The sequence below is a fragment of the Phaenicophaeus curvirostris genome, chromosome 1 (assembly GCF_032191515.1).
Source record: "Phaenicophaeus curvirostris isolate KB17595 chromosome 1, BPBGC_Pcur_1.0, whole genome shotgun sequence".
NCBI lineage: Eukaryota > Metazoa > Chordata > Aves > Cuculiformes > Cuculidae > Phaenicophaeus > Phaenicophaeus curvirostris.
Genome location: NC_091392.1, coordinates 111,112,688 through 111,384,273, shown reverse-complemented (window position 1 = coordinate 111,384,273; position 271,586 = coordinate 111,112,688). Strand labels below are relative to the sequence as shown.

General features: G+C 40.0%; 1 protein-coding gene across 2 annotated transcripts; it reads left to right on the top strand.

Moving 5' to 3' along the window:
• Nucleotides 1-58,382: 58,382 nt before the first annotated feature.
• On the top strand, nt 58,383-226,501 carry GRIK1 (glutamate ionotropic receptor kainate type subunit 1). 2 transcript variants are annotated; one of them, XM_069870945.1, is made up of 18 exons: nt 58,383-58,530; nt 147,530-147,697; nt 150,087-150,344; nt 159,881-160,062; nt 169,783-169,836; nt 171,518-171,691; nt 175,195-175,338; nt 190,132-190,239; nt 192,051-192,095; nt 195,076-195,189; nt 196,383-196,586; nt 197,205-197,428; nt 202,363-202,481; nt 206,587-206,804; nt 211,131-211,356; nt 215,738-215,988; nt 218,394-218,559; nt 226,304-226,441. In XM_069870945.1, the coding sequence occupies exons 1-17, from the start codon at nt 58,437-58,439 to the stop codon at nt 218,541-218,543; spliced, it is 2,733 nt and encodes a 910-aa protein (XP_069727046.1). In that variant the 5' UTR covers nt 58,383-58,436; the 3' UTR covers nt 218,544-218,559; nt 226,304-226,441. The 2 variants fall into 2 exon arrangements, with proteins under 2 accessions (XP_069727046.1, XP_069727037.1); XM_069870936.1 differs by lacking the exon at nt 218,394-218,559 and having other exon boundaries at nt 226,304-226,501.
• Nucleotides 226,502-271,586: the final 45,085 nt, after the last annotated feature.

The following is a 271,586-nucleotide window of genomic DNA, read 5'->3' as shown; positions in this document are numbered from 1 at the left end:
TCCCAGAAAGCTTCATGATTTCCAAAAGGAGGTAGTTGATTGCTGTGCGGATGTTCAAAAATCTGTGTGACTGTGGCACACTATCTTCTCTACCAGCACATTATGAAATGTTGAAAAGTTATGTTTCTACCTGAATACACTTTGTGAGGTGTCTTTTCTGGTAAGATTTCTACAGCCCTGTAAATCCCACAGTAATGAATGATGGTTTGCACTGGTGCCACTTCTTCCATTTATGAACGGGGAACACACAAGGAAACAACTGGCCTGCAAGCAGCAACATTAAATAGGTGCAAGACTGCATGTGGCACACCTCCATGCCTCAGCAAAGGACCATGGCTGACAGTGGGAGCTGAAAGGCGACTCGCACCAGCAGCAGAAATCAGAGGGGCTGTCTGTGGGACAAACTGCTAACTAGGTCTGTTGTCATCTCCTGGTGGGGAGGCACAAAGACTGAGAGAAATTTCTGTGAAGACAAAATCAGCAAATGTGATTATAATTAGACCAGACACGATTTTTTTTTACCTTAATTTGACACATGTCTGTTTAGGTAACCTTGCTACTTTTCTTCTGCGAAATTCAAAAGGTAGAATCTTTTGCACGTACCACAGTTCTCAAAATAATTTTCCTGTGTTTTAAAATCTAGCCAAACTCATCCTCGCGACTTCAGCATCTTGTCAAGACAGAAGAATTTGGCCCACTAGGAAAGTTACAATGTAGTGAGGTTAACCTAGGCCACAGACATGTCCAGCTTTGCTGCCTCCACCATTTACCTTGGAAGGTGGTTGGAGTAGGACAATATAAATACTGCTGTTATTAAAAACAATGTCAAGTGAAGACACAGATTTCAGTCATGGATTAATAAACAATTTTTCCTTAGGCTATTTTTTTCCTCAAGATATGTTTTTCTAATCTTCAACAAATACTTTGCTCTCCTGTACTAGAAGCTCCACTGACGTGGTTGAGATTTGACTATTTTTCCGAGTCTTCTCTGCCTGTGTGTGTTGAAGCCGTGGTACTGGGTGAAATAAAACTGTACACCACAATTCACAGTTTTCTTATACATAGAATAGGAGATTATGCTGTGGTATCTGATCTGGCAATAAGGCTTGTACTCAGCAGGTCCTGTTATTAATTTTCTTTAGTTTGAGAGCTCTGACTAGCAGCGCATGTTGTGACCCAAGACAGCCCCACTAAGATACTGACTAACCTTGGTGGCAGGAATGCATGCTACTATGATGAAGGAATTTTTAGATTGAAGTTTATGCCCTATGCCTCTACACAAAATAGGTGTAGATAGCACAAGCCTTGTGCTAGATAGCTCTTATCTAAATATTCAGAAAACCTGGGGTATTCTGTACATTTTCACTTCTGGATTCTTGCTGCCGGCATTTTCCCTGTCTTCCCCTTTATTTTCCTGTCACTGTCTGATTTCCCTTCCAGAATGTCTCTGCCTTTCAGCCCTTCCTCAAATTTTGCTTTCCCATGACCAGGGATGGTGTGTTTCACTACACACCTCTATTCTTCTCTCCCACCCTCCCCCGTCCTCACAAAGTACACTTACTTTTTGTGATATGAGAATCCTAAAATATAGCACATAGTCGTTAGAGTCCCATCATTTAAGCACCCACTTTATGTTTGTGTTGCCTGCTGGGCAGTTGCCACTGGCTACTGAAAGATGATTCTGATTTTCCTGGTCCCTGTGATATCAACTTACCATTTGACCTCTGTTGCTACAATAGAATGCAGGCTGCTACACTTTGGATGCTCTCGAGTATAGGATAGGAAGATATAAAAATTCATAAAATGACCCTTTGCCCTTTGTTTTTTTTTTACCCATTTGCCTTAAAAATAATCATAACTCAAGTAGGGCAGGTGAATGCAAACAAGTGCATTTGCTTATGACATACAGTAGGCAACAGTTTCAAGTACTTATAAAGACCGAAAAGAGAAAATAACCTGCTTGAGGTGTGTTGTGATAATACTGATAAATCAGTCACATGGCAAGGTGCTGTCAAAAGCTATTGTGTGGGCCCTGGTGAGCCTGTTCAGGAAGGTCATTGAGATGAAAGCTAATGCTGAAGTTAATCCAGCAGAAAAAAAGAAGTATCATTTTTCAGTCAGATCAGCTATCTGAATTGGCTCACCCTGTGGTTAAATTTCCGTGAATGCTAGCATAAGAGAAGGGTGGAGAGTTGGGAAAGACTGAACAGCCCAGATTTCTTCATCCTAAGCTGCTCAGAACTGCACCTGCACGTGCCCACGTCACTGCAAAACACCTCTGCCATTTGTACAAGTTTGTACAAGTAATGGGGTTAAATAAACATCAACATAGAGTGAAAATATGTAGTTGATCACTAGCTTTTCACTGGGAGAGTGTACAGAAGTTGTCTACTCTGGGTGACTCTAGGTGACTGAACCTCAAATTTTTTCTTTTGGACATTCAATACTGCAGAGATGGAAAGCAGTGTGTCAACTGAGTGCCTCACTTTGAAAGTTATGACATTAAATTAATAAAATTAAATTAAAGAAACAGAAATTTTGGTATAATTAAATATAGTAGTTTCTGAAGTCTGTAGATCAGAGCCTGGGACCCGATACCAACTTGTCAACATCAAAATGTGTACAATTATTTGCTACTGCCTTGAAATCATTCAAATCAGCTTAAAATCATATTTTAAATGCAAATGTTTGACTTAAGTGTTCTGTATGTCTTCTGGATCTCAAAGTCCCTTGGTTCTTCTGCATGAAGTCTCCATTGAAATTACAAAAGCTGGAACTGTGTTTTAAGTTAGGAAGAACTTCAAAAGTTGGGATTTTTCCATAATCCATTGACTCAAGGGAATTTAAGAACTTCAAACAAACCTAGACTTCCGACTAAATCCAAATAGCTGGCATACGAAATTCATATATACATATATATGCATATGTATTTGCATTTAGGCATATAACTCTAATAAAAAGACTTATTCCCTTCCTTAAAGGAATTTATACTTCTTAGGAGTTTTATTTCCTGTAGGCCATATATGTAATCTCTGGCATAAACAGTCCATGAATATTTGAAACAAGTTCCTTTGATAAGTTCTTGATCTTTTTGCTTCTTTTCCTCAGGGTTCATTTGGTTTTTGTTGTTTTGTCTGACATTACTCCTGTCTAACCAATAAAACAGGAGCTTTAATATTAGTTAGTTCTGAAGTGGCTCTGATGTTGAACAAGTCTTCAAGGAAGAGTAGGTCTACAGCTGCACTGGTGCCCGAAGAGAGAAAGATAGGAAAAGTTATTTCCCTTGTGGTTACTTCTTGGACCTGCTAGGGCCTGTCAGGAAAATTTTTCTTAGTTGTTAATTCAGATGAAATGCTATATCATTAGTGTTAAGCCACCAAAAGAAAGCAGGCAAGAAACAGCTCTCTGTTGCCTGTGCAATGCACAGCCATCTCAGTCCTTGCTGAGTTTTGGGAATGAAAATTCTTAGTCAAAGGCCTATTTAAAACTGTTTTCTACTGGGAACTCAGAGCTTTCAAGTTCTGATCAAGTTTCAAAAGGTGAAAAAATTGGAAAGTGCTAAGAAAGTAGAAGGGTACGTGCTACCTTCAGGAGAACCTCAGGAGAAATGATAGCTGCACTTGATGCTTTTTCATGTTATAGTGCTTGTTAATAACAGTACTTTTACAGCTGAGAAGACATCCCTATCCTAAAGTTCTCACATTTTCCCAGCTTACAAATATTTTCCTGTATTCTGGATGTATGCAACAGAATAGTCAGTTACCAGTTTCTAGCAGGGTTTAATTCTCCGTGAAACTGTTGGCTAAAACTTGTGGCTAGGGACGTGTTAACAACTTAATGGAAATAAAAAACAGTTTTGCCTTCCTTAGATGACCTCCACACCCCATTCTGTTCCTGCAAAATAGAAGACTGTTTTCTTTGAGAGGTCTTTTTTAATGCACAAAGAACGTGAATGTTGGCATGAAATAAACACATCTTCAGCCAAATCAGATTACTTAAGATTATTTAGAATGTTATCTACAGTTTTGCACCAATGTGACAGTATTAAAAACTAGTTTTCCTTTTCAGTGTGCTGACACAAAAATGCATTATATTTGTGAAACAGTAATTTTTCAATATAAGATCTTAAGTCAAGTTTTCAGTCATACCAAAGCAATGTGGAGAGCTGAACTCATTAACAGAAGTGATTTTGGAAAGATTTGCAAAGGTACAAATAACACTCTGGAGCTAGGTCTGAGACAGAAGAGACCTAGGTCTGCCCAGGTCCTCTGCCACAACTTGGTGCTTTTGGGGCCAAGTATGCACATGGGAATACGCGTGCCTGTCTGGGCTACCTTAACTAATTTGGCATTTTTGCTGAAACTAGCAGAGCTGGATTAACTGAGGCACTGGGGATCTGTTGTGCTATGGAGCAGTAATCTGCAAGAGAGAAGTGGCAGCAATCAGGTGTGAGGAGACAGCATTGCAAAGTGCCCTGGAGCCTGCTGAGGCAGTAATAGGGTCAGAGCCAGCCTCTCTCTGAAAGTCAATGGATGGGAACTTCTCTCCTAAGTGAGAATCTAAGTTTGAACCATCTCTGACCCCTTGTTTCTCTTAGGTCAATGGTGACATCAGACTGAGCTAAGTAACACATGAAGAAGTGGTTGTTTATAGCAGTGATGTTAAGCCACAACTAAAATGGATTTCTAGACCTGGATCATGGCACTGTGGGCCTCAATAAGCATTTGCTTAAGTAGAGATTAACTGATTTGTTGCTTTGGTGCACCTGCTTGGATGAGTTTGGCTACCACTCTGCCCTGGCACCTAAACATTTCAGTGTTGATACGATTAAATAAGAATAGGGTATCATCAACTTAGTAATTGGTTCCCCTTGCTTTTAATAATTCCTGTAGTTAAATATAAAGGCTGACTCTAGCTAGAATGATGAAGCTGTATGGAATAAAATAAAGGAAATTCGTTGTTCTAATTAGCAGTTCTGCAGCCAAATATGGCTCCGGGAATGAACAGAGAAAAGGACTGCTTAGCTAGAGTTTCATTTTAAAACTGGATATCAAGAGAGAGTAATTTGATACATTCTGCCAATCTGACAGTAATTTGTCAGACATGTTACAGACCTGTACTCCTGTCTTTGTTTAAGATGAGATGTCCTACTTTCCTGATTAAAACAAACTCCCGATTTGCAATTCTGAACTAAGATAATTGCTTCAGCAACATTTCAAACTGGGCTACAGTTATGAAGTGGGCATGCGTTACCAGTGGTAATTTAATTTGTGTGTCCATTTGTAACACAAGTAAAGAGTCTTTCAGGCATTACTTTTAGTAATATTTTGCCGCCAATACGTATTGGAGGCCACATTCACAAGATATACCTTCATGAATAATACATGAGAGTAACAATTCCTCTGTCTACTGAAACAAAGAAAACAAGCATTGCCTTTGGGACACTGTTTACAAACAGAGATATATTCAGGCTTGCACAGAACTGGCTTACCTAAGAAGGGGAGCAGAGCTGCCTGAGAAAAGTATTTCATTTGGCTAAAACTGCCAGAATTCTGGTGGAAAGTGGTCTTGATCACCAGCTAATCGAAATAAGTGCTAACCAGCTCTGAAGAGGAGTTTATAATTAGCATCATAATGAGACTTGCACATGAGCCTTCCACTTCCTCTTTCCCTTGGCTTCTTGTGCTCAAAGGAAGAAATGCCTCCAGTGGTCAATGACATCTATTTTTTTAAACAGATGGGGACTTTCACAAGTGCTGAAGGGGATTTCTTGTTCACTTCTACAGAGAACTGCGGTGATGGATGGGAATCTGTCTCCCAGAAACAAATGTAATGCCTGCAAAACTCTTGTTTGATTTCTTCTGAGTATTCTGGTTCAAGTTGAATGGTGTTTTTATTGCTCCTGAGTTATTTGTTTTTTTCACCCCCAAATGTATTCTGACATAGCTGTATGTGAATTGTTCCACAGAGATTTTATAATTGCTTGTTTCAGTGGTCTCATTTCTGGCTCCCCAGACAGCAGATGCCATCCCAAAAAAGCTGTAGAGTCAGCCCTCTGTCACATTGATATCTGACAGAATTCCCTTGACTCTAAGCTATCTAGTTTGCTAAGCACCTAAACCAGTAACTTCAAAATTCAGTGGCAGTTTTGCATTAGAAAAGGTGTTTGACTGGATACTCTATGTTCACCTGATTCTGATGAAGGTAACCACTTTGGAGTTTAGCTTTTGGATGGAAACTTGAGCTTAGAGGCAATAAAATAGCCAATGCATTAATGACTGGCTAAGTTCCTCACTCAAGTGCCTGAAGCAATGAGTCATTAACCCAACCATGTAATTAACTTGGACAGGGGACACACTGCATTTAAACTGATTATGAAAAAAAAACCCTAACTAACATATGCCAAGTAATAAAAACTTTCAAGGATCTAGGCAAGGACACAATATAAAATAAAGTGGAATGCAGTACATTTTACCCTGAAGGATACCTAAGTGCTTTGCAAGTGATATACAGGCAGTACTGATGAAATAAATCCACTTTGAGGTGAGATGCAATATTCACCTAGCAAAGAGCACATTGCTCTACAATATAAGGAAAAGACAGAAATCATTATTTTAACTGTAGGATGCATGGAAAAATCTACATTCTAAAAAGGACCCTTGGATCGTAGATAGGATGTCTGATTTTGTGCGTCTTTCAGAGCACCCCAATTAGAGTAAAGTATAGACTGCTCCATAGTGAGGAATAGTAGTGTTATTGCAGGCAATAGGGTCATCGAAGGTGCCCATGCAGCAATACCAGAGAGGAAATCAGTTGCTGCTGACAGGACAAACACCAGCTGCCCTGCTTTGCTTCTTGTCTTTTTTTTCCAGCTCAAAGGACAGTACAGAAAGATAATATCTTCCTTCAGATTGGAAGCTTAGTTATCCATTTGCAATAGGAATGATACATCATGTCAGCATTTCATTACAAGTCTGTCATAAAGAAACTGCCTTTCTTATTCTAATTGGCTTTTGTGGGTATGTGTGTGGACCTGAATTGATAATTTCCTACTTTCTTGTCATTTTTTACTGCAAATCTCATATTGTAGAACAGCATGATCTTCAGAGGACCATTCTGCTGGGAAGACTCTCTTTTCCTCCTTGCTAGAGTCTTCTGTGGATGAGAGCGAGCTTGAACCCTTGTAGGATGTCTGAGTCCAGCCTCTTTGAAGCAGTAGGCTGGTTTAACTAAGCTGGGCACATACCACCCACCAGGCACAACAATGCCTTTCTTCATGTCATAGGCTGAGCCGGTGGTCGCCTCTGATAGCTTCTGGAGTTCTATGGTCCAAGCGTGCTACACGTGTCTGGTGGCAGCTCACCCTCTCATTCTCCTCAGCTGCGTACCAGACAGCAGCTTCTTCCCTGTCTCCTCTGAGCACTCAGGAAAGGGAGGCCCCTTCCCACATAGGAATTATGGAAGTCTTTGGGTAAACTATGGAAGTCTTTGGGTAAGCTGTGGAAGGCAGTGAACATCACTGTGCTGATCATCTCCTGAACTGAAGGATGTGAACAACTTGGTGAAGGTCCCACAGCACTGAGCTTCCAGGCAAGAAGGGGCTGCAGCCACCATCTTATTTCCCATTGCTATGACTATAGTGTGGGGTTTTTCTCAGAGCACCAGGAAGATAAAATATCCTAATGAAGTGTTGTTCTCTATTTCTGTTGCTAGACTGCACTGCATTACAAATTTTCCCAGTTGTAGCATAACTGGCTCAACTTCCCTTGTAGGGATATGTTATAAGACTTTGGCTTCACAGAATAGCCGCTTTGAAACTGAATTACTGTCTGATTAAAATCTAAGTATTAGCACTTAAGAGAAGTAAAAAAAAAAAAAAAAAAGTGGCCTTTATCAAAATGATCCTGTTGGATAATTGTAACATTTTTCTAAAACTTTTTAAATTAACCAGAAAAAAAACAAGCTCGGAGGGATTCTGAGTCTTCAAGAGCAAATTCACCATTACCTTAGTGAGTATATAAAGCAGATTTCAGAAAACTTGGCAAAAGGATCTTTTTGGTAACTAAGAAAACATGAAGCAAAGTAAGAATGGGATTCATGGACAAGACTGTGTCTGCGTGTGTGTGTATATATATATCTACATAAAGTGTCTATGTTTATAGGTATATGTGTTGCATTCAAGGGGAACTGGACATGACAGCTATGGAAGAAAAAAGTATGTGTGCTTGGAAATGCAATCTGCTTTACAAAGGAAGCCAGAATATTTTCTGTGCACTTGTGCTGGATGGCCATCTGAAAACGCACCTTAAGCACAGCACTCTCAAGTTGATGGCTGAGGTTTACCAGTGTATCCTAGCATCTGTGTTTTGAAAAAGTTTGGATGAGGGGGAGGGGAGATGGGCCAAAGCTTCCACAAAAAGCAAGTTTCTGCCGCAGGAATGACTTTCATTTGCATCATATTCATTTAAACCTGGTCACATTCTGATCAACAACAAGACGCACTCATTTCTACATTTCTCCTTGGGATTAAGTGGGGAGATGAGGTGGTGTCTTTTAGAAGTCCTGCCTCCAAATCCTAACCCACATACCACTCACCTTTCTCTGCTGATGCGTAACTGCTGGCACTTACCTTTTTGATCAAGGTCGGAATAAACCCCCCTGTAATCTCTCTGTCAACATCCAAGGCTTTAAGCTAAGTACACACAGTTAAAATTGAATCACGCAAAGGGTGCCAATAATTTCTGGTTGGAGCTATGGAGTAGGGGTGGGGTAAAGAGGTAAAGTAGAAGTTGTTGAATGTTGTTTTGGCACTATCTATATAATTATTGTAAACCAGATTATTTTATAGTCACAGTATGAAAAAACTGAGAGAGAAGATAAAAAATAAATTTGGAAGTCATCTCTGTTAAAATCACAGTCTGATTCTCAGAAAATTCCTCGAAAGCATGTATAATTGCATTAGCTGAAATAACAGACCTCTGCCAAAGAGCAAAGATATTTTATATGCAATAGATAGGTAATGGTAATTCTTACTGGATTGTACTCTATGACCCTGCACTGTTCCTGGCTCATTAAAGCAACAATTAAAGGTACCCTGGACTCTAAATCCCCAAAATTAACAATTCTTGCAGACAATACCTAATGATATCTTTACAGTGGATGACCACAGCAATCCTGCTTTTTCTCAGGTATGTCTTCACCTGAGGCAGGACTAACCCAGGCTGTTTCCCTTAACACATTTTTCATGTACACTACAAGCACTTTATCCCCTTCTACAGTACACGGAAGTTTTATCTGGGCACGGGATGTTTGATTGGTAGATCCCCTAGTGTTTACTAACCAGATGGCATTTGCTAAATTTGTATCCCAATATTTGAAGGTCCTGTCACCCACTGCTCTCATTGTAGTTTTTAGTAGTCCATTGTGTTCATTTTTTTCCAGAGAATGGTGCATGATAGGGGATGTGATATACCCACTCAATACTGCGCTCTTTGGCAAATGTTTCTGTAAGGTTGTTTTGGAAATAAGTCCCATTGTCTGACTTAGTTCTTTCTGGGGTGCCACATTGCCACATGACTTGCTTTTCAAGGCCCAGGATGATGTTCCAGACAGTGGCATGGGGCACAGGATATGTTTCCAGCCATCCAGTGGCTGCTTCCACCATTGTAAGCACACGACACTTGCCTTAGCAGCTTTGTGGGAGTGTGATATAATTGATCTGACAAGCTTTCCTGTATTTGTATTTCAGCCACCAGCCTCCATACCACAGAGGTCTTACCTGCTTGGTCTATTTGATTGCAGATTGTGTTTCACATTCACGGATAACCTGTGTGATAGTGTCCATGGTCAAGTCCACCCCTTGATCACAAGCCCATCTATATGTTGCATCTCTTCCTTGATGGCCTGAGGTGTCATGGGCCTACTGAGCTATTAATTCACTCCTTTATTGCTGGTCCAAGTCTACCTGAACCACTTCAGACTTAGCGGCTTGATCTATCTGCTGGTTGTTTTGATATTCTTTAGTGGCTTGACTCTTGGATGTGTGGGCATCAATGTGATGTACTTTTGCAACCAGATTCTCTAGCTGGGCAGCAATATCTTGCTACAATGGCATAGCCCAGATGGATTTACCTCTGCTCTGACAGTTGCTTTGCTTCCGTTGGTGTACTCACCCCCGCAGGACAGTTGCCAGCATCCATGAGTCATTATAGAGATGAAGTTTAACACAGAAACTCAAAAAAAATACTTTTTCCACTTCTGAGTTGAAAGAAAAATTGTGTTGCCTCTGCCAGGGTAAGAACCTCTTAATAATCCTCCAATTTGTCCCCTCTGGAAGAGATTACTATATTTCAGTAATTCACTACATTTCAAAGCTGAATGAGAATACAATGCACATGGTTTAGTTTGATCCAGAGGGCACCTCTTTCCTTCCTCCATAGTCTGGGCTGCTGAAGACACGTTAAGCCACAGTTGTGCCCCTTGTTTGGCTTTTCATTGGACTGTGATGCAAGTTTGCATTCTTAATATCCTAGTGTGGCTGGCATACATGTGCCAGGAGTTGAAATTCAATGTACAGGGTTAGGGATTAGCAGTGGTATGTGCCTCTGGAGCACTGCCCCATGTACCTCATATCAAGGCATAAGCTTACTTCTATGAGAATGGGCTTGCCCTGGGACTTGGTCAGAGCCAGAGCTGAGAGGCAGTATCCTCTTGCTTCTCCCAGCTGGAAGACATTACCTGTGGTTGGTTTCTCAACTCTGTAAGAACATGCATACCTCAATGCAGGATTAATAGAAGTGGTAATTACATTTTAAAAAGTGGTCTGGCAGAGGTTATGTCTTAAAAAGATGACGCTGAATTTACTCCCTACAAATGTGGAATTCCTACAAGATACAGGTCATGAGATCCACTCAAAATGCAGAATTTTGATACAGCAGTCATCAAATCATCTGCAGATACCTGGGAAAATACAGGTCATGAAGACCAGGAGAAGAATTATGCTGGATCAGATGAAATATTCTCACTCCACCTGAAGGAAGTTCCCAAGGAAGAGAGGTTGACTATCTTTGAGCAATACTACATACTTCTCATTTCCCTAAATCTTTTCATTTTCTGCTGTAGATATAAGAAATCAAGTATTGGTGCTCCTCTATTCCACCAGGAAAACTATCACCAAACTGAATCTAACACTCAGAAACAAAGCACATAAATCAACTATTTGCCTATATGAGAACTAAAATAAGAAAAATTAACTGCCTCAATTTAGCCCAAACTGGGCCTTTATCCAGCAGGTGAGAAGAGTTAGGTACTCAGGCTCATAAATTTATGAATTATTTCATTACCATTGTTGATTTGACATAGAAGGTGCCGGAATACAACAGTATTGCATGGCAAAGTGAGACAAATGATGAAGGAAATGCGGTTGTTCCAGATGTAGAAATTGACAGTAGCAAATTACTGGTTATATTCAATTTACACAAGGTACATTTGATAAAAATTTTCCCCAAACTACAGGCATCTCAAATAAAATCAAAAAGAAAGCAGGACTTTGAAAATGATAAACCAGTTATCACATTGATGGATTCGCATTCCAGAATGAGTTTGACTTATTGCCATATCCTAATCAGAAGAAACATTCAAATTACTATTCCAAAAACACATATGGTTATTGAGACCTTAACAAAAAGTCAGTCTTGCAAGCAATAACAGACATACTAAAGGTACTCTAAGAAGTGCAACATTATTGAAAGGTTTGGATAGCAAGCAATTACTGACTTCATCAAGAGTGCAATAACCAGAATACATTAGCAGTGAAAACTGGATGAATATATGCTAAGGTAAACACTATAACTTCTACAAACAAAAGTTTGATACTAATTTTCAAAAGGTCATATCAATCTGCAGTGCAGAGACATATTACACTAGAGTTGAGGCAAACAGTTCTAACAGTTACCAAAATCAATATATATTCACTGATCCCTGTAAGAGCTGCAGTTCAGAGGCTGGTGAAAGATGTGGGATTCCGTGCTGAGTGAAATGGTAACCTGTGCTATGTGAATTAACTGCTAAGCTGTTAATTCCAGACAAGTGGTGGTGGCTGGCGCTTGTGTGCTGATCTGGTGAAACACGGCAACAGATCCTGTCCTATCATAGGTGGCCTTCAAGTATAAATGTTTAACTGTTTGATTCTCCTAGATTGCACTCCTATGGCTTTCCAGATGCACATGACAAGACAAAAATAAATGAAACGCTCCTGTTGCCTTTTTCTAAAAAGAAAATCTTCTCTTGCTTTTTGTTGAAAAAAAAAAGCACTCATTTATTTGAAATATCTGTCATCTCCACTGTTACTAGGAGAATAGAGGTATGAAAGAAGAGAAGGAACCAGCTGACTGGTTCATTAGAAGATGCTGTGAGCTGCATTAAAAAGAATAAGTTAAGGGCCATGTTGTCTGCGTGGAGAGGCAGATGAGGTTTAGGCTGGCATAGAGGGAGACATCAGCTGTTGTTAATGGTGCTGGGGCCAGCTTACATGTTGTTGTATTACTATATTACTAGTATATTATGATTTCTTAGTTGGAATGCTAAAAATGTGCTTTGTCTTTTATGGAACAATGAACGGATAATTAGGGAAACCAGAAATTAGAAAGGCTTGTTTTAAAAAGAGCTCAGCAGCACTTCTGTCAACCAGCTGGCAACCTCTGGAAATTACTGAATGATGTTTCTTTAATGCTGCTCTCTAAAATCGTACTTTGTTTCTTTCAGGCCTTTGCCTGACTGACAGTGCAAACTCAATTAAGCCTTGATTAGAACAAAGGATGCTACTGTTTTTATCTTGGAAATCAGTGCCTTGTTAGTAGATACAAAAAACGCAACCCACCTTGGTTGTGGGTTTTCTATTTTGTAAACGTTCTAGTTTGGCTTAAAGCAGTATTAATTTTCTAACTTTTCAGCTAAGCCTTGTCAAAGTCACTTCATTTTCTGAAAGATAACTACATGTTTTTTGTCAATGTCTGTCTTCAGAAGTGATAACTTCAGAATCATAAAATTTATGATTATCACCAAAGTAACAGGGCATTGGCATGAAGAAAGGCTATTGCTTATACTTTTTCCTAGAGAAGCCAAGGCCATTCTCAAGCTGGTAGAGTGTCATAAGTCAAAGGGGTGAAAAAGAGTTGCATCTGCAGGGAGGTGCAGACAGGACAGGGGACCCCAAACTCTCCAACAGAGTATTCCATTCCATATAGGTCATACTCACTATAAAACTGAGGGATTACGAGTGTCAAGCCCTCTTCTTCAATGGACCTTATCTGCCCTTTTGCCCTTGATCCCAATCCATGCATTCCTGAATCCAGTTCCTGAGTCCAGCTCCCATCTGCTGCTGAGTCCAGCTTGGGACCTTTCACTGTGTCTGTTCTGCAGAGTCGGTGGTAACATATAGTCATTGATGGGTTCCATTTCATATATTTGTATATTTTTCTTATTAATATTATTTTCCTTTTTTTTTAATCATTGTTTCATTAAAGCTGTTTTATTTTTAGGGTCCAACCTACAAGTCTGTCTCTCATTTCCCTTTCCCCTTTTCTTGTATGCAGGGTACTGAGACAACAACTGCCTGCATTTAGCTGCTGACCAAGCTGGGTGGGGTTGGAACCGTGACACTAAACTATTTAATGAAATAACAATATTTTTTCCAAGTACATTATATATACTTGTTTCAAAGGCCACGTAAACAACTGAAAAGGTTGCAGTAGAAAGCAGTCAGAATCATGCTGCAAAGCAAAGAGAGGACCACTTGGAACGCGCATTCCTTCTTTCCTGTGAGCCCGCACACAACCTGCATTTTTGTAGGCATACTCTCTTTTTTACAAGAGACAAAGGGGAAAATTTTAGCAAGTATGTTTGCATGTGCTGTGTGTTTTAATGAACTTTTAAAAAGCAGAGAATATTAAATCTGGGAAAAAAATTCATTGAACTGAACAGAAACATGTTCTGAAATCTCTTTTGGCTCTTTCTGACTGCTATTTCACAACCAAATGCTGTAATAATATTTTCTTTTATAACCCTCACCCCACTCCAAAAATCCCTTCTCAGCTTTATTTGTAGGGACATGAAAAGCAGCATAGGTTTCTCTCTTCGGCATTTACTGTCTTTGTTGCTCCATTTAACTTTCTAAAGCAGCTACATAGAGATTATCAGATTTATAATTCCATCTAGGAATGGTTGGACTCGATGATCCGGTGGGTCTCTTCCAACCTGGTTATTCTATGATTCTATGATTCTATGATTCTATGATCTATTTTATCTGTTTGTTTACTATATAGTTGTCTTCAGCACAGACATAATAAATTTGATGTAAAATCAACCTCTGTAAGACCAGCTACACCATAGGAAGAATCAGTGTGTTGCTATTAAGTACTTCAGGGGATATCTTTTGCATACATAGTTAGAAAAAATAAGTCCCAGCAAGAAGAAGTTGTTGAAATGACACACAGTTGTAACTGTCTCATGAATGATTTATGTTCCCGTTTTGCCACAGATTTTATTTTTACTTACACAGAATTTATTGAATGTGATGTACAAAACCAACATTAAATGGAATGAGTCACAGAGCATTCAGGGAGGAACTTTCCCAGAGAACTGATTAGCCTTTGGGTTTATTTTTTTGTTTGTTTTATGAAAGTCTAGATGCCACTGTCCATTTTCCTGCACACACTGAAAGTGTAAGTGAGAGGCACTTTTAGTTCAAAATATTTACAGTCAGAGGGATACTGAATACAACAGAAAGGGAGCACATGAGGTAGCAGGGAGGGAGCACAGGAGGTAACAGAGACACTTGTGTAGAGCAGCAAAGTTAAAGCTGTTGTGGTTTAAAGACACGACAGATGCCTAATCGTTGTCTATACACTATGACCTGAAGGAGAGGTTAAAGGATGGTGAATGAGGGAAGAAACGCTATTGAGATGCAATTATCTTTATACTAGTGTTAATTTGCACAATTTAATCTGCACAGGCTTTCTATCTAAGTAATTCTCCATTACCACTTTGCAAGGTACAGTGGCTGCAGGCATGCTCAGACTTACTGGTTGGGTAACTTAACCAAAGTAGAGAAAAGGGACAGAGAGGTTGTGCAGAAGCAAAGGCAGCATCTTACCTCCACTAACTGGTATGAGTTTTTGTTTACCCTCTGCTCCTGAGGATCCTGTTCCATGAAAAGGAATCTTCGGAATCCATGGACAGGCATAATACACACTCGTCTGCAAGGGCAGAGGAATAGCAAGGGAGGTAAAACACCAATGAGTACTAGCCTGGGTGGTCAGTGATCAGGTTGAAACCATATCAGGCAGGTCAGGAGGCACGGACAAAGAACACTACCAGGCACAGCTTTGCAGCAAACTGTAGGTGAGCTCGGTCCTGCGTGTGAGCTTATCCCTTAGACCAAGATAATTTGTCTGGGCTTACTGCATACACAGCAGAAACAGGACATGGGAAAACATTACTACCTGGTGAGAATTGGTGTGGGGATACAGTTACCAGCTGCCGTAGTTGCCATGGGACTCATCACTTATTCTACGCTCCCTCTTTGAAAGATTTTGTGCCTCCATTCTTAAAGAAATTAGGACTATGTAGTTCTATCCATGTAAATGTATCTGTTAGTGTCCCCTAGAAAGAGTGCAAAAGGTGGGAAAGAGGACATAAGGACATGGCAAACATCAGTAATGCTAGTAGCTAGCTTTATACTAACAATGCAAATATTCTGCACCTCCTAGGAATCCACTATGCCATATTCTTCCATAATTGTTAAGTTATGCTAGATATCCTTAAGTGTCTCGAGAAACAGAAGCCAAAACAAAGGCCCTTGAGGTACGGTATTTTCTCCTTTCTCCATGGCATAGCATAGTCTCATTCAAAGAAGGATTATACAGCAGTAGCTATAGAAGCATAATAAATAGAGATCTAATTCTCCAGGGTCTAGAGAAGAAGAAATACTGATTTTTAGTATGTGAGAATCCTCAAGGTTAAAACATATTGTGGAGATGACTCCCAAATCATAGAATTTTAGGAATCATATGCTGGAAGAGACCTCCAGAGGCTATCTAATCCGGCTTCTTTCTCAATACTAGATCAGATCAGGTGGTTTCCTCTAACTGTGTCTTAAAAGATGGATGTTTTACAGATTCTCTGTTTCAGTGCTACGCCACTTCTACTTGGGGGGGTGGGTGGGTAAAAAATAAAGGAAAGATGCCTATATCAAGTTATTTCTACTCACATTTTTAATTCTGATCCTTGAAGATCTCATATTAAAGCATTTATTCACAATGTTGAACACTAAAACCAGAATTCTTCTTCACAAAAAACCTTCATCTTTTCCTGCAGAGAAGTCATTTCAAAAGATGAGCCTCTGAGAAGCACACTTACGACCACAAGACTCATGAAAATTTGCAAGACTCTGCAAAGCTACTTTTATCAAACTTTATTTTCATTCTTACTTAACAGAAGCTATACAGGCCTGGCAGAAAACTGTTCTGAAACAGTCTGAGCTAGAATTTCACCTCTGCAGCCTCGCCAATCAGACAGATAATGAATGACTGACAGATATCTCATGTCACGAGTAACACCGTGTGAGCATTATACTATAATAGTCTCATGAATTTTAAAGGGACTTTTCCAAGCATCAAGACAGTGGTTTATAGCTAAAAATATATGAACACAAATTAAATATTTGCATGACAAGGGTGACTTTAATTAAAAAAACCTTTGTTATAATTTAAATCACATCCATGAAAATAGTCATTGAAGAAAGAAACGTCTCATGGCAATTGACTCTTACAGTTCGACATAATTGGAAGGGAATGTCTGGGGCATCACTCACTGCAGTGATTTTATACTGCTGTAGAAAAGTTGATTGTAAGATTCTTTTAAGAAGCAGAAAGTAGCTGAGCCAAAACAGATATTTAATTCTGAAAAATAATACATTTATATTTGCTTAAAATGAAAAAGATTTTGCTATGGTACAGATGGATTTTTTGCACCTCATATCAAAAGCCCTCAAGTGCAATGGAAGTTGCCATGTTCCCATGAGGTTTCCGGGATGTTCAGGAACTCAGCTGGATGAAACTCGTGAATATGCACAAGTTGCTTTCTCTTCAGTCATACACCCCAAGGTAAAAGAATTTAAACAACCTGTAGTTGCTGACTGTCTCTTCATTGTTGCATTTATAGGTGATATGGTAATGCCTTGGTACATGCACACCACATTTGCTTCCTAGAACTACTCAAGATCTATCAGAGCTATTCAAGAATGTGGGCAGGGGCAATGATCCTAGAACACATTCAGGGGCTGACCTACACTTGTTTGCTACAATTTTTTTTGTAGCTAGCAAACCTCTTCTTGAGAGATAATATATATTCTCCTTTAAATTCGAGGCCAAAGGCCTGCATTTTTAAAGCTGGCTTTCTTCAGTATAATCCTCCACTGCTATCCGCAAAACATCTGCAGTGAATGTGCGTGGAATTGAGTAACAGTCATGGAGCTGATGTTGTTAAAATCACTGTACTCACAATTGTAGAATGCGTTGCAGATCAAAAAAGGCCCTGTTCAAGCTCGGTGTGTCTTGAGAATAAATTTGATGGTTAAATATTCCTCACCCAGTCATGAGGAGAATGTTATTCACTGTTTCCTCCTATCTGACAAGCTACTTGAATACTCAGGCAGAAGGCGGCTGTGGGAACCAGGACCATGTACTGTCACTACAAAGTGGTGGTCTCTTCAAATCTTCCTTCCTCCCTTGTGACCACAGGATTATCTCTGAATCTCAAGCCTCTTATAATTTGATAAGCTTTAATACTTGAGCTGTGCATAATAGCTCAGAAGAACATGCAGCCTATCATTGGTGATGACAGTGTAGGAAGTGCTGCAATACATGGAGGTAAAAAACAAAGCAAAGCACGTTGCTGTATCCCAGGGAATTATCCAGACTCTTCAGACTGAAAATCAGGAAAGAAAAGGACGATATGTTACTGTCAGAAATCCTTCTGCGGAATGCATCACTGCAGGTGATTATAATTCTTTAACATTTTGATTTCGACTTTCCTCAACTGCTAAGTCCTTACTGCCTAACCAGCTGCCACAGCTGTACAGCAGAAGCACTACAGCAAATCTGAACACAGCAAAAGCTGAGAAGTCACATGGTTATCATAAATTTTATTAACCTGTTTGCAAGTCTCTACATGCGCTTGAAAACACTAGCATATGGCTTGCGTGCATACCTTTGACATACAAGCACATGGATATCCCCATTTTCCAGTACAGGCAGAGCACAAAAATCTACATATGTGATTTTCAAAGGTGAGGAGCAGTCCTGAATTCTGCTGAAGATGATGGAAACCACAGTTATTCAAGCCCTGGAACAGAGATCTGTCCTGCACAGGGGACAGCAGGCACTCTTTAGGACCACTGTTTGGGGGGGGATAGATTCAAAGCCTCTGTTCTGCTGCGGAACTCCTAGGTGATGTTTTGCACATTGTTAATTTCTGCACGCACAAAAGTTTGCCCTAACTTCAAGGGCAAGAGGAGGGGCTTGGTTTTGGTTTTAGAAGTGAGATGTTAGTCCTATGAGGGTAAAGACACTGAAGAATATGAGGTGCTCAAGTTCTCGTGTAACAAGGTTAGGATAAATATTTGAAACAGCCAATGTGCTGCTATCTAAAATGGGTATTGAGTTATTAAACTCTAGTCTGCAAGCCTCCATGGACAGCTGAAGGAAACAGTGTCTGATATTACATACAAATGAACACAAGTACTCTTTACATTTAAACAGCATCAGCTACCTGTAGCAATGAAGCAAGCAGAGCAGCTTAGAATCTATGGTCTCTGCCCATTTTAAGAATCAAAGTGCCAGTCCTGTGAGAACAAGTCACAGCTAGACAATACAAATTAGCCAGTCATTTAGGTTATAGTCCTGGAAAGCCTTACAGCGAAAGCTGGTTCTTGCAACCTGTAATCTCTGCATTGGTTTGCAGTGCAATCCCTGGCTTTCACTGAGCTCTGTTCAGATGCAGTAGCTTATGGGGGACACACATAGGATCACTAAAATCCTATTTTCCAGAGCTACAGGTCAAATAGCCTGTCTTCCCCTTTTTGAAAGGGAAAAGTTGGTTTCCCATTTCTAGGAGACATCTTATCACTCAGCTGGGACAATCCTGGAGTAGATCTCAGTCTTTCTTGGCTTCCTTTTTCTGTTTTTTTGATAAATAACTGCAATTTTAATTAGGTCAGGAAGAGGGTCTTAGGTCTTCTTCCAGAACCCTTGTTGCCTTTTGGAGAGTTGTCTATCTGCCAAGTGGTAAAGACATTACAGTTTTGCAAGACAGTGCTGCTCAGTTGTTTTAGCAGACAAAATCACATCAATATCTCTCTTGCCAGTGGTACCATAACAGTTCCCAGCAGCTGAGGAGGGCTCTGGCTGAACTGCATGTGTTCTTACAGCTAAGCCCCTTAGACAATGCAGTGTCCCTCACTGCACTGGAAAGGAAGTTCTTTCTTCTGTTGCACCAGCCACTGTATTTAATGCTTTGTAGCTGAGCCCTAAAAGAGAACGCTGAAATCTTACAGGAGGTGCCCCTAACCCTTAGACAGTCCAATGCCAACCCACACGCTGTCATTCTCATTGACTCCTTTGTTAATGACATTGCAGCTTCCACATAATCCAAGGAAAAGGGGGAAAAAAACAATACCCAAAACCTGGCAGCAAATCTTCTTCCTAACCTGAACTCTTTTCTTCCTTATTTTTTTACCTGTCCACCCTTACTATTTTTTCTTCTCTACAATTTAACTAGTTAGGCTAGAAACACAGTTTAAAAGCAGAAAAATAATTGTACCTACTGCACCTGCAGTTACTAGCAGTATTAAGATGCCTTTTGGACCACTGTCCCTTCATCCAGCTAATCACCTGTCTGGCTACATGCATTTCTGCTGAGTTACGAGTACAGGCTACTTCCCAACAGCATTCCCAGTTAGTCAAACTGCTACAGCTGCAGCACAGTCCAGTCACAGAGCTGGCACAAATTACAAGGTGAACAGCATTAGGCTGCGGTTGCATGCAACAGGTTCAAGTCAACATTTTTTTTTTTTTTTAACTCCAAGTAGGATGAGCTAAGGCCATGAACACAGACAGCTGCTGCTTATTGTCCAATGCCTAGCAAGCATGTAAGCATCATAACACCCATGGGAGGTATTGCTATACCCTTGCAAGACACAATGGATTTGGAACTGAAACCTTCTTCATAACACAGTAGTGCAGAGACAGGATTCATGCTGCTGCTTCAGCTCAGTTCACTAACTTGTGGGCTACCAGTAGTCCCTCTCAGTGGTACTTACGGAAAGCAAGTAATGTGAATTGTATGATAACTGCAATTGTATAGCCATAGAAGAATTTACTTAGTTGCTGCTGCACTTGTGGCCAACGTTTCCTCTTACTAGAGTGATGTGCTTTTCAGCTGAGTTGGTAGGGAAGGATGAGCAGCGATGCTGCATGGTATAGTTACCCCAACACAGGAAGGCAGAAGGTTTTGTTTTTCCTTCAAGGACTCCATGTAGTTTTCCTGATGGGTAAACGGCATGATTGTATTTATTTAATTAAATTTATATGAGCATCTTGTATTTATTTTTAATAAAAAGAAAGTAAAAGCTAAAAAGAAACATCTTCACTTCTGCATAGCTGTTAGCTCCCCTTCACAGTTGCCAGTTGTCCACCAACCTTCCCTCCCTGCTCCCTTGAATCTTTGGGCTGCCTTGATTCCTTCCGAGGAGGAGTGGGTCAAAGCCACCACTCTTAACTTTCCAGCGTGGAAAGGAGAGATAAAATGTGCACATACTAAAAGTAGTGCCTGTGAAGAAGCTAGGAAAACAAATGCTGCCAAATTTTCTTAGAAGTGAACACATTTTTCAGTGAGCAATACATAATCCCTTTCATCAAAAGAATTTTCCTGTAATTGAAAACAAAACTTTATGGAATTATTTTATGGTTTTGTACCTTTACAGCCCCCAGCAGATGGGCAACCTAAACACCATCTGGGGGCGTGGGGTGCTATTGTAACACAGTTAGTAGTATCATGACTAAAGTTTCTGTTGCTGTGTGTAGTAAAACACAACCAGTTGAATGGTTCAGGCCACAAAAGAAAATCTACAGGCTTTGAACAGGACAAAAAGTTTAAAATGTGACTATTACCACTTTATCATTTATTCCTCTAAAATGGGTAGTTTATAAATTTGTAAGTTTATCCCTTCATTTCCCCCAAGGGTCCTTCTGCATCTAAATCAACATCTTATGCACATATTGCCCTGTCTGCCCTTGTTAGCCAGTGGGAAACTTCAGATATGGCCGCCTTCCAAAATTTGTTGATTTATAATATATGTATCCCAATACAAACCTCACAGGCTTGCTGAAAACCTGACATTTCCAGAAGAATGACAGCATATTTTTAATAAATGTTGAGCATCAGATTTGATAAATACATCTTTTCTGAGGGAGTGGCTAGCCATCATGAAAAATCACATTCATTCTCAGTGACAACCCATTACTTAAAGAAAGACTGAAATAAATCCATGTGTTGATTATCCAGCAATTCTGGTCCGTGTTAGCTTCTGGATTTGCTTAACATGTTGCCTGTTTATTTTAAGTAATAATTTTGCAAATTTTCCCACTTTTTTGTTACCTATTTAAGTTTTTTTTGTGTTAGATATGCCTTTGAAAGAAAGAAAAAATGCAATGTAAGAAACAAAAATGTTTCTGTTCCTTGGTTAATTCAATTTTCTTCTTGTATATGCATAGCTGTGCTGCAGTTCTGCAAACTTGTTTATATGGAAAAGTTATTAATGGAAAAATGTTGCTAATTTTTAATTTTTTCTTTCTTCTTAGAAAGAAGACATGGATATTGCCATGAACCGGATGCAGTCTTGATGTAAAGGCACAACACGTGATGGGTTAGTGGAGCTGACGTTCCCTACATCTTCGAAATCCAAGCAAATAAACACCTATGTGCATGTGCACATGAAAACAAATTGCTTTGCCTCCCAGGCTAAGTTTATTAACAAACTACCTGAAAGTAATAAACCAACAGAGCTTTAAGATGCAAACGTTTCTCTGCCTGTTGGTGAGTTCGCTATTTCACGGGATTCGTGCAGCTCGACACTGACATCCCATGGCTGGTCCTAATAACCCCGACTGTTCCTACTCCCCAGAGAGACAGTGACCCACAGCTCCAAAATTACTGAATAGCACGCAGACAACAAACATAAGCACAGGTGACATTTTTTTCTGTATGGATTACTACGGGGTAACTTTTCTATTCTGGCTGCTATTTGAACAGGACAGACTTGTGGCTGGGTCTGTAATTCCCCTAGGATCTATATTTGTGACAACAGAACCTTCAGTACCATTTCAACAAGTAAGACTTTTGCCATTGAAGGACTGAAACCAAAAGCACATCCTCCTTTCCACGTTTCCAGCAAAAGTCAGATGAGCTTGTAGCCGTGCAGGAATATGATAGCCAGCTCCTACTAAGTGTGGCCCGGGTGTCTTGGATGAGAGACCTTAACCAAAGGCTCAGAGATACAAGGCTTGCAGAGTGGATAATTTTGTGTATATTTTGACAGTCGTGCATATTGTTCATGAAGGTATTTGTTTTAAATGCCACCCGTAGGAATTTATACAATAGATACACGATCCTAAAGATCAAGGTAGGGTGACCAAAGGGATCAGCCCAAAGCAACTTTGAGAAACAGTAACAGCTTATCATGTTTTTCACCTCTGATTATAATATATCAGAAGGCTGAAGTTGCTTGAAATTGAGTGCAGCACTGTCCATCTATTTTGCTTCTTTTTATGCTATCAATTGTTGTTTTGTTTGGCTAAGGAATACTGTATAGATACATAAGAGTAAAATGAAAATGAGGGGATGTTAAGAAGAACAGAGATGCAGCTATAAAAAAAAACGCAGGCTGATTCAGAGTTTTGAAAAAAAAAGGCTGCATTATTTGTATGTCACATTTGCAAAATAATTAGGAAAGCAAAAGGATCTGACAATAGAATGGAGATCCTTATCAGCTATTAATCAAGATTAACTTTGTTTTTTCAGTTAATTAAAATTCATGTGCTAGAACAAAACTCTGACCCAAGAAATATAGATGCAGTCTAAACCAGACTCAATAAAATGGAGAAACATGCTGAAAAGAATCAATATACATCCTAAAGAAGTTAGGAGACATTCAGAAGTGGTATCTTGGGCTGATTTCAGGATTCAGATTTACAACATTTAACCTAATTTACTAAGGTCATATTTTAAATAGACTTATACCAGAAGTTAGAAGACATTCAGAAGTGGTATCTTGGGCTGATTTCAGAATTCAAATTTACAACATTTAACCTAATTTACTAAGGTAATATTTTAAATACACTTACACAAGAAGTATTTGCTGGGCATTGAAGTGCCTGGATCTTCAGTTTAGATGCATGTTCATAACATGTTAAGGAGATTGTAGAGATTCAAGCAACAAGGCAGCACACACATTTTGGGAATTCTGGTGAGATGTGATGTATATTACTTGATACTCACTGAGGGAATAAAACCAGTAGACCTAGACCTCTCAAAGACTTGTACTCTGGTAATTTTCTTATCCAAGCCAGACCATAGCTGGCATTTTCTGTTTCAAAGTCTGAGATGCAGTTACAAAAATAATGTCTGACAAACCAGCGCTTATCTGTTATTTTAGAAAAGAAGACATATGATTATGAGTGAGCAAGCAGCCCTTTTCACTGTAATGGAGATTACTTTACTTATACATCATATCTTCTAAGCAAAAAGTGCAGCTGGTCCCACCACTGACAATCTTAGTAAGGAGATATTACACCTAGTGGAATAAACACAGAAATGTTTAATTTCCCTCTTTTCTACATCTTTTCAGATATGAAAAGCCAGATATTCTGGGATATAGAGCTCTTAAAACTCCAGTTAATTCTGTGGATTTTTTTAAATCTCTTAAAGTCATCTACTGTCAAGAGACTGGCAACTCAAAACTGAGGTACCCTGTTTAAAGGCCACGTTAGATGGCATTGGTCCTAATAGGCAAAAGATTTTGATTACAGATCTTCTATATCAGATCTCACTTGTGGATTAATGGAAGACTTTTTCTTCAGGAACTTCTAGTTGACTAGAATTAACAGGATATGGGTGCCAAATTCTCTCTTCCTTCATGAACTTGCACATTTGTTTTTTATATACCTAATAATATCTATTATGTATCCATTATGGCAGAAATGATCAGGGGAATATAAAACATGCATCATCCAAAACATAGCCACAGAACTCCAATATTTGCTCTGGTAACAGCTGAAATAAAGAAAGGCTCTAAAACCAACTATAAAAACCAGGAGGCAGGGATTTTTCCAGTTAACTCATGAAAAAATGATGGAAAAATCTAGAGCAGTTTGGCTATGCTCAGGGTAAGCAATACTTGAAAAGTAATTCTGATTTGCCTAAATGACATTCAGAGCTGCCAAAAAGGAATCGATTGTGTTAACTGCTTTGAACAAGTCAGTTGATTCCTTTGTGGCTTCACCTTGGGCTGGTCAGGAGTATGTAATGTTGCCACCTGCGGCAACCTCTTCCCATGGGCAGTATTTGTGTACAGGGAATAATATCCAAATTACTGACCTGAAGCTGCCTCACATCTCTTTCCAGTCCTCAGCCCTGGCTAACCTTGGCATTTGGTCAGAGCCCCTCTGTCTACCACACATCTCTGAGTCATGAACATGGGAAACAGCAATGGCTCCTTTCTGAGACGCTTGGGACTTTTTGGTATCAGGCTGCTCTTGCCCTTGATGCACTGATAGTTTGCATTAGACCCTCAAATCTTATTACTGGATACTAGACCAGTGAAATGAATCTTCTAGAGTTCTCTCTGGTTTTTGGTTTTTTTTTTTTAAGGTCATATCATTTTTTTAGATCTGTTCAGCACCACATGCTTCATGCCAGAAAGGATTATCTATTCTGCCTGAGTATAAAGGAATTGAGATTGTTTAAAAAACAACTTTAAATAAAAATAAACATCCAGCCATTAAAATGTTATGATGAATTAAGAAATTGTTTGCTTAAATGTATTGAATTTTGTTGTTTACTGTGATCAAGAGTCTCCATGGAAAAGCAAACTCCATTTGTTGACCTTTATATTTATGTGCAAAATCTTGGAAAAAGACCAAAATACTTTCTGCCTGTAATTCAGATTTTTCTCATTTTAACCTTTTATAAACAAAATACATTATTTTGACACCTTTTGTATTTATTGTGGTAATGAGTCCTGCAAATTCCTTGTGCAGTTATAACTTGAATTTACAACAGCTAGAGGCAAATACATTTCAGACAATTAGTGTTAAGGATCCTCAGACCTGAGACCAGCAAATACCTGTTCAGAAGAGACTGTGGGTATGCTGCAGTCAAAGATATTGGCACTGTCACCCTGCTTTGGGAACTTCTGTTGAAGGAAGCCACTTTTTATTTCTGGTGGATCTTCTTAACAGACCTACTTGATTCAAGAGGTGGCATCTCCGAAGAACTGTAAAGCACACCTTCCTCAGGAACATGAGAGGTTCGGCAAGCTGCTCATGCATATGTGGAGGAGCAATCCTGATTTGCAGTGTATAATCTCTTCACCAGTGCAACTCACTCTGCAAAAGAATTTGAGCTGACGTATCCTTCTAAATCATTCCACCATCTTGAACACTGATTAGGGCTTTTTTTATCTCTTCTCCCTCTTTTTATTTTCTGTCTCAGTACATGTATGACTACATTTGTCATACCAAAGCTACTACAGAGGGAGGGCCTGAGGCTATTACTTAAAGTTTGAGGTTGTGATCTGAAATAATGTTGCCTGCATGTACATATCAGCCTGCTCTCAGGCATAGACTTCGTATTTCATAGCTTTATTCATCGTAGCTGTAAAATAAGTGGACAGCCTTCTAGGGAAACAGAGAGGTACTTAGTACTGCTTTTCTGGTAATGTACTACGCAGGGAAATATTCTTTACACACGAAGTATAAATGTGACTCATGTTATTTCTATTGCAAGGTTGAAATGTTCCTTTTTTCCTACACAGACCTGGTCTCTGATGGCTGATTTTTTTATTTCTTCTGTTTGCTATGGAGGCATATTACCTTCAACAGCAAGCATCGATGGAAGCGTAACTTCAATCCGCCTAATATACTTGCTGAGAAACTGAACGGTTTCAAAGCCAGTCTATTCCTTCAATTGCCATAGCACATTTTCTTCTTACTGCTTTGCCTACAGAGGAATTTTTCTTCCTTGAAGGGGGAGATTTCTCTAATCAGCATCAGTAATTTGTTCTATTGTAGGCTTAGTAGTCAAAACAGACTTAGAAATAAAAGTGGGAAAGAACAGGTGCCCGTTTCCTGCTTTTAAAAGTATTTGAAAATTTTCTGCACAGCTGGTGATGGCAATGTGATGTGGAGTAAGTGCAGATATTGCTAGCCACAGGTCAGTGGTGAAAATAAAGATCTGGGAATGATTACAATGATATCTTCTTTAGAACAAGGCCTGTCTTTGCCTGCACATAGATATTTGGCAACTAGCACAGAAGATCTCTCTTTTTACAAATAATACTGTATAGCATTGTATTTCCTAAATAATATGAGATAGAAGAAAGAAAACACTGAGTCTGAGGTACATTACTTTAGCTACATCTGCCCACAACTATTATGAAAATTACTAAAACCCATCATTAGGTTGTTTATGTTGAGACTAAAAAAGCACATAGCTGTACTTGATGCAAGTTGCAGGATGGCACTCTGGGGAAAACTTGTTGTTCAGCACTCTGTGATAAAAGCATTTGTATTGCTTTTAGCACTAACTGCAAAGAAAGGGTTGTACCTGGTAGAAATAGTCAGGTCATTAATAAGAAAATTGAAATCTGTTTCAGAGCACAGGCTTTGCTACCTGCTAGCCTTAAGGAATTTGAACATTGTGGATAAGAATACCTGAGTCAATGCATATTTATTAATTGGAGCTTTTATATGAGCACTTAGACAATGCATTAAAATAATTACTTTCAGTGAAGCAGCATTAAACGTACTTTTCACTTTTGATTTTTTGCTAGAAAAATTCCTGCAGCTCACTGATGGCTGGTAATCAGAGTTTTTCATAGCATCATTTCCCTAAAAGCATGCAAAATAGTAGATGAAATTATTTTTAAAAGCGTAGTTAGAGGAAGAAAGTATACTCATCTTTTGTGTTCTGAGGCCCACTTCAGCAAACATTTAACCACATGCTTAACTTTAAGTACATGCTTGCATGCATTACTGAGCAGGCACAGATTGCTTTTTGAGCATGAAATGGAGCAGCTGGGCTCTCAGCTGGTGTAAATCAGTGTATCGCCACTGTTTGCAGTCAAGCTGAGAGCCCACCACAAGGTATCTCACAGTGCAAAACTCCACCAGCAAAATTCTGCCCACAGCTATTCAATAATATAATTCTCACTGACTTCAACAGACGAGAGTTTTGTCTATTGGGTCTAACTCCTGGAAAAGCCTTTCAATTTCGGGGAGACCTCTTACTCAAAAGAATATTTTTGTCTGAGTCAAGACTAATGGAAGTGAGATTTCCATGCTGAAAAATGTATCATTAAACCATCAACATGAACTAGCTGCACGCATGTGAAAGGAATAATTACATTTGTCATGTGGCATTCAACCAAGCCAAGGAAGGTACCACCAAATGCCATCTGAATTGAAAAAGCACAAAATGCATGCTTGCACAAAGCTGCCAAGAAAGTTGTCTGCTGCCCCATCAACTGGGAATTTAAAATCTTGATTTAAAACTCTAGACTATGGAAAAACAAGCTTTAGGGGCTTATAGTTAATTAAACCCCAAATAGAAGGTAATTTAGTTCATAAAAAAGTCAGCTCGAACAAAGCTCTGCCTTTTACCATCTGAGATCTCAAACACTGCTTTTTCTTCTCAGGGTTATTGGTTTTGAGTGGTTTTTTTTTCTTTGTTCAACTAGGAACTAATATTGGAGTTAATTTGAGCTTCATTACTAGTGAGCGATGCAGAGCCCTAGTGGCTCTGCTGCTTTATTGACAAGAAAAAAACGGTGCTGGTAGCTGCAGTGCAGAGATTGATTTGCAAGTGGACATCAGAGACCACTATTCAGACAGGTGGGAGAGAGCTAACACACAGGGCTCCTCCACACTTCCTCACTGCTTCCCAAACACAGTCACGCATGCAGTCCTTCCCTGCTTGTACTCTGATGTATTTATTGACTAACACGCTTTCCAATGACAACTAATTGGGATCAATGGGTTCCCCTTAGGCAAAGTTAACCCTAAGGGTGTGCTCGGAGATGCAACTGCCTACTGGAGATGGGGCATGAAGAATCTAGGTGTAGCAGTGCAGTACTTCTGAGGTTTCTCTGAAGTATGTTTGTGACCAGGCCTATTTAACAGCAGGTAGATTCCAAACGGCATTATTACTCTAGCCTTTTAGTACTGTTTTAACAGGTTTTTCTAGCCTCATTCTGCTGATTCCCAACATCCCAAGTGAGGTTTTTGCCTCCTCAGCTGTGCAGAGGCATTGTCTCCTCTGCTTGTGTTGCTCCTTCATTTTTAACTGTTACTCATTTTGTTTCCCAGTTTAACTTCAGTAGTACCTTCCCTAGTAAAATTAACAGCTTCCAGTTGGGACCTAATATAGTGTAAAAGCAGTTCAATGGATCTTTTACAGCCAAATTTTCTCATTTTCATACTGTGTAACAGGTAACAGCTGAAAAAAATAAAACTGGATATATTTTTTAAATACCATGTAAGATGAAAGCTCCTTTTCTTTCCTTTTCCATGTACAAAATGTTCAAATGGAATATTTTATAAACTACAAAAGACATCGCAGGGGAGATGAATGACAACCAGAACAGAAGCATTACTGCCAGCAAACTTACTGTAGCTGTGAATCTAAACAACTTGTAAACCCTTCTCAACTCACAGGTGGCTAAAAATCAGATTTACTAGAAGAACCAAGGAGAGTACAAGCTTGTTTAACACTTCGGTGTCTTGCAACAGGGAAGTGGTTTGATAAAATCTCCTAAGTGGGTTAGTGAGGTAGTTTTGAGTATCCATAGAAATTAATATCTGAAACATGGCTAAAGTCCCAGTTGTGTTGAATTCAAAGGAACACAAGTCACTCTTCAATCTTATTTTACTTCAGCTTTGAAGAAGCCATGAATCACAGACCTGCAGAGTGCTTGAGGTTGGAAGGGATCTCTGGAGGTCACCTTGTTCGAACATCCTGCTGAAGCAGTGTCACCTGAAGTCACCTGTTCCCCAGGAACATGTCCAGATAAGTATCTCAATACCTCCCTTCAAGTATTTATACACATGACAAGATTTCCCTCTCCAGTCTTCTCTTCTCCAGGATACAAGTCATAGAATCATAGAATCACAGAACCACCAGGTTGGAAGAGACCCACCGGATCATCGAGTCCAACCATTCCTATCAAACACTAAACCATGCCCCTTAGCACCTTGTCCACCCGTGCCTTAAACACCTCCAGGGAAGGTGAATCAACCACCTCCCTGGGCAGCCTCTGCCAGTGCCCAATGACCCTCTGTGAAAAATTTTTTCCTAATGTCCAGCCTAAACCTCCCCTGGCGGAGCTTGAGGCCATTCCCCCTTGTCCTGTCCCCTGTCACTTGGGAGAAGAGGCCAGCACCCTCCTCTCTACAACCTCCTTTCAGGTAGTTGTAGAGAGCAATGAGGTCTCCTCTCAGCCTCCTCTTCTCCAGGCTAAACAACCCCAGCTCTCTCAGCCGCTCCTCATAAGGCTTGTTCTCCAGCCCCCTCACCAGCTTTGTTGCTCTTCTCTGGACTCGTTCCAGAGCCTCAACATCCTTCTTGTGGTGAGGGGCCCAGAACTGAACACAGGATTCGAGGAGCGGTCTCACCAGTGCCAAGTACAGAGGGAGAATAACCTCCCTAGACCTGCTGGTCACACCATATCTAATACAAGCCAAGATGCCATTGGCCTTCTTGGCCACCTGGGCACACTGCTGGCTCATGTTCAGTCGGCTGTCAACCAACACACCCAGGTCCCTCTCCTCCTAGTGGCTGTTTGTTGGACTCTCCCCACTGTCATTGAAACAGAGAATCATAGAACTTTTTGAGTTGGAAGGGACCTTAAAGATCATCTAATTCCAACCCCTCCGTCACAGGCAGAGACACCTCCCACCAGCCCAGGCTGCCCAAGGCCCCATCCAACCTGGCCTTGAACACTCCCAGGGATGGGGCAGCCACAGCTTCCCCGGGCAACCTGTGCCAGTGCCCCACTGCCCTCATGGTGAAGAAATTCTTCCTTATGCCTTGTCTAAATCTTCCCCTCTCCAATTTATAACCATTCCCCCTAGTCCTATCACTACAAGCCTTTGTGAACAATCACTACCCAGCCTTCTTGCAGCCCCTTCAGGTACTAGAAGGTCACTATAAGGTCTCCCAAGAGCCTTCTCTTCTCCTGGCTGAACAAGCCCAATTCTTTCAGCCTGTTCTCATATGGAAGGTGCTCCAGCCCTCGGATCATCTTTGTAGCCCTCCTCTGGACTCATTCCAACAGCTCCATATCCTTCTTACACTGAGGATTGCAGAACTGGACACAATACTCCAGGTGGTGTCTCGCAAGAGCAGAATAGAGGGGCAGAATCACCTCCCTCTCCCTGCTGGCCACACTTCTTCTGATGCAGCCCAGGATACAGCTGGCTTTCTGTGCTGCAAGCGCACATTTCCAGCTTGTTGTCTCTCTTGTACTGGAAAGCCAAGTACTGAACATAGAACTTCAGGTGAAGCTTCACCAGTGCTGAGCAGAGGGGAAGGATCCCCTCCCTTGGTCTACTGGCAACGCTTTATCTAGTGCAGCCCAGGATAGCATCAGACCTCTTTGCCACAAGAGCACATCATTGGCTCACGTTCAGCCAGGATTCACAGGTCCTTTTCTACAAAGCTTAAATTCTCCTGAACTGTTGAACTTCAATATTTCCTTCCTGATGTCAAACTGCAATGCATCATAATTCTTCCCTGTTATATCTAAGAATCCATTCTCGCACTACTCCTGAGATGTGTAGTATTCTGTAAGATAAACTCAATGCGCAGGATAACTAGTGCTTAGCGTGTGGTTTTTCAGAATTCCCTCCACATTTACCTGTACAATAAAAATATATCTATTGTTTGTGTGACTGCAAAAAGAAATTAATCACAAGTATAAAAACCTCAGTTTCAGGTCAATGCTAAGCCATTCCAGGAACACATTTTCCTTTAGTTATTGCAAACAAGCCCATGAAATATTGTACAGTCTTTCATATCTCATATTATGACTTTTTTGTTATTTATGGTTAGTGGTGGATAGAAAACATCATATTCCTCTTTGTCTCAACTGCATGCCTCACAAATACATTTGGTGGTTGATCACAAGTATGATATAATCTTAAATCAGTTGGTTCAATCATAAAAAACTATTTTTATAGCAGTGGCATCTACAAAGGAAAGATTTACATACAAGATATTTCTTCTATCTAGAATATTAAAACTAATTTTAAGATGGAAAATAATTTTGTCATAAAGACTATAATCCACATAACCAGTTAGAAACTTGTTTACTACTTGTGTTTTCATAGAATAATGCTGTAGTGTATAGAAAGCACTAAAAGGAAAACAATAAAACCCTAGTAAGTAAATTTGGCCAGCAGCATAACAATAGGTGCCAAGAGCTGAATCCTCATTTTCAAAATTCATTACTCTGAACAGCTATAGTTTTAAAGGACTTCATAAGACCAACTCTGTTGCACCGCACCAAAAACCCTCCTATCCCTACTTCAGTTTCTAATGCAACCAGAAGTTCATGCTTATAGAGAGAATATCATAGCAAATGTAGAGTAATATATCCTGTAGTTTGCTGTCTCCATTTTCAGCAGTCTTCATTTTAGGAATTTCTTTAGCCAAAGGTCGTAACCAGAGCCTCATGTTTAACATTGCTGCTGCTTCTCTGAATTTGCCTAGTCACAACTTGAGTTTCACGGTTCATGTGTATCATAAAAAATTGCTTCTTTTTGCTTGTCTTAACATTCCACGTGATGTTTTGCTTTAGTGAGTGCTAGTTTTATGTTTACAGAAGTAAGGAATAATTATCTCCTATTTACCTTTTCCCTGCTGCTCATGATTTCCAATCCCTTTGCTATTGCCTGTTTTCCAAACTAAAGCATCCTTCTCAATTCAGTCTCTCCTTCTTCAGAAGTCCTTCCAGGATTCACCTCATTTCCCATCATCTGAACTTGTTACATGCTCCTGAGCTGATAGGGTTGACAAGATTGGCACGCGATATTCAAGACGGGTGAACTGCTTATTTTTGCAGTGACACAATGATATTGCCTATTTTCTTCTCTCTGCCTTTTAAAAGAGTTCCTAAAGATCACAGCTGAGCAGTAAATTGACTTTTTTCAGTGCATTTAGTCTGGTAATTCCAATATGATTTCCTGGTACATTCAGAACTGATAACTCTCTGTACTTGTGTACTTCCGTAGAAAACACATGGAAAGAGAAAGTATGTCTGTTAAAGCTGCTTTAATTTTTTTTTCCCCTTTTTGTTGCTGTCATATACCTTTTCAGCATTTGGTCAATACCATGAAAGGTTGCAATTATCTGACATATAAATATCTAGTCTTGTAATAAGTATAATGGCGCTTAGATGAAGAGAAGTCCCGCTCTGGCCTGTCGAGTGTAAAAGTGGCAGACCTCATGAAGCATGTAAATTATCTTCTTGAAAACAATAGGGGGAAATGTCTACACTGTTGTGATGTATGTTGTGGAGATGAGATCTAAGCGTAGGCAGGGACAGACACTCAGGCTTACTAGACCTACACATGGCAGCAGACGGTGGGGCAGCGCTCCACTGAAAATGCAGCGCAGGGAAGGGCAGTTGAGATTTATTGCTATAGGGGAAGGACAGAGCCTGGACAATACAAAATTGAACTTGGTAACTGAGAATTAAAATTAAAAAAATAAGGGAGGTTTTTAAAGCTAAGACTGGGAGAAAGAGCACATACTTCAGGATAGTGGGTTTCACAGGAATAAAGTACAAACCCATCATATCATCAAATAAAGGGCAAGGTGGAAACATAACGCAGCAAGGCAACATAACATAATGCAGAAAAGCACAGCATAACAAGTAACTCCCCATTTCAGCACAAACATAAAAATTGGCAAGCAGATTAAGACTGAATATATGTGCCTGTTTGTACTACTGCTAGAGCTCTGAATCACACTAAGGAGAGAGAAACCCAAATGTCTGGTTTAAATTGACATAATGAATAAATAAATATCTCAGAAACTGGTAGAAGGAACATAATCAGAACAGTTTTGTTTTTCAGGGAGTAAAATAACACTTTAAGGAGTGGCTGGAAGGTAAATATTCTAACTGTGGATACTGGTCTTGGCTGGGACGGACTTAATTTTCCTCACTGCAGCTAGTATGGGACTATTTTTTGATTTGTGCTGGAAACAGTGTTGATCATTCAGGGATGTTTTCATTATTGCTAAGCAGTGTTTATCCAGAGTCAAGGCCTTTTCTGTTCCTCACATTACCCCACCAGCGAGCAGGCAGAGGATGCACAAGAAATTGGGAGGAGACACAGCTGGGACAGCTGACCCCAACTGACAAAAAAGATATTCCACACCATAAGGTGTCATGCTTAGCTATAAAACCCGTGGGGGGAGGAGAAAAGAAGGACATTTGGAGTGATGGTGTTATTGTCTTCCCAAGTAACTGTTACTCATAATTGAGCTCTGAGTTCCTGGAGATGGCTGAACACCTGCCTGCCAGAGGTAACACAGATAATCACTGTTGTAATAGGGGACTTAATATTTTCCAGATAGACTCCAGATCTATTATGACAAAGGATGTTGTAGACAATATTATTTTAAACAATATAAAGGATTGTTTTTTTCAATTGGTCAGAAAATCCAGAAAGAAAAACCCATTTTTTATTTAATTTCAAGCAAAGCCTGTGACCTGTTTCAAGATGCAGCCACTTAAGTTCTTCTCAGTAAAGAGACTGTAAAATTTTTAAATTTGTCCTTCTTGCAGGCTGAAAAGTCAAAACAAATCCACAGCAATAACATTCACCTTAAGAGGTTTACAATCAAGTAAAGAAATTAATTGAGGGGACAATGAAAGAAACCACTAGAAAGGCAAAATATTTGCAGGTAACCTGAAGATCACTTCAGGACATCATCATATTCCACACTGAGAATAAAACCTTAAAATAGATTTCAGAGGGAAAGAAAACCACCCAAGCCCAAAACATTTCAATCAAGAATGACTGATGGTTCAGTGAAAGAGTAAAAAAAAAAAAAAAAAGTTACATCAGTATTTTGGGAAGGTGACCAATTAATTCTTATCATTCAGAATTACGTACTCTAAAGGAGCTCTCAGGGTTTTGCAGTCTTCCTGTGAGGTCCACAGTGTGAGCTGTCTGAGGCACTAAAGGGCGTCAGCTACTGGAAAAAGATGTTAAGGGGATTCAGATATTCAGCTGTGGCTGGTAACTTGTTCTCTAAACCAGCCTTGAAGCCAGTGGAAGAGACAATGATACATGGAAAGACAATTGTTTGGAAAACAAATCCTGGACAGGAGAAATTCAGGAATTGCAAAAAACCCTTTCCAATTTGTGCATTGGTAAATTAGTCAGAACAACAATGAAACCCAAGTTAGTACAGGTAATGTAAATAGGTAATGTCCATGTATCCATATGACTTTTGTGGAGGGAAGAGATTCCTTATGAATCTGTTAGATTCTTTTCAAATTAGCAATGAGACTAATACCCATCAATGAAAGACACATGACTATTTGTCTTTTTTTTTTTAATTGCCTTACAGAGAAGCCGAAGGTATGTATAGCTCTGATTTAATTTGGAACTGTTTCTAAAACAGCTCAGCATTTTAGAACTGCCCCAGAGTACATCAAATTGGCAACAAAAATCTGACACATCACAAGTGAACATATGTCTTCTCTGAAAATCTGTGTTTGAGTGTCTACATACAGCCTACGTCTTCTAAAATGCAGCACTGAAGTGATGTTACTGCCTATTGGGAAACACAAAGAATAAAAAATGCATGTCAGTAATTTCAATTTTTGAAAATATTTTAGTGATAAACTTAGAACTCATCACTAATTTCAACCTCTCTCCTTTCTTTTTTTTTACTAGCTACACTATATAGTTGTTCACTTTTACTATTTTATACTGTAGACTTCGTTTTTATTTTATTTGTATCTTCTGAACTTTCGTTAGACGTGGACTCTGAAAAATTTCCTTCATTGTTGAACATTCCTGAAGTTTTTTTCTCATTTTCTCAAGAAAACTACAGACTGTTACTCATTGGTTTAATTTGCAGTTTCTGTAATTCCAAATAAAACCTAACTAGACTATTTAATCAAGAGAAAACAAGAACATTACTCAAAAAATGGAACAAATAATGGCAAAAGCAACAAATTGTTTCGTAAGGGGCTTTAAATGTTTATTCGAATGTATGCTGATTGTGTCTCAGAGAAGCAAAATGTAAATTAAATTAGTACTCAAGCTTATCATTAGGAAACAAGCCCTTTTTTAAAAAAAGGAGAAAACCCCCTAAATTAAGATCAATGTGGGTTAGGCCCACCTGTTACATAAGACACTAATCCACACCAAAACCCTTTTAGTAACATATGGGCTGTAATAATTTCCTGTGCTCTTTATATCTTAAGCATAACAAGCTGTTAACTGAGAGGGACTTATATTTGCGTTTGTAGTTACTAAAGAGATCAAAACTTGAATTTTCCCATAAGGATCATTAAAGCCCATTAAAAAGCTAGAGATTAATGGATAATGATATTAGTTAGCAAAGAGTAGTGGTAAGGCATGAGGAATAAGCATTCCAAATCACAGTCCCTGATGGCAGAGGTAGAGTCTGTGCACAGAATGTTTTGGGGGCCCTTGAAAAATACACGCAGGCTGTCTATGTTAACATCTGCCTAAGAGCTGCAGTGGTGTATTTTCTTCTTCTTGTTTTTAACATGAGAACAAATTACACAGTAGTTTTTTTGTAGCATCCAATAACAAGTTTTGATTTATTTTCTTTAGAATACAACCTTTGTATTACAAACAATACTTGATGATAGAGTATCTAGTTCATTGCTAGGTTTATATGCATAAAGCACGTAATGAATTTACATGAGTGTAGAAAAACAAAGCAATATTCATCCTTAATGTAATCCCCCTAATTATGGGTTTATGTTTCAGTTTCATCTGTTCCATTATTCAGAACACTCATTCCCCTTCCTTTCATTCTTTTGCATCTCTCAAGCCTTCCTCTGTGGCCATGCTCCCCCTTAAAAATAACCTCTCATTAAGACATAACTGATACCGTAGGCCAGATGAATGAAGTCACCAATATTCCTCATGAATGCCTAGGATTTACTTTAAACTGTGAGTGAGATATTTGCAAGTACAGTTTGAACAAGTCATTTTTCTCTCAAGCTGTTCAGGGAAATATAGGGATCTCACAGAAAGATATAATATATCTCTGCAGGAAAGAGAGTCCATGGCTGCCTCTTTGCTCTGCATGGTATAATACTGGTCTGGAAATACAGGATTTGAGCTTTTAGCTTAAATGTTAAGCTCTGCAGAGAAGGAGATGGTCTTTTTATTCCCCACAAAGGGCCACGCTTGCCTATAGGGCTGCAGGAACCAGAATAATAGTCATGCTTTAAAAAACAAAAACTAACATTAACGAAATTCTAATAGCTACTGCATTGACAGCAATCCAGACAACAAAGATAAAAACTAGTCAGCCTAGTGAAGAGGGGGAGAGGAACTCCAAGTACAAAGCTGTTTTTTGCCTTCTATTGGTATTTAGCTTTTTTTTTTTTAAAGGCAAGATGAAATTTTAAAAGCCATTTTTTAAAATTGAAAATTATTCCTTTTTTTCCTCACAATATGTTCTGATTGTGTTCACTTTACTTCAGAACATGGTGAAAAATCGGGAATAACTGTGTGGCAGTAACTTTCCTCATAGAAAGGAAACGTCAAACAAAATAGATCTTCATGCCAAAGAGAGGTGGTGAATCAGGCTCTCTGTCTTGGTACAGCAGAAGGAGCAAGAAATTTCCAGGCAGCAGCCTTGGTTACATCCTCCCAGGACCTGCTGGGGTCCTCTAGCATCACCTTGAGCAGGGAGCTTCTCTCCCTTCCTTCCAAAGTAGAAACAAACTCCAGCCCCATCTGATTTATAATTCTGGCTAAAGGGTCTTCTTTATTTATCAGATAGGAGTTACATACACAGAAAAGATTCTTTTTTTTTTTTGCTTAGATTTCATCTCTAATTTGGAGTAGCCAGTATCCTCTTTACCTTCCTTTGTCACCTTAGAACTCCCCTATGGGAACCAGGGCACTGTCTAAATAAATATCAGCACAGCACGGTATGGAAATTCAGAAAGGAAAAAAAGGTTACATGCAGTCAGAAGCACACCTACTTTAAAACTCCACTAAGCTCAGCCAGGTGTTGTCAGTAACATTTATTTCCTATGAATTCCCCCACGGTTCCTGTACTCTCTTCCAAGGCAGCACTTGTTCTTGGGGAAAACGAATCAAACATTAAAGACTTTTCTTGGAGTCATTTCTCAGAGCAGGCAATATCCTTCTCCAGTCAGAAAGTGCGAAGATTGATGCCTTAACCAAACTAGTTCCTGCAGAGTTGATGAATACGATCTCCACTGTTCTTTCACTGATTTTGTCATTGGCATAAGCCAATGCATATTTTATGCAAAAGATGAGGAGTTTGAGGGAGAGAGAAAAAACTGCTTGGCCTGCAGAAACTAAAATCAATAATGGTAAAACTCACTGTTTTAACGTACAGGACTTGTAGTCCGGTAATTAAACTTTGCAGTTTCACAGATGAGTTCTATCTACTAAGAGCATGAGCTTCCTTCCTGGGGGTAAGATTACTTAAACACAACAAACCACTGAAATATCAAGCCAAATGAACACTTTGCTGACAGAAGACGAGCCAGTGTCTGCTTACAAAAGGCCAGGTAATTGGTGTGAGATTACTGAAGCTGTTATTTGGAAATTTAGGAAGGATATTTTCTTTCCAGATTTCACAGAAATTGAGAAAAGTTTGTCTTACAGAGAAAGATCTAACAGAAGTTCTTACAGCCTTATTGTGAATTTCTAGGTCACAGGTGCCACTGAGCAGTTGTATGCTCTGTAAAAAACCTATTCTTCTTTTTCTTCCACCTATGTCTGTGTGTGAGAGAAACTCTGAGAGAACTAAACAGAAGGGAGCAAAGTTTTGCCACTACTTGGCCAAGTGATGAGCAGATGCTATAGAAAAAGGACAGCTGAATACAAGTAGGATAAATAACCATATACAATCTTAAGCACAAAAATTATTTTAGGGGGATAAAAGAAGCTTTATGTTTGCCCTGAAGTGGTTTATGAGAGCAGCCCTGAGACTTGTAAACTACAAAACAGATAAACTATCTTGGAAATAATTCTGAAGAGAACAAATCAAAACCAAGCTCTCCAACAAACTTCTCCCAGCAGAAGGTGAACCCAAACAGACTGTCACTTTTGATTTTGGAAGATCCTTAACTGAGCACATGTATGCTCCTTCAGTACATGAAGAAGCAAGATACAGTAAATCAAATATCAACTGTTCCTTGAATACACACAGCCAGGGAAGTAAGACTCCTAGACAGCTCTGCGAGCAGGGCAGGGTCCGAAGAGGAAGAGAGCTTGTACCTGGAAAATCTCCCAATTTTTATTTAGCCAGATGTCTATGGTATGGAATACCATAGACCTGTTGACCTGTGTGAGTCACCTGTCCTAGATCCTCTCCACTAAGATTTATACACCTGCTCACATGTGGAGCTTGGAAATGGAGAAAAGACCTTGGTTTATCCAGAAACATCATACCACTCATACTGGACCTAGACATTGCCTGACCACAAACTAAAACCGTTATGTGTTATCAACTTTGTTCTCTCAGAATCCAAACCACTGCAACTACATAGAAGAAAACTGATTCTATCCCACCTGAAATCAGACACTCTTATAGCTTACTCTCCAGCTCAGGATCATAGTCATGTATAAGACTTTTGAGCCTGGAAGATTCACAGGAAGATAAGAACAGGTCAAGAAACATATTCTAAACTCAGTTATACAATCATTTGCAATCAGGACTTTGTTCAAGCAGATGCATTATCACTAACTGGGGAATACTGCTGCTCTCTGCAGTATGTCTTAACAAATTAACACTTGCCAAGTACTTTGAAGAGAGCTCTCCCATGAGAATTGCCTTACTATTTCTTGCTGCTGATAGGTGCCTTTTGTCCAGTCTCTGGAAAAAATGGGGAGAAGCACTGTCAGTATCTGTCGTGCCTCCCTCATGACTTTCGTCCTCAGAGCCATGGTCCTGTTTTTGCCATCCAGGAGTGCTGCAGGACAGAGGGTTGAGTGGCACATGCCCATCTTGCGCAGGAGCTCTCTTCCGATGGCGATATTAATGTGTTGGCCGTCTCTCTCTACAACGCATGCTTCCAAACCTCCTGCCTGCAGCTAGTGAACATATTATCTTGAGCTATATACCCTCTTAAATTGCTTTGGAGTGAATGAGCAAAAGAGCAGGCTGCGAGTGCCCACAGCAGCCACACACAGATCTGGGCTTTTTCTCTCCTACTTGCTCAAGCCACTGCGTACATTGGCTTGTGATCCTGCCCTGAAAAATAGATATCTATTAAACCAAACTGACTTCATTCACTACAGATTCTAGCATAACTCAAAGCCTGACTAGCCTATGAAGCAGAAGGTTTAAATTTCTTCCCACTAGCTATTTAAAGATTATATGTTGATACTATCCAGGTATATTGATGATATCTTCTTTTGGAAGAGTGACTACATCAGCAAACAGCTAACACAACTTAATTATACATCCCAAAATTATTCAGTTAGATGGTACACAGTCATGTAACCCAGCAGATGCTATCTAGCTGAGCTATCTAACTATATATAACTGAGTTATCTAACTATAGACCTACAAGAAGTCGACAAAACCAGCTTCATTACAAGCTTGTTTGAATTTCAAAGTCACAAACCTAACACTGCACAGGGCACAACTGCCATTTTAATACATCAAAAGGACATAATTGAAATGAAAGCAAGTAATTATGACAGAGAGATTAAATGTATTTTAATGCATGCAAATCTACTGAAGTTCAGTTTTAATGCATGTCATTGACTGAAACAAATTCTGGTAATATCTGTCTGTAACACTATTCCCTTCAGCCCTTTCCTCCTGCCTACTACTCTTCTCTCTTCTTACACAATTCAAATTGAGATAACTATAATGAGTAAAATACACCAAATAGTTTTGACAACAGGGTTCGGCAGGAACAGGTTTTTTCATTGATTTTTGTGTTTGCACTGTAAGAACCACTGTGTTCAAGAATTCAAGGAGCAGAAAACTGAAGGACTTATAATGAGAATTTTGTATACTTCAGTCACTTACTGCATTTGTATCCTCATAATATAATTAAATGATCGCTCTTACTCTGGTTTTACTTCACAGCACAACATTTAACCTTTTTTTCAGTCATTATAAAAGTGCATGGTTTCTTCCTTAACAAAAAAGATGTTGAAGTCATAACAGCAATGCTACTAACAATTCACACTTTTTTTCCGGAGAAATGCTGTTCATCATGTTATGCCTGAAAAACATTAATTGTTTTTAAAATTTAAGTATGGACTTTGAAAAGGCAATTGCTGTAAATCATTTGAGAATAGAGACATAGGATAGGGCAATGAAAAGTGGCTTCCCAAATTAAAAAAGACTATGCAGTATTTAAGAAGTGTTGTTGACGTGATGAAGAAGTGTGATTGACACGATACCAGCTAGTCAAACACAAGAGAAAGAGTTAAATCCTAAAATACCAATACTTTCTACCATGATGTGTATTTCTTGTCCTGCTCTGTAAGCTCTTTTGGATGGATACTGTCTTTTACTGTATATCTGCGTGGTGTCTAAACATGGGGCTTTGATTGTGACTGATGCATCCTAGTAATACTAAAATAAAGCTTCTCTATAGAGGCTGCTCCTGGCAATAAGATGAGGACTTTTAGCCAATTCATCCTAATTTACGTCATTCTCTCAGGTATTAGCTTAACAGCTTGCAGTGGATGACTAAATAAACACATTCAGAAGTATTACAATGCATGTATATAATCACAAACACTGACTACCACAGGAAAGATGAACATCATGTATACATGCTGAAGAGGGATATGTAAGTTTAATTTGCAACTCTGCCCCTTTTGTGTAAAGCAGGCTGATGAAGATCCACTGGCCCAAGAGTGCATGGCTCTGCTTTGGTGCAGCTGTTTTCTCTTCTGAATGTCATTTTGATGATGGGCTGAAGTAAAATTAATGGTTTAACTTATATCAGTGGGCATGCTTTGTGTGCGCTTGTTAACTAATTTTAGCCAACTAATTACTTAGCTCATCTCCTGGTCTCCTTCTGTGATGAGAAATAGGCATCTCAAAGCACCTGAAACAGACTCCTGCTTTGAAGTGCCCCCTGGAAGAGCATGTTTCTGTTGACTAACTACAGAGGAAACCTGCTTCCTAGTTTAGACATTTTAAGGTCAATGCTGCAAGTTATTCAGTGTGAAAGCCATAAACCTGCCTCAACTCCATGGCTGTGTTTTTTATTTTGTTCTCTATCAGTCCAAAGATTCATTCTCAGCCAAAAATCTTCACAATGGTAAATTAAATTCTCATCAGTCTGAGTATGAGATGCAGCAATATTTAATAAAAGACTCAGATACCAATAGGCTTAATTAGGATGTCTTTTCTTTTTGCAGCTAAAGTGTGGCACCAACCTTTCTGGTGTGCTACAGCCATTTTTTTGCCAAACGCATGACGTTAAATGGCAGATGTTCCCTTCACAGACAGCTGGTGGTGGCAGGAAAGTGGTAGAGCACATCTTGAGAAGCTGGTTGGTGACCTGAAGCCATTCCTGTCCGTTCTTCTGCCATGGCTTCTTAAGCCAAAATCAAGGTTGACAGGTACCATTTATGAGACTTGAGTTCTTAAGTTATTGTAAATATGTAGCTGCTATTGTGACGTCTGCTGCTCTCTCACTACTCTTCCTTTTTTCAATGAGACCACCCTGATACTGTTCATCCTGCAGAGTATTTCTTCAGCCAGGGTGGTTATCTGGCTTTCAGCAAGGCTGTTTCTGTCAGCAGCATGCTCTGGGGCACAGGCATGACCCTTGACATCTGACCCTCTCCATCCAATAGTTTTCCTGTATTCTAAATTTTTTGAGATTATTACTAATTGCACTAAATGTCCATATAGATTTTTGGAAGCATTGTTAGAAGGGCCTGATGTTATTTGAACATAATTGATTCATTTAAATGACCACACCATAAATGGCCATGGTCGTCCAATAACAAAAGTGCAGAATAAATTGCAGAATACAATATTTTACTGAGGTTATATGGTAAATAGCAAGGTTTCTTCACTGTCTTCATTTCTTGCAATGCCAGCTGCCACTGACATTTAAGGACTCTAAAATAAATACTCTAACATAATATTTTGAACCTTTTCCCCCTGCAATGGGAATTTCACTTGTCTGACAAAACATGAATTAAGTCTTATCTCTAATACTTCTATGGCATATTGCTAGTGACCACTTTTGAGAAATAAAATATTTCGTTTGACATTTTAGATGAAAGTAATGCATTCTGTTTTGTTCTACAGGTATTTTGTGTAAGGGCAAAGTCCTGTTATATTCACAAAGACAGAGTTCAGTGGTGGTTTACAAGTACCTTTTGTATCTGTGAAGACAACTACTCTATATCAATAGCATCCAAATTCAAAGAGTCTTTCTGCCTTAAGCAAGACTTATTTTATTTTTGTGGCAGCAGAAAGCTTTGCTTTCTTTCATAGCTTGGAATTGAAATAGGCTTATTTTTTTAAAAAGTTACAAGCTTTTTTTTCTTGGCATGTTATTCAGATAAAACCACTAAGCATCCTGTAGTGTTTTCACTGGAAAAGGGAAAAGACAAGGTTTTGAGACAAGATAATGGATTTACCACACTAAACTTCTTTTAAGATGAAACAAGAGAGTAAAGAATGGGGTTTACAAATGAATCAAAAGAGTAGGTTCTAACTCTGGTGTCAATAGAAGTAGCTCTTAAGATGCTATGTGTGAATATAATGGGCTTGACATGAATTAAACTGAAACTCTGGGCATGCTTAGCTTACTTGCATTAAAAAGTCATGCAGCAAATAATGTTTGACTAGTCATAAGGCCACATCAGAAACAGTATCTGCCTTGGGGGCAAACATGAAAATGTTGCGTGGATGATGCTTCAAAAAACTGATAGGGAAAAACATGAATTCTGGACACACATTCCACTGCTCAGCTCTACAAAATTATCATCCAACTGTAAGGCTGGTGGTAGGTTAGGATATCAAAACAGTCAGAATTTAAGAAAGGAGATAAAATGTAATATTTTCTGTTAAGAAAATGGCACATCCTTAGTAGCCAGATGTAAATACTATCAATCAGCTCTAGAAATGTCAGGATAATTATATATACTACAACCGCACAGGTAAGAATAGGAATTATGGTGGTCCCACAACATGATGGATAGAGAATGACACCAGCTATTGATACGTCTACTTGAACTTTACATTCAGCCAGGCTGCCATGTAACTTCACAACAGTAAATGCTTAACAGAGTGATATTAAATGCCTATCGTCTGTGGGCAATGAATGGTAGAACTGGGGAAACTATTAAACTCAGAAGGGTGGTTTGTTAGTTAAGCAAACAGCCGATACCTAATGCACTGGGTTCCCACATACTTCTGTGTCAAACCCCATGTGCAGAGTAAGTGAAGGAGACAAAGAGAGAACTTCATGCTTTCTCAGGGGCTGGAGTTGTACAAGACTGACAGACTTGGAGAAGTGAGAAAGGATTTAGAATGGAGCAACAGCAAATTAATTCAACTTTTGGATGCAGTGTGCTTTGTCCTATATACGTTATAGAAAAGATCTTCCTGAACAGCCCTGACAAGAGCCCCGATCCTTAGACAGCTACAAGAGTCAGAGAAACCTGTCACCTTCAGCCACTGGAGGGACATCTGATATCTGACAACAAAAATATACCAGACTACAGCAATGATATTTAGTTTAAAATTTTGTGTTTCTTACTATCAGAGAGGAAAATGCACACGCATGTAGATCAGTGACCCATATGTCTACCCAAACAGCACTTTTTCATATGAAAGAGATTCCACGTTCCCAGACATTTTGGAGGTCCATTTCTCTTCTGCTGCTGCTGACCTTAGAGTGGCCCAATATTTTACTTTGAAGTTCAACATTCAAATACTTTGTTTTTTTTTTTACCTAACTTATGTTATTCTTCCAGTTATCTGCAGTGTTTGGTGAAACAGTGACTATTCATATACTTAAGGTCTGGCCACACGTATTTCATTGTGAGGTCATGGACATTACAGGTCTGCATGTAGAATTAGTGCCCCCCCTCTCTTTGTCCAGAAAGGTAGCGTATGAGACTAACGTTTATTCTCAGCACTGCAAAATTTCTGCTCTGAAATGTGAATGAGCTCTTCACAGAAATATTTGTGAGGTTTGTTTGTTGTTGTATAGCCTTTGGAACATAGATACTTCTTTTCTCCTGGAAATGGCCAGACTGCTTCTTGCTAACTTTTCAAGACAAGGCATGACATTTTATGAAATTTAGTCAAGTCCTAAATAATTACATGTAAAGTTTTGTCAGTATCACTATTAGACCATCAGTAGCGACAAAACAAATCTTCAGTGTTTGCTGGGTTCCTATTAGGTTTATAGAAATCTGTATGAAAAATAAAGGCGAAAACATGCATAAGTGCTATATAGAATCATAGACTAATTTGTGCTGGAAAGAACCTTAAAGCCCATCCCGTTCCAAACCTCCCACTAGACCAGGCTGCCGAAAGCCCCATCCAACCTGGCTTTGAACAACTCCAGGGATGGGGCAGCCACAGCTTCCCTGGGCAACCTGTGCCAGTGCCTCACCACCTTCCTCGTGAAGAATTTCTTCCTAATATTTAACTTAATTACATATTTGAAAAGGGATACGCAAAGACAGAGATCTAAGGGATAATTTTTGTCTTTGCCTGAATTTAAAACAAAGAATCTCTACACTACAACAAGTTTTACATATCACACCTCTGCATGGAAAAAATTTAACTATAATTATATAATTAGAGAAGTTTAAAGTATGCAAATGTTTTTCACATACTTTGTGCATCCTGCACTATTGCATACAGTGAATTGCTTTGTTATGAGTGCTAACTGATTGTGGGGGTTTTTCTGATTCCTCGTCAACCAGTCTGGTTTTTCTTTTCATGTGTTTGTAAGGGAGGAAGGCAAGCCTTATGTACTATCTCTCAAATTGTTCCATTGGCATCAAGTGTCTCCACCATCTACGAGAAATGAAGAGATTCTGAGATTTGCTGTAGGTACACTGCATTTATTTGGTGTAAAAAAAAGGCAAGACACTGGTGGTGCTTGGACCATAAATCTTCTTCTTTGTCACAGGCTTACTGAAGTGAAAGCTTGTTAATTTAGGTGGACCTTTGATATAGTGGAGCCACGAGTGAAATTAAAGATATACCAACAATTTTTTTCTGAAATGAGAGTATTAAAATTATGTTTTAAAGCTGTGTACAACATTCTGACAGTCTGCTCCCCCAAGGCAGAAAGAAGTTTCTCACATCCAGATTTTTTTCTAGAAAATGTTAGAGCCCTTCAAACCCTCCCTAACCTGTTTCTGTAGCTGCACTGTGTAATGTGTAACAGCTCTATGTGTAGCATACCATGTATATTTATACATATATATATGGACTATGTCAGAGAGTGGGCTTCACATGGGATTATATTATTCCAAATCCACTGAACTCGACACTGCTGCACTGACAAGTCCCTGTGCCACAGATGGGAAGAGCTGGGATGGGGAGTAGGGGAAGTACTGGCCAACACCTTCCTTTCTTATGACTGTTCTTACACTCTTCCTCTGTGGACCTGCTGCTAGTTTTGCTAGTCCAATGCCTGGAAGCGGTTCCCATAATTGTTTCCTTAGTGTGTCTTCAAAAGCACAACAAACAGAGACATTCAAAGTCTCTGAATTTGTCTCAGAATATATTCAGGGCAGGGAATTACATTTCGTTGTATTTCTCTGTAGTCAACAGCTAGAAGAACAGAGATTCCTAGAAACCAAATTCTATACAGGACACATCTGCTATAAAGATGGAAGTAGCCATCATTCCAACTTTGGTCTTTAATAGAAATGTTTTCCACAATGCTGTGGTTTTTTTCTGCTGTCAAACCAAGAGCAATAACCATCCAATATAAACTAATATTAATAACTAAGAAAAACATAGAAAATGAACCATTTATGAGATGAAAGCAAAGGTTTTGAACTTAACAAACAAGCGAGGGTGTTTGTAGGTCAATTATTTCCTGACTCACACTTTTCCTGCTATATAAAGTAAGAAACTGAATTTTAAAAAAAATTATTTTGCTGTTACATAGAGAAAATGTTAACAATAGAAGATTTTCTAGCACAAAGCCTTTGCCCCATTATTCATCTGGCTTAAGATGTCTTCTCACTTGGGATCTGATTTCTGAACATAAGAAAAGACTTAGAGTAAAAGTAAGAGTCATCAAATAATGGCACAGATGCCCAAAATCAGATTGAGCATGACCCTAAGCAACCTAGTTTGTGTGGCTGTACTTGAGCATGGGTGTTGTGCTAGATGATTTCAAGAGGTACTTTCCAGCCTCAGCCATTCTGTGATTCAAACAGAGATGCTGCTCAGTTTTGAATGTGGAACTTATGTCCTAGAATTTATTTCAAACACTTAAATGTTTTGAAAGTCAGACAGAAACACAAACATAGAAACATTGAAATAAGATGATATGATTCTTTAAGTATTTTATTTTCAATTGATTATTCTCACTACCGTTTCTCTGAAGGATTTTTTTTTTCAATTAAAACATCTGAAAAATCTGTATTTGGAAAAGAAAGCACTGTTCTGATTTTATAGGATAAAAGGGTACCTAGGAGACAAGCAGTCTTAATAACAAAGATCTGACATCTTTACAGATTTTCTTATGTACTAGAAACACTGAAGAACTTGGAAGTATTTTATTGGAGAAGGAATGCCTAAGGGAATGAAGAGTCTCCAAAAATTTCCGGAACCAAGCATGTACTGTACTTTGGTTCTTAGGATGACCACAGACTGAGAGGTTAGCCTCGATCTATCGGCCCAACCTAGCCTTCCCAAAACAGCTTCCTCTCCTCCAAGAAATTCCAGGTGATCTAGCTGAAGATGTCCCTGCTCACTGCCTGGGGACTGGACTAGAGGAACCTAAATGACCCTACCAACCTAAACCATTCAATGATTCTACACACAGTTATGGGCAGAGAATAATTAAGCTTTCTCTGGTGTTTTTTTTCAGTATATTTTTTATAGTGGTGAAATACCTTTCTGTTCTTCTTCGCACCTCAGTAAAACACATAAAAGCAGAAATAACTGAAAAAAAAAAAAATCCATTTGTCACAATGAGAAAATCAACCTATACGCAGCAGTGTATATATTACATACATAGGAAAGATTCCAGAATGAGTGTTGTGAAGGAAGACTTATGTAATCCAAAGCAGTAAAAATAATTGTGCTCATTAATTTCTCAAATGCAAAAGCATTTTATTCTTTCCTAAAAGATATTGCACTAAGTATCATGGTTGCAGCTGTAGAAGTTGCCCTATATAAATTGGATTGTCTCAATTCACCTCTACTTCAAGCTAAGTAAGAATTTCAACAAGTCAAAAGAGATCTAGGAAGGCTGGCAGTGGATTTCTCGATTACAGCACTATTGTTATAGGTGTGTGATCAACTTCTCCTGACATTGTCTTTGATTTACATAGTGAACTCTCACTGCCAATGCTCGAGAGGAGAAAGATACAGTTGGAGTCAGTTTCAGTCTTGTTATCTATAGTGCTTTTTCCAAAGGGGCATTTTACAGTTGGTGATGCCAGCCCTAATTTTTTGATATAACACAGCAAAATGTGGGATTTTGGCTGAGATGTATTATCCTCTTCTGCTTCCTACAGAAAAGGCAGAATAATGTTTCTACTGGGTCAAATAATGGAATAGTCATCAGCTAGTTGTAGGGAGCGTTCATGCAGCAACACAATAGAGTGGACAGAATGTGAATTAGTCAGAAGTCAGGACAAAACAAAACCCCAGGTAGGAACAGAGACTACGGAAAACGTGATTGTTTTCAACTCACAATATAATGTTAATGCAGAGGTCTTCAGTGTCATTAGCTATATGAGAGGCAAAAAGAACAACGCAAGGAATTGGCTTACAGATGTAATAGAGCAGCTTAAGTTTAATTTGAACACTGCAGAGGAGAGTCACTTTAAAAATATATATAAGTTGCTTACAGAAATGCAGTTTGTGTAGGCTTTGGGTTATTAAAACAACCACAAAAGAATATCATGTCAAGTCACAGGCTTTAGGATAACACATTTTGCTTGTACATAGGAACTTCAGGCTAACTCTGAAAGAACAGTTCTCCTTAAGTTGATTGCATTTAATACTGGAATTGTTTTCATGTAAAATTCCTTTTGTAATTATAGGAAATATATTAGATCAGAAGCTTACTTCAAACATTAAAATGTTAAAGAACTTGATCCAAACCCCAAAGTCAATGAAATGGGCAGCACCCTCCAGGGAGCCAAACGCAGCTGGAAATGAAATGTTCAATCTCAGTCCCAGCAAGATCAACATGATGTTAGCTGTCAGGGGAGGACCAGCTAAGAGCAAGCTCCATACACTAACTGTTTAATTTATCATTAGAGTTTGCGTAAATATCTGCACCACACAGTCTGCCGACATTTAGACACACGGCAAGAGCAGGAGCTTATGCACCTCATTATCAGACACATGGGTAAAAGGTACTGGACATACCACACTACCCCACTTTTTATACACTATTAAGAAAAACAGTAAATTATCCTGAGCAGAGCACTGTGTTAGTGATGCTAGATTACAGTGATACAGAGGTGTCTTTATGTGGCATAGCCGTGGTGACAGAAGAGCCACAGTGACAATTTTTCCTCCTGTTACCATTCATTTTCCCTGGAGATGTGTTCTTCTCACTGGGCATTGCACCTCCACCATTCTCAGGAGCAGATCTGTGTACTGGTGAAGGTTGAGATTTGGATCTGTGTGCAGGGCTGGTTTGTATGGACTGAGGACAGTCCAAGATGGGTGAATGATGTTGGTCCTGTACTTTTATACTGGTGCGTACCGAAGTACACATACACAAGTATATACTAATGACCTTTGTCTGAACATGGAGGAGTCCAAAAAAAGAGCGCTTCTCTAAGCCTAGTAAGACTCAGTGATGCTGCAGCACTGCAGTTTCATTATAGGCACTCATCTCAGTGTTGAGATCTGGCCTTGTTGAAAAGCCTACAATAAGCATTTGTTATTTATCAATACCAATAAAGCTGTCAAGAGCTGTGGCACAGGCAGAGACCCAGATGGGTCCTCATGTTTCACCACAAGTAGCACTGTGGAGAGTACAAATGGGATTGCAAGTGGAGCTCCATCTCCGCTTGCCTCTGGAGTTTTTCTTTCTTTATCTTTCCTCTTAGGACTCGCATTTCTCCCCTCTATACTTCATTCCTAATAGGCTTTCTTCTACTTCATTCCTTTTCTTGACACTTATATCACAAATTGTTCCTCTAGTATTTGTGCTAACTCTTATGCCCATAACAAAAACTAAGCATGATCAACATCAAGAAAAAAAAGGTAAGCACAAGCTGCTTTTCCGTGTTCTCCTTGACTGTGCAGGTGAAGCACGTTACGTGCTTTGCTGCTCGTCTGTCTACTTTTTGTAATATAAGTTTCTTATAGAGTGGAGAAGACCTCCTGGTGGATAGTGATTGAAAAGGGGAAGAAGCACAAGTGATACTGCATTCAAGAGATGAAAGATTGCTAACAGATGATTGCGGAGTTCTGAGCAGTGCTGGTATGACACAGTGATGCATACTGCTTTGTTTCCAACACTGCCCATATGTGTGCCTACAACAATGGAAACCCTGCCTGGGCTAGGCTGGAAGTGCTGTGCATTGCCACAAAAGAAACTAGGAACTCAGATTATTAAAAATTCACACATATATATGTAATACACACATATATTTATTTATTATACATAATATACAGATATCAAAATCTTCTGAGCAGTTTTTGAAATTATGTGCTGATAGATATGTATTAGAATCATAGAATCATAGAATAACCAGGTTGGAAGAGACCCACCGGATCATCGAGTCCAAGGAGACACAGACCTCATAATCTTCTCTAAGCATATTCTTTTAATCAGCACAGCATACAGGAGTCAAATTAAGAAAGTACTATTGGCTTCTCTCATTCAGGCAGATCTTTATACAGCTCTTCGATTTCTGAACTTCAGACAAACAGGATGTTTTTGGTTTTGTTTATTCTGTGCTCTCATGACTGTTTTCAGTCATATCTCCAATTCATTTATTTCCAGGCACTTATTTCCAGGCTGGCCTTCTCACATATTCAAGATTCATTATTCTGTGTGTCTAGCTTGGAACACCTGGTCTTTTTAATAATGTTTATTATAATATGCTCGGTACCAGCTTCATGCTTTATCTTAGTACCAATTAATCTTCAATATACTTGGCATTGCTCCCACATGTATGTTTAGACATTTATCTATACATATAGTCAAAATTCCATAGATTGTTTTTTTATCACAGATATCACGCCACATTTTATCATCTGTGGATATTTAAAATTGATCATGTAAATGTCAAGTGAACGACAAAACATTCACAGAGCAAGTATAGTGTCTGTGATCCTTATGATGCAGAGCTTTAAAACAAAAAACTACTGCTTTCTGTGAATTTAATTTTCCCAGATGCTAAATAAATAATGATGTGAGCTATCAAAATATAAATGATACATGTTTAAAATGAAACATTTATTATTGCACTGATTTAGGCCGGGATGGAGTTAATTTCCTTCCTAGTAGCTAGTATGGGGCTATGTTTTAGATTTGTGCTGGAAACAGCCCTGATAATAAAGGGTGTTCGTTATTGCCAAGCACTACTCACACAGAGTCAAGGCCTTCTCTGCTTCTCACCCCACCAGTGAGCAGGCTGCAGGTTCACAAGAAGCTGGGAGAGGATACAGCTGGGAAAGCCGACCCCAGCTGACAAAAAAGATATTCTGTACCATACGATGTCATGCTCAGCATATAAAGCTCATGTTCCCAAGTAACCTTCAGTGTGATGCAGCCCTGCTTTCCGGGAGATGGCTGAACACATGCCTACTGATGGGGAGTGGTGAAGTAATTCCTTATTTTGCTTTGCTTGCATGTGTGGCTTTATCTTGCTGTCTTTATCTCAATGCACAAGTTTTCTCACTTTTACTTCTCCAGTTCCCTCCTGCATCTCACCAGCAGGGAGTGAGCAAGTGGCTGTGTGGGGCTTGGTTGCCAGCTAGGGTTGAACCACAACAATTGCTATGGGTGAACTTACAGTCTTTCTTAAACAACAAAGGTTTTTTTCCGAAATCCTGATTCGTGTTGGTGGATGAATTGAAAAAGGCCTACAAATGCCAGAACTGCTCTTGGCACTCCTTGCTACTCGTCCAGTTGCCTTGGGAGTAGCAGCATTTTGGCCTGGGATGGATTTACCCGCACAACACAAAGGATGAGTTACAGAAACAAGTAGTGAGGGATCTGCAGAATTTGCACTGAACCTTGGGATCTGCTTAAGTACTGAGGAACCTGCCACCCAAGAGCTGCTCCAGCTGGTAGTAAGCGGTGAACTATCTGTTAGAGTGCTTAAGAGAGCAAGCAGAAGCTCTCCCATGTGTTCTCATTTTGCTGACTGCTTCAGAGTAGAAAGAAATATATTTATGGAGAAACCAGGGAACTAATTCCCTTGGTATTGTCAATACAAGAAGAAAAGGGCAGAAAATAGCAGGATCTTTCTCCCCCAAGTCCCTCTCCATTTTGTCAGTGCTGGGGTACTACAATAATTAAGTGAAATATTATCTTTTTGACGTTTAAGTCACTCTTTTGAATTAAGTATGGAAGGAGAAAAATCAGTTAGGACACATTTAAATAATACTGGTAGAGATTTGAAACAGTCATTAATTTACCCCACCATCTTACTCATAATTGATATTAACTTAATGGTAGAAAAGAGAAACATACACTGGGGAAACAGTGCAGTTTAATTCAAAACAGTGCAAATTCCTCTCCTCTCTGCATTATGTGCTAAAAGATTTCTTTTCTCTAAAAAGGAAATATGATAAGAGCTTCTCAGGGCAGAAGCATTGCTCTTGGTCAAATGTTGGAAGCTCACATTGACTCTACTCATCTTAATGGCACTTTCTACATTTCTATGAATGTGACTAAGCAAAATTTGATAAAAGTCCCTTCTTCAACAAAAGATGTGCCAGGATGTTTTATGTATATATAGTAGAAATTTTCTTTTCCAGAAAGTCTCTGGTGTATAATACGATAGAGAAAAAAATGTAATAGGTCTTCAGCTGAGAAAGGTTTTTGGTGGGTTGCATTTGAGTTGCAGGTTATTTATGTCTTTTAGCTAAATAGTATGGTGGATAAAAGTATCTACTTCTCAGGGAAAAGCAGTTTTGCAGATTAATGTTAGACCAGTTCAATGGAGTGGATCAATGTTAGTTTGTTAAGAGATTCGCTGCAGCATTTTTGGTGAAAAGAGTTTGGAAAGGGGACAACTGCATTTATAGGTTTGGGAACATAAATAAAGGGAACACTTGGGCAAAAAAAAACTTTTAAAAATGTGGTGTGTAAACTTGCTGTAATCATGGTGATATTTTTATAGAGGAAATAATTTACATTTACTTTCCTATGTATTATGATGCTTCAGTAAAAATACTTTTGTCTTAACACTTTTATAATAAGTTTAAAAGTCAATTCAGTCCTCACGTAAAATTCAGTGGTGTTTCAGTAACATGCTGTTAGAGAGGGAAAAAAATATAAAAATAATCTTTGCCTTTGGCTGAAACAAAATTGAAGGTGTGTCTGGAGAATCTGGAATAACTCCACTCAAAGAGCTCTCTCCTCTCCCCTGCAATGCCAGCACAGCACTCCATCACTCACATCCACCAGCTCAGCTCTACAGACCAAATTTCTTGCCTCATCACATCGTCTTACACAGATTTCTGAAGCAGTTCTCCCACGATAGCCGTTCTTCATGGGCAACAGCACCCTCAGAGGCATAAAGGTTATTTGTGTTCCTGCTGGCTGCAGAGATGCTTGGAGCTTGCTCCTTGTGCGTTCCCAGTCAGTAGAGTGGAGGGCAAAGTGCTCTGCAGCATCAGTGGTGACATAGTCATCAAGGGGGGATCAAGTTTGAATATTTGCATATATTTTATTACTTTCTTATTAGTAGTCTTTTCCTATTAATAGTACTTTCCTTTTTTATTGCTGTTTCATTGAAGCTGTTTTAGTTTCCAACCCACAAGTCTCTTTCTCTCGTTTCCCTTTCCCCCTTTTTAGGTGGGATGTGGGGACTGGGTCCGCAACTGCTCACATTTAACTGCCAATCAAGCTGGGCCAGGGCTAAACCTTGACAAACAGCCAAACTCAAGTCTGTAAGCAAAGGAGGTACAAAGGATGCTGGGTCTTTTGGTTCCTATATCCTTTGAAGTGATACTTACTTTGCAAATTACATCGAAAGAAAATGTTTGACTGAGTGGAAACAGAAAAGGGGAAGAAAGGGATGGCTTTGACTCTTCTTTTACTCTTCAGTTTTTCTCAGCCTTTTTCTAAGGTACACTCACAGTGAAAAATTTTTTTAAGATCATGGCTATTTCTTGGAAGAACAGGTTGCTGATACGGTGTGGTTATTTTTAGATGATGCTATCCATTTCTCTGTTATCAGGTGTTGCACGTAGGTTATGAAAGACCTGGGGAAGTCTGATTTATTATGTCTCCATTTGGAGCTTTTACTACTGCAATATTGTACAAGCTATTGCTGAATCTTGCATTGCGTGATAGTAGAAGGCTATTGGGAGACAAATGTGGATGCTAACTGCAGCCCATGACCTCAACCCAGTATGAAAGTAGCTTAGACTGGATAATGTCTGCTTGAAGTCCTGAGGATAACGAAACACAGCTAAAATTTCTTAGAACTTGACCGAGAAATTGAGAAAATTTCCACATTTGCTGGAGATTCAAGGTTTTCCTATGTATCTGCATGCACTTGTCCTTCTGATATTTTGACCACATCCAAACTCAAAACCAGAATTCTGAAACTAATGCAGAATGTGGTGGAGGTGGTTTAGATCCTCAGACTCAGCCATGAGGCCCTGACTTCAGACAAGGCTTTATCTGTTAGCCTAATAGTATTATTAAACAGCGAATTGTGTAATAATTATGCATTATATCTAACTGGAATTTAATGTTGTGAAACAGGAATAAAGGCTTCAAATTCTTGCATAAAGGACTCTGTTACTATTTGTAATATTAATGTGCTGTGTGATAAGAACAGACTTTGATTACACACGCTACCTTTCGTTCCCGAAGTGTTCCAACACATCTTACTAATAAATTCATCTAAATATTGGCAATGCAATGAATGAGTAAGAAAAGGTAGCAGGCAGTATAAGCTGAACACATGTCAGGGTTCTGGGCATTTAAACCTCTTTAACTGGGAGAAAAAAGAATGGCAAGACACCTGGGCTTTCCCCCTGCTCTTTCTGAACAAAGTCCAAAAGGAGATTAAAGATTTGAGAACACTGCTAACCGGAGACCAGCAAGATTAACTGTATTGAGGCTTCTTATTTTAAAATATCAGCCAGAAATAAAACAACACTCCTTTTAAAGCATGCCATGATTTTGTGGGGCAGTTAACTGGGTGATTTACTAGCTTGCAAGCAATAGAAGAACCCTATGGATTAGAGCTTACTGCAAAACTAGAAACCTGGGAGATACTTTCAGGGAAATCTCTGTCAGTTTAAAACTTTTCCTGCCCTTTTGCATGGTCCCTTTCTAATTCTAAAACATTTTTTTTTTTTTCAGAACTGTTTTAAGAAGAGGGAATGTTTTAAACCTCAAAGCGGCCAGTTTAAAAACCCTTTCCCTCCCCCCAGCTTTCCTGTAAAGAACTGTGAAAATGCAAACTTCCACTCCATGTCTGCTCCAGCCAGTACAAGGCAGAGGGATCATATACACAAATAAAACCAGAAAAATTGAGCAAAAAATATGTTCTGCAATAGTGAATGGACAATATTTCATTTTAAAGTTTGGCCAGCCTTTTCAGTACTAGAGCAAATGTGAATTTTCCTATTCCTGTTTGTAGTTTTTGAAAGCCCTCACTCCTTATGTACAAAGCTATGGAATACAACTGAAGCAGAAGCTGGTACCCTTTGGAAGCTATTACTCTGAGCAACTCCTGTCTCGAGGGGTTAGCAGAGTTTGAGCAGTTCAGGTTTCTTCTACCAGTAGCAACTGCCCCCAGACCTGTATCACCCTCATGCAGTCTTTATTAAGCTCTTACTTGTCCCATTCTGTTCAGTCCACATACTTCAAAGATGCAGAAGACTAAAACCAGTGGTGTTTTCAGAAGCAAATAGTTCTGGTCAACCTCTTATCTCACTAAAATGAATGCTGAGGTGTCTTTGACTTTTGCAAGCAACCCATTTATGTTGAAGACAAATGGTTCTGAAAATATCAGTAGGTGTATTTTCCTGATGAAATATTTTCCTTTTTTTTTTCCCTTCAAAACAGTGCCATTTCTCAGTCAAGTGGAACTAATATAACTTCGTCTGGAAACCGGTACTTGCTGTTATATCACTGTTATTTGCCGTTCCAGTGTGACTGCGAAAATAAAATTTGCCAGTCCAGTCAGAGTTACTTCTACTGGCTGGTTTTGTACAATGGGTGAATGTGTAGATGAGGAGCAGCTGTTCTTAGCCGTTGCTCAGCGGCTGAGTAGTTCCTGGACTAGGAGGTGCAGCACACCTTCTCGCATGTATAGTGGTTTGAAAAGTAATGATAGGTTATAAAACTGTGCCAAAGTTACCAAGCTATTCAGTCCAGCCCAGGGTGGCCTGGGGGATTCCTTTTCTGCCTCCTACACAAGAGCACATGCTGTAGTTATTAACAACATGAGTGACTTAATGTATTTGTCACCTTTAGCCGGTAGATGTGCATGAAATAGGCGAAGGTGCAGCCTGAGCCTGTCTCTCATCAAGTGTTAAGGTGCTTCCCACAGGACCAAGAGATGGGGTGGCTGGTCATGCAGAGATGTGCAAGCAGCATGGAGCTGGGGCAGTCATGCCAACATCCACAGCCACCCCTCAGAGCTGCGGTGCCCACGCCGTGGCAGGGCAGCAGGAGATGAGGCATGAAAGCCAGAGGGAAATGAACCTGCCTCGTCCTGTCTTCTGGCTGGGAGCTTGTGCCTTCTGGTGGATTTAGCTCTGTTCCTAAGGAACTGATGTCTCTTTGGTAAACAAACAAAAAAATAAACATCATGGGCAAATATTCTCCAAGATGCACGTGAAACTTTCTGTAGGAAATGTAAAGTGGGGCATTAAGTAGTATCCTGGCTGGGAATCTCGGTAGAAAACTCCAGAATAGCCTAAATTGCTCCGTAAACAGTAGAGCCAGCCTTTTTGGGAAACATTTGAGAATAACTGAGAGATATACCGTAGAAGCTTGCATCTCCATTGCACTTCAGCATATGCTGCAACTGCTCCAAGGAGTTAATTTCTGGAACAATAGTTAGGCTGGAGAGGAATACAAAATAAACAAATTTAAATTATTTCAGTTCTGGATCTCAGCTATGCGATTTTAGTTCTGTTGCTAGGTGGAAGTCATTCTCCTGAGACGTTTTGTCTCTTTTTTCAGATCAGCTCAGGACCCATATGTTTACATTACAGTGGAGCATTTTGAGTTTCACCAAACCTTTAAAACCGAGACTTTAAAAATCACTTGATAACATCAAGTCATGGGGAGAAAGGAATCTGCTGGCCAAGACTAGGACAGGGAGTGTTATTATCTCTGTGTCCAATGGTTCAAAACTGTTCTTGAGTTTTCATCACTTGAACTTAGCGAACTTCTGATCACAGACGAGCAGCCCTGGTGTTCCCTTGCCGTCATGTTAGTGGAGATGCACTGTGGGGACATGTCACCTCCCTGACCCTTACTCAGCTGCGGAGGTCCAGGGTATCAAACGCATCCCAGAAAGAGTTGCCAACGGGGCAAACGGCTGATGGTGCTGTCTTGCCTCCACCTCATCCCCCTGGGCATCCCTCAGCCTCCAGACATCGCGTACCTTATCCCATGCCTGGCCCCCAGAATGGAGCTGCACACACACAGGGCCCTCCTGCACCATCTTCACCTCTCGTCTGTATTTCAAACCCCCATACAACTGGGAGGATAAAAAAGCAGGAATCGCGGGGTTGAGGGCACAGGGGGAAAAGCTCCCCCTGGGCCAAGGAGGGGCCTCCAGCCTTGTGGGGAAGAGATCCATGGGAGCCAAAACAGAACACAGCAGAACGCGGGACGAATTTCCTGGTGGGACTGGGGGCAGGGTGCAGCTTTGCCCCTTCCCCTGCCCCTGTCCTCTGCCTCTACTCTCCCACTTTTCTTGTCTCTATCCTGTCGCTGCCCCATCCTCTGCCTCTACTCTGCCCCTGCCCCTTCCCTGCCCTCTGCCTCCATCCTCTCCTCTCCCTGCCCCAGCCCCCGTCCCTATCCCTGCCCTCGTCCCTGTTCCCATCCCTGTCCCAGCTCCCCTGTCTCATCCCCTATCCCTATCCCTATCCCTATCCCTATCCCTATCCCTATCCCTGTCTCAGCCTCTGTCCCTGTCCCACCCCCCTCCCATCCCCATCCCCTGCCCCCCGCGGGCGCCCCCGTGTCCGGGAGGCGGCGGGCCCCCCCTCGCCCGCGTTCGCCGCGCCCCCCCCCCCCCCGCCCCGCCGGTGCCGGGCAGCCCCTGTCCCCGCCGCCCCGCCCCGCGGGAGGAGCCGCCCCGTCCCCTCGCGGGGCGCCGGGAGCCGCCGGCAGCGGGAGCGCGGGGCCCCGCGCCATGGGCGGGCGGCGCGGAGCGGCGGCGCGCAGGCGGCCCCGCCGCGGGTAGCCGGAGCCCGGCATGAGCTGAGGGCGGGCGCGGAGCATGGCGAGCGCCCTCGGCCCGCGGCGGCTCCTCTGCCTGCTGCTCTGCGCCTGGGCCGGCGTGCCCCGCAGCGGACAGCAAGTGCTGCGCATCGGTGAGTGCCGCCCGCGGGCACCGCCGCCTCCCGGGGCTGCGGAGGGGCGGCGAGCACCGCCGGCTCCCGGGGCTTCGGGCACCGGCTGCTCCCGGGGGCTTCGAGCATCGCCGGCTGCTCCCGGGGGCTTCAGGCACCGGCTGCTCCCGGGGGCTCTGAGCATCGCCGGCTGCTCCCGGGGGCTTCGTGCACCGGCTGCTCCCGGGGGCTTCGAGCATCACCGGCTGCTCCCGGGGGCTTCGGGCACCGGCTGCTCACGGGGTTGCTCCCGGGGCTCGGGGCTGCTGGGCTCGCGTCCCCCGGGCCGTGTGCCGGGGCAGCGGGACCTGCGTGCGGGGCGCCCCGAGCCGCGCAGCCGGCGCTCCCCTCGGCGGGACGTCCGCGCGTAGCCCGCGCCGTTGGCTCCGCTGGCGGGGTCCGGCGGGGCTCCCGCGGGTGCCGCTTGGAAAGTTCGCCCCGCGGGGAAGTCGGGCGCGGGGATCCCGGCGGATGGGGCCGGGAACGGGGCCGGGGGGACCGTCCCGGGAGCCGCTCGGGGCTGGCTGCGGGCGAGGAGGGGGCGGCCGGGGGGAAAGGGCGCCCAGACCCGGTCGGACACCCCGAGGGGACGGTGAGCGGTGGGGTTTGCTGGCTCTGATGGGGCAGCGAGGAGCTGTGGCGCGCCAGGGGTCACCTTTTAGGATGAGGGAGGTGGTTGCCCTCCTTCGCCCTCGGTCCCAAACCCTTGGCTGGAGGGACCCCCGTGGAGACCGGGCTCCGTTCGCGGGGAGCCTCCCTCCCTATGGTGGGTTTCTTGGGTCACTCAAGTGAGACGGTGAATGCAAAGTATCAAAGGAGCTAGGGGTCAGGAGAAACTGGAAAAGATGCAGGCAGAATCCGCCACGCTTCTGTTCCCTATCCCACCTGCCTGCCTGTCCCTGTTTTGCTTGACAAGCATTGAACATGAAGTAAAAAAAAGAAAAGAGAAAGAAAAGAAGCTGTTTATGCTTCTCGGGAAGATGCATTCCTAAAGGCATGTTCCTGTGCAAAGTAAAAGGCTGATGTGTTTTGACCTGGCAAGCATTAACCTGGCTCAGCTTTCCTCACACGAGTCCTTTAAACATTAAGTGGAAGGCTCCTCGTGTGCTTAGAGAGCAAGGGACCTGATGACCAAAACATTTAAATATATTAAGGGGCACAGTCCCTCGAAGTGCTGTGCAAGCGGAAGGATGCGGAGGGAAAGAGGGGAGGCAGTGCTGAAGGCACTCAACACCTTGCAGTTGAAAATCTGCAGTAAGTTTATAACTGTCCGTATTCCGTGTGCACTCGCTCTCTTTCTCGCAGGATGCTGGTGGCGTTTGCTGCTTCGCTGCTCACCACTACGGTGTAACTGTGCCCTGTTTCCAGAGGAGGGGAATGTCTGAGCGCAGACACAGGGCATATGAGGCATAAAGCTTTGTGCTTTCGCACAACGGTAATTTCAGGGCCGGTGAAACTTGTGGAAGAAAGTAAAAGATATTCAAATAACTTAGCGACATGCTACAGCAGGATGCATTGGAAATACAGGAGCATCGTCACTGCTTCTAGCAACCCTTAACTTATCTCTAATGGGAACGGCAGCTGAAGGAAAAAGGAGCATGCCAGAGTTACAGGGAAACAGCTTGCAGGGTGAAATCTCAGCTTCACAGGTAGCAGCAGCATTACAGGGACCCAGACAGTAGTTTAGGGTGTGCACCCCGCCTCTGTCAGGCTCCCCGTTGCATACCTTGCTTTACAGCTTTTGTTTGATCTAGTGAGGCTCCCAGGCAATTGCCCACCTTTGACTGTCTGCTGCAAGATCTGTGCGTGTCTCTAGTTTGGATTCACTCCTTCAGTGTGTGCAACAATAGTACCCTGACACTGGCTTGACTCTTACTTTCACCACAATGTATGCAGCGCTAAGTATGACAAGCTGTTCAGCTTTCAAACATAGCAATAAACACACATCAGAAGAGATGCTGCTGCAGAGTAAATGCTCCTCATGTGTTACCTGGCTAGGAATGCCTATAACATTAAATGTATTCTTATTACTGTAGTTATTCTGCCTATAAACTAGCAATGTTATAAAATATCGGTCCTAAACGTTGGTTAGCAGGAGCAAGTTTCTCCATGGAATCTGTCACTTTTAAGAGGTGACAAACAGAAGTAATGGCAGTAACTCCGCCAACACTCTTTGTGGTAACATAATACAATCATCCCGAAGCATTTCTGACAGTGAATAAAATGCTATTAAGCCATCAGATTTTCTTCTTCATGTTTTACTTAATTAAGGAAAAGAAAGCACTGCAATGGTGTAGCATTTTGCATCTGAATTAATACACTGGTAGTTTAATTGCATTTTCCACTGTTGGGGAGCTTTTGCATTTTTTTTTTAGTTATTATTTTTCTGGTTTATAATACAAATGAATGGATTCTTTTGTTGGTGTTTCATTAGTTAAGAAAGGACGTGTGAGCAGTAGATATTCCAGCTATTTCTCAGCATCTAGCTAATAATTACTTTCCTAGCCCTCTAAACAAGAAAATGAGGAATGGCAGTACGACCAGTAAAACTAACTCATTAGGATATCAATAATGGATTTTGAGATAAGATATACTTTTCAGTCTCAGGAAATACAATAATTAAATTTTAGTGTTTTATTTATTATTTCTTTCACATTCATGTTAAAAAGCTTTTCCCTTGATGTATGATCTATTAGAGCTGTTCCAGGGAAATACCATCTTTGTCAGCACATGACCCACTAGACTGTATTATATAAAGGTTTATTTAAAGTTCATCACCCTAATTTTTTTTATTTAATATCAAGAAATTTCCAGTTTTTACACTGAGCCAACCTAACCTTCGTATCTATTCTACTTCTACCACTTGTATAAATAAAAGAGCTCAAATAGCAGAAGGAAGAATATAAATTAAGATAAGCAGGCACTAAGTTGTAAAAACAGCCTCTGAAGCACGGAAATCTCAGCAGCCACAAAATTTATTTGTTAATAGTAGATGCTGAACTTCCTCATTTCTTACTGTATGTGCTTGAGGCCATTACAACTTCTAAGTAGTTTTTAAGAATATATTTCAGTGCTATTACATGAAAATTTATAAATGGTAGTCATTCAGGCTACTCTTTGGAATACAACTAAGCAATAGTTGAGATACTGCTCCAGTTATTAACATATCACTGGAGTTAATTAAAAAGACAATGCGGTGGTTTTCAACAAATACCTGTAGGAAGTTATATCTTGGAATTAACGTCTAAAATTAAAAGGTCCTGAAAACAACCAAATGAGTAATTTTTAGGTTTTGTAGAAGTAGCTTTAGGTGATGAAATAGATACCCTTCTGTTTGTACTAGAAGTAATTTTCAGTAATGTGTTTCTGCAGTTAAATATGGGTTCATACTCTGCGCTGATTTATTCCTTACTCAAGCAAAATTCCCAGTTGTTTAGTGAAATGTGTTTTCAAAGATGCAGGATTAGCCCCATAATATTTCTTTTGAGAAATATAGATTTAAAACAGACACAGATAAGTCAACCTAACCTGCATAATATTATTTTTTGTAAGTTGACTATTTCCCTGTATATATTTTGAAAATATATGTCTGTATTTCCCCAAGCATCACTTGTGAGGCTTTTTCCTGTGTGATATGACCATTCCCACACTAGAAGAATGATAAGGACAAAACTCTAATTAATTTCACTACAGATTTGGTTCTTCTTGTCAACTCTTTTTGAGATTTTGTTTGTGATGGGAATGATATTAATACACTCTTGAGCTTCATCAGTGTGACATGGCAAAACAGTATTTGGAAAATGCCATATTTGAACACCATTAAAAATGTTAGTTTTCAGAAGTGTTTCTTACTAGGCGTCTACAAATTATTCTATTCCATAATGTTGTGGGAAGTGGGACTGAATTTTCTGTCATTAGATGATCAGCCATTAACTGCATTTTGTTGACCAGGTACTGAATTCTCTGCGGTTTAGAAATCACTGTAAAACAGTTAGGTTAAATTTCTTCATTCTGCACATGAAAGGAAAGTATTCTGCTACGAATATTTCTAAAGGATTGTTACCAAAATGTCCAAACAGTGCAAGATTTTTTTTTAACATGCTTTAAATGGTTAATCAAGTTAAAAATACCCTATAAAAGGCAGATGAGAAACGTATTTCCAGCATGTTAGCAGGACACTTGAAAGGTCAGTGGAGCCAAGTGGCCTCAATGTATACAGTGAGCTCAGAGAAAACACTTGACTGCATGATGTTTTGCATAGTTTCACCCTCAAATCTTACAATAAAATTCTCAGGTGATTTCCTTGTGTTCTGCCATTTAGGCTTGATGGTGCAAAGGGGTGGATTACTTTGGATTCTATACCATTGTATTCCCAGACATTTATACAGTGGAAGGTATTTGCTGTACTGGCTCACTCTGTTGGGGAATTGTGAAATTAGTGAAAAATTGTGAAATTAGTGCTGAGCTGATGTAAATAGGCATCCTTTTGTTGAACTCAAGGGAACTGTGCCGGTTTAAATTGCCTGAAAAGCTGCCTGAACGTACTTAATATAGTGAGAACAATAAAACTTTTGTAATTCCCCTGATTGACCTACCTACTTATGACCCTTCCTAATGATGAGCCGGATCTGCCAGAATCAAGTTCTGTACATCTTTATTTCTTGTTTCACACCAGTACACTCTACAGACCGTTTCTGGAGCTCAGTCTCAAGGCCAAGCAGTGGTGGTTATAGAGTGCATGAAGCTTGCCAATGTTATGGTGACCTGTTCCACCATCAGCTCTTGATGCCTTAGTGCCTTAGGGGTGTTTGCTGGATGGCTGTGCTGTGGCCAGAACATCCATATTGCTGGGAAAGTGCTGTCAGAATTTAAAGAAGCTATAGAAGAGACTGTCACTTTCCAGAAAATTGATGGTTTGTGTCTCTGTTGTCAGAATATACGTTCTAGAATCTGCTTTAGCTTGAAATAGGTGAGCTGTAAAGGCACATGATCATCTTCAGATAGTTTATAATACTGTGGATTGATGATTATGCAGCAGGCAGACAACCGCTCAGAGCTATATTAACAAAACCACCAAGCCTCAGTTGCTTCTGTCCTGGGCTTCTTGTCAGTAAAGGCTGATGGAGAACATCAAAGAGAAGGTCTCAAGACCTGAAAATGAAAATTAGGGAAAAAAGACTGGATTTGCCTAGCTTGGATCGGAGCTAGGATGGTTAATGTAATACTGAGAGAGATGAAAAACATGCAAAAAATGCATCAGAAAGATATATTAGTCCTGTGTTTCACATCTTGGAACATAGGTGGTTCACTATGGCAAATTTCACATAGCTGTGTTGGTCAGGAGTCAAGAAAACTACAGGAAAAGGAGATGGAAAGCAGGCCAAGTGATTGGTATCTATGGGGCAGTACTTTATTATTTTCTCTTAACTTATGCAAGGTGTACTTTAATGTGCCCCTGTGCAAAACAGGTCCACTGTGCTGCACTGAGCTCCAGGTGGGAATATAAATAGGACATCCTGCTGTGATTCAAATGGATTTATGTAACATATGCATCGGTACAGACAGTTCAGACTGGTTAAATGCAGGATGAAATCTTGAAAACAATGAAATTGATATGCTTGATATCAATGAAATTTTGATATCCTTTGCTAAAGGATAAGAACTTTTCATCACATATTGCAAGATGGCTGATGCTTTACCTAGTACTTTTCAATTAGCAGTTCATGCAGTGTTCAGTGATCATTGTAGGAAGAGCAATCCTTATAAATAAAATAAAATAGAATTGAATTTCTTTGAATTTCCTTTCTTCCTTAATAGCCTATTTGTAGTGTTCAACTGTAATCTTTCTTATAAATTCCTGTGACTTTCCCATAACGCCTAATTTCACTTGCATTTTCCTCAGCATCAGCTCTTGCTGTAACTATAAGCTTCTCCATATGCCCCTGTCTTCGCTTAATACTTTCCGCTCAGAACACAAGTACAACCTCAATACTGTTTTTTCATTACAGTCTGTTTTGTATATCCTGGGCAGTAATAAAGCTTAAATCCTGCTCCCCCTCGCCCCTCCCCATTTTAAACAACTGTCTCTAATCTTCTTTTCTCAGAAAGGCTTGATTTGACCAACTAGACTATAGACTGTACTGCAGTGAAAAAGAAAAAAAATCCTATCCAAGAACTGATTAGTTTTACTCTGCAGCTTTGGATCTGTAACCTGCAAGCCCAGTATGTCCTAGTTTTTGGTTGACTTCAGCTTTTAGTTTGCAGTAATGAGTTCATGATTTTGGGAAAGCTTTGCAGTGGGAATGTTGTTATCTTTCCCTCTCTTTCTCTTTCTCCTTCTGCTGAAGGTGATACAGTATTACCTAGAAAATGATTAACTTTTGAATGATGAATTTGCTTGCACTGAGCAAAATCAAAATTCAAAATTAAAACTGCTTCATTATTGCAAAGAGGCATCTTTTTAATTTCAGCTAGAGGAGTGAGTATCTGACAGGGCTGTTAAAGAATCTTTTTCTTTTTTTTTAATTCCCCTGACAGTGCAGAAGGTCCCTTATATTATCTTTTTACAGTTTCACTGAAACAGGGTGGCACAAACACTGGGAAATGTGAATCAGTTATATGGCCCAGCAGTATGGTGAAAGACTTAGAAGTGGTCACAAAGCTTTTGAGCTTCTTTTCTTGGGTCCATCAGGCTCTTTCCAATTACATTTTCTAGTTGCTATTTATTTGTTTTGGGCTTTCAAACTGCACCACATGTTTAAGAGGGTAGCATTATAAATTCTGTTAGCATTGAAATTGTTCCCACATTCTGCCATTGGATCTGCACATGCAAACTTGGTCTGTTTCAAGGAAAATTGTGTTTACAGCATGTTGATTCTGGCTGGGGTTCAAGACCAGCCATCCTTCCATATTGCTAAATGGCATGGAGGCCCTGGTGCAATGCTGAGTGGGTGGAAGTGACAGTCATAGTGCAGAAGTACCTCCAGAAATATGGAATGCGACTTGTTTTGAGTGATCAAATATGCAAAGTTCATTGTTCTACCTACATATGCAAGAGCAGTGAAACTTCCCACAGCCGTTATGTCCAAGCAGCACTTCTGCTGGAATCATCTCAGGTACTGAGGCTTTGCTTTGCCTCTCAGATGGAGAAGGAACAGATCTCCCACCTGAGTTCAGTGGTGTACCACGGAGATCTTAAAATCACTGGTTTTGCATGCTCTCCTACAGAGGAAAAAAACCAAACCAACAAACCAAATCCAACAAAAAAATCCCAATACTTCTTTTAAAAAGACCAGGCATGCTGAAATAAGTAAGAGCCGTTCATTACAGTGTAAGTAATACAGACTTTTTAGTTCTAAATGTTTTGGACAGAATAAGCAGGAAAAGGCACTAGTGCATGCTGTGGATCAAAGGGTTTTGAAAAAAATTGCTATTTTTAAACCAACAGCATTAGGTAGCTATAAGAAAAGAAGAGAAAATGTTTGAAGGTACGAGTTTATTCTCCCCTTCCCCTGGGATAAGCAATGGAGCAAAGTCCTGTCAGGATGTTTATATGGTGCTTGCTGCCACTCACTTCTACTAAAGATCACTTCCCCTTCCCCTCCCAGGGAGAGATGTGTCATTAATGTCCTCAGCATGCAAGCCAGATCCCCAGGTGAGTAATTAGGCTTGCTTAATCTGCTACTGCTGTTTCTGCAGTTAATGGCAGTCTGTGTGTCAGCCCTACATATCCTAAGTATTACTTTAGTTGCTTACTTTAATGCTAAGTGTCTTTTCCTACCTGAGAGCTTTGGCATTCCAGTCCACAGAGCACACAGAGAAGCCAGTAGGTTTTTAACTCTCTGCTTTCCAGCACTGAATCGCAAGAGTAGCCCATGCATCTCGGTTTACAGCTCTGTCTCTGAACGGGTAAATCAAATGATGCTACTTCTTAAGAGTCTTGCCTCTCTATAGCTTTGCCTAGCTATAGTAACACTGCTACTGTATATTGTAGTGCAGTAGAACAATTAAACAATGAACAAGTACTATGAATTGTGCTATCTTTAGAGGAAGCTGTAGTATATAAATTTGGTTTAGCATGATTCTGCAAGACAGTACTGAGAAGAAAAGCTACATGTACCTTATATTTTTTGATCATATAACCAGAAGGCAAATCTATGGGAATTCGTGCTTGTGGGGTCTACCATGCAATGAAAGGTAATATTGAACTAGTTTCCTTATGCTTTGTTACATGTAGTATGAACTGTGTTGTATTTCAACAAGAATTGTAATGAATAACAACACTGAGATCTTTTGAAGCAGTAGAGCTCAGACTGCTTAACAAAGCACGTGCAATTGGTTTGATTTTATGACTGGGAAGGTCAGGGCTGGATAACTGAAGTGTTTTGTTGGCAAAGCAGGGAGCGACTCCAGGTCTCTCAAGTGCCATCACGCCAGACCTCTGTCCACTGTATCACAACTTTGGCGTTTCCTTATAGCTTGTATCCTAGGTGAAGATTTGGCTAGATCCTTTGGAAATTAGTAGCATGAAGTGCTAGGTGTTGCTTCTACAGAGGCCAAAGTGCTTTTAACTAAACAATTTATAGGTGAGTGTATTATGGCCTGACTGGTTTGCACATGCTTGGAGCTCAGCTCTGAGTATGCAGCACAAAGCAGACAACGCTGAATATTTTCCCTGACACCAGGGGATTCTTTTAAGAAGCAGTGCACCTGCCTTTCTCTGCTGATTTGGGTAGCTGGCAAATATTATGTGCTGTGTCTGACCTTAACCAGAAACCCCTCAGAGGTCGCCAACATCCATGGCCATTGGAAGTGCCTTTTCACTGCTCTGATGTTCAACATGCATCTTCATCATGGTTTGCCATGTCCTCTCAAGCCTCTGGCTTCCCATCTGGTCAGCAGAGTGCTGTTCTGCTGAAGATCAGGCATGTTAAGTCTTAGCAAGGAATGGACATATCCAGGATACAGAAGAATTTCATTTTTTTCCCCTCATTTTGGTACTCCCATGGACCACTTCACTGTGGCACACATTCCCTCTGTAATTATGTATGTTTTGAGTACAGAAACACTTCAGTTTTTATGCCCTTTCTAGAAAGATATTACATACACTGGCAAAGTGGTGAAGTGTTTTACTAGGCTGTAACTCTCAGGCAAATACAGAAACCCACGTGAATTAGTCTGACTACTCTTGCATAAAGTCTGTTCTAGCACCATGTTTTCCCCCTTCTTCCCCAAGAAAGGGTCTAGGCAATCGGAAAGAGGCTTTCACAGCATTTGAGCCATATGCAGTCATGTAGGTTGTACCATCAAAACTGTTGAAGTCTTTATGAAATATTCAGGCGTCTTTATAAAATTTTACAGCCTGCTAGCTATGAATTAACACTGGCTTCAGGAACTACATGTCTCAGTGCTTGCAATCCTTTGCTTTCATTGTCTCGATCTCATCCCTGATAAAGATATGGGGAACTGAAAATTGGATGCACTGAGATGTAAACATCTGGAGGAAAAAAAAACCTCACAAAACAAAGCCACAACTTCTGCTTTCACAAAAATAACCTTTTCTCTGATTACATTCAAGAAAAATACAAGAGAAGCCAAAGCCATTTTAAATCCTCCTTCCTGCTGTACAAATGTCTTTCTCCTAAATGTCTTGGGGGCCCTGTGCCAACCCAGTCATTTTTATAAAGGTTATGAATAGGAAGCTCAGACTTGATGGAATATGAAAAGTAGTTTACGTGAATTAGTTACCTCATTTTCGAGGAACTGCAAATTATGCCTGATTTCTCTGGAATGCTCCCAAGAGATTAATCTCAAGACATCCGAGTCCGTATCAAGCTTAGAGGCTCCATATCAGTAGTCAGAGGAGAGGAGGCCAGGTTGCTGCAGCAACAGTGTGACATATGTAAAACTCTGTGTGATTATGTCAAAATCTGTTTAAAAGTTAGATCAGGGTTTTTAGCTCTACTATACTTTTCCAAAGACTGTCAGTCACTGTCAGATCGGCCAGTGAGTCAAAATGCATGATGAATAACTTCAGCAATCTCATGTGGATAGCAAATTATCTACCCACATAAAATAATATAGTAATAAATTATTGAGAGCTATTAAGGAAACTAGTAGTAAGCCATTTAGGAATTCTTCCCTGAAATTTGGAGACATAAAAAAATCACAGTTTCTGATGAAAATATTTTCATGTTTTGTTTTTGACTGCTTTTATTCATCTTAGGGTTCAGGAAGAGCACAGGAAATTACTTAAAAATCAAGCAGATGATCTTTATTGGTCTGTTGAACTGAGAAATGAATGAGTAAGTATCTTACACAAGGCACAAGAAGGATATGGAATCACTGCTGTACTATTTTCCCTTATGATCATTCAGATGTATTTTGTATGATAAACCATGCTCATTCTAAACAAAACTGCTTTGTTAATAGAATGCTATGTCCCCAGTTTATTTGTCCGTATTTAAAAATATTAAATGTGAAAGACTATAGTAAAGGAGTGCCGTAAATGTGGCAGAAATCCTGAAGAATAATATATGTAGTTAGATAGTAGTTGCTCAGCCAACATTAGTTTGATTTCCCATCTTCTGGTATTTCACTTTTAAATCTTATATGCTTATATAAAAAGTTTTTGGTAGGATTCTCTATCACTGTGTAAAACATAAAAAATTAGAAGACCTAGGATCATTCCCCTCACGGCTTATTGCCATGGCAAAATTCACTAGTAGAGATGCTCAGCTCGCTCTGGCCAAATGCTCTGGCGTGTGATTCAGTCCTGTCACCAAGACCAGTATTTAGATGAAAAAATGATGTCTTTCTTCTTGCTATCTCTGATCCAACAACTTGTATGCAAAAAGCTTTTTATTCTACCGAAGCTGCTTCCTTTCAGCTATGCCAAACAACCCCAAAAACTTATCAGTGGGGCACTGCAGCTGAAGTCTAACATGAGTTGATGTTTTCCCAACTGTAGCTATCTTGAAAATTTTCATTTCACGTCCAAATTGTTTACTTATCTGCTAGAAACATATTTTAAGAGAAGTTAAAGCTCTGTTGCCCAAGGTGCATTTTAATACAGGGGAAGAACTGCTTCAGATATTTCACATTACATCTTCTAGCTTTATCTGGTTCTGTAAATTATAAAGCTGCTCCATTGAACTGAATAGAGATTAAATTTTTGAACACTGTTTTCTGAAGAATGCAGATTTTTCTCTTTGAAATGAAGAATCTGTCCTGCATCAGTGTGGCTCATTGTCTACTTTGCTGCCCAAGCCTTTCTTTTTTCCTATTAGGGCACCAGGCTTTTCCTTGGGGACTACGTCCTGTTGTTGATCCATGTACTGACATTAAAAAGCATCTGCAGATGGAGTGAGTGTGGGATGTGCCCTGAACAGCAAGTGGACTGGGAAAATGTAATCCTTATGCTGTCATCTTGAAATCAGAACTGTCATGAAGGAAAACAAGCAAGAAATGTTTATCTTCTCATCTTTGTAGACCTTGTCCTGTAGATGTATGGATGATACACAGATGGGTTTTAAAAAAAAATGCTTGCAGCATCCAAGTGAAATACTTATGCACTGCAGTTTTACTTAGATGTGTGCCTCTATCAAACTGAATTTCTGACTTCCAGTCCTCGTTTCTTAGCTCTCCCAATGTGGGGAGATCGCATCTGTATTTGTATTCTTCTGTGCCTAACACAGGTCCCTGGCAGGAAGCTGAGTGGGAGCCTCCTTTAAAGCCACATAGTACTGATAGGATCCCATGTTGCAAACAGTACTGTTATCTCTGTGTAAAAGGATGAAATTAGTCCCATTTCCTCTTATGAATTGTTTCCCACATGTGCACACATGCACACAAAAGCCAGACACTGCAGCTGCCCCAAACACTTGCTGCTTGCTCAAAATTGCAACACGACTGTGTGGTGCAAACACTTCATGTGGCTGGAGGATGTTAATCAACATGGGAAGAGCATCAGCGTCGAGGTTCCCCATGGCCTCTTCTCTGTGTCACCCTCATCACATTTATGGGAGGAGTAGAAGGGGAGACATGGTATCATGACAACCTGTTTCCTCCCCCCTGTGGCAGCTTCGCTCCCCTTTTTCAGAAGCAGTGCAAGGAACAGCAGCAGCAACTCCTTTCTGTTGATGAGAAAGCAGTGGAGGCAAGCATGCCTGGGACTGCTGCAGGCAGTGTTTTTCTGGGTGAGTGGGTTAAGGCCACGTCCTCCCTGTCAAGTTCTCCGTCAGCAGGGACACTCAGGGTGTGCAGCATACGTCTCAACCTTTTCAGGAGCACTGGGGTTAGCAATAATCAGAGGAAGAGAAAGAAAAATGTTTTCTGCTAATTAGATGGCTATGTGCTTTATGCCCTCTGGTTCTTTGCTTTAAATGGGAGTATTTCTGTGTGTAAGCAGATTATTTCTGTGTTAATCAGGGTGTTACACAGCATATTTTATGTAGGCAAAAGTTAGTCCAATTTTCTATATTGTATTGAAATACTTTTCACGGCAAGGTAATGAGAAAGAGTAATGAGAAAAAAGGGAATTATTCTTTTTAAGTCCGGAATAATTAACATGCCAACTACTGGTTTAAGATGACTTGTGTACTAATTTGTTTCTACAAATCTGTAAGCAGAAGCATGTTGAGATCCTACCTTTTCTTCCTTCTCATAAAGGTAAATTCAGGAAGCCGTTGCACAACTCTTTGTCCTGAGTATTTCTGTGAATGCTAGATTGTTTCTCTGCATTGCCACTAAACAGGTGAATCTTGGTTTTGGGCATCTGGACTTATCTTCAGCACTTTCCTTCTTTCCTGTGTGAAACTTAATCAGTTAGATGTAGAAGTATTCTTTCCGTAGCATTTATATTGGAATTACTCATTTCTAGTAACTTCTGTTAAGAATAGTGCGAAGCTGCTTCTCTCCGATGACTTTTAACTGCTGTTACAAGGACTGGAGTTTCTTAGATGGGAGACTGAACTGCTCTGTGATACCAGCTGACTATTCATTTGCACAGTAAGAAATGGGATATTTAAATAATTTAAATAACTAAGTTGTTTTAGAAGATTCAGAGCAAATGTTGCTGGGAAACTTTAATTAATTTTAGAATTCCTGACGTTCATATTTGCAAGTCAGCTATTTGCGATACAAAGAGTACATACTATTAAAATTCTTAGAATAATGCAGTATTTTGGTATTTTATAATGAAGTAATACTAATACACATTTATATTAGTAAAGTATCTTCATTGATTACTTGACTAATAACTTGAAATTCACACGAAAAATCTGAGTAAAATGCAGTTACTGGTCATGCTAAATGGTCTGGTTTTATATCTTGTTATCACTGCTGAATTACTCTGTACTGGAGAATTAAGAAGGATCAAGGAAGCATTTTAAAAGGAATATTCAACATATTTAGTTGCACATTTTAGCCTTTTTATACATACAACTCTGTTCCTTCATTACTCCTCTAAGTTAAAACGGAGGCAGGTGGGATACAAAGAGGTGATGCTCAGCCATACTTCAAATTTAATCGCTTGAAAGAAAGGCTTATAATTAAAATATTGATTTCTACTAAGTAAAGTAGTGCTGAGAAGCTCCTTCAGCATACATAATTTTTAAAATCCCTTACTACTTTTAGCAGGGGCTGAAGGAAGTGGGTACAGACTTTCTCAAAGGTTCAAAGCCCAGTCCTTCTTCCATAGTAGCCAGTTTGTTTTGAACTTCATTGACAACAGCTCAATGACTGCATGTAAAGCTTCTTCAAGCAGTTTGATTGACATGAACTTTAAACTGCCTATCTTTATCAGATTTAACTGCAAAACTTCTTGGAAAACCAAGCCCTCACTCTTATCTGTGAGTTCTTACGGAAACTCTGTGAGAAAATGGGGTACGAATTTATCTCTTCTGGTTTGCTGTCATTTGTTTTAAGTGACAGACCACTTTTTCCCAGGGAGGAAAAAAGAGAAAGACCCAAAGACTATTTTAGCTCTGCCTTTCCCAGGTTCAATGAAGCTGCGGCAGTTTATAGTGATGAGGCTCTGGCAGGTGTATTATTCTGACAGAAGAGAACAGTTGGGCAATTTACTGGGGTTCATCCAAATTGCAAGTGGATGTTCTGGGTTCCATTAGTTTGAGGAAATCAGTAGTAAAAGGCCTCCTCCTCCTTCCTTTCATTCCAGCTGCTGATTTTGTCAAAATCTCTCACTTTTGCGAAGATTTCTGATGATACTAAATTAGGACGAGCTGTGGACTCCACTGAGGTTAGAAAGGTGCTAGAATGAGATCTGAATGGACTAGAGAGGTGGGCAATCACCAACCATACGAATTTTAACAAGAGCAAGTGCCAGATTGTCCACCTGGGATGGAGTACACATACAAACTGGGGGTTGAGAGGCTGGAGAGCAGCCCTGTGGAAAGAAATCTAGGGGGTTGGGTTGGTGGCAAGTTGAATATATTCGAGTCAACAGTGTGCCCTGCTGGCCAAAAGAGCTAACCGTGTCCTGAGAAGCATCAAGCACAGCATCACTAGCCGGTCGAGGAAGGTGATTGTCCCACTTTACACTGCACTGTTGTAGCCCCACCTTTAGCACTGGGTGCAGTTTTGGGCACCTTAGTGTAGGAAGGACAGCAAACTATTAGGCTGTGTCCAGAAGATAGTGGTGGAGATCGTGAAAGGCCTTAATTAGTTAAGGGTAAGACAAGGAGCAGCTGAAGTCACCTGGCTTCTTCAGCTCAGAGAAGGCTGAGGTGCGACCTCATCACAGTCAATACCATCCTCAAGAAGGGCAGCTGAGTAGGAGATGCTGATCTCATCTGTCTGGCGATCAGTGATAGGACACAAGGAAATGGAATGAAGCTGTGTCAGAGGAAGTTCGAATTGGACATTAGGAAAAGCTTCTTCCTGAGAGGGTGGTCAGTTACTAGGACAGGCTCCCCAGGGAAGTGGTCCTGCCACCAAGCCTGTCAGAGTTCATGGAGCTTCTGGATGATGCTCTTAGTCAAATGGTCTAGTTTTAGGTAGTCCTGCAAGGAGCAGGGGGTCAGGCTTCATGATCCATATGGGTCCCTTCCAAGTTTAAATATTCTGTGCTTCTTTACTTTCCATCTATGCTCTGCTTGTTCTCACCAAAGCGGAGGCATAGAAAGAATATGAAAATTCACTAGTGTATAGTAAGAACAGGCGCTGTCAGGTGTAAGTTATTCCAGCTACTGATGGGGCTGTAAACAGGCTTGACTAAGAGAGCTGGAATGTCTTCTTAGCCACAGTTTCTAGAAATAGCATTATTATTTACATACAATCACATGATTGGAGATAGCACAGCAAACACTAAAAGCACAAACCTCTATTTATAAAGAAGAATGTCTTGTTATAAAAGAATCTTCCCTTGCTTTGTTCAGCTTAGCACAGAGCTTCTGATTCAGCACACGAATATATCAGATAAGGTCAAGTATGATACAATTTTGGTGTCATGCTGAATTCATGGTAGAGCTAATATTGTTACAGTCCTGCGGTGACTGACATAAACCTGTCACATTTTCAATAGGGTGATTCATGAAAGATACAGAAGAATCAATGGAGATAAAAATAGATAATGGAATAACAGCATCCATCTCATCATAATTTTGCTTGTATTATACAGAGTAACCTGATTAAAAGGGTCATGTTTAAATGTAACACGGCAAAACCGCTTATAAAAATGAGAATGAGAGAGAAGGAACCCAAACTGGTGAGCACTACTGTAGTAGTGCATTCTATATTTTAGGATGGATATGCTTCTGCCATTCTTCATGACATACTTCATGGACTCTGGAGTGTGCTACTCAATGAAAGGAGAAACATCTGTGTCCATATAAAATACAGTGTTACAACTTAGTTTAATTTTATTATTTTTTTCCCCCGCATTATTGTTATCTAAGTACAGAGTAATACTTTGGGGGAGAACTGGTAGAATCTGAACAGCTCCCTGATCTCCAAAGAGCCACACGGACCTATATCATCTGAGGATCAGGCTCTGTTCAGTTTGTTTGCATTGTATCCTAGAAATTAAAACATTACTGCTAGATCCCTTTTACTGGATAATAATTCTGCATTTGTTCTGAGACACACTAATACTTACATTGCATGTAAAGGAAGGAAGGAAGGAAAGGAGTGAAGAAGGAGGGCTGGCATGCAGGAAGGAAAGCGGGCAGGCAACAAACTATATGCTGAATAGCTGACCTAATGAAGCCCAGACTTGCCTTCTGCTTCTCCCCATCCTACAGTTGCTGTAACCTCAACTGTCTTTCTTGTTACCTCGTGACCGCTTCCCTGCAGCAGCAACCATAGTTCTCCTCTTCCTCCAAAGTCCTCCTGCTATCCCTGAATGACAAGCAGCAAGAATCAGTAGTGTCGTTTCCAAAAGACGCACAGCCAGCAGACCAAACCTACAGGTAGCTTGAGGTTTTCCTTCAGTAATGCTATTTAATATGTTCCTCAAACTGGTTCTCACAAAATTAGTAGGAATTGCATGACTTTGAGACCTCTCACCAAACTTGGCTAAAGGCAGCCAGTGGTTTAATTATTGGTCCTAAGAGGACTGAGATAGATGAGCAGAAAGCATGATTTTGGAAATCTCATTTCCATAGAAAATCTTGCTAAAAAAGGGACTTAATTTTTTTTCTTTAAGAAATCAGATGTCTGTTACTTACAAACTAGATTATATCTGAGATAGCCAAAATACTGGTTTCCCCCATTCTACTGTACTGGTTTCCCCCATTCTACTGTACTTGGTGAAGATGTATAATCAGAATCAAAGTGTTACTGCACTTGCCATGAAGCCTGTGCTTTTGTAAAAGATTATATCAGGAGATTTTTGTTCTCTGTGGGGCAAGAGCAGATTAAGATGTTATACTAGTTCCATTCAAGCCACACAGCATTATGCCAACAATATCTTTCCTTCCCCTTGAGCCTGGGAGAGTAAGCAATCACGACGTAGACAGACATCAAAGGGAAACGCTTTGATAGCACTTTCTGGAATATCAGGCCCATCAATGTAGCTCAGCTTTCTCTTCATTACAGGAAAATATGTTTCAAGAGATCAAGGAGCACAGAAGGTTCAGAAGGACACTGATATTTGTTATTCAAAAAGTGTGATCTACATCCTTCATGCATCTCAAAATTTACACTGCTCTGTTATATTGCAGATGATAAGTAAAGAACAAAATCAAAGAGAAAATTTTTCATCTTGCTGTAAAAGCTCTTGACAATGCAGAATATTCACAGGTAGCTACATAAACATCTGTGTTTGAATTAGAAGGAAGAAAAAACACCCTTGCAAAGACAGCAGAGAGCAATTGATGGAGGTGATGTCCTATACTACCTAACGCGATGGAAGAGGAGCTGGGACTTGTGTGTTGTTTTCTTAGTGACTCAGGCTGCTTCAATATGCAGAAAAGACACAGAAACTTTAGGAAAACAGATTATACATTTGTACAGTGACACCAGCACATGGTGATACAGCTTATATGTATGGAACACATATGGTAACAGGAACAGCAATACTTATGAAGCAGTACTGTACTGTTTGACTGTAGTGTTTTGCTGACATATTAATGTAGGCTATAGTTCTCCAAATTCCTGCCTATGGTCATTTTTCAATCTTTACTCCTTCCCACTGTTCTCACAGCCCTAAAAAATGGAGCTGGAGACTGTTTCTGAAGCCTGCAGGATTGCCTTATAAAGGTGATCATTTTTATGAGATTCAGTGATTGGAGTTCTGCTACAATAGCTCTTTACTCTTGCTATCTCCTGTCATCGTGAGCTCAAGCGCTGGTACACAAGGAGGATAAAGACAAGGAAACGGAATTAAAAAATCTTAGATAAGAGTGAATTGGCAAGTTGATGATAATCTTAAGTATGTGGGACTGTGTTTATGCACGTTTTCTAGTTAAACTCAAGTACTTTCCAGCATGCAACATGCTTAAGAGGTTACGGAGTGAAGGATTTATTGCAAAATCTGTCATGAAATTCTCAAATACACTTCTTTTATTCTGGCATATTGCGTTGTGCCCCAAACTTGAAAGAATACTGCAGTGTGAACTCAGACATCTAGCAGTCACATGAATGTACTTATAAAACTACCGAGACATTATAAGAATGCTTTTGCAGCTGATGGGGAATAAGGGATTCATTAATTTTTCTTTCAGTAGGGACACCTTTGTATTAACTTAAAACTCAAAAATGTTCAGTATTTCTGCCAGGATATGGAAAAATGTGACCAAATTATAAGAAAAGCATCAAGTTTCCTGGCTTTGCAAGTCTTGAAAATTCAGATAACTGGCAGTGGCAAAACAACAACTCTGCTACTGACATTCTGTTACTTTTATAGTCACCTTCCAGAGCTTTAGTGCTTATCATCAGATAGAACACTTGGCCCCAATGGAAAAGACATGTTGCTAGAAATGACAGGATCTTTACAACGGGCAATCATGATGGCGTTAGTGTTATCCACTGCAGTAAGTGAATAAATCACAGCAAATGTGCTTCCCCTTGGAGTTGGAACCTGTTCGTTATTTTTAATCAGTTACAAGTATTTATCCACCAAATGGTGAAGTTGCCAGACACACTTTACACCTAGTCCAGTGAGCAGTTAGACATTACTGTCCACAGATCACAAACCCAGTATTAGAATGCCACTTGGAGACACAGATGTTAAATTAAAGGCTGACTGTGTATTTATTAGAGAGTTCTCCCTACTCTCTGTGAGCTAGAGGTGCTTTGTAATCTGTTACTGTAAATGAATACAAGGTTTAAATGGATGCTTTTGTTTTTTGAGGCCCTTGGTGGGAGAATGAAGTAACATATTAGGGACACAGGGCTGCCCCCAGTTCAGGTACGAAACTTAACTGTTGTCAGCAGATTACAAAGAGGGGTTAATTTTACCTAGGAAAATACTGATATGCAGTTTTAGCTCCACAATCAGACTGTTTATTTCTATAGAACAGCTATTTCCCAGAAAATGTTACATAAATCAGAGGAATTATGATATAAATATCCTCTGGAGCTTTTTCATTCGTTTTCAATATTGGACAGCATCCAATGTTAGAGGTGTAAAAGGAAGAAATTAGAAACCCTGTAGTGGAGAATTATGGAAAGATATCCCTCAAGAAACTCTTATCTCAGCTTCTTATCCTCTGGTGTTTCACCTATTACTAACATGCATGAATTCTGCATTTAATCTTATCTGATGCAATCTTAGCTATTCTTATTCTCCCTACAAGTGTCTTGTCTTCTCTTGAATCCCAGTGAGCTCTCATTTCTCAGTATCACCTTGTAGCAACACATTCCCCAAGTTAATTATTGTTTGTATCAAACAGCATTTTCTTTTATCCATTTCAAATTTGGTTCTTCCCTATGTCACTGAGTATCTGTGTGTGTCCATACAAATGAAAAGGATAAACTGGAGAGGATAATCTTCTGCATGTATTTCTCTTGCTATTTTCTTTATCTGCATCACATTTTTTCTGCTCAGGTCCATCTGTTTGCCTCTCCATCCTCAAAGGCAGAGCCTGAACTGTGTGCTCGCCTTCCTTAGTATTAACAATCAAATCCATATCTTAGTTATGGTTAAACAAGGTGCTGTTTTGTTGAGGGGAAAGAAGAGAAACAGCTAAGAGGCAGAGGCATCCTAATAGGAAATTTTGGCCCCAAGAGGAAAATTCCAAGGTTAAACGACAGTAGCAGAAATTTCACAGCTTGGAGTGTGTATGTGTGGTTTCGCTTCTGCTCTCTTTCTTCCCTTTGTCAGAAGAGGATGTCCTAAGAGCAGCATCGTCTGATCTCCCAAAAAAGCCTTCACATTTCCCTACCTGCCCTGCAGAGGTGAGCTCTCTCCTGTAAAATCCTATTGTGGCATTGTATATTTTTGACACAGTACTCTGAGGTCACTCAAATGTGCTTTTTATAGCACTCCTTCCTCTGCCTCTGGGGGACATTTTATTGTACAGAGCAAAGCTTGACTTCTCTCATACAGAAAGCCTATGATGTTAGCCTTTAGAGGTACAGCTATTGGTATCTACTCCTGTGTAGGCACCGGTATGAAGGAAAAGGTAATTTTCCACATGTAAATTACATCATGTCTTCCATCCTACATAAAGTTAACTTTTCTGAAAGTATGCTCTCCACTAGACAAGGTTTCTTTTGAAAACAACCTCCTGCCTTTTATTCAACACCTGATTTTCTGGCACTCTCTCAGGTAGCCTATTCTGTAGAAGGTTTTGGCTCACTTTTTGAGAAAGAAAAGTTAGAATCTTGCTAGCTGTATTTGTCCGTGGGTAGTGCTCTAATATGTATTTCATGCAACAGTGAGATAAGCACCTATATAAAAATGACACAGGGTACACGCTTGCTGATCTTGTCTGGATGGGCTAGGATGCTTCCCTAGGGATGTATTCAGATCTGGAAGACACACAGTGATCAAAATGGACCTCTGGGATTTTAAATAGAGACATGTCTTACTGCACAAAGAATAAAAATGATGTTTTTATTTAAGTTCAGTAGTTATGTGTGTGTACAAGTCAGAGGCAAGCATGAGCAATCACAGAGGACTGAATATGTTGTCTTAGTTGAAAAGATGAAAGCTATCTATGAAATTGAGAGAGCAAAGGGTGTGCCCTTGACATCTTATGCTTGTCATCTAATTTTAGTACTACAAAAAATAGGGGTCTGGTTATTTGTGTTCACATTACTGTCACCTTCTTCTGTTTCCATTTGTGCTTTGTATCTTACCACTATGAAATGGGCTTCTGCTTGCAGTAGCGACTGTTTTCAGCTTGTTCTTTAAAACAGGGCTATTCTTTATTTTGTTATAAACCAGGGAGCTACTCTGCTGGGCAGAGTGTAACCAAATACTTGTATTTTCAGTGTAGGAGTTACAGAAGTGCTATAATTTGGCTTGCTTGCACCTAATATTCTTAATACTAAAACCTCAGACTTCATTAGAGTAGGGTTAGGGCAATGTCTAGATATTTCTGTTTCCTAGTTTTCTGTCCTCAGTACATCGATAGGCACAAAACAAGATTCTGTTGGTAAAGTGAGTTTTTTCCAGGTATATTACTGTATAGGAATAAAGATATTTATAATGATCCATATCCAACTACAGTGATGCATATCCAACTAGGTGCTTGGAAATGTACCAGATGTCTTTCCTGGTTGTCCGGCCTTAACAGTGTTTACAGCAATATTAATATTTATTACCCCCATTGCTTTTGCTTCCCATGCAGGAATTCTGGCAACAGCATTATTGCTGAGAATTTACTTTTAATAAAAAAGGTGAGCAATTCTTTGAATACATAAATCTACTGAAAGCCATGTCAGGAAGAGCTTCTTGGATTTTTATTTTTTTTCTTTTGTTGGAAGGGAGTCATTAATAACAGAAAGGAAGAACTGCTTGCACTGAAGGACTCCTGAGATCATGACAGCAGATTACTTGCCTGTTCCTAAAGGAGAACCACCCCTGCAGTAGTGGAATGTCTTTTTTAAATGCACTTATAGCCACAATGAGCCTGTCAGTACTCCTTCTTTCTTTTCTTAAAAAGAAGGAAAAAGAAAAGAACTGGTCGTAGTGAATAAGTGGTATTTCCCTTCACTGAGAAATACAAACATGCTGAAGAAATTCACTATTGTACGTCTGCTCAAATAAGCCAAGATTGCTTGAATTAAAATCACGTTCACTTTGCCTGCTTTTCACTTTCCTGAAAATCCAGTTTTTCAGAACTCTGAAAAATGTGAAGAATATAATATATACCTGTGTAAGTCCCCAGGGGCTTGTAAGGACATACCTGGTTGGTTGTATACAGGCAGATACAGCCAGCTTGGTCCAAAGGAGGTATCAATGAATCATTGTAGAACACAGCCCAGGCTCGTGTGCTGCGTCAAGGGAGCACTAGCGTGGCTCCACAGTTTCGACTCCAGTCCTTGCTTTTATTCACTCACCTTTAAATACTGATAGAGTTGCTTAATATCTGTGTAGACATGCCCTAATGTGCAAGGGGCTATACAAGCACACGTTTCCCAAAGAAGCAAATGTGAAATTTGACTTGAAATAGGAGTGAAATCCTACAGCATCAGATTTATATCCACTTAATAGTCTAAAAATTGCAAATCAATATAAATAGAAAGGCTTTGTATCATTAAGTGCCCTTGGCCCATGCTATTGTGACCCACAATTTGTTATAGAGTGAACATTGTGGGGTTGCTGAATTTATGCCTATAGTAAATAGAAGTAACCCTTTACTGCCTAGGTCAAACAGTTTATTTTGAATGGAAAAAACCCACATCCTCATACAATTTCTGTGATGAGCATCTTGTCCTCAAAATCAGGCTTGAGAACTGAGACATTTTAGTGGTGAGAGGCTGCCCCTTAGTTGTGGTGTCTTTAGGCACATCTGGGGATGGGGTGCTCTGCATTAGCAGAAGGGGCTGTAGACCCATCTGCCAAATGAGGTGACAGCCCCACTTGAGTGCCTGCAGACATTTATGGTGTCTGAGCACTGCTGTGCTCTCATGAGATGCCCAGTAGTGGTGGGGTTGTGTAAGCTGCTCTTTGGGAGCGCATCTTCCAGTTTAGCTTCATCCAGATGCAAAGTAGCTTATGTGACCCAAGACTGCTCCCGGGTGCAAACAAAAATCTGATAACTGGGGCAATCAGGAGATTAACTTCAAAAACTCTGAGCTTTTGCTGATCTAAAATGCTGCACGTACCTGCAGCATTTTTCACTCAACACCTAAAAGCAATAGCAGCACTGTCACTACAGAACAGACTACGTATACACTATGTATGCTTTAAATCTTAAAATGGATATTCTATAGGTGTGTGTACGCTCCAGATTTTCTCTCCGTACTGGACCTGTCACTCACAGGCTTGTGCGCCAAACATTTTATTTGGCAACTGTCCTCCTAGGGTAATCCAACAACCCCATGTTGTGTTAATAACAGAACAAAACCGCTGTCAATTGTGACATTTCAAACTGCAGCTTTTAATGAAAGGCATGGGCAAGTCTGTATAGGAGTGCAAACATCATCAGCATTATCCTAGCATCCAGTTCTGCTGAGGAGGATGTCTGACTGTAAATTGGGGACACTGACAAAAGTGACGGTAAGAGCAGTCAAAAGGAAGTGTGAAAAATTGCACACTGGCTGTGATAAAGTTAGATAAGGAAACTGGCAAATGAAAAAGCAAATATACTGTCAGTAGAGTCATGTTGTGCACAGTAAAAAAGCGTAGCTGCTATAAAGCAGAGATGGGCTTCAGCCCCGGGAAAAGAATCCCTGGGGGACTGTGGGCTAATTTAGTAAGTAGGGTTTAAATTTAGTTTAGCTTTGTCTGTTATAATGGGAACCAGTATCAATAAACTCTGGAGGTGTTCAAGGCCAGGTTGGATGGGGCCTTGGGCAGCCTGGTCTAGTGGGATGTCCCTGCCCATGGCAGGAGGGTGGAACTGGATGGGCTTTAAGGTCCCTTCCAACCCAAACTATTCAATGATTCTATGATATGTCAGGGCAGTTTCAGCACATAGAGCATCCATGCTGCCATACAACTTCAAATTAATTTCTCTCCCAAGCTGTTCCTACATGGAACATTGAGCAGAAGGGAAAACATGAACCAATCTCTTGTTCTTCACTCATACCACTGGCCTGAGAGGCCTTCCATGGGTTTTCAAGTTTAGGGTATTATAAAAAAATCCTCCGTTTTCTTTTTTTTGTTGTTGTTTCTTTGTGAGATACTTGTTTGGACACTGTGCTTCCTTCCTAAAACAAGTTCAGAAACAGCTGGGAACTCCCACATATTGAAAATCTAGTAAAATGTTAATACTGTGGCAGGTTTTCCCCAAGTGATATGATCTTAGTTGTCTCAGGAATCCTATTTTTAAGTGCCATTTGGTGCCGTGGCATTTGCTGCTCCCTGTCTGTTTGCTTTGGTTTAGCCACACAGAAGCTGAAAGAAATTACCTAGTTGGAAGTCTTATTCATGCCTAGAAGATTAAACCCCTATTTATATATTTAAATCCTGTGAGCTGTAAAGCTCTTTTTGGCTTTTTTTTTTTTCTTATCAGCTTTGTTTTTATACTATTCTGTGATGGCAAGCACAAAGGTTTTTATGAGGCATCAGTCGTTCAGGTTTGGGAAGATGTGCAGTCATTCTGCATACAAACAAGTTTAGAGCAACAAAATAATGAGTAAATAAATTAATAAAAAAAACCCAAACCCAAACAGGCAAGTAAAATATTTAGTGAGCCTATAGGGAATATCCTTCTTGTGAACCCTGCACTCAGACTGCTCGGCACCATCTGGCCTGACATCTTTTTAAGTACTGAAATGTCACACGGTTTTAAATTTTAGCAGTTTTTCAAAGTAAGGATCTGTAGAGTGGAGAGAAGAATGAGCACACACGAGTGTTGTGTGCAAATCAGGTAATTGGGTGACTTTGTTCCCTGTTCGTGAGACTAGGGTAAGTAAGGAGTGGACCCAAAAAGAATCTCTGCCTGTGTCCCACTTTTAGGAGTTCCTCTAGGACTTATGAAAGATTTTTTTATGCCTAGTTTATAAGGAGGAACTCTGAGACGTGGTGATTTTCCTGTAAAATGGCAACTAAGGTTGGATTGATAACGGACATGTTGCCAACTGCCTCAGTGTCTAAATGTTTGCAACAAGTCGCCCTAGTAGTTATTTTTTTTTTACTTTTTGTTTGTGTGCTTAGAGATGAACAGAGGTCTACTGTCCTCACATTAAAACATTTTTTTTTTGGTAAATACAGATATTCTGCTATGGAGTTAGTAATATGCCAAGAGCAGAGTGTTTTATTTAAACAGGAATATATAGTGTCTTGTTTGATTGTTTGTTTTCCATGTGACCTAATACCTAATATTTTTGATTCCTGAATCAAAGGAAATTCAAAGATAAGTTAGCTTTACCTGATGGGGATAACCATGATCTGATGAGGCATTTCCCTAGAGCCCAAGAGCTAAACTGATCACAAAGGAAGTTTACAGGGGAAAAAAGCCAGTTTGACAAGAGTAATTTGTCACAATCAATGGTGTGCAACCCTGATGAAAAGAATAGTAACTGCATATTGTTTTTATGCAATTGTAATTTTTTTCTGCTGCTCTCATAAGAAATATGAAGAGTGCCACCAGTTCATGTCCAAGCTGAGAGTTATTTTAAATGGAAAATAAAACTTAATTCTCTGACGTGGTTTTTGTCATAAGTATATATTTGACTTAACGATTCAAACATTGGAAAATTACTTCAAATTGAGTTTTGTGTTTATATTCCAGCCTGGGTTTTCCTAAACAGATGTGGTATTCAAACAAAAATTAAGCTATTTACTCTTTGCTGTGTTTATTTATTTTTTTCATGTTGCCTTTTGGATACATGCACAGCAACACAGAACTGGCATTTTTAAAATGGATGCAACTTCTTTTCACATAGGCAGCAAATGAGACTCTTCACTCCAAGCAAACTGTGGAGTGTACTCAGCTTTGGGGAGATACCTAGTCTGTGGCCCAAGAATCTTTTCACTTCTCTTTTTGGATGAGCTGAGTGTTATAGGAAAGGAAGGAGTGTGGTAACATTCTTGGTTTACAGAGTTGTTCACATTTAGAAGAGCCAAATCTCAACTGAAATAAGCTTAGCTGGCCGTAACAAGCCCTTTGATTTGCTGAGCACCTTCAGGGACATTGGTTCTTCCCCAAGTCTGCTCTGCTAGCTGCATCTGCATTGTGTCTGGAGAGGACATGTTTGGCACATGGGAAGAATAAGCCCCATGGCAATGTTGTGTAAGCAAAAGCAATGAAGTAATGTAGTGGATTGCCACCACAGCACTCTTGAGGCGTATTGTATGCTTAATAGTTGTTGAGTGTTTGTGATGTGTTCGTGCACACGGCAATGTAGGATGAGTAAATGGATTTATTTATTCATTTAAGAAACAGGAGTAACACATTTTGTGGCTACTTTTGAAGCTGCCAACATGTGCTGCTGTAGAAGACGAAATTTTCTGTCTAATGTGGGATTTAAATGGCCGTGGCATCATGATGGGATTTCTAAGGGTTGTATGACTTTGCTTAAGTTTATGGGGTTGCATTCTGCTTCTGCTTGCATCTCTCCAGCTGCTCCATACATAAATTCTCACAAATTGTTCAGTTTCTTTTGTACAAGTCTCATGTTCCAGATCACAAAAGCTTCAGGCTTCCCTTAGTAGACAGTAAACTCAAGTAAAATATTCTGCAGAATTGCATCCATGTATAAATAGGACATGAGAGAAGTTATCAACACTGCATGAAAATATCAGTTGTCTTCAGTAAAAGAGCGGCTCATGCGAACTATGCAAGGAGCACAGACGGTTAGGGAAATTCAGTAGCAGCAAGTTGGATAACTTCCTAGCTACATCAAAGCCAGTTCAGTAGCATCCCCTTTTGTCTTGTCTCAGCACTCCTAGACAATAGAGTATTTTGTGTACCTTATGTTATTTAACATATTCTAATCCACAATTTATATACCATTGTTTTTTGATCTCATTGGACTGTATAATAGCTTTGGCCATATTTTCGTAATCTTTTATTTTCCTCAGGGACAAATTATTTGTAAAACTGGCAGCTTACTTAGCCAGCAGTGGGGGTAATGGCATTGTTGACATATCCTGTGATGTGTGTCCAATTCTTTCCAAAGGTACAATCTATTTTGAGGAGTTAATTTTCCTTTGGGATAGTCAGTAGATTTTTAGTGTTATTTAATCACACCCACTTGCCTTTTTAGATGGTGCTCTCTGATAACTGTGACGCTGTCCTTTCTATGAAAATTAGGTGTGCTGCTTAGAGAAAGAATTTAATATCCTTTTCCTGAATTCATTTCTGTATTTTCCTCTTCCTTGCTTTTGTTTCTTCTATCTTGCCCGTCGTGACACTTCACATTTTACCACTCTTCTTTGCTCTTGTACCCATTTGATTGTTTTCTGGTGGTTTTTTTTTTCTGGATTTTGCTTCCTTCAGTACAATTGTGCTACTCTCCCCTTCTCCCTACTATAGATCTATTTCTCCCCGTTCAGTTTGTTGACTTCTAAGTGCCATTTAATAAAGTCCTGACCACGGCGCAAAGTGCTTGAGATAACAAATTTCCTTTACCTGCCAAAACAGTCCATGCAGAGTGGAGCAGCAGAGATTTAAAAGATGCACTAAGCCTTACAGCTGCAAGCCTCCTGCCCTGCATATCCACCTCTGCACAGCACAGGTCTGGACCACCCCTTGCACAAGTGACCCCTTAGGTACAACACAGAGGAGAATGGTGCTGCGAAAGGGGTGCAGCACCCCCATCTGTTGCTGGTGCAAAAGGACAAGACTTAGTGGGATGAAAACCCTCTCATCGTGGAGCAAAGCATTTTTCCAGAGATGTTTTCTATCATTTACTCGTTATCAGTATGGAGATGGTGAACAACTGGAACAAAACTTGAATCCAGAATATAATTATAGAGATAAATATCTAACATAAAAAAAAGAGAGCCCTTTTATTCAGTACTGGCACGCATGCTTTCAAAAACGTGAAAATTAATGTGTTAAAGTACCTGAAGACACATAAAATATCTCTTAGTTTTCTTCTTAGAGATGTAATATAATTAATTCAGGAGAAATTAGAATCATAGCATACCTGACATAATTATGCAGAGCGAAGTTTCCTGCTTATTCTGGCTTTCTACATGATACAAACTTCTTTTAGAATGGCCTCTTTTGCCTGTTCCCAAACTTCTTCTGAGTCCAAATTCAGGGAAGTGTGTTTAATCCTGTAAGGAGTCGCCCTTTCTTAGGGTGACCCTATGCATTTTTTCCAATGGGTTGATTTGAGTCTTGTCCCCTGGCAGAAGCAAAGATGCAGGAAAATAAATAGCGCTCAGGGCTTTCCCTTGAATGGACCATAGTTACACCACTATTGGCAAGGCAAGGTGTATGTCTTTGTGTGGCCCACCAAATGCATCTGCAAGGAATGTCTGGCCCTACATCCGTGGGAGACACACTCTGAAATGTGGATGGATGGTGTGCCGCTTGCAAGCTCACACTCAGAAGAGTAAAAACAGCTACAGGACCTTTCTGGGAAATGTGAGGGTCACAGCATACCAACGTATCTCTTTTGGACCAAACTTACCATCTCCCTGTGACAAGCTGGGATTTGATTACGCTGCTGCATCTCACTGGGAAAATACACTTTTGAATCTAGAATGGTATTAACCAGCTCTACCTGCAAAGCAGAACTGAAAATTAAATCCTTTTGGTAGGCATCAGTCATTTATTCAATGGCACCACTGCCTCTATTTTAAATGATGACTGCTGCAGAAAAAAAAAGGATAAAAACAAAAATTATCATAATTGTTCTTTAACATATTATCCTGTAGTATTTTGCTATGTCTGCTCTCCTAGAGAGCTGGAATATTGGCACAAGTTAACTTTGGGTGCGTCGCTTGGTGCCTAGATTAAGAACCCAAGGGACACATTGTCGATGAAGACATTTCTCCATAAGGCACTTCCCTGTTATCCACTTAGATACCTACCTCTTTCCATGAACTTTATTAGACTGCTAATTTAAACATCTTAATTAGAGGTCTAAAATGCAGTAGTATGAATTCTTCACTTGCTTAATGTGATCCTGTTTCTGCGTCTACCAATTCAGCTGATTCTTTGCTGTTTTGATCTGATTTAGTGCAGTCTGTAGGTAGAAATATAAAATCGCAGGGAGCCTGCCTGTAAATTTTTGAAGGAAAATGAAAATAGTGACCAAATGATTATTTTTCCGTAACGTCCTTCTTATCTCATTTTATTCCTTTCTCTAAGGAACACAAAAAACTGAATAACCCACAAATTCAATCTTTTCCTTATGTTCTTATCACAGACACGTCTCTGTATGGTGTGTTTTTCTCACCTTGTGTCTACGATAAAACTGGAAAATTGAAAAGTGAAAGTATCAGGTCTGTCTGTACTCAAAAATTCTCTTGACCCCAAAAATACAAATCTAACTTAAAAAAAAGCCCCATTAGTTGCTGTTGTGGAAAGATAAAGAACTTCTTTTGTGTTAATAAAGTCATGATTTTACACACACATTTAATAATAAAGCCAAATAAAAAAGAACAGTTTCCAAATGATCAGAATTAATCAAAATGTAATTATGTGTGAACTAACCTGAACTGATGTTCCTGATGAGCTGAGCTAATCCTGGGCCACTTTCAACCTGAATGGAATTGAAATGTAAAAGTCAGAGCTCTAGGAAGCTGAGTACTTACGGAATTTTGAGTGGATGCAAACACTGAACTGATGAAACATTTCCTGGAGTGTTACAGTCCTAACCAAAAAGTCACAGAAATCTTTGCACCTCATAACTGCAGTATAGTTTTTGAACCCTTAAAAATGAAAATAATTTTTGTTCTCAGTTTAAATCTGGTTCTAATAGGTGAAATGTAACTACTATAGTGTACTTAAGAAGGCTCTGAGGTTCTTGCTGTGGAATCATCACTGTGTTTTATAGATAATTCTCTGAGGGACAGGAGTTGGTATTCGTTCTTTGCATCCTTTCCTGGTGCCTGAGAAAGTCTCTGCACACAGAGTAAATACAGAATATAAATTCTGTTTCCAGAATCAGTTTAGTTTTTCCTCACAACCCTGGAATGCATAAGAGAGAAAGGTCAGAGTCCAGGCCAACCTAATTAACAATATTCTTAAACAATGATAGATTGATGTTGTAATATAGAGGCAGCTTTTTTTTTCCCCGCTCTGTGTAGGAAGCCCCTTTTAAATCTCTGTGTTTCTTTATCCAGGTTGTCAGACAGCTTCACTTTTAGCGTATTGATAGAAGAAAATTGATCGTTAATCCTGGCTTAACATCTCATTCAGATGTTTGTGCCAGCATGACTGATATGTATTTTGGATCCTCTCTTGAATGTGGAGGTGAAGACAGGGTGATGTAACATGCTAAGGCAAAAAAAAAATGGGCAGATTATTTTTCAGTGTCTATTCCTTTCTGAAGAACAGTGCACTGTGTTACAGACACATAATGGCACTGCTGATATGCAACATTTCTGTTCTGATTAATTTACTGCATGGATGAGATCATTCTGTATTGTAATATCTCTTAAATGATGGTTCTGAATGTTTGGCAGGGCTGTTATAAAAAATTGTTCTGGAAAACAGTATATTCAAAATTCACAACATGGGGGTTTTTTTTCACTCTTGCTAGACCATATGCAAGGAGACAGTTTGCATCAGGTCCCCAGTGCCTACTTCTGAATTACTGCCTAAACAGGGAATATTTTGATAAAAGCAAAAAGCTTTCTGATGGCATTTCATGCCCCATTAGAAACTCGAGGTCCAATCACTAATAAGGTTATACCAAACGTGTACTTAATTCGTGTTCTTTCTTCTCACTGTGCAAACGTTTCCAGCCTTCACCCATTATGAACGTTCCAGTGTATGATGTGCGAATCAATCCTATCTGTGCAGACACAGCAGAATGAAAAGTATAATGATGTGGGAGTGAAGTGTCAATGCATAATTCATATCTGACAGTGCACTCTGTGGAGCACTATACTACAACCCTCCATGGCAGAGAGGTCCTCATGCGCTTGGGAGATTCATCTGCATCAGCTCATTGTGTTTCTGCTTGGGTGGCAAGCTCATCAGTTAGAATGAGTGAAATGCCATTTACAGACATTGCTATAGTGAAGAATAGAGGCAGTATAGTTCTGCACTACCCTGTTGAGACCTTTTAGGCCAAAAAAACCTTGTCTGGTGGAGATTTTCTCCTCTGTCTTAAAAAATGCCACCTCCAGCAAACATCTGAACCCCTTTGAAACAGTAATTTAGCGTTACCAGATTACAGAATAGAATATAGACTATTTCAGTTGGAAGAGACATACAGTGATCACCTAGTCCAACAGCCCAACCACTTCAGGGTGACCAAGTTAAAGCATGTTGTTAAGGGCATTTTCGAAATGCCTATTAAAAACTGATAGACTCAGGGCATCGACCACCTCTCAAGGAAGCCTGTTCCAGTGTTTGACTACCCTCTTGGTAAAGAAATGCTTCTTAATGTCAAGCCTGTAAACTAGTAAATACCCTCACAGCTCCATCCTGCAAGTGCTATCACCCTGGCTTACTGAAGTCAAAGGAGCTACCACAGAGAAGATGTGCAGTTGGTTCTGTAGGTGTTTGCTGTTTGCAGCCTGCAGCAAAGCAGAAAATTCATGAGCTAAAGTTCTTTCCTTAGTTCACCTAGGCCTGTTCATATATCATAAAGCTTTGGACCATCAGATTGTCAGCACATTTAAATCATTCACCAAAAGCTGGTGGAGCTGAGCCAATTTACATCTTATTTGTGATCTCCCAAACGCTCCTTACATATTGGTATAACATAAGGACCCAGAGCTTGGTCTTGCACTAGGTGGTGGTGGGAGTAGATCCTGATTCTGACCCATAAGATTCAGTTGCAGCTGAGTGCACTTTGTGAGTCTCTTAGAGTACGAAATTTCTTTTACCTATGGGTTTTTTTAAACATCACTTTTCTAAATGAATGCTTTTGCCTAACATTCTTAGTGATCCTTGCTATTTCAGGATCATAATAACAAGGTTTATTATGTTCTAACTCAGTGTGTTGTGACAATATTGCAAAATTATTGTTTTGTTTCTCCTAAAATCAAGATTTTCTGTAACACTAATACTAACAAAAGACATACGGGCTGATGATATCTACCATATCAGACTGCAGCACAATGGAATCTGAAATAGCTGAGAGAGTAAAACTGAAAAATATCTCAATTTACAAGTGAAGCACTAACACACACTAAACTTTTGCTGCAATATTCCTCATCTAATTTTTAGTTTTGTCTTTCCAAGCAGACAAGACTTACGCTTTTCAGGTGATGAATTTTAAGCAGATTGTAGGGATATTCAGCACAAGTTTTCTCTGGAATGCATAAATTATGTTCAGGCCCAGAGAAAAGCAGTACTCAATCGGATAAGAGATGTATTTCCAAATGAATAAATAATCACTATTGGTGCAGAGCTAGATAATAGCTAGCTTCTTGTGTAATATATCATGTAGAATAATCTGAAATGAAATTGCTACTGCTGACAACATTTGCAGTCAACATTTTTCAATAGGTAATTCTTGTGAGGTTTACAATTTCAGCCACGGGAGTTGGAGTAGCTATAATTTATTTCGACCTACACCAATGGGTAGCTGGATCATCTGAAGGCATAGCAAGAAATGTACACTAGTGGTTTTTTTTACCTAAGATTAAGCTTGATTAAAGTTCTTGAACAGGAATAGTGATACGGCAGGGAGAGGTGCAGTGTTTCAAGCCTGGACCTGCGCCTGTTTCATAGATGTGGATGCTGCCACATCTACTCGGTTGAGTAGGATGTTCCCCTTGTGGGATCCCAACACTTCTTGGATAGGAACCTCAGGCATTCTGGGATTTTTGAAACAGAAACTGTCAGCGGTGCAGTTTTGAGGGTTGGTTAGCCTCAAACCCTTGACATCTTTCCTGCTAGTGAGAGGATTTAAATGTGATTCTCTTTCTCAGCCTCTGAGGTATATTGCATTATCCACTTTTCCCTTTTAAGTGAGATTCTCATGAACATGAAGAGCGTGGGTACATAACAGTTATTTGAAGAATTTCCTAGGTAAAGATGCTGTTTTTCTGTCACTGTAGCAAATATCTGTGTCTTACAAAATGTTGTGTCTGTTCTGGGAGGTAGAGCATGCTATTTAAGGTCTGTTAAACTCACCAAAGTACTTTGTATTAAATTCCACAAACCCTTTAAATTTCAGTAGTTCTAGATACAATGCTTTAGCAACTCAGAATTTGGAGGCAGTTGGCACATTTGGGCATCCTCTGCTATTTGAAAGTATGTTCACAACGAAACAGGAAGACTCAAAATAGGACCCTGATGGGATTTCAGATGTATGTATGCTCTTTCCTGGCCTTTGTGTAGAGGTGAGCTGCAAGCAAAGCTCAGGCTGAGTTGCAATCTACCTCTCAGTTCCTCACAAGCCGGTGTGCCAGCAGCGTGGGCTTTTAATACTAGGCTCTGTTTTCAATTTCAGCAGGAAAATATACAGAGAATAACGTTAAGTATATTTTAAATGAAAAAGAAATTGAAGGATTGTCTGTTTGGTTGGTTTTTTTTTTTTTTTTAGAGAAGGTGTTGCACTGTTTAAGATGTGAAATGTTCTGAAAGGCTGGTGTTTTAGTTTTGTTATTCACCTAGTCAGGCTGAAAGTTTTGGGGACAGAAACCATTTCTTTGTATGCACTTACACAACATAGAGGCCATACTGATTTTTCCTTACCTCTGACTGACCTTCAGGACTGCCCAAAATACTTGATTAGTTTACGGGAAAAAAATATTTTCATAGGAAACTAGTAATAACGGCACTGAATGAGGGTAGGTAAGTGTGCTTTGGATGTCAGACTATGGTGCAGGACCTCTGAGATAGAGAAGCAGTTTTTGAGGAGCTGGTGCTCATAATTAAAACTCTTTATAGCATCTCAAACTGTCTCCTAAAGAATGATGCAGATCACCAGATTGTGCCACCTATGTATACTGCAAACTTCAAAGGGGCTGGGGCAGGAGGGTGGCAGTGTTGTGTACCTGAGGGAACAGGTTTTATTGGAGAAACCCTGTGTGAGTTACCTCTAGACACATCAATGACAGTCACTATCTAGGTGGCAAGAAGAATGGATAAGTTGTCCATAAGATAATAAATAAGATTTTCAAGGGAGTTGAAATGTATACTGTTGTACATAGTCCTCACCCAGTATGCTTTCTGAGGAGTATGCCTTTGGAGATAGTGAGAAACTCAGCTCTAATAGCCTTTGTGGGACCGTCACTGGAGAGGTGGCTGCCACTGGCTTGCAATGGGCAAAGTAAAGAAACAACAAGGAACATTAAATAGGAAAGGAAAATGACAGCAGGGTTGGTCAAGAGACATTTAAAGAACCAGCCCCATGCCCTTGCCTATAAATAAATAACTCATGCAAATCTGTTTGCCTTTCCTTTCTAATCATCTGCCATATGCTCTGTATCCTCATTGGATTCTTTTCATGTTTCCTGTGTGCAGAATTAACATAAATCCTCACTTTGTACTGCAAAATTGTGAAGACAATTTAGCTTTGATAAATTCTAGTTGCAAGTGAGTGCAAAACCTGCATGAGGGACAGTTACCCTTTAGTATCTGTTAAATCTCAAAGTTCCTAGTGTGAGAATATTAATTATTTTCTTCTCAATTGCATATGATAAAATGCAGCAATTGCCGATTATGGGGGAAATAATTTTGTCAGTTGCAACTGGGAAAGTAACACTTAGTGTTACTATGCTGAGGATGTCTAGAAAGAAAAGTTACTTTTCTGTGAAAACATCCTTAAGGAATGTAAGAGAAAAAGGCTAGAAAAAACGACAGGAGTTTTCTTCCATTAATCCCCTTCTCTTTCCAGCTCATTTGATCTCATATAAGGCTGTGGAGAGGTGATATCTTTGATTACTTGATAATTCTGGAGAAAAAAGTGCTCTTAGATGTGTAGTCCCTTCTACGTGATTTTATGGTGTGAACATCTCTGATGTACCTTCACACACTTCCTTCCAATTTTGAGCAATAAGGTACCCTGCCAATGGGTCTCTTTCCTTAAAAAGATTATTGCAGATTAATTTGATTATGAATTAAAATTTCATTAATTCTGTGATAATGTGAATAGATTCAAAATGAAGGTCTTCCCAAAGTTGTGGTGAGGAGTCATTGCAGGATTCCAAACTTATTGTGCCCCTCTGATTCTGTATCAGATTGACCCAGAATAAACCAGCATTTTCCAGTCATAGCCTCCAGGTTCTCTGTGGATTCTGAGGTGCAAGGGGGTTTCTTTCATCTCACTCATCATCGTTATAAGTAGCCAAATTATGTCCTCAGGTCACTTTGTGCAACCCTATTAGCTTCAAAGTGAATTCAGTGATGTACAGCCTCATTAGATTTGAGGGAGCTTGCATAGGTTTCTCCAAAGTACAGTCTGAAAGTAATGAAGTTATAGAATATAACCTTATCTGCAGAATATCTTTCTGCTGATATATACTGAGAAAGCCTTGTTGAACTTTTTTTGGGAAAGAAAATATTTAGAAGAAATATATAACATGAAGTAATTGGGACAGAATAATTACATGGTTTTGGTCCATTTGAATTACACCCATTTGAAGCTGATTCACATTTTCTTACCAACATTTCTATTAAGCTAAGGTTTCAGTAAAATAAGTATTTGAGTTACTAGAGCTTCTGGTGATTTACATTTGCATGGTGCATCTTTTATATGTCTCTACTACAGAAGACATTTGGAAGCACAGCATCCCAAATGATTCAGGCATTAGATTAAAGAGCTATTGAAAAGTGCTAAGCAAAAGTAAACATCAGAAATGACAGTCAGATGAAAATGAAGGATATATTAAAGGCAGCTTACTTTTTAATATGAGTTTTAATTACTTTTTCTTAGCTTATGTCAACATTACCATAGGAAATCGAATGCGTCATCACCTAATGTGTTTTTTTAAAAAATATGCTTTTTGCTTTGTCTTTTCAAACACTTTCTGGAAGGTAAATGATCAGTAAGTTCTACAAGCTGACAGGGCTGCCTTGCCAGTTCTTCATGCTGGCAATAATGCCATCACATAACATGACATTATTTTGAGGAGTTCCCATTACACCTTTGTGGCCATGAGGTCCATGGCATAGGACAGCGTCTCAGAGAATAACATCCATGTCAAGCAGACTGAAATACCATTTGATTTTGGCAATGTCTTCGGTCTTTGGGTTTTCAATCTGCTATACCTTCTACATTTTCTCTGACTAGGTGATAAATTCTTTGGTTCCTCTCACATGGATAGTGCAGCGCCTGGTGCAGAGAGTCTTGAGTCTCAGCTGGAGCAGTAAGGTAATTGTCATCTTCACTCCAGAGACAAGGTTTGGACTCAAACAGAGTTTTGCAAATTTAAAATTATAGTAAACACCGAAGTAGCTTTAAGTATGTAACCACTCATCTTTATTGAACTTCATCTAATTTATAAGCAGAATATAAATATGTGTATCAATTATTTTTTGTCCATTTTTAATGGAGAAATGCAAAATATGGTATGCAGAAAAGACAGTAATAGCCTGATAGCTGTGTCTTAGATTCAGACCACATGCAACTTAAAAAAAGATACTAAGAATTATTCTTTTATTCTGTGAGAATGGAGTAAATACTGCTCAAGTTCAATAAAACCTGTCTATAATCAGACTGAAATAATTTCCCCAAATGGCTCTATAAATTAAAGTATTTGCTCTGTGTTGAGCACCAGGGGAAGACAGATTGTAGCACATTCGCTATAACAGGTCAGCAGACTCAAATGAAAATGCAGAAACATCGTTTCCATTCACTAATCATATATAGTCTGGCTCACCTGAACTAGAACACATTTGTTATTATAATGCATAATTAAAGTTCTTTTCATTTTGCTGCTTTCCTGTTGCTATTATCTTTCTTTTAACAAATGTATGAAAAGGAAACTTTTTGTAAAAATCTAGGTACATTTGACAAATTAGTGTAATTCAGAAATGTTCCCGAAAGAGGAAAGAATTTGCGACTATGAACATTTTCAGTTCCAAATTACTTATTGACCATCCTCTGTGAATTCCGTGAGACAGAAGAAATTCTGATTTTCTCTCCCATGAATGCATTTAATTTTCTGTTTAATTTTAACATGAAGTCAGGCATATTGGAGAATAAACATGAATGAAATCATTAAAAGACAGGGGTAATTCTGATCTTGACTGAGAAATTTAGGATTGAAATGACATGTAAAGATAGCAGTAAAGAGGATAAAGACATAATTCCCTTGAGTAACTTGAGGAGATATCATAAAGCAACTGAGCACTAAATGTTATTGTGTTCAACAGTATAGACAAGGTTTATGACATAATGTGCCACGAGTAGGAAATTGTATGTTGTCTATTGCTCCATGATATCTTTTTGAAGCTACACATCTTGTTTTAGGAGGAAGATTACAGAGCTTCTTTTCTGGACCTTGCCCAGTCTTTTTATTTTTATCAAATAATTGCAAGAATTAAAAGTTTTCTTTGGTTCCACATGCACAGCAGAGTGACAAAATTGCATGTGAGGGATAAAATTGTAGTAAACAGAATGGCCAAGTTTCACTTTTCACATTTAAATCTTCTCACGCTTTGATTTTTTCTCTCAGAAAAGGAGGTTTCTCCCCTTCTTCTCCCCATTTCTCTTGAACCAAAATGCCCCTTGAACACACAGCATCCCCTACCTCTCCTGAATTCTCCCAGTCCCACATCTCTTCTCCAGTTTCCTGACCGAGCTGTGCACACAGTGTCTAAGATTATTCTTAAAGATTATTATTATACATCATACCAAGACAAAATTAATTGAAGTAAAACATGAGGAAACACAGTTTGGGAAACCAAAAGAAAAAAAAATATCCTTACAAATTGAACCTCTAAAGTGAGAATATTTTCAGGCAAAGCTAAAGCAAAGCTTTCAGGAAGGATGTAGTGCCAGAGATACTGAATTTTAGCCTTGAAGACACAGCTCTTCAGAGCAGTCTCTGCCCAGTGTAACATTGCATGCTCCCCAGCATGTCTCTGGGCCCTTGCACTTCAGGATTAAGAACATTAGGGCAGTCAGTGATGCAGCTTTGAATATGGCTTTCAAAGGCAGGTGCGACTGGTCAACATCACCTGTTTTAAGTGTGCTCACCGTGGGCTGGGTTTTGCTGAATCAAAGGCTTTTGATCCAAATCAAGTTCCCCAGGCTATTTAGCTCCTCTGCTGAAGCGGCCTTCTGAAGATTTATGTGTGTGTTAGATATAATAGAGTCAATGATCGGTTAAGTATATAAATCTGAGCCCATGGATTCAGATGAGCCAGAACAAGCCACTGATCCTCTATCACTACAGTGCTCCTCTAGTGAGATATAGTAAGATCTGGAATGACGCTCTGAAAACAAGATCTTTCAAAAGGCACTTGTTTATCAAAGGCAGGAGGAAGTTGCAATGTGTCCCTGTGAAAGCGAGTGATTGAGAGGAATGGGGATACGGACAATTGTTTTCAAAACCTGACTGTGAAGTGAGGACCAAAGGTGAAGATCGCTGACTTACTCAGGCCTTGCTAGTCTCAATCTGTGAGAAACAACTAATAACTGGTGTTCCCATACACACAGTCCTGTATTTCTTGCGCTATTTCAGAGCCACCCTTTCTGGGCATGAACAAAGAAATCCCACTCGCAAAATGATGGCCATGTGCCAATTGCAGGCTCTGCCATCACTTCAGCAAAGTTTATGCCTGAAGTCTTATTCCACTAGTTTTGTTTGTTTGTTTGTTCGTTAGCACTGTGAGCTTCTTTTCAAGGCAGCATTTTTTGTGACTGTGAAATGATAACATGGCATTGACCACTACCTGAGTCTGCCAAGCCCATCTCCAGAGCATCTCTTTTAAGCTATATCAAAGAAAGAAACTAGCAGCTGGTCCCAGTTAACCATGAACGCAACACAGGCACTCTATCAACTCAAAGGTTTAAGTGAAATCTCAAATTCTGAATAATCTGAATTTTGTCTGTTTCTGGTGTATAGCTACTTCCTGTAACTTAAAGTGAAATTTAAAATTTTAGAAATAATTATACCTTTAAATAATGATGTTAAAAGTCAGTGATGTGTTAGAGAATAAGTAGTATCTTCAGGGATCTAAGATTAAAGATTATAATATTAAGAAAATGTATGCAGTCATTAATGTAATTTTGAACTGTAAAGCCTATCTAATCTAATTTACTGTGTTACAGCATGATATATAATTTTGATTAATTAGATGTCTCTAATCTTTTTGCAAGTATACGTTTCAATTAACCAATGTTTACTTTATTAGAATAAGATTAAATACCTTTGTTTCCATGAGATGTCTTTAAAAAGTCTAGTGTCCCAATTTCAATTGAAGCAATACAGTGCAAAGATGCAACAGCCATTTTACAGAAATAAAATGCATTCAATGATTGAGCACAGCACTTACATAAGAAGGACTATTAAACTGGTAAAATGAATTTAATAGAAAGTTATAAGTGCAATACATTGGCAGCACTGTTATCCAGAATTTAGGGTGTAGAAAAAGAAAATGACTTTATTCTTGTCTGTTTGTGCAGCACACAATGTAAAGCAGGTCTGAGCTCATTAGCAAGATGCTTTGAGGTTCACCTTCCATAGGTTTTCACTACAAAACAGAATGGGTAGTAACTATTTCTGTGCGCAGAAGAGGAGGCACTGCAAAAAGAAAATGTAGCATGACTGGAGGACAATTTATTAAAATCCTCAACACTGTTAACTGTAGAATGAAAGTTGTGTTTACAAACCATGCAATGCATCAGGCAAGACAAGATATAATAATGATAAACAAACTAGAAAGCAAAAAATGTCTTAGCAGAAACAAGAGGAGGCATCACAGCAAAACACAGTTTAAAAATGTGTCTGCTATCAGATATTTCATGCAGCACAACAGCAATTCATATTTAAGGCTTGTCAAATATATCCATTCTCTGTATAATAAAACACCCTCAAACCAGCACAAACAGTTTTTAAACAGTCACCAAAAGGAGAGGCAAGAGCCTGGAAATCATTGCCTGTCATTTCCAGCTGAATGATGTGACCATATAAATGCAGCTTCTTTTCTCCTGAACAGTGGCTGAGAATCCTGAACAGTCACTCCTTTCTGCTTCCTCTCTCCCTCACCACTATCTTAACCAGCACAATTTTTTAGGAAGAGAAGGAAGCGGGAGGGAAGAGAGTGGGTTTTTTGCCTCTCCCCTCTATGAATTTATCTTTTAATTTGTGAGTAAGAGAGGGCCTGTCAGGATGGGAGGCTGCTCCAGAACCTAGTTTTCATTACTGTCTTTGACTTATTCATGACTATGTCATATCCACATCTCCATGGGCTGGTTGTGTCCTTCAGCCTTTACCCTCCCTGTATGTCAGAGACCTCCATGCCACCAAAACAATGGTGTTTGTTAGAAAGAGAAACCTTGTTCTCTTGCAGCCTTTGCTTTGTGCTCAAGCCTTTCTCGTCTGTTCTCCACTCAGAAGATGGCTTTTCCACCTCCTGGGCATCGTGGCAGGCTGTCTTGGCACACCTTTTTGGACTATATAGGTGATGAGGATTGTCTGCTGTCCTGTTGGTGAGCTTTCACCAACACTTCATGCAATTGCACCAGTATTTTACTCTCTCTAGGGGACAGAGCTTAACAGATTCCATTTTCCTTGCTCATGGGAGCACAGTCAAATAAGCAAATAAAATTCTTTATAAACACCAGTCTACTGCAATTTTGCCACTGTATTGTGAGCCCCATAAACTGCTCTTCATTCAAAAGGGAGCACTTTCTTTCAGCAGCAGCTGTGGAAGTTCAGTATCACTCCGAGGTAAATCAGGCTGCTTCTTGTCCAGTCACCATCTGGCTACTGACTGCATAAAACAGAATTGAAGGTTAATTTCGTAATAGCTGCAGACAAAAGACAAGCTTGTCAGGAGGATCGGAAGGGAGGATGACTCACTTATTCACCGAAAACAAGATTTCAGAAAAGCCAAAGTTGTTTAGCATGTTCAAGTCTGTGGTTTTGAAGAGTTTTCAAAATTGCGTCGAGTATATTCAAAATTAGGGTAGATTCATAAATTGTGACACTACTGACAGAAGAGGAGGGCAAGTGCTCTTCCCAGGCTCTCTGTGTCTTGCCCATAGGGTAGGGTGCTGGGCCAGGTTGCTGTTCTGCCCTCGAGGGCAGGGCTTGCTTTTCATGTGTCCTGCCCCAGCATCTCCACCAGAGCTGTTCAGGAGCATCCCTGAGCAGTTGCACTCAATTCTTGTACACCTTCTGTTAGAAAGCAAATAAACAAACACTTCTGGTCTCTCAGTCAGATCCTAGGTTTCCAACAATACTTTGCCTTTGTTTAAAAAGTGCTTGAAAATGCTCCAGGCTATTTTTTTGTTTGTTTGTTTGTTTAAAAGGTGTTTGGTTTCAAGTCAGCCCTGCCAATATTTGCTTTGTCTTGGTATTCTTTGCAGGCAGTCGTAGCCCAAAAAGACATATAGTGAAAAGCTTTTAGATACAACCTATATAAATAAACTCCCTTTTGAAACCTGTTAGGGAATAACACTTTATTTTTTTTTAAAGCTTACTAATCATCTTATGTATTCCTTACGGTTTTGACTTACAAATCAAAGTCAGGCTATGAAGCACAGAACAAGTACCAACAAAATATAAGGAGTAGTTTTTAAACTTGAAAATAGTGGGGTTTAAAAGCATATTCTTAACACTTTGCAGTGTAAAATGTATCTTTTCATGTGTATTTACAATAATTGCTTTTATTTGGACAACTGATTTAGTAAGGTGTAACGAATAGTAACATGAAGTAGTAGACTGCCTGTTTGATCACTGCAGTGGAACACAAATGATCGAATTAAATGGAGATCATTACACTAAATATTGCTGTGATGGAAATAGAAGTTAGAGCAATTATCATAAAATGAAATGAAACCAGGAATAGAATAATTTCTTTTGCACAGTTACAAAAAAGATTTCCATAAAGTAACCCAGGTCTTACACAGGTCTTGTGCATCACTTGCAGAGTCTGTACCATACTTGAAAATGTTGTTTTTACTCCAAAGCACTTTGTAAGAAGAAACATCTTTGTTCATTGCTGAGTTAGAACAACACATGTCATTATATATAAGAATTTTTAACAGTGTCTTGGACCAGGGAGAGAGAAAAGATTCTGTATATAATAGAAATTACACAGGAAGATGTGGGTGGAGACAAAACCTCTCCTATGAATTGGGGCTGGCCATGGCTTTGGGTGAAATACTCTTCCACTGAAAAGGAGTGACAAATGGCCTTTTTATTGCTTGAACAGTCAGAAGTTCTGTTATTTTCTGTTTTATCCAAGAACTAACATAACAGAAAATTGTTTCAGTGCTGACTGAGAACAATGTCAGTTCCTGAGTCATCGGCACCGTCTGGGTTTACCCTGGAAATCTGCCACTGAAGGGGTGGCCAGAACCGACCTGTCTCAGCCTGCAGGCAAGGGAGAAAGGCATCAGTTCTTTAAACGAACCTTTGGACATCGTAGAGACTAGAAGTTTCCTGTGAGTAGAAATCTTACAAAAAATGTAATATTGTCGATGAAGCATACGTTTGGGGGAATTATCACTTCCTAATAACAATGCATGAAGAAATAGGTTCGTGTATCATAACGTTAGGGATATTTATAAATATATTTCAAAGGGGAAATAGCAGGCAATTTTGTTTCCAGAACATGAGTCAAGTTTGTATTATTAAGCCTAAATAGACTGGATTAATCAAATGTCATACTGGCACTTGTAGTAATGATTTTACACTGCAAATTCCATTACCTAGCTTTACCAGCCAGGAGAAAAGTTACTGAAGATCAATTAAACAAACAGGAAATTACCCTTTTTTCTTTATAGTCCATGACTTCCAGCACTTACAATGATGCCAAGATTCCTGAAAATTAAACAGGCATTTGCATAAAATTAATAAATCGCTCACTTTCTACCTAAGTCACTGTAGCTTATTTAGGACCCCAGTTATCTAATTTCTTCTAGAGAGGCTGGAGATGATGAGAGCAAGTTAAAATGGCTTAACGTGTCAGAAAGGATCACAGCATTTTAATATGGGGCTCTCACATTAATAAATGGACCTGCAGCATCCCAGAGATTAATCACAGAATAACCAGGTTGGAAGAGACCCACCGGATCATCGAGTCCAACCGTTCCTATCAAACACTAAACCATATCCCTCAGCACCTCGTCCACCCGTGCCTTAAACACCTCCAGGGAAGGTGACTCAACCACCTCCCTGGGCAGCCTGTTCCAGTGCCCAATGACCCTTTCTGTAAAGAATTTTTTCCTAACGTCCAGCCTAAACCTCCCCTGGCGGAGCTTGAGGCCATTCCCTCTTGTCCTGTCCCCTGTCACTTGGAAGAAGAGGCCAGCACCCTCCTCTCTACAACCTCCTTTCAGGTAGTTGTAGAAAGGAGTAAGATCTCAGCAGAACTGATTTAAATAAGACACTGCCTACATATGTTTTCCAGTACACTTGCCTGTCCTAAAGTAGGTGGTGAGGTCCAGTGAATGTATGGGAGTGACCCTTCATTTAGTGAAAGAGCCTTACATTTGACCCCTGGGGGCATATCTAATTGTAGAAGGAACCCAAGACTTGCTGAGTTTAGAGGCAAGTACCATGCCCTGTCAGCAGAGAGTTCCTCTTTGCAGCCCAAGCAACCAAGTTGAGTTAGCTGGTACATCTTAAAGTATATCTCGTTTTCCTCATTATGGATTGAGTGTGTTTCAAAGGATGCTTGGGAGGATTTCTTCTATTTGGAAGGATTACTTCTTCCCCATAGAAGAAAGTGAGGGATGCATTTTCCTGCCATAACATATCTAACCAGCCCACCCTGGCACTGGCCACGTGGCACAGGAGGTGACACTGGGGGTCTGTGTGAGCTCAGAGTTTGGAAGAGGTTAGGTGGGGAGCAGTTTTTAGGATTCCTTGCTTCGCTACCGCATCTATCTGATGACCAGCTGTATTCATCTGTGCGGCTTACAAGTCCTTGCACTTGGGGAGAGATGGTGTCAAGCAGCGTGAAACTGGTGCTGTTACAGGCATAGAGTCCCTTTTGTGATAACTGGGCTGATGAACACTAACTAATAGTAATTGCTATAGCTCAGGGGGAAAGAAAATAGGTTGGCTTGACAATTGGAGGGGAGGGGAATGAACATTTCTTGTCACTTACTTGACAGCCAGGCTTGCTTGTCCACACCCCTGATGGGGCCAGGGGATCTTGCTGGACCCAGGGATGCACAGACTGAATAAATGATGTGGTTGTTACTATTGAGCTGCTTAGCAACGGTTTAGGGGAAGGGAGTACTTCCTCCTCCTTTCAGTGGCTGGCTCCTAACAGGATGTTTAGCCAGATGGTGTACATAAGATTGCTGTAAAATGATTTTCAGATAAGCCATGAGCCTGAACAAACTAATGTAGTTCCAGGTGCATTATCTGGTAATCCCTAGCAGATCGTTTCAGAGGAAAGCGCTACTGAATCTGTCCTTGAAAAACCTGCAATTTTCTTTGTGTATACCTATCTATCTGTATACTGAGCCCCAGCAGCAATCTTACTTCTTTAAAAAGTAAGCATGGAGGGGGCTGGAAGGAGGCTAAAGTTTCCTTTAGTAGCAGTTCTTTGAAAAGAAGCACAGAATGTGGGAAGACAAGATATGTAGGGATGAGGGCAGCAATCTGCTTTATACAAACTGAATGAGAATTAAGTTTTGTTTAGCATGAAGAATTATGGGTAGCTTCAAAAAAAAAAAAAGCCCTATCATTCCTCATTTCAATACATGAAATGAATATACTTTAAAATGAAAACCAAACAAACAAAAAAACAAACCAGGATTTGGCAGTTAATTCCTCCATGATTAAAGGATGCAGAAACATATGAGGCAAAAAACAGCTTTTGAGGGTGATTAAATGCTGAAATGAATCCAAAGACATTTGATAACTGCAGAAGCAATTTACTGAGAATGTTCCCTCTATTTCTGACAGTACCCATAGTCTTCATTGAAGGAAAATTGGTTCAAGAAAACACAAAGCACAGACTATATATAGATGTATGTATATAGCAGTTAAAAAAGTAGGAGTTTAAAAGTTTGTATTGCTGCTGGGATTTGGTTTTGGTTTGTTTGTATTCTGCCTGTTTGCCACAATGAGATCAGACTCAGCTGAATGTTTATTTGACTGAAGCTCACCAAATGGGTAACCCTTGAGAGCAGGATTAAAAAGCCAAATAACATTCAGAGAGCGATGTTGGAAATGCGCAAGCAACTGTATTGGCAAGCTGCATTTACAAAGGTCATTTGATCCCAGCATGTGCAGAATGTATGCACATACTAATTGAGAGGCATATCTGAAAATCTGACATCCTGTTATTTGTGAGAGCACTGCTTGTATTTTCAGGAATGGGGGAGGTTCAGATGAGGGCAATAAAAATAGCTGAAAACATGACTGGAAAGTGTATACAGCCAGCATGCAAAGATGGTAGCTGAGATGGAGGGCTGTGAAATCACTAAGGCAGTGGAGAAGGTGAATGAGGAACGAGCTCTCCTTTCCTCTCTGAACACAAGAACTAAGGGGCACGAAATGAAACTAGCAAAGTCCAAATTTGCAACAGCAATGTAAAGTGGTTCCTCATGCTACCTGCAGTAAAACTGTGAAACTCCGTGCTGCAGGGCACTGGGAAAGCTAACAGCCTTTCGCAGGTTCAGAAAGGAATTGGAAAAATCCTGGTAAAATAATCCAGTGGAGCCTATTGAATGCCAAGACATCATCTCTGCTTCTAGAGCCGAGTGAACTAAAGACATCCAGAGACGGAGAATGCAGGGAATAAAAACTATTCCATGCTTCCCTTATATTCATGCTGTTTCCTAAACAGCCACAGTTTGCCACTGCTGGAGACAAGATAAGAGGAGAGCCATCTCTCTGTTTCTCTGCTCTAGATTGTTCTTGTTAGCCATCTACTAACCACCTGGGAAGTATTGGTATGGTATCAGCATGTCTGTAATAAAAACAGATCTCACCCCTGAGGTGGATGAGTCCCCATCATGTACCCCTTGAGTGGGCTGCCATCAGCCTCCATGGAGGCATCAAGCATCAGTCACCATGGACCTGGAAAAAGGAAAGGCAAGCTACTAAGAGGAAAGGCCAAAACAGAAGTATATGGCATTGGAGGGGAGCAATTGTGTCAATATTAGAAATAAATATGTCGTCTTCTGCTGAAGCTGAGGACACGCTCAGTGGTGGTAGGGATGTCTACATCCTCCAGGACATAGTTTCTCCCCATCAGATGATGAACTGAACATCAGGTGAATGAGGCCTAAAAATACTTGGAGCAACTTAGACAGCAGCAGTGAGATCAAGCAGGGAAAGGTGTCTAAAATAATTAATAGGAGAAAGGCCAGTCCAGAATCTCCATTCATCCTGTCGCATAAAATTCCTTTTAATTACCATGCCATTGGCTACATCCCAGTGCTAAGTCACAAAACAAAGATGCAGCTATACTAGAAGATATGTAGGATATTATAACATTATACCCTTGTACAGAGCAATGTTCTTCATAATCAGTTGCATTTAAAAATTCTACTTTCCTCTGAGCCATCTGATATTGGTTCATGTTTCAGAGGATCTCAATGCAGGCTAAATACTCATATTTTTTGAAACACATTATTGCTAACAAAATCAGGTCTTCTCTCCCCGAAACTCTTTATACTTACATTTGGGTATCTACTCTACAGAGAACCTGCACACTCGAACAGAAACCACTTTGATTACCAGTGATTTTGTAAAAGAAAAATTTACATACGTGTGTTTTATTTTGCAAAGACTGGTTCTGAATCTTGCAGTCCTTGATGATTCTTCTCTTGTTGGCTAAGGAAAGTGTCAGCTGCAGGTAGTTCTGTAGTACACAGCCTATCTATGACCCATCAGCACACTTTGTGTAAACCTGTGAAAAGCTACTTGTGGCAGAGCCTCTAATAACATGGTCTGAATTTTAATAGATTCTTGATCTAAACATGGAATGACTGTACCTTTCCAATGTGTTTTTTTTCCCCCTCAGAAGGACTAGGTGAATAAGAGGTATTTCACCATGTACGTTGTGAATGTGCTTACATTTTTAAGGTTGTTATTTTGCTTAGAAAAACAATATTATTTTGAGCTATGAAAGAACCAACAAGTTAAAAATCACAGAGACGTTTATGAAAACATATATGTGTGATGTAGTGTTTAACAAAAAAGTTTTACTCAAATACAGTTACCCTAAATAGTATCTGCTTATGGGACACTGCAGTGCTGGTAGATCAGAACAGATCATGGAATCATACAATCATAGAATGGTTTGTGTTGGAAGGGACCTCAAAGATCACACAGTTCATGCACAGGGACACCTTCCACTAGACAAAATTGCTCAAAGACCAGTCCAACCCGGCCTTGAACACTTCCATGGATGGGGCACCCATAACTTCCCCGGATAAAATGTTCCAGTGACTCAACACCCTCACAGTAGTTTTTTTTTTTCCTTGTATCTTATGTAAATCTACCATCTGTCAGTTTAAAACCATTACCCGTTGTCCTATCATTACATGCCCTTGTAAAGCCCCTCTCCAGGTATCTTGTAAGCCCCTTTAAGTACTGGAAGGCTGCTATAAGGTCACCCTGAAGCCTTCTCCTCTCCAGGCTGACCAACACCAACTCTCTCAGCTTGTCTTCATAAAGGAGGTGTGCCATCCCTCTAATCATCTTTGTTGCCCTCCTCTGGACCTGCTCCAACAGTTCCATGTCTTTCCTGTGCTGAGGGTTCCAAAGCTGGAAACAGTACTCCAGGTAGAGTCTCAAGAGAGCAGAGAATATTAACCATCTTTCTTTGAGCCCTCTTCCCTCAAGGGCTTCATCCCATGGTGGTCTGTCTACCAAGCAGATCCCCTGAAGAGGCCGAAGTCCGCTCTCCTGAAGTCTTTGCATATGTTAAAGCACAGTGTGCAAATGCTCTGCACTCTCAAAGCAATCTAGGGGCATATTGACTACTTCACTGGGAAATTAACTAATAAAATAGCAATATACACACAGGTACTCAAGGGTTTAAGGAAAAATTTTAGTTTGATTGTTTAAAGAAGAATTTTAGAAAGTGAGCTGAATGCATTCTAGGGTATTTTGTTATAGGCTAAAACCACTTGGAAATGGAATAAATCAGGTTCCAATTACACATGTGTGCCTCATTGCTATAAATGACTGTTTGCAGACTCCATGAACTGGTAGCTTGTATTTAGATAGGAAAGAGAGAAGATCTATAACTCAAAATAATTACCTTCTTTGATTAATGTAGAATGAAAAGAAAACAAACTCCAAAACTCAACCCCACCTTCAAACCAATCCCCATAGCCCTAAACTTAAAATTATCAAGCCTGAAAAAAATTTGTTTGAGCTTAATTTTGGTAAATAACTTAAACACTGGCTTCTAAATAAGCTAATCTCATTGAACTTACTCTGCATCAATTACTGAAAGTGTATAGTTTACATCACAAGCACTCGAGCTGAGATCAGAGTGAGTACCAGTAACATACAAACCCATGTATCATGTAACATATAAAACCAACTCATATATGAACCTCTAATATTTATATGACAGTAGCATATAAGAACAACTTTACAGGGGCAAACTTTACAGACTTCCATTGGTACTAAGCATCTGAAACCTACTGTAATCAGAATTTTAAATGCTTTCTAAATGAACCTAAGAATGTTCCTATTTGGGAACGTTCAGTTAAGTCATTCTAAGTAACATGTAGTCTGTCTTTAAATGAATGACATGCATGCACAACTTTTATGACACCTTAATATGCTTTTGTCTTAGCATCTCCTTGGTTTTATTAAAATCTTAATAAGTTTTTAAGCAGGGGAATTATGTCTGTTATTGACTAAGTTATAACTAAATTAAAAGGTAGTAGTCTATATCAACAGCTGAAATTATGCACCCTTGAGATCTGACAGGTTTTTTTTATATTTAGGATTCTAAAGTAGGTTGTCTTATACTGCCTTTGCTATCCTTAAAGGTTATAAATCTCTTTTTAATATAGAATGCACACCTGTATTTGATTTTAAAAATAGTATCAAAAAGAAATGCCATCTGATTCTGGTTGTGATTGCATTTTCAAGATCTAACACAAGCCCCTAGAAACAAAATCTAGAACTACTGAAGTATGTGCAAGTGTAGCATGGGAATAGCAGTGCTGCAGTGATTTTGAAGTTGTTATTAATAAATGTTTCAAAAAAAATCCATATATTTGTGACAGGAAAGAAACCTGTACTGTTTTTGAAATCTCCCAGCTTTTTTTTGAAAGTCTGGGGCAATTAAGCATGAAAAACAATGGTTGAGGGCAGCATTGATAGAGTTGTAGTTATTTAGCTTCTTGTTAGTCCAACATCCAAAAGAATACTGTGATGGGAGCAGAAAATTAACCGCAATGCTCTCCATGCTACATATTCCCATCCCAGGTGCTTTTTAGCTGACCTAAGAGAGTTCTTTACCAGGAAGCAGTCATTTAGTTTTAATTTGAGAACAAATCAATGCATTTGCTTCCTTGTCTCCTGGCAAAATCATACAAAGTTGGTGTGTGAGAGGCAATTACTGATGGTCTCAGGGAACAAAACAACTTCTTTCTGCAGTTCTGTTTTCTGTGTTGGGTGGTGGTTTCACAAATGCTAGTAGATACTGCTGAAGCCAATCTGAGCCACAGAGAGCCCTTTTCACCCACAGGCACTACTCCTGTCCCCTGGCTAGTCCTCTTTTGCTCCAGCACAGTTGTCTCTGTGGCTCTGTGCCAAACTGATTTGTCCACAAGGTTCTCAGTTTGAAGGAATAGGTTTTCAGCTGGATCTGTTCCCTTGTGTGATTCATCACGTGGCTGCACACCCAGCTGTGCCGGGCACTGAGCAGTCTGCAAGTGGAAGTGAGCAGCAAGGGCCAGGGCTTGATTAGGCACTGAAAACTGCATGGTGAGAGAGGTGGGCACAATGTCTTGGACTTCCCTGCTTTGAACCAGCATTTCCCAGAGAATTCTGAATTTCCAGAGATACTTGTTTATCATCTTAACTGGAAACAGTCAGTTTTCAGCTGTCTGTGCAGAGGCCATCTAGAGAAGAGGTCATAAAAGGCAGAGGAGGAAAGGGCTTGAAAGATGATAAAAATGCTAATAAGGATCACATCTGATATCTCTATAATATCATCCAGTCTTGAATATCTACTGCTTTTAAGTACTGTGATAAGGACCTCTTCACCCATGTTAAAATCTAGAAAGAAAGAGGCAGGACAGGAGAACAACTTAATAGGTTCTCATGAAAAGAGGAGCGAGAGAGAGGTGGGACTGCCACAGGGACTAAGTTAGTTAGAAAATAAAAGAATGGTTGCATGGCTGAGTAATGGAAACTTAAGGGAAAAACATAGCTCATGGGGAAAAGTGAAGAGGAGGAGGTGAAAGTACAATAAAAGGCAAGAGGGAAGCGATAATAGAAGGATGATGTGAGTTGGAAACCAAGATGAGGAACAAAAGTAGCTGAATAAGGGTTTGAGAGGAGCGATCATGGCAGTTATTACCACCTTTGGGAAAACAGAAAACCCAATCTTATGCAAGAATTAAAAATAAATTGTAAAACTCAAAGGACTTATTAATATTGGAAGAGATGGACTGAAAAAGGCAATAAAGTGATTTAGGAAGCAAAATGCTGACAAGGAAAGTAAATACTGGCACAGTGCAAAAGAATAGAATGAGAATACTACTAATGAATAGGAGTAGGAGTGAGAAATAAACTTTTACACAGAAGAGGGCAAAATGGCTTATCTTGAAAACAAGGACCACAACACTGGCAGAAAGGAATAAAAACTTCATTCTGAAGATACTTAACTGGGAAGAGGAAGGCAATGCAAGAAGACCCAGAGAAGGAGAACCGCTACCTCAGGGAACACACAGCATGTGTGAGGAACATTGTCACTGCCAAAACATACCCAAGAGACATTCTGAGATCCATAAAACCTTACTGCCTAATAGGAAGTAGTATCTCATGGTATACTGTGTAGAACCTGCAGCTAGGACTCAGCTGATTTTATGGCTGCCACACTTCCAGCAGCTGGAAAGCATTTTCAGCTCTTGCAAGGCGAGGCAGGATCATACTCATGAATTCTCTGGAAAGGTTCAATAGATCGTTACTTATGTGAGCGCTTATATTACACCTTTGCAAATAAGGTTTCTTTTCAAGAAAGATAAGACTGTTAAATCAGCATCTGACCTCCTTGAAGCTTACACAGACAAGATTATCTACTGCCTGGAAGCAGACATGCACAGAAAATCGTGATCTGCCACATCTTGTATAAGAGACGACTCTCATTAAATACAATTAGTACCATAGCCTTAAACAGTACATTTTGGTCCGTGCACAAGATGACGTGTTTTTTGAGATGTCGCATCCACAAACACTTCTAACAGTCCAGCACTGAAGTTTTGTCTTGTCTATCTCTTCATAAGGATGTAAGTCATAGGTGAAACTTAGCGTGTGAATCCGTATCAGATTTATGAGGCAAACTTTCTTCCATGTACATCATGTGGGTAAACTGAAGGAAGTGTGCTTTGATCCTTTAGGAACACTTCCCAGTAAAGGCAGATGGAGAATGTTTATAGCAATATTTGTCCATAGGCTACAGGACAACATTTTTCTTACTTTCGCCTTCTGTCTGTGAAAGCAAGATGTGGAACAGTAACTGCAGAACACACAGTCAAATATAATAGCATTCATTTGATCCCTCTATCAATAAACACATCGGCTTCTGTCCATTATGCTCAGGATGAAGACTGGTCGTACATTTTTTCTGTGTGGCAGGACCTCCGGAGTGACAGAGTTTCATTCTGTTCAGGTGGCTTACAAAGTTGGCATTGTCCTTACTCAGAGGTGGTGAGAGCAGGTGAGACTTTACACTCATGTAGTTCAACACTCCTTCCAGCTCTGCCTGAAGGGGTCTTTCAGTGATTCTAGGATGCCTGTGTTCAGGTGTGGAGAACCCTCTACACAAAGCTTGCTCTGTGTTGCACATTGCATCTGCCACTGTTGATATGTTTCAGTAATCAAGGGTTAAAGTGATTTAGGGGAGAGATTTTATTTATTGTTTTGTCATTTATACTGGTACTCTACTGACAGGCTGATGATCTAAGCAGTATTTACTGAATTGTTACTTCGTTGGTGCAGGGATCTCTGTGTGTTTGAAGAATGTCTGGAAAACAGAAGAGAGTATCAGACAAAAAAGCTAACGAGGACACTATTAGTTTGCTTGGTTTTAGCATAAAAAACTTCCTCTGGTAGAGGGAACTAGAACAATGTTGATGAGAAAATAACCAGCATAACCGGTTGTAGTGGCAAGTGCTCAGAATGTCATTACTATCGTACGGTTTCACTGTACTTATATAACAGAGTCTGCCCTATGGCTAGAACCAAAAATTTCCTTCAGTTTTTGTTACTAGAATTTTACTGTTTGTTAATATTCCACAGTTTTCTTCATGCACTTTTCCCTCAACTATAACCACTGCCCTGTCAGGGAGTGAAAAGCAGGCAATGATTATGTGACAGCTTTAGGGTATTTGCAAAAATAAAATGTTTTATAGAGGCTTTTATGACCTTTGCAGGGAAAGTCTGAAGTCACAAGAATAAAAACTGCTGTTAAAAGATTTACACCTTCCCTACTCCACAGCAGAAAGCTAGCACCTCCACTCTGCGTGGTAAGGCTATGCAGAAAATAGAGCAGCAGCCTCATTGTGGACAGACATATGCCTGCCATAAGGATATTATGGCCATAGAGACAATCTGACATAGTAGAAGTGTGGAAGCCTTCACCTATTGACCTGAAGGATCTCATTCCCCAGATACTTCCAACCAGCTGCTTTGCCTTGCAATGGCTCCATCAGAGACAGTGCTGGAGGGAGAATTTATTTTTGGCTGTACCAACCACCTACAGTTAGTTAAAGTTCCACACATAGTTACCAATGGCTTTAGACAGCTTTGGTGCATAACCTTCCCAGGGAATTTCCCAGGGACTGAGGTGAGACTGACCCACTTATAGTTACCCAGATCCTCTTTCTTGCCTGTCTTGGAGACAAGTGTGACTTTTAGCTTCTTATCCACTGTAAAGTTTCCTAATCTGCACAGCATTTAAGGATGACAGAAAAAGGCCTTGTAATAGCATTGCCTGGCTTGTCTAGCACCCTGAGATGGAGCCCATCTTGGCTCATGGTTTTACACATGCCCCATTGGCCAGCAAGATATCTTTGTGTCCCAAATGTTGGCAGAATTAAATTGAATGTCAAGGAAGCAAAAGTTCCTTTGCTTGGATGCATCTTCCCTCTGCCCCAAGCCTTGCAGTGCTCTTTGAAGGTCTAGTACAGGAGCCAGGCTGGTGAGGCCACCCTGATGGACAGTTAGGATGGAAATGAGCTCAAAGGATGGGAGTTATAGTGAGAAGGGATGTCAGAGACACCACACAATAAAAAGACATCTACAGTTTTTTTGAAGGGAAATGTGGCTCACTACTGCCTCAGCCTCATTTTGTCTTCTGAAGTTGTAATCACATGTGCATCTGGGGAATTAGGGACTGTGTTCTATTCCCTTCCCTTCCATCACTTCCAAAAGCAGTCTCAAGCAGGTTTACTGCCATCACCTTTAGAAATAGGATGGTGCATCCTGCTGGTATGCAGGCCAATGGGATGTGACTGAGTGCAATGGTTCATGAGCTGCCTCTGTGAGATACCACATACTACTTGCTGAATTATCATACTGTTGCTCTTTCTAAGTGTTTTATACCTTTTGATGTCAGTAACTGTCAGGTTTCTACACACACTGATTGTTATGAAGCTTCATCTCATTACAGTACCAATAGGCAGATGCTTGCTTTATTTGTGCACTCAGAAATCAGGCTGCCTGTGGGGTAGATTTGGGTGGAGGTATACAAAATTAGATCCAACGTGAATCTGTGAAAAATTGACTTTCAAAGCAAGGGTTCACATGTGCCTAGCAGATCTCTTTTCTTTCTCTCATCTTCTGTCCAACCTAAATTCAGAACAGCTAAAAGAAGAGTATTAATTTCTATTTAACAATCTGACTTTGGGACAGTCTGGGATGAAAGCTCCTTTCCCCTATGACAGAAGCTTGTATGACCATATCACCTCTGTGGGACTGTCAGGTTTTACCTTCATTAGTGACAGAGAGACAGAGTTCATAGCCATCAAAAAGCCTAAAGACATTATCTGTCAGTCATCTCCTACTGAAGTCAGATTTTCATCTTTTCAAGAGATGGCAACAGTGCTTCTGGACCACAGCGGTACTTTATTGTCTTGCTCACAAAAGTAGGCAGCATTGCAGAAGAAACTGTAACCTTTACTGTATTTGCGTACTTCCATACCTCATTTCCATTTATGTTCTCAGTCAGTGCAAGCTTTCCAGAAACTTTTATTTTGAAGAAAGTTTAGCCTGTGGATTTTTTCAGAGTTTGAATAAAACATTAATTCCCTCTCCTTTCTGGATAAAATTCCTACTTATTTCATGCATTTTCTATTGATTTCAGATGTGTTTCCTGAAGTTTCTCCTGCCTGGCATTCTCTAGAAACACCAAATCCTAGACATGTTGAAAAATGTTAGCCAAGTCCCATTCCAAATATTTCAAACAGACAGTATGGTTAAAATCCACCCACTAAACTTATCCTAGAAAATGCACAGTATATTTATGTTATCTGCCATTATGCAAGCTTGTATATGTGTATATTATAATCTCTTTATCAGTATCATGATATTTGCATTAAATAGCTACAACCTTATCTAGAAAAGTAAAAAGCTATCCAATTTGAAACCAAAGATAGGGGGAAAATTTCATAATGGAAGCTCAGGAGGAAATAAAATCCTTATTTTCGTAAGTTAGTCCATAAAGCTGGGCCTTGGTCATTACGAGTAGTCTGCAGATGTCAAGGGATCTGTTAGAAAATACAAGGTGATTTTGACCAGGAAACCTTTTTCTTATTCTGAACGACTGCTGCATCACATAGTGTAGAGACTATCTCTGCTCTTCAGTGTTTATTAGGAAGCATCCTCTTGCTACCTTAGTAACTCGCTGTCTGCATACTTACTCACCTGAATGATGAAGAATGTCATAATTTACATTTTTAAAAATCACCTTTCATTTTTCTCCAAAAGAATTAACAGCCCTGACAAGTCTTTTTCCAGCTATACAGTGGCTCCATAGGGCAGGGAAAAAAAATTAGCTCCGTATTTCATTTTCCTGACTCCTTTGCATATTAAACACTGCTGCTTTGACAGAGAAGCAGACTGTCTCTTCTTCTGTGCAGAAAGAAGACATGGGCATTTCCAAGTGAGCAATGTGGTCACAGCTACAGGCACTAAACCTGGTTGGCTGATAAGTTAAAGTGGGAGGTCAGGTTGCCCTAGCCACTTACCTGCCACCATCTAAGGTTACTGATACAGCCTGTTGTGGAATATCCTTTACCTATTGCCAAAACCAACCAAACGCAAAGGTCGTATGAATGAGCAGAAGAACTGGAATAGCTCTGGTCCAATGAGTCATGACCAAGAATTCCGAACCTTATTTCTTGAATTGCCAACTGGTCATAATTTTGGGGACAGTGATAAATGTTCTGGTTTGGATGTTCTGGATAAAACTTCTTCTGGTGAAACTTCATGACAAAACTGGCATCATTAGGAGAATTTACTAGGAGGAGGAAGATGCAGGATGGAGGCCCTGCTCCATCTGCCTAATATACTGCAGCCTCACTCTGCCAGTGAATCAAAGTTTGTGGGCTACTGGACACGTGAAGTGTTTTTCTGCCCCTGACTTTCCCCAGTGCTATCATCCATTAAAATATCTGCCAAACTGATGTTTTTTTCACTGGCACAGAGGAACATTTTTCACTAAGACAGGCTATAGATTGCATTTCAGAGAAACATGCCGGCCTCATGGCCTCTGTGTTGCCTAGGTGTGTGCCGTAGCTGCTATGGTAAAATTAGGCACTCTTTTTGTGATAGGTTAACCCTGGCTGGATGCCAAGTGCCCACCAAAGCCACTCTATTATACTCCTCCTCAGTTGGACAGGAGAGAGAAAATATAATGAAAAGCTTATGGGTCAAGACAAGTACAGGGAGAGATCACTCACCAATTACCATCACAGGCAAAACAGGCTCAACTTGGAGACATTTATTTAATTTATTACCAGTTTAATCAGAATAGGATAATAAGAAATCAAAACTAAATCATAAGCCAATTGTCTTCCTGGGCTCAACTTTGCTCCCAATTTTCTCTGCTTCCTTTCCATGTGCAGCACACTGAGCGAGGGAGGGAATGATGGAGAGACAGCCTTGATATTGTGTGAGCACTGTTCAGCAGGAGCCAAAACACCGGTGTGATGGAAAAATGTCCTCACCAAAATCATTAAGAATCCAACCAGAATTCACAATTGCAGCTGTGGTCTACTGTAACAAAGATCAAGAAACCACACATTTTTCATAAGCAGCCAAAGGGAGAGATAACACTCTTAAGTTAGTAACAGACATACCAAAGTCTGACTGCAACATCTCAGTTCACCTGCTTGCACTCACATACCCAGTACTTCCAGAGGGCACACTGCTTTAGCAATGGCTCACTGTAAGCAGAAAATTGGAATTAATCTAAATAACCTCTTCATCCTAATACTCACAATCTTTAGATGTAAGCTGTCTCAAGAGTGGAAATTAAGCCTCATAAATCCCTGATGCTTTGCCTCCTTTATCATCATTGCTTTTTTTTTTTTTTTTAACTTAATGGTAGCCCTATTTATATAATACATATCCACCATTCTTCATAAATCCAAATGCTGGAACATGAAAATAGTTTTTATAACAACATTAAGGAAGATCTATCTTTCCTATGTGTACCAAAGGCATCACACTGACATTTTTAGATGATGGACCATAAGTTTGCCACTGCATCAGCCCCTGGGGAAATGATGATAACAATAAAACACATATTTAAAGAAAGGTTTTAAAGATTTTTAAAGCTGTAGTCCACAAAGATATGCAGTAATCATATAATTAACTTTGGGTTTGTTTGCGAGGACTGCAACTCAGGCTCCAATTTCATGGCAGCAATTTGCCAGAGACTTTACTCTGGGAGCATTTTATAGTACATAACCATCCTTTTCTGGGATAATCAGGTAGGCAGAGGTCTACATATCAAAAAATGCCTTTGCATCTTTTTGCTATAAGTTGTACCTGTAATTATTTATAGGTGCAGAATTGGAGGCTAATTCTGAAAATTGGGGCCCTAATATCTTGAATAATTTATAGCAAATGGGTCTGGGTAATTTGCAAGTTGTAAAGCATCGTAAAATATAAGGCATTTCCTATATCCATCTGGCACACTGGCTTGTATGGGCCAACTTAGTCAGGGTATAAAAGTAATTTCAACACTAAAGAGGCAAAGGGACTTTTTCCTATTTGTATTAAAGCCCCACCAAGTCCCCTAAGTCTGCTTTTCTCTGGCACTGAATATCCATAGCATTTAACTATTGTAGTAATGGATGACATGCATAAACACTATTGAAGAGTAGTTCCTGCTTTGTGCCTAAAATGATTCCCTTGAGAGCACCTACAGCTTCAGTTTCATCACTACTCTTGTCTGTCAGTCTTGTATGGTGGGATTTTAGGTAAAGTGGCTTATTAATAATAAAGAAAATTCTGTACATATGCACACAGCACCAGGACAGGCAAGATACCCAGCAATTGTAAGGAGTTTAATTATAATGTGTTTCATTTAGCAATATTTATATGCCACTGTAAACCATTCAGTGGAACACAAACTGGTGTGTATTGGCAATGCTTTATATGCATAATGGCAAATTAGCCATAAATAGACATGAACTAGCTGTGAATAGTTTTCTGTAGGATAGGAGGATAACACCTTGGAAAGCTTCCCAAACACATAAAATGAATCTGAGCTCGGGCAGGCTGTCTGCAATATACAGATGCACCATCAGAGCTGATCCGGGACAGTTTATTGCTATAAAAGCTTAGTTTAGCAACAGCATGACTTTTATCCCTCCTTTACATGGCATAGCAAAGCAGGTCTGCCTTATGCATGCAGTTGCACACACAATCAATCTGTATCTCAGTAGCCATGATCCTCATCCTTACAGAGATAAAATCCAGTGACTCTTAATTCCACATACAGAGCTGCTTTTCTCTCATCCAAGTAAGAGCACTGCCTACAACTCACCCTAAATACGCATAACCTTTTCACTTGCTCTCTGTTCTAGCAGGTTTGTTTTCCCAGTCTCATGAAGCTAGTGCCTCCTGGCCCTGCTCCCCGTGCTCAGGAAGGAGGGCAGGGAGGCATCAATGTGCTGATGCTCAAGCCAGTGTAAAAGTACAGATCATCTCAGCACACCCAGAGCAAGGGCTCAGATGGCTCCTGATCATCCGTTAGAAGCTGAAAAGAAGTATTAAGTCAAACTGTGAGAATTGCCGTGTCTAGACCATGAATTATTTGCAGTTAAGTACTTTACAGTGTAGTATTAAAAGGGCTTGGCACTACAAGGCAGCACTGTCTGTCTTGGTTTGCTATATATTTGTTGTTAGCTGTCCTGAACCAGAAGCGACTATCATAGAATCATTAATGCTGGAAAAGACCTCTAAGATCATCCAGTCCAACCAATAGCCCAATCCCACCATGCCTGTTAGATAGTGTCCCAAAATGCCGCATATACATGGTTTTCGAACATCCCCAGAGATGATGACTCCACTGCTTCCCTGGACAACCTGTTCCAATGCTTAACTGCTCTTTCAGTAAAGATTTTTTTTTTGCTAGTATCCAATCTAAACCTCCCTTGTCTCCTTGACTCAATTTGAGGCCATTTCCTCTTGTCCTGCTAGTCATTTGGAAGAAGAGACCAACACCCACATCACCACAATCTCTTTTCAGGTAGTTACACAGCAATAAGGTCTGACCTGAGCCTCTTTTTCTCCAGACTAAATGACCCCAGTTCCCTCAGCTGCTACTCGTAAGATTTGTGCTGCAGAGCCTTCAGCAGCTTTGTTGCCCTTCTCTGGACACACTTCAGCACCTCAGTGTCTTTCTTGTAGTGAAGGGTCCAAACCCAAACGCAGTATTCAAGGTGCAGCCTCACCAGTGCTGAGTACAGGAGCACAATCACTTCCCAAGTCCTGCTGGTCGCACTATTTCTGATACCAGCCAGGGTGCTGTTGGCCTTCTTGGCCACCTGAGCACACTGCTGGGTCGTATCCAGCTGGCCACTGGGCAGCTTTCCAGATAATCTTCTGCACGCCTGTAGTGTTGCATGGAGTTGTTGTGATTGAAGTGCAGGACCCAGCACTTGGCCTTGTTAAATGTCATACAGTTGAACTTGGCTCATCAACCCAGTCTATCCAGATCCCTCTGTAGAGCCTTCCTACCCTCAAGCAGTACTCCTGCCCAGTTTGGTGTCATCTGCAAACTTAATGAGGGAGCACTCAATCCCATCATCCAGGTCATAGACAAAGATATTGTACAGAGCTGGCCCCAAAACTGAGGTCCAGGGAACACGGCTTGTGACTTATTGCACTCTGGATTTAACTCTGTTCACCACAACTCTGTAGGCTCAGCCATGCAGCCAGTTTTTTTACCCAGTGAGGACTATGTCTGTCTAAGCCATGATAACATCCTTCCTGTTATTATAAATGGGAGTACCAGCCTTTGTGAAAATCAGAAGCTAGGCACAATGAAAAAGAGGGAATAAATAAAATATTCCCTTTATACCTACACATTCCCTTTTCAGAGCTGAACTGTGCATTGAGATAGAGCCTTGAAGAATACATTCGCAAGTAACTAATCTGCAGAAATTGTTCTGCTCTTTCTGTTTACTTCTTGATAACAGTCATGGGGAGGAGGTGCTGGATACTGCAGGGAATGGCAGAGCCAGATTCACAGCACAGACCAGCCAAAGTGTGTTACAAATGCTCTCATCTTCAGTGATCAATCAAACCAGCACTGTATTTGCTCTGTTCAACCAAAGCAGTGCAGAAGGATGTATACGCTTGCAAAAATGGAGGAAGAACTTATAAAATACACTGGAAGGGAACATTGTCTGCACTAGTTCAGCTAAAGGCTGCTTTTCTAAGCTGCTGGCTAGCTTCTGTCCCAGAAAAGCTATCCAGATGTTCATAGCACAATACAATCATTCCGGCTGGAAGGGACCTCGGGAGCACTCTAGTCCAACTTCCTGGCCCAAGCAGGGGTAGCTCTGGGATCAGACCAGGCTGCTCAGGGCTTGTCTCCAGGCAGGTCTTGAAAACCTCCAAGGATGGAGGTTGGATGCCTTTCTCCCAAATACACAGTACTAGCCCACAGGCAAGAGTGGTAACTGTGGCCATGCTCAAAGCCACTGCAGAACAGCTAAGGCACCAGAACACTTAGGTCTGCTAGATACAAGCTGGGTCTTCATCCACCTGCCCCAAACCTTGTTAAGCCTCATTCCTCTGACACACAGGCTGAGAAGTTGGTGCAGGGTCCCAGCAGAACTGTGGTATGACTTGCCATGTTTTTGCATGAGAATCATTCAGTTTGGATCCCATCATTGCAGGCAGAAGGAATGCAAAACTTTGACTGACTGATTTCCTCTTTGTTTCAACTGCTTCTTTCAAACATGCTGCTGTATGTTGAATAAGCAACTAACATATCCTGGAACGTTTAAAGAGTACACATTTTTATATTTATAGCAGAATCTGAAATGTGGGTCTGTTCCTCCTAAGGAAGACTGTTTTTCCTCTCCTTTTCCGCCCAGTTTACTGCAGCAGAATGCAAAATCCATATTCTTAGGAGAATTTCTGAGTGCTGTTTTGCAGCAAGTTTTAACTTTAATATGATCCTCGTAATCACACATATGGGTTTTCATGAAACTGATTCTATTTTCATGAAACTGTTCTGTTTCCTGCTGAAAGTATCTTCCCATAGAGCAGAGCTTGTCCCACTACAAGTTGCCGTACTTGGTAGAGCTTGAGAGTGACTTTTAATGTTTAAAAATAAGAAGAAAATAGAAGTATCAAGCATTGTGTCTATCTTAGGAAAGACCTGCCATATTCCTGCATGCTATTAACTTCTCCCACCGTACTTAAAACAGTGCTGTCTAAGGCATTTTTCTGTGATTTTTTTAAAAGTCCTTCTCTCACCTCTCATCTATAAACTTTGAATGATTTTAGCCCTTTCATGGAATAAATACTCTAAGTTAGTTATTATAGGGTATCAGTGCCAGTCAGCTGCTACTATCTGTTAAAATCTACAAAATGTGAAATGCTTCCTGCTGCCCTGAGCCCAGTCATAAATCCCCACAGAACAGGGCAAGAGGACCTCGGCAGGTTGTACACTGTGTACTCTAAGCCATTTCAGCACAAAGGAGATTTTGCACAAGGTGCACTGTTCTGGATGTGGGAATATTGCAATTAATTATCATCAGGTCTGAATAATGCAAAGGAATTTCCTTTATAACAAAAATCCCTCAAAGAAGAAAAACTTGCTTTCTTTTTCTAAAACAAATCTTTAATCAATAAACCCCAGTTGCTTCTAGCAGATGATCCTGATACAAGAAACCATCTCCAACACATGCATGATTCAAATACCCTTTTCAAAGGAAGTCTTTTGATGAAATAAGGGAATTAAACATCAAAACCAACATCTTCCAATTGCAAAAGACAGTCCTTGGTGTGACAGCTGGTCAGCTGAGTAGCAGAGAGCTGACAGCTCTGTTACTCAGTTCATTATCTAAATGTTCCAGAATGTGAGATAGTTTTATTAAAACAGGGATGTCAAAGAGTTATTAAGAAAAAAGAAAAAAAGGCAGAAAATGGTCCTTAAAAGAGAAAAAGAAAACACCAAAAATGTGTTTATCAGATTGGATGAAGCCACATAACGGCTAGCCTAGATTTTTCACCCGCCCGCAGGTGCAAGAAGTGTCACCCAGACACAGTGGGGAATGCTAACTACTTTTCATAGATGTTCTCCCAGGCATTGTCCTGTTAGCAGAAACCTGGCTATCCATCGGTTCCTGCAGGTTTCTGAAACACCATTATCTAATGTAAACCTGGTTAATCTGCAGACCTAGAGCAGATTTCTCTCAGAGCCCTTTTTCCCCTTACTCCTCACTTCAATAGCCTCTGCTCCAGCAGGGCTACCTAGTGGGCTGGGCTAGGCCAGGAGATGGGTGGCCACTCTCAGCCAGGGTGCTTAGATCTGCCTGTCCTGCCTTCCCTGGGGCTGCTACTCTTCTCTCCCTGTGGCTGCTCCTAACAAAATTCAGAGGAGTGGAATTATCTGTGAGAAACCTGCTGTTTATTTGCAGGAAATGACTGACAGATGGAAATGACTGACAGATGGACAGAGGGCTTGTTCGAGTCTTCTTGTCCTCAGAGAGAAACTACAAAGTGTTGGGTTTATGTGGCATGTGCAGGGGATATTAACAGCAAATGGAATGCTGGTGGAACTGGCACAGCTGTGTGAATTTATACTGACAGGGTGTATTGCTCACACCTTTTTTTCTGGACCTTGTTACAGCATGTATTGCATTAGGTGCAGGGCAGACAGGGAGCACCAGCAGAGCTTTCGCTGGGTAAGGGCCACAGAAGACTGTGCTTCTTCATCCTTCAGCTGATGCTAACATTTGCAGTATTCTGTGTGCCACGCTAGCAGCAACAAAACCAGATGAAGGGGCAGGAAAAATGGATGCAGTGTGGTTTATCAGCGAGATGCTGAGGGTTGGGTTGTCAGCTTCAGAGAATGTTTTCTCTCTTTTTCACATCTGTGAGCAATCTGCAGTTGCCCTATCACCAAAAGATTAGTTTTGTTTATTTTGAATTGTGGAAAATTGCATGGAGTCATATCTCAATTTGTAAAGGTTTTTGTCCACTCCCCTGCCCTCCAAGAAACAGCCCATTTGTACTACATGGGCTGTGGAGATTTTCAGACCCTCTCACTGCCAGCTGATGGTAAGTTTTGCAGTTGTCTCTGGAAGGGCGAGAGTCCCAGGGTGCAGCAGGAGCCCATGGTGCTCTGCCACCTGCTTCCCCAGCTTGCAAAAGGGGCTCAGGCCCCTTTGGAATGAGGTTGAAGCACCCCTAGTGCGCATGGTGTCCATTGCCCCGTGGTGAACCAGCAGAGCTTTCCTGTGTTTTGCGCACTCCTGCCACACAGTATTTGCAGGGTAGGCTCCAGCGGCGTTTCCGAGTGCAATTATTTCTCTAGCTCCTAAGACTGTTTGAGCAATGGGAAATCAGGCATAGAGAAAGGCTTCTTCTAGAAATGCTGTTAAGTGTCTTTACCAGGCCCTTGAGTGACCTTTCTTAAATATGTGAGTAGGAAGCCTGAATGTGAGGAAGCAGTTCTGCTTTGGAAGAGCATGCTGTGCAGGAGAGGGAAGCATGAGGAGCCAGAGAAAGAGGGTGGAGAAGGCAATTTAGTTAAAAACTCGAAACAAGGGGTCAGGGAAATCCACCAGCATGACTTTGGATCATTACATAAATAATTTGTCCTCTTAAGTGCAGTACGCTACAGCATGCAAAGCCTGCGCTAATGCCCCAAAGCTGGTCTCTGGGACCGGGTGCAGCAGTCGTGTCAGTGGGGTGCTGCTGAGCTGGCATGCATGCTGGTGTGCATGTGCTGTGGCCGGCAGCCAGAGCTGGTAGGCTGCCCAGCAGCCACTTCTGCGGAGTCACAGACTGAGCACAAACCTAACAGAGCTATGGAAACAGACCTTTACTGTGTTTCCCAGTTTCATACCTCCATAAAATGGAGTTTATCTAGAGCTATCTGCACGTTCTGTCTGTGGTTTATTGTGGTTTTGATTTTTTTTTTCTATTGTCAATAATATAATTTAACGTGCTAATGGGAGAGAACAGTCTCACTAATAGGATATTAAAGCAAACCCAGGCCACGCTGTGTTTTAAATAGAAAGATGAAACAGTAGTTTCCCCATGTCATTTTCCTCTTCTCTGTGAATCTGCATCACCGGCGTTCAAAAGGTGGGAAACATGGAAACCCCTCTTTTGGCAAATAACCATAATGCTACTGTATTGTGAAGTTATACATATAAAAAACATGAGATGCTCAAGGAGACTGAACCCCTGCCTGTATTCCCAGTAGTGTCATCCTGCAGTCACACAAAGAAGTGCAGAGAATTCGTGGAAAGTTGCTGTACCTCTTAAAAGCCCTCCTGTGGTTTACCTCAGTGTAAACCTACTTCCTTAATGCTCTACTTAGGTTTGCTTTTTAAAGATCTAAATGGTGATTGTAAATTTCTGTCAAAGCAGCTGCCTTCTTTAGTGAAATGGGTTCCTATTTTGTAGAAGGGCCCTTTGATTGTTGAGGCATCAAGAGGAGATGGACAGTCAAAAAATAAGAGTAAAAAAATGGAAAGATAAAAGCTTTGCTAAAATTTATCAATGGAAAAAAACAACCAGCAAATAAAGCAAGCAAATGTCCAGCATTTGTGCATTCTCTTCCAGATGCCAGTGACCCAAAACTGAGGCTCTGGTCAAAGTGTAGAGGGTAAATTGTATTTCACATGCATGTCCAAGAGGAATGCCTGCAGTCAAACTTATCACCATGTTTTCAGATATATTTGCAACCTTTCTTGCTTAACTATTGTCTTTATTTGGGACACCTATAGTACAGTAACTCTTTTTGTCTCTTTCTGGTTCTCTTTCTCTGTTTCGAATGAAGTAATTGTTTTCTTTATCAATCTCCTTCCTAATCTCAAGTCTACAGTCAGTGCTCTGCAAACTATCATCTCCTGCAGTGAGACTGTAGTTAGATCTAACTTTCTGAAAGCTCAGTGTTTAAGGTAGTTATCCATTGAACTGGAAGCCTCATCAGGCTCTTGTAATAGCCCTTTATAAAGATTTTCTCAGCCACAGATCTGAAAAAAAGTGAGAAAACTTTCCTTCTTCAATATAGAAAAAAAAGTATTAATAACCGATTTTCCACACACATATAACTTCTGAGGTTTGGAGACCCACGCTGTGCATCCATCTGCATGAAATTTCATCTACCAAGATGAGAATATTTTAGCTGTTTAACACCTACCATGCAAAGAAGTATGCACTAGCTTAGTTTTAACTTTAGTCCCATTGAGCTCAGTAGGAGCAGTCATATGCATAATTTTAGACATATGATTCTTCTCATAATGAAAGACAAAGGAAATAATTCTTCAGAAACCACACATGAAATTTTTCCTTACTTGGATGTCAATAACAAAACCTCCATGAGCCAGGACTTCAACCGTGACTGTTCTTTAAAGTGTGACTCAGGCTTATTCTGCAAGTAATTTATAAATATGTTATCTGTCTCCTCTTACTAAGAGTGAAATCTAATAAAATGAAGAGAGTATCCTAGCATTTTGCAGATACTTCTCAGATCTCTGCATTTTCAGTGAAAAAAAAAAGAAGAAAAATGAATTAACTTGTGTTTGCACTGCTTTTGTGCAAAGCCTGAAGTTTTGGATTTTGAATTTGATTAATGTCATAGAGAAAACTAGGTAAAATTGATGTCACCATTTCCTAAATTCCTTTGTCTTTATGTAGGGCATGTGGCAAGATTCCTTCCAAGATAAAAATATAATGAAATTATTTTTTACATATGTTTGTAAAAAAATGCACAACCTCCAAACAAAAACATTCAGAAACATTACATGGGGCTTTCAGAGAAAGGGATTAATTTCTGATGTATTTTTTTATTGCCAGAAAATGCCTTAAACAAGGGAGCTCTTCATTCATAGGCTACACACAGATGAGTTAAAAGATAGCGCTGCTGATATAAAGCATTTGCCACGTGAGCAAGGAGAAATAGGTTTTCTCACATCCTGATGAGATGGACATGATTAAACGTGTGGACTCCACACACAGCTTTCAAGAGGCTGTGTGTGAAAAACACACAGTTTTTCAGTAATAAGAACCCTTAGGCAGCACAAGTGTGAGCCATTTACACCCAAAAATGGGAAAGAAGGATCGTGTCCTCATCAGAAGACAACTCCTGAGGACACCTTGTCCACAGACATGCTGCCTCCTCCTTACTCATTGCTTTAGAGGGAAACCCATCCAAGTATCTCAGCTGGGCCCGCAGCTGGCTTGCAGGTAATGCAGAGAGTTGCAATGCTGTTTCTTTTTGCTTTGCTTTTTTTTTCCTTATCCTTTTTTCCTTTTTTTATTTTCCTCTTTCTCTTCCTTTTCCTCCTGTTCTTTTCATTTTCCCTTTCCCCATTTTCCCCTCGTTCTCTTTTTGTTCTCTTCTTTTTTTCCTTTTTTCCTTTTTTCCCCCTTTCCCTCTGCCTTTTTGTGGAAGGCATGGCAGTAGGAGGTGAGGCTGCAGCACCTCCAACAGCTGGCAGACAACCTGCTTCCAGCTGTCACCAGCTGACAGAAGCTACCTGAGGCTGAGACACAATGCAGAGCTGGAGCCAGTGTCACACAAGGCACAGCCATGTGAGCTTCCCTTTCCTCCACCCATATCTTCCTCCAGTGGCAGGGCAGGGATAAAAGCAATGTCCAATATAGTAAGACCCAGATTTTCAAAGCCAAGCAAGGGTTTGTTATCAATTTCCAGGTCTGCTTGATAAGCATTTGGAGGGACTCTGCTAAATAAGGAGAAACTTTAATTTGGGTCTGTTTGTGGGTGAAAAACTGAGTATGACCTGGCTATGTGCACTTGCAGCCCCAAAAGCCAACTGTGTTCTGGGTTACATCAAAATAAGTGTGTCCAGCAGGTCATGGGATGTAATTCTGCCCTCTACTCTGCTCTGGTGGGACCCCACCTGGAGTACTGCACCCAGCTCTGGGCCTTCTAGCCATGGACCCATTGGAGCAGGTCCAGAGGAGGGCCACAAAAATTATCAGAGATCTGGAGCACCTTGCGTATGAGGACAGGCTGAGAGAGTTGGGCTTGTTTAGCCTGGAGAACAGAAGGCTCCAGGAAGACCTTACAGCAGCCTTCCAGTACTTAGAGGAGTCTTACAAGAAAGATGGTGAGGGGCTCTTTATCAAGGAGTGTAATGATAGGATGAGTTGTAATGGTTTTAAACTGAAGGAGAGTAGATTTAGATTAGATATTATGAAGAAATTTTTTACTGTGAGGGTGACAAGGCACTGGAACAGGTTGCCCAGAGAAGTCATGGATGCCCCATCCTGGAGGTGTTCAAGGCCAGGTTGGATGAGGTTTTGAGCAACCTTATCTAGTGGAAGGTGTCCCTGCCCAGGGCAGGGGGTGTGGAACTAGATGGTCTCTAAGGTCCCTTCCAACCCAAACCATTTTATGATTCAATGATTCTATGATTTCTTGTTGCCAAGAGCAGGGCTTATTGAATGGGGGCTGAGCACACCGTACATCTCTGGTGATGGCAAAGTGCATGTATCAGAGTGGAACCAGGTGCTTCATGTGTCTTCTGTAAATGGATGATGTGAAAGCTGTTAGGTTGGAGCTGTTGTCCTGAAACATGAGTCTGCAAAAAATCCATGCTGAGGGAAGCGAGTGTCCCCGCTAAGAAGCTGCTGCCTTTGTTTTGGGTCTGCCCCAGGTGGCTGGAGTGGGCATCCTACAGCAAGGCAGCACATGGTGCCACGCAGGCTGCAGGGCTGGCCTCTGCTGCTCCAAGTCAAAATGGGCTTGCCCTCTGGTAACAATGCACAAAGTTGGGCTTTAGATATCACACCAGCCAGAGGGATCTGACATTATTTTTCTCGATCTAAAAAGGTAGGGGCCATGACGTGAACTTGTACCCCCATGTGAGAGTATTGTCTCTACTGGTCTCTATTGCCTCTCTAAAACTCTCCATGCTGTTTTTGCCTTTTTGACTTCTGCTATATGCCATGTCAATATTTTCAAAACAGTACTCACAGTAGTTTTGAGTGCCCTTTCTGAATTGTAAGAGCTAATGTAATTAGTTTAATTTGTAAATTAATCGTTAAATATATATAATTCAGGTTATTTTCATGAGCTATTTTATAAATTCCACATTGCAATTAAGTTTTTCAATCATTTTTCCAGGTAATGAGTTTTCTAGTAATTCTCAACATCAGTCCCAAACACCTTTTTTCTAAAAACTAATACAACAAAGTTTGCTACCTCTGAGTCCTCTGGTAATGATTCTTACACTAAAGAGAAACTGCATATTTTGTTAGCGGCTCAGCTACTTTGCTTATCTGCTGCTTTTTTCCCCCCAGACTTCTCAAATACATGCCATCTGGGCTCATTTGCTATTTAAAAAGTGTCTAGTTACTACAGAGGAAGATTTTAAAGATATACACACCTTTGAAAAGAGTGAAATTATGTTCTTATAAGCTAACCAGATAACACTAGGAAAAAAAACCCCAAATATTAAGGAAACGGGAATTTCTCAGTCAGAAAATTTTTGATGACCTTTTTCTTTTCAGTTTTCAGATATTTTCTCCTGCTTTTCATTATTTGAAAATTCTCACACGTTGAATATAATATAGCAAGGACCAACAGCAATTTCTTATATTCAAAAGCTTATTCGGCTTACTGCTGAAGCTGTATTGCATAAAAATAAAGTCTAAATGCCTAATAATATATTTTTCCTGCCTCTTCTAGAATTCAAACATTCAGTCTACCTCCACTCACAAAATAATATGTAGGGCAAAAAAATAGCCACAATAGAGAAAAACCATCTGGCAGAGTTCATGAAGGACAAATTTAAGAAATCATTTCTTGGCACGCTAAAACTGCATGTTGAAATCTTGTCAAGATCAACTGGTATTATTTTTGGCAGGATTAACCATATGAAGGCAGAGATTAAAAAGTAGAATATCCCATGATTATGAACAATGCATGTGCGATCTGAAACAACAAGCAATGTGACTGAATTCCTGACATGGCAGTTTTGTGTATTGCATCCTTCACATAGCAAATAATCTGAAGAGGAGGAATGATATAAAAAATCATTTCAATAGAGGAAGAGTTGTACCATGGCTTTACATCTTCTTTTCAGTCCACATCTGTGCTCAGATCCTAGTTGATAGCTTAAGTCTACATTCAGGCAAGTCAAATGTCAGAACTCCGGTATGAGTTGGAACAGTAAGACTCAGTTTTTTGTATTCACAACCCATGCCAAACTGCTTGTCTATATTTGGAGTTTAGTCGATTCTAGGGAGCTGGATTTTGGATCTAGCATTTCTGATTTGCATACATTTTTAATAATATTCTCAAGACTTTTGTGTTATGACTAAGGTATTCAGAAAAATGACCTGAGAAAGGTATATTTTTGCTTTAATGGAATAATTTATTATACACTCACTATTTATAGGCAATTGACATTTCAGTTATGCTAATTTCAATATTATTTCCTGAGACTCACCTTTTCTTGATGCATATTGAGAGTCAGTAGCTACTCCCAGAATTACAAGTTACTTTTCCAGGACCAGGACTGAGCAGAACATGACCTAAGGAGATCCCTTGAGACTCCTCAGAAGGAATCCTTCTGCCAGTGATTGCCCAGAAGGTGCCATAATATAATAACTTGCATTTCTTTTATTTGAGAATTAATACCATAAAGCTATAGTCTGTAGTTTAAACGTTTGAAACAATTTAATATTTCAAAGATTGTATTTGGTATGATGAATATAAAATCAAAGATGTGTTCCAGGAAATACTCCATGTTGTGAAAAGGAAATGTAATTATCACTAGGGAGGAAAGAAAAATCAAAATGAACATTTACAAGGTATTCACACACTGAAGAGCATGAAATTTCACGTGCAATGTGTGCTAACTATGCTAACTCTTTTCCTTAAGAATACTTAGTGTTTGCTCTCCTCTCAAACTCATTTAGCTAATTTCTATTTAACGCTCTTTTAAATCACAGGCTTTCTGTCAGGGTTTCACTGAGAATTCAACCTATATTTTACACCTGCTTTAACTGGACATACCCGCACCACCTGAAAGAGATGTAATATACCCAGAAGGCGTGTATAATTAGCATTAGATAGCAGAGGGGATATCCTAGTTCCAAGTCTGCTGAATTTCAGAGCAGTTTTTGATACATGGACTCATTGCAGCAGTGGCTCTAGTGAGGGGAATTACAGTTCTGTGCAGTGGGTTACTGCCAGTCTTGCACTCTGCCTGTAAAGGGTTTCTATGATGAACAGGGCTCACTTTCCTGTGAGGAAAATCAGTACTTTCAGAATGTTTCCAGGATAGCAAAGAGTGTAAATCTCCTTTTGGACTGGGTTTTATAAGAGAAGGTGTCACTGGCACAAACAGCATGTGATTTAGATGCAAAATTCTCCAAGTTTTGTGGTCATTATTTGCTCAAGAGTATGCTGTGCAGCAGTTTGAGTATCTATGTTGCAGTCTCCCTCAGTGCCACCACTTTACCACAAAGCCTCCAGGTTCTTCTAATGCAATCAACAGCTGGATTTCCCCCCGCCTTCATGCATTAAGGGACTAATTAACATGTGCAATTGCTCACGTTCTCCTTTGGACATTTGGAGAGCCTGCACTAATAGAGTCCTGGAAGGGTGATCCACTCCTTCACAGAGCTCCTAGAAATGAGAATAGGATAGCCAACTACCTGATAAATCTGAAGAACACCATCAGGCATCCAATATTCAAACAGTAATGAAATAAGCATTGCTTCAGTTGCCCTCAGTCTTTTCCAAGACAGTTGGCGTTGTGCTACAGGGAAATTACACATTCATTTTGATTATTTACTCTCATCTGCACTCTGTATTCCCCACTCTCCCCCTGGGTTTAACAATCATTACTGTTAATAAGGCCCAGACCAGTGAGTGCTGAGGGGCCAGTCCGAAGGCCAAAAAAGTTAATGGAAGACCTTTACATTTTGCGTGAAAATCACACTTTCACACTCAGACAAGTTCAGTGAAAGCTGTGCACTCATCTCCCACGTCATTCCAGCAAGAGATGTTCACATGCATCTGCAGATGTTTTATGGAGAGCATATGGCTGCCAAACACTACTTAGTGGAGTTTATCAACATGAGGAGATAATATTACAATGCACAGGGAAGGTTAGTGGTAGCTGCATACATCAGATTAGTTTAAGTTGCTACCAAATTTGATGGTGATACCAGTTTGTACAATCAGCAGTTCATTGGTAATCAATGATAGACAGAAAAGTAGAGCTTTTAAAAGCTTTTTAAGGGGCTGGTTGATCAGTTCTTGCTAATATTAATGGGAACTAGACATCTGAAGTGTGTTACCAAAGGATATAGATGTGAGGGCCTTAAAAACTGCACACCTAACGCTTAAATAAAATATCTAATACAAGAATTAAGGGATTTAGTTCTCGCATCTGATTTTACAACAATGGCTGATCAAGCTAGAAACTCATTAAACAGTATGCGTGGTGAGAGAAAACTGTGGCAAAATCCCACAGTTTAGATCCTGCAAGAGATAAACAAAATGTACTCAGAGGATGATCCTTAGCTGAACACAAGCTGCAGGGTAAAACATAAGCTTCAATCAACTCTTGCAAATAATTTGAGCCCAATGCCGTAAGTGCATTAAATTAAATCCCTCTCAACAGGAGCCAATATAAATCATTAAACATATGTCACGTAGAGAGCTATAATCACTAGAAGTGTCATCTATGCAGCATTTCATTTACATAGAAAATGTATTGTGGTTGTTAATTTGACTATTTTTCAATGTTCAGTATCTCACAGAAAACATACGTAGTCAGAAGGAATGTTTGTTCTGTCAGCAAGCAAAAAACACATGAGCACATAATTCCATTACCTAGTTTGTTGTAACATATATAACTTGAAAGCAAGCTTTCCTGCCACATAGGAGCATCCCTCCCATCTTGTTTGAGATCTTCACTATGATTTATTGCTACGTCTAGAAATTCATAAAGTTTTGGGGCAGGTAGGATAATTAGAGGGTCCACATATATCTTCTATCATAAACATGCAGCAGAATTTCCCTTACCTCAAAACTGAGCCACTGCAGCTCGTCTTTCAGAAAGGCATTCAGGGACTGATTTGAATAAATGACAACATGTCAAGGAGAAGTGTTGTGGCTTACGGCCTTTCAAGTTATCTCTGTTTTTTTAAATCATACAGCACCCAGTCAAGTGTCACATCCTTACGAAAACAAACCCAACCTTCTCTGTCTATGTGACTCATGTCATTAAAAACTTTCACTAATCTATGGACACCCTGGTTTCTGGAGGTTTGTCTGTCCCCAGGTGACACATGCATTGGCGGCAGTCCAGGTTTGCATGTTAGGGAAAATAATTAGAGACATTTCTATGATTGCTATGCTTCCTGCACTGAGTGCATCTTAAATACAATAATCAACAAGCCTGGTTCACTTGTTATCTTTAGTGTGTGTTCGAAGTCATCTGAGACAGTGACTAGAGGTAGCTTGAAAACTTCAGTGATACTGAGATCAGAGTCATGCCCAGCAGGCACAAAATAACTAAGCAAAGCATAAAGGATAGAAAGGATGTGTCAACACAATAAACCCGAGCAGCCACTTTGCCACATTTGCACCATTCCATTCAACAAGTGTTTGAATTGCAAGGTTTCGTTGTAATAACATTTTCCTTGATTTACCAAAACCAATGTGATAATACTAAAGAATGTGCATATGGCTTTAAATGGCAATTTTGTTGAATAAAAGGGCAGAAGTTGCATTCATATTAGGGGGACAAGAGTCACATAGTTTGAGAGGAATAGTCTGTTTCTTCTTACAAGTGCCTGCCTGAATCTGAGGAATTTGTATGAGATTCTGCAGGACAAGAATGCTGCACTTCGGAAGTCACTTCAGTCAATCCCTGCTTTATACCCAGCTTTCCTCAAGCTCTGCCAGATTCCCACCAAAAGGCCTTCTTAATTGACATTGGTCATCTGAAAACCTTGGTCCAATATTCCTTTTAGAGCTGTAGTTCGTGCTTAACAAGAATTGGTGAAGTCATTCAGGCTGTTCTGTTTCTCCAGTTTTAATAGCTGCCAAATGCAACAGCTTCAGCAACCTGAAACAATCTCCATCCTCTTATAATGGTAATCCACCCTGAGGTTTTCAAATGTGTCAACATGAGGAGCTTAATTCAAGCTCTGTTTGATTTTCTGGGAAAGACTCGCCTTGGTGCCACTTTGAAACAGACATAATATATAGTTTCCAAAAGCTGTAAGCCTGTTCAAATGTAGAAAATGTCAAGAAAATTCAAAGTAACACAATATATAGGAAGCTTTATGTGCAGAAAAGAGAAGTGAGTCACTGAGGAAGGGAAATAATTCTTATCTCTCCTGAGCTGTAGTTTTAATTTTATTTTGAAACTTAAGTTTTTCTCTCTTGATTGATGGTAACACATTGAAATTATGGCTACGTAATGGGTTTCAAGCCATACTTTACACACTGTACTAATTACAAGTAATTACAGTTTCCTCTTCATGACAAAGTTATTTTATGGACTTTTGATTGAAATTTTTGACAATGAAGCTGTGAGGTTAAAAAGCCCCCACATAATAACTATATATTCTAGCCTGAGCTTTTATATTTAAAAAATCTGAGGGATGATTTAGTAACTCAGATATTCACCTCCAGGACCCCAGAGATATTATATCCAGTTTTTCAGAGAATTCTTTTTTTCCCTTCTTTTTTATTTTTTTCCTTATTAATTTACTATTAGGCCTCAGCTTTAACCAATCCGTAAAATTTTCCACAGTCAAAATTTCCTGCCCTTTTCTTAAAAAAAAGTACACATCTGACTTTCCTATCAATAACTATGATAATTAAATATAACTATAAAATAAGAAATAAGTGCAATATATATAATACCTACATCTCTAACTGGCATTAATAATTCCTGATGAAGCTGTTGCCAGTGAAGCTGTTTGAGTGTTTAGCCATGAGGAGATGGACTATATAATGCCACATAAGAATTCTTCTTGCAAGATCTGGGCTTGATCCATGCCTTGGAGAAGTCAGTGGAAAGGCCTGCACTTCAATCACATTGATTGCCTGTAACAGGTAAGGCCAGATCAGGAAAAAAATTAAAAAAGTAAGAAGATAGTCTTGCACAGACAGAATATTACATGAAACAACCAAAGATGTCGAAATATGTGCAGCACAATTTTAACTGTGCATTATGCAAGTGTACACAACTGCCAACATGCTCATTGCCCAGAACAAGTAAATCTTTTCAAAAATGTGAAATTTGCATGCTCATGACATCTTCAGACAGGAAAGAGATAATAGGCTTTGCAGTAAAAGTCTTAGGATAATTGTATACAGATATGCTACCATTATTTCATTTGCAACCAAATATAAACTAGGACACATTTGGAATTTTCACTTCAAACTTGCTGATAAGCAGGGATGTATGCACATTTGAGGGTTTGTTTCATTTTGTTTTCAAGAATTGTAGGAGTCTTTCATAGACCCCTTTCAAACAAATCACATCTGTTGCATGTAGCTCTTGGGACACTGAAAAAAAAAAAAAGTCCTATGTGCGAAAACACTCTGGAGAAGAAAAGAAAAGGAAAAATAGACGTAGCTACTATAGGCTTTTCCAGTCAGTTTTATACTGAATTAATCCCTGAAAACTGGGTAGTAAATCCCAGCAGTGGAATGCCTCAATTTGGTGAAAGACATTTCTGTATATGGACCAGGTACAGACAGTAAACATTTACTGTTTAGGTTTTATCTGATTGTAACAATGCTGGTTCAGATATCCTGAAATTTGGCTACACATTTTGAAAGTGGCTTACCTAAAAGATACCACTACTACAAGTTTTGTGAGTGACTTGAGTAGGAACATCTCAAGTCCCCCGATTCACGTGCAAATGAAAAGTTTGGTTCCAAAGAACCTCTAGGCATATTCAGCATTAAGAAAAGTGATGACGCAACCTGGACAGTTACCCTAAAGCAGGAATTTCTGGAGTTAAGGATCTTACTTACCATTTAATTTAGACCCCGTTATTCATAGGAATTTCAATACCATGTGCTTCTCCATCAAGCATTTTAACACTGTTGTGAGGTCTTGCTTTCCTCTGAGAACTTTAAGTATTTTCAAATCAGTCTTTTAAAATGTGGGTTTTTTTGAAGAATATTTTGAAAAATGTTCTTTTGTGTGTGTGTGTGGGGGGGAAGATATTACAAGAAAACGGTGTTCCTATAGTTGTTTTGGTTCCCATTCCAAATTTCTATTGAAGTTGCATGATTTAGCACTTAACATAAAGTTGTGATTAGGTGCATTCTGTTTACACTTGTTACTTTAACATTTACAAATGTCGATGTGAATAAGATATTTTTCAGACACAAATGGCCCTCAGTAGATTGAGGAATAGAAATGATCCAGATTGATAATTACCAGGAAAGCTCTAAATTGCAGGCACCTCGACTAAGTGTCTTTTCAAGAGCCAGACGTCATTATTATAAAGAAATATGGCATCTCAAAGTGCAGGTGCTGATTAAACATTACTTGTAAGAGCAGATTGGTTGCAAAATCTGCAACTCTTACCCTTAAAAGCATAATCCTAGATGAGCCTATTTAGACATTATACTTTCCAAGACTGAAAATGTATCCTAGTATTTTTCTTTAAAGCACCTGTTCTGCTGAGGCGGCAATATAAATAATACCTCATTTAGAAAAATGTCAGCTCATTTTCTCTGTTCCTTTTTGACACTTGAGGTTTAAGGATGAAAGTGTGTTAATGCTAGTATGAGAGGGACAGAATAATCCAGCAGGATGGAAGAAAATGCATTTCCATAAACTTTAAAGAATAATAGGTAAATCCTGAGCAAAATCTGCCTATTTCCTTGAGTCTCACAAAGTTAGGGGGGTTAGGGGAGGACTGTCAATGAAGTATCTCATCCCAGTGGTGTGCTTGGAGTTTCAGGGCAATCAAAACAATTGATCTAGTGGGAAATCTGGTAACAGTTGTTTTAATATTCTACCTCTATACGAATAAAAAATAAGGAGGAAGGGGAGTTTATTTATTTTAATGAAAATCAATTCAATCGCATGTCTTTTTTAAGCTTCCATGCTTAAACTTCTGGTTTATTCTTTCTGAATTACATACCTGATATGATCTGAGTGGCTTGTGGCATCTCTTACCTGTATTGTGTCAATCTTCCTAGAACTCTGTGAGTCTGTCAGATTGCAACAGAATTAGCTGTGCGCAAGAGCAGTAAAAGAGGCTTGGGAAAATCTTCCACTAGGTTAGCTGCAGCATGACCACACTCTATTCACAGAGAGTCTATGAGGGTGCCAGTTCCTAGCTTTTTTTTGTCAGAGGAGCTCAAAGCCTTCTTCCACGGAATAATCTTTTCCTAATAGACATGTTACATAGTTCCCCTGTAAGCCAAGACAAGCTCAGCAAGCAATATATTGAACTGGATATGTTTTATGAATGTATTTCTTCTAGGTTCCGAGCACCCACCTTTATCTAATAGCTATAAAACGTAGCTGGTGCTCCCCTATGCTGAGAGGAGTCCTCTGATGAGGACTGAAGTTCATGGTCTGTTTGAGTAACAGGCGTATTTAAATGGCAATTTGGCCAAACCCGGTTTGCATCTAAATTAGGCTGAGCAGACCTGAGGACAAGAAAGCAGCAAGGCTGGGGCTGCATGTTGAGAAAGTGCAAGTGGGAGAGGACAAGAAAGCAGCAAGGCTGGGGCTGCATGTTGAGAAAGTGCAAGTGGGAGATGGTGCTTGGGGAGGAGGAGCAGGGAAAAGCAGCTTCCCTACACTGACTGCCTCCCACCATGCTCTGCTGGGGGCCCATGTCTCCCAGGGTTAGAGGTGTGGTCAATAGAGGAAGGTGTCAGAAAGTTCCCAAGTGTTGTCTCTGGTGCACTTTTGGAGCTGAATTGGGAAGATTTCTGATTCAGTTGCTTGGTGTTAAGAGGACATGTTGCCTCGTGCAGAGATGTTGGAAAACCATACAGGTCCTGGGCTCAAACTGGCCAGGTAAATTTTTATTATGCTTTTCACAGAAACAGATCCATACTGTCAGCATATTGTTGACAACTTTTGGGGGGGTATAGACTCCAGAGAGGCTGGAGAGAGGAGGTACATATCTCAGGCCACTGTCCTAACCTCAGATTTATTGGCTGCCCTGTGCTGCAAAAGTGTCTCATATTGTGATAACAAATAAAATACTGTGCAAGGACTCATTTTCTCCTCTGATGAGCAGATTAAAAACACCAGAACTGAAGTAGGTTTCTTGTTTTCTGGCTAACCCTACCTTACTGACTGCATTTACTGCCTGTAGCAGTGGGGACAGAGGCTCCAGTCTTGTGCTGAGAATTCAGCAAGATTAGTGAAGAACCATGGGGGAGCTCCAGTCACCATGGTAGAAGAAACAGGTGGTGACTGTAACAGGTAAAGTCCTCTGACTTTCTAGCTGAACTATTTTAAACCTTTCCTCCAGAGTAAGAGGTCCAACTTCAGACTCTGAAGAGTCTACCATAAATAGTTGTTGCATATTAGAAGGAAAGCAAAGTAAAAAGTCACTGTTAGTTCATGCACAGCATGTGACAGCAAAAGCTAATCTAATCTTTGTATCTTTGATGTTTAAACTCTTGATTAAGATACTGGTTTTTTTGCATGCTCAAAAGTGCAGTGTCCATAGTAATTTACAAATAAAGATCTCTGCTGTAGCGTGCTAGCTGTGGGCATCCTGGCATCCCCCATGTCCGTAGTTTCTGGATCTGTAGGTAGCACTGCCTTTGGGGGAATTGTAACAGCCGGATTTCAGGAAGAAAAGAGATTTTTGACTAAAGTCAGAGTATAAAATGTTCCCCTTGCCAACTTTAACCTCCTTCCACCACCATTTTCTTTCTGGAAAGGATGTACTTTTGTATAGTCTGTGATCTGAGTTTATCCATGCTTTTCCAGGATAAGCTCAGATTTCTTCAGCTTTAATAAAGACCTTATGTTCCTAAGCATCTTACAGATAATAGTGCTTAATGGGCACTCACGAAAAGAAAAAGTATAACATTTTTAAAGCTATAACCCTGATGTTTATGCTTAAAAATGCTGTTTACTGAATAATAGATGTCTCAAAGTATAGTCTAGGATTTTGAAATGTCTCTGTATTTCTGTGTAGCAGCTTGAGAAAAATGGCTAGTCTTAAAGTAGCTACACTGCAAACTCACAATTCCTTTTTAGCAAGGCTGTATTCTCACACCTGAGGACTGCTCTCCAGCTAGAGTAACCTTTTCAGAACTTCAGTGGAATGAATCTATACATCTTTCTATGGGTCATCTGCTGTCATAGTGAAATAAAAAAAAAATTACCTCATATACTATATTGATTGCTTCTTTCTGGAAAGTGTAATATCCTGTACCTACTGCCAATGAAGGTGGTAAGGCATTTTTTGCACAGATATACCTCCTGTTTTAAATAGATCTGTAAGTAAAAGCAGGTGGCAACACTCCTCTGAATTAAATTTTCCTTACTGTTCTTTTAAATGGGTCTCTGTTGGTTTGTTCAAGGTTTCCTCAACTTTAAGGTTCAATTACTTTTAGTCTGCAACAAATCTTAACATCTTTTTTAAGCAACCTAATACTTTTGAGATAGAAACAGATAAAGTCAGTAAATAAAACTCCAGCTAGTTCCACAGCTCAACGCTGTCTTTTGGTCTTCGTTCAACTGGCTTTCTTTCTGTTCTCCTCATCTATAATATGTAATATAAACATTGGTTTTTTCCTGTGATTGTTCCTTCCTCCCTACTTTGGTGTTGCCTTTCTATCCCTTTCCATTTTAAGAAGTGTCTTGTAGCCCAGCACACAGTCAGTAATTAACATGTCAAGGTGTCTGGATGTCTCAGAGGGAAATCCTCTGACTCAGACAGATATGTAGTAAAACACATACATGTGAAAGAGGGCTCTAAAAGCTTTAAAGAAGAAACCAGAAAGTAGATTTCCCTTCCACTGGGATTTTAAGTTAGAATCATTTAAGGTGGAAAAGAACTTTAAGATTATTGAGCCCAACATTTAACCTAGAACTGCCAAGCCACCACTACACCGTGTCCCTGAGCACCACATCTACATGTCTTTTAAATACCTCCAGGGTTGGTGACTCGACCACTTCCCTGGACAGCCTGCTCCAACGGATGTTAGCTATTTCAGTAAAGAATTTGTTGCTTGGGAGAAGAGACCAACACCCACGTCACCACAACCTCCTTTCAGGTAGTTACAGAGAGCAATAAGGTCTCCCCTCAGCCTTCTGTAGGTGTAACAACCCCAATTCCCTCAGCTGCTCCTTGTAAGTCTTGTGTTCCAGACCCTTCACCCTCTTCATTGCCTGCCTATGGACACACTCCAGCAGCTCAATGGCTTTCTTGTAGTGAAGGGCCCAAAACAGAACACAATATTTGAGGTGTGTCCTCACCAGTGATGAATAACAGGGTAATGATCACTTCCCTGGTCCTGCTGGCTACGCCATTTTCTGCTACAAGCCAGGATGCGGTTGGCCTTCTTGGCCACCTGAGCGCACTGCTGGCTCATGTCCAGTCAGCTGTCAACCAGCACTCCCAGATCCTTTTCCACCAGGCAGCTTTCCTGCCATTCGTCTCCAAGCCTGCAGCATTGCATGGGGTGGTTGTGCAAGACACAGCTCTTGGCCATGTTGAACCTCATCCAACTGGCCTCAGCCCATTAATCCAGCCTGTCCAGATCCCTCTGTGGAGTCTTCCTACCCTCAAGCAGATCAGCACTCCTGCCCAATTTGGTGTCATGTGCAAATTTACTGAGGGTGCATTCGATACTGTCATCCTTATAATTAATAAAGATATTGAACAGGATTGTCCCCAATACAAAGGCCTGAGGAATGCCACTTGTGACTGGTATTCCCAACTAGATTTAACTGCATTTATCTATGTTGTTACATCATGGTGGGAGTGATGCTCAGCCATGAGATAATTTGATCAAAACCTAGGAGCCTTGAAAACAGTAAATAAAACCACTGTCTCTGCAGAGTCCTAGGGTATTTTTGCCACCCAGGTTACACAGCAGAACTACATCAAAAGGCACAGTACGATGAATGGATCTAGCCACATATCTGCAGCCAAGCCATGGTTAACAAACACATTCACTAAGACCATATCGTTAACTAAAGGAACGGCTTTATTACTATATTCCTAAGTGTCCTTCCAAGCATTTTGGTGGGTGGCACACTGAGCCAAAATGTTCACCTGAATCACTTCGCACAAGAGCTGTGTTGGGTGAGGGCTTCCTTGCTGTGCTACAGGGATTGCATCTCAACACGCTGTCTGTTTCACAGGGTTACTGGGGAGCTCTGAACAGAGCAGCTCCATTCATTCCACACATTCTGATTAAAACATAGTTTCGTTGAAGGTGGAGGTTTGATCCATCACGCACTTCTTCAAAGCTCAGAGTACAAGCCGTGCCCTGCAGAGCAGACCAGAATGTGTTTGCAGGCTCAGGCAAAGCGGAGTATGGAAACTCTATTTTGCCTTAGCCAGTGCCCTGCTGCAGAAAACATCTCACACAAAATCTAAGCCTAGTCTGTGCAAGGCTCATCCTCCTAATTCTGGCTCCAAGAAGAGAAGGGAAAGAATTCTTACTCCCTTCCCCTTGCTGCATGGCCAAAAATAGCATCAGATGGGACTTAATGTTGCATGTTTAACTGGGTAATTAGAACCAATTTTCTCCCTCTCCTGTTTTTCTCTCATTTGAAATTAATGCTGCAATACTAGATAGATAGTTTGCCCAAGTATGTAAGGTTGGGGGGTGGGGGCTAGGGGGGAGTAGCAAACAATATAAATAACATATGTATTATCCTGCATTTTTAGTACCTCCTGACTAGCTTCTGCATCAAGTGAAAACAATAATACAGACAGCAAGAGAATAAATTTTTATTTAATTTCTATCAAATAGAGAGTCTTTGTATCTAAAATGATCCTTTAGTTTCCAGCTAGTACTGCCACTGTATTGCAAGAGATAACTAAATCAGGTCAACCATTTTTTTCCCCGTTAAAAAAAAGAAAAAGTTCATTACTTAGAAATTCAGTAACATGAATCATGCCGGCTGAGCCTTTGGGAAATATCTCCAAACTCACAAGCTGAACTCAAATAAATCCCATTGGAAAAGGCAGATCTTTGTATCTTAATAAGCTCAATTTTTTATATACGTACATACACACATACATATTTTCATCTCTCTGCTTTCCACAGGATAAAAGCATCGCTGAATGCAGTACCTTGCTAGAGTGCAGATAATTGTAAAAACCTGTTCCTAACTCTCATAGAGAAATGCTTTAGCAATTTCTGTTTAAGATCCTTTTCCTTTTTCCTCTTTTGTGTTCTTCATCTCAATCTTTAACTAGGTCTTGTTTGCTGTGAGTTATGTATTCAGACCTGGTATGAGGGTTTGCAGTCACAGAACTCGCACCTGTCTGCATGAGGGCTGAAATAAAAATGTGATTTCTGCCAGTTTCATTGCTGTGTAATTAAGCACTAACCATGTTGCATGAAAATAACAGAAAGGCTGAGTGCCTGTGAGAGTTCAGTCTAAATCAAGCAAATTCTGAAGCAGACTGCGAAGCCTGACAAGCTGTACCTCACGTCTTGTTAAAGCTGAGAACAAAATCTTCACAGAAGCAACTGGGATACAATCCTAAACACGTGCCCAGAGGTGGATTTCAGATATGCGGTTTTGAACCTAGGAGATAACTCAATTTGTCAAATATTCAGTGACCTTTCTAAAAACAAACCTAATCTTAAAAAAATAGTCCTCCTGCTTGCTGAATTTGACACTTGAGTTGCGCTCCCTTCCATTTTTCTTTTGTCAGGTTTCAGGTCATGAACCTGTCCAATGTTTCAGCTTCCCAGTGCTACCATGCGGTCATGGAAAGGAAATTGCAGCCATCACCCTGACCCCACAAAGCCAGCCCTGCTCCCAGTTTTTCTGTTTAGTTGCAAATTTCTTGTGGTCTGGAGAAGCTTGCAATCTACAGAGACACCAGGGCCGAGATGGTGGTAAGGAAGGCAGGAAATACAGGTGAGAAACAGAGCGAGACATTTGCCTTTCTGTGCCCACTGTCTCTTCTTTTCTTTTAGATTCAGAAGGCTAAAAAAAAAAATTGAGGGTAGAGTGTAGAAAGGGCAAGGGTGTGAGGTTTGAGTTTTATTCAAAGTCCATCGTAACAGCAGGAGCCCAGAGGCAGATGATGAGTTACAGAGGGATCTGGCATAGGCAATGAAATGGCAGTGACATTTGGCAGGATATAGCAATGAGAGATAAAATCGAAGACATGATGAACAGGAACCAGTCTGGGTGAATGCAAAGATGGTAAATGTGGAGGTAAGGACAGGGGCTTGAAAATTGGCGGGAACAGGATGAAATAGAGCACAATGTGTGGAAGGTTTCCTAAACAGCTTTTGAACAGATTGGAGAGGGAGTGATGGTAGGAAATTCGCTCAAACTCTCAGTTTCACTGTCTGTAAAATGAGGGTGATAATAGCTGCCTAACTCAGAGGTCCCTGTTGCAAAGCTAAATTCACCCGTGCAGAGAATGCTAATGTGTTTAATTTGTATTCCGTGAGCCAAATCCCAAACCCATGCATCTCATTCCATGAAAACCTAGGGGAGTAAACTCACTTCGGTCTGGATTTGTAAGTGTAAAATTAACTTTCTGAGGATTCTGATTGTTAATGATTCTTCCTGAGAAATGGGGTTTTTTTATACACACATAACAGAGTAGTTTATAGGTCATGTGTACATGCGTATATTAGAATTAATAGCCAATTTCTGGACTGATCTTACACAGTTAGTGAGCTAACTTTAAAAAGAAAGACACTGTTAAACTGCCTGCTAAATGTAAGACTGCAAGTAATAACTTGTTTTATTATTCTTTTGGGGTGAGATGAATGCCCAGGCTTCGGTCTATAATGAATGCACTTGCACTGGCTTTTGGTTGGACTACTTGTGGCACAGGAGAATTTATTCTCTGGTAAGAGGCAATAATGGAAAAAAACGCTTGGAGGATGGGATTTCCAGTAGTGAGTGCTTTCACTTCAGGAGGCATGCTCTTCAACTCTGTAAGTGAATGGTATCTGGAGAGAAAACCTTCATAACCACTTTTTTGTCCTGCCCTGCTCCTTTATGGGTCAGCAGCTCTAACCCTACCCCACTGAGCTTCAGAGGTGTATGTGAGTCTATAGCCATACGGGCAGCAGAGTGATGAGAGTCCGTATCTGTATCAACAGAGATCAAGGACAAACTGCATGCAAATTTGGTTTTATGAGTCTCCTACATTAACTTGGCATCAGCAACAGCTTCCCTTTTAGGAAACCAGTGGCACATAGCTGCACAGTCATTAGAATTTTAACTCTCATTTCTATTCATTGACTGACAGGTGGGTTTTAATGAGGTCTCATGGACCTCCTGGTGCTCAGATGGTGCTGTGTAAAGGAGGGGTGGCTTCTCAAAACATAAATCCCTCCAGGAGGTAGCTGTTATGATAGATATGGGCCCCGTGCTTCCACATCACTTAGTCAATATGTTGTCCTGTGCAAAAAGCACCTCCCCAGGTGGATGAGACTATGAAACTAGGATATTCTTTGAGCAAGGAAAGGAAACTTTGACGTCAAACATATAGAAATAAAGTTTTAGCATTAACCGTAAAGAGTTGTTAACCACATAAACCCCTTTTTGTCTAGTAAAGGGAAAAATGAGGAAAAATTAAGTTGTTAATCTTAGCTATATTTTTTTTCTTACCATTCTTCTTAGTCTGTATGTTTTAATATTTCAGATGTTTGGGTTTTTTTACTTCATGGTCAGCATACTTGTTTTGAAACAGGATTCTCTTGAAGTGTGGAAACTGAATAAGGATAGAAATACAGACCACCCTCAAAAATTTATACATCTCTGGTTTTCAGACTATTGGTGCTGTCTTTCTTCTATAAGCCTATTTCCTATTTCATCTGACTTTCTGCAGTATATAATAGAGACTAACAAATAACAAAAAAACCACACCAACACAGTAAGACACTGTTCTTTATTATATTTACTGCGGAGGAGGTAAGGAAAATCTCTCTGCAGGTGAGGCACAGGTTTTAATGCTGTTTTGAAAAATTAGTATTTTACTTTGAAAGCATCAGAGTGATACCACTGACTGAAATCACAGAAACTCCTTCAAGGCTACTCGGACAATTCTACTTACATGTAGCTAAAATAGCATTCTGTTTTAGTTATATTGAGACTGAAATATGTTGGTGAAATACTTTGCATTGAGGAAACCTGTCCAAAGCAGCCCAGGGAGACAGGCCAATAACTGCCATCAGAAAGGTCAACAATTTTTAGCTGTTGCTGTTTATGACTGGTTTTAAAACAGGAACAGAGAATTTTTCCAGTAAGAAGCTTTTGAGCTCTGCCTTGTCTTGAATCAAAATCTTGAGACCCATTGAGAGGTATGGAAATTGATTCAGCTATGACCTTTTGTAAAACTCTCTCAGTCCATGATGACCCCTTTAAATGGAAACATTTGCTTGCTTAGAAGGACTGCAACTGCTTTTTTCACATGTGCCTACTGAGGTGTGCTTTTACATTTTTGACATTTTACTTGCTATGGAATTTTTTTATCTTCAGAGGATGAACGGGGCTGATGCTCTGTCATAGTTGTCAGTTTGACTTGCATCCCTCTCTCCTCTGCAGAGCAGGCACTCATGTGGCTCAGCTCTCATTTCTGTCAGAGCAACATTAGCCAAGTAGTCATTTTCCTCTTACTTTCCACAGCTAAATTCAAAGTAGGGGCAGATATGTACTTTTTTCCCGTCATCCTTGCAGAAGTCACTTTATAAAGTAAATACTGAAAGTGAAAGATTTCCTTACACATGTGCATTGAAGCAGGGTTATCAGTTAATTGAAGATGAATGCTGGGTATTCCCGTTGATCTGCGCACATGTGACAGGCAGAGTTACTCCCTATGTGCAATAGGATCAAGTAACCTGTGTCTGTCATTGCTCCCCAGCTGTACATGGTGAGAGAGCCTCTGGAAGATGTTGACATCTATGTGAAGCACGGCAACCCCTATAGCTCTAGCACTCACCTCGTTCCATGTAGGCAGCTTCCTGTTGACTATAGGTGGACAATCCCACTCCTCATGGGAGCAGAAATTGTGCCTCTGCAGAAGAAAGGTCAGGTGCGCTGCTGACCAGGACTAGGCAGCCTTTGGTCAGCCAAAGCTACTGCAGCGGATTCGCTCTCTGACCAAGTATGGGGACAAGGGGAGGGAGATGAAAGGGAGGACTTAAAAAGTTTTGTATCGTGTACATGCTAACAGCAGCCTGCGTTGAAAGCCAGTGCTTGTTTTTGTGCTTAGCAGTAATAACCTCATTTCTGGAGTCTCGTATCTTAAGGTAACATAGATTTTTTTTTTCCCCTTTCAGAATCCTGTTGTCAGTTTGTTTTTAAGACATTGTATGGTAATTACTTTATTTAAATGAATCATCTGACAACCTAGTTCCTCATCAAACTTGTCACCCTACTATTTCTCTTTTAAGCTGGACCTTACAATAAATTCTAAGCTTGACTGTAAATCACCAGCAGAACACAGGAGAAGAGAAACTATTTACTGAATTGCTGTGTGTCATTAAGGATACATGGATGAAAACACAACAACATAGAACAGACAGATTTTATCTGCTAGCTTGATTGTAATGCAAGTTTATGGACTAATTAGACTCTTTTTACACACATAGGTCCCAACAGAACAGTTAAGCTCACATAGGTAGCAGTTCAAACTTTTCACAAAACAACTATCCCAAAATTCACTCACAGTAAGAAATAATTTCCTCCACAAACTATGGCCTGAACTTTGTTCATAAACAGTAGAGCACCTCTCTTTGTGCTTACTTTAGGCTTTAATCAAGAGAACATTTAGTCAAGTAAACATTTACTCATTTGGAAGGATGACTTTTGTGATCTTAAAACTTAAACCCATCCTGGGGGGGTGGGGGGGAAACACTAGCCTTCAGAGACTCTAAATGGCACCCTGCTTAGTATCACCAGTTCAGTTTCCTGTGTAAAATCATGAACCTCTTGACAATCTTTCCCACTTTTACTTCGACTTATCCAAAGTATCTCACCAGCAAATTAAAGCATGAAACCAAACTTCTCTGGAAGTGTTTTACTGCTATGTTAACATGTACAAAAGGAAACTGGAAAGGGGTACCAACATACTGATTATATAACTGACTTTCAGAAAGACCTAAATGAATGCATTTGAAGGGTAGGTGATGATGCATCTGAAGTTTTGATCAATTTGTTTAGGAAACACATCTATACAAGACTTTTACTCTTTCCATCACTACTCTTCACCCTACACTCCTTTCTTCTGACCAGTGAGTTCCTAGTCTTTTTTAAAGTGAACCAAGCAAAAAATCTGCAAAACTGGATCAATTTAAGTAAATTTACATGTAATAGGCAACTAATTAGAGGTCTGGAGAAAGTTCTAGTCTAAAAAAGAGAAAGTGCTTGTGTATGTACAGGCATGAAACTTACCTCAAAGGAAGAAAGTAATACAAGCACAGCAAAATGGAGAAGATTTTTGCCAAGATCGAGTAGTAGGAGACCCATCCTATTTGGTAGGTAGAGGTGGTGATTACTCTGCTTTATTAAACAGTTATCTCAGGCTATCCATTATACTCAGTGACTTGGACCTTCCTTTTTGATACTATGTTCTGCTAATTCTAGTAACGGTCTAAGCAAAACACAGCAGTTTTATCTTGCCAGCTGGAGCTCAAACTGACCCTACAGCTAGCTGAAAATACTCGTCATCCTCATGTGAAAGGAGGAAAAGCAAGTTTTAGTTAACCAGAATAGTAGAATTGTTGGTGTCATCATTGGAATGAGGAATTATAGGATCTGAAAAAAACCAGACATTAGATTTTTTTTTTTTTTTCTCCTTCCTTCTGGTAATTCTGTACTTTGCAAATCTGGAAAATCCTGCTGACTCACAGAATTCCATATGAAGTTTTACATTTGGTTCCAAAACGAACACTCAGAATTTTTTTCCCAGCTAATTCTGTTGTCATAGTCTCCTGTAATCACTTGTATGTTTTGTGATGGTGGGGAAAAAAAAAAAGAAATTATTTAAGGTTCTAATACAATCACATAGTGGATAAGAAGTACATGTAGTGAACAGGAAAACTGCTTAAGTCATTTTAAAGTTTTGTTATATATGGGTTTTATAGATCATAGAATCATAGAATAGAATCACTATGTTAGAATTACAACCGTACCTGTCCACTACTAAATCATATCCCTAAGCACTTCATCTACCCGCCTTTTAAACACTTCCAGGGATGGTGACTCAACCATCTCCCTGGGCAGCCTCTGCCAGTGCTTGATAACCCTTTCTGTGAAGAATTTTTTCCTAATGTCCAATTTAAACCTCCCTTTATGCAGCTTGAGGCCATTCCCTCTTGTCCTATCACCTGTTACTTAGGAGAAGAGACCAACACCCACCTCTCTACCACCTCCTTTTAGGTTTTAGAGAGTTGTAGGTTGTAGTTGTAGCTGTAAAGAGTGATAAAGTCTCCCTTCAGCCTCCTCTTCTCCAGGCTAAGGTAATATAATGCTGTGTATTCAAAAGTAGCTAGAGATTACATTGCCAACTTGATTTTGATAGCCTCCAGTGTTTTCATTGCCGAGTTAAAATTCGAAACAGGTTTTAATTCCACTGTGTTCCCATTTCCTGATTGTCAGCTAATGACTGCACTATTCCTACTGGTGGCATCAAAATTGCAAGAGATTGTAGCACATTAGCTGAAAACATTCTGATGCTCAGAAAATATGAAGTGATATCTAGGGCTCAAATTTCACATAGGGAAATGTGAAAATATGTAACTGAGAAATCCAAAGTATTCTCTAGTGACTTCCACTAAATGAGTAAATTATACTTGCAAAATCAAGTACTGAAGCTGGAGATTACTGTTTAAAGGAGCTATTTTTTTTCAAATTAGCTGTGTTTGTTATGCATTCATCAAATCCCAATGCTCCTAGACAGCCTGAATGTGTTGTTGGCACAATAAAGTCTCTAGAGGCTAGAGGGAGTAGACACCCCATTATAAGTGGGACAGTCAGTTGACTTGAAACACAGCCACCTTTACCATCTCAGACTATATGCAAAAGCATTCAGAATGCTTCCAAAATTCTGTTTGGTTAGTTACTGGTTGTCTTCTAGAAAACCTGCTTCCAGGTTAAAGAAAAGTCTGGATTCCCCTAATTTGTTTTAAAAAAAAGAACTAGACGATCATACACAATTTTCAGTTATTTCAATTTGAAAGGTAGAAAACAAGTTCTGACAAACTGAGCTGCACTCAAAGAGCAGTTGCCCAGCTGGGATTGCACAGAATGGGGTGGGTTATGTCTTTGTACAAATAGTACAAAACAGATGTTGGAAGAAGAATCTAGAGGAAGGATAGGAAGTTGAGAGCAATTTTGCTAGATCCAGCTCTGTCCTTGGAAAAAGATTTTAAACCAGTCCCATCGTGGTACTTGTAGACACTGTGCCACTGGAGAGATCACTCCACACTTTGGCATGGAAGTAAAATCTTCTGTGGGAACAGGAGTGGCTCACTAGTGTTCTATGTCAAGAAGTTCTATTCATTCAGCAACAAGCTTTGAAAAAGTGAAAGGATGCACCTCACCCTGAGCAAAGTAAGATACGGCCATTGATGTTGCTGAAGGTTTATAAAAAACCAAAGCTCTACCAAGACACTACCAAGATACTGACCTCGAGTGGAAACTTTCCGCTCAAACTCCTAAGTCACTTCTGAACGTGGATATTGTACTACCAAGATCTGCAGAAACACTTTACACACAAGCTTTATCTCTAAACATAGATTGGAGTGGAGCAGGGGGAACAAGACCTCTGAGTATCACTGCTTCTGTTAGCTGGGAACTTGATAGAAATTTTCACAAGCATTTAAAATTTTTACTTTGAAAAGCCTGACTAATATACATGAATCATCTTTCACAGATGTTTTTCTAAGCAAGATTCATAATATTGAGTTAACCTACAGTGGCATCATACATAAAAACTAATGAACCCATATGCTTTTACTGTACTGCTTTTAACAACAATTTTAAGTGTTTTCCTTTACGATCTCTCAGATTATTATTGCTCATAATTTATTTTTCTCTTTTTATGTACAGTGATGAAGACATGAATAATACCTCTCATTTATCTCTGTTTCAACAGGAGGGATATTTGAAACTGTGGAAAATGAACCTGTTAATATTGAAGAATTGGCTTTCAAGTTTGCAGTCACCAACATTAATAGAAACAGAACACTGATGCCTAATACCACATTAACCTATGACATCCAGAGAATTAACCTTTTTGATAGTTTTGAAGCCTCAAGAAGAGGTAATCATCTCAATTACTGTGTCCGTAACTCACATGTTCTATACTACCTTTCCCCAGCCTGGTCTCCTTTATTTGCTACAATTGTAATATGTGCATAGAAACGGTAACATAAAATTTATCTTTCAAAGTTATTTGAAATAAGAACAAAGCTGGACTTGGACTTGTCATCTAGTTTCTGATAAAACACCTACATACTGTTTGCATGCTAAGACCCCCAGATGGAAGGTGGCAAGTCCAACCCATTTTTCTTTCCAAAAAATAGATTTGCCACCTGGAATTCTGCAGAATATGATCACAGACTAACAAGGAGCACAGTGGGATGTCACAACCCATTATCAGCACACATTATGGAGATATCTGTTATTTGTAACAAATTATTTCTGTTGTACTTTACAGAACAGAGGCCAATAGCCTCCCAGTCCTGAAATATTAATGCTTCAGAAGCTTAGAGACAGAAATAAATTTCTCTGTTATAAACAGCTATATGGACTGGAGTGGACAAATTTGGAATTCATTTGCCTATTCTTTTATTTTTCTCAGAGGGAAAATTGTAGTCCAGTTTACTTGCAACTAATTTATCTGCAGACCAAGAGAGAAAGGGAGGAAAAAGTTGCAAGTCTCCTTAAGCACAGTGTATTTCTTCACCTCTAGGAGGCAATCTTGAAGTTTGCTAATATTTTGTATGCATCAATCTAGCTCCTCAAACTAGAATCATGTGGTGTGCACACAATCTCACGCAAGCAAGTCTGGAGAAAGATCCGTAAGTCTCTAAGACTTTGCAGACATGCTTTGCTGTTACTATAACATCTATAATCGTAAATGGTGTAAGATAGGCTTGCTCTAAGGCAAAAAATTTGTCTGCTATGAGGTAAATGAAGGCTGGACAATAAGCATGTTTCACTTCACAAGTCATGCTCGAATGCTAGTGAGCTGTTGCCTTCCAAATGTCTAAATCACTAAATTCTCCTTGTGTACTCCGGTTTCTTACTTAAGACTGGAAGAAAAGGAAAACACTTTGAAAGAACATCAAAAAGAGCTTTAAATTCTCTTTACTGCGTTATTTTTCAAATATCAGATACATGCTGGAACTGCATGCTATCAGAAATCAAGTATGCTGGATTTATGATCCATGTAATCCAGACAGACAGGATTTTAGATTCCCTGAAGAGTGAGAATCTCTTCTGTGACTATTGTGAAAGTACTTTATTCATTTAATCTGTAGGAAGGAGTTCATTATAAATATTTTTGTAAAACTACATGCAAGGAATCCATTCAGACAGTAGTAATTTCTTCTCATCATGAATTATTGATATTATTTATGCAATTTGCACATTAAACCCTGTGATCCTTTAAGAAGCCTTCTGAATTAAACCTTGAAAGCCTGTGCATTTTATGCTGCCTGTAAAACACTCATTTGTAGACTGAAAACAGAAAATAATTTTTCTTTCATATTCTATTACTATCAGAGAGATAAATTCTAATTTAAAAAATCTCAACTTGTGGATGTTTGTGTACTTAGTTTTTTATCTTTGTAATGTCTAAATTTCCCACAAAGAACTGCCTTACAAAGAGTACAGCACTGCAGCTCAGCACGGGGCTTTGTCCCAGTTGACAAAGACCTTATTAGAAACACTTGCCGTGAATTTTGTTAATGGACAGAAGTAATTAATATTGCTTCATTTTTTTTCTGTTACCCTGAAAAGACATAGGAGAGGAAGAAAAATGAAAAGACACCTACGGGAGAGATACTTTTGACTGAGGTATAGGCACAAGGAAAGGTATTAAAGTGTCAGTGTGTGTTGATTCTTTATTTCCCTGTGTCATTACTGAGGGCTTTAGGCTTTACTGCCTGTTGTATAAACAGAGATTATGGAGCACCATGAATCATAGTGCCCTTTACTGTTTATATTCCTTCAGTAGCCTGAAATTAAGGCAACTCACATTGGTAGAGGCTTACCAGTCATGGAGGGAATCCATATAGTGCCTGTTGTGATTCTGTGAACATATGTATTTCCTGACATGCTGCCATGAAACTTAATTCATATGACATCCCTTTGGCAAGCTCACTGCCAGAAAGCTCTTGGTTTCTCTAGGGAAATGCCATTCTGAGAAAGGCAGTTTAGGAATCAATGTGATCTGAAGGTAATGAGCAGAGAAATTTTGATTTTCATTTGTAGGAAGCAGGTTCTAGCATATAATGCTAATCAGTAAAGCCATTTTCAGGAACCATTTTCAAATACCTGAATGGATTTGTAAGCAACATTGTCACCCATTTTCACTTTGAAATTATGGGGATCGATGAAGAATAAATAATCTCAACAAACATCACACAAGTTGCTTGCTTTTTGCCAGCTATTAGCTTCTTACTCTCTCTTTCTCTCCCCATCAGCATGTGACCAGCTTGCTCTTGGTGTAGCTGCTCTGTTTGGACCTTCCCACAGCTCCTCTGTCAGTGCAGTGCAATCCATTTGCAATGCACTTGAAGTCCCACATATTCAGACCCGATGGAAGCACCCAACAGTGGATATCAAAGATGCATTTTATATCAACCTCTATCCCGACTATGCAGCCATCAGCAGAGCAGTTTTGGATCTTGTACTATACTACAACTGGAAAATAGTAACAGTAGTATATGAAGACAGCACAGGTAAGTAGCACTGCTGCACTGCAGATCGTATACTTCTTTAAATGTACATGCATGCATAAATTCTGTGAGAGAGAGAGAGTGGCTGTGATAGTTCAGTTTTGCATACTTACAGCTGTTTTCCCCAGAATATAGAAGAAAAAGGTCTCTAAAGGCTCAGCTATCTTTCTGTTGCTATTCTTTTTGGAAAGCTGTTTATTTCATCAGACCTTAAAAAGTCGCCAAGAGGTAGCTCCTAGATTTTGAATACTCAGTCATGTTTTGCTTCCTATTTCTGGAACAAATATCACAGCTTAAAACAGATAAATATTCTAGTGTGGGGCTGATTAGGGTTTCCCTCTCAGTGAGTGGTTGATCTTTAAAGGAATGCATCTACAGAAGTTCAAGATGCAGGATTTTTAACGTGGAGACTATATTGTTGCTTGAAACTGTCACAGAAACAGTCAACCCCCTTGTCCCCCTTGTCAACTGGGTACTGAAGGCTGAAACTTGCAATTCATGTAAACGTTTCTGGCCTGAGAGTCCTAATTCAAAGAGATCATTCATTCTTAGTGACAATAACCTTCCCTTGGGGCGCACAGTTGTCATAGCTGTCCAGTGACATACCATGGACAGTCAATATCAGTAACACATTCCTTTCTATCCGGGGAGGGCTAAAAAAAGAAAAAGATAATGACAAACTCATTCCCTGGTACAAATTATTTAAAAAACAATTGTGGAAGACTGTCAATGTTGTAAGGAAGTCCAAGCCACTGTTGCATGTCTGTACATAGACTTTATTGCCCCTGTAGTTGATACCTTATATTGTACTGTATTTGTTTCTGAGAAATGTATTAGCTGTTCTGGTCACTGAGAGAACTAAAGTGCTCTCAGAAGGAGTCTTGTCGAGTAAGATTATACGTCAAAATTTATTCCAAGCATGACAGCAGAGAACATAATCTCTCCTACAGTGTAGACTGAGTCATGGATTAAGGGTTCGTCGTCTGTCTTCACAAGAAAAGGTTTGCATGTAAACAAACCATTAAAAGCTCAGATTTATCTATGGCTCTCTGGTCAGAACAGAGGTAGGACTAAGCAGGGGAGGTGCCAATGGATTATTATTTGCAGGGAACATAGTACAGGTAAGGGCACATTCTAAACAGTGGGAAAGATTTTCTTGGAGATATCATATCTGATATCTGTAGAGAAGAAGAAAATGGAGCCAACTAAATAAGTCTTGCACTGAAATTCCAGTGTAAACTCTCACTGCCATCCTTGAACTCTACTTTTTATGGTAAAGGTGTAGCTGGACCAACCATACCCATTTCTGCTCATTAGTGCAGAATAAACACTTCACTGTCAACTCCACTCTGAGACTTGCATGCTCCTTATTCTTCCCATTGCTCACAGAAGTATAATACCTTTTTGAGCTCTACAGATGTGCAAATGACATTTAAATTGATTAAATCATAAAATAAATCTGGATTAACTGTCTAACTGATGATCTCCCTAAGTCTTTAAAGGGAGTATGCAAAAAAAGTCATGCCTATTAAATTCATGTTGTAAAAAGATATCTGAAGACAGAATTTTGCTAAAAAAGGAGCCAAACGTCAATTTTAAGGATAAAATTGTTTTATTTCTTTCTGCAATGTTGACTGCACAAAAGAAGCCATTCCCTCCTGAATCCAAGAAGCAGGTCTCAGTGCTAACATTCTACTCACCCTAGACTCAGAGATCACACCAGGAGGCTGGAGGTAGAAGAGAAAGAACAAGTCAGGCTGAGCTTATGCAGCAGTCTTTTTGTGTTTCAATTATAATGGTTTAGCTCAGCAAAATTTATGCTGGGCTTCTAGCACTGTATTCCAAAATATAGTCGTGGATAAACAAGTAGATGTCTTTTACAGCCTACTCTATTATCAAATTAGCATTCCAAAACACTAAGTATTGTATAAGTGTTCAGCTACAAAATTTACTGATATTAAAGAGACTTATAAAGTAAATTAATAAGCAATCATCTTATTAACTTTGAGTCACAAAAGTAAACAGAACAGCACTGATCAATAGTCTTTGGACTTTGAGTTAAGAGTGACGCCATTTATCTCCAGCTCCTTTTTTCCCTTATGTCTCATATTTGATATTGTTACAGTACAAGAAGAAAAAATATATTAACCTGTTGAGACTAATTGTCTGTGAAGAGCAGCCTCATTCCTAAACAAACAATGAACTCACAGCTGCAACAGTGAACTTCCAATGATCCATACCAAGATTATTCTGGTAGGGATAGGCCTTGCTCCAGGTTAACAGTTTATTTTTAAGATTAAGTGTGGGAAATTCTGTTTTCATCCTTCACATAACAGCACTGTTGCAAACCCACATGCCATCGTGGCCAGCCCCAGCACAGAGGCTACACCCTGTGTCAGTTTGCCACACTGAGCTTTCCCTTACCTCCTGTAGTTAAAGTTTTCACTGCTGCATGGACGCATCTACCCATACAAATGCATTTATGAGTCTGGACTGAGCAATGTTGAAAAAACCAAAACCAAAACAGTTCATCTGAGTTAGCTTCTTATGTTTCCAACTGATCATAGAATCATAGAATGATTTGGGTTTGAAAGGACCTTAGAGTTCATATAGTTCTAACCCTCCTGCCATGGGCTGTGACATCTTCCACTAGATCAAGTTGCTCAAAATCTCATCCAGCCTGTCCTTGAGCACCTCCAGGGATGGAGTATCCCTGACTCCTCTGGGCAAACTGTTCCAGTGCCTCACCACCCTCACAGGAAAAAAAAATTCCTAATATCTAATCTGAATCTACCCTCTTTCAGCTTAAAACCACTGCTCCTCATCCTATCATTACAGTCTCAGACAAAGAGCCCCTCCCCATCTTTCCTGTAGGCACTTTTTAAGTACTGGGAGGCTGTTTTAATGTCTCTCCCTGGAGCCTTCTGTTCTCTAGGATAAACAAGCCCAGCTCTGTCAGCCTGTATACATATGGGAACCGCTGCAGCCCTCTGATCATCTTTATGGCCTCCTCTAGACTCACCCTAACAGATCCATCTGCTTCTCCTGTTGAGAACTCCAGAACTGAACATAGAACTCTATATGAGGTCTCACAGGAGTGGAGCTGCAAGCACACATTGCTGGTTCATGTTGAGCTTCTCATCCACCAGCATCCCCAAGCCCTACTCTTCAGGGCTAATCTTAGTCCATTCTCCACCCAGCCTGTATTTGTGCTTGGGATTGCCCCAGCTCAGGTGCAGGACCTTGCAGTTGGCCTTGTTGAACATCATGAGATTCACACAAGCCCACATCTTGAGCCTATCAAAGTCCCACTGGATGATATCCCTTCCCTCCAGCATGTAGACCATGCCACACAGCTTGGTGTCGTCAGCAAACTTCCTGAGGGTGCCTTTAATCCCATTGTCCATGTCTCTGACAAAGATGTTAAACAACACCAGCCCCCAATATCAAACCCTGCAGAATTACACTTGTCACAGGTCTCCACTTGGACTCTGAGCCATTTACCACAGCTCTTTGAGTGTGACCATCCAGCCTATTCCTTGTCCATCAAGTGGTCTGTCAGATCCATGTCTCTTCAATTTAGAGACAAGAATGTTGTGTAGGAGAGTGTCTTTGCCCAAGTCCAGGTAGACAACATCAATTACTCTTCTCTCATCTACCAATGCTGTAGCCCTGTTGTGGAAGGCCACAAAGTTCATCAGGCATGATTTGCCCATTGTGAAGCCATGTTGGCTGTCAGCAGTCATCTCCTATTTTCCATGTGCCTCAGCAGATTTTCCAGGAGGATCTGCTCCGTGATCTGGCTGGACGCATACTGATCAGCCTGTAGTTCCCCGTGTCTTCTTTTTTTTATTTTTTAAAAAAGGGAGTTATGTTTCCCCTTTTCTGCTTAGTGGGAACTTCACTGGACTGCCACGACTTCTCAAATATGATAGATAGTTGTTTAGCAACTTCATCCATCAGTTCTCGCAGGACCCATGAATGTATCTGATCAGATCCCATGGACTTGTGCACCCTCAGGTTCCTTAAATGGTCTCAAACCTGGTCTTTTCCTATCATGAGTGGTTCTTTGATCTCCCCATCCGTGCCTTTGCCTTCTGCACCTTGGATGGTGCAGTTTGAGGCCTTGCCAATGAAGATTGAGGCAAAAAGTTAATGAGTACCTCAGACTTCTCCATATCCTGGGTAACCTCAATGGCCTCAACCTACGCCACAGGAGGTTCAGACTGGATATCGGGAAAAAATTTTTTGCAGAAAGGGTCATTGGGCACAGGAAGAGGCTTCCCAGGGAGGTGGTCGAGTCACCATCCCTGGGGGTATTTAAAAGACAGGTAGACAAGGTGCTCAGGGACATGGTTTAGTGGCAGATAGGAATGGTTGGACTTGATCCAAGAGGTCTTTTCCAATCTGGTGATTCGATGCTTCTATGAACCATGTCTCCTTTTTCCTTCTAGAGAGGGTCTACATGTTGCTCGGTCTTCCTTTCATCACGGATGTACCTATAGAAGCTTTTCTTGTTGCCCTTGATATCTTTGGCAAGAATTAATTTTATCGGGGCTTTAGCTTTCCTAACCTGATCCCTGGCTGCTCAGACAATTTCTCTGTATTCCTGCCAGGCTACTTGTTCATGCTTCCACCCTCTGTAAGCATCCTTCCTCCTGTGTTCCTTCTTCAGGCTCTGGGCTTCTGTTGCTGGCATATGGTCCAAATCACTTGTGCTTACCTTCCTCATCTCAAACACTATTTACCATGCTGCCAGTTTTTGTCATCTAAATGTTTTTCAGCCATATTTTTTTTCCAGTCAGTGGTTTTGGAGTGTATACAGAGACAAGAGCTCTACAAATGTCTGAATGGCTTATCACCAGCCTTCACAGGCCTCTGCTGTTTAATAAGGCTTTCTCATTGACATCTGCTTTTTGAGATTTGGTGAATGGTTGTTTTAAAGTCCCATATTTTTCATGAGTAGGTTGCATGGTGTATGAAGGGTGTCACATTCTGGGGCAAGTGCTTTACAACTAGGAAGCTGCCTGTGTCAACATAATTTGTAACACCAAATGAAGGCACTTGGTTTGATATAGACCTTGTCTTCCCTTGACATCTTAACATGTCTTTTAATTTTAATCCCAAATTTTTATTCTTTGGCATTCTACCACTGTATCAGATTAATTCTTAGCTTGTCCGGTGCTTACACTGGGGTAAGCTCTTCTGTGTTTTTTCATATACCCTTTCTGTAATTGATAAAGCATTAGCACTTTTTTCCGATCTTCTAGAATCCATTCTGAGTCCCAGTATTTATCACAATAGTTGCTGACTGTTAGTAATCTACTGAGTGGACTCTATAGGACTATCAATGACAAACGAGTTTTACATAAGCAGGTCTAGGATACCTATAACCAATAGTGCTAAAAATTACATTTGCAATAGCAAGTACTTACTCAGCCTGCTCCTATCAAATGGTACCACATTAAACAAATTTTCTGTGTCCTCCAAAGTGACCTACAGCAGTTATAAAGCTTGTATTTTGTTCATAAAATACATTTGCAAAATTCCTTCCTGTTTCCTGAGTTGAGCTGATCAGATTTTTACCCTCATTTCTCCTATACTTCAATATGAATAAGAATAGTAAAGCACACTACAGCTGACTTCTATTTCTAATTGTTGTCCTTACTGTGTCATTGAAAGATGGACTTTCAGACAGAGTCATCATTCTTGATAGTAAATTAATAGCTTCTGGCTATAGAGTAAATATTTATTTAAACATCTCATAGTTTTCTCATTCTGCTCATTAATGCCTAAAGCTTTCCAATGCTAGAGAAAAATAAGTCTCCTAAGCAAATATATTTATTTTTCAGGTTGATACTGTGCTCCTTTCTTTCCATATTAAGCATAATCCAGGTTATGTTCAGAGTCCCCAGTACATAATCAGTCTTCATCCTGATTATTAATTCGTCTTTATTTTTCATCAGGGTGTTAAAAAAAAAAGTTAGTTTGTACCAAGTTTATATTATGTCTTTGTCTAAGGCAAAAAAACGTCTCCAGAGCTTTAAAGACAATCTGATGAAGCCTTGCAATAGACTGCATGACATATCAAGCATGCATTTCCCAAACTTAGATACCATAAATTATGGCTTATCTTTCCCCATGCTAGAACTAAGTAGACATACTGCTCTTTGGTTTAATTTAGTGTTTTGTAATATATCCCTTCCAATACCTTACTTTTGCACTTCGCTATTTGGCACATTGACCTGTAATGGACACATGACTCTTCCTTAGTTATCAACTCAAACAAAAGGAATAACCCTACCTCCGGTGCAGGTTTGGCTCTGCTTTTGAGCTATCTGTCTTCCCTGAATTCAATAATTTTAACCTACCAGTTGCTGAGAGAGGCAACTACATCAAGTTCCTCATCTTCTCTAAGAATCCCTGCCTTTCCCCACTTGTTGGCCTGATCTCCGAGAATTCGTTTAAGGCTCAGGGGAACCAAATATTTGCATAATATTAGTTCAATTATTTTGCACAGGGCAGAATTTGAGTTCTAGCTGAATTTGCTTTCTTCGAACTTGCAGCTACAGGAGACATGTAACTTTGCTAATCCTAACAGAGTTTTCAATATAAAAAGATACTTTCTCCCAAAGCAGTAGAAGCATTTCTTCAATTTTAAGTCTGGCTGAATTAATTGTCTATATTTAATTAAAAAAAGGGGGGGGCACGGGGGGGAAGTGGGGAGGTGAACACTTTCTACCAACACGCACTACCACACTTAGTGCCAACGTGTATTATTTGCCTCTTAGAACTCTGTGTTTATGGTAGGCATGTTTGAACACCTAAACATGTCACATACAATCTGAAGTGGTTCTAGACATCATGAAATTAAATTAAATATTCAGAGATAGTCACATATTTTAATATTTTACTCAAGTGTCAGAGCAAACCATTTCTCTTAATCAAACCATTAGTTGTGGTAGGAAATCCAACCTCAAAGTTAGAGACCATAAGATACTTTCTCAACAATAAAGCAAATTCCCAACCCTGTTTCCAAAGGACAAGGAGAAAGTGGTTACACAGGCAGCAGAACACAGACGGTAGGCCAAGAAAGTCAGTGAAACCAATCTGGTTTCCATCCCTGTAGATCTTGTTTTAAAGCCCTAAATTGAGGCCCTTTTCAATTCACATTTACCCACTGCGGCTTCCACCTGGCCAGAATCTACAACATCTTAGCCATCCAAGTTCCTGCACTAGCGCAGTCCTGCATCACTGTTGAGGTCACATCACCCACTTTGCAGATGTCCAGGATATGTCACTTCTGAGCCCTTCCCAGCTTGAACACTACTTCCTTCCCAGCCTCGTGGACAGTCTGTGATACCTTCTGCCTGCTCTTGAAGGCTGAGCTCCAGATGGTCTCACCAAGAGAGAGGGAAGTGACTGCCCTAAGCACTGCATTTGCCCAGGCCTTCTCCCTTCCCCCCAGGAATCAGACTAAACACTTCACATTTAAGATTTGTCCCATGTCAAGACTGGGTGGTATCATGTCCAAGACTTTGGATTTGTGAGAAAGAGGAAGGAGAGCACTGGTGGTTATCCCCCTTTGAAATTAATTATGTTGGCAGTCAGTTGATTCAGGCTTTTGCCTGGTCCTCCAGAAAAATAACTGCAGTTGTTTTCACTGCTTCTTTCACTTCTTCAGTACGCTGCAGCTAGGCTTTACCTTTACTTCGTGTGGCAGTAGGAAGTGGTGGGGAGTGTGAGGTCCAAGTCTCATGTGGCTGAAGTAAGTAATTTAAGGCACACAGCATTTTCCTTCCCCAACAAAGGACTTGGAGGTGGATGGGCAGATCTATTTCTTCTACTCTTCACAAAACTTACACTTTTTGTTCCTGGAAAGAGAAACAATACTCAGTCTGAGGCTGTAGATAAGATGCAAGACTCCCTGCCTGCTGGGATCTTCCTCCCAAGTCTCAGTTTTCTCTCTTAGAGTTGCCATTGGTTATAGTGGCCAAGGCACTGCAGTGAAGGGCTGAACACTTGAGTGCATGGTACAACCAAGCTACATCTTTACAACCAGATTACATAAATTCCCCTATTTGTTAGTCAGTGTTAGAAGCATGTGCCTGGTTATCATAATAACGAGCTTAAATTATTTCATATTTACACAGGCCGGTGTCCAGCCAGGCTCTGATCTTGTAGCATGTGCAGCAATTTACATTTGAATTCTCATGATGCTTAATATTCTATATAGATTGCTTATACTTGAAAACCTGCAAAGAACAGACCCAGCATTGCAGGCAAAGGGAAAGATTGGTTTTTTTCAAAACACATTGCCAGTACTTGAGTGAAAGCCAACAATTCTCAACATAGCAATCACTCACAAACCTCAGAAGAAATAGTGATGCTTCATCTTGCTTTATATGTACCATTGGACCACTCAGCCAAGGACATTCACACACAAGACAAATATATACTCACTCTGAGCAGGAGAACGATGAGTTTTTTCATATTAATAATTTGTTTGATTTTTGTTCAAGAAGTGCTTCTTGCCCATATTCTCTTTCTCCTTAGGCATATTTTTAAGGCAACCTTTTACTTTCACTCAGCAGGAGATCACAAGGGTTTTTTGTGGGTAAATTACATTCATGGATAATGAGAAAGATGCTATAATCACACACCTCAAAAAAACCTCTTAACTATCTTACTTAGGCTTTGGAGGCAGTACAAATTACCTACAAGTGCTGAATTAGCTAGGAGAATTGCTCTGTGCTTAAATACTTGGACAAATCTTCAACTGGTTTAGTTCCGCTGACTCCAAATAAACCATGTAGATTTGTACCAGCCAAAGACATAGTCATAGAAAACATGTTCTTGCATTTACAGGCATAGACCTGGATCTCAAAATATCTCCGTTATTTATATGTCAGACTTGCTAAGTGACCTTATGCAAGTCACTGTACCTTCAGGATATTTGTCTCTAAATTGATGATAAGAAAAATTTAAGGCTCATCCTCCAGGGTATTTTAACATATGCTGAAATGCAGACCATGAGAGCCATATGGATGGCTATCAAGAATAGTTATTGATAAGTGCCACTCAGGCTAACCACTGGCCACAATGAGCCACAATGTAAGTTCTGGCCATTGAAGATTTTAACATTTTTCTTCCTCTTATCTCCCTCATCTGCTCATGCTTCACATTAGGTAGGAAAGTTTGTAATGAGGTTTCTTCAGTTCTGTGTTCTTGTTTAATACTGAAATAATAATTAGCTCCCAGGGAAGATGCATCATATCATTTCTGCAATAAACTGTAGCATCAATACAAACATATTCTATAGTCAATCAATTAAATTAATAGTTTCAGAATATTTAGATGTTGAAGCCAAGTATAACCACAAAAAGAAAACACTGGAACAATATTAGTTAGGAGGCTGACAAATATGAAGCTAACAACTGCCCTTTGGATATGTGAATTATGTTTGGACTGATAAGAGACACTGTTTAAGTGACAATAAATACTTATTGCACAAAATGGTTAATTGTATAATTCTTCAGGTCTAATTCGCCTGCAAGAGCTCATCAAAGCCCCTTCCAGATACAACATTAAAATCAAAATCCGCCAGCTGCCCTCTGGGAACAAAGATGCCAGGCCTTTACTCAAGGAGATGAAGAAGGGCAAGGAGTTCTACGTGATATTTGATTGCTCACATGAAACAGCAGCAGAAATCCTTAAGCAGGTAAGGGGGAAAGGGTTGAAAAGCACAATATTTGTTTTGTATCCTGAATATTGTCAGCCTTTCTGGTTTTCATTGTCTGAGAAACACTAAAATTGAATGCATTTGCCAATTAGGACATAGGCTTGTAAATATGAGGGACAGAAGTTGTTGAAGAACATGCAACAGCACCTGAGCACTCAATGGGACTTCCAGACTTCACAAAACCATAAGGCCAGCAGAAGTATTGATGTCTGAAGTGGAAACCATAGATATTCTGCAGAAGGAAATACGTATTTCTTTTTAATACTTGTTTTTGATACTTCAGACTCTGTTTGACTTGGAAGATTTTTGCATTTATTTTATCTTTTCTTGGTTTAATTAACACAGTTTTTATGTGAAAGAGACCATTTGGAGTGCTTGGGGAGCAGCTCACTCGGAGCTATTGCCTCCACAGAGGCAGCACATCAGATTCAGCACTGGCTACAGTTAACGATGGGGCATTAAGCCACTGCAGACAAGTATAGCTCTGCATTCACATCCTTCTAATAAAGTAAGATTCAGTATCTGCTGGCATTACCTCATTACATTCAAACTCTTCTACAGCAAGAAGCTGGAATGGAGAGCATATCAGAAAAAAACCCTTATACTTTAGAATAGGAAGAGAGGCTATTGTGCAAGGGTTGATATAGCCCTGGCCTTTATGTGAAAGTTGGACAGTCACACAAGGCAAGAAGAAATGCCACAAAGTCTGGTGTTAATGGGCTGGGCTGTTTCCAGGGGGACACAAAGAGTGGTGTAAATTAGAATTCACTGATGACAATAAAAATCTAAAGCATTGGCTCCTGCAATTCATTGACCTATAGAAGAAATAACAAACAAGTAATACATTATGAAAGGCATTTCCCTTTTTGCAGCAAGCAAAGAGAGAGTTTTAGTTTTATTGTCAGTCAGTTGAATGGGAAACACTGATCCCAGAAGACCAACGATCCCAGAAGTTCCAGTGTTCTAGCTGTACAGATATGTGCCGTCTCATGAAGGCTAAAGACTATGTTTCCATAGTGGTATGTTTTGTATCAAAGTACGTAAAAGAACCTATTGGTTGCTTTAGTCTGCAGAGCCTTAAACCATCCTCTCCAGACTAGAGAATGTTGGTCTTGTGAATATAAACATGCAGGATGCCATCCTAAATGCAACACAACTGAGAACAACACATAAGTTCCCATGAGCCGTTAGAATTAGATTTATTAATGCCTGGAAAGTTGGCCTGTACTAAATCTTAGGGTTTTCTCAGTAGATGTTATAAATTTAAGCTACAGCAGGCCAAATACAGGCATGGCATTGGGAAGGGAAGAGCAAGGGGAGGATGTGCAATCACACAGCCGCCCTCTCTTGCAATGAAGAGCACACTGCAGCAAATGGCATTAATTGGGAAGGAGGTGGACAGAAACGCTGCTGTCCCCTCACTCTGCTCCCTGTAGGGCTGTCCAAAAGCATTAAAACATGACAGCGTGTACAAGCTGCTCCAAAATGAGACTTGTAGGGGAAGAGTTAAACTGACAACACGAATTTTCCAGGATCTGCAAGAAGAAAGTGCAGATGTCTGGCACACTGCAGGAGGTGCAATGCTTCAAATATACTAGGTTGAGTATGAAAAAAGAGAAAAATAACCTTAGTGTTAAAAGAAGAAGAGGAAGCGCTAAAAGATGCACTAAGACAGGGCAAAGTGGCAGAACAGTTTGTGTGGGAAATGGATCAGGGAGAAAACTGAAAAGCTGCAGATACAGATGGTGCTCTTCAGTGCCTTAAGAACTCAGAGAAGGACGTTGAATAGCAGTGTGGAAGAAAACCAAATTAAGAAAGGTACACCTGTGGATCAGAGCTGTGGGAAAGGAAGCAACATAAGTACAGGCTAGGAAGAAAGGGAAAATTGAGGTAATATGAGATTGTACTGCAGCAGAATCTAGATGCTGACAGCAGTAACTCAGGTGTTGAAGTTCCTCACTGTAAAAGGCAGCTGTGAATGGGAAGGTGTGGAGGGCTATGAATTCACTTGGGGCTTATCTGAATATATGTTAGCTAAATGAAATTCCATGGTTCACATTCTCAGCATTGTAGACAGAAGACTCTATGTGATTTTATAATAAGTGAAACCAACCTATTAGAAGGAATGCTATAGATATTATTTTAAGAAAACCCTCCAACCTTAATAGATAGTAATTTTTACTTTGTAAGTGATCCAGAAGGTATGACAGTAAAAATACCTGTAATTGTTAAATTTTGTAAGATTTCTAATAGGAGTAGGAATCAGAGCCCATGGTCACCTAAATCTGTCCACGAAACAACTTCTTGTCTGCCTCCTGTATTTACAATAATGTATTAGTAGCCTATGCAGGTGAAGATAAATAAAGGAAATGGAGATCTGTTGTGAGTTGGGTTGGAGAGGGCATTTTACAGATTAAAAGTGCATCAGGATCACACAGGGACATATTCACCATTGCTTTTACTTGGTTCCTCTGTTCTGCTCACCATCCAAGCCTGCCCAGGTTCCCCCTCAAAAAGGACAAGGGTCTGCCCCATCTCCTTTGGACAGCCCCCAGCCAAGGTGGGCAGCATCCCTCTCCTCTTCCAAACCTCACTGCCCTTCTTCCAGTGGTGCCCATGCTGCTGAGGTTGACAATGGCAGCAATGGCTCTGCGAGCAGGAGCTCCTTGTGCCAGTGCTCAGGAGGCACTGGCTGCAGCATGGCTTGTTTCCAAAGAAGGGAGGTCAAGGGATGCCTAGAAACTCTTTCTGGGAGTGAAGGGATTAGCACATCTGAAATTATGTCTTGAAAGACTCGACATATGGAGCTGGTTTGGGGAGACTGGAGCTACAAGACCCAGCTGGATTACCGGGCTTTGGGAACAGTAGAGGTGACCTTTTCACTTGCTTCCTTCAACTTACTGTTTACAAAACAGCACAAAAGACATATTTCTTCTCATAAATGAGACTCTTTTGCTTATTTATAGCTTCAGCTAAAATACCATTGAGCCACAGTTCTTCCTTGTGCACAACAACAACAGGCGAATCGATAACCTAATTTAAACAAAATATAAAGCCTGAACACAGCTGAATAACCTATTCCCTAAGCTCACACATTTCCCTTTCTTTCTGACATGCTGCAGAGAGCCCAGCCTTTCACAGTACCGGACCAGCTTAATGAGGCCTAACCCTCTGATCATCCAGATCTGCAGGGAACAAGGAAATTGTGATTATTAATTGCTGCCTTTTACAATAGTCACTTCGAATTTTCTCTGCATATTCCCTCATGAGGATTGGTAACCTCAGGTGACTGTGCATAGTGGCTAAGGGCGTTTTCCAACTCTGTTGCCTGTACAAGATAATCACAAAAACTGGCAGCTCTGCTGCCCTAGGTGACCCACTCCGTGGGGATCAGGATATCCCAAAATCAATTGAACTGGAGGTTATGCCTGCAGGTTTTCAAATAAGATGTACTGCACTAGCAGAGCTGTTAGAAAAAGTCACAGCTCGTCTGTCACTCCCATAGTCTTACTTGTAAATCTTAGCTCCCGTACCTTTAAAGCTCATGAAAACTGAACAAATCATCTGAAAAAAGAATGAGATATAGCATAGAACTGGATGTCAAAAGCAGGAGCTAAGAGCAGCTGTGGCTTCCTAAGGTAAAATTGTGATTGCCAAAGTCCTGCTCAGGATCTGCTTGACCTCTGTAAGAGCCTCCCTGTTGAATTCAGCAGTGCCTGTCCTGCTCTGCTGTGAGGGTGCCTAGCATCTCTCTCCTTTCCAAGCTGAAAGATAGGTGTCTCTGAAAGAGTGTGTGATGATAAGGCTGCTTCCAAACTTGCTTAAGAACAGCAGGACTGAGTCCCTTACACGACTAAGCAGTAAACACTTCCACAAGGAAAAATCTGGCAGTTACAACATTTACCTGAAATGTTTTGTGGGCAGATATTCGATGCTCTGTTTAGACAAGGTAAGCAATTCCACAAGTCAGTTATATCTAGCTATTGCAAAATGCAATCTGTTTTATGCAGGAATCTTCCAGTATACCATGCGGATACTGTATTTAGTCTGATACTGTCATACTGTATTTAGTCTGATACTGTCTTTTGGTATGCAGAACTTAGTTCAAGAGTTAAGTTGTTATGGTTAAACTGTCAATTTATTATTCTAACACAACAACTGTTGACTTAGATTTTACTCCTAGGCAAACTTATCTCTCATAAATTATGTTGCTACTAGCCTTAAATTATCTACTCCTACCTTCACACAACTAAAATAAATTTTATGAAATGTACTGTATATTTAATCAGGTTTAGGAACTTGTAGAGCGTTTCATAAAGACTTCTATGTTCACTTGCACTATGTGACAGACAAAGAAAAAAATAATTAATCCAGTTCTTACAGAAGCATGAAAACCGTCACCCTAGTATACACTCTAAGTACATAATAAATGCAAGAATATAAAACTTCAGTTCCTGATTATATTCCTTGTAGTAACTTGATAGGTAGGCTCTGCTAAGAAAAGAGAGTGCTTTTCTTAGTACTCTGTGCCAAGAAAAGGCAAGATTAGCTCTGTTCTCACTGCTGTGGCAGAAATACCAGTGACATATCCCTCCAGATGCCCCTAAGTCCCACAGTGAGAAGCAGAGACATACTCGTCTCACGTATTCTCCTCTCATTGATTTTATAAAGGGGTTGTTGATGGGAGGACATCTTCTGGCCACCTGGTTACTGCTGAATGGTATCAGATGGCAAGAGCATTGGTCCCTGGCACAGACATGGGTTAAGGCATCAGTAAAGACCATGGACACAGAAATTTTGTGACAGGGGTGTTTCATCCTGAAAATTGGCAGTGTGCTTCAGTTTCCGAATCTAAATGTGGGTCTCCCTAGAATTAAATGTGGTCATTGCCTTAGACGCTTTATTCTGAGATTCAAAGATACAACAGCATGGGCTGTGAATCAGAGTACAGTCTTTTGGGATCCTTGCTGTGTAATGTCATAGCTGCCTCATGCCAAGACCTCTACTTCTCTGTTCTTGTTAGCCGTGCTATATAGAGGAAAGCTAAAGTAGTTACATAAACCTAGTGCAGTGCAATCTATGCTACATCTTTCACATGTAGTTGTTCTTTGCTTCCTTGGAAGATTCACTGGGTGGTGCAAATGCAAGTAGACTTGCAAACTGAAAGAGTGCTTTCAGTCTTGGTACTGTGAGATAATGTCCGTGCTGGACTTTGAAAGGTAATGCTGCTGCCCTAGCCCCCTAGGATCCTTTCAGGAAGCAGAATGAGCCAACTACAGCAGACTGGGACTCTGGGCTACCACATTTGTTCTGCCCTATTGCTATGGCCCTTTCTTCCAGTTTGGCTGCAATACTAGCGAAGTATTTACAGAGTATATCTCATTTCTTGCCATGGCTCCTGTCCATGTTAAAGGAACTCTATACCATTCCAGCTGGACCACTGCTGTAACTGAGTGGGATGCAGATTCCCAGTGAGTTCAGTCATGTCCAAGTAAAGCTGTCAACACAGAGTCCAGTGAAGCACTGTAAACAAAATACAGCATTTTTTATATCAAACACTTGAGAGGCAAAGAGGCAGAGGGGCTTTTATTCATTATGATGCACCTTGCTGGTCTTAGAAAACAGTAGTCGTAGTAATTAATTGGATAGTAGAATGTGTTCATTTAATGGTCATGAAATTAAATAATAGCATGAGTGAGGAAAGTGCAAAGTGAAAGCAAACAGAGTATTTGATGCGGTTCCTGCTACTATGCTTCACCATCAATCTAATCTCATCCCGCCTTAAAGGCACACTGACACCAGCTCTAAATGAGGAGGTGATTTTTCTAAAAGATGAACAAATGCATGGTGGACCTGAGACGTGGTGCAAGCCAGTACAGGGCACCCAAAGAGATTTAAAAACAAAAGAGAGAAAAATTGTATCCAGTTTCTGTCATTATGATTTGATTACTGATACTTTTTCAGATTCACATTACTGCTTATTACCCACAACTAAAAGCATAGGTCTGCAAAAGACAAGACCCAAAATTCTCATCTGACGTAGATAATTAGAGATGGAAGTCTCTTTATCTTATTTCCGAGTTAATCCACAATTCAAGCATATCTGAGTGTGGCTGAAGAACTAACAGGTTTTATACTAAGTACAATGGGTGGGAGATCTAGAAGGAGAACAGAGAATATTTTAGTCTGGTTTCACTAGCTTACTTGCATAGTAAATAAAAGCTATTCCTGTTTAAATAGGACATTTATATCAGATGAATAATTATTTAAATAAATGCATGCAAAGTTATTTAAGTATGAATGTGTAAAGAAATCTCATGCTAGTTTCTTATGGGTAGCTTTACATACATAAACCACTCTTGTTGCCTTCCCTTCTCTCTTCTGGGCTGCTCTGCTCATTTTCTGTAGTGGGGAGGATGCTTGCTTTATGGGAAGAGTCTGTGGAGCTGCTTTGCAAGGTGCTTCAGAGGTGTCCCAACCTAAAAGGAGTCTTTGCTACTAACATGCTTATATTATTGTCTCTCTTCTGGTAGGTGCTAGAGGCAGCTTTCTCTGTACCTGCTGTGTTGCAGACACAGTAGAAGATAACTCCTTGCAACTCTTCTGTTTACACTAATAGGATCATCCAAGTCATTACGGCTTGGAAGTCATTAATGCTTTGAAATCTCCAGCATGATACTCAGTATTCCTCTTACTTTTGCTTTAATTTGTCTTCATCTCCTGTTTTCCTAGTATGAAACATCAGAGTAGGCAATTGGTGCAGTCATTAAATCGTCGCTTATTAGGAATTATACTTAGCAACATGTTAGCCTAAGCATAAATAAGTTATTATTGCAAAGTCTTTACAATCCATGAATAAAAAGCACCCTATTTAGGTCAATCTATAGATCGAACTCACATGTCACTGTGATGTCTATGTGCTATATAACTGATTATTATCCTTAATGATTGTTAGAGGAGAGGGCGAACAGTTAAGTCTGTTCTTGTGATCAGTGCTAAGCAAGAGGTAGAGCTCAGTGTTAGATCAGAGCCCAGCATGGGACAAATCCAATGTCAACTCCTATTCTTTAACTAGACAAGGACATTATTAACATGTGCGTGTCACTTACGAGCTCCCTTCCTGCTGTCTATATCTTAATATCTTAATTGAGTCATCCTTAATATAGAAAATACAAAAGTCAGATGTTGCTTAATTTTTCCTGGGCTGCTGCAATGTTTTCTTTAGAAGAATTTCAGCGAGCATCTCTCTTGGAGCCCTTGGCAAGCTCCTGGGCAAATCCAAGGCACCCTTCCAGCAGTTGCTGTTGTGAACCTGTGTCTTAGTTATAGCATATAAAATTGCTGGGCGAACCTTGCTTTTTACATGCAATTGCCTTTGATTTTCAGGGGGTTTGGTTCTGTTTTGTTTTCAGAGATAATCCTGTAGTATGTATTTTGGAATCATTATTATTCACAGGGATGTGTGTGTCCTGCCAGCTCTGTTTATAGTGCATTATTGGAGAATCAATATTCTCATAAAAAGTTTTAATCAAAAATGTGTTTGGGAGGCAAACACTCCTCTCAGGCTAATACCCTTGTATTTGTGAGAAAAGCAGTAACTGTGCTACCATGGATTAACTAGCTGGTTACCCAGCAGCAGTGTAGCTGCAGTAGCACAAACTAGGTAGTGCTTCCCAAAAATCCAGGCTACACACTTCTTAATCATTCTAGTTAATGTATTTGTTAATTGTATATTAACAAATTGTAATTTGTAAATTGTAATGTCAAGTTGTATTTTAAAGCATTACAAGGCTTAGCATTTTCCTGGTTCTCCATTGCCATACGATTTCTACACAGGCAGATTGCAGTTTATATCTTCTGTTAACTAAGTGCAATGACTTGATGTCAGATCTTCTGTCTCAAGCTAAAATTAAAACTGTAATGAATCAATTTAAATGTTGGCGTCCTTATCCTCCTGTTTAAATTTATTAGTATGAACTAGGTTTCATACTAATGTGTCATGATACTATGGACTAACAGCAAACTTCCTGTAGAGGACCAAATAAATTTAGACATATAGTTAATTACCTGGGCTCAAACCACATTTTTATAACCTAGTAGCTGATCTGTGACCCATGTGAAACAACTGGGTTATTTCAATATGGTTTTAGCTCGAAAGAGACCTGCATCATAAAAATCCTGGCTGACACTTGCTTCTCATGGCAAGGACCATAAACACAGAAATTCAGCGGCTCCAGGAAGCAGAAATGAGTCCAGACAGTTCAGCTGGGAAACACAGCATGCATAGGTTTCCATTGATACTGGCGTGTGTAATTTTCCGTGCTTAAGTAGGGAAGGAACATCAGTCTCCAGGATTACTAGATTGATCATTGCTACAGGTAATAAAATAACTTTAAGAAATAAAATAAAAAAGGATTAATAAGAAAAAAAGAGCAATTTTAACGTGTAAATTCAGTGGAGTGTTTCTATAAAATACTTGCTTTCTGGCTGGATTTTTAGTAGTTGGAAATGGACTGTTTGTTTGTGATTAACCCTAAGATGCTTTTATTATCTGCTGCAGCTTAGAAAGTTTAGGTCTGTTCCTTTGCCTACGTGAGGAGTTGCCATACACAATTACACAACTAATTTTCAGAGGCTTTTGCCATGAATGAGGATTTTAGTAGGCCAAATCACACTATTTTCCCCTGTCTTTCAAACAGCTATTCAGGCACTGCTAGAAGTGTCTTAAAATACTACTAATAGCAGATGCTTACATTACTATGATCAAGACTGAAAAACATTTAACCTTTGTCTGTGTTACTGTTATCATAATGAACTCTTCAGTAGTTTCCTATCTCATAATTCCTCCTCCTCTTCACAAGATCCCAGAGGGGGCAAAATGCTTGCATCATGGTAATAGGATACGTGGATATGGCGACAAGTGTAGGTGATGCTGGGCAGAAACTGTAGAGCATCCTGTTATACACCATCCTGGGTATTTTATATAAGTGTTCCAAACTATTTTTGTACAGGGACTGAGAGGAAAAAAAAAATCCCTCTAGAAGTTTCCAGAAATGTTAGGGCTGGGAAGAAAAACTTCATCCTTTTCTACCTGAGAAGGCCGGTCAATATGCATTTAAATGCCAATCTTACCTTGCAAACCTTCAAAAGGTCTGATTCTGGAAAATTAATCTAGGCCAGAAATCCTTTCCTACTGGTTGTTTTGACAGGCTCCTGCAGACCTACACTGCCCAGGTGGAACAAAAGGTGCTTATAGAAGCTTTCTTCTTTTTGTTTTGCTTTTTTTGCTTCAGTAAGCATTTACCCAGTGCCTTGTTCTCACATGGTAATGCAGAATAAAAAAAACCCCTGCACCTAAGTACTTTTCCCTACAAATTCTGTTGTCTGCTAGTAAATTCCTTTTTAACATTGCAAACTAAAGAATTACACTTTAAAAAAATCAGCTTGCCATTATTGCTGGTCATTTTTCCTGTCCTAGAAGTTTTGCAATATTTAATCTCTTTCCTGAGCAGAGGTGATAAAAACATAATTTAAATACAGTATATTTTTTTCTCCTGAAGAAAAATGTAGGTTTTGTTGTAATCATCTTCATAACCTGTAACATAACGTTCCGGAGTAACCCATGCTTTTCAAAAGACAGTGCAGGACACTGAGAGCATCCTGTGTGAAGTACATTCACCTTTCAACTTCTTTCAACAGATTCTTTCCATGGGAATGATGACTGAATACTACCACTACTTTTTTACAACACTGGTAAGGAACACTAAAGGCGTGGGAGTGCAATTCCTCTGATGTGGCAAAGACAACTAAGATTTTATACATTTTCTTAGTTTACAACTAAGAATTTAAATGTTTTTATGTATTTACAGAGATCTTACTCCATAGTAATACCAGGAGTCACAGTTTTGTAAAGAATCTGATTTGTACTGTCTGTGGAGTTGGCTAACACTTTAAAACCATGAAAATGAATTGCAGTATTGTTTTCAAGGAAAAGCCATCAGTACAGGTGGATCAGTGTAAAACAAAATAATGAATGACTGACTTTGCAGTGAAGCTGAGGTCAAGCACTGCAGGCAGTGCAATTCATCACAAAATATTTCATTTATTTATAAAAACACAAAATCATACCTATATAAAATCACTTGGTAAAATTTATATCAAAAGAAAAACCCTAAGTTTGCTTTTATGGTGCAAATCTATAAATACTTATTTCAGTACATTTCTCCTATTTTTTAACTTATATGCTATACATAAATATAGTTCAATTCATGCCTAAAGTCCATTTGCATTGTAGAGTAAAAAGACAGCAAAGACCCAATATTTCTAGAACAATCCCAGAGGGCTTGATTATATCTGTTCATGTGCACCAGCTTATTCTTTATTTCCTTTCCATATAAAATTTTATGTGGAAGTGAAAAATCATTTTGAATCCAATAGTCAATTCATTAGTCAGAAAAGACTCTCTAGCTGTTTGGAACTTGAAGTACTAGCTTGAAATAGTTCTCTTTGAGCCCATTTTAACATGAAGGAGAATGTGAAAAATTAGGATTTACTGTGGAATTTACATTTTTATACAGCAACAGTCTAACATAAAATGGTAACCACCAAAAACAATTAACAATGAGATAGTATAGAGTAGTAAACAATGCTGGTCGTATCTTGGCATTGTGGTATTGTAAATGTCGACATTTTGATGGTTACTGTAGTATTAAACCATGACCAATGCATTTGTCATTTTATTGGCCTGCTGGGATCAGCAAGAAGTTGATTTGAAAAACAGCCTTTAGGCTTTGAAAAGCAGTTATCATATTTCCACTGTCTGATAAATATAGCCATAGAGTGTGCCACACAATTACATTACTTAGAATATCCATTATTTTCCTGCTCTGTAAACGCTGAGCACTGAAGCACATGGACTCACCATGCACTGGCCTGACACATCCATTAGACATACTGGCAGCAAGTCACCTGAAGGAGGCAAGGCAGGAGAAAAATGGGATTCATAAGTAGCAAAAAAAATGTGTCGCTTTTGACATCTCTTGAAATTTTCCTTCCCCAAGTTGAGAAATAAGCTTGACATTGGCCAGCTAATTTCTCATGTTGGTTTGTCAGAGCTGTAACACGGTTAGAGGACTGCTATAAATTAAAATTAGATACTGCTGTTCAGGTTGGTTACAAAATAGTCTTGTTGTGGGAACAGATTTTTATGTTCCAACAAAGCAGATGTGTGGTTTATTATAAATTTCACACAGCTTTGGTTTATTCAGATGTATAACTGAAGTAGTCATGATGAGGCTTTGAGGGCAAGCAGAGCATTCACGGGGGGAAAAAAAGAGCTTGAGTTGAATACAGTTTTGGCCTAATTGTACCTTCCAAACATTTTACTTTAAAAATACCACATTTGGTTTTGTTTGTTTTCTTAATGGTGATTTAGGATCTGTTTGCGTTAGACCTGGAACCCTACAGATACAGTGGAGTAAATATGACAGGATTTCGCCTGCTCAACATTGAGAACCCTCATGTTTCCTCAGTCGTTGAGAAATGGTCAATGGAACGTCTGCAGGCACCACCAAAACCAGAGACTGGCCTCCTCGATGGCATGATGACAGTAAGTGAACAACTACAATGGTGCATGAACGTCTACAAGCACGCTTTGCAAGGCCGTTCTAGCGGGTGTGAACAGATCCCATTACTACTTTATTTCACAATGAAGATACTGAAGCAGCAGCCCCAAAACAAACTTCCTTCTCCCATCCTCTTCTACACAAAAATCAATTTGCCCCATGTCCTCAAATGTGCGACAAAACTGCTGGGCAGCTCTAGCAATGAGTGACCATTCTACGTCATGGTGCTGTCCAGCTAATACTTTCATCTTATTGTTGTCAAATGCATATATTGCTGCCTCATTTCTCTAATAATGTTCTGGATGGAGTGAAGAACAAAACAGGAAATAAAATCTTTCAGAGCAGATATGTGATTTTTAACCTGCAGGGAAAGATATTGTACATGTGGACAGGTAATAACATTTTTAAATTGGAAAAATGCCCTTTCTCTTCATTTCCATCATCTACAGCAACTCTGGCTTTTAAGATGTAATTTAGAGATAAATGAAGGGTATCATCAAGCCAGGAAATCAGGATTTCCTTCCTATTACTCCCCCAAGAAGTAAAGGAAAGAACAGGAAAAATTACAGGGATAACATGACTCCATTCAGTTTTGTGGGATGAAGGGTTGGCATCTTTTTGCAATAAAAGATAACGTATCTTATGTACTGAGTGGAGTTCAAAGTGGTATGAAATAGATTTATTACAAATGATTGCAGGGAAAATTTTGAGACATCCTGAAGAAAAATGTGTTGTGTGTGCTATCTCTAGCGCTTAAAAAAATGTTGCTTGTTTGAGCAGTGCCATTGTGCTTACTCACATGCAAAGCAGGTGAGAAAGTTGTCCCTGGGAACTTCTGCTGTGAATACACAAAACCTGCAAAGGTAGCTGTTCGCACATAGTGATTCACATGTATTCAACCAACCTTAAAACTAGGAAAAACAAAGCTCTTGCTAGAATCTTATGCTCTCCTTTGCATCTCTGACTCTTATCATCTCCTTTGTATCTCTATAATGTCTTTGTGTCCTTAATGCTCTGAAACAGTATGAGCAGCAAGGAAATCATCTTCCTAGTTGGTTGTGGTCATTTAAATATTCATAGCAAATTCTGCTCATTCAGTTTGATGGAGAGCTGCAATGCTGTTGTATTTTGTTAGACAGTACAGCTATGACAAGCTGCACAGTGTAAGGAGATCAGGTCTACGTATCCTAGCTCAGTATTTCTGCCTTCTGGTTCAAGCTATATGTTTTACCCTGATATCAGCTTGTGGGAAGTCAGCAGGGTATCACCCAAACAGTTTTCAGTTCATGTCCCACATAATGCTCAAACTGCACATAGAGGCATAGTTGTTCTAATGAGATCTTTGGGTTTCTTTGCAGTAATTTAAATAGAATATGAAAATCAGAATAACAAATTCCAGGACTAACCCTTAGTTCCTTTCTTCTTATGCACAAGTACAGACACCAATATAAGGCAGCTTGCTTCAGAAAATGAGGTGAACTTTTGCTACTCCATGCAACCCCAAGCCCTAAAACACAAACACAGTCAGTAGAGAAATAAATTGCTAAGGGAGGTAATATAATTTCCCAGTTGCTTCACAGCAGGATGAATGGGTAATAAGTTACACAAGCATGAGATTCAAACAGTCAAGTCTGGTGAACATAAATACAGTGCGGAATGCACCATGCTATCAAGTAAAAGCATCGGTGCTCCCAGATAGGAGTGCAAATTGAGGTGCACTGAAGCATTTTCACCAAGCATCTCTGGAGTCTCTAAGCCTGGGACACAGGCAGAATGGGACTCCAGTGGTCAAGTAAAATTCAGTCCTGAATGGACATGGCCCCCCCACCCCATGCGCACCCCGTTCTAATGTCCTCACTCTAATTAAAAGTCTTTTAATCAGTAAAAACTGATCTGAAGTCCATTGACATTGATGGGAATCTTTCCATTGATTTTGAGGCATTTTGGATCAAGCTTTTAGACCTCAGTCCGCTTGGAACAACTATCTGTTTTGAGACACTTGATGCTGAGAACAGCTGTTATTGTCTTCTCCTGCTTGACTCACCATTTATTATGTTTCCAATTTGCTCTGATTGTGGGAGCATTGTTTTAGGCAGATACTGACTAGTGTGAAAGGGATGATTCCTCCTCTGCAGTATACTAAGATTAGTTGATAAATTCAGATCACATTTGATTGCCAGCAAAAACCTCCAATGCTGATATATCTGGTGCTGTTGTAGTTTACTTCGTTAAAGGAAAGAGGCAAAGAATCAAATCTATTAATTTCCCAAAGGAATTTCATGGGAAAGGAATAAAAAATGGATTAGCTTTGCATTTCATATAAATGAGTCCAGTTTCTCACCCATGGAGTTACTACTTTTTTTTTGCCTGTTTAATTATTGAGTAGCTTTACAAGAAAGGTAAGCACTTCATTTTTACAGCATCCTTGTGCATTAAGTGAAACATGGCCATTCTGACCACACACATTAAAGCACTGAAGCACAATGCAGATGAAAGCAAGATTTTTCTAGAAGTTCCCAAAGGTAGAGGGTGGCAGGGTGTGTGATCTCAGTTTGAGCCTTACTGTGCATGCTTTTAAACAAATAAATCCATTCTCAAAAACACAGATGCACAAATGGCATGTAGAAATTTTAGTAATATTTGAGCATCTAAGGGCTGCATTGCCCTGTCTTAGATAACTAGAAGTTAGGTGTAAGTCCAATTAATCACCAAAAATGATACCTCAAGAAAACAGCTCACCTGTCTCTAGGTGAGTTATGGCAGGGGAACAGCTCTAGCCATATCTCAGTGGGGCTATTTGAGACATGTGTGCCAAAATCCAAAATCTTTAAGGGCACTAGACACTTAAAAGACAGTAGATAACTGGTGGGATAACAGCCAGGAAAGCAGGGCCTGCTTACCCCATGGGGAAGAAAGCAGTCCCACAAACTTCATGAGAAGAGCGGCGATGGGGAGCTGGTACGGGCAACATGTGGGAAACCCTCCCACACGCCCCCATGCCACCATGACTTACCAACCCTCAGGCTGGACAGACTGGCTTGTGCATCTGCAGGGTGCTTTCCAATGACACATCTGGAGGTGCTGAGAGGTTTTGGCAAATCCTATGAGGAAACTTTAGAAGACTGAGTGCTGCGATGTGTTTGACCTCAAATACACCTGGGGAGTGGGACATGGGCTGCTGTATCACTTGAAGCATCTTAAAATCTCCGTGTTGCAGAGCTACTCATTCACTGCTTCCTGCACTGTATCCATTGACTTATCTCTTCCTATAGCTACTCAATGTAATTTTCTTCCCAATGCTCAGCTGAAAATACTTTGAAATTAATATAAGCTTCCAAATAAATGGATTTTGTTACACCTCAGATTCCCATGGAAAGCCCACTAGTGGCCTTTTCCATAACAGCAACCTGGGAAAACAGTAGAGAAAAGCAGAGATCAGACACAAAGATGTACATTAAAGAAAATCTTTTTGTTTTTTTTCATGCAGACTGAAGCAGCTCTGATGTACGATGCTGTTTACATGGTAGCAGTGGCCTCCCAGCGTGCCTCCCAAATGACTGTCAGCTCCCTGCAGTGCCACAGACACAAGCCATGGCGTTTTGGACCCAGATTTATGAATCTGATAAAAGAGGCAAGTGTAGACCATCTGCTTGTGGTCAGCATAATCCTTCCTTCCTTCTTTACCACACTGGCTTGTGTTGCTTCCTGCTCTCTTTCATTTGCTATTTTATGGTTTCTGGCACTTAGTTATCCAATTCTTCCCTCAGCTTCTTAGCCGAGAAATGTTGACTTACAGACACCAGGCTGCAGCTTGTGTTCTAGTGGAGACTTTATCTGTTCTTTAAAAAAAAAAAGAAACTGCTAAACCCTAGGTGTGGTAAAATCTCAGACTAACAGACCTTAAGACTTACCATTTTTTTTTCTCAGTTAATATTTATAATTTGTAAAAATATGATATAACTAACAATGGCCATTCTAGAGATAGAAAGAAAAGTGTGTCTGTAGCTCTGTCTTTTTTTCACACTAAATTCCAGTTGTTCTGCACATTGTTTGATCGGTAATCAGTATCCAGAAAATGCCGCAGACAGTATTTCTAAAGTGGTAAAATGCTTCAGGAAATCATGCACTGTCTCATAAGAACCTAGCGTTGAGCTAGCTTGATCCACAGATGTTCTAAAAAATACACATTTTGGCGGAAGAGCCTTCACTCTTCCAAAAATTCAGATTTTATTATGAATTTGAAATGGAAGCTTTTCCTTTAGGGTGTGGAAATGAAAACTGGAAATTATGTGGAGTGTCCTATACTTATACGTGTGTGTGTATGTGTGTGTATATATATATGTACACACTGTCCATGACAGTGTGATTCCTACCAGAGTCACATGCATTAGCACTTGTGAAGGTGAAACAGGACTTGTAGGCTGAGGTACAAGGTAAGTGGTGGCAGCACGTCAGAGCATACACCTGAATCAAGAAATATAGTAGGAGCAAACTGAAAGACAAGACATGTGGTGGTTACAGAACATGTAGAAGTGCTGTCATCACCTTCCCCAAACCTTCCCAAGTAAATTTTTAAGAATTGCTACAGGCATGATATGACATGGTGATTCACCTACACAGAAAGCATTGCCAGTTACTGAAACAGGACTCTCCACACAGGGTGTTTTATGAATTTTAAGGTTTCCTCCTAAGCTTCTCTCTTCGAAAGTATAAAGAAAAGACAAGAGTTACCCCAGTACTCAGAAATCTGACTTAAGAATTAAGGAAGGTTTGAGATACTCTCCTCACTGCAACAATCATGGGAACACCCAGAGGAGACAGGGAAGTAGCACTGGTAAAGATTTCTCTCACTAACATCAGCCATGCTGCATTCATGCTGCAACAGTAAAAGACAGGATAAAATTGTCTCAGAAGTTTTTGTAATAAAGGTAAACTTCTCCCTCCCTTCTAATTTGATCTAAGTGGGAACCTTTGCTCTTCTACTCCTTAACCTCAAACAAAATGACGTAGCATTGCTATTCATACAATTTCTGGTACATTTTAAGAATAATAATGATGGAATTGAAAGTTAGCTGAAGACCTTTTATTAGTGAACACACCTGCATAATTCAGTAGTGGTAAGCTACTTATTTTGGATGATGCAAAACGTATAGCATAAGGGTCCTGAATTCTAAGTCAGAAGAAGTACTTCTACCAAGAGTACCAGACATATCTAGGCAGATCCAGTTCACAGCTTAAACAGTTATACAATTCACATTTATCATGTACAGGTGGCTTCTCTTTCACGGAGTGACATATGTGAGCTAATTACTGATCGTTTTGCAGATAGTGTCTTTCATGCTCAGTAAAACACTGATTTAAAGTACTCCAAGAGTCTTATCTTCCTGTTTCTGTTGTAGTCAAAAAGGATGGTTGTTACAAGTGGAGAATAGGGTTTAATTTTACAATACTACATTTCCTGTAAAGGCTATAAAAGGTATTGGAAAGTAAATAGCAAATATATTTGACCTCTCTAGTTCGTGTTAATATCTGGTTTGCTCACCAAGGGCAGATAAACTTTATAAACTACAAATCAATGAATAGGTTTGGAGGAAAAAAAGCGAAGCAAGGCAGAGTAATAGTTTGGGCCCACAGAAATATAATTTAATTTTACTCTTCTGTGACATGGTGCTGACAGTCTGTGAAGGCATTTTACAAACTGGTCTGAAGACAAATATCTGTACTGCAATCTAAATAAAGAATTTTCTGGCAGAGAGGTTGCCTGCAATGAGTTTGCAGGTGCTAGAGCTTAGCAAGTACCTTGATGGCTCCGTGGTGGGGGTTAGCATTTTATTTTAGTGGTGATAAGAACCGCAGTCATCTCATTTGCTTTGTCGATGAATGCTATAAAATGCAATGCTGGTGATAATAGAAAGGACCTCAGAAACTGCCTGGACATAAGTAGAGGTTAAGGTGAAAAGCCTCTGGATTGTATAGCAGCTGACAGGCTGCTTCTTTCTTCACTCAGCAGATTGTAAGTTGGGTTTTTTTTCAGCTTGTCACTGTCTTGTTGTGAAGTCAAAGTTCAGGTCATATCTGGTTCTCAGGTTAGCTTTTTCCCAAAAGCAACTGGGAAGTTCACATCCTAGGGCAAAATATTGCCTTTTGATTCATGCTGATCTGAATACATGCACATTGCAGTTGATTTCTGAATTTTCAGAGTACGTGAAAACACAAGATAGCTAGTTTAATGTGAGATTCCTCCTCTTTCGACCTTAGGCCTTCAGGTAAGTGTACCAGGTAACAGCAGTACAGATCCATTGCCTATTTTTCTTAATGACCAAGACTTGAAGCGCTGCTAGCAAGACTATAGAAGAAAAGCAATAGCAAAAATGTCTCAGGCTACAGAGTAATCAATTACAGCAATCAAAAAAAGTAATCTTCTGTTCTTTAAAGATCTCATGAGCCAATGTTGATTGTAGGAAGCACTTGGAAATTTGCAGAGAAAAGCAAACCTGTCCAAAGCTCCCCAGGCCTGAAGATATGTTTGAGGTCAGAGAGGTCATGAGCTAAGTCTCGCAAAGGAGGATATTACATCAAATACACTTCCTGGGATCAGGACATTTCTACAGTAGCTTATTAAGATCTTTTTAATGAAAAATAAATCCTTGTCAGAAGCTTTTCTCTCTCAATGACCTAGTGCCATTCATATCTAACTGATATTTTAATCTTGTAGCCCTTATGGAAGCATTTGCAGAGAGTACACCTTACTTGTGCCCAGAAAGAAAAAGGAGGTCATTGTCTCTCTCCAGAGAGGAAATAGGGAGAGAAAAGATGAGTACATCTTTCCTAAAAGTAAAATGTGTGTAAATATGAAACAATTATTTATAATCAAATGATCATATTCCCTGATCATGTCCCCTTTAAAGCATGAGAGAAGCCCCAAAATACTGATTGTCTGTACTTCAATTATCATCTAAGCCAATTTGAGCTCCCCTCACTCAAATCCAGAAACATGTAAAAGAATGACTGCGTAGAAAATTATTTCAGAAATCCCTTCAAACAGAATCACACACACAAATCTCAAAGATTAAAAGAAACCTGAAGCATTTACATCTACATTTCAGTTTATGTTGTAGTTTTGACAAGGTACATTTCAAGCACATCTGGTTAGTAGAGACCAGGAGTGAAAACAGTCTGTCTAGATTCTGCATCGAGTAATTGAATACAGACTTCTTTTCATGGTGTGACATTAAAAGCTCTCAAAAATCCTCTGAGCTGAACCAAATCTTTGTGTAGGCTAACATAATGAAAACAGAAAGCAACAAGATAAGTGGAGTTGTTTTTTTTCAGGCACTATCATGTCTGTAAAACTTTCAAGCCTCTGTCTCAACTTGTTTGTAATAATTCTTTTGAGTGAAGATGTCCCAGTTGGACTGGAAAGCCAGTCATGTTCAAATGCCTTTAGGCTCAAGATACTATTTCCTTAGAATTTATAAAGGGTTTTGCAGCCTTCTGCTAGTTGATTCTTGTTTCCACAAGTAAGAAGTGGCAGGCCTCATGGAATGTCTCTGGTCTGCAACAAAGACAAAGATTAGTAAAATTAAGTCTCTAAAGAAGCCTGCTTATATTCACACATCATTTTTCATTGTTAAAGTTTTAAATTGAGACCTTCAGTTAGCTTATTTGTATACACGTTTTACAGTTTTTAAAGCGTCTAGCACTGCGTGACTCTGGTCTGTGGATGAGTAAAATTATTTTAAAAAAAAGAAAAAGATTTATCTAGTCTTTCACTTTACAAGAGGACAGCAACTGACTCAGCATCAATAAGTGAAATTATGCAACAAGGCCATCTTTATTATCTTGTGTTGTTATTTTGTCTGCCTTTTGAAACAGTGATGTTCAGGGTGTGATACTCTGTGTTCTGGTTACATTGGCTATAAATTTTTTTATTTAATGTTTCTTCTTTACAAAAATAGAAAAAAAACCCAAACCTTATCTATATCTATATAGGTACAGAAGAGTATAAATCCTGAAATTTTCTTTTCAAAACTCAGGGCATTTAAGCAATTGACAGCCTGACTCTGTACAGAAAGAGACCTCTCCATCAGCATTATTAGAAAGACTGGGAAACAGAAAGGCTGGGCGGAACCACTTCTTCACATAGACTAATGACCATAGATAGCAACAGGATGGTGGACTTTGTCATACAGGGACTACCACAACTGTGTAACTTTTAAGCCTCTGGCTCAACTTATTTATAATAATTTTTTTGAACGGAGATGATTTGGTGTGTTAGCTTCTTGCTAGCCCTTGCTTGCCTCCAAAACCAGCTGCATGTCTACCTCATCTGTGCAAGGAGTGTACAAGTGATTTAGAAACTCCTATTTGTCCTGAAGTATCTGCTGTTTACACACTTGTTCCAGATCTGGCTGATCTACAATAAGAAGGTGGTAGATTTCACTGTTTTCTCACATTTTTTTGTGCCATTTTGCAGCTTTTGTATTTTATTCTTCAGCATATAAATGCTTAAAATTTTACATACTTTAAACCTCTGAACTGTTTGATGTTTACTCAGCACTTCAGATGCATGGCAGGTTCCTACTCTCCCATTCTACTCCACCGGTGCAGATGAGATCCTACTGGTTTGGTTTTCTCTTGGCACAGAGGAAGCAAGCAACCATCCCCAGACTGCTAGATTTTCTGGTGCAGGGAACAAAAGACAGAACTAATGAGTTGATGATGGCACAACCACATCCAGATTGGGTTTGTCCAGATTTAATGAGCCGACTAACATTTTGAGAAAGAGACAAGAATGCACGAAGTCTTGATTAACTGGTAGCAAATCACAGGATGTAATTTTCAGGGGATTCTTGATAATAACTAACTAAATCTAAACCAAACATAGAATAACACTGGAAGAAGAAGGAACTGAAGGTTTTTCATTACAGGAAAAGTAAAAATTTGAAGTAACACATAAGGGAAAGCAATCCATCTGGGGAGATATTAATCAATGTTTTTTGGTCAAAATTGGCAATATCTCCAAACAGAGGAGCACAAAACACCTTGTAAGGGAGCAGGACCTTTCTTTTTGTTTTATGGCCTTCTATTGCTAAAAAAGTAAAAATGTAATATTATTTTCATGAGGCTAAAAAATCTGCAGAGTGGAACAGAAAAAGCTGTGAGCAGTACAAAACTCTGGATGTCAGAAGACCTGAGAACTCAAACTCTCCTCTGCTGTCTGAGGAGGGATCTGTGTGTCAGTTGCCGAGTCATTTTGCTGCACAGACATCTCTGTGCATGTAGTGGGAAAGATGACAATATTCCAGTTCCAAAACATAAAATAACATCTCTGCTGCTGCATCTTTGTCATCACATTTTAATTTTGAGTTGATTACAGCATCTATAGATACTGGCTGTAGCTATTCCCTCGTCTCTGGTGCTGCAATATTTAATTAATTGAAAGAAATAGTTATATTTTTCTTATATGACTTCTCTTACCAGATAATTTGATATTAGGATTTGATCCACTCTCATTAAAACAAACATTTTTCTTTTCTTTATTTTTTAAAATGTACTTCTTATCTATGAAGTAATGAATGTATTTCTTATACAAGGCTGTTGCTATCTTTTACTTTGAACTGAAAACTCTTCAGTAGAAGAGTAAACAAAACAACTGCTAGAACTGCATCCCATGATGATTTATTAGCAAAAAAGGTCAGCTTTCCAGGAAGATGAGGTTAATGGCCGAGGTTAATGCCTATAGGAATTCCTATTCTGAAATGAAATTTTAAGTGGAAAATCACTTAATTTAAGGAATGATCCTTAAATTTGCAGTTTGCACAGTTTGCAAAATAATGGTCTTATAACTTGTGTGCAAAGAATAAATACATATTGAATTAATAAAAAAAATATATGCAAGGTTCTGATACTGTGATATTTAAAATCAAAACCAGAAATTTGACAAAAAGATTATATAGTACATATTTTCTTCCATTCCTTTTTACTTTCTTAAATATTAGCTGGAAAGTAGATTTGTTTATTAAAAAATGAGCAAGAATTACTGTAAATTTATTTTATCTGAGTATGTGGGGGATGTTTTAGATTTGCTACGCAAAACCTTTTTTGGAACTTTCATATGTCCTGGCCTACTGAGGATGCTCATCATTTACTCCACACTGATATTTTTATTTAAGTCTTAGTGCATGGGCTAAACTGGATGATACTTATTTGTACTGGAAAAGCTCTCAGAAGCCCCGATTCACATCACCATTGAGCCATTCACTGTGCACAGTCTTTCCTACAAAAAGCTTACAAGATAACTGTTAAATGCAGATGATTTAGGTTTTGGAGCAATGTACTCTTATTGAAACAACCTGTTCTTCAGCCACACAACCTCCTACTCTCTCATTCACAGGTTTGCCAGCACTTTGGTCTCATTACCTCAGTGGAAATGACACAGTGCTTTGCACCACATGAAGCCCCTACTGGCTCCTTGTCATCCCTGTTGTTCAGTGAGCTGATGTCACTGTAATAGGACAACAGCTTAGCTGGGGAGGATATTTCCCACTCAAGATAAGATGGGTGGGAATGCCAGACCTTTGGCTTTGGCTCCTGGCCCTGCCACAGACTCTGTGCAACCAGAATGAGCAATTCACTTCAGGACAGCTGCAAAACTTATGTCGTGATTACCTGATGCGGCAAAACTGGTCGTTGCTTGCGTAGATGCTTCCAATGTGCTGAAGTGATCAAACCGTTCACTATCCATGCTTGTAGCTATCACATCACTCTAAAACAAAAGCAGCAGGGCCTAGAGTCTAGGTGAAGAAGTCCTGTAGCTGGAAATGCTGTGATTCCCTTCTGTAAAAGACAGATGACGTCTTTTCTCTAGTTAATGTATTTAGTCTGTTATCTGTGTGGAACAGGATTTCTCTACATGCTGTCTCACCTATACAAGCGGCAACTGTTACAATATGATCCTAATCCCCATTAACAGAGTAGTGTAATGTTATGGTAGATCATAGTCAACAGTAATCCCACGCAGACACTTTTGTGACAGTTGTGTTTGTGCATCATAAAATAGACTCTGCTCTTATTAGGAAGAATAACTGGCAAAGTCTGACCTTCCTTTCTAATTCTCCACACCCACTCCCTCATGTCTGGTATTGATATAAAGCAATCTGGTAGATGTAAGCTTTAAAGTAACTCAGACACTTTTCAAACATATGCTCTGAGATGAATCCACCTAACCCATCATCCTCAAGTATTGAGGGTTCCTTGTCAAATTTGTCACACCGAAAACCTTTCATATGACTATCCCTGAATGCCACTAAGCTCAGCTACTGCTCTGGAAATGAGTGCTCTTGAGAGGCTCACAGAACAGCCTGTGACTTTCCTAAGAAATCTCCCTTTTCTATTTACCTGCTATTTCTCTCTCTTGCTTCAAGACAGTGGTGTGCTGTCTTCTAACAGATGCCTAAACCCTTTCCCAAGAGCAAGCCTCCCCCACACCTCTTTTCCATTCCAGCGCTGCTCAATAAAAGCCTGTGACTGTTCCAGTCTTGGACCTCTTCTGAGTAAAGACACTGTGAAGTGTCATGATTTTCAGAGGGGTAGATAAGACCCTGTAATGGTGAATGTTGAAATTCTTCTTACTATATCTGTTATGCTACATTTGGACTAGGATAATGGAAAAGTCATACACTAATTCACTTCCATAATCCTTGGAGATCTCTTTTAATAAGAGGATTAATTCTAAAAGCTGTTAAGTTGATGTGTGGCTCAAAACATGTTATGATTTCCACTGTAACTGGAAGAAATATCACTATTGCTTAAATCTATGAACTGTCTATGCAATTGTAGTAAAGAAAGAGTTTTCTATTCCAAAAGGAAAGAAAACCAAAGGAAAATTAAACTAAACGTTTCCTTGGTCTTTACCATTTTGGTTAGTAGGTAGTGGTATCTTTATTTATGGTATTGGAACATTTTGTTGTAGTACAGTGATCTGTGATATTCTGAGCATGTGGCTGCAGTAAGTTTAGGTATGTCTATGTTTTATACATTTTTCTAATATCTGATTTTGTAGACAAGAAGCAAAAGTTTGGAGTAGGGAAAATACCCAACATGAAAAACAGAGTTCCCTCACTGTCTTGTGTCTTGCCATCAAGCAATATAATCAATGTCCTCTATATATGTGCATTAATCATTGTCAATAATTCTGTAGAATTATTCATCAGAGTTCTGCTCTGTTAATAAATCTAAGGCCTAATCGAAGAGACATCATTGCCACCTCTGCATTTGGATGCCAGTTAGCACCACAGCCTTCATCAGAAAGTTTTGATTATCAGTTTAAAATTAAAGTAGACTTTCACCTTCTTTATAAGCAGGCAATGCTGATTAAACAGAACAGGTCTGCCGCTCTGGTACTCCTGACATGCTGTTTGAGATCCCCATATGTACTTATCTGCCACATTTTGCTGCAAGCTGAAAGATGCCTTAACCAAAGTGGCATGGAGACAGCAGCACTTGGGGTGGTTCCTTTGCTGTCGTGCTTTCTAGGCTGCTGCTGTTTGGCTGAAGGAAAACGTTCTAGTGAAATGGTGGCTAAAGAGAATTAGGAAGTCTCTGTTCAGGACAGGACTAGTTTCCTTTCAAGTTGCTCATTTTGGTAGACTAGCACAGAAGCAGAAAGATTTACCTGATCTCAATCCAGACGCATAATACATTCATTTTAGAACATATATGTCCAAAAAGACTATGAAGTTATCCTGTCTGCACCATTGTGCAATGATAAGTGAGCAAATGTAATGTGAGGAGTTGAGTGCTTCCTGGCTTCTAGGTCAGGTGATTGCCAATATCTTTTCCCATTGCTTCATTCATCATTAAATAAAAAAAAACCAAAACAAACAACTGCATGATGGTGGTGTAAGGTGTAAGGTGTAAGGTCATACCTTTTATTTCAAAACTGTGGTTATTCAGAAATGTAAATTGAATCGATAACTGATGTTCAGTTTTGCCTAGTAAATTCTGATAATAAATAAACAGATTAAAACACCAAAAACTGAAAATACAAATATGCTCAACGTATATATCCATAATTTTAAAAAAGTTTAAAAAAAATCAGTCTACTATCTTGCCTTTGTAGGTTACCTTTAAAATGCTTGGGAAAGAAACCTACCAAAGGTCAAGATAATTCCACTGCCTTAACAGGAAAACTGAGTAGATGGGAAAATATTGTCTAATTGGGGAATTGCTCAAATTAGTTGCAGCAGGTTTGGGTTTTTTTATGTGCCTAGATGTGTTTGTAGGGCTTTTGAATGAAGAAGACTGTCATTTAACATTGCACTTATATCCAAGGATAGTTTTTGCATAAGATGTTGTTTATCATCAATTTACAATACTTTTCTATTTAAAAAGTATTCAGGCTTCATCAGCAGATGTAAAGTGTCTGAAAATCTTGCACAAAGTCAGGTTGAACCTGGTATTGTGCAGGGTTTTGTAGCTGAACAACGAAACAGTTAATTTTCTGCCACAATACTGTGCTAAAATAACTTTTCTTCTAGGCTCTTCACTCAGAAGTTTTATCAACTCCTTTTGTCTATATACTTTAAAAGTTTGTTAAGAGTTATAAAAGTTTTTCCTTATAACATTTAAAACAGATTCAATATGTACACATTTTGTAAGTGATACAGTCACATTTTTATTTTAATTTGGAGGCGTCTATTTGTGTCTCAGGTGTTTTCTTCTAACATTAAGTCTCGGCCTATGTTCAAAATAGGGGGGTTCTTATTTTGTTGAACAGTGGGAACAATAAAAGTTTAAAACTTGAGTTTGAAATTCTAAAAGAGATTGCTTGATTAATTATAAGTGGAGGTGTAAAGAATAGATTCAGGAAAACTCTTATTTCACAGATTATTGGAATAAGTGGAATACTAATAGAAGAGCAGAGATGTCTGCAGATTATGAAACATTCTTAAACATAATAGTGTTAAAAGTTAAAACAAGATTATGCCTTTGCATTTTTGTATACCTGGGCACTTTGAACACATTAAAAAAGACCTTGAAAAATTTAATTTTTTCTAATCTGAAACACAACTATCTGGTATCTGTCAGTGTGTCACTAGGCTCAGAAAGAGAAAATATGCCGTAGGCAGATAAACGGTTAACTCAAATGCTTGGATAAATTTATATTGAACAAGAAACAACAAATACGTTATAAAAACAATCAATTTGTCTGAGAAGGATTGACATGCTTTTGTGCAATGTATTACCTGCTATATCCCATTGAGTCTCTATCACAAAGCTGAATATTTACTTAATCAATGCATTTTATACACTGTGCATTATGATTTCTTGATCTAGTCGTATCTTGCTAATACAAATCTGGAAATTTGAGGTCTGGTAGAGACAAAAGAAATAGAATATGAAATGTACGTTTTATTTTACCTTATTAAGTCTGGTCACAGCTGAACTAACTGATTCTGTGGTTGAACTCTTGACTGGCTTTGGCTGAAACTAAGGCTGCTGTACTAATAAATTCAAGATGATGAACTCAAAATTGATATAAAGATCGCATGATGGTGATGTGAATTGATAGCAAGCTTCTGGAGAATCTGCTCTTAGAATCTGAGTCAGCATGATTTTCCAGTTGCTATAGTTTTCTACCCAGAGATTTATATGTAAACCAATACTGTAATATGAGTATTTAACCCCACATTTCAGTTTCTGTTTTGGCCACAATCTTAATTTTTTTTAAGCAGTAAAAAGTAGTTTCACAGTTTTAATTAGGTTGCTTTGCCTATTTTTGCCATGTCAGGTACCTAACAGCCTTCAGAAATGGCTGAATCTCTAATCTATTCTATTTACCACCTTTTCAATGATAAGCAAAAACAGTCTGAGTAGCTGCTGGTCCTGTATGGTTTGCTTCTCAGTTACCAAAAGAAACCAGTATATTGGGTTAATTCTTCATTTTGTTTAATAAACAGGAGAAAGTCATCAAATGTTTGCAACTTAGAAGTAGGAAAAATAATTATCTGTTAAAACACAGTATTGAAGAATGTGAGACCTTATTTTGAACACTGTTATTGCACTACTGCTGCAAACAAAACTCCCTAAAGAGCATCTCATCACAGTTCTGATGTCAAAGGCAGCCTGCGACCTTGCATAAATGAGATCTAAGACAAGCAAAGGATGTTACAAACAGAAGCCACTGAAAATAATGTTTTTTAACTAAGCTGCAAGCTCTGCTCAAAATTATACAAACAGAATAAAAAATACATACTGCCCCTAAGAGTTTCAAATTGTACACTTAGTTCCTCTAATATTAAAGCGAGGAAAGAGTGCAAAAAAGCAATTACTTTTGATGAATTACATGATTAGATTCTGATTCAACTTTCATTATATCCTCTAATATTTAACATGGAGTGTCACTAGAAACATTAAAATTGCTATAGATTCTGCATATAAAAGCATGAAATCTCATTGCTCTGCTAAACAGCGGTGTGGTTGCTGACTATTCACAGTTCTGCTTCATTTCTGTTCATTAATTGCATATGAGAACTGTGCGATTGCTGCTTATCCTGTTTGCCTGAACACAGGACCTAAAGATACTCACATCCTTGGTTTACCTGCTGGGCATCTAGAAGTGGTTGTATACAGCTTTGATTTTGAAGCAATTATACCTTTCACTTTCTTTGCATGTAGCAGGGAGTTCTGTATTAGGACTCAAATTATATTAAAAGCTTGGTAGTTTTACCATAGCCTTTCAAAGGCCTGGGCTGGACTGTAGATTTCTAGCTCATTTCTCCCTTTGTTTCTGAAGGAAAACTTTTGTTTGTGATCAGGAAAGAAACATCACCTGTCTGTCTAGACCTGCTCATACGCAGGTGCCACAACTGTGTTGAAGTCAGAAACAAAGATGCTCACTGGGCTCAAGCCCAGTGTTTTATTTTTACTTGAAATAAGTACAATGAATAAAATAAAAATCAAAAATTAATTTTAAAATTCATGTACCTTATAAATAGGATCTGAAAAACTTGTTCAGCATTTGAGTTTGACTCTTCTGAAACACAATCCCTGACTCATGTTTGTAATTTAAGTCACATTTGGGTCATTATATGGTGGTCTAAGTGGGATTTAAGTTAGACAATGGCCATATGCTCTTCTCTGATACACTGAAATTTGAGCATACACATATGCAGCTTATAACACCCTTTCTTTCCCTTTTTTTTAGTATGCAGGTAGAAGCATCAGTGCTGATTTTCAAAGGAGATCTAGCATTTCACCATATAAATCTTTTTTACAAGATTGGAGATGTAGGCTGCCGGTACTATTTCAAAAAATAACATATTGGTTCCTTTATTCAAGATCATATCACGTTAACAGAGAAGCTGGGCATCTGATATGTAATCAATAAATGTGAGCATTTCACAGAAGCAAATTGCCCTCTGAGGAGGAATTGATCTCTAAAGATCATATTTTAAAAAATGTTCCATCTTTATGAATAAGAGATGGGGTCATGTCAGAGTAATAAAGACAAACTGGAAAAGAGATATTATATAATGAAATGCATTCATATGTGTTCCCTCCTGCTGTCCTAATTATATCAGCATAAAACCCCAGAAATGTTTCACTGTTTACAGCTGAGATTTTCATATGTTCCTGTGTTATTAAGATGGAAAGTCTCATAACAAGTTGGTTACATTTGTGCTTTTCCATGCTTCAAAATCCTGCTATATTTCCACAAAATTCTAGATGCACCAGATTTGTCTGAGACACATGGTGCTAACATTCCAGCATCTGAGATCAAATCCTTCAGATTCTGAGCTAGAACTTAGATTTAACAGAAAGAGGAGACACCATTCTGTAAGTATGTTGATTTTTAATGCAGCTTTCCTTATGTCGTCCATCTACAACAAATTAGATGAAGCAAATAACAATGTGCAGTAGAAAAGCTTGTCATTTAAAAATTATTTGTCTGACACGTGAAGATACTAGGCCGTCATTTATCATCAACCTTTCTTGTATCTTTGAAGAATTTAATCTAATGTGGAAGCTCCCAAAAATAGATTATAAAAATTGTCTTCAGTTTGAAATCCATCAAGTACTTTCTTTTATAGATAAGCTTCAGCTCTAGGGAAAAAATGGTGCCTATGTGAGAGACAGATAGATCTCATTTAAAAGAAAGCGAGTTTGCTGCAAAGTTCATGAGATCCAGGAAACAAATTGCAGAGAAAGTTAGTTGCGGACAGTGGTCCTGCTGCACTAAAGAAGCCTTTGCCAGCACAGGGAATCATCATGGCTATACAGAGTGATATCTTAAGTGCTTTAACTTACCCCTGATGCCAATGTTTAAAACAAGGAAAATGTGATTTCACTTAATTATGATTGAACAGTAAAATGTTGTTGAAACTGATCACATGTAACTTGCACACTGTACTTCAAGCTTGTGAGACTTGAGTGTACCTTACACTACAAGTTTTTTTTAGGTCTGTCTGACTGAACGCATTTTTCCAGAGATCCTGCTTTTAGAGCCATCATCATCATGCCATCAATACCCGTGAGCTCGGGCAGTGGTGGTGCTCCTACAGGAACGATGCACCTCATTTATTTACTTGGGAACTTGTGTCTTCTTCTATGAGGGCGTTAGTGAAACAATTCAGCAAAGTCCAGGACATTAGGAGTCCGGTGCTGGTGGGGGGACATTTAACCACAATCTGTCCAAGAAATCAAGCAAGAATGACAAAAACCCTTCTCTGCTTTATGTGTTCCTGGAAAAATCTGGAGTTCTGGGCTCTGAGTAACAGAGGGAGTATGTATCACACAAGACTAGGAAATACACAACTCAAGTGCTGAGAAAGCTTTGGTGATTTGGGATGGTTAGCTACATTCCTTCAGTTAAGGACCTTCTGGAGACTCCCATTCAGCACCGATTGCCATTTGTTACCCATTCATCATGGAGAACTTAACAGGACCTGGGCCGGGGTAAAGAGGATCACTCCAGTGGGGCTGGTGCATTTCGGCAGTTGTACTCCAAGATTCAGACCCAAAGCATGGACAGTGCAGACTCCTTTTTTAGTTTCATAGTGAATTCTCATGCAGTGCAAAAAACTGCCTTGTCTAGGCGTGTGTAATACGTATTTTATTCTCCTTGTCTCTTTCTTCAGTATATCTTTTTATATACAGTATGTATATAGACATATGTAAATCAATATATATAAACTGTCACAGACTTGTGACTGATTGTAAATCCCTAAACATATTGAAGACAAACTGTAGAAAAAAAATGAAGAAAGTGTTTTTTATCAAAGTAACAAAGCCACATATGTTTAAAAAAATATTTGGAAGTGATTCAATGCGACAGTTAATTTAAAATGCAATATTTATTATGACTTCAGAGTATTTCCTACTAATCGCTACAAGGAAGAGTTTTTTTGTGTTCACACAGGCACGATGGGATGGCCTGACAGGGCGCATAACCTTCAACAAAACAGATGGCTTACGGAAGGATTTTGATTTGGACATTATTAGCCTCAAGGAGGAAGGAACAGAAAAGGTAACCAGATCTTTTGTAAAACTACAACAAAAAGGTAATTTTCAAAGGTGTAGGAGAGACTTGAATCTCCTGTGCTTGGGGTTAAAATCACTATTCTTAAGATTATTTAAGTCAAAGTTAAGACAGAACTACTAAGATTGTTTTATTATTTTACAGTGTGTACTTTGCATTTTGAGGGATAAGTTAGAAATTTGGTACTAGAAATAATTGTCTAAATGGAAATAATTATTTTAAGCGCACATAATCTTAAGTTCTTGCCACTGTAACTTTGTGTGGTAAATTCATATATGTAGATAAAATCTAGACTTATCTTACATATACTGCTTTTAATAAACATGATATGAAAGAGAAAGTAAAGAAGATGCTTGACTAATAACTTCAACAAGAGTTGACATGTACAAATTCTTCATGTTTTTGAGATTAGATTGGTTCTTTTTACCTAAAATCTCTGCTTATCACAAACTGTGCTCAAATGGTGACACTACAGGGGACTAAGTTAGTTGTAGCATCTGTTTTTGAGAGCAGAAAGTTCTGCATGACACAATTTCAGAAATTGGTTCTAGAAAGCTGCCTGGCAGAGAACAAACCGGGTGTGTTGATTGACAGCCAGCTGAATATGAGCCAGCAGTGGCCCAAGTGACCAAGAAGGCCAATGGCATCCTGGCCTGAATCAGAAATGGTACAGCCAGCAGGACCAGGGAAGTGATTCTGCCCCTGTACTCAGCGCTGGTGAGGTCGCACCTTGAATACTGTGTTCAGTTTTGGGACCCTCACTACAAGAAAGACTTTGAGGGGCTGGAGTGCATCCAGATAAGGGCAACAAAGCTGATGAAGGGGCTGGAGAATAAGCCTTATGACAGGCAGATGAGGGATCTGGGGTTGTTTAGCCTAGAGAAAAGGAGCCTGAAAGGAGGTTGTAGCAAGGTGGATGTTGGTCTCTTATCCCAAGTGACAGGTGATAGGACAAGAGGAAAAGGCCACAAGTTGCACCAGAGGAGGTTCAGTTTAGATATCAGGAATTATTTCTTCACCAAAAGACACTGGAACAGTCTGACCAGGGAAGTGGTGGGGTCACCATCCCTGGAGGCACTTAAAAAATGGGTAGATGAAGTGCATTATTTAGTAGTGGGCAGGTATAGTTGGACTTGATGATCTCTAAGATCTTTTCCAACTAAACGATTCTATGATTCAAATGAAAGACAAAAGAAATTTACATTCCTTCAGGACGCTCAGGGATGCATGCCTCTGAAAAAAAAAATCCATGTAAAAAGATCTTGTTTTCCTTACTTTACCGCTTACAAACTCTCCTGAAGGTACACAGGTGTAAGGCATGGAAAGCACCTTGACTTACAGAGACCATAGGGAGAACCCCAAAGCCACAGATGCATTTGGCCATGTTTCACACTAGCCAGATGGCGATGCTTCTGGCATCCACACCCTGCCACTGCCACCTGGGGCCCATGCTGGAAACTGAGGAGGACTTGGGGGACCCTGGGTGAAGGTGGGATGGCCTTGCCCCAGCCCTCAAACAGCAAACATGGACTCCCAATAGGCACCACAGGCCTTCCTCCACCATTGCCTAGGAAGTACCTGCTATGGATGTCCAAAAATCCCTAACACAGGTATAACTGCCAGTTCATGATAGCTGGAGACAACATTGTCCCTTGCTTTGTGTATACTGGCTTGTCTCTGAATGATAATCGCTGATGGGTTAATTTTGACTTAAAATGTAATTGCTCCCACACAGCTCTCCAGATTGGTTCTCTTTTCATTTTTAATAAAGAACTCTGTTTGTTTTTCTCTATACCAAGGCTGCTGGCGAGGTTTCTAATCATTTATATAAAGTGTGGAAGAAGGTTTGTACACAGATGAGTTATGCAAAAAACCTTTGGGATGGGTCTTCAGACTCATCTTTTAGGTTTTGATAGTGACTCATATTGCAGTTTAGAGACACAAGTCCATCTGAGAGTATGAAATTTTATCATAGGATAAGTTTCATCCCAAGTCAAATTACAAATAGTAAAAATACCTTGGCAGGATTCAGCTTTAATGCCAAAGTAATTTTTTAATTATTATTTTATTTCTTGCAAGCTGTGCTTCTCTCCTGCTAAAGCAGAGGCTCCTGGCTACAGAATTAGCACTCCTTTTCTCAGCTGTTATCATTCCTGATTCACCTAAGAGTCACCACGGGTTGTAAATTTGCAGCATTTTGAATGTGTATGAGCATCAGCTGCAAGGATTGCTTTAACATTCAGGCTTGGGGGGTTTTGCCTGTGCAGGCTATGTTTGAGCGCTGTTGACTCAAACCTTTGGCAAATGTGTTATTAGCTCCTTTAGAAAATAATATAGATGGTTAAGTGGTTGCTGTCATTCACTAACACATGGAAATTGTAACTAAGCTTGTTTATAAAAGAACTAAATTACCCCAGGAATCTCAGTCCTTTTTTAATTTGAGGTGCCTTTGCCTGGTGGGTTAGCCACAGAAGTGGGAGTCAAAAGATCTGCTCCATGCTCTGCTCCCCATTGGAGGTACAACCCATGGTTGCCATTTTGTATTGAGAAGATAACAACTGCATTTACCATGTTTAAAGTGTTCTGGAGTCACAAGATAAAAATTTCTCATAACACTTATCATTATATTTTGTATGTATTTCATACAGATCTTATTATTCCCACCCCTCCCACATACACAGTTAAAAAACATTTTGGTTTTGTGTTGTTTTGAGATGAATTTTAATGCTATAGAGTAGACCAGTGAAAAACTTTCTGTTGCTCTCTTTTCTTGTTATTATAAAGCACATACTTAACAATCTTGTTTTAATCTTCAATGAATCAGGATAAAGCACAAAGGCCCCCATTTTCCTCATTACTGGTGAATAGATCATCCTACCTGACATGCAGAATGCTATTGAACCGATCTCACTTTTGACTCTAGGCATTTTGTGTTATGCTGAATTGATTTAAACCAAATTACAATTGGTTCAGAGCACAGGCTTGCTGAGAAGGGCTTATAACACCTCTCAAACTTGTCACTAAACTGCAATAAATCCCCCAGATTTACCATAGTGATGTACTACCTTGGCCTCATTCTTCCAGTGCCCCTCTGATCTCCTCCATCACTCTAATCAAGGTTGACCTGCAGTGTCATTCTTTTATCCAGACATAGAATGGTGTATTTTGTATGCACTGTGACTGTGTTGCTCCATGTTCTTCATGGTTGTTCTCCTCTTCCTTGCTGCCAGCCAATAAAAGTCAGCCATGTCAAGTCAGTAGCAAGAAGTAGAATGGCTTTTTTATTAATCCAGCCAGCTTGGTGCAAGTGCAAGGACACTGGTTATTTATTATATTTCTGGCACAGGCTGTCATAATATGCAACATTTTATTTTGTTTGTACTTTCCTGATCAGTTTCCCAACCTGATCTAATTTTAGAAACAAAGGGAATGACTGATAAACACTTGAAAAATAGTTTAAAAAAAAAAATTGGCATGACGATCCCCATTAAGCGTACTTTGAAAAAAGTTTGTGAAAGGCAATAGCAATGACACCCAGAGACACAAACCCAAAGTTTGTTTGAAATGACACATTTTATACACCAAATCCACACTCAGCAGGCACAAACTAATCTTCTGGGTTTGGTACAAAGGCAACACCATCTCCGCCTGAGTTAACAACCAAAGAAAAAGAATCCAGCCTGGATCTGAAATGGCTGAGCATCTAACAGGAGATAGACACCTTCAGTACACAAGACAAGTCAGTGCATTTTTGTCTCAGACTTATTTGGCAGTTTTGCTGGCAATCCCGGCAGGGAGGATCTGAAATCCAACCCCTCCCAGGTGGAGCTGAATCATGCTGGCAGAGTGATGAGGCAATGTGAATGGCTCTGTGACTGGCCAGTATCAGTCCCCCAAGCAGTCAGTCTCATGCTCTCCCCAAATGCCCAATAAAAACGAAACTGCCTGAGCCAGCCCTTTGCCTGCAGTTTTCTCACATCAGCCCTCAGACATGCTGTGTATGTAAATCCAAAGGCTAAAAAGACCCCTGAAGGTGCTTCCAGGCTGTGTTTATATTATTTAAATATTTATCTGAATAAATCAACATGGTTATAATTTCTGCCCTCACAAGGTATACACCCAAATCCTCTTGAATCATGATAGTCTTTCCCTTGAGGCCTTGAACTGGGCATTAAATACTGGAATTCTTCATTATCTCTGGGGCTAGAAGGGAATTTTCCTTTGGCCACTTATATTTACTGAACAAATACTGATCAGTGTGCAAAATGGTATCACCTTGCTAGCTCTGTTGTATATAGTAGTCAAGAAGTGACAGAATAATCTTTGCTAAACCTGCTGAAGGCACAGTGGAAGCAAAAGGCCAGTGCATCCATCAATCTACTTCAGCATATTTATTCAAGCTTTTAATCTGTTGTATTGGAAGAGAGAGGTCTTGCTATATGTTTCAACTCTACCATTTACAAAATTTTAAAAAGTCATCAAAGTAGACATCTGACATTTTTTTAGCAGGAAACAAAGTCAACATGTTCCGCTTTTGCAGAACATTGGCTAATACACCGCTGTATTGACGTGCCTTATACTCTTGCAGCTTATTCATTTCCACCTGCTTTTCAAAGGGCAGTATGTTCCCTGTGTTTTCTAAATCAGCCATCTGATGTTGCTGCCTTACTCAGACCTACAGCCGTGTCCCTTCTCTAGCGTTGCAATTGGTGTCTCTTTCTGTGGTGGCTAGAGCCAGTGCACCCTCCCTAGGTGGTGAGCATTTAGGGAAATGTTTCAGCTCACTGTGGCCAGGTAGCCGCTCACCTGCTCTCTTCTGTGCAGATTGGGGTTTGGAACTCATACAGCGGCCTTAACATGACAGACAGCAATAAGGACCGATCGACTAACATCACAGATTCCTTGGCTAACCGGACACTCATTGTCACCACCATTTTGGTAAGTCTCGCTGGGCAGAGGTGAAGCCACCAGCCCCGCTGTAGGATGCAGGTGTTACTGATAGTGGATTTTGGGGCTGTCTGTGGCTACCTTTGCAACCTCTGCTCTGCACCCCACAGTTATTTTGTTCCACACTAAATAATGTTTTGTTAAGCTAGCCTGTTTTCAAGCAAATTTCTTGATTTAGACTCAGAACCAACATACGCATTAATCTATCCACAAGATGGATTAAAACATACACCATTGCCAATGAAAGAGTTTCAGGAACATCCACCTCCAAAATTGTTCAGGTTATTTCTGTATTTCAGGGATGAACCCTGAATTCTTTTCTTCTCAGAAGAATTAACTCATACAAATTCTAGGATTTCAGTCAGTGCTCATACATCCTTTGTTTTTAATGAAAATGAGATGAAGAGAACTAAAAAAATGTACCAAACAGTGGATAGACAGATTGAGTTATGTCCTTACTATGATAAATGGAAAATATCCAACTGGGTGCTCATGAGTTTTTCAGCCTCATGCTTTCCACCTGGCCAGTAATGCCACATTTTTACAGTAATTCTACCTGATTCCTCAGGAGGAGGGAAGGAGCTCAAAGGCTCTCTCTTCACTGCTCTACTTTTGCCACAGGTCTTTTGCCACATTAAACTGCAGAAACTTGCTTCCCCTGATCTTCTCCTATCCAAAATCCTTTTAAAAGAACAGCAACAAGGTACTTTGCAATCTGCCTATGTTGTTCTCTGTTCTCTCAGGTGAATACCTGCTCACAGCTATGTTATACGTTTGAAGATTTTTTTAATAAAGATTTATTTCTCAGAAAATAACCAGTTTTAGGTTCTCCTTTTTCTGTTATTTAGTCTTCTCTCTCCTTCAACATCCCTTCCTTATCCCTTAGGGTAAGACAATGTAGAGTACAGATCTTGGATCTGATTATGGAGCTGCTAAACACTGCTTAATTAAAGCTCATGGGAGCTTTGAATGGTCTATTCCACTGAAAATTAGGGCCCTTATGCGTATCACAAATTGATTCAGTCAATTTGTTAACACACCTAGAACAGCTTTTAATGGATACAGTAAATTACTGATTTCCATTTAATTACAATCAATTTATAAAATACAGAATTTAGAGAAGCCTATATAATCTGAAACAAGCCTCACTTCTGTTGTTGCGTGTCTCCTGTCTTTTTCTATAGGAAGATCCCTATGTTATGTACAAGAAGTCTGACAAGCCCTTGTATGGAAATGACAGATTTGAGGGTTATTGCCTGGACTTACTAAAGGAGCTGTCAAATATTTTAGGCTTCATCTATGAGGTCAAACTAGTTTCTGATGGTAAATATGGAGCCCAGAACGACAAAGGAGAGTGGAATGGGATGGTCAAAGAGCTCATAGATCATGTAAGATTGAATAATCCTTCTCTTTTTATTCTCCATTTTGCTGTGGTGTTTTATATGAAGTCAACCCAAAAGAAATGTTTGCACTCGCTTTCAGTTTTTTAGAGCCACTGGTCTGTCTTTATTACACTTGTCAGAGTAGAAAGTCACGTCCGTACATCTGAATGAACGGTTTGTGTATGTTGGGGGAACTTCCATCTGCAGTAAGGCAGAAAGTACTGAGATAGGATAGGTCCTGTCCACCCCTTGGCTACAAAGTCCAGTGGCAAAGGTTGTGCTTCCAGCTAGCCTCTGCCCTGCAGCAGCCTCTGATTCGTGGATGTAGTCCCTGTCCAGATGCTCTGGCAATCCTTGCTTGTCTGCCCCAGTGCACAGGAGTGAGCCCCATGCCGCTGGTCATACCTCTCCTGCTCACATGAAAGTCACAAATGACTCTTTACCTGCAAAACAGGAGACAGAACATCATGTACCAAGTCATACCCTAGCAATTCTGTCTCACGCTTCAGATTTATAGTCAAATTTGGGTTAGTTTTTAATACTTGGGGGGGCGGAAATGGAAGGTACAGTAGTGCATTTGCTGAACATGAAAAGAATTAAGTATTTTCCCATTTGTGTTTACAGAAAGCCGATCTGGCCGTTGCTCCTCTCACAATTACCTATGTAAGAGAGAAAGTAATTGATTTTTCAAAGCCCTTCATGACACTGGGAATCAGTATCTTGTACCGGAAGCCAAATGGAACAAACCCTGGTGTTTTCTCCTTTTTAAACCCTCTTTCTCCTGATATTTGGATGTATGTTCTCCTAGCCTGCCTTGGAGTCAGTTGTGTCCTCTTTGTCATTGCAAGGTAAGTCAACGACGTAATTTTAGACGCATCCACATGAACTACCTCTCTTTCTGTAGGTGTTGCATGAGCCTTGCAATGTAGATATGTAAAATACCATCCTAAGAGTTTTATCCAATCCTAAAGCATAACATTCTAGAAAGTCTCGTGGTATTTTCACCTCTATGATGCTATCACTATTATATATTGCAATGTGATGAGATTTTACTTTCCTGAAGGGCTGAATGGAGAGAAATACCTGATGAAATGTGTCAGCCTTTCTTTGTCAGTACACAACACCTCAGCAGACTACATGTTGGAAATCAGTTTCTATCACGTGTATGTAGGCACATCTCTTTTCCACTAACAGTGCATGCACTTAAAAGGTAAGATAGAGTATGTGAGCATGTTTTTTGCTGAAGGATGTTAATTACTTCAGCTAATTTCTTCTTGAAATACAATATAACGTGAATGGGAACCTGAGGGGACAATTTGCAAGGTGAAGCATATCAAAAACTCTCTCCCAACGCTGTCCTGAGATGCACCTTGCTTGTCAGTGGCAGGCTTCCAGTGATGTTCCTACTCAAAACCAGCAGGAAATAAGCACATACACATTTTTTTTTTCTATACTCCTCAATAAATCAGGACTCTGAGCTGGCACAGTTATTGCCCTTTTCTTCAGATAGTGGCCTCAAAATTTCATTTCCAACTCTGTTCATTTGATTTCATTCTACCCTTCATTTTTGCGTTTTCATAATTTAAAACATAAATATTTTTGCTAGTGTTTCGCAAAGATTAATGTTTTGATTCTTTTATTGAAGATCCCTCATCAAGCCTTTCCCTACTTCTCTTATGTATTGTTTTGTATATGCATCAACAGTACATTCCACATTAATAAAGTATGTGGAAAACAGCCTGAGAAAACATTTACACTATGAAATATAAGAACTGAAGTGATCATTGGGAGTCCACATATTCACATCACAGCAAAAGTAACATAAATGCTGCAGTTTTTATTGCAAATTATGGCATTCAACTTTAAGAAGTCAGCAATAATGTATATATTTCAATGTATACATACAAATACCTCATTCAAAAGTCATAAATTAATTGTAATCTGAATCATTCATTCTGACAATGTAGAATATTGTGCCTGATTTTCACTTCTGTGTGAGCCATGTCAAATTAAGCTCTCACTGCCTTTCCTTCAGTTCACTGTTTTCTTTTAATCAAAAGACACAGTCCCGTAGAAGCTTCATTCACAAGAGCAATTCTGCTGAGAGTGACTGGCCTCAAACATATATTTCTCTGTTGTCCACTGAACAACCTTTGTTTCTGATGGACAACCTATGTGAATGCTTTGTCTGTTTCCATGTTTCTATACCAGTACCAAAGTACAGAAGTTTGTGGGATTTGCTTTTCCCTTTAAATTGCTTATTCTGTGAAGAAGGAGGGAGTTAGAGGAGGAGAGGTCATGGGTTAACTTATTAGTGTTTGCCATAGGAAAAAGAAAGAATTCATCCATCCCTGACAGCTATGGGACTGTGTGCAATTAGTCATGACTTCCCACAAGTTCTTGCAGTGGCTCACTGTACCATAAATAATAACTCTTACTGTACCCAAATCATGATCTCATTCATGACTAATATTAAATCTGCTCAACTGTGACAGATTGACTTTTCTAGAGTTGTGTGCCAAAACTAAAAACATCCCACAGTCATTTCCACCTCGGAACAAGTGGAAGTGAAAACAAAGCCTTTAGTTATCCTCGGCACTTCTATTTTTTAAAATAACAGCATCAAATTTGCAGGAATAAATAAGCTCAGGATCCTCTGTCTGTTCGCAGAGCTGTCTACATGCAGATACATGGCCAAGAGCAAACAAAAGGGAAACGCACAGTGCTCACAAATCATCAGCTGTGAAACTTGTTTGCTTTTCTCTCTTGGCTGTTAAATGTTGCTCCAAATCACAGGGTAGCCTTTGGGTAAAGCCATAAGTTCACCCTGTGTAACTTTGTTATGTTTTGTTTCTTAAATCTTTCAAAAAAGCAGTAGTTCCAGAAGCAGCATAATTAATAAAGCCTGATTTCCCTGCAGATTTGTGTGTCATGGTGGATTGTGATTGCCAGGTGAAATTTGTTTGTGTGTTTGTTTCCCCAGCAGCAGAAGGATTTCTAGACAATCTTCCACATGCAGATTAACTGATATATAACAAGTTGCAAACTCATCCTGCAGCTTCTCTCCTAGTGGGGTTTCTTACTGCAATGTTTCACAACACTTGTAGAAGCATAATAGCCCCTAAGGCCTCTACCTATTTGGCAACTGTGGCCAAAATTATCTAAAAGGCTTACATGTCATTGAGTGTATAGACTCACACACATTCATAACACACAGCACAAACCCTGACTTGTAACAACTTAAATATATCAAGTTTGCATATTGTTTTCATAACCCATGTATTTTAGGAAAAGCGGAAAAGAACCCACTAGTTCAGCAAAATAGCTAAAATATTTTTCTGAATGTTTACAGGTTTTCTCATATATTCTTTTTTTGAACTGATGCCTAAACCCAGTGCCTAATTATTGTGCCTATATATTATGCCTAGATTGTGACTATACAGGCTGAAGGACACAAAACTGCATTCACATGTCAACTTAATTTACTTTCGACTTTATAAATTTTATTTTACTACAAGAACATAAGTCATTTATACATACAGTCTATATCTAGACCTGTTCGCATCTCCAAATCAGTTAAGATTTCTGTAAGATTTGTCAAGCATTTCAGCAAATATTGGATAGACTGGTTTTAAGAACGCCAGGAAGTATTCACTTCTTAACACTTCTGTAGTAAACTGAAAGGTTAACAGTATTTTGACATCAATTCATGGAAGACAAATACTTGGGAATAATTTTCATAGACTGTGATAATCTTTCTGTTATTTCTTCAGACTTTTCAGCAGCTGAATAATTTCTCATTTGTCTTTGAGCCTTATGTAGGTCTAGCATCGCTATATTATTTTTTAAACTCAAGCACTGAAGTTTTCAACACTATCAAGGATTTCAGATTCTTTTCCTAAGTACACTGGCAGGGAACGATCAAGGCATTTTCTGTCAAAATTTCCGTTTACTGCTAAGGCCGTATCAGCTATGTTGTTGATGTTGATGGTGGATAGGAACCACCAGAGGTGAATGATGTCACACAGAGTCTATATAAAAAGATGTTCAAGGTGACCTTGAGCATCTCATCTTTATCAGATACCTCACCATAGCTACGGCTGAAGGTCCAAAGTAGATCAGGGGAAAATGTACAGGAAAACAGAAGGCCCGAGCAATGAAATAGAGCAAAATTGTAAACCAAGTCCTTCTTAGAGCTCAGCACAGCAACAGAAACACACAAAAAAAATCAGCTTTTTTTCAAAGAATAAAAGAAACATAAAATGCCTCCACAAACTAGTACCACAATGCATACCCAGAGCTATAAAAATCTTTCCAGTCTGACAGAAAGAGTGCTACTGCCAGAATTTCATTGCTACTTTCTATCAACCACCAGTTCGTTCTTTTGGTGATGGAGACAGTTATGTCCAGCTTACTGAACGTGGTGGTTGTCTGAAATGATGCAAGATTCCAGCCTTGGGCTTACCAGTCAGGTCAGGCAGAGTTATTTGTACCTTCTTACTGTCCAGTGTTAACACTCTGAGACCCTGTGAATGAACACTCAACATAGGACCTCTTCACTTCTACGGTAGTTGGTAACTTAGGCAACCTACAAATCCTAATCCTGGGTCTCTTGTTAAAGACATGTTTCCCCACATATGCATTAACTGAGTTGGGAACAATTTCATTACTACACAACAGTTGCTTCCATTATTCTATAAATAATTTAAACATATAACTTGATGACTGCTTTTCTTTTCACTGGTGTATGCACAACTGTTGTATCTTTAATCTGAAAACTACATCTTTTGATGTAATTTTTAATATTATTGTACTAGTAATGGTAATATTGTGCAGCTAAAAGCATCCTAAGCTACATACTGTTTCAGTTAGTGAGTTCATTAGTATCAGAGTTTATTACTTCAGCTAAGCAAGGCACTCTCCTTACAGCCGTGCATAAATTCAATGTGTAATTATATTGTTGAAACAGTAATTAAAATGTATTGGCATGACATTGTCAATTAAAGCTATATTCATAAACGTCATGAGAAGGTATTCAGCAAGCCATGAAGCAGTGGGAAGCAACAGCAGGCAAGGTACCTTGGGGAGAAATGGTCCTTAACATAGCTCTGCCAAGTGTCTTGTTGAGCAGAACAGGCACGGTTTGCAGTTGGAGACCAGTGCATAGAGAATAGAGCAGAGTTCTTCCATTAAAGACCATCCTCTGCCTAACACTCTCCCTGCGATGCTGACTACCTGGCCCTACGGCTTTCAGACACTGTAATTGCTCCCAAATGTCTTCAAAGGACTGGCAGCCTTTTTTCTGCTGCTGCCGCAGCCTCACCCAGGGAGAACACATTCAGCATCCAGCATCTCAGCTACAGACAGCTGACAATGGTTGCCTTTAGGCGGCTTCTACTCCTTCATTATTTTCTAAACGCTGTACCGAGGACCTGCTATGTGGCTTCCAGTTGTTCCCCCGCACCTGCAAGTGTCTGTCTGTCTGTCAGCAGTGCAGGCAGGGAGGCCGTGGGGCATTGCAGAAGCCTCACCCCCGAGGTCTCCAACCCAAGGAGTAACCCAGTGCTAGATCCGGGACTGTGAGAATGGTTCCTGGCATTGCAGCGCAGCTCCACAGCTTGCTTGAGGCAGCTGCAAGATGTCCCGCGGACAGCCTTTCAGCTGAGGTTTTCTTTTTCTTGTTTCCTTCATTAACCTCATTTTGTGCATTGTTCAGCAGGTTTGCTGCCGCTGTGTGTACTCTTATTTGATGTTTACAGATTGTTTCTGTTAACTGCCACAGGTTTACACCCTATGAATGGTATAACCCCCACCCGTGCAACCCAGACTCAGATGTGGTGGAAAACAATTTTACTTTACTAAATAGTTTCTGGTTTGGAGTTGGAGCTCTCATGCAGCAAGGTACACCGGTTACACTTCATTATTGCACACGTCCCACAGTCTGCTCAAGGGCTTCTGTGCTGGTAAACTCCACCCTCTGTAAATACAGCATATACTGTAAAACCTGATCTCAGAAACTAAGCAATAGAAGAAAGGAAGAAAACGACATGCCACTGCAACTGGGAGCAGACAGAAGAGGGCAACTTGTGAAACCCAGAACAGGGCTGCAACCAGACGAAGGAGGGGAAGCATCTGAGAGAAAAGGAAGCAGACAGGGCCACACAGGAGTTTCTGGAGCCAAAATGTAAAATAATTGCAACAGGGATGTGAAGTGCATCATGCTGAAGTTGAGTTTTATTGGCATAAGAAGTTTGGCAACAGGAAAATGTTGGGCTCCATCCCAACAGAAACATAACAGCCTTAGCTACCCTAGAAAAACTGTTTTAACAGCCAAACAAAAAAAAGATGTACTTTCTTCAGAAAGGTTGTTAAGTTTGTTAGCACTTGTCAAACACTTAGTTTAAAACCAAAACCAAACCTTTTTTTTACATGGCTTATCTGCAAATATGAGGCCCATCCTGTTGTAAATGCATCCAACCCTAGAAGTGTTAGCTTAACCCATTTACAAGTACCTATTGCTGGTGATTTTGGAAACTGCTGATATTTTACTTAGTTGACAAGGAAGGACAGTGAAACTTAATCCATATGGAAAGTCAGATATGTGTACTAAACACTTTTGTCTGTGACCTGTATGTTCTAAGGTTTCCAGTTAAATCACTACTCACCAAAATTGAGGTCCACTGAGAAGAAAAAAAAATGTTTTCTGACAAACATTTCGAGTTGAATAAAAGCTGAACAAAAAACCCAACCCCATGACAACAACCAAAAAGGCAATTGAGAGGAAAGCCCAGCAGTACCTTGGTATTAAATTCCTAAACATTTGAGTAAGGAATATAAAACCATCTCTGCATTCATCCAGGTACAGTTTATTCTTCCCTCTTTAAGAGATACGAGTAGCCATAAAAAAAAAATTAAAAAAAAATAAAAAAAAGAGGAGGATATTTTTCTAGATATGGCTGAGAATGAAGTTGGTATTGTACCTAAGATGCACTTGCTTTTACTGGGGCACTAAGGTATTGACAGGATATAGAGCTTCCTCATAGAAATTAGTTGAAGGACGTTGACTGAAGGAAGAGATGTTCTGTTTTGCTTTATTGTTTTGTTTTCTTTCCAATATATCAGTAAAACACAGGCTGAGGTTTTACAGTATCAGGCAGATGTGTGTATATAACTGTGATTGCCCTGTGTGTGAAAGTGCCCCAGGATCTTGTGTTTTGATGTACTGCCTTTTTTGGAGTTTACCATCATCCACAGCAAACTGTGGGATGCAGTGTCTGCTCGTTACCACTACCTTGGGTACATGACAGTCAGCCCCAACCAGACTCTGCTTGTCTTTCAAGAAGATTAAAAACAAAACAAAAGAAAGAAAGAAAAAACATTTGGAAGGCAACACAAATGTTTCCATGTACAAACTTGTGGTGCGTGTGATTGTAAGTGCATCTTTGTTAATGTGAAGAGTTTGAACATGATGTGAATGGTTGTGAAACTCTGCATCTAGCGTTACGCTCTTTCTTGTTGGCAGCAGCTGCTTGTTATGCTTGATTGGAAGCCACTTGTTATTAAATTTTAAAATGTGATGATCAGACTTTCTCTTTTCTACAGAGCGTGAGCAAAGTCTGGATCAGGATTGGCTGTCATGTCTGCCATAAAAAGGCACTAGAGAGACTTCAGCAAGTATTGTCTCTGACCCCAAGTCTTGCTAGTAACATTTTTATTTAGACACTACTTCCCCTGTTCTTCCCCTGAAAGTCTCAGATGTGTTATGCATACTCTGAAAGCATCCAAACAGGGCACATTTCATCCAATCCATTCGCAGAAACTATCACTTTCAGAAAGGTAAGCTATCTGTTGAAGCCTCAGACCAGGATGATACAGTTGAGAAGAGCACTTAGGTCAAAGCAGGTGAGCATGGTGCAGATATTAATTCTTTGCACTGGAATCAAGGCCGTCAAAAAGATGAATGTTGCAATAATCATGGGAGTGATCAAAAGAGACGCTGGGCCCACTAGGTTCAGCTGGGAGCAGAGTGTGCTCAGCATCTCACAAAAGTAAAACTATAGCTCACTGCATAATTAATAGGCTCTGGTGTCTTGAGCTTAATTGAACTGAATGTATTCTGCTGCATTTTCACAAACAACTTTTTGCTAGAGGAAATCACGCAAGAGATTTGGCATCTCACCCCACAGATGTAGCATACAGGGCTTCTCCACCTACTCTCTTGTGCTACCAAAAGGCTGCACTGGCAGATATCGTGGTTGCTTGTTAAGCTATCTGCAAGGCATCTGGCTATTATGCATTACTAGGATATATATGTTACAGCTAGGTACTACCTCATGGTCCACGTGTAGAAATTATATTTCTGCAGTTGTCTGAGCTTAAAAAAAAAAATACTTTCAGGATAACTTGAACCAGCACCACTAAAGCCAGTTTTTGCAGGTCAACCCCAGTTTAGAAATAACACACACTTTTCCTGAGACCAACAATACAAAAAAGAAAAAGATTTCATTGTATTGAAAAAAAAACCCTAATCTGAAAAGCAAGAAAGTACAACAGACCACAAACATAAGCCCAGATAGAGCTACAGGTCCTGAAACAGGAACATTTTGACCAGAAAATTTCAAGCAAGAGTTTTTGCTTTCAGGCTGCTGACTTAATTTGAAATCCGTGCAGCACCAGGGCTGCACAGGGCTGCACAGGCAGAGCATCTGCTCTAGCAGTTTGGTAATTCTGTCAACCCACTCAAACCCTTGGGCTATGCTTAGCTTTGACCTTTAAGAGACATGTCTATATGTTTACAAAGCTAAGTTAAATCTGTTTGCTGGTTGTTTTGAAAGTTTTTGCCCTTTAAGTCTTTACCCCAAAAGTCACATTCAGAGATTTTGCAAAGTCTTAAAATAGTCTCCATAACATTTTTAAATTTCTCACAGAAATCATTAAATAGCTGGGGAGAGAAGATATATCAACATAGTTGTCCAGTGATAGAAATGTTTGTCATACCAAAAGCTCCACGTGCTGGTTATCTCCATTCACAGGCATTTAAGTACTTTCATAAGTCCATCCTTCCTCAACAAAATAATTATGCAAGGCTTAACTTCGAAGTGAGAGCTATTCAGATAACTTTCTAAGTACTTTGCTGAACCAGGTCCTTGAATCCCACAAAATGAGCTGAGTTCAGTCAGGTGCCTCTAGGGAAAAACAGCAGAAAACTTGTGAATGCTTAGATATACAAGTACCTGTGTGGCTTAAATACAGTTTAAGCTGTTTAGAAGCTGTTTCAGTGCACTTAACACCCACATGTACTGTCCTGTGGGGGTTTATGACAATGGTAGATCACTTTTATGTTCATCGGTGTGGCATGCAGGCAGATCTGCTAAAACATTTTCAGCAGTAATGAGTGTTAAATACACTGTCCAAAACTTTACATTGCCCTGTAGATCCAAAGGATGCATCCATTCATCCTTTGAATTTTCAAATATAAACCACATGTTTGTAATGACACGTGTTCTGCGTTTTGAGCTCAGATTCACACAGGCTGATGAGTTCATTGATACAATATTGATCACCCTGTTTCTGCCAGTCAATAGGATGCACAGAGCAGGTTTCTCTTGTAAGGTATTTCTGCCAAGCAGCTTATAAGCAGAACAGAATTCTGCTAAAGATCTCTGGTTAAAGAAATTGATTAGAATATACTGGCAAAAAGGGATTCAGGAGACAGACAAAAATGCTAGTGTAGCTTGCTGGAGACGTTAATGTCACAATGAGCATTACCTCAGAGATATAATGGTGCTTAGACCCAAGGATAATTCCATTTGTATCATGGCATACATCCCTTTCACAGTATGTTACCATTATAAATGTTATCTGTGCATCCGTAAGTCTATTGTTTAAATCATTTTATCACATTACAGCTCATGAAAGCATTCTGTGCCTAAAAACAGTCTGTGGTATCAGGAAAGGCAACTTTCAGCATCATTTTAATATGAATGTTTTGATGATATTGTAACAGGATCAGAGTTGATGCCCAAAGCTCTTTCTACCAGAATAGTTGGAGGAATATGGTGGTTTTTCACCTTAATCATAATCTCATCCTATACTGCCAACCTGGCTGCCTTCCTAACCGTGGAGAGGATGGAATCCCCCATTGATTCAGCAGATGATTTGGCAAAGCAAACCAAGATAGAGTATGGGGCTGTTAGAGATGGATCCACAATGACCTTCTTCAAGGTAAGATTGCATCAGCCAGCTCCGTACAGTCGGACTGACTTACGGCCCTGCAGCAATAAACGGTGAGGTGGAATCATAACATTTGAAAGGATTAGCATAATAGGTAAATATATAATCTCTGCAAATCCATAGAGGATCCTTCAGAGATATTAAAGTAGAAGATGGGAGATTTTCCCCCAAGATACATGGAGAAACAATCCGATGCTGTATTGCTGTGAGGGGCAAACCCACATCTTTGATGGGAGGTTCTGAAGGGAAGCAGGGCATGGACGTGGAGACATTCTCCTCCAGGTTGTTTCTCGGGGTGGGATCTTGTCTTCTTACAGACGCTTAGCTAAGATCATTTATGAAGGTCACATTTGCATCAGAAAATGCTGGAGGCTGTAACTTGTTTTTAGATACTCTGTGGTTGATATTGCACAGATTATTAATACATGAGCCACATACACACATGAACTAATTGCTTTGTAGATTACTGCACTCTTTTTTTTTCACTATTAGTATTAATTACATACAAAATGGGTTAATCTTGTGAAATGTCAACGTAAAAGCCAACAAGCTATAAATATAGGATATACACACAAAAATCCTGTGACAATTAGAATTAATGAGCAGCTTCATTGGTAGTCTCAGCAGGGAAGTTAAGCATTGAATGAACCAGTGTCATGCTTTTCACTGTACCATCTAAGAATGGTATGTGTAAACAGTCAAGTGTGTAGTGCCTTTGAAGCAGATGAGACACTGTGGGAAAGCAGCAAGTGAGGCAAAATAACACTCATGCCATGCATGAGCACCCTGCCCTGCTGCTCTAGCCTGAGCCCCCTACTCTGATTTAACCACAAGCCCTTATGCTTCCACAGAAGGCAAAATGCTTGCACACAAAAGATATTGGCTAAATTATTTCTGTCATCTCTTGAAACAATTAATGCTCATCAAGGACATTTCAGTCATGTAGTAGATCTGATGGTAGGCTATTCCTGATGGAGCTGTCAAGGGTGAACTGCCCTTGTAATGTCTCTCTCGTGGCTGAATGAAAATGTTTCCTGGCTGAAAGAAACACACAAACTACAGTATTTTTCAGAGCCTCATTATAGTCAGTTCCTGAAATGATGAGCTGACATTTCGATTAAGATATGCTGGGAAATACATCTGGAGATATTCCTGGAAACTCCATCAGGCAAGCACCAGATTCTCATTAGGAATATAAGGTAGAAGAAAGCAGCTGTGCCACCTTCTGAAGGACTCTGGGAAAATTCTTTCATCTAAGAGCTCTTCACTGCCCAAAGATGGTCACTGCTACTGCTATTTTGATGTCAAATTCAGAATCAGAGAGAACTTTTCAAAACCTGCTTCTTCCATGCTTTTTGTTTTTTTTTTTCTTCAGAGGAACTAGCTTCTGAATTTCAGAACAGAACTGATTTCCCTGGGCTGCCCCATGCTGTGATGGAGCCTGGGGACTCCCCAGTGCCTAGGAGTACTCCCTGACAGCTGTGCCCCCAAGAGTCAAGGGCAGGAGCAGCTTAACTGGGGTGAAAGATGCTTTGTATGCTGGGCAGCCTGTGTTGCAGAGACAGCCCTGCCACATGGGAGTGTGACAGTGATGGGGACAGGGAAAGAGCAAGGAGTAATCGTCACAACCAAGTGCAACAACAGTAAAAACGTCCTACAGGAGTGTAGCGCAGGGCTGGGTTGTGTTGAGGAAGGGTCATTATTTCAAGTGCTTCCTAAGCTGCAAGATTTGATTTATCTAAGGGCTATGTCCAGTGCTTAAAAGAAGACATGCCAAGATAAACAGACCCATTCAGACCACCACTTTTTTAAAGCAAAACCACAGCCCCTGATAGTTCCTCACTGCAGAGGAGAGAGGAACAAGAAAGTGCCTGTCATGTAGGACACAATATGCAAAGACCAGATGGGTCTAATTTTCTAGTCTGTAAGAGGCACACATAGTAAAAGGACTTCTGGAGACATCAAGTGCAGAAAAAGATCTTGGCACAAAGCAGACTCTGAAGAGCTTTGGTTTAAGACTTTGTGCTTAAACTAGCAGCAGGAAGCCCTTGAAAGATGATATAACACAATGTACCTTCTGGATGGGATGCAGGTTGAGAACTATACGAGAAAAGCTAAGTTCTTCCACTGCTTTTCTAAAAGTTCTGTTTGCATGTAGTTGAACTTAACATTGCTTTTTTTTTTTTAGTCTTGTTTATAATGCATATACTAGCAGATGTGGTTTTCCACTAATTTTGAATGCCTTACACCAGTATCCCTGTTGTAATTGTGTCCCCAGAAAAATTGTTGCTAAAGAGGCGATACTTTCAAGAAGGTTTCTACAGTGACTATGCCTTCCAGCCAGGTAGCAGTGGGAATGAAAACAAAAGCAATTTAAATTATTTGTTGGGGGGAAATGGAGTCTTGACTGTGAAGGAACCTCAGAGTCAGCCTTCTCCCTGCACACAGATCCCATTCCAGATCAGGCCTTACCAGATTAACATACCCAAAGAACAGGGCTTTGGCAGTTAAGGAGAGCTCCAGCAAGGACCCAGAAGGATCTCAGGCAGCATTCACTGCATGTCCAAATTTGGGAAAAATGTAACTGAAGGTGAGATGCTTCACATCCACTGATTGTTACATACGCATATTTCTCCAGGCTGCTGTTTTGCTGTTTCCAACACATCTATAAATCTTCCATTGCTTTCTTGCCCCACTGTGATAATAGATCTTAATCTCGTGTTGCAACTCTTGCCAGCTCCTGCTTCCTGATGTGCAGACATGTTTTTACTGAAATCAATGAAAATTCAAAGGCCAGGATGTGGCATGTCATCTGTCCTGAAAATAATGGGAGTTGGCAAGTTAAGGAGATAAGATCTTCCTTGAAAATTCATCTGAATAAGGAATACATCCTTCCAGTAAATTCAATATCAGACTCAATCTTTGGCATAAATTTATCATTAATTTCAATAAATATTCCCAACTGAGCAGAAAAAAAGGGGGTTTACTAGTATAAAGCCACTTAACCAACTTCAAAGTTTAGTGGTATCCTATGGCTTACCAGACTTAGATGAAATTTAGGTGACATTCACAGGTATTTGATTTACAAACAAAGCATATTAACATTTAAAGCTCAAAGAACCAGAAAATCAGCTGCTCACAGGCACTACTGTTTAACAAGCGCATAAGATCTCCACACAGTCAGGCTAAAATCAGCTATGATGGTTATAAACCAAAGCTAGGACCCCTGAAAGGAGTGAGGATATGCTGCGCCAGAACAGGGAGAATGTGAGTGCGTGGAGGATCTTTGGCTCATATTGACATTAAAAAGTCAGTTTGTGTGTGTCTAACTAGTGCTCGGCTGCAGCAACAGCAGTGGTTGGCTTTGCAGTCTTGAGACTGTCCTGGAAGTTTCTAGTGGTCCAGCTTGTTCTACCTTGATATTTAATCCAGAAGAAACATTGTGTGTTCAGTATTGTTTGAGAGCATACAAGGAAGAGAGGTTTAATCATTTTAGTACTGTGTGAATGCTTGAATGTTGTTTTGGTTTGCAGGTAGCACATCTTGAGGGTAATAGGCACAGGCCTCCAACTTGTCCCCGAGCAGGTTCAGTTTTTCTTTTCATACCCTCCAACAAAGGCAGAAGTTCAGACAAGGGGGCACTGGCACTGCCTTTCCCTACAGGATACCCAGGTCCTTCAGTGTTCCCACAGCATGGGGAGGGAGCTGGGAGGAATGTATATGGCATCCCTGTTCCTTTTGCAGCTGGGCATCGACACAGGACATGTATGCACTCTCTCTTAACTTCAGTGGGAGAAGGATGAAGTCCCTATGTCTGATTGCAATTAAAAGCAGAAATTTGCATAGAAACCACCTTGGGTTTGTTTCTCAAGCTTTATCCTTCATGTACATGACTCCTAGGCAAGTGTTATCAGTACAAAAGAGCCAGTACTTTATTCATCATCAGGCTTTTGGAGTAGTGCATTTGCCCTGATAGGTGGAAGCATTTCTTCTGAGTGCAACAGTATCTAGCTGCACTAATTTTGCTGGGTTATATACTGTAATCCATGCAAGAGCATTAGCTCAAAAAAACTTCAAAGCATTTCACAATTGTGCCAGTAATGAAGTTCTTGGCACTGCAAAAGAAGTGAAAAAAAAAAGAGATTCCTCAGCATAAGCACAGTAAGAGAGAAAGGCTACGGGAAGGAAAACCCTGCTACCAATTCTCTTTCATTCTAGATGTGCTGTTGGCATCATTCACAACAAAAGGCTGAGGAATATTTTACAAGTGTAATTTGGATGCTGGTATGATTCTGTGCCCCCATTTTCCCTCCTCAGAAATCGAAAATATCAACATACGAGAAGATGTGGGCGTTCATGAGCAGCAGGCAGCAGACAGCACTGGTGAAGAACAATGATGAAGGAATCCAGCGCGTGCTCACAACAGACTATGCACTGCTAATGGAGTCCACCAGCATAGAGTATGTGACTCAGAGAAACTGCAACCTCACCCAGATTGGGGGGCTCATCGATTCAAAAGGCTACGGCGTGGGAACCCCTATTGGTAAGATGCTTTCCAGCACAGGTCAATACCTGAATCATAGCCAGCGATGTCCCTTGCAGAAATTTAGATGGCAATTTGAATCATGTCCTTGTCTTTTAGAAACCTTTCTCATAGAGAAAGACCTTAGGAGCCTGCTTTTAGGCAAAATAGCTCCTTTTACCTCTGCTCATCTGCAAACAGTCTCTTTGAAAAGAAAAGAGGCAATATAGCAGTGGAGGCTACATCTGCAGAATGAGGCGGAATGACCTGCTTGCCTTATGGAGCATCCCCTATGTAACAAACTGGGTATCCTCTGTGCTGCTTGAGGTGCAAGTCGCTCTACTGAAATTCATTTTAGTTTGAGAAATCAGGTAGTATCTGTAGGAAAATGGAAGTGGATACGATAAATATTATGTCCAACATATGCATCTCCAAAAAAGCTGCATGAAAGCAGATGAATTTCTAATTATTTTGTGACCTCAGAGCAACACATAAAAATAGTGGGAAGCAATTGCAAGGTTCTGCATCAGGGATTCCGGTGTTAACTTAAGCAGAGTCTTAAGACTCCCAGTCTCTGTGAACTCTTTACAGTAGACATTTTTGGCATATCCAGTGTCCTTTTTGAGATTTTTCTGTTTGTGGAGAATGAGAAGGAGTGCCAGTTTTTCATGCTGGTTTCTTGTGAATAACTGGTACTGGGCAGCCAGATCTTGTTCCTCTGTAACATACTTCTCCATACTGCTTACATATGCATTTACTATATCATGCTCCATAAATAGCTATGCAATTTTATTGTCTTCAGGGGAATTATGCAAGGCAATATCAATTTATGCAGATATAATGGGTGAACTATTTTGTCCGTCAGTTCCTTGGTAGACCAGATATAAACAAGGGAGAAATATTGCTCCATTTTGAATTGTGATTTTTTATGCTACTGAGTACCTCAGACAGATTGTCATATAGACAATATTTTAAGCATATTTTTCCACTGGCCATGTGAGAACAGCTTTCTCACCCGAAGGAAAAAGATACAAAAACTAAAATTCTGAATAAAGACAAATATATGGCAAGGGTTTCATTGCAGTTATCAAGCTGCCACAATTTAAACCAAGAACAATGAAGGAATAATTGGAACAGATGGTAATCCTCAGAGAGAGGGCATCCATTGGTTATACAGCTGTGAAATATATTTATAAGATTTTTTTTTGTATGATAAATGTGCCTTATTTTTTTCTCAAGGAAAACCAGCAAAATTCAGGGGAATAGATATCTCAAGGCACTGTGGAATAATTCAGTACCAGCAGGCATCTTAAAGTCTTGAACAATTGATTCAATAAACAAGATAAGCCATGGAGATCCTTCCACTGTTCACATACCCCAAAGGCTCCATTATTTTTCTCATAGCATTCAAGGCTATTGATTGCAGAAGCTGCATGGAAAAAAAAAGATTACTTGTCCATGACCCTTAACACCAAAGTTTCAGCAAGTCTTAACTGGTCTGTATTCGTTTCTTCGGGAGAATGCTCAACCACATGGCTAGGTTTTGCAGCAGCAAAAGAATGTCTTGCACTCAAAAATTTCCAGTGAATGGGCTGAATATCGTCAATATTTGGCTCCCAAAGAAACAGGAAGGAAAATTTTTGACTATGAATCCAGGAAATGTACAATTTTATCAGAGCATCTTCTGTAAGTAAAAAAAAATGCAGATACAGGATGTCTTCTTGCCTCTTTGTGCTGAGTTAGGATAAAGGGGGTTTAGGCATATCAACAAACATCTTCACTTATATTTATTATGGAGCCGATGGGTCACAGAGAGGAGGGCTTTCATCAAATTCTTGGCAAAAAACATTATTAATGAAAACTCTGCAGCAATGATTGGTGGTGAACTTAATGTACTCTGGAAGTACTGCTATAGCAAAGACACCTCTAAGCAAAACCTATGCAAAATGTCACCCTGAGAGGAATCTGGTCGAAGAAAGCATTATTATTATAGATGTCAAAACAGGTATTAATTCCAGTATCACTGCCAGTGCTGACGCTAGTAATTCTAACACTAAAGCTATTACCAGTTACTTGGGAGACTGCTTAAATAGTGGATAGATGCATTTCTTGGCCTGAGAGGTAGGTTGCTAATAGCTCAGGGGCCATAAATGATATGCTGAATATTCAAAGAGGTGTTGAGATGGATTTGTGTGCAGTTCTAGTGCTCACCAACAAAACATCACCAATCTAACACTCCAAACACACTTGACAAACTTTAAAAGCATGTGTAAAAATATAGATGTACCTGTTACCCTCAAGACGACTTGTGATAATCCTACCAACGACATAAACATCACAGAAAAGAATGAAGATCCCCACAAATCCTGTGTTGTGACTCAGACATAACAGCTAATTCCTTTCAGACAAGGGAATATAGATGAGTCATACAATCTAACAGACTCCAGCTATTGGGGCGATAAACCTCTCGTACAAGAGAAAAAATTCTCCTTTTTCATCTGAGAGGTGCTGCTGTTTTCAGTTGCAATAATTCACTTCTCTGTGTAAAGACAGTTTTGAAAGGGGTATCCATTTTGTTTACAGTTGTGCATATTTTTGATTCTTTAATAGCATGCATAGAAATCCTCCATTCTTATAGCAGGCATATTTTTCTTTCAAAACTGGCTACCTCAATGAGTGGCTGCTGATTGCTGGCTTCCCAGATGGACTTTGTATAATCTGACACATGTCTCTTGGCATCTGTGGTCACAGCATGTCCTAGCGCTGGCAGTAAGATACACTGAAAAATAGCTGAGTGTTGGCACAACAAATAAAGAACTGCAATGTTTTTCACACCAATTCTTCTCAGACAATGCTGTGGCCTAGAGGAAATAGAAAACAGAGAGGAGGACTTGTATTCATCATACAAGTCTTTTTAATAGTGTCCTGCACGGCAATATAAGAAAGAAAACTGAAGCTGCGAGGCCAAATTTCCAAGGCTGTTTAGGTGCACAAAGACACAAAATAAGTGCCTAGGAGATTTGCTGAAATATCTGTATCTATGTGCACCTTGCTGTCACTGAAATTCTGGCACACATTCTGCCTTAAAGTTCATTTACCTTGATCAGAATGAGAGTTGAAACTGCTTAAATTTGCAGAAAATGTGACTTTTTGTGAAATTACAGCTTAAGAAAATAGTCTTATTAACGTGTTAAAAGAGAGGAAAGGATGGATAGTAGTTAGCTACATGGACAAAGGACTGATGACACTGACTCTATTTCAGCCCAGACACTAAATGCTTCCAACTGTAGGAAGTCCAATGTGATGGGATTTAGGGGCACATACATGCCTTTGAGAGCAAACAGCTTTTCTTGTAAACCTCTCCTGCTTGCCATCATAAAATCCTTGCACGATGAAGAAGAGTCTCTCTCACAAGGCCAAAACCAAATCCTGCTTGTCTATTATAATTAATCACAGGATTGCTGCTATTATTGTTGACATCCTTAGCTTCTGGCATTATGGGACAAGCTAACTGGTAGCAATTCCCTTTCACTAGGCACTGCTACAGAAGCAGGGTGAGGGGCAAGCCTCTTCCTTGTCCCCTTTAGGGCTGCAGACTTGTATTTCTGGAACAGCATGAGTTGGCTGAAGGGACTTAGAGGAGGCAGAGATTTTGGAAGACGGAGAGCCAGAGCAGACTGCCTGAGCGGCAAACCTAAGCAGATTGAACTGCCCAATGTGACCCAGCTATTTGCCAGGTCCTGTACAGGCCCATTAATGCTGCTGAGCCTGAAGACACATGATGTAGCAAGCTGTTGGCCTGAAAATAAAAAGTATGAAATGATTGCTATTTTCAGCTTGCAGTGCCAATATTGTTGCAAGTCATGGAAAAAAAGACTGGGCTGCCTTGTATTCTTATAAGCTGTAAGGCAGCTGAAGTGGAGTTATGGGCTTATGGAGGTATAAAAGAGAAGAGAATGAATCTCACTGACTGTGGGTTTTTCTTAGACAGCTACTCAGTTTACATGCAGTAGGAAAAATAAACAGATGTTGAAGTAAATAGAAGAGATACAAAGCAGAAAGGCTCAAAGGACACACAAAGCAATATCATAACACGATCTGGAGGAATTACTTAGCAAGAAAACTCTCTGCCAAGGCTTAAATAAACCTCAGTATGAAATCCTAGAAATTATAATGAATCCTCAAACAAATTATTGCACGAAAGGAGCCTTCTGCTTTCTAGTCCCCAGGGCAGACACTAACAGATAGTCCAATTCCAGCTGAAGAGAAACCAAGATCTTCTCACTGGAATAATCAGTCTTCCCGTAAGGGAGCAGTTTTGCTTCAGATAGCAGCAGCTTACTCCCTGCCTGCCTTCACTTTGTTGCAACCAGCACTGACAGGTCTTGCTTTCACCTTGCAGGGTCTCCTTACAGAGACAAGATCACCATCGCCATCCTCCAGCTCCAAGAAGAGGGAAAGCTCCACATGATGAAGGAAAAGTGGTGGCGAGGAAATGGCTGCCCCGAGGAGGACAGCAAAGAAGCCAGCGCGCTCGGGGTGGAGAATATTGGGGGTATCTTCATAGTGCTCGCTGCAGGGCTTGTTCTTTCAGTGTTTGTAGCCATTGGTGAATTTATATATAAATCAAGGAAAAACAGTGATATTGAGCAGGTAAGTCATCCATTTCCAGCTTGCTTTTATTTCTGGGAGGCTGAGGTTTGTGGATGTAGATGTGACTGCATTATGTGTCTCTTTGCCAGAGTGCAGTTTTTGCATTGTTGAACTCTCACCATGAGTTTCTGGAGCTAAAGACAAATAATTTATTAATAAGAACAGGGAAGTACCTCACTCACAATCCAATTACTGCTGTTTAGTATGGCAATGTAGAACAAGAGCAATTAATTTCTCAAATGGTTTCTATTTGATCTTTAAGACTTCAAGTACAAATTACATGGGAAAAGAATAAAACACAACTGGAGTTTATCTAAATGGCATTGGCATCAACTCTTTGACTAACAACAGGAATGTACTTCCAAATCCCCAAGTGTAATTTTTCTCTTGCTCTAGAAAGCATTTTTTGCACAGCCAGGGGTTTATACATTACTGAAGCATGCCCCTCAGAGGAGGGAGAATTACTGAAACGTGATGGATGCCACAGTAAAGTAAGATTATGGAGCCAAAGAAATTCTGGCTGTGGTTCCACTGGAGCGTAATGAGCAATTTAAGAGGACAAAGGGAAAACAAAGGAAATACTGTGTATAAATCACACCTTAAGTATTACAGCACTTTGTGAGATAGAATCAGTCATTAAAATAGAGTGTAAATACCCATTTACCAAACCAGCAGCCACTGTAAAAGAAACAAGACATGAGTGGTAACTGAGCATCTGTTAAGTTGTATGCCAACTTTCTTCCTGTGGCTGCCTTCCCTGGTGCCAGTTTGGTTCTTGTTCTGGTCATGTCCTAGACCCTGATGTGGCCCCGTTTGGCTCAAGTGCTATAGCTGCTCTGATCCTCCTCACATCAACAGGACTTATTGTAGGCATAAGGGTCACATTGCACTGCATGATCAGTGCCCCCTGAGGCAATCAGCAAGAGAAAGGTTCATATCACCTAACTTCAGGTTTCTAGACATAAGGCATCTACTCCCAAGTGAGTTATTTAAGCTCACTTTGCACTTTCAGATGGTAAAGGCAGGAGCTTTTCCATGGGCAATTCATTCTTTTCATTCAAAGCGTAATCCTGCAAGACTGATGGCATGGATGCCAGAAATTACTTTTAATAAAAATAACTTAACAAAGGCAGGAGGGATGAGTGGAGGAAAAGGAGAGCATTCTGAACAAGGTCTCAGAGGTGCAGTTCACACTGCACACAGCAGTGGTGCTGGGATGAGAGAGGGATTGACACCTGAGTAAAAACCAGAACTGAAGGCCTCGAGAGGACAATATCTGATTGTGGATAGGATAAATCACCTGTATCTCCTTGCTGCTGATAAGGGATCACCATAAACTAGAGCTACTCACCTTCTGTGGAAAGAGCTGAAAGGAAGTGAGCTTAATTCTACCATGAATCTTCCATTTCCAAATGGTACTTTGTGCTATATTGCATCCATGACACGTAATGCCAGTGTCAGTTGACTTGGTCCTCATGGTATCCTGCAGGAGAGGGCAGCTCCTGACCATGCAGACATCTCCGTATGTGCTTGAGCAAGCCCTTATTAAAGACAATGGCACCATCTATGAACAAGAGATGCAGCTCCTGTGAAGCAATTTTGCAGGCTATATCAGTGTTCCTGTTTTGGAATAAGTCACAGATAAAGGATGAATGTATTTTGTACCCGTGGCAGCTTTCTGATTAGTACTTTAACACTATAGAAAAGTTTTAGCACAAAATGTATAAAGAATGTATGGATAACTGTTTCATTCGTGTCTCAGGAGCGCTTTCATTCAAATACATTTTGGCAAACACTTGCAGCTGATTAAAATGTTTAGTATACATGCCAATATGGTGCAAAATATCCTGGAAACTCTTCAGAAGTCTGGGAAAGGCAGTGCATTCGTGAAGTCATAATTAAAGTAGACCTAAAGCTCTACATCACGAGGGAGTGTTAATTTACTTAGCAACATGTTGGGTGAATAACACAGTTTTCAGGGATATGTATTTATATACTGTTTCTTAAACTGTACTAATGTTTCACAGCAATGTGTTGTTTATTATAGGAAGTTTCTTAATAATTAAATTATTTAAGTGAGTTAATGGGTCAATATCATAGTTCTTTTCCAGAAGTAATTGTACAGAATGTGGAGTACCAGTGATTCCAGTGTTACTATCTGATTTCTCTCAGTTTGTTTTGGTTTTATTCTGGTGAATTAAGAAGCTTAGGTGGAAAATGCTATGCAATGTTTATTATCGCTAAGCTAATCCAAAGCATGAGTTGAATACAATCTACTACTTTTCTGTTTCCATAAATAGAGTCTCCTTTGATTTAAATAGCTTTGAATCTCATTCTCATGTTTGTTTTTAATTTTACTTCTTTCATTTATTTATTTTCTCCATTTTTCTTTTCTTGCATGCAAGGCCTTTTGTTTCTTTTACGGACTACAGTGTAAGCAAACCCATCCATCCAACTCTACCTCTGGCACCACCTTATCTACGGAGTTAGACTGTGGAAAGTTAATCCGAGAGGAACGAGGGATTCGAACACAGCCCTCAATTCACACTGTATAGTCAGGAAAGAAAAAAGGTGTGTCCAATGGAAAGCATTAAATTTAAATAGTGCACACAATGGCAAAGGTTGTACTCACCAACACAGAGTTAATGACTTCAAAGTGCCTCTTGCTTCAGCAGGAGATAAGCTTATCTAATACAAATTATCAAAGTCCTGGAAATCTGGGCAGTTTAAATGCATATCACAGAATATTATTACACCTACAGCGAAGAGTTAGTGCAATAGACTGTAGTAGATTTTAAGAGTTATCACAGTCTCTAACTACAATTGTCATCTTTTCATTTCATGAGATAATTCATCTTTTACAGGTAAGAAAAACTATTTACCTCCTTTTCATCTTCTACCAAACCTAAGTGAACCAATAGCAATCTCATTACTAAAAAGCATGGAGAAATATTTTGCTTGATCTCTGCAAAAGCACTCAGCACATGGGCCAGGCAGTTCTTTATAAACCTGAGAAAATAACCTGCAGGGCTCCATTAACTTTCTGAACCCCTTTTATAATCAGCCAGAGACTTTTAGCTGGCACATCTTATTCCCAGTGTCAATATTTAATGAATTTTAATTCATCCATTTAAAATTCATTAACCAAAGCCTCCAAGTAACTATCATAACACAAAATCATATCTATCAGTTAAATTTTATGCCATGTAACCATTAACATTTAAGAACATATTCAACAAAAGCACCCTCAGGCACTCCTAGTATATAGCTTTCTCAGAATAACTCTGTTGGCTTAGCTTGAGCAATTCATGATGTTCACTATTGTAAGGCTTTGTAACATAGAAAACTCCTTTGAGGCAAAGTCAGGGTATCAATTTATATCAAACACTAAAGCCTTGGCATTGTTTTGCATATTGAAATGTGCAAGGAAACTTTTGTGTAGGAGGTTGGTACTGCATGCTTTTTATACCCTGAAAGTATGACAGTTTGATTTCCTCTAGCCCTCAGCTAGTCTGAGGTCTGATGGGGCAAGAGACAATGGGCTGGATCGGTTGTTGCCACAAAAAGAAATAATACAACAATTTGATATACACAGAATGTATATAAATGCCAGCTCATACAATGTCATGAACCGTGGCAAACAACCATTTTTCCAAAACCTGATTATCTTTCTGTATTTTGTTATATCTCAGTTTACCACTGGTTTCACCAATGCATTTCCCACCCTTTGCACCTACTTTATGTTTTCTTGCCTACTGTAGTTCCTCCTTATCAAACAAGTTAATGATCTCTTTCATTGAGGGGCCATTTCTAGACTCTGCTGCAATTAGGAAACTTGTCTGAGTAGATTCCTTTACACTCAGTTGCTGAAGTGCTGCGGTGAAGCTCTGCCCTCCTCTTGAGTTGCTTCTGTCATACCTGGCTGCTGAGAAAAGCCAGAGAATACAGTGACTTGTGTTTTCTTTCTACTCGTATTACAGTTTTTTGCTCACATTACTTATGATGGCAGTAGGCTTAAGTATTTTTTGCGATGAAGATGTACTGCTCAGAGCTAGGCTGTACGAGTTCTCTACTAGTGCTCATCCATGTGTGTGTGTTTATGCTCCACTTCAGACACTGCAAAAAATTGTCTTTCACAAAATGGCACTTCAAATTGTTTGAATAGCTCCTTGAAATCTTTGGTTCATCATAAAATGAGCCTTCTTGCCAGCAAAGACCTGAATTAGATCTTCTGCATCCCTGATACAACAAAACACTGCTGTTTGCAGTTTCCCAGTAGCAGAGACTTAAAACTAATTAAATTCATCTTCTCTCAGCTCTCAGAGGAGAAGGATAATTCCTAATGTGTTTACTTCTGTGCAAGAAATCCTTTGAGCTGCAGGTTCTACCAGTTTTCTAATCACTGTTTAGATTATGTTTAGAATTCAGAAAGTTTCTGTCACTTTTAGGGTAAACATTTCCTATCTGTCAAGAAAACAGACGCATTGCTAGCAACAGTCATCATTACCCCTTGTCTAGCTTTCCCCACAGACAACCTCATAGACTTCAACTTGTCTATGGGAATAACAAAGCAGCTCCTCCTTTCCGTAACAGAGCTTCATACATAACGACAAAAAGAGTTAGTAAAAAGCTTTACTTGCTCCTTAGCAGTTACACCAGCAGCTGAGGCAGTGAAGAGCCAGCATGCCACCCAAGGGCTAATAAATCTATGCTTGTAAAGGCAGTTTTTGCAAAATTTGCTGTGGTTCTACAAAAAGGCAGGTGCCTTGAGGTTAATGGTGAGGCTCGAGAAGGCAGTGTCCACTGTATCTTCCATTAAGTGCATGGCACCTGGGAGGACTCCTGCATAGACATAACAAGCTTCAAGAAGTCTTAAAGCATTCAAGGATTTTCTGCTTATCAGTGCTCTAAGCTTCTATGTCAGCTGTACTTTGAAATTTGGCCACAAAAGATTACTCTGTTCACAAATACAGATGGTCACCACTTGCAGCCTTGTAACTGCACCCAGGACCCAATAATCAAATCAGATCCTTTTTCAGGTGTATTTTAGCACTGGTACCTTGCTGTGCAATCAGCACAGAGCCCACAACTCTGCCTGTGATGGATGAGCTACAGTAGACTCCATCAGTTCTGGCACTGTGACACCAGTAAAGCATAGCCAAACCTATTTTGGGAGAAAAATGGCTATAAGCATTACCTTATGTCATTTTGTATTAATTTTTGTTCTGCTGTTGCTGCATTTTACTCAGAACTGCCAAACTATTTATATTTATAACTGTTTGGAAGAAAAAAAACAAACCCAAAAAATATGCAATTTGACACACAGAAGCCACCTACCATTGAAAGCAAAGGAGACGTGAACAAGCTAGTCCCAAGCCATTGCCAGGTTGATTTGGCTGGGGTCAATGTGCCTACCTTTATTTAGTGGCAGTTCCTGGCCTCATCAAACAGTCTGCAGTCCAATTAGGCAATGATACAGGGGGAAGGAGGGAGAACCAACCAGACGAGAAAAGAGTGAGAGGAAAAAAGGCAATACGACCACTATTTCAGAGAGCTAGGATGAAGGTGGATGAACAACATGCCTGCACTGCAGAACTAAATCAGGCATAAAAATAACACTTCCCACAACTAGATAGATATTTGCTCAAAGTACTGCCACAATATCATGTCCTTGTACCATCTCTCTCAGATCAAAGCCTTGAATCTTCGCATCTTTAGCTCTTTGGAAACAAAGAAGGGGGAGAAGAAAGAAATTCCCTATCTCAGTGAGGATATTTGTGAGGCTGTCAGGTCTACAAACTGCACCTCTTCAATGAACATCTGTTTGACCTCCTCCATTTTCAGGCCACCCCGCCTCCAAACATGACAGTGGTCATCTGTGACTTCAGTGAGCCATCCTATTTGTGTTTAGATGGTTTGTGAGACCAGCAAGTATCTTTACTGATTCTTTTTCTTGTAAACAGGAAACTTAGGAAAAGTTTACGTAACTGAGGAAGCATTAAAATAATCTATGGATTATTTTCATACTGTTTTGACACTTGCTGTTCAATAGACTCTGACAGTTTAAAAGACTTAATTTAGTGATATACTCACGCAATTAGCCATCAGTGACAGAATGCTCAAACAGATTCTTAATGTGCTGCAGCAGCAGTTTGCTCACTAGGAGAAACTATTTTGGGTATTTTCCTTTGGTGCACTATGCACAAACAAATCACTTTTCTTCCAGGAGAAGACATATGCCAGCATCCCAGCTTCACAGTGACGAGTGCCCTGTAGAAGAAAAATCCTGACTTCTGCACTTCCTTTTCTGTGCCTAAGCCAATCAGGTGTTCTTCCAGAATAAAATCTGCCCCACTTCCTTCAATTTTCATAGCTCTCAGTTCTCCAACATAGCACATACAATCTTTTGGTTGTTGTTATTTATTTGCTTTTGCAAGGTGTTGATAAAATGCATTTGGAAAGTCTTATCCCCAGCTGTAGCCCAGAAGCATAAGAAACAGATCTATAATGCCGGAGTATGGGATCTTTTTTTTTTTTTTCAGTCTTATTTCTACTTTATTTTATGTTATTTTTTAAATCCCAAATCTATAATTATCCTAAAGCTTAACACAATCTTCTGTATGGGAGTGTAAGGACGGAATTGGGAGCTTCATGCCCAAGCTTTTAGAGTCCACTGAAAAGACCAAAGGGCAAAGAGAAAGAGTCTCACATCACAAGGAGAGCAAAATCTATTCTGTTTTTAAAGGATGACATTTCCTCTTAGCTTCACATGCCATGTCCTGCAGCGTTTTGACACTGCTAGAATGAGAAAGTCAAGCTGACTAAAAGCAGAATGTTAAACTTGTTACTCTTGTTAAATGTATTGCTCTGTGCCTACTCTGCTTTCATTCTTGTCAAGACCTCAAAAGTGGACTTAACAGCATGTTAAAAAATAGCTCTTTAAAGAAACCTTTTCAGTCTGGCTATCTGTATATGTGACTAAAAGAACAGTATATTGCCCTTTTAAATGGAATTTTAATGTCACTGTCCCCTTTTTAAAGGCTACTGTAATTATGCTGCAGACATGGCCATCTTGGGAGTCCCCACTGAATGTGTTTCTTGTCCGTGATTTTCCTATATATCCAACAGCATTCTGGCTGAGTTTGTACTTGCTCTGTACTACAGTTTTCTACTACTTGAAAGCCAGGGCAATCCAGTTTTCAAACATCTGTTTGGTTTCCTAATTGCATGCACAAGATTGGAGATAAACAGGTTTTTGAGCTGTGCTTCCTGGGGTTCAAAAGAAAGTTCACATTTAACTGTCCTTCTGAATGAGTAACCAGACCCCTGAAGGTTCAAAGCATCATCTCAGATTGCTCTTTTATACCATCTGAAGCTCTGCGTGAAGGTAGAGGGACAGAGAAAGCCTTGTGTCTTTCACATTTGTAGTGCTATTTGCCACCTCCAACTGGCTTTCTCAAAGGTGGTAGGATCTCAGACAGGAATATGTGCAAAATTGATCAGAGCCATAGTTACGTCCAAAGTTATGTGAATAACTTCGAAAAATCAGTCCAGGGTCTTAAATCTACATTTAATTCATTGCCCCAGGTTGATGAAACTCATGCCAGTGGTGTTTTATGTCCCTCAAAACTAAGCATAATGCAACTGTGAAGGTAAAACTGCTTTTGTGGGTTTACAAAGCTAGGAGCAGGAGTTGCAAGGTGTAAGATCCATGAAGCTATCACTGTAAACCTGATTCCTGTCCCTCTCCCAAACCACTGTCTCTGTAGGATGGCCAAGTCCATTCCCATGTGTGTTTGAGTGTGTTTCAGCATCTCTCGTGGGTAAGCAACTCACTAGGGCCTTGCACTGCCAGGGTGAGATAGGATTGAGTCTCCATAAGGCAGAGACATTTCAGATTTTGAATGTCCTGCATCCATATTTTTTTGGGTGGATAAACATGATCAGTTTACAGAAAAGATCATCAATGAGAAGAGTAATGTTTTTGTATTGTTTTAGATGTAACTGCTATTGATGAACAACTAGGTAAAAGTTGAATTCTTAGAGAAGACCTAAACATCCAAGCCTTTTCCAAGAACAGCTTGAAGTATTTCTTATAATATTTATTTTAAAATTCAAAACTGAGTTGGAAGTAGAACAAGTAGGCACTTCACAAATCACATAGTCAGATATTAAAAGCTTCATGTACCTAATGTTAGCAATATGTTTCAAATATCTAACTGCACATGTAAAATAATCTTTAAAGGAACTGTTTTGTTGATATGAAATGGAAGGGCATAATGACAATTCCATACTCCGGATATTATGAATCAATTTGGAAAAATAAAATATAAGTGTATTAGCAAGGCATTAAAATGCACTATTTCATCTGCAGAAATCGTCCCTGTATGCAGTTTGCAGAGACTGATGACTATTATTAAATACACACATAATATGTAGGTTAGTAAGAACAGGGAAAGAAAATAAAAATAAATCTGATCAAAACTAAGAGAGCAGAGAGAAATATCTGTGCTAAGTCATCCACTAAAAGAATACTTGGAAGTAAGTGGTGCTACTCTCTAAAAAAAGCCCAAAGAAATTTAGAAATAGTGTCAGTATTAGGATGATACCTGCTTCACCTGCTGCTTCAAAAGGGCGTTGGACAGCAGTAGACACTTTTGACTGTAACTCTAGTAATGCTGGGATTCCTGAGGTGCATTATCAAAAGGAATATTTAAATGATAATTGCACCAGCAAATTCCTGGCTATTTCGGACAGTAATTTGGAAAAAAAAATAAAACAATAAAAAAAAAACCTGCCCTGGTCTATGCTATTACATTTTTGGGCTGTCATGAATCAATAGTTTAATTTATGTAGACTTAAGAATTTTAGATGAACAAAAATTAGATATCTGTTTGCAGCCCATCCCATGAATCAACATGATGACATACACAAGATCATATACATTTAAAATACACACACACACACAGAGGTGTACTGATATCTTGAGCTCATTGCAGAACCACAGTTACCCGTATTATAGGGAAGATTTATACTGAAGAGGAAGAAGCATGGTGTGTGGAATTCACTTCCCTGGGATTCATTTGTTACCTTAAGCAAATGATTTAACTTTGATCCAAGTTACTCTCATACTCTCTTTTGCATTTGAAAATACTCCTGTAGAATTGCTGGCTACTAGGAAGCTTGAGTTTTCTTCTTGTGAAATAATATGTCCGGTTTTACTTTTGTTAGCCATTTAACTGAGGTCACTATTTGATTATTACTGGTTAAGAACTGAACATTGCTTACCTTGCATTGGTATCACTCTAGAAATTGTATTTGATACAAAGAACGACATCTGCATGGTGTTGCTGCCATTTTACAAGAGCTGTAGTTTTAATCAGTTGTTTTAAAGTTGGTAATTTGTGCAGTTTTTGAAAGGGTTTAGTAGGAAGGATTTATTCAGCTTGATGAAGGTAAGGTGGTTAAAGCTTTATTTCCCACTGCTACCGTTACTTCATTTTATATATAAATCATCTATTTATATATATTTGCATGGAACTTTTTTTTTTTTGCATTGCTAGATACTTCCACTTACTGCCTTTTTGTATTATTTTGTTACATGTAATTATTCCAGATGTAGATTTTAAATTATACTCCCACTTACCCAAAATGAGTTTGTTAATGTTGTGATGGTGGGAATTAAAAAGATTTATGTTTTTTTCTAAATTATTCAGCTACCTTATTCTTGTGGTCATTTTCTCGTTTCTTCAACATATAATATTTGAAAAAGATTCTCTCCAAAGAAAGAAGACAATTGAGACCTGTGCTATAGTTTAGAAATGTTTGTTAATTTTGTGAGGGGAATATAACTAAACCACAAAGAACTCTTCAAAAATTGCGTTCTTTGTTTTTGCTAGTATACGCCCTTTTTTTTTGTGGCTGTTATTTGTGATTTTAAAAAGAAGATATCTTTTCTTTTAAGGTCAGGAGGAAATTTACCTACTGAAAAGGGGTAAGTTTTATGATATGAAGCCACCAAAACATTGCAAATGCATCTGTGTAGAATTTCAGAAACATTCATAATCAGCTTTAGCTAAGCCAAAGTTAAATTAAATTCAGTGGAAGCCAACTTAGGCAAAACATGACTTATACTGACTTACCTATTATACCTCAGGGGTTTATTCAAAGCTGGCAGAACCGACCAGAGAAGCTTTCTGACCCAAACAGTAAGATCTCAGGTCCCTGCTTCTAAAAAAACACCATTTGTGGAAAGAATATGGTCAAACTCTGCCTTCAGTGAGAAGTTTTTAATGCCATTTCCATTTTCCACCAGTGTCTTTCTTTCAATGCGATAATGGAGGAGCTTGGAATTTCACTCAAGCATCAGAAGAAGTTAAAGAAAAGGTCAAGAACGAAGGGGAAGTCTTCATTCACAAGTATCCTTACTTGTCACCAGAGGCGGACACTGAGGAAAGAAACCATAGCGTGAGCAAGAGAGACCCCTTTGAGGAAATATCAGGAACAAAAAACATTGCTGCCTACAAGTTGATTGTGGTGGGATTTCTGAAATATCGACATTTACCTTGTTCTTCAGAAATTCTCTGTGGTTTCTTTTTTTAATTTAGAGGTACAACAGTTTAAATGCTTACATAGACTGATGTACTACTAATCATCTGGGAAGTGTCTCACTATTTCTTTTGAGATGGATTTGTATGCTCACCTGTTTTGCATCTCTCTTCCCCTCCCCATGCATCGCTGTATGTGCTTTCTAAATAAATAAATAAACAAAGACAGGGTTCTTCTTTTCCAATAAACTGGGAGTGGAACTTTTTTTTCCTTTTGAAGAAAAGATTGTGGTTCTACTGAGCACAGTTGTCTACAAACCAAGACACAGACAACCAAAGTAAAAATTCATGTAATTAACTCATAAGCATTGACTAACAAGGTACCCAGTATTAAGTTATTTGTATTTTCTCTGATATTGTAAGGAACACTCTTTGGGTTCTTTTCCATGATAAAAATTGTTTTTCCTTATCTTCTCTCTTTTTAATTTCTTTTAAAATATGATTATTAGGTAATACCATGGCTCCAGGTTCTAGATGTTCAAAAAGAAAAACCAAAATCACAAGAGTAATGATCAGTGAACAGGGGAAGACAACATGGACATCATCACACTGCCGTATCCTCCAGCTCCTCATAACAATAAAACAATTCTTGTCTTCAAAATTAAAATCCCTTAGAAATAAGAGCCAAGAAAATTCAATTTATAACAAATCTTGACCACAAAGATAATAACATCTCATAGGAATGCAGCCAGTGTTCTGAAATTGAAACCTTTTCTTGCAGTGGCTGGGGACAAAGGCAAAATGTTTGAACAGTGAAGAAGAAATTAAGTCTTTTTTGTAAAGAAACTTCTGTCTGAAGAACAGTGATGCATTATAGCAGAAGATCCCTCCATTCAGCCCCCAGAAACTGTTCCCCCAGAATCCGTTCCTTTATATTGCAGTGAGGTGAAGCATGTTTATATTTATTGCTGTGATGTCTCTGTGTTTAATTCTGTTATTCTTGGGGATTTTTTTGGTGCCAGCTAATTAGGTCTGGGGACGCCTGCAAAACGAAAAGGGTGAAATGTAGGCACATACACACTTCAAGGGATGAAGGTGGATGTAGGAGATGGATGTTCCTTGTGCCCAGCAGCTGGGAGCTGTACCCCTGCTGTCCTACACACCAGCTTATATAAATAGAGCTAGTCTGTCCAGGGCAATCTCACCACTATGACTGCCTCTAATCCTGAGGTGAGGCTGAAAAAGGGAACCAGAGGACTGAAACCACTGACTGCTTTTCTCCGCAGCATGTGGAGCTGGGCAAGCCTGAGTTGTATCAATAATATTTGATTCAGCTTGTGGCAATGTTCATCACCCAAGTACTTCAACAAAGTGTTTTTATTGTTGTTCTTATATTCCTCCTGGGAACTTAGTGCTTGCCATTGATTGCCTTTCCCTTGTACCCATGGTCATTTCCTCTGCAAAAGGAGAATGTAATGTGAAAGCCTTTGAGTGGAGAAATGTCTCCTCCAACTTCACCTCACAGCACTGCTCTGTGCGAGCTTTTACACTGTGCTGAATGGCAAGGCTAATCTGCAGCAAACGGTATTTCTTCTAAAAGCCCTGCTACGTACAGGTTGATATTATAGACTGGAAGACACCTCTATTCATTTAGCTGTTTTGCAGGAGTTAAGTTTTCTAAACTTCTCGCCATCACCACCGCTTTCCCCAAGGCTCTCCATAATTACTCCATATCCTTCTCAAAATGCAATTCCACAAATTAAATCTGGTTCTCCACCCATGCTGAGTTGGGCAGAAAAACATCTTCATGTGTCTCAAAGGCCACAGGTGAGGAGATCTCCTTGCCTGAACTGGGTAAGGTGGGTTACCCCAACGTTACAGGCAATAATGATTTCAGCCTGAGTTTAGGCTCCATCACCATGTAGAACTGTACACTTTTGTGGTGGGTTGTTGTTGGTTTGGTTTTCACTGAACTGTTTCCCCAGTTTGTCAAGATCAGTCTGTCCCCAGACATGCTGGTTACCAGAACCAGCTTGGTAATACCTGCAAATTTAGCACATGTACTCACTTAAAACCATCCATAAAGGAGATACAGACAAACCCTTGTAGATCCCCCCAATATTGACAGTGAAGCTCTGAGAGTTAAAAGGACAGTTAATAACATTTTCTGCTACCATACAGTATATGTCATCTGGCCTATTGCCCTACTTGTTTATGAAAATGTCATGCAGGACAGGATCAAAGGTTTCTCAAGGACCCCTTCCCTCACCCACAGGGCCCATTAAGCTATTAATGAAGGAAATTCATCAGATTAACAAGACCTGGCTTTGACAGATTCATAATAACTCTTGCTCATTTCCTACCAATTACTTACAGAATAGTTATTTCATGCAACTCTCTGCCAGGCAAATGAAGTAAAGATGACCGGCCCAAAGCTCCCTGTGTCCTTCTTTTCCTTCCTCTGAAGACAGGAATTGTTATTACTGTTTTCCAGCATCACTTCTGGACTGTGTCTGTGCTCCAGAGGTTTCTCTCAGGAGGTTTAGAGCAGTCAGCTTTGGGAAAGGAATGAGAAGAGTCTTTTTTAAAGTGACTAAAGCAGGAAGTACTAACACCAGTGCTTGCCTTTGGGAAGTTAGTTTGCTATATATTGCAATGACACATTGGGCTGATCAGTAATCATTACGAAAACCAGCCCCTGGCCGTGAGAGCTTACAGAGGATCTTATAATAAAGTGCTCTCATACTTCCAAAGGTAGTTTCATTTATTTATGTGACCATCATGTTACAAACAGGCCATTCATACCACCAGTACTGTTCTAATAGCAAGATTGAGAAGCATGTTATTATTTTTCAGTCTTTGTAACTCTATTGTTCTGCTATCCACAGCCTTCAGCTAAGATATTTTTAAATGACTAAATTCAAAGTAATAAAATATTGATGATCAAGCCTTTTTTTTATTACGGTTTTAAAGGAACAATCTTCTGTGGCGTAAACCTTGAGGTTAAAGAACTCCAGATTAATTTTTATTTTTTTTTAATTTACTAATGTTTTCCTGAAAATAAGAGACAGTACTTTGTTGGCAATTTTTTACATTTCTACTTGCCCATAAGTATTAGTGGTCTACCTCTTATAAGAAGGTGCTGGGAAAAAAAATCAAGCTCTTTGCTGTCTGGGAAGAAGTATGTGACAGTAGGAAAACTATAAATAAAGCATATTTGGTTCTTCTCTGATTTCCCTTTTTCCTTTTTAGTAGCTTGAAAGAGTCACAGCACATCAGGAAGATTCTGTGTTAAACTCAGATGGCAGCTTAACAAACTATACTTGCTACAAAAGAGCAAACTAACCTGCTATGATTTCATGAAGCAGCACATCATGATGTGTAGCTTCGTCCTTCCCTGCCAGCTCTTAGTATGCAGGTTGGTAACTGTTTATAAAATCCCCCCAATATCCCACCTCATTATAAATTTACCCCAAAGACAGCGTGGATTTGAGGTGTGAACTACTCCGTGAAATATGAGTTCCCTAAAACCTCCAAGCAGCCATTGCTTTCCACCCTGACATTTTTAGTGATCCAGGGACAAGTTACCCTATCATTCTGACCTGTTCCCTCCAGGCAGGGTTTTCTTTGTCAGTCACTATATGTATATGTATATGTACATGTACATGTACATGTATATGCATACATATAGGTATAAAATCAGCAGTATGGCACCACTTTGGTAGCCTGTGGCACTCACACTAAATGACCTTTCAAGAAACTATGGAAAGAATTAAAATTACACTACCAAGGACTTCAATAGGACACTTGCTCCTAGTTCTTGCTCTCGCCTCAAGCCAGCAGTGACACACTGTACCCAAGGTGTCTCCATAGCCCCTGGCCTTGGCCGCAAGCACATCTCAGAGCACCTACAGACTTGTGGGGAGCTTAAGATCACTGTCTCCCACCTTGATTCAACAGAATATTTCATATTTCAGCTAGTTAAATTGTAGCTATGGAAAATGCTTAGGTCTCCATTTAAATCTTACTGATATTTAAGGACTCAGCCAACTGCTGTCCTAATTCAGAGCTGACATTTTCTACCTCCTCTGAACATGTTTATGTCCCTGGCTAGGCTGCTCATATGCCTCTCAGACAGGTCCCTTCTCCACACATTTGTGCACATACAGTCCACTGTGTCTGCTATACTCACAGCCTTGCTACTCTTCCTATTTTCTGTATGTAGTCATGTTAATAGCAAAACAAAATCCCTTTCTCAAGCACCTTCCCTCCTGCAGATCAAGCTGTGTCGCTAGAGACATTTGCCTTTGCTTCAGATGCTACTTGTAAATTCACCTCATGACTGAGAAAGCTGCTTTGTCTTGAGAGAGGAGGGACAAGCACAGAGCAATCTTACATTTCAATATAGTAGCAGATATTATTACTATGACGTTCACACGGTATCCCAACAAATATTACTTTTCTGCCTCCTTTCCCATGTGGCAGCATGCCATAGCAGAGAAGCCTGATTAGAGATTACCCATTAGGAAAGCCAATGTCCACCTCAGATCCCTATCTTGGTACTAGCAGGCACACATTCCCGCTTTTTATGAAAGAGAAAACAATACTGATGGATGCTTTTGAATGGCTTTAACATGTTGCATTCAAGAAATGGCCTGGTTTTAGTGCCAGGTGATCTTTCCCATACAGCTACCCACCACCTGTCTATGGGTTTAGTAATAAGGGTTATTTAACATCTCTTAACTTTACTGAATAGGTGGAAAGATGGGCCCAGTGGAAAAGAAGGAATCCTGGAAAAACAGGAGCAACTGTTTAAGCTGTGTGCTCCTGGTCCAGTTCAATAGCATGACTGATAAGCTACTGCAGAACAAACGAGGATCAACCTACTACCTTTTAAGGTCTTTTATCAGAGTGGGTCTGCTGTGAACCTCTAATCCTGTGGGGCATTTATTGACTTCTGAGCTTGCCCTTTAATTACTCTCTGTCAAGCCTGCGAGAGCCAGGATTTCTCAATGATCAGAAGTGCCACTATTTAGAGATACATCACTTACAGCTGTCAAACAACCACAATTTTATTTTAGCCTTCTTAATTGATAAAGATGCATGTTTTTTCCTGCTGATGGACTCTGACTCGAGCCACATTCCTGTTTGCCTCTCATCATTTCCCCCAAATCCAAACTCTGTTATAGTTAGAACAAGCATTATAAAGGTATCAGCGTAAGCCATGAAGATCTTCCTTGCATTTTAGATTTGGATAGCAGTCACAGAGCCCAGAAGATGAGACCCACACTCAGGTAACCCATTTATAGTGTATGTATGTATGGTCCAGAGCCACATGCAGGCTCAGAGTCGGTGACACTGAGCCTCCCACAAACTGAAGTCTGGCAGGAGGCTGGATTTCCAGAGTGACTCTGAATAACATGAAAACTATAGAATCATAGAATAGTTAGGGTTGGAAGGAACCATAAAGATCATCCAGTTCCCACCCCCCTGCCATGGGCAGGGATGCCTCCCACCAGATCAGGCTGCCCAAGGCCCCATCCAACCTGGCCTTGAACACCTCCAGGGATGGGGCAGCCACAGCTTCCCTGGGCAACCTATGCCAGTGCCTCACCACCCCCACGGTGAAGAAATTCTTCCTCATGTCTAGTCTAAATCTGCCCCTCTCCAGTTTATACCTATTCCCCCTCGTTCTATCACCACAAGCCTTTATGAATCGTTAGTCCTTCCCTTGCCTCTCAGTGGAGGAGAAATGGTTCCCTGGGTAAGAGAAGCTCTGTCAGAACAGCCCGCTGCTGTGTGGGTCTCTGAAGCAGCCGTGCACCGTAAAGACCATGTGGGCAATCCAGCTCAGGCAGGACAGATAAAACTCATCACACTGATCATGCCCTGAAGTTACTTAGGAGCTGCTTGCAACAGCACCTTCAGTGCTGCAGAGGCCAAGAAATACATCGTAAAGACACTGAAAAAAGGAGGAAAAAATCTTGAACTAGCCAGTACAGCCATATGTTTCCTCTCCCAGCTGAGAGCACTGACACAAGCCCAGGAAGAGCACACAGGTGCTAGCTACCCAGCTCTGTGGTTATCCTAATGAATCACAATTACAGAAACACCTGAACCAGATTAACACTGCACTTCTCTGCTCTGAAATGCATAAAAGTGTGCAGCAGCCCATAAACTTCTTGGCTCCCCAATGGCTTCAGAGAAGCTGCTGTTTGGAAGATGCCAAGCTCCCCTACTCCTTTCCCTGGATTGCTGTGCTGTTGGGATATGGGGAAAGCCATAGGTCTACAATCCACTTTTCCTTCCAAAGGCAATTCTCTAACTCTTTCCTTCCTAGGAGTGAGGACAGAGCTGGTCTTGCCCACAGGACTCCTGCAGTCTACAACCATCCTGACTCAGTGCACAGTGTGTCTTCTACCACCACCACAAAAAGCCAAGTCTTACAACTCTTTGCATTGTGAGAGGTGCATGTTGTGTCCCCTTGGATGTCCTACTGCGCAGACCATCTAGAAGTAGGTGTCACCCTTTGGAAAGGTCCAAGTGCTGGCTGTTCCAGATATGCTCCTAGGGACTCTAGGGAAGGTCTGAGATGGTGTGTATGAGTGAAGCACTGCTGGGAGTAAATCACCTGGGAGGTCTCACTCCCTGCTTCACCTCTCTGCCAGACCAGAGCAGCTGTGCACCTCTCCATGCAGGCTCATATATCCTTGGGCCCCAACCTTAACTAATGGATGAGGGGCAAAACTGAAAAGAGAGGGACAAGCGTCAATCCGATTGTGGCAGTTACATATATTTTGGAGCAAAACAGAGCCAGAAGCTGCCCACATGGGCAGCCAAATGGGGACTGGGAGGTTGTTGTGACAGTCCCGCACCTGCATCACCTCCACCAGCAAGTGCACTTCTACATCTGTTACAGAAATGGGGATTTTGTTATTAATAGTCCCAGAAAACTTAGAGCAGGGAGGATTCTTCACCTTGAAAACTGCAAGGACAATTTCAGGAATGGATAAAGTGCTAAAAGCTGGGATGCTACTGAGCTTTGCAGAGGAGCAGCATAAGGAACATTAACAAGGTTACTGGGTCTGCACTGTCTTCAACTTCCAGATGAGCTCCAGCCTGGTGACTCATTCCAAGCAGTAATTAGTTCAAATAACCCAATTACTCATCAGTTGACCCATTTTAGCTCCCTTGTGTTCTGGCCACAACACTAGGCCCTGACACTAGAGTCTGCTAGTTATTAAATATATAGTAAAAAAGAGAGTGTAAGAGGCTTTAATTTTGGTTTTTTCCTTCTCCAGCACTGCGTTTTCTACAAAGCAATAACATAAAAAGCTGCCGCGTCTGGATTTCTTTGTGGTTTTAGTGCTTCATTTTAGTGCTTAATTAACACTGCTTCTTCGGCGGCAGCAGGACGGTGAGTTCTGTGGTGGGGTGGACTTTTTGAGGCGGTGGGAGCTTCCCCGAGCCGGGAAAATCCCAGAAAAACCCAGGCGGGGGCGGGGGTCCTGACAGCCCCACACGCTGGTCCCGCGGGGCCTGACGGGAGGGAGCGGTCCCGGCGGCCGCCGCGGGAGATTTAAACAGTCCCCTGGGAGCACCGCGACCTGGAGTGGGACAGTTTGAGAAGGCAGGGTGCGGAGAGCACCTAGAGACTAGACAGAAGACACCGAGGACCATGGTGGCCACCCGGCAGAAGATTAAAGCTGCTCCGTGTGCTGCAGCAGGCAGGACAGATGCTGCCACTCAGCCAGAGCCACAGTGGGTGCAGCAGCCACCCAGACCCTGGGCTGCAGGCAGTGCCCCCCTCCCACACCAGCTCGTGCCTCTGGTCCTGGCTCCACTTGTGAAAGCTGCACTCGAGTGGGGGAACTCCGTCGTATGGTGGAGGAGTTAAGGGAGGAGGTAAAGAGGCTGAGGACCATCAGGGAGTGTGAGAGGGAGATAGACCAGTGGAGTAGTGCCCTCTTGCTAACTCAGCAGCCTGCTGGAGCTGGTGTGTCCAAACACCATCCACCTGCAAACTGCAAGGTTGGGGGAACAAGAGATGGGGAATGGCAGCAAGTTCCTGCCAGAGGAAGGAAACCTGCTCCCCTCACCCAGACAGCAAAGCCCCAGATCCCCCTGGTGAACAAGTACCAGGTGCTGCAGGTGGAATCCAGCCCTGAGGATGAGGATGATGGCTCCCACAGCCTAGAATCCTTCCCTAGGCCGCACCATCCTCAGAAAAAGATAAAAACATCCTCCATTAAGAAGAAGAGGAGGGTGATTGTTGTAGGGGACTCCCTCCTAAAAGGAACAGAGGGACCCATTTGCAGACCAGACCCGCTCCACAGAGAGGTCTGCTGCTTACTGGGGGCATCAGTGAAGGAAGTATCTAGAAAACTTCCTTCCCTGGTCCACGAGACAGACTACTATCCTCTGATAGTAGTCCAAACTGGTAATGATGATCTAGTAAACAGAAAGACCAAAACCATCAAGAAAGACTTCAGGGCCATTGGGAAAACGATGGAGGGCTCTGGGGCACAAATAGTATTCTGCTCCATCCCAAGGCTAAATAGAGAGGAACTGGAAGTCAGGAAGAAGAATTTGATTAATGCCTGGCTCCGAGCCTGGTGTGAGGAAAGGGGCTTTGGCTTCTTTGATCATGGGGTGGCTTACGCACCCCCAGGCTTTGTTGCTAAGGATGGGACACGTGTGTCTCCTAGGGGGGTTAAAGCCCTTGCTAAAAACCTAGCTAAGCTCATAAATCGAGCTTTAAACTAGATGTGAAGGGGGAGGGGGTTGAGACCAGGCTAGACAGGAACGAGCCTGGATGTGGGGCACTGGTGATTCGGAGAGGGTGTGCTGGTGAGGACCACCAGTACATCACCACACAAAAAGTGGGGGAGAACACACCTGGGGGTGCTAAGGGAGATATGGGCACTCTGGTGCTAGCTACTCCAGTTACCAGGCAATTGGGAATGAACCCTGTTCCCTCTAGGAGGGCTGAAGGCTCGGCAGCTCAGCTGAAGTGCATTTACACCAATGCATGCAGCATGGGGAATAAGAAGGAAGAGCTGGAAGCTGTCGTAGGGCAAGGGGCCTATGATGTCGTTGCCATCACAGAAACGTGGTGGGATGACTCATGTAACTGGAGTGCAGCTATGGTGGGGTACAAACCCTTCAGGCAGGACAGTAAGGGTAGGAGAGGAGGCGGGGTAGCCCTCTTTGTAAGGGAGGACTTGAGGTGGATTGTGGTGATGAGGAGGTTGAGTGCCTGTGGGTTAAAATCAGAGGAGCCCATAAGAAGGTAGATTTTGTGATGGGAGTCTGTTACAGACCACCCAGCCAAGGAGAAGCAACTGATGTGATCTTCTATAAACAGCTGGGGTTAATCTCTAAATCAATGCCTCTCATTCTTGTGGGAGACTTCAATCTTCCTGATATCTGCTGGAAGTACAATAGAGCAGAAAGGAAGCAGTCTAGGAGGTTCCTGGAGTGTGTGGAAGACAACTTCCTTGCACAGCTGGTGAATGAACCAACAAGTGAAGGTGCCCTCCTGGACCTGCTGTTTGTGAACAGAGAAGGCCTTGTGGGAGATGTGGCAGTAGGAGGACGCCTAGGACAAAGCGATCATGAGATGATAGGGTTTTCTGTTCTAGGTGAAGTGAAGAGGGTGGTTAGTAGGACAGTAGCATTAAATTTCCAGAGGGCAGACTTCGAACTCTTCAGAAGGCTGGTTGGGAGACAGTACTTAAGGGCAAGGGAGCCCATGAGGGCTGGGAGCTCTTCAAAAAGGAAATCCTAGCAGCTCAGGAGAAAGCCATCCCCATGCTCCAGAAAAAAAGCCGGCAGGGGAGAAAACCAGCTTGGTTTAACAGAGAGATCTTGAGTGATATCAAGAAGAAGAGAAATGTTTATGGGCTCTGGAAGAGGGGACAGGCCTCTTGGGAGGACTACAGGAGGGAAGTGAGATTGTGTAGAGAAAAAGTCAGAAGGGCTAAGGCTCAACTAGAAATCAGATTGGCAAAGTCTGTGAAAGATAGCAAAAAATCTTTCTATAAATATATAAATAATAAAAGGAGGACTAGGGAGACCGTACAGTCCCTATTGGATGCAGAAGGAACAACAGTGACAGGGGATGAGGAAAAAGCTGAGGTACTTAATGCCTTCTTTGCCTCAGTCTTTAATTGTAAAGAAAGTTGTTCTGTCTGTGTATAAACCCAGGAGCTAGAGGAGCAAAATGAGGCTCCCATGATCCAAGAGGACGTGGTCAGAGCCTTGCTAGCCCAATTAGACACCCACAAGTCTGTGGGGCCGGATGGGATTCATCCAAGGGTATTGAAGGAGCTGGCAGATGTGCTGGCCAAACCCCTTTCCATCATCTTCCAACAGTCCTGGAAGACTGGGGAAGTTCCAAAGGACTGGAGGCTGGCTGATGTTGTGCCCATCTACAAGAAGTGTCGCAGGGAGGACCCAGGAAACTACAGGCCTGTCAGTCTGACCTCAGTGCCAGGGAAAGTCATGGAGCAGGTGATCTTGAGTGCTATCATGAAGCACATGCAAGAGAACCGGGTGATCAGGCCCAGTCAACATGGGTTCACAAAAGGCAGGTCTTGCCAAACTAACCTGATCGCCTTCTATGACAAAGTGACTCGGCTGCTGGATGAGGGAAAGGCTGTGGATGTGGTCTTCCTGGACTTCAGCAAAGCCTTTGACACAGTTTCTCACAGCATTCTGCTTGAGAAACTGTCAGCCTCTGGCCTGGACAGGCGCACACTCTCCTGGGTGGAAAACTGGTTGGATGGCCGGGCCCAGAGAGTGGTGGGAAATGGTGTGAAATCCAGCTGGAGGCCAGTGACAAGTGGGGTTCCCCAGGGCTCAGTGCTGGGTCCAGCCCTGTTCAATGTCTTTATCAATGACCTGCATGAAGGCATTGAGTGCACCCTTAGCAAGTTTGCAGATGACACTAAGCTGGGTGGAAGTGTTGATCTGCTGGAGGGCAGGGAGGCTCTGCAAAGGGATCTGAACAGGCTGGACTGCTGGGCAGAGTCCAATGGCGTGAGGCTTAACAAGGCCAAATGCCAGGTCCTGCACTTGGGGCACAACAACTCTATGCAGTGCTACAGACTAGGAGAAGTCTGTCTAGAAAGCTGTCTGGAGGAGAGGGACCTGGGGGTGTTGGTTGACAACCGACTGAATATGAGCCAGCAGTGTGCCCAGGTGGCCAAGAAGGCCAATGGCATCTTGGCTTGTATCAGAAACGGCGTGACCAGCAGGTCCAGGGAGGTTATTCTCCCTCTGTACTCGGCACTGGTGAGACCGCTCCTTGAATACGGTGTTCAGTTCTGGGCCCCTCACCATACGAAGGATGTTGAGGCTCTGGAGCGAGTCCAGGGAAGAGCAACAAAGCTGGTGAAGGGGCTGGAGAACAGGCCTTATGAGGAGCGGCTGAGAGAGCTGGGGTTGTTTAGCCTGGAGAAGAGGAGGCTGAGGGGTGACCTCATTGCTCTCTATAACTACTAGAAAGGAGGTTGTAGAGAGGAGGGTGCTGGCCTCTTCTCCCAAGTGACAGGGGCCAGGCCAAGAGGGAATGGCCTCAAGCTCCGGCAGGGGAGATTTAGGCTGGACATTAGGAAAAATTTTTCACAGAAAGGGTCATTGGGCACTGGCAGAGACTGCCCAGGGAGGTGGTTGATTCACCTTCCCTGGAGGTGTTTAAGGCACGGGTGGACGAGGTGCTAAGGGGCATGGTTTAGAGATTGGTGGGAATGGTTGGACTCGATGATCCGGTGGGTCTCTTCCAACCTGGTTATTCTATGATTCTGTGATTCTATGATAATTTCCTGCTGCAAAGCACATTCCTGCAATGAAAGCCTTCTACATTTTCTGAAAAAAACCCCAGTCCTGCTGCAAAAGTGTTAAGATATTTTCAAGTGATTTCTACAGATACCTAAAGAACAAATATCCATCCTACAGCTGCCTGCCATCTCTTCCTGAAAGCAATGCTAAGGAAACAGTCCGATCTCAAAAACAACAGTGAGGTAGGACCAAATGAGAGCACTGTGGATCTTGTTTTAACCACGTGAAGGGGTATAGCAAACTAGCATAAGTAGAGAGAGAAAAGCCATGTACAGGGGGACTTGTTTCTGCTTTTTGCAGAATGGCAATGGAGATGATAAAGACTTATAAAGCTTTGCTCTGGCAAGTTGGTCATGAATTCCTTGGTTCCCGGGCAGTGACAGTGGAAAATTTTTAATGAATTATCCACAGATGGAGTTGAACCTTCTCCCCACAGGCTTTTACTCATGCACATAGCACCATGCAGCTGAAGATATTGAGTAGGGAAGCTGCTCTGAGTGATGTCCAGAGTGCTTTAGTCACACCACGTGAACCCTTAACTCATCCGGACTGTACAGAGAAAAAAGCTGTCTTGGTTTCAGTGGGACTGAGATATGGAAGTCTGTTTAGCAAAAGTCTCTTTTAAATCAAGTATGACTGTGTTGTTTAAAGAATTTAGAAGCCCAAAGTTACAGTTAGGTCCTAACAGAATATTCAAAAGCAGTTGCCTAAATCACTGTTGCTGCAGGGGTTACCCCAAAATGACACCTCTGAATGTGATTTAACTTCTATCTAATTACTCCTGTATCATGCCTCTGGAAAGTGAGAAACATAGAGAGAGAAACATAGAGAGAAATCACATCTAATGCTGACTGTTAAATGTATTCCTAATGTATCCTCTATGAAGGTTTTTTTTTCCCTTGTTCTGCATTCCCTGTTTTAATTTTTTTTTGAATAATCTTTACTCTGTAGAAAAAAGGAAACATGTGAATCCCCAAAATCTTTCAGTCTAGGTTTCTACAAGTATTTCCTCTTCATTTAGTAGTTATCACATTTTCAGGTTTTATGCACTTGTGTTTAGAGCAGTAAAGTGCTGAACTCTCATCTGGCACTTCAAAAGAGGTGCAGAAATGTTTGCAAAAATATTTGCAGTATGTTTTCTAAAGCTTCTGCTTGTCGTCTCGAAGCAAAAACTAAATATCATGTCTATACTGAATTAAACTAGCCAATTAATTTAAGGGTGTCTATTGATGTGTGTGTTATATTCCAACAATTAGTTTTTAAATTATGTCTTTTGAAAGTGCCACTAGAGGAGAATAGTGTAAACTTTCATGTTCAGTGGTGAATTTCCAGAAGGCATCTCAGAAAATTGTAGGGAACTTTTTGATTGTGATGGCCACATCCTTCCTTAAAAGCTGTTGTCTTATACCTAGTGAAATGATAAAGCCAAAGATGGGAATTTTTGCTCCTAGTGGTAGCCAGCACCAAATCCCCTTTTCTTCAAAGAAAACAGTATGTTTTGAAAAGGCCTTAAATCTCCAGAAAAAGAAAAATGGGTTGCCTAACAAGCAAACAGCAAGAAATACTCCTACCAAAGTTATCTTAAACTTCAATCACCCTTCTGCAGGTCAGCACGTTTACAGTTTCCTAATTGCTAGTGCAGTAGTTTTTCATGGACTACCAGCTCTAAATGAAAATTGAGGCTTTACATCTGAAAGAATGATGTCTTTAGCGGTTAATCTCTCTAATCACAAGGTTTCCTAACTGCTAATCTAGCATTTTGTTATCCAACAGGGATTTACCCTTTTTCATTTAATCAGATTGCTTGTCAGATTAATGGCCCTCTCAGAAAGCGAAGGCTGGGTATCAGTCCCCCGTGAACCGGGGCAGAGGAATGAGGATAACATCTGCATCCTGCAAATCCTTCCAAAGGATTTCACACACGGAGGTGTTGGGTAGGCTGCTGTTTATTTTTAACAAACAATGTGCACACCCATGAATCTGTGTCTCCACCAGAACAACAACAGAATTAAGTGGTTCTACTTCTTTTGAGAGGAAATAAAACACAAGGATCAAGTTTCACATGTGTTTGACAAGTCAAAAAGATGTCACCATATTAAGTCCCCATAAATGAGTTTTCTTCACAAAAATGCTTGTTTTCTTTTTCCTCAGCTTCCTTTTCAAAATAAATAGAAAATTACTTATCTTCAAAAAATAAAATCCCAGGTTCGTGATAGATTGAATGATCTTTCTGCGATTATGGAATCAGCCTGAGTGTCTCTAGGGGATGCTCTGAGGCTTGAGGAAAGCTTTTCCCACATGCTGTCACTGTCCCTACTTTTCCCAAACTATTACTTATCTTCATGCAAAATTGTTTCCTCAGTTATAGACTGAACCCTGCACGCTGATCTTTGCTATCCACTAGACATCTAAGTTGTCTGCTCATATCAGTGTATATCTGGAGTGCAATAACTGCAATCTGTTTAGAAGGCACTGAGATAGCACAGTGTTACAAAGTCAAATGTAAAGCTTTATCTGACCATTTAATTAAAGACAGTAAACTTGTCCGACTATTGACAGCTAAATTATCTTTTCCAATTTCTGTTCTTAACATGCAAAATTCACCTCTATAAAGCTTGGCTGTACACTCCACAGCTAGCGCACTGGTATTTTAAGGGTTGAGACTTGCTTGTCTATGAAGAAAAGTGAGCTGGAAGACAATCCTTGACAGTAGTATTTAGCAACAGCTGTCATTTTCAAAATGAAATTAATTTCAATTAATTCCTAACTAGCATGATCTATTTGACAATTATCTAAGGGCTAAATTCAGTAAATGTATGTTCTTTTGTTCTTTATTCTTTTTATGGATTTTAATGAGACCTAATGTTAAGTAACAAACATTCAACAGGAGGAATATATTAATTATTTATACTGCTTTCAGTTTTGTCTCTGCAGATAGTATATCACCAATATCTCTACCTCACATGCATTATTTAAAAAAAATAAATAAAAGCTGGAAAACCATGCCCACAGTGGTCTGTTTCTGCAGCATATGTCATAGTGAAAGCAAATATTCATAGCCAGAGTTTAGGTTACTCCTTTCCACAGAGTAGAAGGCAGTGAGGTTGGAGGGGCTTTTGCTTGTGGGCTTTCCTGTGGAAGCACGTGCCCACTAAGACAAGCTTACGGTGTTCAACAGGGACACACAACAAGGATGCCCATGTCACTAGAGAACATACTAGCACCAAAACTGGAGGTATTTGCTTATCTAATACATCTAGACTGTGCTGCATTATGAAGGTGCACCAGCTTAATTTGTTTGTTTCTACATTTGACCCTATTTTTGCAGGACAAACATTTGCCCAGTACCGATTTCTATCCAGGTTATCCTGGACTTCTACTTTTGCATTTGTCTGCCATGCGAAAATGCTGTCATAGAAGTGAAGTGATCCCGCCTCTAAGATGTGTACCTAAAAAAAAAGTACCTGAATATTGTCAGCTGGGCACCATGCCTGCAGCATCCAGAGAGCCTGAGGTGAGGGCTCAGCTCAAGATCACCAGCCTTGGCCCCACCGCGTGTCCTTCCCTAGGGCTCTGTAGAGAAGAACAGGGCTTGATACAAGGGCAGAGCAAACCAGGGAAGGAGTACATAATGTAACCAGCCAGACCTGTGCCAGAACATACTCTATTTATTTATTTATATGCAGCAGTGCAACGCTTGTAGCATGCTGTAAATTCCCATAGTCGACAGGAAGAGATAGCCAGTATCTCAAGTGCTAGAAAGCACGTATACTATGAATCAGGACATGCTTTGATCCCAACTACTTACGTGACTTAGTGGGATGAAACAGAAGTGGCTCCTACTGATGATTAAGTAATGACCACAAATTAGAGGTAAGAAGCGGCAAGTCTAAGCACAGCAGAGGTTCAGAGTGCAGTGATGGAGCACAAATGTGGCAGGAAAAATGAACTGAAAAGATACTACTACTGCAACAACCACCGGAGCACCATGGGAGTTTTCCTTGACGTGATCAGAAATAGGGTTGCCATTGAGAAGTGGAGACATAAAGTGCTGGGCAGAGCTGCAAAGGGAAAGAAGACATGACAAGAGTCAGCATGGCTGAGTAGAAAATGTCAGACAAGAGGGAATGAGCGTGTCAAGGGGCTGCCACGCTGCAAGGTCGTCACACCGGAAAGTAATGTGGTCCCAATTACAAGTGAGCTCTAAGCCTACTCCAAAGTCTATTTTCTCCCTCAGAAAAATCCAGTAATGGGAAAATAACTGTGATGAGGTCCTTGGATAAAGATGGCTTAACAGTAGGCTACTCACTCAACCTTTGTCCCACTTCCCTGTGGCGGCTGGTGGCTGGATTTCCCTTTTTGTGTCTCCCCAGCAGTGTCTCCCTCTTTGATTCCTGGGATGACTTTGCTGCTTTGCCCTCCCTGGACAGCACCTGCAGGATGATGTGACTCAGGGAATAAGCTCTAAAATGCCCCATGAAGCATTCAGCAGTCGGGCTGAGCCCAGAGCCAGGTGAGAGTGCCATGTTGGTGGAAGAACCCTGGAGTGGTGACCTAGTCCACATAAAAAGATGCAGGGAAAGAGGGAAAATGCCAACACAGAAGTTGTAGTCCTGAAGGAGGATATGTAGGAAAAGGCAAAGACATTTAGAAGGATTGTAAGCAAGACGCACTTCAACAGGAGAAGTAATAGGGGAGAAAATAAGGGAAGGAAGGTGCTGTGTGAGAAGAGAAAATCCTGCACCTGCATGTGGAGGGAATGGGCTGTGAAGAAAGCTGACTGAGTGAAAAGGAAGCAGCTTAGACAAAACCAAAGTGATGGAAAATATAGAAGAAGGTAGCTGGCAGACTGGCAAGAGAAAGGGAAGAAGGAAAGGGAAGCAACTTTTAAATCTAATCTTAGTGCAAATAAGAGGAGAGCTGGTTTTGCTAAGAGCTCAAGGGCTATATTTTGACAAAATCAGAAAAGCCACACAACTCCTTGCATGTCATTCCCCATCCTACAAAAATGCGGGGAAAAAACAGGGTTATAGTAACTACACAACTATTTTTATTTTCAAGGTTTGATCCAAACCTTATGTTCCCTAAGCCACTGACACATATCTGCAAAGATGCTCATTTTACCCAGCCAAGGGACTATTGGGTAGATCTACAAAGAGTACAGTTATCCTAATAAGATCAAATGTGACTTTTCAGAATAATCCACACTTCTGAAATAATTCATATCAGGGCTTTGCTCAGCTTAAATCAGCCAGGGCTGATATTATCTACATTTACCTGTAGTTAAAAATTTCCCCAATTTCTACCTGAAATCTGCATGCCATTTACAATTGATTAAATATTTGACAGGCTGTTTGTGCAACGAATTGCTGACAACTTGAAAAGAACTATTTGATGATTTAACAGAGACTTAAAATGTGACCTTTGGTTTATACAAAATGTATATAAAGTAGTGTGGGTAAAATATGTTGAACTTACTGCGTAAACCTTGTCTGCTAGCTATGCATCCTTTCTGCCTCTACTTCCTCTCCTCTGAGGTTCTCAGTAGGAAGATTTTGGTGGATTTTTCAGGTACAGATTGGAGCATCATCCATCCTGCCATGCTATTTCAAAATGCTAGTGAATGATTATGCTGATCCAGAGCCAAAGCAGCAGCAAGACATGTCATTCTTAATACTAATATATGATCAATGTTTATTCAATTTGGCCAGAGCAGGTTTTTTAAAAAACAAATGACTGGACTATTATATTTATTTAAGAAGTCATTGTCTCTGTAGGTAGCAACTTACCATGATAGTTAATGTGAAATAATATTTTTCATTTGAAACCAGAAAAAAGAAACATGAGGGTTTCTGAAGTTGGGTTTGGCCCCTGAAATTACAAAGCAGATGGGGACAATCTGTTCTTAAGTGCCTGCAGGTCTGACTCACAGCTATACCGTCTGAAGAAACATTATAACATATAGGACCAGTGGAAAGGAGAGAAGCTTTTGCTTTACATGCATACAAGAATCTAAATGCATCTGTTCTTCTGCATGCTTGACTTTAAGCTTACTGACCCAAGCCTGTTATCCTTACTTCAATAGTTCCATGTACTTTCAGGTGATTCCAAGTAAATAAATCCATGTTTCCTATCTAGGAAGGAATTCTGCAGAGTAAGACTGTTTCTCTCTCTGCTGTGAAAGACCTCAAATTTCTGCTCTTTGTCAAACATCTGGCCAAATTTCCTCATACAGCTACCATACACCTGCTTTTATTTTGCTGCTTTTTGCTTTGTTGTGATCTATAAATATATATAGAAGATTAATGTATCAGCAGCAACACAGCAGTTAAAGATTGCATAGGGATTTTCCCTTCAAATCTGACCTTTCCAGTGTTATTTAAAAAAAGCACAATAATGTGATATATATATATGCAGGATCTCTTCTGTTCTTTCTAGACATATTGCAGTGCTAAACAGGGAGGCCGGAGAATTTAGCTGGAAGGAGTCTTGAGAGGTCATTTAGTTTCCCTGCACCAAAGCAGAGTTGCAGATATCCATGTGTTCCTAACAGCTGTTGATCTTTAGTTCCTCCAATCAAAGGGAATTCTAAACATCTTAGAGTAGTCCTCTTCTAGGGCAGAAGTAGGAATGACAGTGGTTTCTTAAGGGTTTTCCATGGGATATAAAAACAATAAAGAATTTGTGGCTTTTTTCATAGAATCGTAGAATCGTAGAATCATAGAATCATAGAATCATAGAATAACCAGGTTGGAAGAGACCCACCAGATCATCGAGTCCAACCATTCCTATAAAAAAAAAATCCTATTTTGTTGCAGTTCATAAGATAAATAGCAGATGTAGGAAAGGAAATAAGTTGCCTGGATCAGAAATCTAATCCTGTAAACTAAGCAAGGTCCATAGGAAAAGAGATAACATGAGCCTCAATCTGCTTCTGAAAGTCAATATATGGAGGCATCTGTCTCCACTTTCCCAAAGACGGCATTTCAACCTTAGTTTTGATTGCAAAATATATTAACAGCTACAAGGCCAGATGCGTGCAGTATGTTTTTGAAGTGTAACAAGCCAAAAATTCTTCACCTTTACTCAGCTCCTGCCCTTTCCATATCTAGCTCCACATACCAAATTGATCTTTGAGTACCTCACTATTGAGCAACTGAGGAATCAAACAAGTTCACAACACTGCTGTGCAGAAACGAAAGTGGAGATTTCAAACAAGTTTTTTCCACTAGTAAAAAAGGTGAGACAAAACTTGATCTCACAACGCAACAAATGACCCAAGAAAGACCTTAAAACAGCCAATAGGGCACTGTAGAGTTCTGCTAGTTATGAAAAAGTCTTAGAGGTAATAATTATTGATAGGCATACAGTTCCCCATGAACTCTCAGAGTCTGAAAAACTTGTCTATGAATTTCAAGGAAGTGAGATTCCTCTTGAGATTCTCTATCTTATTTTGGCTAGATCAGAAAGACCATGATTGATAACAGCCTCTTAGAAATCTGCCACTTGAAACCTGCATACTGTTCCAGCTGAGGAATTTACAAGTTTTTACTAAGATAGGTATGCATAAAAAAAAAATTAATAAATGTTGTCATCACTCCTATCATGTTTTCAATCACTCATCATCTACATAATTTGAACTGAAACGCCCAATCCCCATTCTTAATGAGATGACCAAAGGCTTCAGCTGCAGTCAGGTCACATCATGCTAAGCACTGCTCATGAGTAAAATATAGAACCAAAGTAAGTGGATGACACTTCTCATCCACTTAAAATAGGAACTGCAAGTGAAAGCAGAAAGAAATCTATTATCACTAATTTACACACAGTAACCCATTTCAGAGGTGTTAAGCAATTTGATCAAGGTCACATAAGACATCTGTGGCAGATCCAAGAGCCAAAGTCAAGAATAGAAGTCTCGTAGGAATTTCCTAACTCATTTGTCCTCTCTTCATTTCAATCCTTAAATAATAAGGACAAAAGTATAAGTAACATGCCCAAAGATAATACATACATGCTGAAGTCTGTCTTGTGTGGGCTTTTAATCATGCAGACAAGCATGGTTATGCTGCATCGATGAAGTCTTCTAGTTTAGATTGATATTTCTTTAAACAATCAGATGAGCAGCACCAGTCTGAAAAAACAATGTATATTGTCACTCTTATTGACCCTAAGAAGTATTTTTTTCTACAAGAACGATGAAGTACAACAATCCCTTCTAAAGAGTATCATGCCACTTAGCAGACCTCCTTACTTAAAATTATAAAGTACCCACTAAATGAGACAGACTATATACCCAAAACCAGACCAAGTATGATTGCAAAGTGATGTGCTTGATGCATGAACCTACATCCTGTGCCAAGAAAGAAGATGCACCATGGCAGAATGTGTGCACGCATGCATTTGGGTGTGCATACATGTGTGCACGTGTGCACATGGCATGAAGACATGCCCCTCCCTGGTGTTGCAGCCACACCAACATGGGGCTTTGCTCTGTGGAAGGGGAGCAGGGGTGGCCTGAGGGTCCCACTTGCCAGTGTCAGCTCTGCATTTGCAAGGGTCTATGGGACACTACTGACGTTTGAACAGACTAGCTAATTTGAGGGAGAACTTTCATGTGTGCTTTATGTGATATAACTATTTCACCTACTAATAAAAGAACAGCCCCCAGAAGAAAGGTGAGTTAAGGTACTACCCCCAACAGTATGTGATCTATGCTGGAACACGGCAAAGAGTCAACCATGAGATGCACGTACCTCATGCACATACATAGTATACTTCTCTTTCACACCCTATTCTTAATATTGTAGCAGCATTCGCTTAACTATTAAAACCAACTTCTTCAATTACACATTTTTCCAGCTGTTAAAAAAATAATTTTCAAATAATTTTAAAAATGTCCTTCCTTTCTTCTTCCTTTTGCTAACACCTTTTCAGAAGACAGAGAATTTTGTCAGAGATGCAGATAGGAAAGAGGTGGAAGAGGAAGAGAACTTTTCAGAAAACTGAGGAGAAAGTGTAGACATTGTTCAGCTTGCTGTATTTAAAAGGCATGATAGAGATGCCTTTTAAAGATGAGAGAAAGAAGAAAGTAGAAGAAATAACCAAGTAACTATGAAACTTGGTAGTTTCCTGTAAGACGAAAGAGGCAGCTCTAACCCTGTGATTTCAGAGAATATTATAGCTCAGCACAGTCAATCCTGTGCCCCTCTGAGCTCTACAAGTGATAACTCCTTCCTCCTACTCCTCTTCCTCTTTCCTTAGCTATCTTACCTAGTAGTAAAATCCTCCTTTACTCCTTATTTCTTACCTTCTCTTTCAAACAAACTAACCATCAACAGAGCGAGTTAGTTAAACTCAGAGCAATTGTTCCCTGTTTGTATTTCACTTTGAAACTGGTTTCATTTCAGATAAGGACAGTGTGTATGTCAGAAAACATCTTTACTTTTCACAGCTGTAACACTTTGTCTAATAAAAGACTTTATCTCTGTTCCCAAGCCCTACCTGGGTAATGTTCTTAGCTTGTGATAGCCAGAACAACAATAACTCTTCTACTCTCCTCCTAAAATATTAGCAGGGAGTCCTTTATGTTAAAATTGAGCTGCACTTCAGAGAACATTTCACCATTTGGGGATGTCTGCTGTTAGGGTGCAAAGATACTGGGAAAAGACAGATTAGATCACATTATTTGATGACTGAAGCTCTGATTCAAATATTAGAAGATAGTGTCTGTCTGAAAACCTATCTATCTGTCAACATTATTCATGTGACACTCCTTACCCTACGAGCTGATTCCCTCTGGTGGATAATTTTCTTCTTTTCTGTGTGGAATGTGATTATCAAAAATGCACTTTGAGTTCAAATAATTATTTTCTGTAACTCTGGTAAAGATAAGGAAGGGAATTTCAAAAAACAAAGACATTTAGACACATTCTGAATTATTTTGGCTTTGTTTTTAAGGTGATTTAAGAAAGGAAACTGCGCTGACCTTTGTAAAGGGGCACAAAATATTTTTGTTATTGTACATGAAAAGGCAAAGGCAATGTAAAATTTTACATGGCAAAATTGATGTAAAATATTTTTGCCAAGCCTCAACCCCCCTGCAAAAAGACCTGGGTCTTGCCATCCAGTGAAGACAACATTTTTCCAGTGGCAAAATTCAATGTTTCTGGCTCTGGCTTGAGCACAAGCTCTGCCAACTGGAGGCTACAGAACAGCCGAGAGGTGTTGGAGAGAAAGAGTCAGCAGCCTGCTGCTTTAGCTTAGTTTGTAAAGCATAGCTTTTACCAGAAAAGCTCTCCTTCAGCACTGCTCACCCATCAACTCTGACAGGAAAAGGAGTGGCATTTGCGCTGTTCCCAGTGGGTGACACAGCCCAGGTTTGCACTACATGGATCCATGCCTGAGCAAACTCTAACTAGCCAACTCTACTTTTAAAAACAGGAGGATCCTAGATGAAATTTTAACATTTCATTTGATACTTTTACAGAGATCTCAGGACTACAGAAAGCTAATTATTTTCCTTGAACTGATTTTCCTTGAACTGATTTTCCTCCATGTTTTCAGCATCCCTCTGCTTCCGCATCTCTCTTGTAGCTTTATGTCTGTGGACAATAGCCTGGATAAGAATAGCATGTCATCTCATAAAATGTGGATAGTTCTTTTTGAGAGAAAATTGCACATATGGTATATAACACAGTCTAAAGATTCATCAGCCCCTGCTCTACTTGTAGCTAGCAAAAGAAAAATCTTCCTAAAAATGACAAAATCAGTAGGGAACTCAGGATGTGGCCTTGGGAGAAATCATTCTAAGATCCTGGGGACGAATGAATTCTAACATGCTTGCTAAGTTTCAGTGTTTGACAACAAATCTTAAAAAGCTATGTTTTAGAGGGAGAAAATGCATCAAAAACCACAGTGGAGACAGGCGTGTAGGAGAGCTTGTGAAAGTCACGCACAAAGCTGTCAAATTAAATGTCATGTCAACGTATGTTACTTGGGGAAATTACTGTGCGTTGTCCTACTATATTGTCATTAATAAATACACCCAGAGGTGATGCTGATGACAACATTTCCAGCAACACCTGCAGCTCCTGAGCTCTGGGGCGGCAGCAGCGGCAGGAGAGCTCTGCTAGTGCCAGCACCTGGCTTACACACCTCCCACTCACCCCTGTTATTCCAGGGTGGGCACAGGGGTAGCCCCAGGACACCTCTGGAGATGCACATGAGGATTTCTCACTTCTGAAACATGTGTGTACATCCAGGGTGATGGGCACATCACCAGCCCTGTGTGCCTGGGAATTTTCAAGCTGCGCACAGCTGAATATGCCCCATGTTGTTCGGTAGGGTTTGGGTATGTGCTTATGAAAAGAAACACATCCTGATTCTGGAGAAGGATTTCTTTAATGAGAGTGCTTCATGCACACTGGCCATGAAGATGCCTGTGAGTAAGCATACTCATCATGCAAAATTCTGAAATAACTAGAGACAATAATTCCTTAGTCTCAAAAGAGCTTCTTCATGGAATAACAAAAACTGTGGTGTAGGAAAGCCAGCTCTTTCAGGCAGATAGTTTACTTCAACAGAAATAAGCAGTTGAAAACATAGTATCTCTCAGTGGAAATCCTTTGGTATTGTGTGCCAACAGTTATATATATGCCTTTCCCTTTCACAGAGCTTTAGGTCCCTGATCTTTCTCAGCAATTATTATAAACGTGACATATGCTAAACTGTAATGTGAGATATGCTAAAAGTTTCACAATCAGTAAAAATAAATGTGCGTACAGGTAATAGCCGGTATTTACAGGCTCTGTACTGTTGCAAGATAAATCACAAACAGACTTTTTCTCTCCAAGTTCAAAACACACCCAGTGCCACTGTGTAAACAAACAAAAAGGAAAAAAAGGAAAGAAAACGGATATTGTGAAAAGCACATGATAGGTTTGGATTCAAAAGCAAGCTCTTTCACATGCTTTCTGAGTCACACTGGGCAGGTCATGTCTTCTTCCTGTGACACAGGATGGCAATGATTGCTTAGTCCTAGTGTTCTCTGTGCTTTCACTCATTTTAATTTTATGGTTTTAAGAAAAGGAATTTCTCCCCTCTGGAGAGTGTGCATGGCTTCTGGTGAGAAAATGGAGACTGGGAACCTTCTACCAAAAAAGACATTGATATCTTATCTCAGCACAGGGTACCAAGTAAGACAATGCAGGCAATACATCTTCCAGATTTAGTCTACCATTAGTAGAACAACTCTATGTTTAAGTGAAATACAAAATATTAACAGAATATAGCAGTCATTGGGGAAGACAGAAGCTGATCTAGAATCCGTAATTCAGTACAGCACAGGGAGGTCCCTGAGCCAGCTCCTCGGCAGCCTGGCCCTATAGCACCATAAAGCACTGTGACAGCTATGAGTTGCTGCAGTGTGGCTGTTCAGTAAGGTAGAAATGTCCTCTGTGTGTTTTTGTGACAGGGGGTGTCTCTAGATAAACATTGCAGCACAATTAGTGATGTCTTGCTCAGACAAATTGATTTTGGTGCCCATATTCCTCAGCTTTTCAGTCCTGCCAAGTCATATAGAAAAAAAGCAGCAGTGAAATAAGCAGACTTATAGAAATTGCCTTCATTCCTAAAGAGGAACAAACTCACCATTGAAAATGCAGGTTTTTAAGAAGTTAAGAAAAAAGAAGCATCTCAAAACTGTACTTGAAGATGCTTCATCCATGAATTTTCCTAACTACCAACCCCACCAATGCAGCACTGGATCTGAGATGTTTCCAGTTCTAGCCCTGTCCCAGCAATGCTGGCAGGTGCACACTCATTGTGGAGGGCAGACCTGTCACCAGGCTTGGGCAGAGATCTCCACAGCTCAGTGTCTCAGTGGCATTGTGTCCCTATCAAGAGGGAAGCCGGCCGCCCTCCACCAGTGCTCACACCAGGGCTGACCCTGTTGCCTGACTGGACAGAAATGCGCTGCTGTTATAGTGCATAAACTGATGTAGCTTTGGATTTACACTGACAAATACACTGTGTCTGGAGGTGTTTTTCAGGCCAGGACTGGACTTTGGGGCCCACAGGTGGTAGGATTATCATATATGATCAGACAAGACTGCCAGCAGCACTCTGGGCAGCCTGAAAAAGAAAGTCTATTCATTTACTGTAGGGGAAAACACAGTGCAGTGTCCTAGACCATTATAATCCCATTCTGTCTCTGCCAAGGTTTACACCTTGCTTTTTTTTTTTTTTTCCTTTTCCTTTTCTGCCTTTTTTTCCCCCCTTTAATCAGGAGAATCTTTATTCTAGGCACTGGTCTGAGCTGTACTCCCAGTATTTGTGTCCTAGATCTGTACAACTGAGAGAGGGGAGGAATTTGCAAACATAGCCTATTGTACTCCTTCTGACCATGAAAGGCCAGATATCAGGATACTCCAAATATCTATTAACTATCCATTTCACTGCATACGTGCAAAGTGGAATTAGGTATTTCTTATATGAAACTATATTAAAATCAAAATGATATTGGAGAAACGAATACAACACATTTAGGGACCAGTTTTAAAAGTGCCCCAGTGGCCCTTGTGGGAAAAAAAATTCTTTGCTGTACAAGATATTACTTGTATCTTGGAGGAACTGAACATAGGCATCAGAAATCAAAGTGATCATGCTACATCTGTGTTCCTTGTATTTTGCTGGTCATGAACTCATTTTGCTTATGTTTTCTCAAAGGCTTAAGAAGAGAGAAAAAGAAAATAAAATGCCAAGAAATGCAGATGTGATGTGAATTTCTAGTGAAGTAAAACTCTTGATAGAATATTTCAAGAAATTCACATAATTTTCTTTTCCCATCACATATGGTTTCCCTTTGGGATTAATGTTTCTCTTCTAATTTGAACCGCATGATTCTTTTAAAATTATAGTTAAAACATTAAGAAAAGTAATCAGAAAAATAGATTTTAAAGCAGTTTTTCTTATTAACAAATGTAGCAGTAGTTAAAAGAACCTGAATATTCCTGGTTAAAGGACTTTAAGCTACAGCATATTACTGACATTTATCTAACTATAAACAAACACCCACTGAAGAGAAGCACGTTATGGTTAATTAAACAACAACAGTCGGTTGGGGGAGTGAGGAGGAGGAAATAATAGTCATTTAGTTTAACTGGAAAAACGTGCAGAGACTAGTAATCCAGCCACAAATTCAGTGAGTCAAAACCACAAATCTCTAAAGTTAGTGTCCAAAGTACTACAAATAGCAAACAACATCAGCATCCCAGGGCATGGTCTAAGCTAATTTATCAGTCATCTTTCATTAGTGGTACCACACAGAGATTTGTAATATCTGAAATTTGGAAGAATAGATAAATATTATATTTAATCAATATTGATCTTTCCATTGAAGCTTTCTTATTTCTTTGCTTCCAAATGCTGTAGGGAGGGCTTCCTCATCCATCATGCCATTTCTGCTCTAAGATGGGTACACAGCCCTACCACAAAGTCATCAGTAGCCTGAGAGGGGAGTACTCAGCATCACTTGGGGATGTGCGATTTAAGCAAACATTCAAAATCACTCCCAGGTATTGGCAGGGACATGGCTACTGTCCAGGAGTCCCACTCAGCTTCCACCTCTCCTGCCACGCAGTCAGCTGGGTATAATTTTTCTAGGGGCTCAGCACCTGTATGTGGATGGGCTGAAGGCAGGAGGCACTGCGCTGGTGGGGCATGTGAGTGGCATAAACCTCCAGCCCATGTGTAATCAGCTGATTGCCTTTGGCACTGGGCTTCCTGCAGGGCCCCCTTCCTGGCAGGATTTCAGGTGACACCACCAGAGAGAGCAAGCCCCAGGCTCGGGGGATGCTGCTGCTGGTAGCTCTTGTTTTCTCAACTTCAGGCAGCTCTGATGTAGAAGTGTAAAAGTAGCCAGAAACAAAAATATTTGTGGGTTGGAAAAAACATTAGTACCTTGCATTATTCTGAGCTCATCTCTGCCCTTCTTTTTAAGTAGCACATTAAAGAAACATTATATAGCAATTAATAATAACTCTTCATTCCTAAAGTAAGCAAGTATAATTTATCAGGTTTTATAGATCAATAAATAGGGACAGAGTGTAAGAGTAGCCCAATGCTGAAAGTTCAGCCCAGGTCACCCTGCCTTGGGCTATGCCTATCCATTGTAGGATAAGTGTAACTGAGACAAGCTACCGAAACAGTCACCTCATCTCTTCTTTTTTTGACTTTGCCTCCAAATCAGGCAGCCAGAGAGAAGAGCAGCAGTGCAGATGGGAAGGCAGAGGCTGACACCTTGTGCCCATGGCACCCAGACCTCTGCTGGCAGCAGAGGGATGGCCTGCACCATGGATTCTTTGGGTGGCAGGGAAACCTGGGAAGACTCTGGTCCTGCTTCCTACCCAAAGCAAGGCCAGCTCTGGGATCACACAAGGCCGCTCAGGGCTTTGGTTGGTTGGGTGTTGGAACCTCCTCCAAGAATTAAGGTTGTACCCTTGAGTTAGGATGGGATGCTGCTGGGCTCTTAAAGAGGTTTTCAGCACAGATGCCCAGTCAGTCAGTCAGTCCAGGCTTTAAAGATGAAAAACATTAACTTTGAACCAGGAATAGTGACAGGTGACAAGGGACCTGGATTGTAACCCTACCCTTGCCAAAAGATCCCTGCATGGGAGAAAAGCCTGTGGGTTTTGGGAGCCTCAGATGCTCCTTCTAGAAAGATGAAGTCACCCTAAAGTGCCATTTAAACTTCATTGCTTCATTCATTAATGTTTGCGAGAAGTTCTTAGACTTCACAATGAGAGGTGCACAGATGAGATGCAAGATTTTTCTCCTGTGATAATCAAGGAAAAACACCCCATGTGAACATCTCTGTCTTCAGAGTCCCCTGATAGACTGTAGCCAGCATGCATTTAATTTGTGTTTTTATGGAAAATGTACATTTCAGCACTTCTTCCAAAACTCATTAGCTCAATCAATTTTAATCTATTTTCTATCTTCCTCCAGGGTGAACAGAGGAGGAAAACATGGATAAAGAAAGAAAAAGTAAGAATATCTGCAGATGACATCTTCCAACAGTAGCACTTCTAGCATCTGATAACCTCCCACTGACAGCCTTTCTTGCATTCGAGGCTGTAACAAACTGTTGCTGGGCAGGAGGAAAATGTCAAGCACATCATAAAAGTCATAGCAAGTATATACCTCAAAATGCTTGACAATGTGTTGCAAGTGTGTATTTCTCCTTTGTATTGCTGTTTTGAACTCCCTAGATCTTTCATAGACAAAAATTAAATAGAGTCATATTTATAAGACAAAATATATGCTTTCTTTGTATAACTGACTCAATTATTCTTTTGCTATCGATGTGCCATAAAGAGTAGTTACATACTCAATTACCTAAAAGAGTCTATCCAGACTTATATACTCAGCTCTGTGTTGGCAGTTAAGTAAAGTAAGAGAATTTTAGACTTGTCTTCCCAAAGGCATAATAAATAACAAAAAGCTGCTTTGTCCTGTATCTTTTCTTTTTCTTAAGAAAAATAAATTATTTTAATGATTTGTTCCTGCTAGTGAAGCTGTGAGACTGCTTGTGTAGGGAAGAGCAATATGCAATAACTAGGACTTCTAATTAGTGCTAGAATTTTTTGGTGTATGGCACATTATGTACCTTTAATAATAAAGTAGCAGGCAAGTGCTGGGCACTGTATTCAGAATACAAATAAACTGTTAGTCTTGTAAAAAAGAGTAAATAAGAGACCTCTAGTGCATAATAAGACTGAGGGCTCTAATGCACTTGAAAGAACTAGCATAATACAACAGTTGAATTGTACATATTGTGCAGTTATTGAAACAGTTCCATGTAAAGAAAAGCTTGATTCTAATATGTTTTTCTAATATTAAATATATACTAACAAGAAATACACTTGTAAACTGCTTTTTGAAAGAGGAACTCTAGGTCTTTTCTTTCATCACTCAACTGGCTCACTGTGACTAATCACACAGCGAAGAGCTCAGAGGAGAAATGGTAAAAGCCTAAAACAAACAAACAAAACCTCCAAAACCCAACAATCAGCTCAGGGAATAGTGTATCCTAAAGAAGGCTAGACTTATCTCAACACCAGGGAGACTGAGGGCAACCTCAGTTTTAGATAAGATAACTGCATCAATGAATCATTAAGATTTCCTGAGTCAATTATCAAAGAGCAATTACTTCCTCAACAAGCAAGTTCAGTATGGGGTAGGGAGTGAGTGCATGGCTCAGCCCAATGTAATGTATAAAAATTGGACAATTAATAACACGAATTTTGAAGAGAGCAATGATTTGAGCTGGCTTCAACCCATGTATTCTTTTCCAGCGTCTGGGGACACCAGTGTGGTGGCAGTAAGCATATAGAGACTAGTAATGGGAACCAAGATTGTATTGTGATTCAATTATATATTGTGATTGCTGTATTATGCTTGTCTTGTGATTGCAGTACATTGCTGTATCACTTTGCAAATAAATAATAAGATAATAAATGAGAGGGAAAAAGTAATTTGGCATTAAGTAAATTTGTTAATAAATAAAATTTGAGTAATTTGATATAAAACCGTCTTCATTTGGAATATCTAGAAGAACCTTGTCAGGGAGTATTTGACTCTGACATCCACTGGCCAAGTTTATTCTGCAGAAATGTAAGCTGTAATTTTTGCATCTTCATAGTCCATATTGCAGATGAAGCTTTGTGACAACCCAATGCAGCACATGGTGCTCACACATATGGACTTCAAAACAACATGCCAATTACTATCAGCAGCATCAAGATGTATGAATGGAGTTGTATAAATTATAGTAATTTCTGAATAGACATGATAAATAACGAGCCTACTTTTTTTTTTTTTACTTCAAATGAATTAACTTACTTTTTTCTTGAGTTCAAAACCAAGAGTCCTTGGACCACACTGCAGCACTTTTTCTCCCTTAGGAGTACTCAAGACGAACCTGAGTCTCCAGTTACCCCTCAGTATTGAGCATCAAGTGACATAGCCTTATGGCACCACTCGTGTTTATGCCTCAGCCTTACCCTTAGCAACACCTCCTCTCTCCTCTGAAATAATCAGATGGCAGGAAGACCAAGTCATCCATTAAATGAAGACCCATCTCTTGTTTCTTCTGAACTTAGTGCCTGCTAGTTTCATTTGATAGCCCATAGAAAAGATGTCAAACAGTCTTTGACCTCCTCATGCTAGTCATGATCCTGTAGGATTTCTGTAACATCACCACAGAACCTCATCACTGACTACCCATGCAGAAGCCATAATCACTTTTGATCCTCATAAATGAGACTCAGCGATAAGCAGTCAGTTTCTGAGTTCTCAATTAGCTTTTAATTGTAGCTTATTTTAACTGATGCCTCTCAACCTTTTCCTTTAATTGTCAGATGATAAATTTAACATCCTTGTCTGTGCAAAAAGAACATTTGTGATGTGGGCCAGAGGTGGGTGCTTAGTCCTAGCCTGGGCCAGAAAGTAGGGTTAGGGTTACAGTTAGAGTCATAATTGGATTAGGATTAGGGCTGAGCCAGAAAGATCCTACAGGTGCGGTTGGTGTTGCAGTAGTGACATTGATTTGTTAAGGACAACCAATACTGCTAAGCACAGACATCTGCTCTCTGAAGAAACTGCTGGATTCCTCAGTCTATGCCTATCAATACAGTAAAGATTTTATATCAGAAATATAGAGATCATCTCAGAAGGTCATGCTTGTTCTGGATTGTGATTCCTCAGCTGGGTAAAGATGGATAGCAAGGTGTGGTCAGGTCACTTTTCATGGATTATCCCACTTTTTAATTTCATTACTAATCACTGAATTTTCCATGCATACAAAAAAAAAAAAAAGAAAGGGTACAAAGAAACAGCCAGTGCCGTGCATTCTTTTTGGAAACCTTAGCAAATTCTGAATTATTACAGACTCTCAGTAAGACTATGGAAATGCCGGTTTCACTGCAGTGAAGGGTTCACTGCAGCTGCATCTGTGCTGCAGACTGGCAGTTGTGGGAGGCCTGAGATGTTGCCTTCCTTTACAGATGACGGTATCCACCTCCTGCCTGGGTGACCAGAGTTCCTATCAATAATTCAGACAGCCAAGAGTAATTGAATCACTTGCAAAGTCTTGACCAATGTTTTCCTTCCACATCTAAGCTATACAGTCTTGAGCTTTTAGCTTGTATTGTGGGTCTCTCCCAACCTGGTTATTCTATGATTCTATGATTCCCTTGACAATGCAAAATATTCCATGCCATCCCTAGGTCTTGCACTTAGACCACAACAACGCCATGCAACACTGCAGGCTTGAGAAAGAATGTCTGGAAAGCTGCTCAGTGGAAAAAGACCTGCTGATATTGGTTAACATCCAGCTGAATATTAGACAGCAGTGTGCCCAGGTGGCCAAGAAGTCTAGCAGCGTCCTAGCTTGTATCAAAAATAGTGTCACCAGCAGGACTAGAAAAGTTATTGTGACCCTGTACTGAGCACTGGTGAGACTGCCACTCGAATCCTGTCTTCAGGGGCTGGAGTACAAAAGAGGAACAGCTGAGGGAACCAGGTTGGCTTAATCTGGAGGAAAGGAGGCTGAGGGGAGACCTTATTCTCTACAGCCACATGAAATGAGGTTGTAGTGAGGTGGGTGTTTGACTCTTCTCCCAAGTAACAAGCAATAGGATGACAAGAAATGGCCTCAATTTGCAGCTGGGAAGGTTTAGATTGGATATCAAGAAAAGCTTCTTCACCAAAAGGGCTGTCAAGCACTGGAAAAGGCTGGCCAGGGATGTGTAGATGTGATGCCGTTGGACAAAGTTTAGTGGTGGGCTTGGCAGTGTAAAGTTGAACTCAATGATCTTAAGTATCTTTTCCAACATAAATGATTCTATGATTCTATTCTATATTCCTGAGCAAAACATATACCATACCACATCTATGGGCAACATTTATCATTCACACATCACTGTTTGATACCCCATTCTCAGGCAGGGCAAATTGGCTTTTTCCACCTCCTGCTCTTAGCAACACAATTCCTTTGCCCCCAGTGGAGCAAACTTCTGTACCACCATCCCTCACATGGACCCAGGTGCTTTCTGCTTGATTTCAGGCCAGAAAAATGCAGGGTACTGTCGAGCATCCCAACCCCTTCTGCACCACCATGTTGCTCTGTGCTGGCTACACCCAGGGAAGTCAACAATATCAATCCTACTATGTTCCCAATGGCTTCCATCATCCATCTGAAGCATAAATGGAAAATGAGGGCCACAAAACCACCCACCAAGTCAATGAATACTCTTTTTAGAAGGCAGCTTTCAATTCAGCAGGCCAATGCACTGGGAGCTGGCTGTTGCATTCTTGATACCCTGTATGAAAAATGACTCTGAAATGATTGCTGAAAATGCCAGTGGGGTTAAGCAGTACAGTAAAGAAAGCAATTAATAGTAAAAAATCATCCTTCCAGAAGTGGAAGCCATGTCCGAATAAGGAGAATAGAGAAGAGCATTAATTTTAACTAGTTAAACATAAAGCTATAATAAGAAAAGCACTGCAGACATTTTTTTTTTAACTTCTTTTCAGACTTTTCATACGTGGAAAATCAACCAGCCTGTGGAACCTGGGAGTGAAATATATGTAAGAAAAATACCCAAGAAAAGATCAGAAATGCTGTAAGAACTCTTTACAACTGTTTTCACTGTGAGGAAAATCAGAGTTGCTGGCTTCAGCTTCTAGCCATACAGTCAGCTTGAGAAGTTGCTAAATAGAAGTGTCAGTAGAAGAGTTGTAGAATAAATAGATAATGCAAATAGTAACAATTCATGAAGACAAGACAGATTTGTTTAGGTCTTAAGGATCTCAAATATTAATTCTTGAAGTAGTTGTGTGCTGTGTCTCCTACTCCAGGAGCAACAGCGAAAAGGAAAGTGATGACAACTTTTGAAAACAGATACAGGAAGGTATAAGAAGCTCCAGTTTAGTAATTCTGCTACCTGTAGAAATCAGATTTGCTGAGATTATAACAGGCAAAGAATTAAAAGAAACTCCAGTGATATGGTGCGAAGAGCCATATGACAAGAAGGAGGGAAGTTACAAACCTGTTACAGTTTCTGAGAGGGGTCACTAAGCATGTGGCTGTGAGTGAACCATGTTTGTGTTTCCGAAATGGTTTAGTGCAACACTACATCAACAATGTTCTTTTTAAGTACATTAATCCTTTTATGGATTAATATAAGGTTAAGAGGTGGGAAATAAGAACCAGGAATAAATTATTAGCCTTCACCATAAAGGAAGTTGCTGCATGGGTCTCTTCCAGTTCTGGGAGCCTCAGTACAAGAAGGACATTGAGTTACTGGAGCGTCTTCAGAGAAAGGCAACGAAGCTGGTGAAAGATCTGGAGCACAAGTCTTTTGAGGAGCAGCTGACAGAACTGGGTTTGTTCAGTGTGGAGAAGAGGAGGCTGAGGGGAAATCTGATCATTCCCTACAAATACCTGAAAGGAGGCTGTAGTGAGGTAGGTTTTGGTCTCTTCTCCCAAGTAACAAGTGGCAAGACAAGAGGAAATGTCCTCAAGCTGAGTCAGAGGAGGTTTAGATTGGATATTAGGAAAAATATTTTTACCAAGAGAGTTGTTGAACATTGTAATGGGCTGCCCAAGGAAGTGGTGGAGTCTCTATCCCTGGAGGTGTTCAAAAAGCATGTAGATATTGCACTTAATGACATGGTTTAGTAGGCATGATGGTGATGGGCTGATAGTGGGACTGGATGATCTTAGAGGTCTTTTCCAACCCTAATGATTCTATAATTCTTTACAGATATGCCTCTGTGTTAAACATTGTCATAAATTACCTGGAAAAGAAAATGAATGATAGGATAAAGATTACTGATGATAATAATTCAGCACAGTAAAATGATAAAATAGACTATGAAGAGTTGCAGGAGGAGACTGAGCAGCTGGATGGTAAAATAGGCAGATTAAATTCAATGTTGTTAAAGCACAATGATGCATATAGGGAAAAACAACCTTAATTAACCATACACAGTAATGAGCTCTAAACTAGCTGTGTATCACTAAGGAAAAGAAATCTAGACTCACAGTGAACAACTTTTTGGAAACAGCTCTGTGCTCAGTGGTGGTCAAATCAATGAACAGAAGGTTAGACAAATTTAGGAGTAAAGAAGAAAATGGAAAGCATTCTCTATCAATATATAAACACGTGTTAAACAAGACATGCAGTTCTGATCATCATGTCTGAAAATGGAAATACAGCAGAGCTCAGAAGAGCGAAGAAACTGAAAATGTGAATAAGAAACCTGCTATTCTTCCTTTTTTGTAATACAAACACTTAAGCATATCAGAAGAACTGGTCAGACAGAAGATGTAAAAGCAAAATAAGAGGAACGATTTTTTTTGGTGGGGAGGGTACTTAAACAGTGACACTCGCTAACATGTCAAGTATACACTTTGTCTAAAAAACAAAAGGAACACTAAACCATTAAAGAGAAAAAAATCAAATGCAAATTTGGGCTCAAGAAGCCCATAACCTGAAAATCACTGGAAGGATATAACACGGAAAGATGACACTGTATGTGTCCAGAGTGATACAACCACTGTCGAAAAGTGCACACACAGACAGATGGGCCCATGTACAGTCAATATCACTGTTCCTACACTCTGCGTTTTGAAAAACAAAAAAATGCATCAAATGGCAGGGACAAATTTGCACAAAGTGGTATGAATCAGCTCTATCCCAGCTTTACCAATGCATGAATAAATTTACTCAAACTCTGTCTATCTGCTTACCCCTGAGATGAATTTGCCAACATTGTTGTCAGGCGATGGAGTTTGTTGTGAATACCCTACCTGACATGATTGTTGGAGCTTGGAAATCACACTCTCCCGTTGCCATTTCTGTCTGCAACTTGAATACCAGTAAGTAAAACAGCAAATAAGGGAAATTCAGATATAAAATTACTGTAAGTCTGCCAGGAGCAAGATGCCAAGAAATTAATAATCAATAGATGTTTTCCCTCCTTCACGATTCTCCTTGTTCTTCTGTGTTCATTTTTCCCCATCTTTACTCAAAAGACACATACGTTCTTTCAGAAAACCTGGTTAATTTGAGTTGTATTTGCTAAATGAAAACATTTTAAGGTTGTATGCTGTATGTCCAGAACAAATGAAATCAGTAAGCAATTTTCAAAAAGATAGTGGAAAACCATTAGAGGAAAAAAAATGTTAGTTTTTTTCAAAGCTCAGGAATTTATCCCTTGCCTTCCACCATCCTGAAGAGTATTTCTGAAAGATACCAGGTATGGACAATAGTACAGTATTTTCACATAATTTGTATAGCAGCATTTTTCAGTGTCTCTTAATAAAGGCAACAGCTTCAGAAATTATAACAAGAAACAGAGCAGACAGGAAAGAGTCCGTATTAATATAAAAATGAAGATACTACCTTTCAATAAAGACTACAAATTTTGATTTGCCTTTTTTTTCAAATAAAAAGATATAATTTAGCAGATAAGTTTGATGTTTTGGATAAGGCATTCTGCATAGGTGAGAAGGAAAATTAAAGTATGAGTTCAAAATGCAGCACTGTTGTTCTTAGCTCTTAGAAAAAATTGGAAGTCTTAAGACGAAAAATTTTAAATAGATCAATTGGCACATGATCTCGCAAGAGGGAATAACTTCAAATTAAAGCTTTAATTAGTACAGCATTTAGTGATGTTATTAAGTTACCTTTTGTGGTTGCAATCCTGGAAAGCATAATCTTAATGTAGCTGAGACATCCCATATCCTATAAATAAAAAATGTAAAGGACCCAGTTTGTTATACTGACAATCAGGGAACATTTACTTTAATGCATTACAGCATGAGATTTAAATAAGATTTATGAAAGTCTGTAAAATTTATTATCAGAGTAGTTATTTGCATTAGCAGATTCCTGGATATAATCGCTCTCCAGACTTCCGCCCTTCCCATCCCAGGTTTTCACTATTTTCAGCTGAAAAGATTCATTGTTCCAGGAAGATGTGAACATCAATTATGGGCTTTTAAAACTCATTTTCAGATACTCGCTGGTGACAACCATGTTAGCCTCATCTCATTCTAGTTCTCATTATATTTTCCTTCTTCCTGGATCTTTGGAATCAGTCAGTTGAAACGTACAAAAGAAGTGGGACGTATTTGCTTCTTGGGACTCATAGGAATAGTCTATAATTATCCAAGTGACCAAGACCTTTTTTTCTAAAACAGCCACATTTACTATGTTTCAATGCATTTCGTGACAATGCATAATACAGAGCAGTACATTGCTGCTGGAGTATAAACTGCAGGTCACAAAAAAATGTAGGTTTCCTAGATTAAATGGGACACAGATTTAAAAAAAGAAAAAGTCAAAGAAGGATCTAGGTGAGATGAGCTCTAAACACAAGACAATAGTTGGGTTTATGCTAAAAGCACAAAACTGCAGAGAGAATAACATTGTTGACTGAAGGACATCAAATCAGGGTTCGGGGAAGCTTTGCACTAATCCTATGTTGTAATGACAGCTTAAAAATTTGGTATTTTGATGAATTCTGAGATTGACTTAAACCTCTTTAATTTGGCTTGCCAGTATTTAATCTTTTAACTTTGCATTCTTAATCAAAACTCAAAGCAGATCTTTAATCTTGTATGTATAAAATGGAAGATTAGAGAAGCCTGCCTCTGGTAGACAGCTGTTTGCTTCTCCTTCTCCTTCTCACACTAATAGCAAGTGAGAGACATTTCAAACCTTTAGGAAGTTTTTAGGAGAAAAGGGAAAAGTACATAAATATTCTCTGACAGAAGAATTGAAACCCTTCTCTCTCTGCTCAGTGAAGAATTAAACCCCAGCAGAGATTGTATGTTTCTTTTAAAACATTGTTAATGTGATGGGAAAATAGTTCTGTTTTGGCCAGATTCCTTATTAAAGAGGGAGAGATTTATTCAGATTTCCTGTGCCCCTAGAAGAACACCTGCGACTTCTACAGGCTTCAGTGCTTACTCAGGTTTAATAATACAATATGCAAGACAAAGGCAAGTCAACAGAATGCTTTGTACAAAGCTAGAAATTCTCTTTGCTGATTAAAAAAATAAATCTGCAAAGATACATCTACCACACACATCTCATTTTATTGTAAATTCTTTGCAGTAGGGACAGGTCTTTTAAAGAAGAAATTGCATACAGCAACTCCTTCAAGATGGTTAGTTGCTCTTACATATCAAGAAGAACCTCTGAAGCTACTTGATGTTTGAAGGAGATCATTGTCGTTGTCAGGGCACCTTAGATAGCCCCAGTTGCAAGGACCTCGTGGTAGGGACTTAAGGAAGTTATCAGAGGACTTTAAACCAGCACTTCAGCAGACATGCAAGGCACCACATAGTGCAGCAACATTTCCTTTCCTCTTCCCAGGGTGTTTCTAGCCATGTGGATCAACCACGCAACCTCCAGTATCAGAGCTTTTGAAGATGCAAAGTAAAGAACCTGAAGACAGGTCCTTGAGGCACTGGTCTAGAGGATTCTCAGGACATCAGGCTGCTTTTCCTGGTGACTGATCTAGCAATTCAACTTGCTTTTCCACAGCAAGATTGTCTCACGCAAGGGTTTTGTCTCAGATGTGGCATGAGGATTATGATATGGGTGATTCAATTAATCCAGAAACAAGTGCATACCGGGCATTGCTAGTTGCAGGAGAGATAAACAGGAAGTTCTTTCGAGAACTTCATTTATTCACCCTATGTCTAGTTCCTTGTCTTGTACACAAATCTCCACGTGTCTGAGTTGCCTGACAAAACTGTTGTTGATTTTCACTGCACGTAGCTGAGCCAAAGTAATTTAATGTCATAAAAATCTTAATCAGTCACATTAAGAAAAGAACAATCTTGATTTCATAATTAATTTTAAATTCCTTGCACTTTCCATCATAGTCCTGTAAATACTTCATTTTACATCATCAGTGACAGTTATCCTGTTTTATCTGTTCCTGAATTATTCAAATTACTTAAATAGAGGAAAAGTCTATGAGAAAGTAATTTCCTGAAGTTCAACAAGAGTTTTGAACTATTTTCAACTTAGCTTGATGCCAGTGAGCTAGAATTAAACTTTTCTTAATCTGGATTGTTTCCTTAAAGAGCACATACAGCTGGATAGAATAGGAAAAAATTATCTGGGGTTTTATTTACAAGAAGGGGGGAGAAGGTGAAAAAGGAAAAAGACATTTTCAACACAGACCAAAAAATAAGCACAGGAAAAAAAATCCTCAGTGTAAAGAGAAAAATTCCAGTATGGTTTTGACATCATGATATTTATGCACTGCATTTGTGAGCATAAATGTCATTCACATAATCCAAGGATTAAGATGAGATCTTCCTCCCTGCCTTGAGGAAGATAGCTCAGCATTAAGAAACCTTTTAGAAATAACCCTGATCAACTCAGGTAAGATCTTTCTCCACCACCTTCCTTAATCACAGAATCATAGAATCACTAGTTTGGAAAATACCCACTGGATCATCAAGTCCAACCATTCCTATCAAACACTAAACCATGCCTGTCAGCACCTCATCCACTCGTCCCTTAAACACCTCCAGGGAAGGTGAATCAACCACCTCCCTGGACAGCCTGTTCCAGTGCCCAATGACCCTTTCCATGAAAAATTTTTTCCTGATGTCAAGCCTGAACCTCCCCTGGAGGAGCTTGGGGCCATTCCCTCTCATCCTCTCCCCTGTCACTTGGGCGAAGAGGCCAGCTCCCTACTCTCCACAACCTTCTTTCAGGTAGTTGTAGAGAGCAATGAGGTCACCCCTCAGCCTCCTCTTCTTAAGGCTAAACAACCCCAACTGATCACCCGGTTCTCTTGCATGTGCTTCATAATAGCACTCAAGATCACCTGTTCCATGACTTTTCCCGGCATTGAGGTCAGACTGACAGGCCTGTAGTTCCCTGGATCCTCCCTGCAACCCTTCTTGTCGATGGGCACAACATCAGCCAGCCTCCAGTTCAGTGGAACATCCCCAGTCAGACAGGATCGCTGGAAGATGATAGAAAGGGGTTTGGCCAGCACATCCGCCAGCTCCCTCAATGCTCTTGGATGGATCCCATCAGGCCCCATAGACTTGTGGGTGTCTAGCTGGGCAAGCAAGTCTCTAACCACCTCCTCTTGGATCATGAGAGCTTTGTTGTGCTCCTCTAACTCCTGGGTTTGTACACAGAGGGAACAACCTTCCTTACTATTAAAGACTGAGGCAAAGAAGGCATTAAGCACTTCAGCCTTGCCTCATCCCCTGTCACAGCTGTTCCTTCTGCATCCAATAGGGACTGAATATTCTCCCTGGTCCTCATTTTATTGTTAATGTATTTATAGAAAGATTTTTTGTTATCGTTCACAGACTTTGCCAATCTGAGCTCTAGTTAGGCCTTAGCCCTCCTGATTTTTTCTCTGCACAGTCTCACTTCCTTCCTGTAGTCCACCCAAGACACCTGTCCCTTCTTCCGAAGCTCATAAACATTCCTCTTCTTTTTGATGTCCTTCAAGATCCTCCTGCTCAACCAAGCTGTTTTTTTTTCCCTACTGGCTTTTTTTCCGGAGCATGGGGATGGCTTTCTCCTGAGCTGCTAGGATTTCCTTTTTGAAGAGCTCCCAGCCCTCATGGGCTCCTTTGCCCTTAAGGACTGTCTCCCACGGGACTTTGCCAACCAGCCTTCTGAACATTCTGAAGTCTGCCCTCTGAAAGTTTAGTGTGACTGTTCTGCTAATTCTCCCTCCTCACCTCACCTAGAACTGAAAACCCTGTCATCTCATGATTGCTTTGTCCCAGGTGTCCTCCCACCATCACATCCCCCACAAGGCCTTCTCTGCTCACGAACAGCAGGTCCAGGAAGGCGCCTTCATTTGTCGGTTCACTCACCAGTTGTGTGAGGAAATTGTCTTCCATGCACTCCAGGAACCTCCTAGACTGCTTCCTTTCTGCTGTATTGTACTTCCAGCAGACATCTGGAAGATTGAAGTCTCCCACAAGGACAAGAGCTAGCGATCTTGAGAATAACCCCAGCTGCTTATAGTAGAGCTCATCAGCTGCTTCTCCTTGGCTGGATGGTCTATAACAGACTCCCATCATAATATCTGCCTTCTTGTGGGCTCCTCTGATTTCAACCCACAAGCACTTGATTCCATCATCACTATAATTGAGCTTGAGGGTATCCAAGTCCTCTCTTACATAGAGGGCTACCCCACCTGCTCTCCTACCCTTCCTGTCACACCTGAAGAGTCTATACCCCACCATAGCTGCACTCCAGTTATACGAGTCATCCCACTGCATTTCCGTGATGGCGGCTACGTCATAGTCTCCTCACCTTACAACAGCTTCCAACTCTTCCAGCACCCATGCTGTGTGCATTGGTGTAAATGCACTTCAGCTGGGCTGGCTAACTCTCAGCTCTCATAAAGGGAATAGTGTTCATTCCCAACTGACTTGTCCTTGGATTGTCTAACCCCTCAGTGCCAGTTTCATCCTTTCCGTCACCAGATGTACTCACCCCTACTCGCTCTGTGGTGATATACTGGCAGTCCTTGCCAGCACACCATCTCCAAGGCACTTCCAGGCTCACTCCTGACTAGCCTGGCTTTGTCCCCCTCCCACTTCACATCTAATTTAAAGCTCTGTTTATGACCCCTGTTAGATTTTTAGTGAGGACTTTAGTACCCCTAGGAGACAAGCGTGCCCCATCCAGCACACTTAATGACAGCATATACAGCTCCACTTAATAATCTCCATATTTAGCAAGAGGTTTGTTACTGTCACCGGAATGTAGGTCATTTTATTTTTTTTTCTTGCAGTGCCACCTGCCACAATTCTTGAACTTTAAAAGGAATAGAGAAACTAGTGTGAATAACAAGGAAGATCTTTAATCCCCAAATTTAATATTGGAATGGAAAAAGAAGTCAGCAAACAGAAGCAGGTTGTTAAGCTTTTAGGAGGTTACAATTGCTGTTTGACTATGTGAGAAATGAAGAAGTTGAAGCATTCTGTAAATATTCAGAAGAGTTCCCACATCTTTCTTGTGATTTCTGGAAGCATTATCAGTGAAGTGAATAAATTATAATGTGATCGAGCAGTCCCAAATAGGACCACACAACGGCTGGGATTACAAGTTTGTTATTTACTAGTTGTTTGGATGCTGTTATTGTTGTACTGTTTTTTTCCTTAATTCAGATTAAAAGTATAGCTTTATCATGCCAGATTTTTAGTAACTTTTCTCAGCATCATAATTCTTACACAAAATACAGTATTAAAAAAAAAGTAGCTGCACATATACAAATCAATGCAAACAAATGCAATTGCTAGAATGTGCTTGAGCAAAAAAGACTGGATATCTGCAGCTGGATGGAGAAAGAATAAAAGGTGCTGATCCACCAAGAAAGCAGCCTAACAGCAACCACCACTTTCCTTTCTTCTCAGCCAGAATTGGCAGGTGTCTTTCACCATCAACTTCTGAAACAAGATGCTTTCTTGAATTCAAGTTCTATTTACAAATGTATTTAATATTCGGTACTTATATCTGTCTGTGGCTGTCATCTACACTTCTGTACTACCATCGCCTCTCTTTCTTGGGAATCTTATTTTAAGTACTAAGCAGGTTTCTTTACAAAGAGGAGGGAGGAAAAAGTGAGAAAACATATCTTAGCTCCATCCTCTTTTAACTTCAAGCCAAATAATTCTTTGAATTGGGCTGTCAGTGATACATTCAGACTAAAGGATTGGGCTCACACATTTCAAATTACTACATGAACTTTCCTTCTCTCTTCCTGTTTCTTATCTTAAAGCCTTTATTAAAATAGATAAAATTGAAAACATCCTTTTTTTTTTTGTATTTTCATTTCTTCTTCTAGACAAGATGCTACACAGTCAACAAGAGAGTAGAAGGAGGAAGTCAAGAACTGAATGATGGGATTGCTCCCCACAGTCTTGCTGTGCTCAAATCTAGCCAAGTACCTTGTAGATAGGGATGGTGATGGCCAAACACAGAAGTTTAGTGCAGATTCTAGGCCCAGCTATTAGCCTTTAAAGTGTATTAGATATATGAGCACTATCTGGACACTAGGGCAGCTTGAAGTACTGGATCAGCTTGTTTATAGGGTTAGTTTACTAATACATAGAATGGGACTGATATTTACTGGTTCTGCAACACTGTTGTTAAAATCCATTTGCTAACATTTAAAACACATACATTAACATTAACCTGCTACCCAAAACCCCCAACTGGAACGAGACAATATTTTTCAAGTGTTCAATTTGATGTAGATTTATTTGAAGAATATCTGGGAAATATAAATCCGGGAGACTTAATCTTCCCTTCACATTAGGTTTTATGCCATTGTTTAACATGATGCCCACAGTTACTATAACAGATAAAGCTTTAACTAAACAAAATATCCCCCTATGAGTCTTTGGATTTTCTTTTGGTCTCTCTAACTATAATAAGAAAGCTCTGGATGAACATTTGCAGGGTAACTAGAAGCTCAGCAGAATTCTGATCCACTCACCTCATTCACCTAGCAGAGATGTCCATGGGCTGTCTGCATGTGTTCATTAAGTCCACTTGGCCTGATGCTGAGCTGCGAGTGTATTAATTTATCAGACCTGCAGATATATACTTGGATGAAAGCACTGTAGAAGGCACCATCCAGTAGCTACTGAGCCCTGCTTCCAAGCTCACCACCCGGATAGGCAAGAAGTTTAGTTTCAAAGCTAGCCTTACAATAGCCTTTAAAATGCAACACCAAAATCATCTACATCAAAATACACAACACAGGAAGAATTACTTCCTTTTAGCAATTTGTAGGCTCCCCTAATTTCAACATCATTTCCTGACTAATTTTTCCTGAATTAAGAATTTGTTTCCCTCAGAAATTGTTTTGATTTTTCTGATTTATTTATTGACTACTACAACGTGTTTTCCCGCCTATTTGTCTCCCTGGTATGATAATTCCCTATTAGCTATTGTCTTTCTTTTACTACATAGAGTGCTTTGTTCTTCAGTGCTTTAAAATGCCTTCATATAAAGTTCTCATTTACTAAGCTAATGTGATTCCTGGAATGAAAAGTCTTCAGAGAAAAACCACCACCAAGACCCTTAAACTACATTTAATACCTACATCCACTTCCAGCTTTCCCTGAGTGAAGCTGGAGAGCTGCCAAGGCTTTCAGTACCATCATTTAAAGTTATCTTTCCCAGTTTTGCTGGGTTGACTAGTGGCTTTCCATTGCAATGTCAAAATGGTTCTTTGATGCTCAGTGCTATAACAATCCTTCTTTTAATTATGACTCCGCTTCAAATATAACAGAAAGCGCCACTGAGTATATAAGACATCACATGAGCCCAACAGATAAAACATATTGGACATTCACATACCTGAAATGGAACTGAACACCTGTCTTTAGGCAACCAAATCCCTCTGCCAGCATCCCCAATGTCAGTATCAAATTAACCATGATCACAGGTACTTTACCTTGGAGTTTGTCAGGTATCAGTCAGAGATGTTTCTGTGCAGCAATCAAACTCCTGACTGGAATTACTGTTCCCATAGTAAGCCCCATTCCTTTGAGTTTTTCCACCCGTGGAAGAACGCAGAATTAATATTAGTATAGCCACTGAGCTTTTCAAGCTAGCCTTAGTCCACCCAGTATATTTCAACAACAGAAATCCTTCCCACTTAGCAAGATGCTGCTTTTTGTCATAACACTCGTTTTGCAGTTTCATTACAAAGCCTTATAACAACCTATATTTTCGTGCCCTCATGCCAGATCCACTAACATTACCCATGTTACACTATGTAGCTAAGAGACAGTTCAAGTCTCAGAGCAGAGCTGAAGAAACTACCTGATTTTGTGATTTCCATGTTAGCATCCTACAGAAGAGAGCTGAAACCCACACCCTGTGTGCGCAACAGGACCAGATGAGCTGGGACAACAGCTCCATGCAACTACAGTGCAGATCTGGCCTGGATAAGCAGAGAGATTTCAAGGTAGCCCATGAATTTTGGCCACAGTGACGACTACTGGCTTCCCTGCTTCAAATTATCTGTGAAGAAGGTAAAGGCCGGGGATGCTAAAGCTGTAGCCCTTGAGCTACATGTGCAATTTGCCCTGCCGCAGTAGTTTACCCATTTAGATCCCTGACTGCTCAGTGCTAATGTTGAAGACAGTGGGAATAGTGGAACATAACACAAAATCACTCGTTTTGATGGTCACCACTTAGTAAAAAATAAGCATGTGCCATACCTAGTCTAATTCACAGGATAGGGTTACAGTTGTAAAAACCTGACATGATTAAGCAATGATTTTAAGGACTGTGTGGAGCAAGTCATGACTTATATTACATCACTTTTCCATGTGTTTTACTTCCTATCTGAATAGAACAAAATAGGTTTTAAAGGGGATAAAAATAGCAAGAAAAATAACAGCAAAAGCACAAGACTTCTCTCAAGTCTTGCACAATATTTTTCTAAATAATAATAAAAAATTAATCATAAATCCCATTCTAGTGAATAGGGAAGAAAGTACAGTCCTGGATTGTTCTAATTCATAGACTTGGCTGTTAATGCTGCAGGATTATAATCATGCAGCACACACACAGGATTAAGATTCTTCTTTTGTATGACTAGCCACAAACTGGGAGGAAGAGAAAGGCAAAAAGGGCATTATAAAACCAGGATGCTTGTGCAAAAGTTCTCCCCACACGCACCTTCATTAGCTACCTAACAAGATTGAAGCAAGGCCTGTGATGTAGCTGACTTCTGTCAGTAACCCATCAATGATTCTGAACATAAATGATGTTGCAGTGCCGAGAGACATCAAACTTAATTATCAGCATTGCTTAACCTGACTTGAGATTTAAAAGGAAAATTAAAACTGCCATTGCTTATGAAGAGTTTGAATTTTAAAGTATTTTTGCAAACGTTCATAAATGCATCAGCTGGAGTGACTATGTCTCTAGCTGCTGCAACATGTTTTCTAATGGCAGAACAAAATCCAATACTTTTTTGTGTAACATGCAAACTTAGCACGGGTAGTTACAATGCATTAAGCACTAGCTTGACTATTTTCGAGCGATAGGCCACCTGTAGAAGATGGCTATGAATGAACAGTTTTGACAATGTGATGCCTCT

Excerpts from the sequence above, each read along its gene's own strand:
- GRIK1 (XM_069870936.1), top strand. The coding sequence starts at position 58,437 with ATGGCGAGCGCCCTCGGCCCGCGGCGGCTCCTCTGCCTGCTGCTCTGC. Across the intron at positions 160,063-169,782 it reads CAGCAGAAATCCTTAAGCAG|ATTCTTTCCATGGGAATGAT; the intron begins GTAAGGGGGAAA and ends TTCTTTCAACAG. Across the intron at positions 206,805-211,130 it reads CCACAATGACCTTCTTCAAG|AAATCGAAAATATCAACATA; the intron begins GTAAGATTGCAT and ends TTCCCTCCTCAG.